The 251249-nt window shown below is 44.7% G+C and overlaps 1 protein-coding gene across 1 annotated transcript; it reads left to right on the top strand.

Moving 5' to 3' along the window:
- Positions 1–3620: 3620 nt before the first annotated feature.
- On the top strand, positions 3621–167388 carry SIK2 (salt inducible kinase 2). Its single transcript, XM_075604404.1, has 15 exons — positions 3621–4561; positions 53705–53821; positions 57110–57173; positions 90090–90251; positions 108515–108639; positions 112441–112564; positions 120364–120584; positions 121001–121153; positions 128226–128390; positions 136973–137216; positions 141177–141455; positions 142616–142773; positions 144006–144119; positions 155983–156074; positions 160975–167388. The coding sequence occupies exons 1-15, from the start codon at positions 4427–4429 to the stop codon at positions 161528–161530; spliced, it is 2709 nt and encodes a 902-aa protein (XP_075460519.1). The 5' UTR covers positions 3621–4426; the 3' UTR covers positions 161531–167388.
- The last annotated feature ends 83861 nt before the right edge of the window (positions 167389–251249 follow it).

Genomic DNA, 251249 nt, shown 5'->3' on the forward strand with positions numbered 1-251249 from the left:
GCCCCTCTGACTGAGAGACACGCCGTGCAGCCTGAAAATTTACCCTCCTCAGAGATGTCTCCTCACCTCAAACCGCCTGCCGCCTCACACCCTCCACAACCGCCGCTCCTCAGCTCAAGCCGCCCCGCCGCCTCACACACCGCCGCTCCTCTCATCAAGCCCTTCCCCCCGTCTCACACACCGCCGCTCCTCTCATCAAGCCCCTCCCCCCGCCTCACACACCGCCGCTCCTCTCATCAAGCCCCCCGCACGTCACATCGCCACTCCTCTGCTCAAGCCCCCCCAACCCTCCTCATACACAGCCGCTCCTCTGCTCAAGCCCCACCACCCCTCACACACCGCCGCTCCTCTTATCAAGCCGCCCCGCCGCAAAACACCCCGCCGCTCCTCTCACCAAGCCACCCCCGCCTCACACACCGCTGCCCCTCTGCTCATGCCCCCCCACCTCACACCGCCGCTCCTCTGCTCAAGCCCCCCCAACCCTCCTCATACACAGCCGCTCCTCTGCTCAAGCCCCACCACCCCTCACACACCGCCGCTCCTCTTATCAAGCCGCCCCGCCGCAAAACACCCCGCCGCTCCTCTCACCAAGCCACCCCCGCCTCACACACCGCTGCCCCTCTGCTCATGCCCCCCCACCTCACACCGCCGCTCCTCTGCTCATGCCCCCCCACCTCACACCGCCACTCCTCTGATTAAGCCTCCCCGCCTCAAACCGCCGCTCCTCTGCTCAAGCCCCCCCCGCCTCACACCCCGCCGGTCCTCTGCTCAAGCTCCCCCCCCCCACCTCACACACTGCCGCTCCTCTGATCACCCACCCACCAAGTCACTGCCTCTCAAGTCACTGCCTCTCACCCAGTCACTGCCTCTCAACCCAGTCACTGCCTCTCACCCACCCACCCAGTCACTGCCTCTCACCCACCCACCCAGTCACGTCCTCTCAACCCAGTCACTGCCTCTCACCCACCCACCCAATCACCGCCTCTCACCCACCCACCCAGTCACTGCCTCTTACCCACCCACCCAGTCACTGCCTCTCAACCCAGTCACTGCCTCTCACCCACCCACCCAGTCACTGCCTCTCACCCACCCACCCAGTCACGTCCTCTCAACCCAGTCACTGCCTCTCACCCACCCACCCAATCACCGCCTCTCACCCACCCACCCAGTCACTGTCTCTCACCCACCCACCCAGTCACTGCCTCTCAACCCAGTCACTGCCTCTCACCCACCCCCCCAGTCACTGCCTCTCACCCACCCAGTCACTGCCTCTCACCCACCCACCCAGTCACTGCCTCTCAACCCTGTCACTGCCTCTCACCCAGTCACTGCCTCTCACCCACCCACCCAGTCACTGCCTCTCACTCACCCACCCAGTCACTGCCTCTCAAAGTCACTGCCTCTCACCCACCCACCAAGTCACTGCCTCTCAAGTCACTGCCTCTCACCCAGTCACCTCCTCTTACCCACTTACCCACCCAGTCACTGCCTCTCAACCCAGTCACTGCCTCTCACCCACCCACCCAGTCACTGCCTCTCACCCACCCACCCAGTCACTGCCTCTCAACCCAGTCACTGCCTCTCACCCACCCAATCACCGCCTCTCACCCACCCACCCAGTCACTGCCACCCACCCACCCACTGCCTCCCACCCAGTCACTGCCTCCCACCCACCCAGTCACTGCCTCCCACCCACCCAGTCACGGCCCGTGAGCAAGGGGGAGAAATTTGAGCTGTGAAGGGGGGGGGGGGGAGGGAATGGAGCTGTGAAGGGGGGGGAGGCCCAGCTGTGAAAAGGGGGGGGGGGGATCGGACATGTGAACGCGAGGGGGGGGGGAACGCAGCTGTGAAGGGGGGGGGAGCGGAGAAACAGGGGGAGCAGGAAAATTAAATCCTGGGCAATGCCGGGTATTGGTTTACACATGACATTGGTGGCTCCATGCAGGATCCAAACCTTGGCTTGTGATCCCGGGAGCAGAGAAGCGTTCTCGTGTGTTAACGGAGGAAGGGAGCAACGTTGATTGAGACGACCCTAGGGAGCGATTCATGCTGCAGAATACCTACACAATCAAGACAGTATTTAAAGAAGCACCACAGATCCCTCCTCCAGAACCTGCCGAAGCTTACGAGCGAAACGCGTAGTTCTGAGGAGGATTTTTGGACACAGTGAGCCACCGTAAGCAGACCCAAGCAGCTGTTCGTTGCCAGACCCTCCGGGCGCGGAAGTCAGGATACACGCCGAACGAGTCGCAAAGGACAGCTGCTGGGAGTTCATGAGTGCAGCAGTATTTTAAAGTTCATTCATTTTTATTTGTTCCTGTCAACTTGTTTTTGAATAAAACGACTCCGTTTTTACCCTCATGGCATATTGTGTGTATGAGTGACACCAGAGGATTCGGTTACAATCACCAGGCAGTGAGGTTTGGAGTTTCTCTGAGTGCCCCCGCTCCCATATGGCCATGTGAGTGGAACTTTTACTAGCAGTTATATTATGCTTACCACCACTGTCACTTAGTAGTGGCATACACCCATTGAGTTCTCCTTCCATCTTCTTTTGAGATCACCTCCACTATCAGAGACCTTAGAAGCGACCATCCAGACGAGGCTGCTATCTGTGTGATGAGTAGGCACTCACACATGGCCGTGTGAGTGGTTTAATGTTTATATATCCATTAACCCCTCCATTCCCATTCTACTGCTTGGTTATATGCCATATTATGTGATTGTTCTAATTTCGTTTTTCCCTGTTCTTTGTTTTTGCGCTCACCATATTGTGTATCGCAACGCCGGGTATATCTGCTAGTACAGTATATATATACAGAAAGCTTGAGAAAAGACCTTGTGGTCTGAAACGTATGTCGCTCTGGAGTTTTGGTGATTGCCTGATGATTTATTGAGATTAAATAATCTTTTTTCTATTGAGTGTGCTGTGGACTTCCTATTTCTGTGTGTGTGTGTGTGTGTGTGTGTGTGTGTACAGTATACACCACTTTCTCACCCTACCGTACATCTCTGTTGTTGTTTTTTCTTTCTGCTCTCCTAACCTGTTTTAGTTATAGATTCCTTTGTTAATCAGTACTAATGACCTGATGAAGAGAGGAGAACTCTCGAAAGCTTGTCCTATGACATACATTTTTAGTCCAAATAAAAAAGGTATCATCTAATTTCTGAAGTACTCATTTATTCTGCACTGTGTGTGTATGTATGTATGTATGTATGTATACATATATATACACAGCACACACACAAAGAAACCAAATAATATAATAAGAGGGGGACAAGTGATATTACAGCAGCATGCCTTTAAGCCCAATAATATGTGCTGAGCTGGTTCATTGTCTGTGTCTGTTATTCTCTGAGCTTCTCCTACATGATGAGCTTTTCCTCATTGCCGGTGACCTCTCTGTGCTAACAGGCAGCTCCACGCTTTATCTCCCTCTCTCTCTCTCTGCAACCTTGATTGACAGCCTGTGCAGATACAAGGGCTGCTGACGTCAGCGCTGGCTCCGGTTGCTAGGGCGACCCATTTGGCAAGCGAGCTGTGAAAAAAAAAAAGCCCCGCCCAGGAGACCTCCTGCGGCTCTGACGTCAATAGACGTCAACCCAGAGAACATGATGCCTTCTGCAAGCAGCAGCCAGTCAGCCCTTTGCAGAGTTGCACACTGGCTTCCTGCACAGCTCCCTCCTCTCGTCCCTACCGCCTGTGTGTGACTTCTCAGACTCACTGAATGCAGGAGCTGTGATCAGGGACACTTTGCAAAAAACTCCAACCCACCCCCCAAAATGCAAGCAACAAAATAAGTGACTTCCCATCGCCTGCTTGTGCATTGGTATTAATGCAATGTGTGTGATCAGCGGACAATGCAAACTGCTGCAGACTTCCCCACACTTTGCAACTGTGCCTGTATCAACTTCATGAGCAGGCTTCATTGGACCCATGCAAAGTGATCCTGGGGTTTTTTTTTTGTGTGTGTGTGGATGTTTTGTGTTTTTCACCCTGTTATTTTCTGGATGACACAAAGTGCATGGATGTGAGATCAGCTCTGCGGGATCTCGATAAAGAAAAAAAACCTACACATTGCAAGATCTGGACAGTGCAAATTGGTATATTCATTGCTGGGGTGATGCCGGTGTCTCCTCTTTTTTTGTGTGTGGGGAGGGGGGACGGGAGGGGGATTTTGCAATGAAGGATCGATAATGAGGCAACCCGTGGACAATGCGAACTGATCCTTAATGTGATATTTTGCACCCCTCACCTTTTTTTATTGGGGGGATTTCAGCCCCATGCAGGATTTAGTCCCATACAAGATCTGGACAAAACTAGCCTGATTAACATTGTAAGGTTTTTTGTTGTTGCAATTTTGGGATGTGATCGTGGCCAGTTGATGTCTTTTTTCCGCTGGATCTCCCTGTCCTGGGTCCCAGCATGGTCATGGCGGATTGTCAGAGGCATGTTCAGAGGGGTCCTGTCCGGGTCGGATTCTATGACATAGAGCGCACTTTGGGGAAGGGGAATTTCGCTGTGGTGAAGCTGGCCAGGCACCGCATTACCAAAACCGAGGCAAGTAATCCCATACCTACTAACCAACCTTTATAGGACCTGTTATTGTGTCTGCGTCTGAGCTAATGCACTAAACTGCTGATCACCCAACTCCTGCGGTACTAAGAGCTGCTGATCACTTGATTCCTGTACAGTAGTGCCGTGGTGCAGTGGGAACTACAGGTGGGTGTTGTCAAACCATATTGCCCCTTTGGGGGAGACATTAACTGACTTCTTTGGTGCCTTAGTTTCCATACGGTCACCCCCTATTGAGCTTTACGGATGTAAGTCTGCTGATCATCCAACTCCTGTGGTGCCTTAGTTTTTTATGTATTGTCATCCCTATGGAGCTTTTTTGGACGTAGGTCTGTTAATCACCCAACTCCTGTGGTGTGTTAATGCAAAAAAAAAAAAAAAACCCCATTGCCACCTGTATGGACTTTTTAGAAGGACGGGGTGCCAGCTTTTTATCGTCCAGACTTTAGTGCTGTCCTGCTGTGATCGGTCACTCAGAAATGGCCACTAAGCGGAATGGGGGCTGCTGGTCTCCCAACTCCTGTAGTGTCCTTTAGTGCAATAAGTGCTGCGGCTGGCTACGGTCCCCCATATGACACATTGGATTGGTGACAACTAATTAGATACGTATGTATCACCTCTATGTCTTTTGGGGCTGCAGGTCACCCACCTCCTTATTGCATTAAGAGCCTGGTTTATTACATTTATTTTTGTGGGGAGGCTGGGCCCCCAATTCTTGCAGTCTCAATTGTGGGCAGATGTCCCCGTAGCTACGGTGACAGCTGTAAATAAGTGCCATAGCAGGCTAATGCCATCCCTATGACCCTTTTAGGGTACTGATAACCCAACCCCTGCAGTCTTAAATGTATGACCTCCACTGCTTTTACAGACTCTTCCATAGAAGTGCTGCCGGCACAATAATTTGAGCAGGGACTATAGCAGTATAATGTACAGTATAATAAAAAAAATATTATAATAGATCTATACTGTATCTCCCATAGCTAGGTCATCCTGCCATGGATAAATTATAGAATTAGCCCTTACACCTAATACACTAGCTATTTATTAAATAGTATCTTCTATGGCAGACAGGCTACCATAATGTGTGTGTGTGTGTGTGTGTGTGTGTGTATATGTATATATATATATATATATATATATATATATATATATATATATATATATATTATATATTCCACCTTTTTAATTTGTGTTTTTCCATAATCAAGGTGAGATACCTCCTGTCTGTTATTAAGCTTAAGTACTTTAGCCTTTATTAGACTAAAAAGTACACATATTGGGTTTATTCCTATATAAAAAATAGCACTTCCTTTTATTTTCACAACTGACATTTTGGTTCTATTCTCGAAACGAAAAAAAAAAGCTTTTGTTGTAACCTAAAAATAATTGCTTTTAAGTCAGAGACTGAGAAGTAACTCAGACCTGCACTTTTTATTATTGATTTCTTGCCTAGTATGAGAAAAGTCTCCTTTATAATACCCAGGCTGCATTGTACAGTGATACAGAGCTGTGTAAAACTATATAGACAAAATAGGATTTTATTTAACCAGAGCAGCTTCAAATAAAGGAGAAGGGGCAGTTTTCATGCATTATACCGCTCAGATCAAGATTTTACAATCTAATAAATCCCAAATAATCCTCATATATATATATATATATATATATATATATATATATATATATATATATATATATGTATGTGTGTATCTATATAGATATATCTATATCATTTTTGTAATATTAATTGTTTTAAAGGGACACTTTAAACCCTCTTAAAATTGTCACTTTACAGTATATAGTCCTACTGCACATCACTATACAATTTCTGTAGTTCCTCCTTCCAAGCGTAAATAGAACATGAAGTAGCTAAATCCTGCAGATCTTCGCCCAATGTCTAAACTCTTTATTCTGTTCAGTAATTACTGATCCCCATTGCCTTTCATTTAGCTCACAGCAAATAGTAGTATTAACTACATCCCTGCACTACACCTTTCTCTGTGTGTGTGTGTTATTATGGGGTTCACAATTTTAGGCCCTCCAAAAGGCTTCTTTTGGTATTTAGCTTGTTGAAAGTCACACTCTGCACAGCTGCATATATTAACCCCAGGTGGGCAGGAACTATATTTTTGGGTGAGGGTGCTATAGATAAGAAATTGCTAATATACACATGTTATCTGGGAAGGGGAAGGGGGGTCGAAGTACCCCTAGTTCCAGCCCTCATAACACCTGTTCTGCCACAATGACCTGTAAATCATTGCAATACAATCTAACAGTGTAAGTAAGGGCTTACAGGCTCATTTACTAACTCCTGAAGTGTCCCCAAAACCCCTATTGACAAATAAAGTGATAAGTGGAGAATTGAATCTGTTACTTGACACTGCCATAGAAACATGGGTATGGACATCCGATAAGAACCACTTTGCCCACCTACCGGCTGTTAAACCTCGGACACTATTTGATCCTTGTCTTTAATACTTAGGATAGCCTGTATGTCTAACCCAAACATGTTTGAATTCCCTTCACTGTGTTTTACTTAGACCAAACCTTTGCAGAATACATTTTCTGGGAAGCTCCAGAGGTCACCTCTTCTCCCACAAAAAAAAAATATTAGGATGTGGTAGATATTTAACTTTTTTTTTTTTCTCGTCTAGGTTTTATTTATTTAAACATCGTTCTTGATTTCCACGGAAAATAGAACTATCTTTTTCTTTTTTTAAATACACCCATTACTGCTAAAGGGTTTAGTTTTTGTCCAGTATATAATAATTAATAATATATATATGGAAAGGGTAGGCTTAGGTCTCGGGGGGTAAGGCGAAATTTTGAATGTCCCTGCGGTTTTAAAAACCCACTAACTCAGGATTGAGACTTAAACATATTATTGAGACTTCAATAACGTAGTCATGGTGATTGATTTCAAGACGTATTTTAAAACCTTTTTTTGCAACCTTGTTTTAGAAAACCTTTATGTTCTAATATCAGGAATTAGTCTTTTTTTTTATTTTTTTTAATTTATTTATTTTGTAATCTTTTTTTTCTTTGAAAGCAGGTAAAATGTAGAAATAAAACCGTCGCGACACGCCAGCTTCGTAGGAAGAAATATGTACATTTGCTGTGGGTTTATTAATTAAATAGTAGTGGTAAACTGGGTTTGTATATAAAAATAGTGGTACTCCTGGTTTTGTAAAAAAAAATATATAGTAGTTTCTAAATTTAAAACAAAAAATTAAAATCGGAGGAATAATTATTTAAACTCAATGTCACTCAAATGCTTTGCATAGTTTTTATGATCTTTACTTAATCTCTATAGTGATAAGAGTGACCGTGTCCATAGGTACATTGCCAGTCCCCACTGTTTGTTCTTGGTATGCAAGGTAGTTATGATGCCATCATTCATTCAACAGATAAGAATGTAGCACAGCGAGTATCTGATGAGAATCATTTTCATATGACGCAAGCAAAATAAAAATGCAATTTCCCAGGAATTAAATAAGTAAAAATGTAACTTTAACAGCGATTGAAGCTTTCTAAAGAGGCACATTTTGTGTGTGTGTATCTATATATCAATATATGTATGTATGTATGTATGTACTGTATGTGTGTGTATGTACCTACCTATCTGTCTATCTATATGTGTGTGTGTATATATAAATAAATTGTGTGTATATGTGCATATTTAATAAATACAGTATGACTATAGTACATTATTTTGTATTTGAGCAGTGCTGGTTCTACTATGGATTACCTTGACCCTCCAGCTGTATATTGCACCCCCTATTGCTCTTTTTAGAGTGTATTTTCCCCATGGAGACACACACATATGTACATACGTGTGGAGGTGTGTGTGTGTATATAGTAAATATATATACACACAGTATATAGGTGTGTGTGTGTATATATATATATATATATATATATATATATATATATATAATTACACACACAATATATATTGCCTCCAGACTCTGAGGCACATATTTTGATATAGTGAGAAGCGGTATAAAGCATAGGTAGTGATGCTCTGCGCTCCATAATTAAGTGAATGGCAGCTGGTGTTTTGTTAACGCTGTGTTACCCCTCTCAATGCCTTTAAAAGAAGGGGAAAAAAACAAGTGGTCCAGGAGCGTGTTTTCAAGAACATCTAAACCTATTTAAACATTGGGGCAAAGCTGTTTTGGACCTTATTTTAGAAAGGTTTGTGCAATAAAAGGTGAGTCTTCTGGCAACCAAAGAGTTAACTGCAAGTTTTGGGAAGGGGGTGGGGGAGAAGCAGCCGTACTGGTAGGTTTGGTACCCTCTAGTATTCTACCACTTGACCCATCTCCCCGTCTTCTCCCCGTATCGGATAAATACCCGTGGTGTTTTCCCTAAGGTGATGTAGCCGTTGCCGCTGGGCTTGCCCTGGATCCCGCTATGTCCAATGTTCGCCGCTCACTTTCCTGCCCAGCAGGTTAGAAAACAGTGGTACTGGTTGGCCAGACCCAGATCACCTCTCTGTGCCTCTGAATAGTGGGGTCGGGGCCCGGCGACTCTGGACATGTAACGAAATCCTTCGCAGACTGCCATTTGTGTGTGTTGCTAGTGCCAGCAACATGCTGGCGTTGCATACGTTACGTTCTCCGCGGTAACGAGACGCAGTACGTCAAAGCCGGCGCACGGGGAAATTTTACACCGCTCCATTGAAACAAACGATTGCTATTTCCGCGACGCAGTTGTTTCATCGTGTCATTTTGGCGACACAACGATGTCGGTCACATCTGTGGAAATCATACGTTGGCGGGAGGCTAGAGGGACTTATTCTATGTTAGCCGAAGTGGCCGATTGTGGTTGTTTCCAGCTGAAATTCCCTATTCAATTTAATGGGGAATTTTGTCTGAAAACGGCCCAATCAGGAATAAGCCCCTAAAAGCTGGTACGTTTCCACTCCGTGTCTACCGTACAGGGGTCTTTGGACAACAATGTGTTTAGAAACATAGATTTGTTGTAGGTTGATTTTATGGGACCTAGATTAGGTTTTTTTTATAGAGCAGCGGTTCCCAACCTTTATTACACTGTGCACCCGCTGCTAGAAAATATTAGTACCGCGAACCCCTAATTATTAAATCTTATTGCCTACTCATCAGACTATCGCTAACACAACTGTGTGACTGATCCCAGGCTGGATAGTGTCCTGAAATGGACACTTTCTCTCTCTTTCTCTCTCTCTCTCTCTTTCTCTCTCTTTCTCTCTCTCTCTCTTTCCAAACTGCGCCTCAGTGTGTGCAGGCAGCATGGGTAGTATTGCGATCAATTACTGCGAGAGCTTCCAAAGTCACACCCCATAATGCCTGGCTGCTGTGGATTCAAACCATGGTGGGTAGTGACTGGAAGCTCCTGCTGTAATTGACAATTATACCACCCACGCTAAAGGTGCAGTTTGGGACCTTACGAAGTGCGCAGTCCCCACATGGGCTCAGGAACCCGCTATACTGCTAGGGATTCGCCATTACAGATTAAAAAAAAAACATGTACATAGAAATTGATGGCACATAATGACTCTTAAACCACAGAAAGACAGGTCAAAATGTGATGGTACAAGAGTTTACGGAGTACCACTTTTTTTTTCTTTTCTTCCTATTTACAAATATATATATTTATTTTCAAACGTGCAGTTTTAGGACTCTCTTTCATTGCTTTGCAGTGCGTTGCCAGCTCCGCTCCAGGGTTAACGGTGAAGGGATTAGTTTTAGTACCGCTGCTTTTCATTGGCACACTTAACAGTTCCGTGTTGGTTGTGAAGAAAAAAGGATTTATTTGAAAAACGCTCTCTGCTTTTTTGTAGCATACAGGTTGTATAAATCCCTCCCTCAGAAATACAATGCCCTTTGACCAATACCCTCTTCAGTTTAGTAAGAAGCACAGTGAATGGAGGTTGGTGCCCAGTTAACTGTGCATTAACATGTTTTTGTCATTATGTTGAATAAGGGGGGCGTATGCTGTATGTCTATCCATTTTTCCTAAGCTGCTATAAAGCTTGCTCATCCCTGGCTTGTTTTATTCAATACCTGCATGTCGAATTCCAAACAGTGCTGATATCCATTACTGAATTAGATTGTATCACCCCTGCCTGGTTGCTCTTTCGTGCATCTACTACTCTTTATTGTGGAAGAACCCAAAATCTGTTTTGAGCTAAACTCATGACAGTATGGAAAGATCTGCCAATTGCACACGCTTCCTGAATTATTGGAATATCACAATCTTTTCACTCTGCGGTTGCTATTTTTCCTCCCAGAATCCTCTGCTTGTCTCGCTTTATTGGCTGTCGCTCCCCAGCAAGGGCAGTGACCTCATCAGACTGGAATCAAAAGCCTCACCTGATTCTGTCTGCCATGTTGTATCCCATGCAGCAGAGAATACGGAGAAAAGCCTTTTCAAAGGTTAAAGAAAGCAGAGTAGAGGGGGATTGCCTTTTTGGAACAGACCTCCGGTATTTGCGACCTTTACAATGAAGTCTGTGAGACCCAGATGCTAAACATGAGTCCAAATCAGTGAAACTATTGGAAAATCCGTGAGGGTTGACAGGTATGAAATTGTGGTGGTGTTTTTTTTTTATTTAGTTTTTTTAAATCAATCGGGCCAATTGATAATTAAGCACTTGTTTGATTTCCCTGTCTTTATATTAATTTTGTCCTAAGCAGAACTGCGCCTTTAACAGGATGATCTGATATTCACTACTGTATAAATTGCTATTAATTGTGGTGTCCGGCAGGAAACCCCAATCGGCATAAAACACACCCTCTTGTATTATTTTCAGGCAATTAACAATCTCGGGGACACACTAAAACAAGGGTGCTCAACTCCAGTCCTCAAGCTCCCATCTCCCCCCGACCATGTAATGTGTTCAGAATATTCCAGCTTCAGCACAGGTGGCTCAATCGGAGGCTGTCGAAGATTGCTGAAGCAGGGACTTATTGAGCCACCTGTGCTGAAGCAGGGATATTCTAAAGTCCTGACCTGTACGCTAACCGCAGGCCATTTCTGTGTGCCAACACAAATGGGGGGGGGGGAATCATTTTTTGATGCAGCTGGCTCAGATGGTAAGATTTGAGCTAGGCCCTTGCATGTATAACACATTCTAATAATAATTTATAATGTAATGCCCTTACTTACAAATATAGTTACACATTTTATACCCAGCTTTTGAATTTAATTAATTGTATAATCAATTGGAAGGAAAGTAAAGTCGGTTTCATTATGCATATTTCCCATTTCTTGAAGCGTCGATCAGAATTACTAGCTGTTTTCCCTCTCCTGCATGATGTATTTCCATTAACTGCATTATCAGAGCATTAGCAGTATGATTTCAGATTATTAATACTTGACTGATGTTGTCACCTGAGGCAGGGGTGCTCAACTCCAGCCCTCAACCTCCCCCCCTCCCCCAACGGGTCAGGTTTTCAGGATAACCCACCTTCAGCACAAGTGGCTCAATTAGAGGCTCAGTCGAAGTCTGAATCACCTGTGCTGAAGCAGGGACTGATTGAGCCACCTGTGCTGAAGCTGGGACTGGTTGAGCTATCAGTGCTGAATCAGGGCTATCCTAAAAACCTGACCTGTTGGGGGGACTTGAGTCCAGCATCCCTGACATAGAGCTGAAGTGACCTAGATGTAACCAATTGTCTGCCTCGGCCATTAGTTCACTTTGGTACTATGTGGGTATATAACAAAATAGTGGCCAGTAAAAAAGTAGACAAGTCTTTCTTATGGTGACCCAGCGGCCATGTTTGTATTCCGGCGGCCATATTTGTAGCCTTCTTCCCTTTTTTTTCCCCTGAGGACGAAGGCCGTCCTCGGACATTGGGGGACAATGGATGAGCTCTGAGGGGGGGGGGGGGCGGTTCAGGAAAGGTTTAAAAAAAAATAAAAAAGAGCTTTATTTGCAGTGAACTGCTGCTTTTAAAAATTAAAGGCGAAATATAATGAATTATCTGCCTCATCTTGCAACTGAGAGCGGGTGGTGACCACAATCTAACCTTAATCTTTCCTATACTGTTTGGGTATACACCGCAGGAATGTTTCACCGGGGGAAGGGGAGATGAATAGAGCAGGATCAAATCTTTACTGTTATTGTAATAGATACACATGTTGTTGCTATTCTGCATGGAAAGGAGGAGGTCTGACAGTCAGCAGCTCCTGTGTTCTGCAGAGGGCTGCAATCAAGTTGCTTTTTAAATTTATTTTTTTGTCCCAGTGACTCAGCGAAGCTGGAATATTCCCAAAAGTCACTGATGCATTTGGAGCAACATCAGGGGTTAGGGGATCATGAAAGACACTTATCCGATGTAACATGGTTCCCACACGTTTCTCCCCCCTCCCCACCCCCGTTAACCACTTCACTCTGGCAATGAAGGGTTAAAAAGTGCAAATAACTAGTTCCAGTGATGACAGTTTAACTGTTGTTTATTGATGCCCTTTTCATGTGCATCTTGCAAATAATTGGACTGAAAAAGAACGTCTTTGTTGTTTTTGACTGTTTAAAATGTTTTTCTTTCTCTGTAGGATGGGGTGAGCCATTGTTAACCCTTTTTTCTTGCCCAGGTGGTTAAAAGAATCCAATACGTGCAGAAACATATCCAACTGTAACTTAAACAGATTCCAATGTTTGCAAATACTTCAATGATGCATTTTCTGAAATAATTGTTTACTTATCTATTATTTTAAAGACTTGCCATATCCTAGTTTAGAGCAGCATAGTTTTTGTGAGTGTGTCAGGAAAGAGAATGGATTTGAAGCCAAACATAAGTCAGTGACATCGGAAAGGTGGGGAAATTAAAATGCCAGTGGGTCGGACATATCGCAAGAAGAAATTACCATTTTTGGACTAAGGTGGTACTCAATTGGATACCAAGGGAAATTAAAAGACCAAGACGACGACCAAAGTAAGATGGGAGGATGAAATCAGAAAATGTATTGAAGCAGCGTGGAGAAGAGGCTTGCAACGGCAGTACCTGGAAGATCATTGTGGAGGCCTTCATCCAGCAATGGATCGACAAGGGATGAAGATGATGCATATATATATGGTATATATTCCATTATCTGAACTTGGGGTTCCATTGGAGAGGATCCGCAGTCCAGCATCAGGGACCCTACGGTTCCCGACATATATATCGTCTTTTTTCCACTGTTCAAGAGTACTTGCTCAATGGACACAAAATGGCCACCAATGTCATCCTCGCTTTGGAGACCGATAGAAAGCTCTAACGTCATCAGGGGATGAAGTCCTGACTTTCTATTGGTGTCTCCGGTGCCATACAGTAAATGTTATTTCTTGTGTGCGTGTCAAACACCGGTACAAAAATAAAAAATACAACTATCTTTGGGGTCTCTGGAGGTCAGGGGACCCCCAGGTTCTACTACAATATAAAAAATAAGTTTTTTTTTTTTTTTTTGTGGGTGTGCAGGGGGTTTCCTGCTTGAATGGAGCTGAACTGTAGCATGGGGAAGACCTCTCCACAGCATATTGAATACGGTCCTCCATTCTATATATCTCTCTGGGCCATATTTAATATGCTGTTAAGTCATCTTTCCTTTGATCAAGCCTATTTAATCTCCTTTCCAATGAATGGGACTAAACTCTTCTCCAGCACGGGGAAGCGATATATTTAATAAGGGTCTCTATCTCTGTGTGTCTCCTCCCACGCTCGTGTGCTTTGCTGGTTAACACTTTTGCCTGCTTTAAATCATCGGCAGAGTTGGGAGTTTGACTAAACGTTTCAGTGGGCTGCATCCAACCTGCTACCGGTTATACACAGCTGTGACACCGGGGCTACTGAGAGTGGTCACATTGGCTTCCTTCCCAAACCCCTCAGAAGGTTACACGTCCCACTCACAAACCAAACTGCCATGCTGGAAGTTCAATTTATGTGGTTAAAAACGTCCCACTTCTGCAGCTATTTTTAAAATTATAACTGTAAAAAAAAAAAAAAAAAATTTGTTAATACATATTTTGCGGCAAAAGGAGGGGTTCAAGCGCACATACCGTAACGTGAATAACAAGTGAACAAACGTGATAAAAAATGAAATAATATTACTTTGTGGGAGTAGTGCAGCTCCAGAAAAGGACTCAATCCGAAGTCCAAACAGGTAAACTGAAGCAGAGAAGGATCAAGAGGCAAGAGCGCAAATGCTCCCCAGATATAAAAGACAAGAAAAAAACACAGAAGCGTGCCATTCTGTGCAAATAGATATGTGCAACGTAGACTGAATAGGTATCTCGCTCCCAATGGTGGAGTTGGTAAAGGCAGTGCGGTTATTCGGAGTCACCAACTCATGGAAGATTTCTTCAGTTATACAATGTAGGGCGTCCCTCAGGAATAGGATAAGTAGATAGGGAGATTCCCATATGTGTAGAGAACAGAACAGAGGACACAGTATATATTATATTGTTTTTAAGTAATACACTTAAGTGATAAAGGTGCCGGCATGTGTACCACCCTGGGACAGATTGTGGATTAGGTTCCTGTCACTCCTTCCTGATGGTATTACCTGTGGTGGCCGTCCACAGGGAATGATATTCAGGTACAGGAAGGGGAAAACCAGGAAGACTGCGTCCAGGATCCTCAGGATAGTACTCCAAAAGACTCAGGGGGGCTCCAAAGGGTCTGCACACTCACCCTACGCATTTCACTCAAAGAGCTTCTTCAGGGTAAAAAATGTTCAAGGTTTGCCCCAACAGTGAAATGAAAAAAAAAGTCTAATTTAGCAATATATATTAGTCATCAGAAAAGCAAGGACTTGGCCATTTGGGAGCCATCCCCGTCACCTTCAGTGCTAGGATATTGCGCCTCAATATTCACACCCAGCAAACGGCTATTGGAAGTGGTAGGAAAGGCGTTATATTGCCGAGGGCTTTCTTTGTATTGCAAGTGGGACTACTGTAGCAATTGGGTTCAGCGTGTTACGCAATGATTTGCTCTTGCAAATGTATTTAGTGGGATATATATATATATATATATATATATATATATATATATATATATATATATATATATATATATATATATAAAATAATGCAGCACCGTGCACCTGGGCCGCATGAACTCGGCACAGAATAGACGCCGCTCTGAAGTGATTGCTGTGAAGATATCGCGTCCGATGATGAGCCAGCAATGTAACAAACCAGAATGGTGTATACCTGCAAAGGGAGCAGATCAGAAAACACTTCGAAGTGGAAGGCCCACAAGTTTGTTGTATATTAGAAACATTTATAGACTTAAAAAAGATCAAATGTAGCCATTTATAACATCTGTACCATATATATTTGCATTACCTTAGCTCAGGTTCGTTTCAGTGCGAAAAACTGCACTTAACTGCCCAGCTACTTGGGCAGGAGCGGGCAATTCCAGTCCTCAAAGGCCATCAACAGGTTTTAAGGATATCTCTGCTTCAGCACAGGTGGCTCAATCGGCGGCAGAGTCATTATGACGGAGCCACCTGTGCGGAAGCAGGATATCCCTCATACCTGTGCGGAAGCAGGATATCCCTCATACCTGTGCGGAAGCAGGGTATCCCTCATACCTGTGCGGAAGCAGGATATCCCTCATACCTGTGCGGAAGCAGGATATCCCTCATACCTGTGCGGAAGCAGGATATCCCTCATACCTGTGCGGAAGCAGGGTATCCCTCATACCTGTGCGGAAGCAGGATATCCCTCATACCTGTGCGGAAGCAGGATATCCCTCATACCTGTGCGGAAGCAGGATATCCCTCATACCTGTGCGGAAGCAGGGTATCCCTCATACCTGTGCGGAAGCAGGATATCCCTCATACCTGTGCGGAAGCATGATATCCCTCATACCTGTGCGGAAGCAGGGTATCCCTCATACCTGTGCGGAAGCAGGGTATCCCTCATACCTGTGCGGAAGCAGGATATCCCTCATACCTGTGCGGAAGCAGGATATCCCTCATACCTGTGCGGAAGCAGGGTATCCCTCATACCTGTGCGGAAGCAGGGTATCCCTCATACCTGTGCGGAAGCATGATATCCCTCATACCTGTGCGGAAGCAGGGTATCCCTCATACCTGTGCGGAAGCAGGGTATCCCTCATACCTGTGCGGAAGCATGATATCCCTCATACCTGTGCGGAAGCAGGGTATCCCTCATACCTGTGCGGAAGCAGGGTATCCCTCATACCTGTGCGGAAGCAGGATATCCCTCATACCTGTGCGGAAGCAGGATATCCCTCATACCTGTGCGGAAGCAGGGTATCCCTCATACCTGTGCGGATGCAGGGTATCCCTCATACCTGTGCGGAAGCAGGATATCCCTCATACCTGTGCGGAAGCAGGATATCCCTCATACCTGTGCGGAAGCAGGATATCCCTCATACTGTACCTGTGCGGAAGCAGGGTATCCCTCATACCTGTGCGGAAGCAGGGTATCCCTCATACCTGTGCGGAAGCAGGATATCCCTCATACCTGTGCGGAAGCAGGATATCCCTCATACCTGTGCGGAAGCAGGGTATCCCTCATACCTGTGCGGAAGCAGGATATCCCTCATACCTGTGCGGAAGCAGGGTATCCCTCATACCTGTGCGGAAGCAGGGTATCCCTCATACCTGTGCGGAAGCAGGATATCCCTCATACCTGTGCGGAAGCAGGATATCCCTCATACCTGTGCGGAAGCAGGGTATCCCTCATACCTGTGCGGAAGCAGGGTATCCCTCATACCTGTGCGGAAGCATGATATCCCTCATACCTGTGCGGAAGCAGGGTATCCCTCATACCTGTGCGGAAGCAGGATATCCCTCATACCTGTGCGGAAGCAGGGTATCCCTCATACCTGTGCGGAAGCAGGGTATCCCTCATACCTGTGCGGAAGCAGGGTATCCCTCATACCTGTGCGGAAGCAGGGTATCCCTCATACCTGTGCGGAAGCAGGGTATCCCTCATACCTGTGCGGAAGCAGGGTATCCCTCATACCTGTGCGGAAGCAGGGTATCCCTCATACCTGTGCGGAAGCAGGATATCCCTCATACCTGTGCGGAAGCAGGATATCCCTCATACCTGTGCGGAAGCAGGATATCCCTCATACCTGTGCGGAAGCAGGGTATCCCTCATACCTGTGCGGATGCAGGGTATCCCTCATACCTGTGCGGAAGCAGGATATCCCTCATACCTGTGCGGAAGCAGGATATCCCTCATACCTGTGCGGAAGCAGGATATCCCTCATACCTGTGCGGAAGCAGGGTATCCCTCATACCTGTGCGGAAGCAGGATATCCCTCATACCTGTGCGGAAGCAGGATGTCCCTCATACCTGTGCGGAAGCAGGGTATCCCTCATACCTGTGCGGAAGCAGGGTATCCCTCATACCTGTGCGGATGCAGGGTATCCCTCATACCTGTGCGGAAGCAGGGTATCCCTCATACCTGTGCGGAAGCAGGATATCCCTCATACCTGTGCGGAAGCATGATATCCCTCATACCTGTGCGGAAGCAGGATATCCCTCATACCTGTGCGGAAGCAGGGTATCCCTCATACCTGTGCGGAAGCAGGGTATCCCTCATACCTGTGCGGATGCAGGGTATCCCTCATACCTGTGCGGAAGCAGGGTATCCCTCATACCTGTGCGGAAGCAGGATATCCCTCATACCTGTGCGGAAGCAGGATATCCCTCATACCTGTGCGGAAGCAGGGTATCCCTCATACCTGTGCGGGAGCAGGATATCCCTCATACCTGTGCGGAAGCAGGATATCCCTCATACCTGTGCGGGAGCAGGATATCCCTCATACCTGTGCGGAAGCAGGGTATCCCTCATACCTGTGCGGAAGCAGAGTATCCCTCATACCTGTGCGGAAGCAGGATATCCCTCATACCTGTGCGGAAGCAGGGTATCCCTCATACCTGTGCGGAAGCAGGATATCCCTCATACCTGTGCGGAAGCAGGATATCCCTCATACCTGTGCGGATGCAGGGTATCCCTCATACCTGTGCGGAAGCAGGGTATCCCTCATACCTGTGCGGAAGCAGGGTATCCCTCATACCTGTGCGGAAGCAGGATATCCCTCATACCTGTGCGGAAGCAGGATATCCCTCATACCTGTGCGGGAGCAGGGTATCCCTCATACCTGTGCGGAAGCAGGGTATCCCTCATACCTGTGCGGAAGCAGGGTATCCCTCATACCTGTGCGGAAGCAGGGTATCCCTCATACCTGGCCTGTTGGTGGCCTCTGAGGACTGGAGTTGGCCCCTTCCTGTACTAATGTGAAATGAACAGAAGAAGAAAATTCAAGGTTCATATCAAGGTCCTTCGTGGGCTGCATTTGGCCTGCGGACGCCATTGGAGGGGCCCTGGATGTTGGGCTTTATAGGAAGATTTTTTAGCATATAAGAGAACAAGGTAGTGAGGGGTCAGACAATATTTTCCAAGGACTCATTTTAAAGTTTGATGCCACTCTGGCAGTGAAGGGGTTAACGGTGTCCTCTGGCATTTCTGGCTACTGACCCCTAATGCCAGCACCTGATGCACCTTAACCCCACTGCACACATATACTACACAGATACAGTGTTGTGCTGATCTACACAGATATGAACATGCACACTCACACGTACACAAATACACACAAACCCAAGCGTGCTTAGTATATCCTGTTATGTACTGCTGACCTTGTAAACCTGTGATTTATTGCTTAAATGTGTAGTGTTTCCTCTTGGCAAATCATTATTTAGACCAGGGGTGCTCAACTCCAGTCCGCAAGCTCCCCCCCCCCCCCCCAACAGGTCAGGTTTTCAGGATATCCCAGCTTCAGCACAGGTGGCTCAATCAGAGGCGCAGTCGAAGGCTCACCTGTACTGAAGCAGCGACTGAGCCACCTGTACTGAAGCAGTGACTGAGCCACCTGTACTGAAGCAGCGACTGGTTTCTGCTGAAAATCGGCCTTGGAGTTCCTGGAGGGAACACAGCAGCCTCTGCCCCACCGACACTCGCGACCATGTGACCACTCTGTTGCTGGTGACACTTTATGAGAGATCACGTTCTGCACCCCATAGAAAAACGAGCAGTTAAAGGATGACGTAGCTACGATGTGATTTGGCCCGTAGAGTGCCAGATCTTATGGTGCACCAGCTACATCTATAGGGCACCCAAATGGTTAATATGCTATGACGCTGCCTTCCCAGTTCTGTAGAGACGTTCAGCTCCATTTAAATGAATGGGACTAACATCTTCTTCAACACAGGAAAGCTGCGTCACAATATTTTGAATAGTTGTAGTGGAACGAACGGGTAACGCGCAGTTAATGATGCATCATGTTAATAGAAAGTGATAATTACCTGCATTACAGCACTTCTTCTTTTTGCATTGAATAGAGATGAGCAAAAGCTCAAGGTCACGCCCTAGGGTGACCCAGAGCTTGCACGGGATTCCAATTCGCCAAGTGTAAGACAGATTCCAGACTCTCTCCAACTCTCATGCTCTCTCACTGTCCTCTCCAGCAAAAGCTCTATTTTAGGGTCTGACCTTTAAGCTTTTTTAATGAAACTGTGAATTCTTGGTGGAAATTGGATTTTTGCTCAATTTTTAGCCCTTTATAGTTTAGTGAAACGCTTCGCAAGGGAGAAAAATTGGGACTAAAACACGAAAAATGTAGCAACTGCATTTTGTATAGTTTTTTTTTTTGCACATTTCTAGTATTGACTTGGGGTCTATGAGTTGTTTTTCAATGTTTTAGTCTGTAGATTAAGTCGAGAGTTACAGGAGAATCTCCTTTTCATTTCTTTCTCGCTGTTACCATTCTCCCTGGTACACCAACAATGAAATAAGAAAACAGCATTTGTCAGTTTGGCCTGGAGCTAGCTGGGATTTTTCTGCATTCTTTACGGATTATGTGAAGTTATGGAAATTAAGCAGAGGGTGAAGCAAGGACTTAAAGCCCCCGTCCCACTTAAAGACACGTACTGGATGTGCAGTCATGGGAAAGCACCAAAGAATGTAACACCATGTGCAACGTTTTTTTAAGGGGGGAACCCCACTTGGCTTGCAAAAATCACGTTGCAAAGAACTCGACAGACATTTCAGCGCCCACTGATCCATCGAATCAGTAGTCTTCTAAACCTTAGTGAACTCTCTCACTGGTAATAAATCAATACATGTCCTTTAAAAGGCCAGATTTCACCACGCGGTTGACATATCTGACCTAACTTTTTCCATGGCTGATCGCCGGCAGCACTCGAGGCATTGATGACGTGGTCGCAACAACCTCATAGGGAATGTGAACAGGAGTGCAGAGGGCTCCACCGTGAAAGCAATCTCCCTCTAGATAACGATCAAAAATGGCATTATCTACTATATATTTTGAAAAGTTGTCTGTCTATTCGCTATACATTTGGACACCTCTTAAGATTTCGTAACCACATTTTGCATGATGGTTCTTGAGATCAAGGAGCAGGTTGATGTCCGTTTGGATACAGTTGGACGCCATTTTGAATCAAGATGGCAGACTGCACCTTTCAAAACGACACTGATTTAAACCCAATTCAGCAGGATTGTAAGTAGCTGGACGGAACTTTAAAAATCCATGGTCTGCTCATGGTCAACTTTATGTTGGGTGCTCCAGAGTGGGAACTGGAAAAAATGTGTGTGTTTTTGTGCCTGTTGGAAAAACCCAAAATATAGTTTACCCAACAGCATTACAATAAAAATACCTTTAAAAAAAAAAAACGTTTTCCGTAAGAAACTCAAATTAAATGATCCATTTTGAAATCTCAGTATTTTTTGGTTTCTTGGCATTCCCAGGTACTTTATAGCTAGTATCACATGGGCCAGTTCTCGTGACGGTTAGAGAACATCATGTTGTTAACACAATCTGCTTCCTTTAACAAATGTAATCACGTTAAAAGGAGGTCTTTTTATTTGTGGTTATGCAGGCATTTTATTTTTCCCGTACAAGGCCCCTGCTCATCGCACCGTGATATCGCACAAATTGGAGAAGCTAGTTTGCAAGCTAACTTAATATTTTTTTTTTAAAATAAGTTGTATGTGTCTTTTTTTTTTTTTTTTTTTTTTAAGTGATCCATGATCCCGAATTAACCCCTTGATCGTGTCCGTGTTGTTGTGTTGTATGTGGTTTTTGGGGAGGTTTCATTTTTGGGTCCCATTTTGCACCTTCCTTGGCAGTGAAGGGGTTAAACAATGGTGTCCCTTTATACTCCCCTACGTGAACCTGTGTGTAATAAATCTCAGGTGTCTGAGGACTTGCTGTTAAAAGCACAACAGGCTGAGTCCCCCCTGGGGATGTATGAGCTCAGCGGTGGAATCTGTCCCTAGTAATTTGCTGTATGCATGTTGAATAGAAACCAAAAATAACAAGACAGCGGTTGGCTATTCCCAGAGAGACTTTGCATAGCGCTGTGTAATATTACTGTGCGTTTTCTGATGATGATTTTCACAAAGTGCTGAGACCAGTTATTTTGCAATATTCGGTCCACTTGGGCTCTCGTTTGACATTAACCCCTCTGCACAACATATAAAGTGAAGGAACGTAGGTCCTTAGAGATTTCTTTTGATTGTGGCGTGTTTCCCAAACGCACACAGTTTCTGATCTTTATATAGGGTGGGGCCTCCCAAGCTCACACCTGAAGATCTACCAAATTATTTAAACACCTGATTCTAATTATCCCCTTTAATTTAGGTGATAAAACAGGGTTTCACTTATGTTTGCACATACCCCGACTCTTAATTATTAGCTGTGGAATTTCTGTAATTATTACGGTTCACAAACTTTTTGCCACTGTGTGTGAATGTATATATATAAGTGTGTGTGTATGTATATATTATTATAACGGCAGGATAAAGTACAAATAGTGACGTTTTGGGCCACCGTGGCCCTTTCTCAAGCTACTGGACGCTACTCCATAAAGATCAGGAGTTACTGTAGCCAAGCAACCATGGATGCAACTCCAAGGAAACAAGTGTCCATGTTACCAGGCAACGGAATGCCAAGCCCCCCCTATATCTGGCTTAAGGCAATCCATTGTGATACTGTGCAGGAGGAGGTAGCTTGTATATATCTAATCGGTGAAGTATATAAATACAGCTCCGTAGGCAAAATGCCAAATGAATAAAAAAAAATGACAGAAACCTAACCTCTGCCAGGCGTGTCATCCCCCCAAAAACATGATTAACAAACCGTAATAACAGCCAATGTGTATTTATAATGTGTACAATGCAAATGATACACATTGAATAAAGAATAACTGTAAAACAATCATATAACATTTAAAAACATACACAATAGAGTTCTATCTCAATTCAGAGATTTTGAAAATACTAAATAACCAGAACAGATGATAAAAAGAGAAATACTCCATCATACCAGGGGAAGTACAGTAATACTGTATGTACTTTGATACTTCCCTGGGACAACACATTCCTGGGTTACATTAAAAGAATAATATGCAAAGCATCCAAATAAGAGCAAAGTATACACTTCATCCATATGTTAATAAAATCTCTTAATAAGATTGTAGATGTTTTCACTCAATAACCTCCCATGTATGGTAAACTTGCACTCCATGAATCTATACTATATATAGCCTGCTACATACCAACCACAATGTATTGGAAAATGTTATCCATCTGTAGCTTGTACAAAATGTTACGCGCAGTCAGGGGTCGGCCAGGAATGTACAGTAAGATACCGGATGCTGGAAAGAGGGGAACACAAAGAGAATGATCAGACCAAAATCAGAGTAACAACATAAGGCCTATACAAAGACATTCCTGTATTTAGACTGTGACGCCTATAGGAGCACCGACTAGTCATATTCTCTATTGAGTCCTCTAGGAGACATAGTATCCAACTTCACAATAATCCATTGTGCTTCCTTTTGGTTCATGTGTCTTTCTCGATCACCACCTCTTCTCAGGTGTGGCTCCCAGTCTATCACCTGATAACAACGTAACTGGCTCACCCCATACCCAGTCTGTTGAAAATACGCAGCCACCAGGGCTTCCAGATTTCCACACCTGATTTGTGAATCTGTGCAAGCAGAATACAGTCTTTAATTTATCTTGTCGCCTCACCGACATGCGCAACAAGCCCGCACGGGCATTTAGCGAGGTATACCACCCATTCGGAGTTACATGTGAAACAATCCTTCCTCTTAAATACCTTGCCCTTATGGGGAATGCGTAAATGTATTGCCCTTAGTGAGATTCACACACTGGGCACAACTTAAATATGGAAAGGTGCCGAATGTAGGAGTACCCAAATCTGGTGATTGTTTGTTTTTTTTTTTTTGCATGAGCCAATATCTGCTAATACTAATTTTTCCCTGAAGTTTGGTTCTCTACAGCAGGGGGGCGCAAACTTTTTTCCCTGCGCCCCCCCCAACCCCAACTTACCCGCGCTCCGGCGTAATGACGTCACGTTGCCATAGCAACGGGACGTCACATGACCTCGCAGCGTCATTTTGACGCCGCGTTGCCATGGCGACGCAGGGAGGAAGCCGCCGGAGCCACGGTAAGTTAGGTTTACAGAGGCCCTGTAGCTCCCCCGGCACTTAATTTAAGTGCCTTCGGGAAGCGCGCGGGGCCTCTGTAAACCCCGCGCCCCCCGTCGGCAGTCTCGCGCCCCCCCTGGGGGTCGCGCCCCACAGTTTGCGCACCGCTGCTCTACAGTATGACAGTAGTGACAGTGTAGAAAAAGTATTACTAAATTACTTGTCACCCTGCAATATAGGTCACTTATACGTACACCTGCTCCCGTTTTCTGGCTGATAACCTGTATAAGTGCTGTACTTACAAAGGGAATTGAGGTATGCTGCACTTTCTCGTTATCTGAGACTAAAAGATTAGAGCGAGTCATCACATCAGCCATGATTCTCTCTCGCCGCAACGGAACCTCTGGATAACCTCGTGGTTGGAATTTAGACTTAATCTCACTTAGGCTGCGCTTATAGTGCCGGCGCTGTCGCGGCAAAACAAATGCATTGTCGCCGGCGCTTACAGTGCACGCGAGGGGCAAACAAAGCGACGGAGCGACAGTGCTACCAGAAATCTGGTAGTCACTGTTATTTGATTTTTGTCGGGCGACGGTCTCCACTTGCGGCCAATCGGGAGCTTCTCCGTGCCTCTGCCCTCCCCTTTTATGACGTCGCTGGTCTTGCAGCCAGCGACGTCTCCTAAACTTCAAATACAACTCATCGCCACGGGTGATGTCATCGGTCGCGTCGCCGGCTGTATAAGAGCAGCCTTACTCTAGTGTCCAGAGGATCACTCACAATACACTTTACCCTCATATACTGGCTCCGAGGGAGTGAATGGGACAGTGTGTGGTGGGTGGAAGATAAGAAATGATAGTAGATTATAACGGTCAGGTTTTGTATACAAGTCATGCAAAAATTCTGTTGCCCTCTTGATTTAGACCTACCTTCTTGTATCTAAAAAAAAACTTGAACTGAGTAAGACTATGCACCATAGAAAAGCTAAGGGAAGTGAATGATTCATCCGTTCATAGAAGTGTCCAAACCCCCTTCCATATGAGGAACATGTCATCTATGTACCGGGTTTGTACTTTTTTCTCTCGCTCATTATGATCACACATGTTCTGGTGATGTCTTGCTACAGTTTTTTTTTTTAAATTATTATAATTTGTTTGTTTTTTTTAAAAGAAATAATAACTAAAAACTATTATTGGTGTAAAAACACCCCCAGCTGGGTTGTAACAATGCTATGAGAGCAGTGGTGGCTGGCATGTACTATTCATGGACTCCATAACTAGGGATGTGCGAAAAGTTTGCAAAACTGGAAAGAATCTGCGAGTTTCAGGGGATACAATTTTGCTACGTTAGGGGACCAAAATATGCAAGGTCACATGACCAATCTGTAACACAGTGAGTGAATGTAAAAAATCTGGTGAAATTGAGATTACAAAAAGGAATGAAGATGGGGCACACAGATTTCCAAAATATAGAGATTTATTAAGCATACACTTTGTGAATGTGAAATTGAGATGACACCATTTCCGCCATGTTTTCAAAAAGTCTTTGCCCAAATTGCGTAATTTCACACACTTTAGAGCGATTGCAACTTTTCACGTCATTTTTGCAAAATTGTGAATTTTCTGTACATTTGCGAAAAAATGTACAAACTACAATTGCCAACATTCGCACATCTCTATCCATACCCTCATTCAATAGATACTCAAGGGCCTCCAACAGGTCAGGTTTTCAGGATATCCCTGCTTCAGCACAGGTGGCTCAGTCATAGACTGAGCCACTGATTGAGCCACCTGTGCTGAAGCTGGGATATCCTACAAAACCTGACCTGTTGGAGGCCCTTGAGGACTGCAGTTGACCACCCCTACAGTAGCTGGTGAAGCTGCTTTCCCGTGTTGGAGAACAGATCACTACCATTTAGAATGGGACTAAAATCTTCTCCAGCGTGGGGAAGACAGTCTCACAGTTTATGACTAGGGCGAATGCATGTTTCAGTTGTTCTGCTTCTAACAGCAGGAATTCAGCCAATAGGAGGAGTGTTTCCTTTTAACAATAGCCGGTGACCTCATGAGGCAGCTATCTGCTCTCCTAATCATAATGACTCGCCTCATATGCACTGCCTTTTCTCAATGACATAACCCGAATGGGTTTAACAGTTTTGGTTTGACAACATACCTTGTATAAACAAGTCAGGTATTTGAAAAAAATGGGAGGAAAAGTGGGCGCGAAAAAAAAATAAAAAATCCTGTGTACAGTAAATGTTAAGTGACGGAAAATCATTGTGCTGCTAAGTTTCGTCTGATAAAATATGTTATCCTGAGCCTTTGCATGTGAGCCTGAGAGTAATATCGTCATCAGATGGGAATTAAAGCTTTGTCTGCCATTTTGCTCTATCCCAGGATGCAGGTATCTGCTGAGGGCTTGTCTCTGTCTTTATTAAATATAACAAAAAGTAATGTATGTTTCTTAAGAATAGAAGGAATTACACCTTTCAGATAAGCAGGATAACTTTTAGAGTTGGAGTTGAAAGTCTAGCTCCCCACAAGACATTAACAATGATATATACAAGCTGTAATCTGTTGATCAATATGCTGTGAGTGTCCTTTCTTTGGAAGATTTTAAGAGTCAATGAATGGAGTTTAAATCTTTCCAAGCACAAGGAAAATGGCTTCACGGAATATTGAATAGGGTGGGAGGGGTGAATTTAGTTTGGATTTCTAAGGCTCTTCAGACCGGATCCATAAAACTCCTTAAATCAGGGCTAAAAACATCACCTTGCATAAAACAGGAATGGATGTCATGTTCCCTGAGGTTGACGCGTAACCTACTGTACGCAAAAACAATGTCCAACCGGCATCTCATTAGCACAGGTTTAACGTCATGTTATTGTAGTATTATGTTACGGTATCTTCCATTAATGGGACATTATGCAAGTTTTTGCATTACTCCTATCCAGACCCTGAAACTTGAGATATAACTCAAGTAACGTGCCCAACGACCTGCTCACAGTCAAGTCTACGGGTCACTTCTCCTTACAAATTCTCCTGGATCTCTCTGTTGCCTTCAACACTGTTGATCACCCTCTTCTGCACACTCTCCACTCCATTGGTATCCGGGACGCAGCCCTCTCCTGGTTCACATCCTACCTATCCAACCGCTCAATCAGTTTTTGCTTCTCCGGTGTCTCCTCCCCTTAACTCCTTATTTCCTTACTCTACACCGTTAACTCTTGGTGAACTAATACAATCTTTTGACGTCCAGTATCATATCTATGCCGATGATGCACAAATGTACCTCTCCTCGCCTGACTTCTCCCCCTCTCTGTTGTCCCGTGTCACCAACCGTCTCTCCGCAATCTCCTCCTGGATGTCCCACCATTATCTGAAGCTATACATGTCCAAAACGGAACTAATAGTCTTTCCCTCTTCCACTGCCACACCTACAACAAATCTCTCTCTCACTGTCAATAACACCACAATCTCACCAACGCCACAAGCCGGCTGCCTAGGGGCCATCTTTGACTCTGCCCTCTCCCCCATTCCTCTTATTCACTCTCACCAAGTCCTGGCATCTCCACCGCCGACATATCGCGAGGATACGCCCTTTTCTCATTCAGGACCCAACTAAAATCTTAATTCACTCACTGATCCTGTTCCACCTTGACGACTACAACCTTCTTCATGGCATTTCCCTTGTCCGCCTGTCCCAACTCCATCAAAACGCTGCCCCCGGGCGCCTCTTCCTCACTCACCACTCCACTTCTGCTGCGCCTCCATACAAATCCCTACAATGGTTTCACATATTGTTTAGAATCCAATTTAATACCCTAGTTCTGACTTGCAAAGCTCTCAACAACGCTGCTCCCCCTTACATCTGCCTTCATCCCCAAATATATACCTAAACGCCCCCTAAGTTCTGTCAATAACATCTGCCTTTCCTCCTGACTTTATTACTGCCTCTCACTCCCGCCTACACGACTTCTCCCGTGATGTCCCCTCTCTCTGGAATTCCCTACCATGCACCATCAGATTCTACCCCAGCATCCAGACATTTAAAAACTTCCTGAAAACTTACCTTTTTAGGGAAGCCTATCTGGCATACTCCTAACATCTACCCCTCCCCTTCAACCCTATTGGGACCTGCTGTGTGGCTGGACCAAACTCCCCGCTAACACCCTCTAACATCCACACCCCCAAACCTCAATGGGATTAGCTGTGCGGCTGGACCATACTCTATCCTGGTATATACTCCGTCCCGCAACGAGCAGCCACTTTACATTTTGTTTCAACATTGCCCCTTATTTCCTCTAGATTGTAAGCTCTCAGGAGCTTGTTTGTATGTCATTGTGTTTATGTAATATACATAACTCTGTTCCCCCATTGCAGCACAGTACATGTTGGCGCTTTACAATTAAACGATAATAATACTAATGTTAAGTCCCTGCAGTAACCTTGACAAACTTTAGTGGATATGGATGGCCTTATCACTAACAGTCGTTATAGTTAATGCTATGCTGTTTAGCAAAGAAAACATTGCTTAACGTTATGTTATTGTTCTTTGATGAAACACTGTTAGCCTTAACGTGAAGTCAATTTAAGGTAATGTCATGTTAAGTGACGTAAGGTAGCTTTATGAATTTGGGCCTAACTGGGGAAAGAAAGTGGCAAATATTGTAGTAAAAGTAGTGCATAGATGTATTTATTGTATCCATTGCAATCTCATTTTAAAACATTAACAATACTCCCCTATGAATTATTGGTAAATGGAACATTCTAGAAGCGAAGAGAGGTGATAGGTTGAATGTACCCTTGGCAACAGCCTGAGCCAACCAGAGATCCCCCACAAATGGTATGATACCATTGTGGCAAAATAATAGGGGGTTGGTCAAATGTGCTGAATGGAGTACTTTGATTGGCGAGGTGAGAGCACAGTCAGTCTTGTCCTATGTAATATGAAGTGGGCCATGCACAGCATTCCCAGTAGTTATGAACCAATAAAGAGAGTGGTTTGACATTGAAAGCTCAGTCGTACCATAGTGAGAAGGTTGACTCTTGTTAATCTTGGCAGGATGGCCTGTGGTAGAATAAAAGCCTTGTTTACTTTGTGCAAATATTTCTCATTTTTTATAGGCATCTCAAACTCCACGTTTATTTACTCACCCTCATTTTATCTACGTTCATCAGCAATTACATAAAGCGTATGTTGTTATGTGGCCAGGCCTCTGGCTCAAACATTAACTCCATGGTTACCCGAGGCCTGCAAGTGTTTCCGTAGCAACATCCCTGTTAAAGTAGTTTCGAATCATAATTTTTTTTTTTATGTGTATATACAGTGGCGAGAAAAAGTTTGTGAACCACTTAAGATTTTCACACATTTCAAACCTAAAATGTTATTAGATCTTAATCTTAGTCCTAATGATAGATAAAGATAACCTGATCAAACAAATTACACAAAAACTTGATACTTTGTCAACGTTTATCCGCAAATTATTCATCATTCAATATCCATGTGTGAAAGTGTTGGATTCAGTACCCATTGAGCAGCAATAATTTCAACTAAGCATTTCCTGTAACTGTTGGCCAGTCTCTCACATCGGTTTTGAGGCATTTTGGCCCATTCCTCCTTACAGAAATGCTTCAACTCAGTGACTTTTGAGGGCTTCCTTGCATGGACAGCTCACTTCAGGTCCTGTCACAACATTTCAATGGGGTTTAGGTCTGGACTCTGACTAGGCCATTCTAAAACGCAAAATGTCTTCTTTTGCAGCCATTCTTTGATTGGCTTGTATGTTTAGGATCATTATCTTGCTGCATGACCCAGTTTCGCTTCAGCTCACAGACGGATGGCCTGACAATCTCCTCTAGAATCTTCTGACACAATGCAGAATTCATGGTTTTGTCAGTGATGACAAGACGTTTAGGTCCTGGGGCAGAAAAGCAGCCCCAAACCATCATACTCCCACCAACATGCTTGACAGTTGGGATGAGGTTCTTATGTTCTAACGCAGTTTTGGTTTTCGCCTAACATGACGTTTCTCATGGAGGCCAAAAAGTTCTACCTTTCACTCCTCTGTCCAGAAAATATTGTTCCAGAAGTCTTGTGGATCCTCTACGTGCTCTTTGGCAAACTTCAGACAGGCAGCAATGTTCTTTCTAGAGAGCAGTGGTTTCCTCCTGGCTATCCTTCAATGAGCACCATTCTTGTTCAGTGTTTTTCTGATAGTTGAGCCATGAACACTCCCATTAGCCAAAGCGAGAGTGGCCTGCAGATCCTTGGCTGTTACTCTGGGGTTCTATGTGACTTTCTGGATCATTTGCCGGTTTGTTCTTGGAGAGATTTTGGGAGGACGACCGCTCCTGGGTAGAGTACCTGTGGTCTTGAACTTTCTCCATTTATCTGACAGTAGATTAGTGGAGCCCCAAATCCTAAGAGATTGTTTTGTAACCCTTACTAGACATATGAGCATCAATAGCTGCTTTTCTGAGGTCCTCAGAGATTTAATTTGCTCATGGCGTGACTTGTTTTCACACACCTGTCTGGTGAAGACCAAACTTACAAAGTTTCTGATCTTTATATAGGGTGGGGCCTCCCAAACTCACAGTTGAAGATCTGCCTAATTATTTAAACATAGATATGTGGTGAGTTGTTGCATCACAAATTAAGCTCATCAGTAGTATAATTCATTCAAATGAATTCAAACTTCAGAACCACTGTATAATTAACAGAGATGTTCATCCCAGGGGAAGGAGACCTAGTGGTGCCCACACAGCTGCCACATCCAAGGGTCACTAAGAGACATGAATCCCCCATGGGATATAATCCATAAGCAATCCCACACAGTTTTGAGAGGTTATAATAAAAGGGCTATTGCCCTATACCTGACTGTGGAAGTTCCAAGTGGAATGGGTTCTTCAGCGTGCAATCCTCAGAGATGTAGAGTAGCAGATGAAAGAAAAAAAGGAGCACAGCTATCTGCATCCAGAATGCATGAAATGACAATAGGGCAACTCCAAATACAATAAAAACGAATAGTTTATTTAATTGATCAGCTTACAATGGGGTAGGACAACGCACCAACGCGTTTCGTCCATAAAGGACTTTCTCAAGGTCTTTGTATGTTTCCCCACACCTTAAGAAAGTACTTTATGGACGAAACGCTTTGGTGCGTTGTCCTACCCCATTGTAAGCTGATCAATTAAATAAACCATTCGTTTTTATTGTACTTGGAGTTGCCCTATTGTTATTTCATGCTCCCTTTTTCTCATCTGCTAATTATTTAAACATCTGATTCAAATTATCCCCTTTTAATTTAGCTGATAAAACCAGGGTTTCACTTACTTTTGCACATACCCTGACTCTTAATTACGCATTGTTTGTCTAATTCATACATCTGGTGGTACTTTTTATCTATTTGAATTTTTGTGCACCTTATTCACTTGGATATCACAATGATATTCGTTGGATTTTATGCAGTCGTTTTGCCCGATTTATAAGGTCTCCGCACAATTCGTTGCTGCTAACATGACAGCAGCTGCCTGCGCATGCAATCGACATAGCATCTTACACAAGACTAGGACTAGCGGATAAATTGGCAAACTCAATATATTAGTTATATGGTCAAGTGATGATAGCATGCATCATTGCCTTATGTAAAACCCCCACAGTGTGTGCTTGGGGTTGTAATGCGTTGCAGGGTCTAATGTGATCGTTATTCATCATTTGCAAGGGTTTGTTTTTTGGTTTAAGTATTCATTTAAACTGTAGTAATGCGTACTAACGTGGGGGGGGGGGGGGAAATAATGGTTAAAATGAAAAGGGAGGCGAAATATTGATCAGTGAAGTTATGATTTATTTTACAATGTACTGTATAATAAAGTATAAAATAAAAAAAACTTTTTTCTTTACAACTACTACTAATATCAGGGGGTCGCCTTATATTCAGGGTCGACCCATATTCGGGCAAATACGATATATTTTTCTTGTGGATTGTTCCCAATATATCACTTTATACCCCCAGAAAATGAAACATCTATCTATCTATCTATCTATCTATCTATCTATCTATCTATCTATCTATCTATCTATCTATCTCGATAGATAGATAGATGTGTGTGTGTGTGTGTGTGTGTGTGTGTGTGTGTGTGTGTGTGTGTGTGTGTGTGTGTGTGTGTGTGTGTGTGTGTGTGTGTGTGTGTGTGTGTGTGTATATATACATATATATATATATACATACACTTTTTGTCTAAATTCTTTTAATAATTGTATAGGTTGTTGAGTGGAGATTTTAGTGCTGATCTTGTATTTTTGTTTATACATAAATCTGTGTAAACCAGATACTGCCAAGTGTGGAGTTGGGAGTTCTGCAAAGGAATTCTGTGGCAGAAATGGGGTCAAGAGCAAAAGGACGTTTGTGAATGTTCAGGATGTAGACGGACGGGAAGGGGTTTGTCTGGGTCAAGAACTGGTTGTCAGTACTGTATCTATTTGAGGTCTTTCAGTGTGTGGCGCATATAGGATTTCAAATGGCAATCCCTCTTAACAAGGGACACTTTGGACTGTGCTAAAGCCCTAAGCCCATTTACATTAATTTATTTTATTTCCAGAAGTTATTTATTTATTTAATTTTTTTTGTCATTCAATAATCTGTTCGCTGTGAAATTCGAGGATGGGTTGGGGTACTTCGCACCAAACACTGTTATAATAGAGGAGTCGTATGGAGGTTGTGTGCTACCAGGGAGATAGACAAACGTCAGAAAGAAGTGGTTCGTATCTATAGGGTACTTGCCACTTATAGAAATCCCTAATATAGTGGTGCACAACAGACCATGAGATAAAATATAGGTTCACAACAGACCATGAGATAAAATATAGGTTCACAACAGACCATGAGATAAAATATAGGTTCACAACAGACCATGAGATAAAATATAGGTTCACAACAGACCATGAGATAAAATATAGGTGAAACGATGCATGCACTTCTTTCGCTGTGAAATTCTCCTGCACTTTTCACTCCGAAACCCTGATTTTGTTGGGGTTCTCAGATATATGTCCATCAATGAAAATTCCCAAAGACGCGCATTAAAATGCAACCAAGACTAGATTATATGATTGGTTAACTATTCCTAACACCCGTCAATGCTTTGTAATGTGTTGTATGCTACTATGGGCCTGAAGGAAAATCGACATATTTGACATGGTGCATTTCATATGGCTTTAGTAAGGAATCGGACATAAATGAGATAAGAAAGATGTAGTACTTCCAATGATACCATCCTTATATTTGCTACCTGATGTGCTGAGTACTTATTTTATTGTTACAAGGTCACATAGATTTATCTGAGACTCTCCCACTTCATAGACTGTAGATGTTGCCTATCGGCTGAAATCCATATACTTTTTTTCCAAGAAATACCCCACACTATACAACAATATTTAATACAATTTCCGTGTAACATTTCTTCAATTACAATCATAAATATTTGTTTGTGTACATTCTATATATCCATCTCATCCATCCACCAGATATTGTTACCCCTGTAATTAAATACATGGGGGGACAGTACCATTACTTTTTAATTTTACATCCACTGTACTACAACTTTTTTATTTTCCAAACGTACAATTCCACTTTAAATAAAATAATAGAAAATGGGATATATTTAAAAGAGCCACCTCCCTCTTTTGTAAAAAGATGCACCTAAGTGTTTTAATAAAATAGCTCTTTTAAGCCAATGCACATTCTTCATCAATTAACAAGATTTTTCTAATACCTAGAGAACGTTTATTAGTAGCTATGCAGATTTGCGCGCGAAAATCTAATTGAGTCAAGCTCAATAAAAAAATATATTTATATTTAAACCAATGAAAGAACGCTGGAGAAGTTCCAGACGTTTTACAAAACCGTAGTAAACGGAAATTACTGTATTATCAACTGGGCATTATTAACCCCACATCTCCGGGGGTGGAAGTAGTCCAAGGGTGGGCTCCAGTGCAAGTAAAAAAAACTCCCCTCCCCCGTAGAGCAAGCGCGAGGGCCTTAGGCTTCCTCCATAGCGCAGGCTACGTAGTCCGTGCCGAAACAAACACTAGGATGGCAATGTAGTAGTGCATAGTGCGCTAGCGCATGCGCTACAGGGAGAGTGGCGCTTCGCAATACAAACAAGTTTGTTTAGCAAGCGCAACGCCGGGGAGGAGGAGGAGCGCGGAAGCTAGCGCGTTCTACTATGGACAAAGCCTTAGGCCGCGCTCATGGTAGGGGCGTGACTACTTGCACGCGCATGTTCGGGACTATTCTATGCTTGTCTATTGAAGGTAGCATAGTAGTGGGGGCGATGTAGCGCGTCGTCGCTGCTGCAGTTTGGAGAGAAGTACATTTGTCTTTCCAGGCTGCATTCGCGTGACGTCAGCGTCACGTGAGCTGGTTCAGCCAATGGGGGCAAACCAGCTCCGTGACTCATCTGCCACGCTCCCCCCTCCCCCCCCACCTCTGATCGCCTCCCCAATCTCCTGCAGCCAAGTGCACAGAATGCTGTGGCTGCAGGAGTGCGCACGCCCACGCCGTCACCATGAGCGCGGCGGCAATGGAGAGAGCCCATCCAGGTGACCATTGTGGAAGTTGGGCCCTACTTCTGGTGAGACCTAACTTCTGTGTTAGAACAGCCTGAGCCTGGTTGGGCTCCCTGCACTGCCACCAGGTAAGACCGCGATCACAGGTAGGGCCTGGGAGGGAGGGGATAGAGAGAGAGGAGGGGTGGGGGGCTGTAGAAATGCCGGACCGCTGTTTCAGCTGCAGAATTAAGAAATAGTTGGTCTGTGTAACAATAAAGGTGTCTTACACACCTCTGTCCAAAAAATATATAATTTCTGAGTCAAAATGACATATTTATTAAGTGTATTTCCACTGTTGTTTCCATTGGGCGCAAGCTGCTCTAGTATTCTGTTAAAAAAAAAAGGTGACAAAGTAACGCAGGCTGCACATTTCATAACGGATAGATCTCTGCCAATGTAACTCCGCCCTAACTCCTCCCACTCTATCTGAGACGAGATGAGGGATTTATAGATAGACACAGACATACCCAAAAATGGCACCACTAATATTGCCACATAGACGCTGCCTTGCGCAGGTGTTTTTCAGAGAGACTTGCATTTAAATGAAGACTTTGCGGGCGGCTGCATTAAAGCACATATAGAAGTGCAAAGTGGGGGGTGCGCCCGCCAGGGGGGTCGGGAGACTGACTGAGGGGGGGGCGCGGTGTTTTCAGAGTCCCCACACTCTTCACGGGGGCACTTAAATTAAGTGCCGGGGAAGCGGCGAAGGCCTCTGTAAACCTCACTTAGCTTGGAGCCGAGGTAATCGGGGGGAAGGGGAGCACGGAGGGAGGGGAACTGCAGGAAAAAAGTTTGCGCTCCACTGCCGTAGAGCCCAGATTAAAATGTGAGACAGCCTTAGATTTGAAAGAACTTAAACTGGTGATGGATGTGAGTCTCCGGTAGGTTGTTCCAGTTTTGGGGTGCACGGTAAGAGGAGGAGCGGCCGGATACTTTGTTGAGCCTTGGGACCATGAACAGTCTTTTGGAGTCTGATCTCAGGTGATAGGTGCTGCATGTGGCGGGGGTGAGGAGCTTGTTCAGGTAGCTGGGTAGCTTGCCCATAAAGAATTTAAATGCAAGACAGGAAAGGTGGACTTTGCGCCTAGACTCGAGTGATGACCAATCTTGTTCTTTGAGCATTTTGCAGTGATGTGTGTTATAGTTGCATTGGAGAACAAAACGACAAATTGAATTGTAGAGGGTGTAAAGTTTGCTAAGGTGGGTTTGAGGTGCCATGCCATATACTATGTCTCCATAGTCAATAATTGGCATTAGCATCTGCTGTGCGATACGCTTTCTGACCAGGAGACTTAGGGAGGATTTGTTCCTGTAAAGTACCCCTAGTTTGGCATAGGCCTTGGTTGTCAGGGTATCAATGTGCATTCCGAATGTTAAGTGGGAGTCAAACCATAAGCCTAGGTATTTAAAACTAATGACAGGGGTTATTGTGGTGTTAGCGTTGGTTCTAATCAGGAGCTCAGTCGCTGGAAGCTTTAAAAATGTAGTCTTGGTCCCAAATACCATTGTTACAGTCTTGTCAGTGTTTAAAAACAGTTTGTTTTGGGAAATCCAGTTTTCGAGTCTCAAAAAGTCAGACTGAAATATGTGTTGAAGGTCATAGAGGCTATGGCTGTGTGCATATAGGATTGTGTCATCTGCATACATGTGTATTGAGGCTCCCTTACAAGCTGTGGGAAGATCATTAATGAACACTGAGAAGAGTAGGGACCCCAGAACAGAGCCTTGCGGTACACCACAGGTGATATCCAGGGGGTTGGAGTTAGAGCCTGAGATGGACACATGTTGGGATCTACCTGATAGGTAGGAATGAAACCAGTTTAAAGCATGCTTCTCTATTCCAGAGCTCTGGAGTTTGTTAAGCAGGATAACATGATCAACTGTATCAAAAGCCTTTGCAAAATCTAGGAATACTGCACCAGTGAGTTGTCCCCGTTCCATTCCACACTGGGTCTCATTGCAAACTTTTAGCAGGGTAGTTACGGTGGAGTGTTTGGGACGAAAACCAGATTGAAATTGGCTAGGGAAATTTGTCTTGGTATAGTAATCGCTTAATTGGGAGTGGACACATTTTTCCATGACTTCGGTTAGAATTGGGAGAAGGGAGATTGGTCTGTAGTTTGAGACAGTGTTTTTGTCCCCACTTTTGAATATTGGGACAACTCTGGCAGTTTTCCAGGTCTTAGGGATATGGCCTTTAGACAGGATAGAGTTGACTATGGAAGCAATTGGTTTGGCAATGGCTGGGGCACCAAGTCGTAGGAACCTAGATTGTAGTAAGTCAGGTCCGCATTGGCTGCTTAGTTTTAGTTTGAGGAGCGCTTGTGTAATCTCCTCTTCAGATACTGGGCCAAATTGAAAATTGTGGGCAGTGTTGGGAGGGGGTGGGTCTATGTGGGTACTCCCAGGATGAGATTCAGGTTTGTGGTTTGGGCTGCGTTTCGCTAATAAGTTAGTGGCACACCCCACAAAGTAATAATTGAATGCATTTGCAATGTCAGCGGGGTTTGTCAGAGTAATATCCCCCTTAGTGATATTACTTGGTTGTTGATGGTTAGAAGGCTGGAATATTTTGTTGATAACCTTCCAGAAGTTAGCTGGGTTTGATGTATTTTGGTGGAGATGGTCAGAGTAATATTGTGCTTTTGCATGTCTTGTTTGCCTTGTGCGCATGTTCCGCAGGCATCTGTAGTGATTGAGATCCTTGGTAGTGCCAGTTACTTTGTGGCTTTTCCACAAGGTATCCCTGAGCTGGTAGAGTGCAATAAGGTCAGTTGTAACCCATGGAAGATGGGCCCCCCGTACCCTTATTTTGCGTAGTGGAGCATGGGTATCGCAGAGTTTTAAGAACTCGGATTGGAAATAGTCGAGCGCAGAATCAGGGTCGGGAATTAAATCGATTCTGTGCCATGGGCAGTTGGTAAGGTCATCCAGAAACTGTTCTAGTGAGGAGAACTTTAGGGCTTGAATGAGGCGTTTTAATTTTCCTTACACAGTACACTATTGCATGGTCACTGAAAATGTCAGGAAGGATGCCAGAGGATTGGATTCTGCTGGGACTAGAGGAGAGAATCCAACTTTAATGGGAGTAAGAAGGCCAGAAACTGCTAAGCAGGGGTAGGCAACTCCAATCCTCATGGGCCACCAACAGGTCAGGTTTTCAGGATACCCCTGCTTCAGCACAGGTGGTGCAGTCTTTGACTGAGCCACTGATTGAGCCACCTGTGCTGAAGCAGGGGAATCCTGAAAATCTGACCTGTTGACCACCCCAGTGCTAAAGCTTGTTGGCCCCTTACTAAAGACATATAGCCACCTTAAACTACTGTAGGTTTAATAATGAATCCAGACGGGTTAACTTCTGGAGGTTTAGGTGATCAAGTGGCTGATCTTTTACACCTTGACAAGTTGCACTCCTTCTTTCCAGGGTACAATTTTTTGTTGCTTTCATACGTTGTAACAAAGTTGCTAATCGCTTTTCATGCAGTGCATCTGACACAAATCTGGGATACAACAACATGGCAGATCGTCAGATGAGGCCTAAGTTCGTCCTCACTTGAGACGGAGAGCCAATTGCCAATTAACAGTGAAGGCGTGATCAGAAAGGGATTCTGGGAGCGCAAATGGCTGCAAAAAAATAAGGTAGCACGTGTAATTAAACACTTTCATATGGTGTGTTTGGCTCAAAGTGGATTTTGGGTGGATATGCCTCTTGAACTGCAGAACATGTCATTTATGATGATTCATGCAAAGCCTCCTGGATAAAACCTTTAGCCGGAAAGAAATATATGTTACAAATTGCTCTTACTTTCAATTTTTCATCCTAATCACACGCTTCATTGTGAAATACTCCAGTAGTTTCCCGTTGTAGAGAAATAATGTTGCAAAAACATTATTACCCAGTATGACTTTGTAACATAACCTTAGTTACTGCTGAATTGTTTTCTCTCAAAGGAGCAATTCAAGTGGGCAAATTCTTTATTATTATTTTTTTTTTAACATCGGATTGAAGCAGGGGTCCCCGGAGCTGACCCCTATTAATTTCAGCTCTCGGGACCCCGTGCTTACCGAGATACTTATCTCCGAATCGGGTGCTCTTCAAAGTTTAAAGCTCCCGCGTCACCTGGACCAATAGGAAGCCGCACCAGATGACATCATAGCTTTCAGTGGGGCTGCTGGACATTACGTGTGCCCAGCTAGCGATCCGGAACGGCTTCTGGAGGTCTGTACCTCGGGAAGCAGGGGGACCCCAGAGCTGAGATGAATGGGCCCATGTAAATAGGCAAGATTTTTTTTAATATGCCTCGCATATCAACCCAATTATAAGGCTACACAAAGCCTTTGCTTGTTGGGACCAGGCTACGTAACGAAACAAACGATATTTCAAGAAGCGTTCTTAACGCGTCAGTCATTTTGCTTCACGGCATTAGCTAGTGATTGGGGTGCCTGGTTATAGGACACCCGGTTACCAATTGCACATATTCTAACGAGATGTAGAAATGTCAGCCTCGGTATTCACATGATCCAATTGCTGACGGACCATATTCATTTATCATTAACAAAGTTCATTAACATCCCATCAAGTCTGTTTAAAAACTACTATTTAATTCCTAATTACTACTATACTTTATCTGAAATCACATTTCCAGCTACAATGTTGTCTTTTAGACAATTGATAATGTAATTGCCCTTTTCTATTGTAAATACATGTGTACATTTTTTTTCAAATGCATTTAAAATGCATTGCAAAATCATACAGTATTATCATGTCCTTAACCATAACTCCTTGAGGTTAAGCACTTGAGCTGCTGAAATAGAGATTGGCAAAATCTTTTTATGTGCGTCTGACTTGGCCTAATCTCCTGTGGTTAACGATTTGCATTAAATGTAAGACGCTTGTAGTAATTCCCGTGTTTTTTTTTAAATTATACGTCACCTGTCATGGGACGGCTCCTGGAGCCGGTTCATGGTCCACTAGTGTCTGGCCACCCCCCAGTAACCAAAGTATATGTAGTTTTATGTGCCCGCGGGGTCACCAATAGATGACCTTGCTTCCTATTGGCTGCTAGAGCAAGGCTGACCCAGAGACTATTTTGTTGTACAAGTCAAGTACAGGTGGAAAAAGTCTCGGGAACTATATGGCCACCGGGATCACAAACAGAAAGCCATCCTACAATAATACCGCTGCTTTGTATTGGCTGCTGGAGCGAGTTGGGACCATTGGGTCATATTGTGTCCACCTGGCATATATTTTGGCAAACTGGTGGGTCCCAACCTCAGATTAGCTTCAAGCTAAGCAGTGAGACAACATCAGATGAGCTCCAAGGCCAGCACTTCCTAGTCCCCATACGGTATAAAAGGAGTTACATTGAATTAGAGGGACAGAAAATGGAAGGATAGTTTCTAGTCTGCTCGCTGCATGAAATATATGTGCTATGCACTTTGTGCTTCCCAGCCATCGGGGGGTCCCTCCTAGATCAGGGGTCCATCCCCAAGTTCAATTCTCGAAATCTACCAACAGGCCAGGTTTTCAAGATTTCTTCAATGAACCATCAATTAAACCACTTATCTAACTCTTACCACTAGACTGTTTGTGTATGTCACGTGATTGTCACGTGTATTACTAATGTGAAGCGCTATGTACACTAATGGCGCTATATAAATAAAGACATACATACATACGTGTGCGTTGCTCTGAAAACCTGCCAACATGGTGACACTTGGCTGTCACTGGTCTATATGCTCATGAGTTATGAATAGTGGAGAGCAAAGAAATGGATGGTTGGGCCGTACCTGTGGGCAGCCATAAAGATGCTGCAGTTAGGACTTTGAGGCAAATGTTTAAGTGAAAGGGATAAAGTGTGAATAAAGTATTTTTTGTTTGTTTTCTTTTCATATGCTGGTAGGAATGAACTGGAGAAAGAAGAAACATTTTGTGCTGTTGCAGAAGGCAGAAATACATTTTTACACATCGCAGCCTGTCTGATAGGTCTAGAGCAGGGCTGGTCAACTCCAGTCCTCAAGGGCCACCAACAGGTCTGGTTTTCAGGATATCCCTGCTTCAGCACAGGGGATTCAGTTTTCAACTGAGCCACTGATTGAGCCACCTGTGCTGAAGCAGGGATATCCTGAAAACCTATTGGTGGCCCTTGAGGACTGGAGTTGGCCACCTCTGGTCTGGAGCCATGAATGACACTACAAAACCACAAAAGCCACCTGACTCATGAACTCTTAAAGAAATGTCTCGTCAACCCTGTAGATAAATATGCGAATAGACAAGGCAGGTCATCAGGGATAGACGTAGTCTGTTGAATTAATACTTGTTCCATGCACCTGGCTTTTTACTTTTATGGTCAAATATTTATCCACAGCAAAGACAATGCATTGTTCCTCTCCAAAATAAGCTGCAGGTAATTTGCTAAGTCAGCGCATTAAATGGAAGAGGTCATATTATTACATGGATTAAGTGTTCTTGAACAAGGTCTTCAATGCTTTTGGCATCAGCACCGTCATGTCTGAATAGCTTCTCTTGTAATGTTCTCTCTCCTACTCCTCAACCGCACAAATGTCACCCCAAGGTGTTAACCCTTTCAGTGCCGGGGATGCCCACAGAATCTGAGTGCAAAGGACATTCGGACCGCCGGGACTGTCAATTTATCGGGTCCCTTGTCTCACGGACAGGTGTCCGTTTCAAGCCCAGCAACGGTAACAAAACGTTGACCGCACCAATGGGTCCGCCAAAGGAAGACCGAGAGAGAGAGAGAGGCACAGGGGTAATAAAGAGGGGCGTAGGGTTTAAGAGATGGACAGTGGAGGCGCGGACAAGACAGAGGGGGGGACAGTGAGGTGCAGGGGAGGAGCGCGTAAGGACAATTGGGTACAGAAAGAGTGAAGATATAGAGAGAAAGAAAAGGAGGCCCTTAATTTTGTGCAGAAGTGTTTCAAGACATTTTGTTCTGGGAGGCACCTTTATTTGTATGATGCAATTGAAGAGATATCGCATCCGGTTATCAAGAACTATTAGAGATTAGCAAACTTACTGAGATCCGAATCACTTTGCAAAAACTTTTGATTTTTTTTTATTTCCGAAAAAAGTTCCGAAATTTGCCTTTTTACAGTGAATTCGAACTTTGGCGAAAAATACACACATCTCTAACTAAGCACCACCTTTCCAAGAAAACTGATTACAATGTGCAGTTTAATTCCTAATTTCGTCTCAAATCTGGCATACAACTGCACGAGCAATTACAGTATTATCATTCAGAGAGTTCATGATGTAATTGTATGTTTTTGTTGCAAATATAATTATACATTTCACCAACAATACTCTTAACAAATTATCATTTTTGAGGCATTCTTTGGTTTAGAATGAGATGATTAAAACCTTTACTTAACTTCATGAAGGTGGCAAATTTGGATATTTCATAGCTGGTGGAAAATTCAACAAGGCGCAATGATCCCCGTAGACACCCATGCGATTCACTACGTTTGAGACAACTTTTGCTGCTTTTGCAAGTTCGAAAGAAATCGGATTAATGGATTATTTTTTTTGCTCGCTAATTTTGAAAGTTTAATGGCGAATGGCAAAATAGAAAGCTCATCTGAACTCATTCGCTTTTGGGCTTGTATGTTAAAACGGTATGGCCATAGTTTGGGGTCCGCACCCAAAGTAAAATAGGCCATATTTACCAAGCAGTGCTACGCCACAAGACCGCGTCCAGCACAGCTTTGTAAATACGGCCCCTTCCCAGCAATTCAAATGAATTGTCTTGGGCTGCGTCCATGGTTGGCGTGCGCGACCGTGCTCGGTGGCGTCACGAGCGCTTGTAGCTGCAGAGATTTGTGGCCTAGGGGTAGACGTAGGCCGTGACGTCGCAGAGCTGGTTCGCTCTCATTGGGTGAACCGCTCATGTGACCCGGCCATCGTGCGACAGAAACAAATGTATTTGTCTCCTCATGGATCGCGAGCGCCGGTGCTTCTCGGCATGCGTACTATGGCCTGCCTCATAGAGGCACGGCATTTTGACTAATCCTCTATTTATTTAAAAAAAAAAAAAGGAATCCTTTTTTTTTTTTTTTTTTTTTTAAATCAAGTCCCCCAACAAATAAAAAGAAATCTCCTTGTAGCCAAGAGTAGCCAAACAGCATCGTGCCCTATTTTTTTTTTTTTTTTTAGTTTTGCCAGAGAAACTTTTCCGCCTCACTTCAAATTCAAGAAGCATTAAACATCGGATGACACAGCAGGGTCTACTATATGTATCAAAGTTACATAGTAGATGGGGTTGAAAAAAGACATATGTCCATCAAGTTCAACCTATGCTACATTCTATATTTGTACTTATACTGATATTTGTATAGTATATTGATCCAGAGGAATGCAAACAAAACCCCCCAGTGACATATCATCTAATGATATATCATAAGGGGAAAAATAAATTCCTTCCTGACTCCAATATTGGCAATCAGATTTCTCTCTGGATCAACATCCTTCCCATGTTCACTTATTTGGTATATCCCTGTATACCTTTCCTTTCTAAAACTGTCCTACTTTTTTTTGAACATATCTATTGTATCTGCCATCACAATCTCCATGGGTAATGAATTCCACATTTTAAATGCCCTTACTGTAAAGAACCCTTTCCTTTGTTTCTGGTGAAATCTCCTTTCCTCCAACCTTAAAGGGTGACCCTGTGTTGTTTGTTCTTCCATTGGGATGAATAGTTAGTTTGTAAGCTCCTTGTATTGCCCCCTGAATATATTTGTATATAGTTATCAGGTCCCCTCTTTTATGCCTCTTTTCTAATGTAAATCTAATTTAGCTAGCCTCTCCTCGTAATTCAGATTCTCCATCCCCCTTATTCATTTGGTGGGTCTTCTCTGCACTCTCCCTAGTTCCATAATGTCTTTTCTAAGGAGTGGTGCCCAAAATTGTACTCCATATTCAAGGTGTGCTCTTACTAATGCTTTATAATGGGACATAATAAAGTCTCCCGGCTGTAATACTGAGGCAAATCCGATATACAGAGGTAGCTAACCTTACGGTCTCCAGTGCCGCTGCCAGTCACGCTGGTCGTGGCTCCAGAGGATTAACGCTGCGGGGATCAGACACGCTCTCCGGCGCCATGAATGTTTGCTTCTTTGGCCGTGACGCCGAGGACAGCGAGTCTTACTACATCTGTATAAAAGGTGACACATTGCGCTCACTTGCATGTCATTACCCAGAATCCCTGGCTGCAGCGGAAGCAGTGAATGCTGGGAAATAATGGGGATAAGCAGGGCTGCAGAGCTGTCGGAGACGTGCGAATGTGCTCACAAGTGGTATTTTTATTTTGCTGTACATCTACAGTATATAAGAATCGCACCAAATGTATCTAAGGATAATATATGACGTGCTGTTTTGCAGCCTAATCATTTATTAGCTGCATATATCACTTGTGAGCACATGGCATACAGTGCTTCCCATACAGCAGCCAGGGCAAAACTGGTGCAAAAAAAACAAAAACAAATATATATATATATATATATATATGTTTTGCAGTTGGATACTTTGATAAATTGAGCAAACAGGGTTTGCGAAGTGATCTGGCAATCTAAGTATACTTAAGCTTGTTTAAATATGTTTTATATGTATCATACTGGGGTCTGTGTACTAAGGCACATTTGGCAGAGAAAAAGCATGTTTTACAGGTGTAATCTCACTTAGCCGTGCAGAAAATAATGTTTTGTAAAGAATTTGAACAGTTTCTTTGGCTTCCCTTCTTTGGACCTCGCTCAGGGGGAGACAGTCTGGGATAGAACAGCATGGCCAGGAAACTCCGCACATGTTCTAATTCCAGTCTGATGCTACAGTGAAGAAATAAGCAGGGGATTCTGGGACATGAAATGGCAACCATATAGTCTCCTTAATACAGCGGCAATATTTAAAATTGTTCATAAATATGCAGATTATGATATTTTTTTAAATAGGGCTCCTACTTGTAATAGCAAATTGTTTTTAATGTGATGTGTTTTGCTAAAAGTTAATTTTGTGGTGCTATATTCACCTTTAATCCATTCCCTGCCAGGGTACTAACGTCGCTGAATACCCATTTTATATGTATTCTGTTTTACCTTTCTGAAAACATATTCAGCGAGACACATCGGGGCATATTCGTCACGCTCCGATGCGGGGGTGTTGTACCTCCATCGGGCGTTAACTTCAATGGCAGTTCAGCCCTTGATCGGGCACGATACCCCTACATTGGAACTTGACGCATCTCGGTGATTGAGTGATGTTTCAGATCTGTCCCTACAAATATACAGGAACACATTTTCCATGTTAGTCATGTGTTGGCGTGGATGATGCAAGGCTTGGTTCCACTTTGTTTCTTCTGTTCCAACCCTGTGACACTGAGGTCATAGGAAGTCGTAGCATTTTCCCAACCATGAGATATTAGCATCAGACTGTTCTGTTTCTCAGTTTGCAGAAAGCGAAATAATCAGTTGCTAAACTCCATAGATATGTCTTTTTGTCACAAAGTATTTATGTGTATGCATGCAGACATACAAGGACAGCTAGTTAGATGTGTATATATGAATACACACAGAAATTGGTGTGTGTAGAGACAGAGAGAGACAGTCTGTCTGAGTGACAGAGAGAGATTGAGACTGATTCGACTGCTAACATTTTAATTAAGGAGGTGAAACTGAACTATGACATATCAGGTAGGATATACATACATACATACATACATACATACATACATACATATACAGAAGTAGCTCAATGGTAATGTCATGGCCTGTGTGCAAGCTTTTCTTGTGACCTTGGGCAAGTCACTTTATTTCCCTGTACCTGAAACAGCCAAATTAGATTGAAAACTTGCCAGATCAGGGGCTCATTGTGCCTGCAAAGTTCTATGTACAGTGCTGTGCACATTGTCAGTGCCATATAAGTTATACATTCTTATTATATTGATATGCAATGTGTATGTATAGTATACATGTGTAGGTATATACATATTTGTATAATCTATATTTCAAACATTTTTGTATATACAAATATGAATATCTATACTATGCAGTTATGTAGTACTAGACATGCTCTTTGCATATTCGGTATTATTAGTATTATTACTGCCTTCTAGTTTACTGATATTATACTGTGGATATGCAATGTTCTCTAGTTCCTAAGGTCAATAGGAGTATAGATTTGAGCCAGAAGCGAGCCTGTCAAAACCAACATGAATAAGCCAAAGCAAGTCTAAACAAAGCCATGTTGTTTGTTTTATTATTATTTATTAACCCTGATTATTTAACCACAAGGCCTTTCCTCCCGCTGTTGGCTGCCTGTCCATATACTTTTGGAAGCGGCAGAAGGAGGACAGAGAGTTGGAATGTAATGAACGCAAGGCCGGCTCTGCTACAGACTGGAAACCAAGCCATTGAGACACAGCCTAGCTGTGAATGCACTGCCAGGAGTTTTATGTACTGGAGGAAGCAGGCTTGATTTTTACAACAACATAGGACGTATTTAGGCAACACGCTGCTGCTGGTTATTGGCACAAGGTGACTGCTTTTAGGAAATGGAATGACTTGGTCTTAGAGTCACTCGGCTATAGTTATGAGGATTTTATCCACCATTCTGCCATTGAAAGAGTTAAAGTTGCCGTTTTTATTTCTTTGTGGATAGAGAGGATGGATGGAGGGATAGAGAGGATGGATTGATGGATGGATAGAGAGAAAGGATGGATGGGTAGAGAGGATGGAGGGACGGTATAGAGAGGATGGAGGGATGGGTATAGAGAGGATGGAGGGATGGGTATAGAGAGGATGGAGGTAGAGAGGATGGATTTATTTATTTATAAAATATTTTACCAGGAAGTAATACATTGAGAGTTACCTCTCGTTTTCAAGTATGTCCTGGGCACAGAGTTAAGACAAATAATATATGGTTACAAATACAGTTACTTAAATGAACAGGGTATACATTATATACAAGACATTGCATGCACAGTTAAAGAAAATATATATTATGGGCGTATGAAACAGTTACAGACCAGATTAAAATGTGAGACAGCCTTAGATTTGAAAGAACTTAAACTGGTGGTGTATGTGAGAGTCTCTGGTAGGTTGTTCCAGTTTTGGGGTGCACGGTAAGAGAAGGAGGAACGTCCGGATACTTTGTTGAGCCTTGGGACCATGAACAGTCTTTTGGAGTCTGATCTCAGGTGATAGGTGCTGCATGTGGTAGGGGTGAGGAGCTTGTTCAGATAGCTGGGTAGCTTGCCCATAAAGAATTTAAAGGCAAGACAGGAAAGGTGAACTTTGCGCCTAGACTCTAGTGATGACCAATCTAGTTCTTTGAGCATTTTGCAGTGATGTGTGTGTTGTAGTTGCATTGGAGAACAAAACGACAAATTGAATTGTAGAGGGTGTCACGTTTGGTAAGGTGGGTTTGAGGTGCCGAGCCATATACTATGTCTCCATAGTCAATAATTGGCATTAGCATCTGCTGTGCGATACGCTTTCTGACCAGGAGACTTAGGGAGGATTTGTTCCTGTAAAGTACACCTAGTTTGGTATAGGTCTTGGTTGTCAGGGTATCAATGTGCATTCCGAATGTTAAGTGGGAGTCAAACCATAAGCCCAGGTATTTAAAACTAGTGACAGGGGTTAGGGTGGTGTTAGCGTTGGTTCTAATCAGGAGCTCAGTCGCTGGAAGCTTTAAAAATTTAGTCTTGGTCCCAAATACCATTGTTACAGTCTTGTCAGTGTTTAAAAACAGTTTGTTTTGGGAAATCCACTTTTCTAGTCTCAAAAAGGATGGAGAGGTAGAGAGGATGGGAGGCTGGATAAATAGGGCGGAAGGATGGCTAGAGAGGACTGATAAGATGGGTGAATGGAAGGATGAATGGAATGTGTTTGTGTGCGTTGATTTCATTTTATTGCATCTGGTAAAAGCTTGTCCCTCTGAACATCTCTACTGCCTTGGATAGAACATTGCAGACAGAATCAGAGGAGCTTTAACACCAGGTTGGTGGGGTCACTGCCCTCACTTGGCAGAAATTGCCAATAAGCAGTAAGCATGAGACAAGCCGGGAATTCTGGAAGAGGAAATAGCAACCCAGATACAGCGGCCATCCTTCAAATTAAGATTGTTTATAAATCAGTGAATTGTAAGTTTCTTTTGGAAATAATGTAGGGTGGGACTTGCTCTTTCATATGATGTGTTTAACTCAGAGTTAATTCTGATTTTATTTTCACCTTTAACCTCTTCCATGCCGGAGGTCCATCACCACCAGACCTATGGCATTTGCAGTCATGTGCGGGACTCCACTTCCATTTCGATCGGGCCAACTGCTCACTTGTAGTGGTCTCCCGATCAATCCTTAGAAAACGAGCATTTGTATCATGATTTACCTGGTACATTAATAGGGTCTTTGGCATGCCTTGTACTTAATAACGCCGCTCTAGAGATTAGATGCATTGAAAGCTCATCCAGGATTGCACCTCTCTAAGCCCCCATTCAATACACTGCAATATGTCTTCCCAGGGCTGGAGAATAGGTCAGCGTCATTCAAATGAATGGGACTACAATCTTTTCCATCGCAGGATAGTTGAAGAGGGGTCTAAGAGAGAAAACAAACTTGGCATGGAATATTATTTAATACTCAGTATTTCCGAAGGATAGTCAATCTGTTGTTTACCTTATTGCGTTTAAGGATTTGTTTTTCTCTCGATTTGCATGAACAATGAGAGCTATTGACTGGGATTAAAGGGGAAAGAAAGCTAAACATAATGTGACGTTTTGTTTGGCTTCTCTGGTATGGATCAGAAAGTATCTGGAATTTATGGCGTGTTGCTGCAGTGCTGTAATTACCCTTCATTCTTTCACGCCTGTTATACAGCGATGTCCTCCGACAACCAAGACCCTGAGCAATACTCATCAACTGTTCTGTATATAAATATGTGTGCGTGTGTGCGTGTGTGCGTGTGTGCGTGTGTGCGTGTGTGCGTGTGTGTGCGTGCGTGTGCTTGTATATATAAATACATATAGTGTGTGTACAGACACAGAAATATAAGCATACATTCATATATATATATAATAATTATGTCCAAGAAGCACACATAGGTCTGACATTATACTGTGTGTGTGTGTATATATATGTGTGTATATATATGTATATGTATATGTAACGGGTATTCCCTCTAGCTTGACCCACCCAATCTCATATTGGCCCGTGTGTTCTAACCAGCCCCCATTACATGGTCGTGTCTGGTGGTGCACCTGTAGGCAACAGGACTCCTGAGTCTCCCGCATGATGGTATTAGGGGATTGTCACTCCAGACAGGCAGCTGAGGTAGTGTGTGCGAGTCCTACCTATATCACGTGCAGAGCCTCCACCTCATCAGGATCTATGCGTCCGCAGGGAGAGGGTCCTGATGAGGAACTTCTTCTTGGTGGTGACTGCCACTGGAGAGTAACTTCACACTCACACAGTGGGGTTGTCTTTGAACAGGGCATCTTTATTGTTGAAGTAGCAAACTGCCCCCTTGCAGCGAACAGCACAGCTGCACATCTCGCCGTACTGTCCCTTGAAAAGGTACGCCCTCCCAATGGAGTGGGATCCCCTCTCCCCGCAGGGAGATCACCCATGTGCCAAGTCCCTGGACACAGTGTGGCCTTGTCAGACTTGACGCTAATTTATGTAGAAATGTGCCACTAGTTACTGCACTAGTGGGCCCTCCCTTTCCCAAGTCTCAACACAGACTTATTCCTTCAACACAACACAAACTTTGGGCAGTGCTGTGCCTTATACACTTCAGGAACTGTCACAGCTCTGATGTCACTAACTGTGGACTCAGAGCATGTAGCCACTCCCATCCATACATAGGGCACCTCACCATGGTGTGAGGGCAAACCTCCATGATTACTACTGGCATCCCTGTAACCTACCAGGTTTACTGCCAGCAGGGGAGACAACTGCAGACCATTTTACATGCATGGCTACATATATATATATATTGTATGTGTACACGGTGTGTGCCTGTATAAATGTTTTCACATAATCATATTCATGTATCTATATGTGTATATATATGTATATATGTATGTATATATGTATATATGTATATATATATATATATAGATATATATATATATATATGTTTATGCACATACTGTGTGTCTATCTATATCTTTGTGTGTGTGTATACATATATGTCCATATAGATGTGTGTATGTATATCTATGTATTCATTTATCATACTAATTGAGTGCAAAGCAATTTCCAAATATTCCCTGTATTATTCGCCAGTTACTCTCCTTCTGTCAGCAAAAGGGCTTAATCGCAGAAAATCACTTGCTGGGAAGGGGGAGGAAAGCTTGTCCTGGAGGTGTCCTGCGGGGTGAGGGAGTAAATCAGGCTCCCTCTCAATCCCCTTTGCTCCCCTGCCAGCTGTCACAGGGCCTCAGAGGAGATGAATATAATTCGGAGAAATGGCTAGAGCCATGAAATGTCCGCGACATTATTCATGGTGTGAATGTGCTTAGGAGCGTAGGCTCACACACAGCTACAGTAGGAGAGGATTCACAGGCTGTTCATGATTAGTAAGCTCATATTGCCACCGAGCCCTGCAGGACATTAGGCACGTTCTATAGTGCCGGGTGCGTGCTACGCCGTGCGCACGCGCGGAATTTTAGTTGGCTGACGTGAGTCAGCCCTTCTATAGGAGGGCCGCGCGCGCGCACGGCAGGGAGAGGGGAGCCGGCGGGGAGCGGGGAAGACGGGGAAAATAATCTTTTTGTGCCGCGACCGGCCCTAAATGTGTTTGTGTTTGTGTGTGTGTGTGTGTGTGTGTGTGTGTGTGTGTGTGTGTGTGTGTGTGTGTGTGTGTGTGTGTGTGTGTGTGTGTGTGTGTGTGTGTGTGTGTGTGTGTATTTGTGAGTCTGCACAAACTTAATAAATATTTTATTTTTACCAATTGTTTTTTTTTTTAATAAATAATAAATTACACATGCATGAATACATACACACACACATACACACACACATACACACACACACACATACACACACATACAAACACTGTACCTTCCCAGTATACTGCCCCTCTCACTATATTTATGGAAAGCATGCGGCACGCGCGTTCGCATAGGCACGCACGGCCGCATGCTCTGTATAACAGCCCTTACACAGAGATACTGGAAAATAGTCTATGTTGGGGGATCTCAAATTGCTGTCCCTGGACTACAGGGGTCCCCAGTGACTTTTTTGGTGGTCTCCAAATATGTTCCTATTTGTCTATCATTCTTTCTATATCTATATACCTAACTTATCCATCAACCTATATTCAGAAGAGAGATTTGTTATGTATAAATGTGTGCGTATATATATGTCTCTATGTACAGTTAGGTCCGGAAATAATTGGACACTGAAACAAGTTTTGTTATTTCGGCTGTGTACCAAAATAAATTCAAGTTACAGTTAAATAATGAATATGGGCTTAAAGTGCAGTCTATCAGCTTTAATTTGAGGGTATTCACATCCAAATTGGAGGAAGGATTTAGGAATTACATCTCTTTAATATGTAGCCCCCTCTTTTTCAAGGGACCAAAAGTAATTAGACAATTGACTCAAAAGCTGTTTCATGGACAGGTGTGGGCTATTCCATCATTAATTAAGTAGGTAAAAGGTCTGGAGTTGATTCCAGGTGTGGCCTTCGCATTTGGAAGCTGGTGCTGTGAACCCACAACATGCGGTTAAAGGAGCTCTCAATGCAAGTGAAACAGGGCATACTTAGGCTGCAAAAAAAAAAAAAGAAAATCCATCAGAGAGAGAGAGATAGCAGGAATATTAGGAGCGGCCAAATCAACAGTTTGTTATATTCTGAGGAAAAAAAAGAACGCACTGGTGAGCTCTGTAACACAAAAAGGCCTGGACGTCCACGGAAGACAACAGTGGTGGATGATCGTAGGATCCTTTCCATGATAAAGAAAAACCCCTTCCCAACATCCAGCCAAGTGAAGAACACTCTCCAGGAGGTAGGCATATCATTATCCAAGTCTACCATAAAGAGAAGACTTCATGAGAGCAAATACAGAGGTTTAACCACAAGGTGCAAACCATTCATAAGCCTCAAGAATAGAAAGGCCAGATTAGACTTTGTCAAACAATATCTAAAAAAGCCAGCCCAGTTCTGGAACAGCATTCTTTGGACAGATGAAACTAAGATCAACCTGTACCAGAATGATGGGAAGAAAAAAGTATGGAGAAGGCTTGGAACGGCTCATGATCCGAAGTATACCACATAATCTGTAAAACACAGTGGAGGCAGTGTGATGGCATGGCTTACAATGGCACTGGGTCACTAGTGTTTATTGTTGATGTGACAGAAGACAGAAGCAGTCGGATGAGTTCTGAAGTGTATAGGGATATATTGTCTGCTCAGATTCAGCCAAATTCAGCAAAGTTGATTGGACGGTGCTTCACTTTACAGATGCGAAAGCAACCCAGGAGTGTTTTTAAGGCAAAGAAGTGGAATATTCTGCAATGGCTGTGTCAATCACCTGATCTCAACCCGATCGAGCATGCATTTCACTTGCTGAAGACAAAACTTAAGACAGAAAGACCCACGAACAAACAACAACTGAAGACAGCTGCAGTAAAGTCCTGGCAAAGCATCACACAGGAGGAAACCCAGCGTTTGGGGATATCCATGTGTTCCAGACTTCAAGCAGTCATTGGCTGCAAAGGATTCTCGACAAAGTATTAAAAATGAACATTTTATGTATGATTGTGTTAATTTGTCCATTTACATTTGAGCCCCTGAAATAAGGGGACTGTGTATGAAAATGGTTGCAATTCTTAAACGTTTCATACAATATTTTTGGTCAACCCCTTGAATTAAAGCTGAAAGTCTGCACTTCTATTGCATCTCGGTTGTTTCATTTCAAATCCATTGTGGTGGCGTACAGAGCCAAAATTATGAAAATTTTGTCAGTGTCCAATTATTTCCGGACCTAACTGTATGTATATACAGTATGCATGTATGTTATACGCTGTAGAAAATTCATAAAGCTTTATTGGGAGAAATAGCCGTTTCGGTTCACCTTGGAACCTACAGTATACTGTATATAAATACAATTGGAACCTATACTGGGTTTAAGGACACTCACTTTAAGTACACTCGTGAGTAAGGACATATCGCCCAATAGGCAAATAGCAGCTCACGCATGCGCCTGTCAGCACGTCCTGAACAGCAATACCGGCTCCCTACCTGTAGCGAAGCTGTGCGCAAGCAGGGAGACTATAGAGCCTGTTACACATGCGTTATTTACATCAGTTCTGCACGTATACTGTATGACGATTGCAGTACATGCATCAATAAGTGGGGAAAAAGGGGCTACTTCACTTTAAGTACTGTTTCGCTTTACATACGTTCTGGACCCATTGCGTACGTTAATGTGGGGTATGCCTGTATGTATGTGTATCTATACACACACATATTGTATACATAATTTATTTATAGAGCATCAACTATTCCACAGCGCAGTACAATAGGAAAGACTATAAGAATAAAATATGAAACATTACCATGTATTGGTATAATGGGTGAGGAGGACCCTGTCCCAAGGAGCTTGCAATCTATTCGGAGGGAGAAGGTGGGTGTGTTTCAGATAGCTGCTTGTTATTTGAAGGCGTATATTTCTGAAAGAGATCAGCAGTGTCCATATCCGGTGGGGACAGGTAATCGAACCCACAGGCTTGTATAAGCAGCGTAGAATAATGCTTTAAAGCACCAGGGAATTTAAAATGGCCAGACAGCTGCCTGGCATTGATGCAAAGTTCTGGATTGTGTTTCCGAAAAATTCATATTTCTATATTTAAAAAACAAAGTGAAATCTAGTCATTCTAAAAACAAAATCTATTTAGGAAGTGTACTGTAAAAAAAAAGTAGTATTTATACATCAAAAGTGGTATTCCAGGTGTGCTGTTACATCCACACCACGACCGTTGGCCTTACTGACCCTATCTGTCTGTCTTCACATACTGTAGGTGGCAATAAAGATTATCGACAAATCTCAGCTGGATGCGGTGAATTTGGAGAAGATCTACCGAGAGGTGCAGATAATGAAGATGCTGGATCATCCCCACATTATCAAGCTCTACCAGGTGTGCTGCGATCACAGGCCTGCCGGCTTCCCAGTGACATGTAGGGACACTCACGGGGATTGCTTTCTGTCCTATGCTAAGTAGCAGCACCTGGGAACCACCGCTGGCTTTGTGACCAGTATATGCCTGTGTGTGTGTGTGCGTGTGCGCGTGTGCGTGCATAAGCATCTTGTTATTTAGACTATGTCTGTGCCTGCGTTTGTATGTGTAGAAATGACAGTGTGTATATGTATGTGTAGCTTGTGTATGTATTCATGTTTGAGCTTTGTTTGGTTTTATTTTAAAGTATAAATGAAAGAAAGATATAAACTGAGATGTAGCACCTAGAATGGCAATAAGCACAGTATTACAATCTCAACAGAATATAACACTATATAAGCACGCCTAGGCCTGTGTATTTATGTGTTCTTGTGTAAATGTGTGCACCTCTCTATATGTATATATACTGTATATGTGCTCACAAGTGATATTCTTTATTGGCTATATGCTAACGGTGGAGGTTTTCTGTCGCCTTTTTCACACATATATATATATATATATATATATATATATATATATATATATATATATATATATATATATACACACACACACACACACACACACACACATATGCGCTAGCTGATTAAAATGATTAGTGTTTGTATATATATATATATATATATATATATATATATATATATATATATATACGTGCACACACACAAACACACATCTTTACATGCAAAACAAAAAATTTAGCGCGCACATATTTATATATATATAATGTGTGCTCGCTAATCATTTTAATCCACTAATTTTTGTTTTGCAAGGAAGGATGTGAGAGAGCGAGAGAGAGAGAGAGAGAGAGAGAGAGAGAGAGAGAGAGAGAGAGAGAGAGAGAGAGAGAGAGAGAGAGTGTGTGTGTGTACTGTATGTGTGTGTTTGTCTCCGACACTAGCAAAAGTTTAATCCTTTTGTGCAAACACAAGTGCTTGCAACACAATTTGTTACTGGCTGCTAAGGAGTGGGAAAAGAAATATTAAGCACATCTTTATACTGTTCTGAGACACTTTTTGTACCTTATTTAATGATAACTAGTTACTGCTGATTTGAGTACAGCTTTCATGTCTGGGACACTAAGGTTACCTAAGGACGGAACAGGTCTCAGTTCAAACTCGATGAGAGAATGAGTCAGCATGTGATGGCGTATGAGACAGATCTACCATGAAGTTTAAATAAGCGTTGAATGTTCCAACATGAGCAGAACATGATAGAGGAACCTTCATGCCATGATCAATGGCTACTGATGAGTGATGCCTTCTAAGAAACCCGCCATCCAATAAGTGAGCATGTGTGTGTGTGTGTATATATGTGTGTGTGTGTGTATATATGTGTGTGTTTATGTATATATATATACATATATACATATACATATGTATATATATATATATATATACACACACACACACACACACACACACATGTATATATACATACACACACCCAAACTGATATATATGTATATATATATATACACATACACAGATTTAAAGGAATAAGCACACTGCACAGGGTGCAGTGAGTGCATTATCTAATGAGTGAGCACAGTGCCCAGTGAGTGCAGTATCTATTGAGAGAGCAGTGCCCAGTGAGTGCAGTATCTATTGAGAGAGCAGTGCCCAGTGAGTGCAGTATCTATTGTGAGAGAGCAGTGCCCAGTGAGTGCAGTATCTAATGTGTGAGCGCAGTGCATAGTGAGTGCAGTATCTAATGTGTGAGCTCAGGGTCCAGTGAGTGCAGTATGTATTGTGTGAACTCAGGGCCCAGTGAGAACAGTATCTGAGTGAGCGCAGTGTGCACTGAGTTCAGTATCTGTGTGAGTGCAATATCTAATGTGTGAGCGTGGTGCCCAGTGAGTGCTGTATCTAATAAGTGAGTGTTGTGCCCAGTGAGTGCAGTATCTAATGAGTGAGTGCAGTGTCCAGTTAGTGCAGTATCTATTGTGAGAGAGCAGGACCCAGTGAGTGTAGTATCTAATGAGTGAATGCAGGGCCCAGTGAGTGCAGTATCTAATGAGTGAATGCAGGGCCCAGTGAGTACAGTATCTAATGAGCGAGCGCAATGTTCAGTGAGTGCAGTATCTAATGTGTGAGCGCAGTGTCCAGTGAGTGCAGTATCTATTGTGTGAGTGCAGTATCTAATCGCAGGGGTGCTCAAACTATTTGAGCGCAAACTATTTGAGCTTGTACAGAAAAATAAAATCCGAGGATGTAATCTGTTTAATGGTATTTCATTAAGTTTACTTTCAATATAGAATATTTGGGAGGAAATGCATGTTTCATTGGTCACTGAGCAGTTTCCTTCTGGTGGCCATTTTAAGTCCCCAAAGAGGTGTAAAGTCAATTGTGAATAACTTTTGAATCAGAAATCTTGCTCTGAAAGACACATTGGTTCATGTAAATACAAAAAAAAGGATACAATTAAAGTTAAAATATCAATAATTGTTTAGGAAAATTCAGACCTTAAACAGCTTAAAGCTGCAGCCCCCCCCCCCTCCCCCTACTCATTTATTTATTTTACCTAAGGGGGAAGCAGGGTGTCTCCTATAATGTTAAAACGCCTTTATTTCGGCTTTGTGACCCCCTCCCCCTTTCCCCTCCTCCCCCTGAGATACATACCTGAAAAGGTAGTGCCGATACCATCCCCTTCAGGGGAAAACAAGATGGCACTTTAAATCTCACTCGTTACGCAGGCCAATAGGAAGCCCTGGTGTCATCCGTTGGCCGTGTGTGGCAGGGAAGCCCAGGAGTGTCAGCGCTAACCAGAGCGTCCCCAGAGCTGAGATTAATGCTTTTATGGTCCGGTTACTCTCAAACTTCCTACCCATGTAAATAAAAATGGCGGCCTGCGGGGAGGATCTGCTGCTTTAACTAGCATACCGAGGCTATACCAGGGGTGGCCAGGGCCAGTCCTCAAGGGCCACGAACAGGCCAGGTATTGGGGATATCCCTGCTTCAGCACAGGTGGCTCAATCAGTGGCTCAGTCAACTCCAATCCTCAAGACCCCCCAACAGGTCAGGTTTTCAGGATATCCCTGCTTCAGCACTGGTGGGTCAGTCAACTACTGAGCCACTGATTGAGCCACCTGTGCTGAAGCAGAGATATCCTGAAAAGCAGACCTGCTGGTGGCCCTTGATGACTGGAGTTGGCCACTCCTGGGTTGTACATTTCTGCTTTGTCTGGCCCTGGGTCTTTTGACCTTGAATAATACTTTTATTTTTTTTTATATATATTTGCCTTTTCTAGGTAATGGAAACCAAAAACATGCTTTATCTTGTGACAGAATATGCCAAAAATGGAGAGATTTTCGGTAAGTGAATTTGTTATTAAACAAATAAGTTCAGGGTCATTGTGATATGGTAATATCCTTGTAAATGAGCTGTTGCATGCCCGTTTAAAATGTGTTCCCGTTTAAACATGGTATTCAAGTGAGACCAGATTTTAAAGCAAATAAAAATACGTGTGAGCACATTCACATGTCTCGGACAGGTCTGCAACCCTGCCTTTCCCCATTATCTCTTAGCATAGAATGCTTCCACTGCAGCCAGGGATTCTGGGAAAATACATGCAAATGAGCACTCACAGTGTGCCACTTTTTGCTTCTTGTCCATGTTCACATGGACTCCTGTAAGCTTCTTACCTGCCGCATTACACCGCTTTTCAGCACAGCCTGGGTCAAAGAAGTGCAGAGCCAATAAACCTACTCACAGACAGCTTTTCTTTTTTTCTGGAGCCTAAGTCTTTGTGCTCTTGTGAACAGCGCCCAGTGCCACGTTGTGACATCTGTGCTCCGGTGCGATCTTGAGGATCTTCTTTCGAACGTCCTCCTGGAAGTCCTTTCAGCGAGAAGGCCTGCAAAAGCTCTTTAGTGAAAAGTGCTCGTGGGCCGAAAGAATCGCTCTCTCGAGTGTCTGACTGCAGCCGAATGGCCGTCCGTCTCCGTCTCGAGTAGTCTTCAGCACTTGGGCAATCCAGGACCATCTGCCCATCTCCGCCGCCACTCCCCGCGGAAAAAGAGGAAAGTTCAAAGAGAAAATACACCGCTCCGTGCGATGGGTGCGTAAGAACGCCACAAAACTCTGCGGGTCCCCATCCAGACACGGCGACCTTTCGGCTGGGGTTGATTGGTGCTCTGTACAGTAAAAATTAAAAGCTTTTGAAAGTCCGTGTCCAAACGCGCTCGTTGCCAGTTGAATGCATGAAGATGCCCAGCACCACTCCTGTGCATCTGTGCAGACACCGGGGAGACGAGGCCTGGTTGCGGCGAGTGAATGGACTTGGGCTACATAATCTTTCCCGACCAAATAACCAGAGGACCAAGTGCGTGTCACTATCTGTTCTAACCCCAGCCACAGGAAGAACAGAGTTTTGTTTTGTGTTTGGGTCTCATCGGTGTGAGGCTGGTTATACTGGCTCTGCAATGTGAAGCTGGAAGTGGCTGCAGCCAGACGCAGGATAAGTTATGGTGAGTACAAGAGTGGCATCTCCCTCTTTTGGGGGTTTAAAACTATGCTGAAGTGTTATACTAAGTCGTTTTGCTGACAAAGGGTGTGAAACAGATTCACACAGACCTATTACCCAAATGGACCCTCGGAGCGAGCACTCGCTATTTTCAGAGATACTGGTGAAGCTGCTGGGTTTAAATTTCCTTTCAGAGGAAACACAATGGCCACCGAACCTCAGGCCAATAGAAGCTGCAACATTGGTGGTGGCTGACTATAGGAGGCCCATTAAAATCGCTGTGAAAAATAACGCAGTAGTGCTGGTAACCTCACATGTAAGCCTGACTTTGCGCGTCTCTCTGAGTGTATGTGCCCGTCTTCCCAAGTTTCGCTATGATGTCAGTATGACAGTATTATGAGCGCTGTCCTATCTTTAGATATTTAGTATTTCACACATTTTAATCCCCCTGAACAAGTGAAAGAGCTTTGCCGGACATGAGGCAAATGCTCATTGGTTCACAGTGTAATCCGAACCCCCTGAATTTCCCTGTCTTTTAATGTAGTGCATCTGTTGTCCTATATATATCTTTTAATAGGGTGACCGGGGCACGGAGCTATAGGGTCACTTGCATAGGGATTGTTTTTCCTGCCTCTCTGCGGAAACAAAGTCTCTGTAGTAGAAATGCAGAGCACATATCACACATTCCTAGATTCCAAAATGTGTGTTATATTAGCACAACTGGCTATTTCTGCTGTGAAACTTACAAGGATTGCCTCTACTCATCTTAAGTATTTATTTCCATCTTTATCTCCCCATCTTCCATTGACTTGGGAAACTTTTTCACGGAGAAAGCAAAGAATCTGTACATGTTTCGATGCCATACTCCTAAGTTGGTGAAATTTGCCCCGATTGAGTAATACAGAAAGGAAGGGGGGGGGGGGGCTGACTCAAGTCCTGAAGGGCCACCAACAGGCCAGATATTAGGGATATCCCTGCTTCAGTACAGGTGGCTCAGTCATTTTGAATGTGCCATTGATTGAGCCACCTGTGCTGAAGCTGGGATATCCTCAACCTGACCTGTTGGTGGCCCTTGAGGACTGCAGTTCGTCACCCCTGGACTAATAGGTCTGTGTGAAGCTATCTGTCTCAGACCCTTTTGACAGCAAAAAGGCTTAAAGCAACGCTTCAGCATAGTTTTCAACCCCCAAAAGAGGACTAACTTATCATCAATGAATACGCATCAATTTCCTCACTGTGGCTCTGATCCCAGCACTACATCTGTGTCCAATGTGAGTACGCTTCATTGCTCCTGCATGTGGCCGATTACATTGATGCAAGGGGAATGTTGGATGCTTGATGTCAGTGTAATTGTGAGTGCGTTAAAGGTGCAGTGCCACATAGGACGATATTATCAAGGCATATGTATGTGCCAGTATGTATACCTACCTTACATACATCATCATCTTCAGAACCTGTCGCTCCACTGCTGTATGCAGGCCTCCGAACTGACCTTCCACGTTGCAGGCCTCTCTTCTCCATGTGGTTACAACACATTGTCTGGTTTGTATCCTCCCATCTTACTCTTGATCTTTCTTGGAATCCAGTTGAGTACCATCCCTGCCCAACGATGATCATTTCTTCCTGCGATATGTCCGTTCCGCTGCCATTTTAATTTCTCCACCCTCGTGATGAGGTCACAGAGACTTTTGTTTTTGCTTCGGAACACACACATATATATATATATATATATATGTGTGTGTGGGTGTGGGTGTGGGTGTATGTATGTATGTATGTATGTATATATATATACATACACACACACACACATATACAGTAGTATGCTTACAATTTCAGATGCACAACAGCAGATGTGAGGTGTGTGTCTATAAATCTGTGCCCATGCGTGGGCAAATTTTATTTAGACTGCATTAGTGGCTTTGTGCGAGTATCTGTATCTGTGGTATATGACGGTGTTAATTTGTGTGATCAGTGTAACTGTGTGTGCATCACTGTGTGTTGGGGAGTCTGTGCAGTGCGATTAACCATTTGAGTGCCGGAGGTGCCGCATCCCCAGAGGACCCTGTCTCGGAGAAGTCCTCCTCTTCCGCTCCTGTTAGATCACGTTCTACAAGCCACAGGCGCACAGATCGACCCCCCTACAAAAACCAGCAATTCATTTCTCATGTTGCTACAACATCATGGGGCCCCTGCTGTGCCAGACCCCATGATGACGTAGTAGCTATGTCCAAAGGTCACCCAAAGGGTTATTGAGCAGCAGGTGCTACTTTAGGGGCCAGCAGCTGATTGCACCATTATAATTTATGTTTACAAAATGTGTCCCCTCCTGAGGATCCCCCCCGCTGACATTGGGATTAAAGCAATAGGTGTTGGGTGAATTTGTAGTTTGCTGGGAAATATTTCTTCCCATGAGGGAAAGACCGGTTTAATCCCAGAGACGGGCAGGATGCTGGAATTACCCCCTGTGTAACCCTGTGGGGTAGTTTGGGTCCGGAGACTACGTGTGTGAAAATAAATACATAAATAATTAGAAGGATTTTCTTCCAAAGTGCCACCGTCGCTTGTTACATTTGCATTAAGTAGAGATGGGCGAATCCGCGAGGATTCATCAAAATCCAGCATTGGAAACAACCCGTGGACGGATTTGTAGAATCCAATCCGTGGACTCGGCCATCCGCTCGCGGATTCGTAAAATAGCTGAATCTGTGGATTGGGTACCACAGATTCGCCCACGGGGTGCGGAATCCGCGGAGTGTGTTGGTAATAATAATTGCAATTCTGTTAAACGCGAATCGCCCTTTTTGACATTGATCTGCGGAATCCAAGGATCCAGGCGATCTTTTTTTTCTTTGAGCTATTTGTTTGTGGACATGGTAATGGGGAACACGGGAGGGGATTACAGTCTTCTGATTCCTTTTGTGGGATTTCTGTGTGGGTTGAGCAGGACTTCACACAGGAAAAGTCCCTTTTATACTCATATCTCAACTCTTGATTGGTTCCTTGACATGGAGGAGGCAGGTTAGGGGTAAAGGAGACATTGAATTTACGAGTGAGTGTTCTTTGGAGTGACAGCTTTAATTTACAAGGAAAGCAAAAAGGTAAAAACAAAATGTGACATGACGCATGATAACATCTGTGGAAGGAAGCTCCCTGCACTGTTAAGTTGTTCTTGATATGGTGTTTTCTGATCGTGGCTGGATTGCCCTTCAGCCTGATGAAGCCGGTCTGCTTGCAAAATCACTGTCATGAGGCTTTAAGGCTAAGCCAGCATAGCAAACAGCATTAACATAGCTCTTGCATAAGCAGGACAGCACAGACGTACTATCTCAGCAGTATAGAGCAACATCTAAGTATATGCAAATATAGGATAAGTAACAGCGATTTAAGAAACAGGAATTTAAGAATCACCTACTTTGTGTCTGTGTATTTGTGACTCTACAGTATATACATTATTGTTCATGTATATTGTATATGATTTTACTGTACATCGCTGTGTATGTATTTAGACTGAATGTACCAGTGTCTATAGGGGTGACGGCGCAATTAAAAGTGAACTTTGTTTTTTGATGCGTTGCTGCATTTTCTGTTTGCATTTGTTAGGGCGTTTTGTACATGTGCTGCAAATTATAATTATTATCGTTTATTTATAAAGCGTTGGCATATTCCGCAGCGCAGTACAATGTGGTCGGAAGGGTAGAACAATAAAATATCAAACATTAACATACATTGTTACAGTAGGTAAGGATTGCCTTACTCCCAGGAGCTTATAATCTAAAAGGAAGGGAGAGTTGAAACATAAGGGACAGGTATCAAGGTCTTTTAGAGTCAGATCTCAGGTGATAGGTGCTGCATGTGGTAGGGGTGAGGAGCTTGTTCAGATAGCTGGGTAGCTTGTCCAGAAAGTATTTGAAGGCAAAACAGGAAAGGTGAACTTTGCGCCTAGACTCGAGTAATGACCAATCTAGTTCTTTGAGCATTTCGCAGTGATGTGTGTTGTAGTTGCATTGGAGAATAAAACGGCATATTGAATTGTAGAGGGTGTCAAGTTTGCCAAGGTGGGTTTGAGGTGCAGAGCCGTATACTATGTCTCCATAGTTGATAATTGGCATTAGCATCTGCTGTGCGATACGCTTTCTGACAAGCAGGCTTAGGGAGGATTTGTTCCTGTAAAGTACCCCTAGTTTGGCATCAGTTTTGGATGTCAGGGTATCAATGTGCATCCCGAATGTTAAGTGGGAGTCAAATCATATGCCCAGGTATTTAAACCTAGTAACAGGAGTTAGGGTGGTGTTAGCGTTGGTTCTGATCTGGAGCTCAGTCACTGGAAGCTTTAAAAATTTAGTTTTGGCCCCAAATACCATTGTTAGTCTAGTCAGTGTTTAAAAATAGTTTGTTTTGGGAAATCCAGTTTTCTAATCTCAAAAAGTCAGACTGAAGTATGTGTTCAAGGTCGGAGAGGCTATGGCTGTGTGCATATAAGATTGTGTCATCTGCATACATGTGTATTGAAGCTTCCTTGCAAGCTGTGGGAAGATCACTGATGAACACTGAGAAGAGTATATATATATTTATATCCGTGTGTCTGTATGTGTATCAGGCAATGTTGGTGAATGTGTGCAGTGTGGTTGAAGGGAATCGGGTGCTGATATTAAGGTTTACCAGCTGTAAGCACCATAAATGGGTTAACAATTTGTGCTGACCAGATCTTTACCCTGTGTGACTCCGCTCATCACATCTGCGATTGGATTATTCATTACACAATCACTGATACAAAGTACCAGCGATTTCTCAAGAAATTGTGTAACAAAACAGCAGGCAAAGGAAAATGTCAGTTGAATTGTTCCATGTTCAGAGGTCTCCAGCAAGGATTTCTGTTTGTTTTACAATAAGGTTACACATCACTTAAGACAGGGGAGCGCAATCTTTTTCTCCTGCACCCCCCTGCCGGCTGTTCCCCTCTCTGCACCCCCCCTCCCCCACCTTGGTTCCGGTGTTCTGGGCGTCATGACGTCACATGGCGACGTGTCTCCGGAAGCCGCGCTCCCCCGCAGATAATCTGGCGTCTCCTCTGGGGGGCGTTCCCCCCAGTGTGTGCACCCCTGACTTAAGGTACAATCCCACATAGCCGGCCAAAAAAAAAACCTTTTTGCAACGAATTGGCTTCCTTAGATAAATGTAGCATGCTAATTAGCTGCTTTCAGTTTTGGGGGAAATTAATTTACAAGTTGAGTTTCTTTGCAGCATTTGAATGGCGGAGTGTTTGTCAATCAAGTGCTTTCTTTAACCTTATCCCACCTCGTCCCCATCAGAGGACCAATTAATATAAGGTGAGGGTAAGAGAGGGGGCACTACATGTGCAAACGCCTGTAGAACAAACACTGACATCAGACACAAGGGAGCAGCCAGAGGAAATCTAACCCTCCCAGGTCTCAGCTCACCATGTTTACACACGGACTTTCAAAATACTTGTAGGTGTCAGATTTGTGTAAGGAATGCCTCAACCAGGCGAAGAAGTTTACTTTGTTAAACGAAACGCGTCGCGACTGTTGTGGCTGGCGGTTTTACTACCCACCACCAGTACACACTCAAGTGTACCGTTCCTGCTTATTTCCGATCGTTTCTATGCTATCAAAAACGGACAGGCATCCTAAGGACACCTATTGAAGGCCCCGGTTCCTGCACATGTGTGCTACACTCTGCACCACGCTACCACACGTGGAGGACAGGAGAGTGAACAGAGACAGCCCCAGCGCGCGGGTCTGATCTCTCAGAACTGAGATTACCCTTTATACTTCCTATGTGATGCCCTACTCCTGTGATAGACACCAGATCGGGGATTATTAAAGAAATTTTATATGTAAGTTACTAATTTTATTATTTGTTGCTAATACAATATCTATCTCTCATCTTGGTGCGCTTTTGTGTTTTTTCTTGTTTTTCTTAAGGAACAATTTCCTTTTCTTGCTGGGTATTTCCTGCCAGTTGCTACAAACTTACTCCTTCAAGATTCTTTTTGGGAGTTCTGCATCAAGTTAGGGATACAGATAACGCAGTCCCAGTTCAATTCCCTATTATTTCTTGGGAGGACGTCCTTCCACATTCCTGCTACGCCCTCCTAAACTATCCTCTGGACCATTCTAAGCGCTTCTGAAAATTCTTGCTGCCTGGGATAGAACATTATGGCAGATTAGAATCTAGTGAAGCTTTAATTCTAGTGCGGTGATGTTACTGCCCTCACTTGGGAGGGAGGACCAATAGTGTGAGGATGAGGCAGGGCATTCTGGGAGAACAAATACACTGCTAACCTTTCATCTAAGACATTATCAGTTTGAGTTCATTGGAAAAATAATGATAGCGCCTGCAAATAACCACTGTTATATATAAATTATTTAGCTCAAAGCTGATTTTGGATGGGATTACACCTCCTTAAATTAGGATATTTTAGAAGTTTTTCTAAATTGAAGACCCAGAATCCTGACCCTAAAAAGCATGCTAACAAATACAATGGCATATACATGTAGTGATCCACCCTGCTCCATTACATTACTAACAAGTAGCTGTAGGCAAGCCAATCAGTAACAGCAACCAATGACCTTACCATTACTGTTGACTTCCAGCAGGAAGCTTTCTGACAGCCATTTTTGCTAAGGGCATCATCAAGTCGCTATGTTTACTAGGAGCAAATGCCCTACTTTTTAAAGTTTCTTCTCTTGGGATCCGAATGGTCTCTTGGAATAAAGCTTGGAAGACCCCTGGTTTTAATACTCGCATAAAAGGGGGAGGCAGATGTCCGGGGATTGCTTAAACTAACCTACCAGCGCCAGGTTGGCAGTGCGATCAAGGTCAAGTCCTGGTTTTCAGGCCTGTCTTCTGTTGCTGATTTTCTGAGAGTCTAACTAATTTGGAGTCACTCACTGATGTTTAGTAGAATCAGACTTTAGTGACATCTCTCAACTTTTTTTATTTGCGCAGAACCTCAATATTTATCCCCTTTCAATGCCCTAATGACATACAGCGTACGTCAAGAGAAGTGGCACCCCAGGGGCCCATATGACGTACACTGTATGTCATTGACCTGCTCATTTATAGGTCGGGCCCCTGTGATCTGGCCTGAGGGTGGGTACAGAAACCTCAAGTGATCACTCCGAAGATCGGCCATTTAATGCGGAAATGCCGGAGGGTTCATGGCCACGGAGGTGGCACGACCCCCTTGCACTGACGGGGTTAATGATTTTGGTCCTTTGAAGCTGACATCACTGGGTTGTGTATTCCCATTTGTCAGTCTGATAACAACTGTAATATAATGAAGAGAGAGCTTGCCTGGGTCACTATCACTCTGTGACCTGGAGTTAGGTAGCTGGGTTAGGATAACATTCACATGTATGTATCTTTATGTCCCACCATATTTCCTGAGTCTGCCCTAGGCCAGCACAAATTCCTCTAACTCCAGTGGAACAGCTTGTGAAGTGACTCGCCTTTCACCAGCATCTCCCTCAGCTGAACAGAATGTAACGTTTCCTACCCTAAAGACATATGAACTGGTCAGAATACTTGGTCCTCAACACTGAACATAAACATTCATCAAACTGGCCGGCCAACATAAACCTCAGATGAAACTTGACGTCTTTCTTGTAGACACAGCCGTGAAGGTCGAGTTCCAAACTGGAATGTTAACAGCAAACAAACCGCTTTGCTATTAGGTTTTTAGGTAGGTTTATTGGTACGGTAGGCTGTATCTCTCCTTATTCTTGTATATGGTAAAACTTCATTGCAAAGCCAAGCGCCTAATATATTGGATTAAATGCATCCCTACAAATTATTACAGATGGAGGTAATTAGGCTGTCTTGTAATTATGCCGCGCTCTTAATTCACTGCAGTGCTGACTAAAAATGTCCTGATTTTGTTTCGAGAACGTTTGTGTGAATGTGATGGGAAATTTGCACAATGCTGAACATGTTTTTATGAAATTCACAACATCACGCAGGTTGCCTTTGCATTGTTTCCCTTTTCACCATTTTCTTTTCAAATTTCATTCATTGGCAAACATTTTAAAACTCATGAAGAAAAGTGTAAAAATTAGCAAAAGTATGGCAAAAAATCAACACATTAAGGATTAAATCCCCGAGTGAGATAAAGCAGTTTGGCGATCATTGATAAAATGTGAGTTTTTTTTAAAACACAGAACATAACATACGTTATCGTGGGTGAACAAGTTATCCTTTTTTACCCACCATAACTTATTTAATGTGTGCTTCAAACCTGTCCCAGCTTCACGTTGCAAAGCCAGTATATGTCACAGGTGCTCGCCACAAACAGGACGGGACCGCGAGGCTGAGATGGGGTAGAATTGGAAACACCGACCTGAGACCACGTCCGGTGTGCAGGTCCGTCGTCATGTAGCCGGGTCTGGTTTAGACGGGTATCGTTAGGGATTTATACTCGCCATGGTCAAGGGTTGGAGGATGAGAACAGTTGAAATGCGTAGCCGTGGGCGAGGGTAGGAGAATGTGGAACTTTGAGGTGAGCAGAATGACAGGAAACCGGGTCCGAGGTCGAGGTACTTACTAGGAGACAAGGTTAGGCAAGAATGCACAAGGCGAAGCAGGACACGGCAAGCAGAGTGCTTGTGGACAGCACTTCGTCACAGGGTACGGACTACTATGCTCAGCCGATTAGGAGAAGGAATTGGTGATCATATAAAGACTGGAGAGCCAATAGGATGAGAGGCACAAAGCTGAAGGAGGCGATTGTCTCTTGATTGAAGAGCCAATCCAAGATAAGTTGTACGGCTGTAGAAGATGATGGGAATCAGACCACAAGGCCGTCACGGGGTGGAGTTAGCACCGCAGGTGTATTAGATGAATCAGCTGTTCTGCTGTCCGTGTCAACTCGTGTTCGGATCCTGCACTTGACAACAAATGGACGGCGCCTGCGCACGATTCTGTCAACACGAGGGGCGTCACCGGGGACGTCATGGGGCTAAGTTAGCACGGCAGGTGTAGTTGATGAATCAGGTGTACTGCCGTCACTGTGAACTCGTGTTCGGAACCTGTGTCACCAGGGGCATCACGGAACACGTCACGGAGGCGGGGCCTAAGCCCGCTCCTCACAGTATAACCATCCTCACACTGATAGGACCAAAGGTCGAAACAGCTGTCTGTTAGTAGGTTTACTGGCTCTGCACTTCTTTAACACGGGCAGTGCTGAAAAGCTGTGTAATGCGGCTGGCATAAGTTTATAGGGATCCATGTTAAAATGGACAAGAAGCAAAAAGTGACACACTGAGTGCTCATTTGTATGTCATTACCCAGAATCCCTAGCTGCAGTGGAAGCATTGTATGCTAAGAGATAATGGGGAAAGACAATGTTGCAGACCTGTCTGAGACATGTGAATGTGCTCACAAGTAATATTTTTATATGCTGCTTTTTTTTTTCATTCTAAATGTTGATGGTCAACAGCGACCAAAATGCGCCGTTTCCTGACTGCAAATATTTCACTCATCACTACTAATTAGCTCCATATATATATATATATTTCCCCCAGATATATCCTTAATTATTAGAGCACGGTAGCTCTTACCTATACTGTACCAGTGTATGTTAATGCTGACATTTTCCTGCTATTCTCGTTCACGCGCCAGCTTGTCATTCTTCATAAATAATGAGAATAATCCCATACGTTCCGTGGAGGATTTTTGGAGTCCTAAAATATCCCAAACTATCGAGCCTACTGTATTTTAGCTCTGAAACAAATTGTAAAGACGTCAGTGTGCAATATGCTCTCACTTACTATTGCAGCCGGTTCAACGTTACCCTAACCATGTTAGTCCTGGAGAAGTGTCAATTCATGGCGTGTTGTGATACTTTTAAATAGCCAAACATGAAATGAGCGTGTCCAGAGCTGCACTTACCTCGCAGCTCTCTTGGTTGTGTACGGTGGAAGAGAAATGCCTGTCTTCCCGGAATACATGCTATGGGAACTTCAGTTTTCCCTTTGCACACTCCCTGCCAGGTCTGTTGCTAAACAGCGTTGACAAGAAATGACATATCCAATCAAAGTGAACTGTTCTTGGAAGTTTTCAGCGTACCTGGTCGATGTCACGCACACACATTGGCAGGACTGACACCCTAGTGTATTAAAAAAAAGCAGGACGTAGTAGGATACAACCCGTGTTTTAAAGCAATAGTCTCTCCTAGGACCAAAGTGAACTAATGGCAGTGGCGCGGTTAACCCCGTTCATGCCTTATGGACGTCCGGTGTACGTGATGAGGTCCGGTACGCCAGCTGTCCTCACATTACAGTATGCTCGTTTTGTAGATCTGTCAATGTCACCAGAATGACATTGAGATCATGTCATTGCTTCATAGGTTCAATAGGGAGAAGAAGCGTCTCGGTGAGTAAAGACACATACTCTGTCGCTGAGTTTGAAGCAGGGGAACCAGGTTCAAATCCCGGTGTCGGCTCCTTGTGACCTTGGGCAAGTCACTTTATCTCCCTGTGCCTCAGGCACCAAAAATAGAAAAACATAGATTGTAAGCTCTACGGGGCAGAGACTGTGTCTGCAAAATGTCTCTGTAAAGCGCTACGTAAAACTAGAACAAACTATTATATTATTATTATAATTTAATAACTTTATTTCATATAGCACAGTATAGTGAGCAGTACGAAGCACATAGGGATTTTTACAGGCACTGTCCATGCCCCGTAGAACTTGCAACCTATAATTTTGGTACTGGAGACACAGGGAGATAAAGGGAGATAAAGTGACTTGCCCAAGGTCTCAAGGAGCCAAAAGGTTAAAAAAGGGAGGAGGTGGGGGGAGACAGCATATTGGTGCAGCTTTGAATACTTAGTACTCTACATACAGTAGGCACATCATAATTTGTTTGCAGGAGGGTTTTGGGGCAGCCTCTTCGCACATTATTTAATGCCATTTTTAATGAGTTTTCATATACTGAGCATCCTTTCATTTCTAAAGCAGGTGAGACACTTTCCTGTTTGTGATAATTTGTTGCCAATATTCCCAGCAGTTTGAGCTGCAAACTATAACAATTGATGATTATGTTGTTTTGGTAATAATATAAGGATACATTGTAGCTGCTGAGTTACACTGCCTGAAGGATTGACTGAGTGACTGAAAGGCAGCCATTTAGTGAACTCTGGGAAGCAGGATCTTTGGTGATCGATCACAGGAGAACCAATTAATCGCCAGCCTAGGTAATTAGTTTTCAATAAAGGTAATCAAAGGCTGCTTATTTTTTTTTTTTAAAGTGCTGCAAGGAATGCCTCTTTAACATGACGGAGGTGTTTGAAAAGCGGGTGATTTAAATATGACATATACATTTGCGTTTCTTTAGTAGTGATGTAGCCCCAGTTTCCGGAGGATCTCTGCTGCTGGATAACTTCGTCACTTTGTATCTTTCTGTCATTTTGAAAGACTTGAGAGTTAATTGAAATGCGATTCATACTATGATAGCTGTGATACCTGCATCACCAACGTGGCAATATGGCAGCCCTCTGTTCTATTGCTTTTTTCTTTTTAACGTACTTAACTTCAATATGCTTGTAAAGAAAGATTTAAACAATTTTTTTTTTTGAAGAACAAAAGGGGTACTTAATATTTTTTTGCATGTAGCCTATTTTATTTGCCTATCTCTGGGACGGCAGTGTTGCCCTTACATATAGGTAGCTACAGGTCCAGTAGAGTTTAGGAAGTTAGTAGAGGTACATACTGTAGGCTGAAACATCATACAACGATCAGATGATGGCTTGTTATTTCACAGTTTTGCTCTATGTACTGTATTGTAACACAGAACTTAGACGACCTCTGTTCTGAGCAAATTTTGGACTGGAGCATGAACATGCCCCATACCCAACCGCATTTAATGGAATCAGCAGCGAGTGAGCAAATTCAGTTACTCTGTGTTCTTGGCATTATACAACACAGCTGGGCTGATGTCATTCCTAATTCAGGCCCCTAATGAGCACAAGATGAGTGGAACAGCATCCCGGAATGTAGAGGAATCCAGTCATATCACAGGATGTAGGAGAGGTGGTTAACGCAAGAGGGGCTGGGTGGCATTCTGTATAGCATGAGAGGTTGTTCATGTCTATTGAGAAACTCCGGCCAGTCCTGGTTTCTGAACGGAGCAGTCACACACATGCTGAAATTCAGATTTCCAAGTGTAACGGTACTAGGACGACCACTGCTTTTTTATTTTCTTAACCAGGATTACCACTACCTTTTCATTTACCAACCGTGAGCCCCACTCATTTTTATTTACCAAATAGACACACTACTACATTTCTTTTTAAGCCTGTAGCACCTTCTATGTTAGATCCTGAAATCCTATAGTCTTAACTCTTTCGCATCCTATAGATTAATCGGTAATATCCAGATCCTATTTCTTTCCTTATGAACATTGAGTTTTATACTTCCCACCCCATAATCTTAGATGTTGCCCACCCCATGGATTTTTATGTTGGATACCGTGCCATTTCTTGACCATTCTGTAGATCCTAGAGTTCTAACATATCCTCCCCAGGACCTCATATCTTGCCCATTTAGTGGATTTGGAAGTATCTTCTCTTCTTTCTACAGACTTACAAATCCCTGCTTCAGCACAGGTGGCTCAATCATTGGCTGGGCCACTGATTGAGCCACCTCTGCTGAAGCAGCGATATCCTTAAAGCCTGACCAGTTGGTGGCCCTTGATGACTGGAATTGGCCACCCGCACCTTAGACTTTCATAGGAACACAAAAGTATGAACGAACTGTGGACTCTTCACTCTGACTTGATGCTTTATGAGGAAATTAGATTTGAAAACACCACAATACAATTATCCAGCAAGTAATGTCTTACACCTTCATTATGTAAGGTTATTTATTTATTTATAAAATATTTTACCAGGAAGTAATACATTGAGAGTTACCTCTCGTTTTCAAGTATGTCCTGGGCATAGAGTTAAGACAAATAATACATGGTTACAAATACATAGTTACATAAGTGAACAGGGTTATACATTATATACAAGACATTGCATGCACAGTTAAAGAAAATATATATTATGGGCGTATGAAACAGTTACAGACCAGGTTAAAATGTGAGACAGCCTTAGATTTGAAAGAACTTAAACTGGTGGTGGATGTGAGAGTCTCTGGTAGGTTGTTCCAGTTTTGGGGTGCATGGTGCAAGGTTAGCCAGAGAGGAGACATTGTATGGCACACAAAGCGTCCAAGGAAAACATACCACCCATGACTCACTCATCTGCAAGACTCATTGAAGTCAATCACTCATTACCATTGTGTGTCTTCAATAAACTTTCAAAGTGCCTTAACTAACAGATGACATATAATAAGCACTGTTTGTAATGACTCAATACGTTGGTTTGGTGATTGGAAATTTCCCCCCTCAGACTTGGTGGATTTTCTGAGAGGCCGAGAAATAAAAATAAAATAAAAAAGAGCTGGACAAATGTTTTCAAATGTAGTTTCCTGCTTTTTCTTTAAATTGTTGCTTAAAATGGCTTAATTTCCATTTTTATTTCCATTTTTTTCTTTCAGTTGCTTAATTTTGCAAAACATTTAGGGCACATTTCTGTATGTTAAGGGTCACGGGACCTTGCAGATATTGGTGTTCATTCGGATGTCTGGGAAACTACGGGACTTATGCACAACAGCTCAAATTTCCAAAAGTTCAACCAAACATTAAAACAACGCCCTACTTTATCATTTTTCCCCTTAATTTTCTACAAATCTAAAACCTGAACCAGTCATGTTCCAGCAAAACCAAAAACATGAGCATTTATTTAGAAGCAAGACCAGAACCCCAGGGAAAAGGACATTCCTTAGTGATCAGAACCCCAGGGAAAAGGACATTCCTTAGTGATCAGAACCCCAGGGAAAAGGACATTCCTTAGTGATCAGAACCCCAGGGAAAAGGACATTCCTTAGTGATCAGAACCCCAGGGAAAAGGACATTCCTTAGTGATCAGAACCCCAGGGAAAAGGACATTCCTTAGTGATCAGAACCCCAGGGAAAATGACATTCCTTAGTGATCAGAACCCCAGGGAAAGGGCCCCTCCCTTACTGACCAGAACCCCAGGGAAAGGGGCCCTCCCTTACTGATCAGAACCCCAGGGAAAGGGCCCCTCCCTTACTGACCAGAACCCCAGGGAAATGGGCCCTCCCTTACTGATAAGAACCCCAAGGAGCGGGCCCCTCCCTTAGTGAACAGAACCCCAGGGAAAAGGACATTCCTTAGCGATCAGAACCCCAGGGAAAAGGACATTCCTTAGCGATCAGAACCCCAGGGAAAAGGCCATTCCTTAGTGACCAGAACCCCAGGGAAAGGGCCCCTCCCTTACTGATCAGAACACCAGGGAAAGTGCCCCTCCCTTAGTGAATAGACCCCCAGGGAAAGGGCCCCTCCCTTAGTGATAAGAACCCCAGGGAAAGGGCCCCTCCCTTAGTGACCAGAACACCAGGGAAAGGATCAGTGGATAAGTGGATCTGCTTCTTGGCGGGTTTATTATTTTAATATTTGCAGCACTTTGTGCATTGCTAATGTACTGTACAGTAGCACATCTCTTCGCATAGGTCTGGCAGGCTCGTCATGGCTCTCGCTTATAGAACAAGCTCGCTTGGTGATAAACAAACACCTTTTTAAACCAAAGAAACTTACCCAACAAAATCACGTCATCCTAATAAAGAGAACGCTGCTGCAATGGTACAGGAAGCAGCTTATTGTTCTGATTATACACCTATTGTTCCCGGCATTAAATCATCAACACATTCCAGTTTGGAAAAAAAATAAACACACACACACACACACACACACACACACTGAGCTGGACATGAGGTGTGCCAGATTAGTAGAAATTGCGGTTAACTGAGAGTTATACTGTGCAATACCACACTTGTAGTACACATTTTCTAGGAATGAAAGTAAAGTATAAAACCGTATACAGGTACTCGTCAATCAGAGTCCTAAACCTACAGTAAAACTGTTGAAAACATACGACTGCACTCAGAAATACTCTGAGCTATCTGTAGGAGCCGGATAGCTTTGACATGGACCCCGGTTACTTCATTGAAGATTTGTATTGGGATATATGAGAAATTACGGATACTAAAGCTTGCTGGGTTATTAACATATTTTGCAGTGCAGTACAATGGGTTTTGACATTACAGTATATTAGGTGAACTCTCTAGGAAAGGAGCGCAAGAATACAGAACACACTTAGGTCGCCCTAAATACAAACAGTTTATTGCAATATGACACAAATATAACACTACACAATATTAACCAGAATCTAAGCATACCTGCGTAAAGCGCTGGGGTCCTTGGCAGGTTCGTGAGAAACGGCGTGTCCTCCCAGAAACGAACACCGCTTGCTACAATGCCACACACAGGCTACACTGCCTGCACAGCTATAGATCCTCACTCAGGACAAACGCAGATCCTGGCAATGTCCCCTGAACTCTGGTTGGTAGCCCAATTCCTGAGCTGAAGTCCTGGTCCCTCCGGCTGTCTAAAAATTGTTGCGGCGAGTGGTCGCATAGCAGGTGCATCAATGGAGCATACAGCAGCAGACAAACACAAGGATCCGGATACCATAGGCACGCCGGGTGGGAGCCACACTTCCCTTTAACAGTGTGAAGGCTTTTATTTATGGACACCATGTGAGTGTCAAACCATATGCTTTTTTTTATGTATTTTTTTTAAATTAAACTGTGAAAAGGAAAGATCCAGCGCTCCACGGATTTGCAAAAGTATCACATTTATTGCGCCATACACAACGGCCGTTTTGACCTTAGTTGGTCTTTTTCATGCCTTTTCACTTGAAAAGGACCTTCTATGGTCGAAACGGTCGTTGTGTATGGCGCAAAAAATTTGATACTTTTGCAAATCCGTGGAGCGCTGGATCTTTCCTTTTCACAGTTCAAGCTGGGATATTTGTGACAGGTATCCCTTTAACCAGCAGCACCGGTAATACTGTTTTGTTTTTTGACTAATGGTGTGCAGCATATCACTGTTCATTTTTAAAAAATTAAAACTGTACTTTTCTATGGGCATTTTTGTGTGCTTTCTCTCTTTTTCTTTCCTAACATGTACTAAAGGAGGAGCCTGAGTCCTCTGGCTTTATCCTCCAAATCAGAACCACTTTTCATCACAGATAAGATTTCACCACCTGATTCTTCTATGGGACTTTACTTTAGCATAGGCTATTAGATACAGCTTATGTCACTGTATGTTGTACAGTATGTATGGATAATAGTTATCCCTTCTTTTTTTTATTTTCTTTGCACTTAGACCATCACTTTAGTAGTGTACTATTTTATTTCCCTTAAACATAATATGTATATGTGTGTATCTGGTACTGTAGCTCTAAGTAGTGCAGTTCTGCTCTGGAGGACACTCCGGTTCACATAACTAAGAATGTAAGAAAATTGGTGAACATGTATACTTGCTTTCACTCTTCCCTAATTCCTCCTATTGATATCCCTCAAACTACAAGCTGATGTACAAGAGAACAAAGTACCCTAATATATCTTATATATGAAGCTTTAGGCTCTGACTTTCCCCACTGGGTACTTGGAGGGAATCCCTCATGGGTCTTGAATACCCAGCCAGGCCAAGTCTCCTGAAATAACAGAGAGACTCAGGAAATGTTGACTAGACTCAGGAGACTGGGGGAATCTCTCATGTGTGTGAGTGTGAGCTGCAAAGAGAATCAGTCTGCTCTGTGTCGAGTAATGTAGGTCTGTGTCTGTCAGTGGTTTCCAACTTTTTTTTTGGTTAAGGAACCCTATAATTTTATTGTGAAATTCTGAGGAACGCCAATCCTCTCTAAATGCGCGCCTGAGATAAGAAACCTCAAAGCTCTCTAATAGCGCGTCTGAGATCAGATGCATTGTAAGGAACCCCAACCCACTCTAATAGTGCGTCTGAGATCAGATGCATTGTAAGGAACCCCAACCCTCTCTAAGTGTGCGTCTGAGATCAGATGCATTGTAAGGAACCTTCTCTAATGGCGAGTCTAAGATCAGGTGCATTGTAAGGAACCCCCCCCCCCCCCCCCCCACCTCGCTTACTCTCTCTAATAGAGCGTCTGAGATCACATGCATTGTAAGAAACCCAAACCCTGTATTTGGTACAATTTTAAATGACCTGAAAATTGCAGGGAACCCTTTGGGAATGCCAGGGAAACCCAAGGGTACCTAGGAACCCTAGTTGAAAAACACTTGTCTATGTGGTCAGTTTGCTCTACATGTATTCATTTATAGAATGTTTTATCAGGAAGTAATACATTGAGAGTTACCTCTCTTTGTCCTGGGCACAGAGTTTTGATGACAGATACATGGTTGTGTAACTAAATATATAGTTACATTAAGTGAGCAAGGTTATACATTATATACAAGACATAGCATGCACAGTTAGAGATAATAAATATTATAGGCGTATGTAACAGTTACAGATCAGATTAAAGTTTAGTTTTGAAAGGACTTAGACTGGTGGTGGCTGTGAGAGGCTCCGGTAGATTATTCCAGCTTTGGGGTGCAAAGTAAGAGAAGGAGGAGCGGACCGATACTTTGCTGAACCCTGGGACCATGAACAGTCTTTTGGAGTCAGATCTCAGATAAGTGCTGCATGTGGTAGAGACGAGGGGCTTGTTCAGTTAGACGGGTAGCTTGCCCAGAAAGTATTTGAAGGCAAGACAGGAAAGATGAACTTTGCGCCCAGACTCAAGTGGTGACCAATCTAGTTCTTTGAGTATTTTGCAGTGATGTGTGTTGTAGTTGCATTGGAGGACAAAACGGCATATTGAATTGTAGAGTATTTGTATGAATGTGTGTGAATGCATGAGTGTACATATCTGAGGACATTCATGTGTGTAAGTACAGTAGGAGTATTTGAGTGTATGTATCTGAGTGCATGCATGTATCGGTGCAAGTGTGTGTGTGTGTGTGTGTGTGTGTGTGTGTGTACATAGGCATGTATGTATGAGTGTGTACATATACAGAAGCGAATGCATGTTTCAGCCACAGCATGTACAGTATGCATGAGTGCAGAATAACATTGACATTATACTGTATGCATGGATTCTAATGTGTTGGACCATAACGCCCATACAGTATATCCGACCTTTACAACCGGTCTTCTCCATTGGGCCCTTGACCACTCAGTCCAACACTGCACATTCACTTTTCTCACCTTGGAAAACAGAGATGATTTCACTGGATCGTTTAAGGATAGCTTACAGTGTTATTCTTCAGTAACATCCTTTTCACCGCCCAGTATATTTTAGTTTTGTCCGATGTTTCCTGTAACGCGTTTAAAGGGAATTGCATGGCTTTTCACAGCTTCCTGATGCATTTTTGGAATCGAGAAGCAGGAGGAGTGATGGTGTTTATGGGAATCGCAAAGTTCAACGTGTTGACAGAACCATTATCATCACTGGAAGAATTTGAGATTGAAATAAGCATGGGATTTTTTTAGGTGGATGGAAACTATTAAAGCAACAATCCACATTGTTATTTTTGCAGTATTGTTTTGTGTTTGAAATATGAATTGCCCGGAAGGTTAAAATGGTCTCTCCCCAAAGCCCAGTGCATGTTTGAAGTTACCTCCGCCATCCTTAGCCCTTTTAACACATGCGACTTTAATGGGATACTACTCTTAGATGTCAGAATCACCCTCCACTCTTCTCAGTTGCCCATTGAACACTATACTCTTATACAAAGCCGTTGCCCGCATTGACTACATTGGGATAAACAAGACCGGCATCCTACAGTAGTATCAGTTTCTTCTAAGGACTTAAACGGGTTCTACCTCTTAAAAAGCAAGAAAAGTCTCCAACAAACAACAATTGCGTCAAGTAAGTCCAGTAGAATCATCCTCGCATGATATTCCTCCAACAACAGTAGCCCAGCTGACTTTAACTGATTTATCCTTTTAGAAGTGAGGCTCTCCCTCTACAATCATCAGTTACCCTCTTGACTTCAACAGGATCATCCTCTTAGGAAGGATCATCCTCCTACAAACATTAGTTGCGCCAGTTAGCTCCAGGAGGATCACCCTCTTACACACCTATTATCCCCATTGACTTCAGTGGGATCTCCATTTTACACACACCAATGGAACCAAAATACTTCTCAAAAAGCATGCAATCCATTGTATATGTATATTGTAAATGGTACATTGACATTTTCCCCATTGGACATGCCTCTGCACAGACAGTGAGCTGAATACCGGTTTAGGTCAGGTATATACTGTAAATTATCTGGGTGCCTATAATGTTGTCCCTGGCATCAGTGTTTTGCAGTGCTGAGTGACCTGTCAGTCACCGCTGCAGCCGGTCAGTGCACACAATCCTGCTTTACTATCGCAACATCAAAGCAGGATCGGGTGGCAGCAGTGACTGACTGGCTATTCAGAGCTGCACCACTTGGTGTGAAGTGTCGGGAGGGGGGGGGGTGGGGAAGGAGAAGGGGGTAATGGAGAAACAGGGGCAGAGGTGTGCAACGTCTGGGGGAGGGAGGCGGAGAGCTCCAGCTCTGTGCCCACCACTGCTTTTCATGAAGTCAGTGTCAGGGGTAGGGCGAGTAGTGTCTAAGTGTGTTTTTCTGTGTCAGTGAGTGTGTGTGTGTCCGAGTGCGTCAGTGTTAGTGTGTGAGTGAGTGTTACAGATACACACTCACTCTGAAATAAAGAGCTGCGAAGAGTGGGGAAGGAAAATCATTTATTTTTAGGAGCCAAAGATGAGCTATGGGGGGGGGGGGGGAACAGCAACCGACCTCCCCCACCTCTAAACAAAACTTTGATTCCTACGTTTTTAACATTTTTGTCCACCCTCGGTATAGGTGCCTAAGCAAAGTTAGCATTGTGCATGTAATTATATATACGAGTTCCATGGTGTAGCGCCCTTTGTTTGCAGTCAGTGAACTCTGTGGCAAAGGGCTGGGGCTCACGTTCCGCTTGTAATCCTCCAGTGTTTGCCACTGATGAGTGTGCTCTTTCTATTCACGGTTTGTCTTGTATAATATGGAGGAGGATGAGCTTATGCAACGTGATGTTTCTCAGTAGACTGGGAATGGCTCAGGGCTTTGGAAACGTTCCAGGAGAACTGAATCAGCTGCAAGCTTTACAAGATACAGTATGCTATACTGGACATACATGGGAGATACGCAATGCTATATTGCCACAATGGCTATCCTACAGAACAGTGGTGTTCAGCCCTTGGTTTATTTATATATGCACAGTACATATACTGACTACATATATGACCTATTATGACAAGCATATTTTTATTTCAAAGAATAGCTTCTCATGAGCTAAATCCCCCTGTAGAATATTCGCTATATTAGTTACACTGTGTTACATATGTGCCATATTTGTTATGCTATAGAGCAGTGGTTTCCAACCTTGTTTACATTGTGCACCCCCTGCTAGAAAATATTTTATTGACCACTATAGCTATACCATCCATGCTAAGGTGCATTTTGGGGCCTTATAAGTGCATAGTCCCTCCACGAGCTCAGAAACCCATTATTCTGCCTGGGATCCGCCATAACATATTTTTCTTGGGCTAACCCCTTGGAGACACCTCAGAAACACCTAGAGGTACCCAAACTCCCTGTTGGGAATCACTGCTATAGACCCGTGGTAGGCAACATGATATACTTAAAGGGCTGCATGTAGGGCCCTTGAGCCCTCCAAAGGCCTGCACAGTACAGTATTTCTCAGCAATAAGCAACTGAGTGAGAAGGGAGAAGCTACAATCCACGCCAGCAACATGTCTGCTCTCTCTGACTGGAGAGAGAGGGAGAGCGGGCTGCTTCGGTGGCCAGCAGATGGGTGCTGTTGGTTGCCCACAAATGGTGTAGAGCAGGGGTGGCCAACTCGACTGAAAAATCAATGTCGGAACTCTGTGTCACACGCTGTGGCGGGCGGGATCTCCACCGGTTTTCTCCAGGTGGCTATCTGCCTCACGCAAGCCATGAGATTTAGTTCTCCTGCTGCCTTCATCCATGGCCCCGCACCCAGTCATCCGGCCATCCCGAACTTCCGGCCAGCCTCCCGCTCCGCTGCCGTTGTCCCAGCCGCTGGTATTGACACCAGCTCTTCCAGCAATGGGCACTAGGGGCCTATTCTCCTTCCCTTCTTCCCTCGGGTTGTCTATCCAGGCGTCTGCTCCTAGTGCAGGCCGCTGATCTTCTACCAACCTCTCTGGAACGCCTGCCTCTTCGCTGGCTGCCATGCTTCTCCTGGATCTCCATTATTGTTTGTAATATTTTAATGTTTTTATTATCCTTGTTTACTTTCGCCATTATTTTGTTTAGGTTTAGCTATTAATTTAAACCAGATGTAGGGGACAGTGGGCCGCCCAAAAGATTGTGGCACATCTGAGAAAAAGTTGGCCCCTGGTGTAGAGCATATGCTTTATTGAATGTGCAATGGAAGATATGCTATATTGGTTATGCTACAGAAAATACACTGCATAATTTATGCAATAGAATATGTGCTATTTTACATATACTATATTGGATACTTTGTAGAACATATGCTACACAAGACTTGGGATATTAATTGACAGTGTTGTAGCTATAGCCTAGGAAAAGCCCAGTGACCTGCGCTCTTGGGGGGCCTGCTCTCTAGGGTAAACATGCCGACTGCGCATGCGCGAATCTGCTCGCCGACTGCATGTGCGCGATCGGCACTTGTCTGCTGCTCGTGCACATGCGTGATCGGCAAACTACGATCGTGCGTGCGCATAAGCGACCGGCAAAATTTTGCTTGGGGGCCCACACATGTCCAGCTAACGGAGACTCTCACAGCCACCACCAGCTTAGTTGTTTCAAAACTAAAGCTGTCTCTCATTTTAATCTGGACTGTAATGGTTACATACGCCTAGAACATATATATTATCTCTTACTGTGCATGCAATGTCTTGTATATAATGTATAACCCATGTATTTGTCATCATTACTCTGTGCCCAGGACATACTTAAAAACGAGAGGTAACTCATATTATTTCCGGGTAAAACATTTTTATAAATAAATAAGTACACCACTGGGTATTGAACTTGCTATTTGCGTTATGCTTAAAGCAGCATTTCTCCCAGAAACCTATATGAGTTTTATTATGTGAGCTTGAACTCAAAAGATGTCCAACCTTTTTTTGAAGATTTATTTATAAAATATTTTACTAGGAAGTAATACATTGAGAGTTACCTCTCGTTTTCAAGTATGTCCTGGGCACAGAGTTAAGACAAATAATACATGGTTACAAATACAGTTACATAAATGAGTAGGGTATATATTATATAAAAGACATTGCATGCACAGTTAAAGATAATATATATTATGGGCGTATGAAACAGTTACAGACCAGATTAAAATGTGTGACAGCCTTAGATTTGAAAGAACTTAATCTGGTGGTGGATGTAAGAGTCTCTGGTAGGTTGTTCCAGTTTTGGGGTGCACGGTAAGAGAAGGAGGAGCGGCTGGATACTTTGTTGAGCCTTGGGACCATGAACAGTCTTTTGGAGCCTGATCTCAGGTGGTAGGAGCTGCATGTGGTAGGGGTGAGGAGCTTGTTCAGGTAGCTGGGTAGGTTGCACAGAAAGAATTTGAAGGCAAGATAGGAAAGGTGAACTTTGCGCCTAGACTCGAGTGATGACCAGTCTAGTTCTTTGAGCATTTCGCAGTGATGTGTGTTATAGTTGCATTGGAGAACAAAACGACAAATTGAATTGTAGAGGGTGTCAAGTTTGCTAAGGTGGGTTTGAGGTGCTGAGCCATATACTATGTCTCCATAGTCAATAATTGGCATTAGCATCTGCTGTACGATACGTTTTCTGACCAGGAGACTTAGGGAGGATTTGTTCCTGTAAAGTACCCCTTGTTTGGCATAGGTTTTGGATGTCAGGGTATCAATGTGCATTCCAACTGTTAAGTGGGAGTCAAACCATATGTATTTAAAACTAGTAACAGGAGTTAGGGTGGTGTTAGTGTTGGTTCTAATCTGGAGCTCAGTCGCTGGAAGCTTTAAAAGTTTAGTCTTGGTCCCAAATACCATTGTTACAGTTTTGTCAGTGTTTAAAAACAGTTTGTTTTGTGAAATCCAGTTTTCGAGTCTGAAAAAGTCAGACTGAAGTATGTGTTGAAGGTCAGAGAGGCTATGGCTGTGTGCATATAGAATTGTGTCATCTGCATACATGTGTATTGAGGCTGCCTTACAAGCTGTGGGAAGATCATTGATGAACACTGAGAAGAGTAGGGACCCAAGAACAGAGCCTTGCGGGACGCCACAGGTGATGTCCAGGGGGTTAGAGTTAGAGCCAGAGATGGACACATGTTGGGATCTACCTGAGAGGTAGGACTGAAACCAGTTTAAAGCATGCTTCCCTATTCCAGAGCTCTGGTGTTTGTTAAGCAGGATAGCATGATCAACAGTATCAAAAGCCTTTGCAAAATCTAGGAATACTGCATCAGTGAGTTGACCCCGTTCCATTCCACACTGGATTTCATTGCAAACTTTTAGCAGGGTAGTTACGGTAGAGTGTTTGGGGCGAAAGCCAGATTGGAATTGTCTAGGGAAATTTGTCTTGATATCTACTGTTTCTGCCATCACAGTCTCCATGGGTAATGAATTCCACATTTTAACACTCCTTACTGTAAAGAACCTTTTCCTGTGCTGCTGGTGAAATCTCCTTGCCTCCAACCTAAAGGGATGCCCCAAATCCTTGGTACTGCCCTTGGGCTGAATAGTTCTTTTGAAAGCTCCTTGTTCTGTCCCCAAATATATTTGTATATAGTTATCATATCCACTATTTGATGCTTCTTTTCTAATGTAAACAAATATAATTTAGTCAGACCTCCCATCTAGGATGGGCGAAATGTTCGCTTTAATTTTAATTCGCCGCAGATTGCCTTTCATCCGCGGATCAGTCTCAAAAAGGCAACTTAGTTTTTTTCCCCCACGACTTTAAAATCCGTCCGATGGATTTGGAATTCGAACCTGCAAACTGAATTCGAATCTGTCAACGGAATTGTTATGGGTGAAAGAGGAGTATATATTTCTTCAAAACCTGTGCAGCCGAGACTCAACAAGGGATTTTGAAGAATCCGGGCGGGCTTAAAATAAAGCAATCTAGATCAGGGGTGCGCAAACTCGGGGGCGCGGCGGATATATTCAGCGCGAGGCCTCTGTAAATTCACTTACCCGGTCTCACGTCCACGTGTCTCCATGGCGACGGGCGTCATTTGACGCCCGTCGCCATGGCATTGCGGCGGCGTCTCTTATATATATATATATATATATATATATATATATATATATATATATATATATATATACACAGGCATACCCCGCATTAACGTACGCAATGGGAACGGAGCATGTATGTAAAGCGAAAATGTACTTAAAGTGAAGCACTACCTTTTTTCCACTTATTGATGAATGTACTGTACTGCAATTTTCATATACGTGCATAACTGATGTAAATAACACATTTGTAACAGGCTCTATAGTCTCCCCGCTTGCGCACAGCTTCGGTACAGGTAGGGAGCCGGTATTGCTGTTCAGGACGTGCAGACAGACGCATGCGTGAGCTGCCGTTTGCCTATTGGGCGACATGTACTTACTCGCGAGTGTACTTAAAGTGAGTGTCCTTAAAGCGGGGTATGCCTGTATAAAGCATTTCGTTAGCCACAGAACGGTATCATCTATTTATTTTTTGATTATATATATATATATATATATATATATATGTGTGTGTGTGTATATATGTGTGTGTATATATGTATACACACACACCAGTCACTCAGAGGCACGCTTTCCTATTCAAGAAAGGATTTCCAAAGTTTCTAAACAGAATAAAAGTTTTTACGAGCAGGGGGAAGTTTTAATTTCCCATTGGATGTTGTTCTCACACAGGGTCAAACCGTTCTAGCGCTTAATGCCTAACCACTTCAGCTTTCAAACCCGTAAGCCTTCAGCTGCAGATCCCCCTCTCTTCAATGCCTTGTCTTTATTAAAACTCTCGCCGCGTTTTGTCTATCATTCACAAGGCCAGTAAAAGTCCCTGCCAAAGAAATCATTCTCCCTCCTCCCGTGTTGCTGCTGCTGCTGCCTCGTAAAAAAAAAAAAAAACGCCCGGGTCCTCTTAACCCTTTCTGCTGCCAGGGCGGGACAAAGCCTTGCAGGGCCCCTCTGGCATCAAAACGGTTAACGTCTCTGGGCTAGTGAAATGTTGCCAGAAGCAGAAGATAAGACGCTGCCAGCCCCCGCCTTTTCTCGAGTGCCTATGGTGTGGTTTTCCTCGCCATCATATTATAGCTGCTTCTGTCTGGTCTCTGATATCGGTGACGTGTTCCATGTCACTTTTTTGTAGTGATCCGAGGGCCACAACCCCTGCGGCACAGTGTGGTCAGGTGACCACTTTTGGAAGCGGTCACGTGGCCGTGGGGCGGGTGACCCTTAACCCGGAAGCGGAAGAAGAGTCTTCCTCCGCTACGTCTCTCTTCACTTCAGGTCGTGTCCTGTGTGCACATGGATCTAACATGTAAAGACTTTTCATTGGACATGACTCAGCCACTACCTCATGGGGCCCCTGGAGGGACAGACCCCATGACGTAGTGCAGGGGTGGCCAACTTCAGTCCTCAATGGCCACCAACAGGCCAAGTATTAAGGCGATCCCTGCTTCAGCAGAGGTGGCTCAGTCAAAATGACTGAGTCACTGATTGAGCCACCTGTGCTGAAGCAGCGATATCCCTAATATCTGGCCTGTGGGTGGCCCTTGAGGACTGGAGTTGGCCTCCGCTGGCGTAGTGACTACGTCTTGGAGCACCCTAAGGGTTACTATTGATGCACCATGAGTACAGGAACTCCTGAACTCTGCACAGAAGACACTAATACCTTGCTTTTTTTTACACTCCTGAAGAAATGTAACAAAGACCTCTCTCAGCTACTGCCTTAAAAGAGTAGTTTCTCCTCTGGGCTCCCCCCTCCCCCCCCCTCCCATAGAGGTGAAGCAGGGGTCCTCAGAGCTAAACAGTGTTAATTTCAGCTACAGGGACTGGTTCCTGAGATTTGTACCGGGAAAGTCACGCCCCACAATGCCTTGCAGCAGTGAATGCAAAGCATTGTGGGGAGCTAAGGTGCAGTTTGGGGCCTTACTAAGTGCACAGCCTTCACATGGACTCAGGAGCCCACTATGCGGTCTGCGATCCGCCATGAAATCTTTTTTTTGTTGCCCAACCCCTTGGAGACGCCTCACGAATCCCTAGAGGTTCCCGGACCCCATGTTGGGAATCACTGCTATAGAGAACATTGAAAGTATTTCCTAGGAGTATAGTGAGCTAATTGACCTCCCCCCCCCCCCCCCCCTGGTCCCCGGCGCTCTAGTGAGGAGGACATTACCTCTTGCTCGGAGCAGTGCCCACCCAAATGCATCTAAAAATGAGCCCAATTCATAAAAAAAAAAAAAAACAATAAATATTAAAAAGAAATCTTCCAAATACATATAACAAAATACCCCAACCCATATAAAAATACCTACAAGCCCCCCAATACATATACCCAGAGGCCTCCCAATACATAAAACAATTCCCCCAAGCCCCCCAATACATATAAAAATACAGCCTTACCTTGGGTCAAGCCTGCAGGACCTTTCCTCTCTCTGTCCCATGCTGCCGAGCTTCCACTGCGGCGCGCACCGGGGTTCTGACGTCAGTGCGCCGGAAGCTGGGCCAAGATTACTTCTGGCGCGCTGATGTCAGAGCCCCGTCGGCAGTTGAAGCTTGGCTGCGTGGGACAGAGAGAGGAAAGGTCCTGCAGGCAGCTGAGAGCCGGGGCCCGGCCTCGACCAGCAGCAGGGCCTGGCCGGAGGTCGGGGAAAAATTGCAGCGCCGGACCGCCCCAGCCAGCGGGCTGGGGACACCAACCCCGGCTGTCCCCTCCTCTCGGTGGCCCTGTCAATGGTGACTATAAAAAGTATGAGAGAGTTTACGAACACACACAGACACACCTACCTACCTGTTGGGTGACAATGATCTTCCAGGTACTGCAGTTGCAAGCCGCTTCTCCACGTTTCTCCATCACATTTTCTCATTTTCTCATTGCATTCTCCCATCTTACTTGTGGTCGTTGTCTTGGTCTTTTGAAAACCCTTGGAATCCATTCGAGTACCACCTTAGTCCAGTGATGGCTATTTCTTCTTGCGACATGTCTGGCCACTTTCTTCACCCGTGTGATGTACACTGTACATATACATTTATAAAATATGATATACAATTATAAAATATGGTACACACACACACACACACACACATACACACACACGTATATTATTGTGTGTGTGTGTGTGTGTGTATGTGTGTGAATTTGTATATGTATAAAACGGAAATAGCCGTGTTAGTCCAGTTGCGATAGTGCAAAATATATTTTTCTGCTTTCCAAACCTCCTGTTTTAGCCATAAATTCCTTCGTAACTCAATATTGGTGACCTGAAGAAGAGAGGATAACTCTCGAAAGCTTGTCCTATGGCATAAATTGGTAGTCCAAATAAAAAACGTATCGCCTAATACTGTACTATGTATATATATAAGTGTGTGTGTGTATATATATATATAGTAAGTTAGGTCAAATGTTTTTACTATATAAGGCTGGTGTTAGTTTTTCTTTTTTTCAACTTCAAATTGTAATCTCTGGTGCGACTTAAAAGGTTTTTTTTTTTTACCCCTCCCTTTGCTAAATTCCCCATCCGGACGAAGAATAAGTATTGCAGGCAGATGCCAAGAGCCGGCCTGCGTCATCCACAGCACTTTGTAAATATTCTGTTCATAGGGCTGCTAACAAGGCATCATTTATCACCTCCCCGGTGAACTGTAATGTGAGACCTGTCCTAGCTGAGGAAAGTCACGTTCTAAACCCTTCAGTGTCAGAGCGACCTGCACAATGAGTTGCCGGACCCTCTGCACAATGAGTTGCCGGACCCACTGCACAATGAGTTGCCGGACCCTCTGCACAATGAGTTGCCGGACCCTCTGCACAATGAGTTGCCGGACCCTCTGCACAATGAGTTGCCGGACACTCTGCACAATGAGTTGCCGGACACACTGCACAATGAGTTGCCGGACACTCTGCACCGATGGGGTTTAAGGTCCATAACAGGAGCTCATTGCAGACTAAGGCCTCGTCCAGGGTGCAACCGAGGGTGTCGGGAGGGCACGGCCATTACGTCATGGAGCTGGTTCGCCCTCATTGGGCAAACCGCTCAAGTGATGCGCCAGCATCAAATTTATTTGTCTCTGCGAGCAGCTTAGCGCCGTGCTCTCACGGGCACGTGCGTGTGCGTTCGCTGGACAGACTCATTGCGATCACGAGTTTGATCGCGTGTCGTGTGAGCACACAAGCGGCCTAAGGCCTTGTCCATGCTGAGAGCGAGTGCCGTGATAGCAAAGGCGATTAGTGTCCAGTGTAGTTGTGTGCGGGGGGGGGGTAATGGGTGGCCGCGCCCTCATTGGTTGAACTGCGCACGTGACCAGGTCAAGCGCTGACAAATGCAAGAGTTTGTCTCGGCAAGCAGCTGAGCGCAGAGCGATTACGGGCGCGCGCGCACTCGGGACAAACACATTGTCGCAATGTGTTTGATCGCGCTAAGCAGGAGCTCGCACGCGCGCTCCGCTTCACGCGGCCTTATGTTTAATGGGTCGTACTTATTTTTTTTAACAAAAATGTTGAAAGTTGGAACTTGGCAGTATACATTGAAACTTGTTATTTCTTACGCCAGCGGTTCTCAACTCCAGTGCTCAAGCCCCCCCATCAGGTCAGGTTTTAAGGATGTCCTAGCTTCAGCACAGGTGGCTCAATCGACTGAGCCACCTGTGCTGAAGCAGGGACTGATTGAGCCACCTGTGCTGAAGCAGGAATATCCTTTGTACATTTGTTAAGTGAATAAAGAAACAATGATGCAACCGTTTTAAATATGTTTGTAGAAATTATAACCATAGTATAATAATTAGAAAAGATCAACGTAACTGAAATAAAAGAGAATTAAATTGTGTAAGTTAATGAAAATAATTTACCATCGAATTTCAAATTAAAATAAATTACATTTTAAATGTGGTTGTGAGATCTGAGGGGCCTCGAAACTATGTGGAAACTATCCCCGCCATAATTCATATAATGTTATCTCCACCCCTCCCCTTAGCAGGCCCTGATTGAACTCATATATGGGACTTGGCACCTATGCAGTATAAGCAAGAGAAAAAGCCATTTGGGCACTGATAGAGACACTGTAAATACAGACACGCACACTGATATAGTATACAATGGTATTAATGAGCACAGCGGGTGGGATTGCTTAGCAATGCATTAGCAGCCCGGCTGCCCGTATGTAACTGGCTGCTGCCTCCTTGCTAGAGGAATGCAGGTGCGTATACCCCAGGGTCTGAGTAATGACTTGCCAACGCGAAACATACAGGGGTATTTAGCTGCGATTATTTCAAAGCCGACGTCGGTGCCTGTATCAGTCAACCAGCTCATTAGGAAAAGCTCAGAGGACGTTTGAAGGTCACCAGCTTCCAACACAGCCCTCTGTTTGAAAATGATTGTAATTAGTGGTACTGTTGAAAGCTGCATTTATGCTTAAATCCTCAGCCTCACTTAGACAGCCTTTAAATGTATTTTTTTCTTATGTGCCTGTGGTTCTTTTCACCCTAATTGCATGCTTTATTGTGAAATTTGCCTGTAGTTTTTTTTAAGTTTTGTACAAATATTAATGCAAACATGTTAAATGTGACTTTCTGTGTGTCTTACTGACCTGAATTCAGTGTCGCTGATAAACAAATAAACAAAAACAGTACTTGTTTACGTCCAGAACGCCCAAATTTAGCTAATTTCAGTCATTCAGCTCGATATCTAGAGATGTGCGAATTATTCGCAGACATTCAGCTTCGCCGTGAATATGGAGTTTATTCGCCAGGCTTGAATCTTCATGGCTCAATATCCAATCAGGCACATTCACCTCTTTAAAATATAAATATATCTATCATACACATTTTAAGTTATGGTGGGTAAAAAAGGTGACAACAAACCTCCACCGTTAGCATATAGCCAATAAAGAATATCACTTGTGAGCACATTCACAGTGCTTCCCCTGCTGCAAGGGATTCTGGGAAATGACATGCAAATGAGCACACCATGTCACCTTTTGCATGTCCTTTCCCAGAATCCCTTGCTGCAGTGGGAGCACTGTATGCTAGGTGATAATGGTGAAAGGCGGGGGTGCAGACCTGTCTAAGACATGCAAATGTGCTCACAAGTGATATTATATTGTGCAAAATATTTGCCTATTGGCTTAAGTTTTTACGGTAAGGGGTATTACGGTAAGGAGATTAGGTTTTTAGGGTAGGAGGTAGCGTTAGTATTAGGGGTAAGGTTAGGGGCTCACATTGGTGGCCAAGCGGGCAGCGGAGAAATGTCCCAGCGGTGAGGAGAGTGGAGGCTGAACGCCGACCGCGACTTCCAAATATCCTAGAGCGCAAGGCGGGGACTTAAAGTTACGTGAGTTAAGTTAGACCAAGACTTGCCGTTACTCACATGCAGACCCTGATATAGGGCTTTTAGAGAGAGGGACGAGGGGTATCTCTCTCTCGTTCTATGTAGCGAGGCTAAACGTTTATTCCTTTTACACAACTTATTGTAATAGGCTTCCTTTGCAAGAGTCAATCACCCTTAAAGTAACTGTTTTAGTCTATTTCTACCTGTAAATGAATCTGCTTCGCTTCTTGTTGGATAATATATATATATATATATATATATATATATATTTATATAATATATTATATATATATATATATATATAAAAATAAACATTTGAACCCTAGGAGTGACTGTACAGTTAGCCGATTTTTCCGGGATTTCCAGGAATAAGGAAGCCGGAAACATTGTGAGCCAAACATCCTTTTATCATAGAAGAGGCGATTTATACTAACCCTGTTAACTTATTTTAAATTAGTTTAAATAATACTTAAAGGCAGGCTACACCCGGCCTTAAACTTGGGCTCAAAATGTTACAGAAAGTATGTGCACTGTACATTAACCACTGCAAAAGTAAAGCTAAAAGATCACATTTGTTTAGTAGGATTATAATTATATATGTATAGCAATTAAAAAGATCACTTTTGAACACATTCACATGTCTTAGACAGGTCTGCAGCCCTGCCTTTCACCATTATCACCTAGCATACAGTGCTTCCACTGCAGCAAGGGATTCTGGGAAATGACATGCAAATGAGCACACCGTTTCACCTTTTGCCTGAAATCCATTCACAGTATGCTGGGGATAATGGTGATAGGCAGGGTTGCAGACCTGTCTAAGACATGTGAATGTGTTCATAAGTGATCTTTTAATTGCTATATGCTAATGGTGGAGTTTACTGGTCAACCTTTTTCACCCAACATAACTTAAAATGTGTATGATTGAGTCACACACTCACACACTCACACACACTCTCCCCTCCGCCCCCAAGGATTGCACACCTCTTCTTCCCCCCCTAATTTTCCGTTGCCCCGTACATACATAACAATATATATAACCATGTGTGCTTCTGTGTACACATGTGCGCACATATATAATGTGCTGCAGGCCCCTCTGGCTGTAAAAGGGTTAAGGGACGGGTTGGCACCGTGACATTGTATTTGCGATGACAGCGTACGGTAAAGGTCTCCTGTTTCCCGTCCCTGCAGATTACTTGGCAAATCACGGGCGCCTCAACGAGTCGGAGGCCAGGAGGAAATTCTGGCAGATCCTCTCGGCCGTGGAATACTGCCACAGTCGGAAAATTGTGCACCGCGACCTCAAGGCTGAGAACCTCCTGCTGGACAGTCACATGAACATCAAGATAGCAGGTAACGTGTCACCTCTTATACGGACTCTGCAAGGCCATTGAACAGCTCCAACCGTACCAAACGGGAAAGTGGGCTAATCACAGGGGTATGTTTAGCGGTTAAATAGAAGCTGACTGGCACCACTCTTGCAATCCGGTTCTTTTTTTTTATTATTTACTTTGTGTCTCTGTAGTGACTAATGTTTTCTATACCTAATCTCTTTAGTGATGAGGTTGGTTGTGAACGGTTGTATAGGAAAGTTGTGGTTTTCTTCCTCCTTTCACTGTGCTGTTGGGCTAAAGGTGGCAGCTTAATGATGTAACCGCTCTTATCCCGGCTCCATGGGTCACATCAAAAGGATCTCTAAAAAAAAAAATGACTTGCTCCGCCACTTTCCTTTTGGGTTGTCGCATTGGCCGGGGTGTGTCTGAAAACGGTGGGGGGGGGGGGGGGAAATGGCGCCAGGTACCCGTAAACATTTTACTGCACAAAAATGAAAATCCCGTTCACAGAGCAGGTTGCCAAAATAAAAGTGTGTACATTACAGGAAGATATTCATCCTCTGCTAGATCACGGAGCTCACTCAGAGAAGGCACATGCTTGGGAGATACAGCTCAACCTCGTTATAACGCCATCCGCTACAACGCGAATCTGCTTATAACGCGAGGCAAGCGTGGCTCCCAATTTTCGTATTTCTGAATACTTTACAACACGATTATTGGTGTCTTAAATACTTTATTGTACAATGCATACAATTGTACATTATTTCTAACACTTTCCACTTATAGCGCAATGTGATTCTTTGGACCCCAAGCCCAGCGTTATAATGGGGATGAGCTGTATCAGGATTGGTGTCCAAGTGCTATTCTGTAAGGGCCTACCTATGCACAGCCCTATATGTATCCCGTTCCTTTGGACAAGAAGCTTTGTGCATATGCCTGTTCTAGATTCCTTTAAATAGGCACTTCTGAAGTATCGTACGTCTTCCCGATGCCTTTGAACCAGGATCTTCTTAGTAATCTGTGTCCTACTATTTTCTATTCTATCTCAATAGGGACTTCATCCAGATCCCTGATATCTGTGGATGCAAGTTCAGAATAATACGCTAATAAAATAACCCCCTAGGAGTTTGACTACTACATAACTGTATATACTACAACTGAACTCCAAATTAACTGCAATCTTCTTCTCTTACAAGGTCTTCTATAACTTTCTGTCCCTTCAAGAATATTCTAGGTTGACGGAAGGGGGTGTTTCAGACGACAGTAATATTTTAACGCTCTATGATACTTGAGACCCATTTAACCCCATAGGAGCCAATTACGAGGGCTTGGTACATTTTGGTTTAAAGAGATAAAGTGGAAGGTCTACAACTACCCCCTCCCAGGTATAATTTTTTTAAGAATAAAATCACTGAGCAGGGAAAAATCTGGAGAGGTGAAAACTGATATCCTGCCGCACAGTATAAAAATATTTAAAAAATATAAAATATGCAATGCAGGGGGAACTGCCCCTATAATAAAACATGCCACTGCCATTCGTTCACGTTGGTAATAGGATGGATGATTACTCACGTATGCAGCACACCTGCTAATAATTTGCCCATCACCTTCTACATTCCACCGAGGTCATTCAGAGCCTCACTTCAGAACTAGTGACGCTGTCGCAGAGGGACTTTAGCAGCCAGTGATCGCGCGGTCATCGTGAAGGTGCTAAATAGCATTACGACTTCTATGCCAGTTCTCACGGGGAGGTGTAAATTGCCTTGGTCGGGTGTAGAGCAATGGAAGGTGTATCCCTCGTGCCCTGCCCATCTCAGCTGTCAGTTCTGTACTATGAGACAATACTTGTAGCTTTTTTATTTTTTAAAGCAATTCTGAATGACATTTTTAATGTATTATAGCGAATCTTCGCCGATCGATCACAGAAGAGCGGATTGATCGGCAATAAGCTACGTCCTTATCACTGTGTGGATTGTATTGATGTCCATATTATAAAAGGGGGGGGGGAATTTAAAATAAAATGGCAGTACGAACTTCTGCTTTAAATGTATCCAAATGGTTTTGGGGTGTAACCACAATACGTCCCTAATATGTTTAGTGGTCAGGCGGTTTGTGATCTCTTGTGCACACTCCACACTTTTGTGTAATGTAACCGTGGTGCCATCATTAGCTTAATGGATAATCGGAAAGGACAAAATATTACGTCAAGGGTGTTTAATCCATTGATACCTTGTATATATGCACGCACACACACACACACACACACACACACACACACACACACACACACACACACACACACACACACACACACACACACACACACACACACATTTGAAATGCAATATATGAACACAGGGAGGTACGCAGTGCTTCTCAGTACATTCCATACTCAAAACTAAGCTATTTCAAATCAATTCTGTGTGACCCCTGAGATTAAAAGGTCACATGCCTTTCTATCCAGAGGACTTTTCTTAACCCTTCCCATTCTGGCTTCAAATCGAAACTTTCCCAAAGTTGCCTTTTTCGTAGACCGTTGTTTTACATAACGGGCAGGGGTGTAGTGCCCCTAAAAGTAGAGAAATCGGAGCCTTACAGTGTCAACATTATATAACCGTATATAAGAACGTGTGTGTGTGTGTGTGTGTGTGCGCTAATCTGTGTGAATCATTGTGTACAGATGTAGCAAATTGTATTGCACTTGCTCATAACAGAATATCGTGTGCTTGGATTTTTCCATTGAATTTAATGGCAGTGATACTGCAGGATATCACAGAATATGCCCCAAAACACGCCGGCTGGTGCAATAACCCTGGCTACATCTGTGTATCAGCTTGTATGTTTAGACGGTGTGTTAATGAATTGGTGCTGTGGGGTTCAAAAGTAGGCGTTGCTGGTATTAGGGGGTACACAGGTTTAATTCATTGGGCACCCAAGTCATAAGGTGGAGCATGTCAAGGGCCCCCTGGACCTACCATGGGAGTGGCCAACTACAGTCCTCAAGGGCCACCAACAGGTCAGGTTTTAAGAATATCCCTGCTTCAGCACAGGTGGCTTAATCAGAGGCTCAGTCTTTGAGTCATTTAATCAGTACACCTGCTCTTTGCCACTGATTGAGCCACCTGTGCTGAAGCAGGGATATGCTGAAAACCTGAGCTATGGGTGGCCCTTGAGGACTGGAGTTGGCCACAGTAGCTACGACATGGGCTGTTTGTGCGTTTGCCGGGAGAGACCGCATTCAGCGCTGAACGGGACCTGACCGGATGACATCACGATCCCAAGGAGCGATCACATGATCACGGCAGCGGCCCCTCCAGCACTCAAAGGGTTGAACAGAAGAGGGCAAAGGACAGCGACGCTAAAAAGTTACCTGTGGCTCGATGGGGCAAACGCATCAGATAAAGATTGTTAAAAACCCCCATGGAATTAGAAAATGATTTCAAAAGACTTCTACTTGACCGATTTTTTTTAATTTTTTTTAATTGGACCCATTAAACGTCTTTAATTTACTTTGGCAGGACTGCCCCTTTATTATATTACCAATGTTTTGTAGTTGAATATTTTTTTCTTATACAGCGCTGCACTTCGAATGTTGTACACTGTGTCGTGCCCCAAAGAGCTTACAATCTAATTTTGGTTCCTGAGGCACAGGGAGATGAGGTGACTTGCCCAAGGTCACAAGGAGAGGTGACACTAGAATTGAAATGGTGTTCGTCCTGTTTAAAGGCAGTGACACTACCCCGGAGCGACTCCCTTCAGCCTCCGACAGACCGGGCGTCGTATGCCTAAGTGCTTTCAGTGTCTCACAGATGCAGTAAATGTAGCGGAGTGGAACTGCGACTTTAACACCCGCCTTGGCTCTGCCTGACTCACATGATGGCGCGCGGTGGCGTGTAAACATTCCCAGAGATGAAAGTCACCTGTACATACTATGTAATTAGAGTCGGCAGAGCCACCTTAACCCTTTCATGGGCCAGAGGAAATGGCAATCAGTGGCACTGCAGCGGAAAAGGTTAAAGGGACGCATAGCAGCCGGCTCACCCCAGATCAAAAGTGGCACCAAGCGTAAGCGCAAGTAATTTTTTTGGTGAACATCTTTTAAATTTCAAATTTTGCGAACTTTTCATAAGTGACGGCCCTTAAATCTTTTTGGGAGTTTTACCAGAATTGAGCAGAATTTTCAATACGTAGAGGAGCACGTGACCGGACTGTTATTGTTAGACGCGTTTTTCTTTTTGTGATAAAACCATTTATCAAAAGACAAGAGGGTGAATGCTGCCTGGTTGGTGACATTCAGCGAGTATTTTGCACATCTCTGTGAATCGATGATCCAGTCCACGTTTTGCTGGTGTGCGGCTGCCCATGGTATAATAGAGTAAGATCTGAACTGGATCTTTAGTACACCAGGAGTGTGTTTGCAGACAGACTAATGACAGTGGTATATAGGAAGGGGTCTACAGCAGAGGTGCTCAACTCCAGTCTCCAAGACCCCCAACAGGTCAGGTTTTAAGGATATCCCAGCTTCAGCATAGGGTGGTACAGTTGAAGACTGAGACACTGATTGAGCCACCTGTGCTGAAGCTGGGATATCCTTAAACCTGACCTGTTGGGGGGGGGGGGGCGAGGACTGGAGATGAGCACCTCTGGCCTACAGCCCCTCATTCCCGTTGGACGTTTGGTCACGGCCATTACTTCCATTTGGGGCTATTGCCTACACAGGGGTACAAGTAGGAACTCGACAGGTACCTCTCACACCCTGTACTGGTAATGCGCTCACCGGCCATGATTTGCTTTGCCACCGTTTTGATCGAAGTCACCAAAGAGTCCATATAAAATAGCAATATATATATAGATTACATAGTGACACAGTAGATGAGGTTGAGAATAGACATACGTCCATCAAGTGCAACCTATGCTAAATTTAGATGACAGATACTTTATCCTATATTTGTACTTACAGTATATATTGATCCAGAGGAAGGCAAGCAAAACCCCAGTGACAGATCATCCAATTATATCTCATAAAGGGATAAATCTAAACACGCAAGAGCCTAGATAAATGCAACTTGGGATGCCCCAACTTCTATGGGAACAAATGCAACACAAAAGAATAATGGTGGGTGCTGCAAGCAGAAAACAACTAGTCAAGGTAACTGCATGTGGAACAGAAGGAAAGCTGAGCACACCAAAGGGCAATGAATATTAAAAGTTCATTTTATTGACTGATTACAGTCACAAACCATCCGACGTTTCGGTGTACAAACACCTTCTTCAGGGTCCCTTCCTGAAGAAGGTATTTGTACACCGAAACGTCGGATGGTTTGTGACTGTAATCAGTCAATAAAATGAACTTTTAATATTCATTGCCCTTTGGTGTGCTCATCTCATAAAGGGGAAAATGTATTCCTTCCTGACGCCAAATATTGGCAATCAGATTACTACCTGGATCAACATCCTTCCCATGTTTACTTATTTGGTATATTCCTGTATACCTTTCCTTTCTAAAAAGATGTCCAACCTTTTTTGAACATATCTATTGTATCTGCCATCACAATCTCCATGGATAATGAATTCCACATTTTAACTGCCCTTACTGTAAAGCAGGTTTGCGCAAACTTTTGCCGCTGCCCCCCCCCTGCCTGCTGCCCCCAGTGCTTGCATGTCCCTTACCTCCATTATCTGCATTACGTGACTCCGCGGCATCATTTGATCCCGCGTTGCCATAGCATTGCTTCAGCAGCCGTTTGAATCTCGGTAAGGAATAGGTTGCAGAGGCCTCACGTGATCCCCCGGCATTTAATTTAAATGCCGTGGGAAAGAGCGTCGGGCCTCTGCAACCACCGCGCCCCCCTCCAGAAATCTCCCGCCCCCAGTTTGCGCACCGCTGCTGTAAATAACGCTTTCCTTTGTTGCTGGTGAAATCTCCTTTCCCCCAACCTTAAGGGATGACACTGAGTCCATGGTACTGCCCGTGGGATGAATAGTTCTTTTGAAAGCTCCTTGTACTGTCCCCAGATATATTTGTATATAGTTATCATATCATATCCCCCCTTAGACGCCTTTTTCCTAATGTAAATAAATCAAAAGATATATATATATATATATATATATATATATATATATATATATATATATATATGCGAGAGAGAGAATGGAAATATTACTAATATGCTCATTTGCATGTCTTAGGTTTGCAACCCTGACTTTCACCATTATCACCCAGCATGCAGTGCTCCCACTGCAGCAAGGGATTCTGGGAAATGACATGCAAATGAGCACACAATGTGTCACCTTTTGCGTGGAATATCCATTCACATGGAACCCATGTAAGCAAATGCAATGCTCACACAGCTTTTAAGCACAGCACGGGATTAGATGCAAAGCTAGTCAAACCACTCACAGTCATGTTTCAACCTTAATGGGTCTCATCAGTTGGTTTCAGACCTGTCGTGTGTGTGTGTTTTATTTTTAATTATTATTTTTCTAATAGCCCCGCAACACTTTATTTTTTAACCGCTTGCGTGCCACGGCTCCTCCGGCACACTGCGATCATGTAATCGCTCCTCGGGACGACCTCACTGACGACGCGAGCAGAAGAGGCGCTATTCCCGGGCCGCTCCGATGGCTTTGCAGCTCACCACAAGGGCCGCAGAACGGGAACCCCACCTAGAAAACCAGCAACATTCCCATGACGTTGCTACCAAATCACTGGGGGGCTCCTGGAGTTCAGGACCCTCATGACAGGGTTAAAGTTTGACTGAATTCCCGGAAAGCGAAAGTAGCGGAAATGATGCACACCCGCGGGGGCCGCTGTCTTTCAGCATTAAGCGAATCGGACGGGGAGATCGCCGCAAAGTTTGCCTAAAAACTGTGCACCTCTTTACAGTGTAGCGCTGTGCGTCATAACATGTCCATGCAAAGGCCTTACCCACCGCAAAGGCAGCCATTTCTTCTGTATTCTCACCCACGGTTACTCAATGCAAAGCATATGAAAAATAATACAGGTAAAGGGGGCAGTCCCTCTTAGGACAAAATGAACTAAAGATAACGGTATGTTTATTCCGTGAACACGTTGTGTTATTTAAATGAACAATAATAGTTATTTTTAAATCTTTTTTTTTTTTTTAATCTTCCATGTTTTCCGTGGTGAATAAAAATCTTGGCAGGGTTTTGACCAACTTTATCTACTTTCTTTTGATGGGAGGACTGTATCTCTGTCCTCAAAACCAGAGGTGGATGGTCTTTGCTTGACCAACGATGGCTTCAGAATTCCTGTACAAACAGATCAATCGGCATAGCAGAATTCAGCGGACCCAGAGAAAAGGGAAACCTGTTCATTTTTTGACTGTGGGTAAATACCTAAAACAGATTATAAACAGCTGAAAAATATTTAATCTTTCTAAGGAAGCTAATTACACTGATCATAAAAGAGCTACACGAGACTGCCCTTATCAAGCAAGGTACAGATGGGGTTGATAATGACATACTGAATTACCTTTACGAATTAAAAGCGCTGACCACTGCTTCTGTGCAGCACAGGTAACGTTAATAACGATAAGCCTTATTTGACGCAGTCTGCGCAATCTGTCGGACCCCCTTTGTGATAAGGGAAACGCAATGGCAGCTGATAAGGGGAAGGTAGGAGAGATTGTCTGGGAAGAGACAGCTGATAAGGGGAAGGTAGGAGATATTGTCTGAGAAGACGCAGCTGATAAAGGGAAGGTAGGAGAAATAGTCTGGGAAGAGGCAGCTGATAAGGGGAAGGTAGGAGAAATAGTCTGGGAAGAGGCAGCTGATAAGGGGAAGGTAGGAGAGATTGCCTGAGAAGAGGCAGCTGATAAGGGGAAGGTAGGAGAGATTTGTCTGGGAAGAGGCAGCTGATAAGGGGAAGGTAGGAGAGATTGACTGGGAAGAGACAGCTGATAAGGGGAAGGTAGGAGAGATTGTCTGGGAAGAGGCAGCTGATAAGGGGAAGCTAGGAGAGATTGCATGGGAAGAGGCAACTGATAAGGGGAAGGTAGGAGAGATTGTCAGGGAAGAGACCGCTGATAAGGGGAAGGTAGGAGAGATTGCCTGGGAAGAGGCAGCTGATAAGGGGAAGGTATAAGAGATTGCCTTGGAAGAGGCAGCTGATAAGGGGAAGGTAGGAGATTTGTCTGGGAAGAGGCAGCTGATAAGGGGAAGGTAGGAGAGATTTGTCTGGTAAGAGGCAGCTGATAAGGGGAAGGTAGGAGAGATTTGTCTGGGAAGAGGCAGCTGATAAGGGGAAGGTAGGAGAGATTTGTCTGGGAAGAGGCAGCTGATAAGGGGAAGGTAGGAGAGATTGCCTGGGAAGAGGCAGCTGATAAGGGGAAGGCAGGAGAGATTGCCTGGGAAGGCTAATTGTCAGCGCTGACCCAATTCATGCCCTGAATATCAATGAGCCGTCGCTGACGTCAATGAAAAGCTAGCTAGCCGTCAGTCAGCCAGACGGAGCCAGCAATGCCACGGAGCTGCAGGAGAGAGACAGTTCCATTCACCTGATTTCACTCCTAGCTGTGCGGGTGCTGCTGTGTAGAGAGGTTCCGAGTATGATTGCACGCTGACAAAGCCTCTGTTAGACCAAAGGCTAGCAGCCTGTGGCCTTTGTTGTTGGTAAAGCGTTACCATGGACAGGCCATGACGTACAGCAGAATCACTTAACAAAAAATTATACTGTCAATATTTTTGTTTTTCATCTAATTCTCATTCCTTGATCCTTTCATAGATTGTCTAATTTTTCTGGGGTTTTTTGCAAGAGAGACTTGCAACGCAATGCAGAGGAATGTTTGATCTCAAGCTGGAGGGTGGGGAGAATCAGGGGAGATTTGAGAAAGAGTAGTGGATCCATGGAACAGCGTCCCAGCAGAGTCGATGCAGTTCATGCAGTAAAGGAACTTAAAAGTGTCTTATGATAGACCCAAGGGAAGAACCCAGCAATCAAATGGGTTCTGAGGCTTCACCACTTGTAGGATAAGTGGGCAGACTGGGTAATCCTAGTGGTTCTTATAGTATATTCTGACAATTTTAGAGATCATATTGTACTGTATCTTTTTATAGTGCCGGCCATGTATGCTTCGTTTCACTAAGATAATATACATTATATAGGGGAAAATATTACAGAAAGCAACAAAGTAAATCTTGTTGCGTAGAAGCCCCTGCCCTGAAGATTACAATCTAAATACTGTGTTGGGAGACATATTGTAGAGGCAGGAGTATATGGAAGTGCATGTTTTATAGGGCAAGGTTAAGAGGGTTCATGTATATGCATTGGGTTATAGTGTCATGGTCTAGCGCTATGGAAATGCTTGATGGTAAAGGTAACTTTTCAGGCGTGTCTTGAAGATGGAGAAAGAAAGAGAGTTTGAGGAACATGGAGAGGAAGTGCCCCAGGGGTAGTGGGTAGTATGAGCGTGATTTCAGGTATCATAGAGCAGTGGAGAAGCATGGAACAGAGGGAAGATGGGACAGAGAAGTGGAGAGACATGGAACAGAGAGAAGATGGGACAGAGAAGTGGAGAGAAGATGGGACAGAGAAGTGGAGAGAAGATGGGACAGAGAAGTGGAGAGAAGATGGGACAGAGAAGTGGAGAGAAGATGGGACAGAGAAGTGGAGAGAAGATGGGACAGAGAAGTGGAGAGAAGATGGGACAGAGCAGTGGAGAGACATGGAACAGAGGGAAGAGAGCCTAGACCAGTGGTTCCCATTCTATTTAACCTTTTAGTGGCAGAGCTTCAGCAGTGATGACATGACCACCACCTCCTCCCAGCTGATGGAAACCGAAGTATTGGGGGGCTCCATTGGACCATTTAGCCCGATCGTCCCTTAGAAAACGAGCGTTTATGCCGTGACGTACCTGGCATGTCAACAGGGCCTCTGGCGCACATTATAAGATACATTATAAGAGCATGCAAAAAGGTTACAGTGCTTGTTTTGCCATTGTGACCCCCTATTCTATAATCAGTGAAAAGAAAGATGTCCGACCTAGACTTCTGTATCTCCCAGTGTCATTGCCCCCCCACCCCCAGCTTGGGAAACATGGTTCTAGACATGGATACATAGTTTGTTCTGTGGCTTAGAGATATCCCTGCTCCAGTGCTGACCTCCTTCTGATGTAATGACTTGGAGCGGTTACAGCTGCACTCATGTGAGGCTGTTAATCGCATGTCCTATGGTTAATCTTGTGACTGCTGGCAGGTCAGCAGTATAATGTAAACAGCTCACCTACCTCATACTAACAGCGTTGCCAGGCAAGTTACTGTAACATTGCACTGTGCAGAAAGCTTTGCACACATTATAGCGGCGTCTGAAGCCCCTGTCACACTTATTGCACTGCAGGGGCATCTTTCTTAACCACAAATAGATTTTAGATCATATTTTTATGCTTTACAACCCTATTTAAAAAATCTTTTTAAAGCAGCAATCTGCGTTGGTCACAATTATTTTTTTATTTTTTATTTTATTTATTTTTTACTTTTTATTATTACTTACATTAAGAGATCCCTTTTTGCCCTCTCCATTGTTGGTTTTTATGCTCTGTTCAGAAGATATAAGCGTTTGAAATATTAAGTGTCGGGGAGGTTAAAATGGAGTCCTCCCCAGGGCCCAATGCAGTCAAAATGTTACTACGGTGATCTCAGAAGCTAGATATTAGGAGATTTCTAACACTAACAACACTTTTTTATGAAGTGAAACTTCTTTGCTTGCACCTAGTAAAACTTCACGGCACAAATCTCCTTCCTGGAGATGGAAGTGTGTAACGGAAGTGACGTCATCGGACTGTGTTGGCCGCGCAGGTGCGGCCATCGCCGCATGCGCAGAAGGGGACGCCAGCGCACGCTCAGAGCCGGGCAGACACACACACACGCTGAATAACTGATATAGAGTTCCCGCAGTAATAAGAACGTTTCCAAAGAGAGACCATGTGAAAGTTGTACAATTGGACAATTTCCACTGCTATCAGATGGAGAAAGGAAGAAAGTAGCTGCAGCATCCAGCTATACAACATGGAAAATATACAATAAACGTAGAACACCCAGTACACGAGTACATAATCCATCCCAGAGCCTGAGCTCGTTCCCACCACACAGAGACTGTACAATAATATACACAATTTCACTGACAAAAGACACTTAAAATGCGCGTGCTTGGCACACATACCCTTTTTTTTTTTTTAAGAGTGGACATGGTTAGAGGGCAAAATATTAATATTATAGGAGTTAAGCTCATTGGGGTGGATTTCTGCTTCAAAGTTGATTGAGCAGAACTTGGCAGCCGTTAACACAGGGTAAGGTTGTCATAGTCATGTGAAGTTGGATTTCTGCTCAGCCAGCGTGTGTATCGGAGCTGATAACAGTCGTGTCAAATCAGCCTAATTATATAAATGGCTTTTCCGAGTTTGAGGTGCAGGGGCTCAGTGTTACCGCAGAAATGCCCTAATTAACGTGATAAAACCTCGCTCGGTACAGAAAATATCCCCAGAAATAACCTCGTACAGTATCCGCACAGGAAGGGAATGGAGAGATCACGGGGACTTGAGACGGGCATGCTACAGCCTTTTAGATGCCTAAGGGCTGTTCTGTAGTGGGTGCGCTTGCTGCGCCGTGCGCGCACGGCAATTATAGTTGGCTGTGGTTAGTCTGCCTTTCTATAATAGGGCCGCGTGCGCACGCACGCAGTGAGCGTGGAGCTGGCCGACGGGGGGAAGATAAGGAAAAGAAAGATTTTGCGCCGCTGAAGTGTGTGTGTGTGTGTGTGTGTGTGTGTGTGTGTGTGTGTGTGTGTGTGTGTGTGTGTGTGTGTGTGCGCACAATGTTAATAAATATTTTATTCTTACCTACGTGTCTTTTTTTTAAATAATAATAAATTACAAATATACACATATACATACATACATACATCAGGTATACACACACACACACACACACACACACACACACACACACACACACTCACACAACCTGTCGCTCCCGGCAGCACAGACCACCATACACACAAAAAGTGTGCGTCACGTGCACGCGCGTTCGCACAGGCACGCACGCGTGCACGGCCGCACACAGTATATTACGGGCCTAATACAGCCTTTATAATCTTCATGTCATCATGTGAACCAATAGCTGCTCAGATTAGATGCTGTGTCGCACCATTTACATTGCACACTACACCATGTACAAGGCACACCTCTTAGGCTGCGCTTATAGTGCCGGCGACAGCGACGTGCCAAAGCAAATGCATTGCCGACGGATTGGTTGCGATCGCTGGAAGTCGTCTCTTTGATTTTCCAGTGACCGTCGCCGTCACTATAAGCGTAGCCTTAGATTGTCCACAATGTTTAGAATGTGTGGAATAAGCCAATATTATATCAAGCTTTGTCCATATACAGCCCAGTGATGTCCCTGCTGTTCTCTGCAGCTTCACTCCCCTTCCCAGCAATTACAGATGCTTATTATGTCATATGGGAAGGTCAGCGGGGTCATGATACAGCACGGAGATCATACTGCACACTGCATAGAGTCATCATACTGTATATACGGGGAGCGAGGAGGGAACATCACACACTGAAAACTGGGGGCTCATTGTCACAGTAATAATATTTATTGGGAAAATATACATTGTGTGTGTGTGTGTGTGTGTGTGTGTGTGTGTGTGTGTGTGTGTGTGTGTATATATGTGTATATATATATATATATATATATATATATAGTTTATTTGTAAAGCACCAACATATTTCGTCGCGCAGTACTGTGTGTGTGTGTGTGTGTGTGTGTGTGTGTGTGTGTGTGTGTGTGTGTGTGTGTGTGTGTGTGTGTGTGTGTGTGTGTGTGTGTGTGTGTGTGTGTATATATATATATATATATGAGTGAAAAAGAGAAAAAGTAACCCGTAAGGGAGCACTCAGGTATGCAATTGATGTATTTAGTTTATTTAATTTGACACAGTGCAAAAAGGGATAGATAAACAGTAAATGATTAAAAACACTTAAAAAATAGACATGGACCCCTGTCACGGGTGCTACCCTTAAATACAAGTGAACAACACTATGGAACGATTAAAATCGTCAACCATAAGCATGAAAAGGATAGTGACTCAGAAAACACTAGGGTAAATCAAAATGTCACAGCAGGTTAATGGGTTCTCAGGCACCTATACAAAGCTAAGTTATACACACTATACACCAAAAAATGGACTAATCAAAATATTAATGACAGTCTCGAAGCGTCCCACATCTACATGAACATACAATGTATATGGTTAATACCAGCAGAATAAGTATGTCACTTGTAGGAACAGGTGGTGAGATGAATAGATGACCCTAAATGTCTAGAGCGTGTTAATAGCATATAAAGGAAAATGCCTGATAAACGCCTATTGAATAACCTGGTGTTTGAAGTCAGTGTCCCTAATGAAAATAAAGAATAAATTGTCACAGTCCAAAAAAATTTTGTTGCACAGGTTCAGGGTAGCATAATTACGTGAGCCATGGGTCAGGGGTCCTGTCTAGCACCCCCACTCCGACGCGTTTCGTCCAGAGACTTTGACTAGGAGTGGTGAGGGAGCTGAAGCTGGGGACTGTTTATGTAGGGATATTATTCGCGCCAAAATCGGATGCACACACACACACACACACACACACACACACACACACACACACACACCACTCCTAGTCAAAGTCTCTGGACGAAACGCGTCGGAGTGGGGGTGCTAGACAGGACCCCTGACCCATGGCTCACGTAATTATGCTACCCTGAACCTGTGCAACAAAATTTTTTTGGACTGTGACAATTTATTCTTTATTTTCATTAGGGACACTGACTTCAAACACCAGGTTATTCAATAGGCGTTTATCAGGCATTTTCCTTTATATGCTATTAACACGCTCTAGACATTTAGGGTCATCTATTCATCTCACCACCTGTTCCTACAAGTGACATACTTATTCTGCTGGTATTAACCATATACATTGTATGTTCATGTAGATGTGGGACGCTTCGAGACTGTCATTAATATTTTGATTAGTCCATTTTTTGGTGTATAGTGTGTATAACTTAGCTTTGTATAGGTGCCTGAGAACCCATTAACCTGCTGTGACATTTTGATTTACCCTAGTGTTTTCTGAGTCACTATCCTTTTCATGCTTATGGTTGACGATTTTAATCGTTCCATAGTGTTGTTCACTTGTATTTAAGGGTAGCACCCGTGACAGGGGTCCATGTCTATTTTTTAAGTGTTTTTAATCATTTACTGTTTATCTATCCCTTTTTGCACTGTGTCAAATTAAATAAACTAAATACATCAATTGCATACCTGAGTGCTCCCTTACGGGTTACTTTTTCTCTTTTTCACTCATATTACCCACAACCCGTGAGCACCGCCAAACCTTACTTATGAAAAGTTAATAATTTATTTTCTTTGGCTTATGGTGGCGTGAATTTTGCATAAGTAGATGCGAGGTTTTTCTTTCCCACCCCTCCCCCCGCCTTTCCCCCATTTTTTGGAATATATATATATATATATATATATATATACAGTGGTTGACAAATCACCAAAAAAAATCAACTCGCCACACAAAAAAATCTACTACCTAGTACCAAACGTGTGCTGCTTGGGCCAATATTTACTCGCCCGGGGGTTAAATCCACTCGCCCGGGGCGAGCAAATGTATAGGTTTGTCGAACACTGTGTATATATATATATATATATATATATATATATATATATATATATATATATATATATATATATTCTGGCACCTTTTTCCAGTGATAAACAAGAAAATGCTTATAAAGATTATGAAATTATTAGGAATGGGGCTGGAATATTAACTGGGAGTGGATACTGACTGTTACTACCTCATTTACTTATTTAAAGCGTTTTTTCTTTAATTGTAATATATATATTACACACACACCACAGCCAGTCACAACCATAGAACATTCAATGTTAAAGGATCATACAGCTGCACATCCAGGAATTTAGTGTATATGATTCAGTGCAACAAATTTGACCAAGGTTGCTACATTGGGGAAACCAGCCAAAAACTACAAGGAAGAATGAATATGCACAGACACTCTATACTCCATCACGAAGAAGGAAGATACTGCTCACCTGTGGGACATCACTTCTCACAACCAGATCATTCCATAAATGATCTAAAAATCAAAATCCTCAATGGAATGTTTAAAAGCACCCAAGAACGGAAAACATTTGAACTCAGAATGATAAGACTCTTTGACACCAAAACCAAAGGACTTAATGTGGACATGGGTTTTCTCACACCCTACCAAAATTGTCTGTAATTATCCTGCTTGCCTCCACTCTTATCCACACTTTCTCTCCCCCCCCCCCCCCCAGCATCCCTTCCCCTCCTCACCTTTCTTTGACACTGTCCCCTGGCTTCAAACACTTAACACCCTACCTTATCTACAGTAAATATCTGTTGTTGTTTTTTTCCCCCCTCTCTCCACACTGTTTTAGCCATAGATTCCTTTGTATATCAGTATTGCTTGACTTGAAGAAGAGAGGAGAACTCTAGAAAGCTTGTCCTATGACATAAATTGTTAGTCCAATAAAAAAGGTATCACCGAATACTGAAGAACTCATTTATTCTGCACTATCGCAACTGGACTAACACGGCTATTTTCTGCTTTATATATATATATATATATATATATATATATATATAATTTTTTTATTTTGTGTGTGTGTATTTATAAATATATGTACATACACATGTAGATAGACAAGAATATGTGCACGCGCACACATATTTTGCAGAGGACATACATACAGACTGCATGCTTGTACCACCTATGGAGGCAGAGCTCTGTTTTCCGAGATCATGCTACGCAAAGCATTGTGGGGGACAATCTCGGAAAATAGAGGTATTTGTACTGTATATACTGTACCAGGGGTGGCCAAACTTCATCCTCGAGCCACCAAAACAGGCCAGGCTTTAAGCTTAAGGCAATCCCTTCTTCAGCACAAGTGGCTCAATCATTGTGTGTGTTTGTGTGTGTATCTCTGTATGGACAGAGCTCATATTCCCTCCATGTGATTATTACCATTGAAGTGAGCCACAGTTCAACAACCCCAGTTGTTAATTAGCGTTTGCATGCAATAGCCACACAGAATAAGAAAGATCTTAACCGCACAGTTTTTCAGGGTGGTTATCTGCTGCTTTCAGGCCACGTGGCATTCACATGTCTGTGAGTAATCAGCAGCCTGGATCTAGCCACAGAAACACAGCTGCCTTTCACATGCCTGGTCTCAGTCACACCAAGGGAGTCCTGGGCTCATCCCGGGTGTCCTCACATTGGAATCTCAGTTGATTGGTCAGGGCACAGATTTGAATGGTGCCCGGTGCCATTCATAGCGCTAACCCCCAATGTCAGCATCTAATGCAATAATTGCAGTGTATTCTATCCCGTTAAGTTGTATGGTGTATGTAATAGGATCCCATTGAAGTGTATTATATCCCTTTTAAGGCGTATGGCGTGTGTGTAATAGAATCCCATTGAATTATTTTCTACCCCATTAAGGCGTATGGCGTGTGTGTAATAGAATCCCATTGAAGTGTATAGGGTGTATGCAGGGGTGATCCCATTAATATCTATGGGGTGTATAAGAGGGAAATTCCACCGACGTGTATGTAGAAAGGTGTAGTTTGATTCCATTGAAGTGTGTGATGTGTTTACAAGGGTGATACCATTCAAGTTCATGATGTTGATCTTATGCAAGTGTATGGTGTAGTGTGTAACAAGGGAAGCTCATTGAAGTGTATGGTGTGTGTAGGAGAGGGTGGTATGATTCCATTAAAGTGAAACGTGTGTGTAAGAGTGATCCCATTCAAATGTATGGTGTGTGTGTAAGAGGGTGATCCATTAGGTATATGATGTGTGTGTAAGGCCTGGGACATAGTAAACACTTTGGTGCTGCTGTTGCTTGCTGCCGCTCGCTCTACCAGGAGCTTTTTGCTGTCCTGGCAGAGGAGACAGCAAGCGTGCTTGGGAGGCAGGTATCACTGTGTGTGTGTGTGTGTGTGTGTGTGTGTGTGTGTGTGTGTGTGTGTCACTTGGTAGCTGTCAGTGTGTGTGTGTGTCTCATTGGGTAACTGTGTGTGTCACTTTGAAGTGGTCTGTGTGTTTGTGTGTCACTGGGGAACCTATGTGTGTGTGTATATTATATAATATTTTCAAAATGAAAAAAAAAGACATGTGAGAATAAATTATTTATTAACATTGTGCAACTTTGATAAATATATTCACACACATACACACACACACACATACATAAATCACACACACAGTGACACACACACACACAGTGACAGACACACACACACACACACACACACACACACACAGTGACACACACACACAGTGACATACACACACAGTGACACACACACACAAACACATAGTGACACACACAGTGACGCACACACACACTGTCACACACACACAGTGTTACACACACACAGTGACACACACACACACAGTGACACACACACACACAGTGAAACACACACACACACACCTCTGTGCTGCCTCTACTCTGTCTGGTCTGGTGGCTCTGCTATCTCACCGACACAGTAGGTAAAATGCCGGCTGCAGCCCCATTGGATGGGAGTGGTCACGTGACCGCTCCTCCGCTCCCCCAAGCGGCAACATTTCAAACTTGCCTGTCTCTCCTGATTTTCTCAGCCTCCGCACCACGCATCAGCACGCATGCGGAGGGAGTAACTATAGCCGCGCTGATTACAGATGCAGGGGCTTTATGCATCTGTTCAGCGCGGCTCAGCCCGCCTCAGCGACGCTGATTTTACTATGCCCAAGGCCTAAGAGTGATCCCATTCAAATGTATGGTGTGTGTTTGAGGGTGATCCATTAGGTATATGATGTGTGTGTAAGAGGACATAATACTTCATAGTAATAATAAAGGGGTAAAGCTAAAATCCTGGACTCTGGCTGAGTGAGTAGCACAATGTCCCTGACTTCGTAGCTGAGGTTAAATTCTCAGCAAACACCTCACCTCACAGCTAAGACGCCCGTTATTACAGCATAGAGCCTTATAAATAGGATCAAGGAAGCTGACCAGGTGAGGCCATGCTGTGGGTGGTCTGCTTATTCTGGAGGCTGCTCTGCGCGTTCTGTATGTTGTTCTGGGGCAAACGGGTTTAATAAAGGTACTTGGCTCAAGCTCCAAACCTAGATTGGTAGTTTTTTGTACAAAGAATAATACTTTCTTTTTTTATATTTTTACAGATTTTGGGTTTGGGAACTTTTACAAGACAGGGGAACCTCTGGCCACGTGGTGTGGGAGCCCCCCGTACGCAGCTCCGGAGGTCTTCGAAGGACAGCAGTATGAGGGACCACAGCTGGATATCTGGGTATTTTATTCCTTACGTTTGTATCATATATATATATATATATATATATATATATATTATACAGCTCAACCCCGTTACAACGCGAATCCACTTATAACGCGAGGCAAGCGCGGCTCCCAATTTTAATTTTTATGAATACTTTACAACACGATTATTGGTATCTTAAATACTTTATTGTACAATGCATCCAATTGTACAATATTTCTAATGCTATCCTCTTATAACACAATGTGATTCTTTGGACCCCAAGCACAGCTGTATATTTATATATATATTATATATACACACACATACACACATACACACATACATACATACATACATACATACATACATACACACACACAGGCGTATATATACATATACAGACAAAAACAGAAGTGTAAAAAAGGTTACCTGGCTCTGCTGGATTGATTAAGTACTAGCACTACACCAATACAGCGAAAAGAATAATCCTTCTTTGGATGACGCCAAAGGACAGAAAAAGATGTTAACATTACATGGATAAAGGAAAATTATCATTAGGGTCCCCGAAAATAAATGATAAAACGTAACTTTTAAACAGTATTCATTTCCATAAAAAGCTTGACTAATAAAGACATGCTCTTTAAAAACAACTTGATTGTGTTGTAAACTACAAGGTCTGAGAGACTAGGCACTGGTTGTAATAATGACCTGACCCCTCTCTAATAGCGTGTCTCAGATCAGATGTATTGTAAGGATCCCCAACCCTCTATAATACCGTGTCTAAGCTCAGATGCATTGTAAGGAACCCCAACCCTCTATAATAGCGTGTCTGAGCTCAGATGCATTGTAAGGAACCCCAACCCTCTATAATACCGTGTCTGAGATCAGATGCATTGTAAGGAACCCCAACCCTCTATAATAGCGTGTCTGAGCTCAGATGCATTGTAAGGAACCCCAACCCTCTATAATACCGTGTCTGAGATCAGATGCATTGTAAGGATCCCCAACCCTCTATAATACCGTGTCTGAGATCAGATGCATTGTAAGGAACCCCAACCCTCTATAATAGCGCGTCTGAGATCAGATGCATTGTAAGGAACCCCAACCCTCTATAATAGCGTGTCTGAGCTCAGATGTATTGTAAGGATCCCCAACCCTCTATAATAGCGTGTCTGAGCTCAGATGCATTGTAAGGAACCCCAACCCTCTATAATAGCGTGTCTGAGCTCAGATGCATTGTAAGGAACCCCAACCCTCTATAATAGCGTGTCTGAGCTCAGATACATTGTAAGGAACCCCAACCCTCTATAATAGCGTGTCTGAGCTCAGATGCATTGTAAGGAACCCCAACCCTCTATAATAGCGTGTCTGAGCTCAGATGCATTGTAAGGAACCCCAACCCTCTATAATAGCGTGTCTGAGCTCAGATGCATTGTAAGGAACCCCAACCCTCTATAATAGCGTGTCTGAGCTCAGATGCATTGTAAGGAACCCCAACCCTCTCTAATGAAGTGAAACGGAAAAGGCCAAATATGTGTGTGCTTGTGTACATATATACTGTATGTACTTACTTTTTGATTGAAAATCGTCTTAAAAAATAAATTCTCGAAAATAACGATCGCCCCCCAAAAAACTTGTTTATGTGCGTGTTGTTTTGTTAATGAATATGCCGGGAGAGAGGCTGTACATCTTCATTATGACTGCAGTAAACACATTTACACTGTGGTTGTTTAATACGCCGCTGTACGATGAGAACCTGTGTGACTCAGGTCATTATAAGCTGGGCTTGAGTTTGGTACAAGGAATTCAATAGAGGAATTTTGCTCCCAGGCATAAATCCTGCTCTGTGCTCCTTTTGTTCTTGAGCTGTCTCTTTCATTGCCTCGGAGTCACCTTGATCCCGTCTCCTTCTATTTATTGAAGCCTTTGTGGATTCATTGTGATTTTCGTAACTCTTCTAATTTACATGAACCACAAAGGAGTTGCCTGAGTTAACATTGCACAATTAATTGGGATTTGTAAAGCTAGAAGACATGTTAACGTCTGATGGTTGATAATTAAAGTCCATAGGGTATATTCATCCTTGTGTACTGTAGCTCACAACGCATACAGCGATGTACATGGAATTTCACAGGCACGACGAGTCACTGTTTAATTTATGGCAGAATTTTGGCATCAAAAGCTATGTTGAGTGGAAAATACCCTAGGAAGAACACTGATAGAGGCATCCCAGATACACTATGTATTTATTACCTACTCCCCTAACTGCTCATTTAACCTCTCCCTCCCCAGGCTGCTCCCTATAACTCCTCCCCTAACTGCTCCCATAACCACTCCTTCTACCTAACTGCTTCTATAACCACGCCCTATAACTCCTCTTAACTGCTCCTATAAACGCTACTTTGAACTCCTCCCCAACTGCTACCTAACTGATTTTATAACTCCTCCCCTAACTGCTCCTATAACCTCTTACTATAACTGCTCCTATAACCGCTCCCTATAACTCCTTCCCTAACTGCTCCTAAAACTGCTACTTAGAACTTTTATAACTCCTCCCCTAACTGCTCCTATAATCTCACTATAACTCCTCCCCTTACTGTTCCTATAACTGCTACTTAGAACTTTTATAACTCCTCCCCTAACTGCTCCTATAATTCACTATAACTCCTCCCCTAACTGCTCCTATAATCTCACTATAACTCCTCCCCTTACTGCTCCTATAACCACTCCCTATAACTCCTCCCCTATCTGCTCCTATAACTCCTCCCCTAACTGCTCCTATAACCGCTCACTATAAGGTCTGTATTATAGCAAGCTCTTGCGCGCGTATCATGTTGAACGCGCAAGTGGTGCGCGCGTTTTGTGCATATAGGCCCAACGATGATGAGCGCAACTAAGAGGCGTGGCCATGACATCACAAGGGTAGGCCTCACTGTGATTGGCTGACAGTGTCACGTGGCACGGCAGCCGCTGAAAAAGACAAATGTCTTTGTCTTTCCACACAGCTGCCGCGCCAACACTCTCTGCCGTTCACGCGTCTCTCATTGACGCGCCCGCGCTTACCATAATACAGGCCTAACTCCTCTCCTAACTGCTCTTATAGCCACTCCCTATAACTCCTCTCCTAACTGCTCTTATAGCCACTCCCTATAACTCCTCTCCTAACTGCTCTTATAGCCACTCCCTATAACTCCTCTCCTAACTGCTCTTATAGCCACTCCCTATAACTCCTCTCCTAACTGCTCTTATAGCCACTCCCTATAACTCCTCTCCTAACTGCTCTTATAGCCACTCCCTATAACTCCTCTCCTAACTGCTCTTATAGCCACTCCCTATAACTCCTCTCCTAACTGCTCTTATAGCCACTCCCTACAACGCAGTCTCAGACTGCTCCTACAACCAATATCAGATGAGAAAAGCTGATCCAAAGCAAATTCATATATTGATTCTGCTTAACATTGTATCACTCATTTGCGACCCTGTTACCTATCCTCCAAAATGACTTGCCCAAGAAGCTGCCACTGAATCGAACCTCAGTCACTGCAAAGTCAACATAAATACCTCTAGTGCCACGGGTGGCCAACTCCAGTCCTCAAGGGACACCAACAGGTCAGGTTTTTAAAGATATCCCTGCTTCAGCACAGGTGGCTCAGTGTGATTGAGCCACCTGTGCTGAAGCAGGGATATCGTTTAAAACCTGACCTGTTGGGGGCCCTAGAGGACTGGAGTTGGCCACCAGTGGCACTAGGCCATTCATTCTATCTACATTTACCATGAATTTCCTCTGTTACTAAAGCGCAGCAATGAATGACTCCTGTTTTTCTCCTTTTGTAGAGCATGGGGGTCGTTCTTTATGTCCTGGTGTGTGGTGCTTTACCCTTTGATGGTCCCACGCTCCCCATCCTGAGGCAGAGGGTGTTGGAAGGGAGGTTCCGCATCCCGTATTTCATGTCTGAAGGTATAGTGATGGCTTTGTATGGATTCACTGTAAACTCAATGTAACATTAGGACTTGTATCAAACTGGACATTTTGGGGTCTATTAAGCGCCAAAACAGGCCATTTTTAGTGTTTCTATAATATTTGCAAAGCTCCCAAATTGGCTGTTTTGATGTTAATTTCACACATTTTGGGACCTCTGTGCTAACGTGGAAACTTGGCCCTTTTGTTCATCTGAAGAATTCTGGGATATGTATATCAAGCACCTTGATTAAAGCAAACCAATAAATATGTTGCCCAAGGTCCATGCACCACCATAAAATGTATGTAACAGGCATTCTTTTGGTTATTAATGTATTCTATGTCCCTTGTAATATTTGAATTGGACTTTTTAGTGTGTCCGTTCACAGCTTGTGTTGCTGGTAGGGTTTTGTTTAGGAGTGTGGCTTTTGTGGCGAGTGCTGTGTCCGTTGGCTGTGATTGTTGCTGTTATTCCATGCTCTTTACTTTTTTGTTATGGTCAATACATTTGGAACCTATTGAGACTTGCGAGTTTCTGAAAATAGTCCTTTTTTTTCTTTTTGTGATGGCGCTGTTTCTCTTTGTAGAGACCACTTCACATAGCGTGTTCCACTCCCTGTAACTCATCCTCTAACACAGGGGTGCGCAAACTGAGGGGCTCGAGCTCTCCCCCAAGGAGAGGAGGATTTCAGGGGGGGGAGCGGCGGCTACAGAGGTCCCGAGCTCTCCCCCAAGGCATTTAAATTAAATGCCGTGGGGGGGAGGACCGCGCAAGGCCTTTGCAGCTTCTCCTACCTGATCTTCGGCGACGCATCGCCATGGTAACCGGCGTCATTGACGCGGGGGGGGCAGGTTAAAAACTATGCGCATACCTGTTCTAACAGCATCTATTGCCGCTCCCTTATAGCCCCTCTCCTAACTTCCTATAACCACTCCTTATAATTCCCTCCCCTAACTGCTCCCTATAGCTCTTCCCTCTAACAGCTCCTATAACCTCTCCTTATAACTACTCCCTTTGCTGCTCCTATAACCGTTCCCTATATCTTCTCCTCTAACTACTCTTATAACCGCGCCCCAAAACGCTCAGTGGCGCAGGTGGGGCACAAAGCTCTTTGGTACATTGACGTAAAGTATCAAAATGACTCCATCTGCGTCACTTTCTGCGACACTTGATACATTTGACCCATACATTGTACTTCTATTTATGTGCCAGATGTTTGAGTATCGGATTCAAGAATAACACTGCCATGTTACTGTATTTCCATCTGATTCATTCCATAGCGTAGAATCGTGATCAGAAGGACATGTAGCTGGGTCTGTGAGGACACGTGTGCCTGTCTCAAGTTCAAATCCCATGCGAAGGTTGGCAGCTGGCCACACTGTAACGTTTCGTTTACTTTGAATGTAAACCAAGGGCATAACAAGGTTCACTGGGGCTTTAACCCTTTCAGTGATGGTGCACTTCAGTTTTGATCGCAGTCTATAGTGTGACATACCCGGTATGTCATGAGGGGCCCCTGGAGAGCCGGCATACAGAGCACGTCAAAGGGCAGTCAAAGAGCTAAAGCAGATATCTTTCCTGACCTGACATGGGGACCTCTGCAGAAGCACCGCAGGACTTTCAGCACTGGAGCACTCCTGGCGCCCGATATACTGACCAGTGCACTTCCCAATGCTCTGCTCCCCCTTTCATGAGTTTAATGTGACTACCAAATCTCACAGGTGCCATGGGCCAATAGGAAGGCGCAATGTCATCCGTTAGGGCTTCCTATTGGATTGCCATTTACAGTAAATGCCTTGGGACAATGCCGGTAACTACCCAGTGAGTGTGACAAGAACCTGGAGGGTCCCCGGGGCAGAACATAACACAATTCAGCGCCAGAGAACCGCTTGGTCCCAATGCTGTTAAAAAATATATATTTATATATACTGTACAAATATTATTATTTTTATATTTTAGACTGGGTTGCTACTTCAAACCCTTTGCCATTTTTAACTTGTTTAAGATATATATATATATATATATATATATATATATATATATGTATGTATGTATGTGTTATCATCATCTGTTCTGCCCTTGCGGTTCCAAGCCTCTTCTCCATGTCACTCCAACTAATTTTCTGATTGCATCCTCCCATCTTACTTTTGGTCGTCGCCTTGGTCTTTTAATTTCCCTTGGAATCCAGTCGGGTACCATCTTCATCCAACAATGGTCATTCCTTCTAGCGAAATGTCTGGCCCACTGACATTTTAATTTCCTCGCCCTATTGATGATGTCACAGAATGTTTTGTTTCCTTTCAAACCCATTCATTCTTTTTCCTGCCTCTTCGGGTAATACTCAGCATACATCTCTCCATACTTCTTTGAGTTGTCTGAAGCTTCTGAATTATCTTCGCATTTACGGTCCAAATTTTGCATCCATACGTGAGCACAGGCAGACTACATTGATCGAAAACTTTCCTCTTGGGGCACAGTGGAAGGTTCCCTTGAAAGATTGTCCTGTTTCTTCCAAATACGCTTCACCCCGTCTTCATTCTCCTGTTGATTTCATTCAAAAGGTTCCCATCCATTGTTCTTCGCCGGTCAAGGTAGACGGCAATACTTCTTCCAGTTCTATTCCATGTATCTCTTTGTGTAGCACCTAATGCAGTGCGCAGGGTCTTACAAACTGCTTTGAATAGTGAGTTTTAGCATGTAATTTGGCGTCCACTCCGCATCAAACAAACTATTGAACTAGAGGCGGAACTTGCCAGAGAGACCGCTGGCGTCCCCAACAACCCTCATTGTAACTGCTACCAGGGACGCGTCCCACGGGACTAAGCGGCCGATCCGGCACATCAGGGGGGGCACAAGATTTTCTGGGGGACAGTGCGGCAGTTTACGGAGGCTCCGCGCTTCCCCAAAGGGCTTTAAATCAAATGCTGGAGATGGCACGAGGCCTCTGTAACTTCTCTTACCTTGGCTTCCAGCGACGTTTCGCCATGGCAACCCGGCTTCAAATGACGCCGCAGGGTGACGTCACCTTGCCATGACCACATGACGGCGGAGCAGGCAGGGGGGCACAGGGAGAAAAGTTTGCGCACCCCTGCATCACATGACCGGAAAACCCAAGAAATACACAGAGAATACACAAACGAAGCATCAAATTGCCATCTGCATTACAAAAGCTAACTGAGGCACAACAGGCCGGCGGGTGTCCCTGGGTGATCCCTGCGGGAGAATGGGCCTGATTTACCACTATAGCAAGAAATGGGGAAGGAATAAAAAAAACAGGCCCAAATAAAACAACATTACATTGCAAAATGAACACATTACTAATGCCAATCAAACAATTGAATGGCACAGTGGGTACATCATGTCCATATAATATGGACATGATTTAACACTATGCCTGTCAATGGTCAACTTAAAAAAAACAATCACAAACAAGATCCAATGCATTCAAAACAATCTCAAACTAAAAGCAAATAAAGAAGTAAACCGAACAAAATTACCACCAATCAATTAATCCAATCCAAAATAAAGACCAGAATAAACAATTAAAACACCAAAACAAAACCATGAATAAATAAAATAAATATCTTAATAAACTGCATCATTCCAGATCAAAAGCCAGAATTAAACAATTTAAAACACCAGCAAAATATTATATGGGCATGATGTACCCACTGTGCCATTCAATTGTTTGATTGGCATTAGTAATATGTTCATTTTGCAATATAATGTTTTATTTGGGCCTTTTTTTTATTCCTTCCCCATTTCTTGCTATATTATATGGGCATGATGTACCCACTGTACCATTGAATGGGTGTGAAGGGTGGGTGTAGTTACCTGGGGAGGGTGGTTAGGCCTCCTGGGTGGGTAGTGGGAGAGGGTAGGTTAACCCCATAATTACTATAATCACTTTACTCTCTCTTTCTCTCTCTCTCTCCCTCTCCCTCCATCTCCTTCTCTCCTCTCGCTCCTCTCTCTCCTCTCTTTCTCCTCTTTCTCCTCTCTCCTCTCTTTCTCCTCTCTCCTCTCTTTCTCCTCTCTCCTCTCTCTCCCCTTGCCTCTCTCTCTTCTCTCTCTCGTATATATATACTTTTGTTTTATAGCATTGGTTGCCACTTCTGCCAGTGTTGCATAATATTTTGGCACCTTATAAATAAATGACAATAGCAATTATTAATTGGGAAGCAGTTAAGAAGAGCAAACAAGCATTAATAATCAGTATCAGAGAGTGATCCTTGCAGTCTGTGTATTCCCCAACACATTTTTTTCTCACGTCTGTGTTTCTTTTCTTTCCCGGCACACGCCTTCTTATTATGCAGCATGTTAAGTTCTCGGCTGCTTTCTGATTATATTGGGCTAGACGAGCACTGCTGATGCAAAGATTTAATAGGAAGCACGTTTTCTCATCCTCCCAGTACAGCTGCTGCTAGTCCTCTATGTATCGTCCCAGCAAGGTGTGGTGTCTCACGCCATTCCTGGCTATAAAGGTTCAGCCCTAGAAATCCCCTTAATCTTTCTGTGAATGAGATAATGCTTCCAACAGAGGCACTTCTTGCAGATGCAATTTGTAACCGCTGCGTAGTGACAGCTGATTTAATTGGACAGGGTGGGCGAATGCCTACATTTCGACAATTTTAGCAACTGTGCACATGTATTTGAGAAATCCTGTATCTAGCCACAATAGCAGAGATGATGGTCATAGTTACATGAGAAACTTTGTTGAAGCAGAAATCGCACCTGGTTTATTTTTTAACGTTGTTGGAACCAGGGGTTCCTCCGGTGCTGGGCCGGGGTATTTTCAGCGTCGGGGTCCCTCCCGGTTCCTGAGACAATTACCCGGTGCCAGTGATATTTTTTTCTGAGGAGACAATATGGCCTCAAATCTCGCGGGCCTATAGGAAGCCACACTGTCCTCAGTTGTGGCGTCCTGTTGGCCGACACTGGCTGCCATATTGGATCCTCCATGAGGAGCACTGAAACTGCCATTTTAAATTTAAACAGCAGATTCAGTATGAAAGGGCCCATTATGAAAGAAAGAGAAAACAAAAACTATTCAAATGTTGGTGTATTGTTGCTCTAAAAATTTATAATTCATACTTGTTTTCAGTCACTTTGAAACATTGGCTATTGAGAATTTATTTATGCTTTCTAATTATAAAATAGTTTTTCAGTCAAATAGACAACCCTAGGACACCGGAGGGGGTTCCTTATTAAAACACAATAAATCCATTGTTGGGGGAGGGGGATTTGCACCTTTGAAGCCAAAGCAATGCTTTCCTTATTTGTTTTGCATACATATTCACTGTAGTAAACCACCTCATACCTCCCCTGCTCTTTCTATGGTTATGCCCAGAATCCTTTGCTCCTTTGGGTTTGGTATGTAACGGATCACGTTCGGTTTTCAGTAACAGGTTGCTCCTTAAACAACCTGCTCCCCGGTGGATAAACCTTTTCCAGCATCTCCAAGAAAGCACAGCTGTTCTCTTTGACGTTTTAGTAAATGAAATATCTCTCAACGGTTAAAAATAACAGCATCGATTCTGTCGGGTTGTTGTTTAAAAAATGTGTTGCATTCTTAATGTATGGAGCAGTTTACAAAGCACCTCCTCTGTCTAGTTTTCTAAACATCGTTTAATTTATTTTATTTTTTCATTTTATTTTTATGTGCAATCAAACCACTCCCCTTGGCATCCTGCAGGAGTTTGATCATTTTGCTGGAGTCCCGGTTATCTCTCTTGGCTTGTTAAATGTGCCAGTGTAGACATGTCTTTCTATTGCTGAAAGGTAAAGGACCTTATTAACTAAGCAGTATTCTGTCCTAAGGCATCTTCCTGCGGGTAGGGAGACCCTTTTACATCCCATTCAATTTGATAAGCTTAAGGCGTCCCCCAGCGCTAGAATATGTCGCATTAAGACTGCTTTGTAAATATGGGCCACCATCGTTACACCCAGTTGACGCGCCCCATCCCCACCCCCTGCCCCCAACAGGGCAGGTTTTCATGATATCCCAGCTTCAGCACAGGTGAATCAATCAGACAAGAATAGGGATTCAGAAAATTGTTTTCGTTTATTGTGTGATTTCAGCAAAATATTACAAATAAAATTGGCACTTTTTTAAAATTAAATTGCCATTTGTTTGGTCCTGAAACCCCACATTTCACCAATGTTGTCCTTTGGACATCTTGGTTGCTTCACCCCAGTGATGAGATAATCAGATCTATGCACAATAAACATTCAAAATAATAACAAAATAATTTTTGGAAAGTGTTTTTTTTTAATATATTTTTTTAAACCTACATTTAAAAAAAAGGATAAACCTATTTAACATACTGTATCACACTGTCTGGTTCAATTTGGTCTTCAGTTGAACTGCAACTAACCTGTCCATTCCACCCGTCCCCCTTTCTCTTCGCCTGATGTTCAAAAGGAAAGGGACAGGTGTGTGCAGTTCCAAGAGAAGCAGGAGCCAGTAGCAGGATTACTGTTGGAGACAACGCCATATAAATCAGAAATAGATAGCATTTGTTCTCTTGTTAATGGCAGTGGAAACACAGCAGGCTAATTTCGTGGTATAGGGTAATTGTACCCTGGGAGAATCGCTGAAATGACAATTCCCTAAATGCTTCTCTCTCTTACATTTCACAGGTATTTAAAAGCGCTTAACTGCGTAATATAGTTTCAAAGATCCAGCATTATATCGTTTTAATGTTTGTGCTGCTGTGCATCATTACAAACTGGTTTAACCTGAAGATAGTAGGTTCACATTCAAAACTGCTGGTTCATAAAGACAACCTTGGTACGTGGAAAATACTAAAGTTAAAAGGGATAATGCTCTCGTATAGAACCGCGTCTCTCTTGTTGTTTTCATTCAGAAGTTGCCACAAATAAACATATAGGCAGATTTTCGACAAGGCTGACTAGGCTATAGCCTAGTGCGGCAATGTTTGTGTGTTTGTGTGTGTGTGTGTTGAGAGGGGGGTCTTACTTTCTCCAGAGCATCTCCCATCCTGCAACGTTGTGTTGTCATGGCGACCCGATGTCACATGATGCTGCAGGAGCAGGGCCGCCCCTGCTGCTGGCCTATGGGTATCAAAAATTAAATTCACCACTGGCCATAAGACACCTTATAGCCCATACCAACTCAAGTCTATGTTCTCTAATAGTCTTCCAGCGCCGAAAGGAGTCTTATGGCAAAAGACTGCTTGGCAAATATCGGCCCAAATCTTAGATCATCTTGTGACCTAGGGCCCTGGATTATTGCGGTACAGTAATCAGTCTCGCATGTAAAGATTAGCTCCGGGGGACTTTGTTTTCGTTCTCATATTGTTGGCTTACCACAGGCAGCTGCGTCAACCTTCAAGGACACACATCTGTAAGATTTGGGGGTTCTGAACCGAAATATGGCATTTTAATGGAAACGGACTGACTCAGCGAGGTTTGGTTGAAATGTTTCAGACGACCAACGCTTATAATCCGTGAGACTGGGTCCCAGACTGAGACCCGCGTAAAACCAGTGGAAGTCGGCAAGAATGTGTACTGTAGGCCATGGTGGCGTTATGAATACAAGGCAGCTGGTTAACTTACTATGTTACTACAGCTGTAGCCAATGTTATTCCACCTATGAACACAAGTTTTGATGTGATGCCATTGAAACAAATGTTGGTGTGCAAAATAACCCTTTGCCGGGCATCATTTCACGTGTTTTTTTTTTTTTGGACACAGCACAGACGTATTAATTGGTGCAATTACGTTGGCTTCATCTGTGTGAAGTGACTAATGCCACCTTTTCTGTCACCCCCAGAATGTGAACACTTGATAAGGAGGATGCTGGTCTTGGAGCCTTCCAAACGTCTCTCCATTGCTCAGATAAAGGAGCACAAGTGGATGATGGCGGAGGTCCCTGTGCACAGGCCCGTTCTGTACTCGCAGGGCCAGGAGAAGGAGGCTTCTATTGGCGTACACAATGAGCAGGTCCTGAGGCTCATGCACAGCCTGGGGATAGACCAGCAAAAAACCATAGAGGTGAGATGAGGAACGTGGGGGCGTGGAGGGGGTGGGGGGGGGGTGGGGGGGGGGTGTAGGGGGTAGGAATTCCATACCAAGAAAGCTAGGAACAAAATCAATTCCCAGGGTGATGTCATAAACTAGGGTGATGTCATAAACTAGGGACAAAATCTGTACTGTACGTATGTGTGTGTATATATAGTACATAGACATATATACAGATTTTGACGCGAGAGTATATAGTAGTGTGTGTGTGTGTGTGTGTGTGTGTGTGTGTGTGTGTGTGTGTGTGTGTGTGTGTGTGTGTGTGTGTGTGTGTGTGTGTGTGTGTGTGTGTGTGTATTTATATATATATTTGTGTGTGTGTGTGTCATTCCCTCAGAAACTTCGCCCTGCATGCACACTATAACATTTTATTTTCTCCATACTTACAGTCCCTGCAGAACCGTAGCTACAACCACTTTGCTGCTATCTATTATCTGCTAGTGGAAAGGCTGAAATCTCATCGGAGCAGCTTCCCCGTGGAGTCCAGGATCGACGCTCGCCAGCGACGGCCCAGCACGGTCGCTGAGCAGACAGTCGCCAAGGTAACGCTGTTAGCCAACTAGCATTAGAACCTTCAAAAGGCCACTCTCGCTAGGCATTGTGGGTAATGTTCCTTGGCCGCCTTTTATTTTATTCCCTTTGGCTGCCAGCATTGAGTTTCAGGTCACTCTGGCAGCAAAGGGGGTAATCCTTTCATTCCTGAGCTTTCATCACTACAGGAGTATGGTCACCTTTAAATTCAACCCTTCCCACTTGTAGGAAAATAACTCTTCTTGCACTGAAAGAATTGATGCCTGCAATTTTCTTGCTGAGGAGAACATTACGTTTGACCAAATCTTGCACAACCAGTTGCGTTGGCATAACCAGAATCCTTTGCGCCTGTAGGGTTTTGTTTTCAATTTGGGTACCTGGAAGAAGACAATTAAATAACATATGGTGTTGATAGGCAAGACTTGGCATGGTTTAGTTTGCACTATAGCTCTCACCCAGTTGACTTACATAATGGTGAAATTCTGATTGTTAAAAGTTGATCCTAAGAAAGTCATTGGTCGCTACTGAAGTGTGTAAGAGGATGGCCCTGAGTTTTTAGAGGAGAATTCTATTGAAGTGTTTGAGAGTCACTGATGCTTGGAGTGAATGGTCCAGAATTTTAAGTCTACCGTAGGACGGCCTCTGATGTGTGTAAGAGGCAGAATCCTATCTTTTAAGCGGGTGATCCCATGGAACGTGGTGGGGGAGCTGATGTGTGTAAGAGGAAGATCCTGATTTTTAACAAGGGTGATCCCAGCCATTGGTAGCTATTGAACTGTATTAGAGGTTGATCCTGACTTTTAGGCAATCGATCCCTTTGCAACCTATGTTGCCATTTAATGTATGTGATAGGAAGATCTTGACCTTGATCCCACTGAAGGTCATAGTACATACTGATGTGTGTATTATAGTACATATTATAAGAATGAGGTTGACCACCTCACAAAGGATGGACACTTTATTGGCATGCTCTCCTATTTATTTAATGTTCCCTTAATAATAAAAATGTTTTTGTTTCCAAAGAAACCATAACGATAGAATCTTTGCTTTAAGCCTGGTTGCATTTGCTTAAAGAATGTGATTATATTGTGAAGTTGTTTACACAATCTATTGTTATGAGCCAAGTGAAATTGCCCTTTTAACTAGATCAGTTCAGTTTATGGGACGGGCCATCAGTAATATTTAGATATTTATATGACAGGCACCTGTTAGCTTATGTTACGGGAAACAATGACTTGCGTTGTGATTAAGAGACTAATTCAATAAGCTCTGGAGTTTCGCTGAGGCAGATCAGACGTGGCCGGGCTTGTAGATCTGGGAAACGATGAGCCAGGTGTGGTCAGAGCCGAGATGCCAGGCCACAAGCCAAGTGGTGTCACGTGTCGCATGCTGACGTTAGAGCAAGGCCGGGCACTCCCGCACCTTCCCTGCCATGTGAGCAGTGAGCAGGGCACACAAACACACCTGACAGATCAGCCAAATTAACCCACAAGGTTTTTTTAAACAGGGAAGTGAGATATTGGTTACAGTATATGGCCAACCATGCCTCCCTGACCAATTTCCTTGTTTAAAGCCTCCAAACCCCTTTTGGATCATAGGACTGCTTCTGTATATTGAGGATCCCATGTGTATATCCCCAAACAACTTGAAATAGCTTTCCTGGATTACTTTCAACCACCTCTGCGGAGGCTTTTCCATGGACGCAATACTTCAGTGAGAAGTACCTCCTTATAGCACCTCCTTCTCTGGAATATGCTTCCCTCCGCTACCTTTTTAATACCCTGGGTGTAATTGAATTCCTCTATTATATTCCCCTCGCCACGCTTTCTCCCAGACTACACATACTCTAGAGAGAGACACGTTTTATGGTACACCCCATGGCACCAATTTACCTTCTGTTCTTTGTATCAGCGCTGTTTAGTTTACAGACATGCCAACGCTCACGGGTTATGGGGTCCAACTCAGTGATTCTCAGTATCGATGTCTCACCAATTTAAAAAAAAATAAAAAATCACAACTTCTCCATTAAAATAACTTTTGTTTTGTTCACGACCCCCAAACCTCACTGATTTGGTCCTTGGAGGTTGACATAGTTGTTAGGGGTTATGTATCAAGATAGTGCAATTTGTTGCAAAAAAACAAAGAAGACACATGTTTTATCTAAGTGAATGTGTGGCAACAACACATATATGAAATCTTGTCTCTTCCATTTGGAGCAGAGGTTAATATAACCTACATGTGGCCCATTTTTGGGGGGGTCGCAGAGGGAGGAAAACGAGTTGTGGGTGCCACTTTTGATACGTACATCTCTTTACAGTATGATCTTCACTGTCTCCTGCCTAAGGCTGCGTCCATAGCACTGCAGCCGTGCGGAGGCGCGCGGAGGCTGAGGGAAAGCGGGTGCTTTCCCTGGCCTTGGTCCGGGGGCGTGTCGGGGGGGGGGGGAGCCTGTGACGTCACGGAGCTGGTTCGCCCTCATTGGGCGAACCGCTCACGTGACCGGCCCTGCGCTCCCGTGAGCGCCAAATCTAAAAATTTAATAAGACACACGCTTACGAACGCTTGCGGAAGCGTGCGCGAGCCCCTGCTAAGGCCGCTCTCATTGCGGCTGCAGGGGCTCACTGAGAAGCGTCAGCACGGGTCAGTGCCTAAGCGCTGACCCTGGATGCAGCCTAAGGCGCGATTGTAGTGGGCGTGCGCATTCACCACGCGAACAACAGACCTCTTCTCTATGAGGCCGCCCATAGTGTGCACGACCACACGAGCGATTCAGAGCGACTGCGGCAGTTTTTTGAAAAGACAAAAGATTTTGTCTTTTCGCGTCACATGAGCAGTTCAGCCAACGAGGGCGAACCAGCCTTGTGACGCCTCCACAATCGCTGAAAGCTAGTTCACCCATTGCTCGGGCGACAGGCCGCGCGCCTACTGTAATCTCCGCCTAACTCTTGCTATAACCACTCCCCAAAACCCTCGCTGGAGCAAAATTGCCGCAAAACACATGTAAAACATTTTAGCAAAATGGAGCAGAACTAAAATCCCTCATCTGCACCTATTTTTGTGGCAATGCTCAAGTTTGCAACACACGATACGTGTCCCCCTCTTGAGTTTTGTGGTCCCTGGACCTAATCACAGCACCAGTGGCTGATGTGTAATGTGGCATTATTCACCCCTGCTGTCCGCTTGTAATACTTTTCCCTATACAAGCCAGCATAGAAATTCTACAACTATACCATCTATATTAAATGAATGTAGGAAGTCATTTTTTTGAAAGTTTTTTTAGTTCCCTTTCCCGCTGCGTATATTTATTTTTCTATTCTGTTCTCTGTCATAGAGTTAGTGTGAATAAATCGGATTGCTTTATTATTAATTGCCCCCTCGGGCATCAACAGGGTTAAAATAAAATCAATCAGGAATATTGAACAACTGAGACCGATCACTGGCATTATTACACATTGTTCTTTTGTGAGGTCCGCACATTAAACCCTTTGCGTGCCAGAACCCCTCCGGCGTATCACACTCACCTGACCACTGCTCAGAGCGGTCGTGGGAGAGCCACATCACTGATGCCGGAAACGGAAGAGGAGGGTGTCCACTTCTGTTCTTGTGACTGCGACGTATATCGCGTTGAGCGCAGAAAGCCCATAACGCAGCTACTAGAACACGGGGCCCCTGGAGTGCCAGACCACTTGATGGTGGGGCAACATCATGATTCATGCAAGGGGTTAAAATCAGCAATTTCTGTAGGACGTTTCAAGATTGTCTTAGTGATTGTGTTCACACTGCCTTGAATCACAGCTTTGATCCCTGGAAAGTTGGAGTTGTATCCAGCATTCATTCCTCGGTTACGTAGCTGCAAGGATACCGCAATGTATATCTCATTCTGTAGGGAATGGTGTGTTCTTTTTACCGTTTAAAGGGCAGTTCACCCTGCAAGTTTATTTTTTGCAGATTTCTTCATTATACCTTACAATGGGGTGTATGATTTTACATGTCTATTTTTTTTCCCTTCTTGCTCACTGATTTTTTTTATTTCTTTATTTTTATTACTGAAAAATTAGCCCAAAACTGAAGTCAGCATGTCTGCTCTCACTTTATCAGTGGACTTCAAAAAGCCTGATCAGAGAAGCTCAGGACAAGACAGCTTCTCTGACAATTCTCTTTGAAGCCTGCATGGAAAAGGTGGAGCAAGTGAGCACAAACTGCTGCTGTACTGCTGCTGTACTGCTGCTGTACTGCTGCTGTACTGCTGCTATACTGCTGCCGTTCAGTCTCTTTGTATGAAACCAATAAAAGGAGATGGGGAAAAAAATAAAAATAATGTTGGTGACCTGCTTTGTAGGGCATCACATGGAGATTATTTCAATATAGGTCATTGTTATGGGGAAGTGCGTCCATGGTCACATTTAAATAGCCAGTAAATATATGTTTAAAAGAACCTTCTGTAAGTGTTGCATGACTAAATGTTTTTCCACATTCCCAGTATATATTGCCAAGCCATTTCGGGCACGTGTGCCATTTTATAGGATGCTTGTTTCAGCTTCCAACATTGTGAAGTGTTGAATATGTTGCACCATATAATTAACTCCTAATACTGATCAGGCTGGCACATCAGATGTATCAGTATGTGAAACTGATTATCTCCCTATTATAACTTGGGGCAATGGATATTTCAATGCACCAATGGCCACTGTAACCGAACCTCGCTCATTTGCGGTCAGTGTCACAGATTTTTAGCATCGGCATCTCATAGACTTCAATAACCAAGTAATTTCAACGTATCCATAAGCAGGGCTCAAATATAATGTTGTTTTGTGGTTTGTGTTGATACAGAACAGAATACTGTAGGATTTTACAGTAAAATATGGGAAGGCTGAAAAATAGAAAAGAAAGGCAATCTGTTTAAAGCAGACAGCGATAAAATGATGTAAAAGCCTATGTGTAAGTGCAGTTTTGGGGGAAATCTTGGCTAAGAGAGGCATTTTCATCCTGTGTTCTAGCGTCAGTGTGTCACAGTACTTTGGGTCACATTTGATACTGCTTCGGAGCTTAATAAATCCTGGCGCTTGCTCCAATTTTAAGTCTGTATAGAAGCAATTAGAGAGGAGTTATATGATACACATGGTTTAATGAGATGTATTAAATTCTTCACCCCTCCACATCATTTCTTTCTCCCTTTAATCAACACCAAAATCTGTGCCAGGTTTTGGACGCTTCCCCCTTTTTTTTGAAAACGGTACCTTTTTTGTATTTCATTCAATTAATTTGTATCCGAACCGCCGCTCCTTGTCGTGTTTTCCTCTATCTACTTGGTATCGTAATTAAGAACAGCAAAGTTGCGACGAACGAACGATGTACATATAGGCTCAAACTTCCACAAACACTCTTATCCAAGTCTGATTTTGTAATAAAACGTGCACCTTTTTGTAGAAACTCCACACAGTAATTCTGAAATGATTGTGTGTTGATTCTTCCTATTTGAAGCTACATTCTTCATTGTAGTTCAGGGGTCTTCAACTTCTGACCCATGGACCAAATCCAGCCCATGAAGGGTCTTGGAGTGGTCCTGGGACTGTGTACTTATATAACTGCATTTACTTACTGAAACTCCTTTCTAAGATCCTTAATATGTGTGTGTGTGTGTGTGTGTGTGTGTGTGTGTGTGTGTGTGTGTGTGTGTGTGTGTGTGTGTGTGTGTGTGTGTGTGTGTGTGTGTGTGTGTGTGTGTGTGTGTGTGTGTGTGTGTGTGTGTGTGCAGTGCCAGATACCATGACGTAGCTACGACCATAGGTATCCAAGGGGTTAAGGGGGCTCAGTGCGTGCTGCAGGGGATGAAGTAGCAGGAATTTTCAGGCTCAGAGCTGCTCCTGGTGGGCCCAAATACATTGTTGCACCCGGTGCCCCTTACACAAGTTCCACCTCTGCTTTTGGACCTAGGTGAGTTACACGGCCCATTAACTATGCCACCAGGAATTAATTTGCTGTCAATTACAATAATTACGGAGATATAACAGATAAACTGGTTGTGGCAAATCATGTCACATCATCTCAGAAAGTAGCTGTCGCGGCAGGCTTTCGATGACCGTTGGAGCACGGTGTGTTAGCTAAGCTTCTTTTTGCATAGCAAGCGGCCCTATTTGCATAGCATATTTATAGAGGAACAAACATATTTCATGTCTTAAAGCAGCTACTCCAGAACAGGTTTAAAATCACGTGTATTTTCTATATAGTGCTTTTTGATAGTTTAGCACAGAGAGTCAAAATAGTCTTGGCCAAGGTCACATGTAACCGACCCTGGGATTCAAACTAGATTTTAAAGGCATGGCACTACCCCTAGAGTCTAGACTATTCTGTCTCCATCTTTCTTGGATCTTCTTTATGAGGGTCTCCTTGTCAACTTTTCTTTCCTTATGATAGAGATGTCAGATATGGAGGTTGGGGACCAACAAAAAATGTTTTTGATAGTGTTCATTTTGAAGTCTGTGCGATGATAAGTCAATGAGACTGACTCCAAATCAATAACACTCACAGACAACCGTTGGCATGTCTCTTGGGAGTAAGACCTCATCATAATATGTATTTAGCTCTAAATCTCTTGGGAATCTGCTGTAATGGGCAATCCCTCACAGGACCCGAGTGTACTTATTGCAGTGACATGTTTGAGGAGTTATATTCTAAGTCTTCTTCTCCCAGATCTGTAAATTCTCACCGATTTTTGGGTTGGTGTTACTGATTTTTAGCATCAGCAGTCTCCTCGACTTCAATGTAATCTCTACTAAATAAATCATCCGTTTTCCATTAAAATGCCATTTGTTTTGACCCAAAACTCCTTAACTTTCACTGGTGTCAGTCATTTGGAAGTTGGAATCTCTGAAGTCCTCATTATATACAACAGCAAAGACTAATATTAGATGTAATACTTGTACTTTTCTCTTCATTAAGGCAGCAATCGGCAAGTGTTAATTTATTAACCTATGCAATGTGTTGTAGGCCCCCGTTGGCAATCGATGGATTAAACCCATCACGATCATGAGTTCACGTTGGGACTCCAACTTTAACTCTTTGCCTCTCCCAATTGCCTTATAGGCCAGCACTGTGGTGTCTCCAGTGAGCCTCCTGTCTCAGAATGTAAGGATGATGAGGGCTCCGATTCTCCCAGAAGCTTCAACTGTAGAACCATTCTCCTACCATCAGAGCAGTTGCCAAGCTGAGACCACATTCCTGGAGGACGAAAGAGTGAACACACCAACGGTAAGAAGCCACCATTGACTCTCAATATCTCACTTGCTTTCTGGTTGCTCTAGACTGCTTCCTTTCTACTCCACTTCTCTGCTTCTGTAGAGTCCATATTTACTAAGCGGTCTTCTGCCATAAGACATCTTATGGCGCTGGGAGACCCCTTGAGTTGTAACCCATTATCTTGAATAGGCTGCACAGTGACTTTCAGAGCCCGAAGATGCCCTTATTACTTGGTTAAATATGGCTCCAAATTTTTCATGGGCAGTTTGCGCTCACGCGATTGGCGCTTGCCGGTCGCTCGTGCACAACTTGCCGATCGCGCGTGCGCAAGAGCAGCCGGCAAGTGCCAATCGCGCTTGCTTGGCCAGTGGAGTAGAAAACCGGGACAGCACCCTAAAAAGTCGGGTCAGAGCTCTAAAAACCAGAACTGTCCCGGTTAAACCTGGACTTCTAGTCACCCTAATTAGCAGGTACTGAACCTACATTTTGTCTTGTTCCTATTTAAGCAGCTAAACCTACCGTACTTATTTCGGCCTGAGCCCGGAGGAGTGCTCTTGCTACCGTTGGTTGAAGCTCAGAGCCGTCAGCTAATTGCAACAGCTTGTATGTTAAGTAAATATTGGTATATAGAAATAAATCCAGAAATAAGTGTTTTATTGGCCAAATAATATTTGCATATAATATATTGCACATGTTGGGGTGCTTTTGTAGGTGGTGCTCAGTTGCTTGTAAGCTCTTGTATTCCACATTGACAGAGGAACTAAAGTGTACCTATTTTCATGTTCTCAATGTTGGAGGGTGTGTATTTTTCACAATACAGTGGGGTGTTAGCATTCACGTTTATTCCTGAAAAATGAGCCCAAAAGCGCAGTTAACATGTCTACTAAGCCCCTGTCACTGGTCTTCAAAGAACCTTTATCAGAGAAGCTCAGGATAAGGCAGTTTGTCTGACAAGTCCCTTTGAAGTCTGCATGGACCACAGCTCAACACTGCCTGCAGGGGTGGAGCAAGTGAGAATAAACAGCAGGAGTTGCCATGTGAACACTCTACTGCAGGTTTTGGGCCTTTTTAAATAAAAATGACAAGGCATCACATTCAGCTCGAACGTAGCTAATATACCAATGAATTTTAGTATTAAGCATCTTATGCTAAATATAAGATATTAGCTAAATCTTTGCTAACTATAAATGTTATTTTTGAAGTGTGTGTGTGTGTGTGTGTGTGTGTGTGTGTGTGTGTGTGTGTGTGTGTGTGTGTGTGTGTGTGCGTGCGCGTGCGTGCGTGTGTGTGTGCGTGCGTGTGTGTGTGATTTGGCCATTACTGGTCGTGTGGTGCATGATACCTGCTGGTAACAGGAGGGCTGAGTCGCCCGCCGGTGATAGTGGGGACACAGGACTAGGCTTCTGGGGTTCATACCCTACATGTCTCTTTAGTAGTGCAGCGCCTCCATCTGCTGTAGGCTCCAGGGAACTAAAGTTGATCTCCCACGGTAGAACGATTACCTCTCCCCCCAGTAAGGTCACACACCAGGCAGGAGGTATAACAGGAATGGTTTATTGTCCTCACTGTACAGCACAATAACAAGGCAGGGTTCTGATGGTTCTGATGGTTCTGCCCGATGCAGTAACTGTTAGCTACCACTCGACCGTCACTACAGGCCAAGGGCTTGAGACAGAGCAAGAATTATGGTCCAAAACTCTTACGTAAAATGCCTCCTGATAAAGGCTGGTCACAAGGAGGACTGAAAAAGACTAATCCGTTAAACAACGTACCGTTCGGGAGTGGGAGCATCTGGGTCATCGCGTTATCGATTATGCAATCAGACAGCGGCGCTCTCGTCTTTGGGCGTTTCAACAGAATGAGGGCATTTTGAGCACACACTTTTAACCATACCATGAGCTCAAACTTTATAGTAACCTTAGTTTTTCAGATCAGATTATAACAGTTTAACACATTAACAAGCTACGAATGAAAAACTCCCATTTTCTTGTTCAATGAACATGACCCTACCACAGTTTATCTGGTACTTGTTGACATAATAAGTGACATCAATTTGGTTCACATTAGTTGGTTTGACTACATTGTTTTTCTTATATAGTGTTAACCTACAAAACAGACATACAATTGTGCACATTTTCATGGGGATTGAGCGAGAAATATTCATGAAAAACGAAAAGGGTCCCTTTTTTCCTGAACGCGGGTTGTGTATATGGCTATATATTTATATGTGCAATGTGCGGCTTTTGTGAGGGTCTGTGAAGTATACCCTGCTGCCTACCACTGCGCTAAGCTATAATCCTTCAGTCCTTCAGTTAAAACCTTTAAACGTATCCCTGCCTTTAGTGCACACTGGCCCCTTTGGGAAGGCTCCTCTATACCGACGCAGCACACTGCAGCCCGGGTGAGGGGGAGGTTAGGGTAGGTACAGTAGATGAATGCAGCAGCTATGAGCAATCATTTCAAGAGTCGTGATAGTTCAGCTGCAGAGACTTGCAGCCGAGCCGCTGAGAGAGCTGTAAAAAACCAACGTGTAATATCCTGTATTTTTAGCTGCACCGCGGGGAACCTTTCTGAAAAAGCTCCCTGTGCCTCTCTATAGAGGGCAAAGCGACGTGTTTTATAATTGCACAAGCTGCGAAAATAAAGAGCGCTTTCCTTTCACGTTACAAAAGATCTTAAAAGGACCCTTTTGGGCATGGCCCCTGCCTCCTAAGGCCAAAGTGAACTAACTGCAGTGGCATGTGTAGGATACATGGTTTACACCATTTTAAACAAATCAGACCATTTTAAACAAATTAGACCAGGGTAAGTAATATTATTATTTTTTTAAGTATTTCAACTTTTATAATCACAATAGTAACCGAATGCAGTGCAGTGTTTTTACTTAAACCTCTCTAATAAAAAAGAATGTGTTTTTTCGGCATGTGGCGCTGTATAGAATGTTGCAGGCACAATGAATCCCTTCCCTGCAGAGCTTACAATCTAATTACTATGGTGAATGCACATATCACCAGAGGGCTGCAAAGTCCCTTTGTCGCTGAGACTTTGTTAGAGATTATTCATCCAGTCTCTCCCTTTTTGTTGTTTTGTTTGGCTGCTGATGGTAGGTAACATTCAAATTAACCCCTTCAGGGTCAGAGGGTGGTGCCACCTCCATGGCCATGGACCCCCCTCCTGGCACTAACGCATCATGTGACCGCTCCTCAGATACGATCGCGTACGGCCCCTACAACGTGAGCATGAGACCATGCCGTGCAGCGTACGTCGGAAGGGCTCCTGGGGTAACACGTTTAGTAACATACACCAAACTTCAGTAGGGGTTACAGAGACCCAGAGAGAGAAAGAAACAGTCTCATTTTTATACAAGTGAAGAAGTGATAATGTTACTTTAGGGAAAGACTGAATCTTTCTAAGGAAGCACATTACATGAATACAAATTGTGTTTGCCTGCTTAGTAGAACTGCCCGATTGAATGCAGTCCCACATGCTTTCAAATGTTACTAGTGGCAGTGTTTAAAAGGGTCAATTCCTCCAGGTACCAAAGTGTGTCTGTGTCTGTATCTGTGTGTGTGTGTGTGTGTGTGTGTGTGTGTGTGTGTGTGTGTGTGTGTGTGTGTGTGTGTGTGTGTGTGTCTTTGTGTCTTTGTGTCTTTGTGTCTTTGTGTGTGTGTCTTTGTGTGTGTGTCTTTGTGTGTGTGTGTGTGTGTGTGTGTGTCTTTGTGTGTGTGTGTATTTTTCAACAGTGATTCCTATGAACCCTTGGGTTCCCTGGCATCCCGCGCTGTTAGAGAGGTTGGGGTTCCTTACAATGCATCTGATCTCAGACACGCTATTAGAGAGGGTTGTGGTTCCTTACAATGCATCTGATCTCAGACGCGCTATTAGAGAGGGTTGGGGTTCCTACAATGCATCTGATCTCAGACACTATTAGAGAGGGTTGGGGTTCCTTACATTGCATCTGATCTCAGACGCGCTATTAGAGAGGGTTGGGGTTCCTTACAATGCATCTGATCTCAGTCGCGCTATTCGAGAGGGTTGGGGTTTCCTCAGCATTTCATAATATAATTGTTGGGTGCCTTAACCAAGAAAAGGTTGGAAACAACAAGTCTGCAGCTTTAGAAAGTTTCTGTTTCTTTGTACAAAAGCGAAATGATTGCGGGGTATTTCATGTTCTATAACAGGGTTAGGCCTCGGACACGCTTACCGCTGGCGTGCTGAGGCGCGCTGAGGCTCAGGGAAAGCGAGTGCTTTCCCTGGCCTTGCGGTTGCTTACCGCAAGCGCTCTCAGCAGGCCGTCAGGGGGCGGTCCGGGGGCGGGCGCGTCACTGGCCGGGGGCGGGCCAGTGACGTCACGGAGCTGGTTCGCCCTCATTGGGCGAACCGCTCACGTGACCGGCCTGTCTCGCCGGCAAGCGGGGGAATTTTAAATTCCCCTAAGACCTGCGCTTCCACAAGCGTGCGGAAGCGCAGGTTAGCCCCTACTAAAGCCGCTCTAATTGCGGCTGTAGGGGGTCAGTGTTGAGCGGGAGCGCGCGTTAGCGCGCTTCCGCCAGCAAGCGCCAAACATGGCCAAGGCCTTAGAGAGGAGCACAGGGGGCAATCTCCCTGGCAAAACAGACAGATTATCTTTCGCCTGTATTAACACTTTGTGTGCCGGAGGGGCCGCAGGGGTACGACGGCATTCGTGATCGCTCCATCACGGATGATGGAACCAAAGGGGAGGAGCGATCCCCCTTACGTTCGTCACCCTACCACGTCATGGAGCACCCAGGGTACCAGACTGCATGACGTAGTATCTACGTCCTAGAGCATGCTACGGGTTAAAGCAAAAGCTCTTTAACTGGACCTTTTTAACCCTTTTGCTGCTGTGCGGGACTTTTCTCCTGTTTTCTTTTTAAAAGAAATGGGGATTTGCATGCACCAGCACAGTACTTTTAATATGGGATTCTTCAGAGATAATTACTCAATTCCCATGCATATGCACATAAAATTTCCCTTGTGACATCTATAAAATCCCATTCCAATGGTACCTGACCCCGAGCAGACTGAGCCAGATCTTCCCCGGCACTCCAGACCTGTGCTGGAAGGGATGTGGTCAAAGGGAAGACATGGCCCACATTTGGTGGTCATGTCCGGAGATCCAGAAGTTCTGGACCAGAGTTCAGAAACTTCTCCATGAAACCCTTGGTCTGGAAGTCCCCTTAGACCCTCTGACATATGTGCTGGGAAAACCAATAGAAGACCTCCCTTCCCCATTATCCAGGTTGACCTCCTCTATCTTGACAGCCGCCAGGTGTTCAATCGCAGCGGCGTGGAAACAAATAAAAGCACCCTCCAAACGAACAGTTGTTAATAGAATAAACACGGTCATGAGCATGGAAAGGCTCACAGCCATGCTAAAGCAGAAGATGCCCCAATTTTACACAACCTGGGAACTATGGCCAGGCGCCGGGGCTCCATCACTCCTTCAGATCCTGGCCCTAGCTTGAACCCCAACTGGGTAGACAGGAACGGAGGCGACTTACCCACTATCTCCCACCAACTCCCCCCCCCCCATAGCCCCACCATCCCCCCCCCACCCTTCTCTCTTTGTCTCTCCCATCTCTCCCCCTTCCTTTGTCTCACCTATCCCTATAACAAAGAAAAAGGGTTATTGGTCCCGACTTGTACACCCCGCACTCGTATGCCTATGACTTCACTGCTAATTATACAAAGCTATTATTTTCTGTATTCTTGTTACAAGTCCCCAATAAAGGAAAGAAGATTGTTTAAAAAAAAAATAATAATAAATTCCCTTGTGAGAACTGGGGCAGTGCCTGACTGTCACGACCCCTTTGGCACGGCGCGGTCTTGTGACTGCGTCGGCCATTTTCTGGGAAACGGAGGAGGGGGACTGCCCAGTGAGGAAATGGAGGAGCAGATCGCATCATGCGCTCCATGGTAACGCAGGACGTGCTTTTTTTACATTAATAGGAAGGACGGGGGTTTCCAGAGCTAAACCACATCCATTTCAGCTCTTGTAAACCGCTAGTTCCCGAGATACTTACCAGGGAAGGTGCTAGTAGTACTGTCCCCTCCAGGGGAAACAAAATGGAGGTTTAAATCTCCCACATCATGTGGGCCAATAGGAAGCCGCAGTGTCATCTGTCGCTGCTTCCTATTAGTCCGCGTGACGCAGGGATTTAAACCCCCATGAAGCACCAACGGCCCTTTCTCCAGTAAGTACCCCAGGAACTAGGGGGTCCCCAGGACCTGAAATTACTGCGGTCCGACTCTGGGGACCCCCTGCTTCCTATACATGTAACAGGAAAGAGAGGCCCAGCGAGGAACTGCTCCTTTAAAGGGGATTGTAACGTGCACTGGCATTTTCACAGCCGGAAAAGCAGTTATAATGCGAGGGAGGCCTCCTGCTTTTGAAGTTGATAGCATCAGCTGATCTCAGAGGCCGTTTTTGCACTGGAACTATTTCTTAGTCACATCCTGGAGAGAAATCATTAAATTCCCAAATCTCTGGCACCATTTCCTGTACGGGTTTCTGTGAACCCTTTCCGTGCCAGACATGTCAACGGCAGTGATTTGGGATTGGCCTCGCTGATTTTAGCATGAAAATACCATTTATTTATTTTTTGTTGGCAGACTAATTCCGTCTCAGCAGCTTTACTTGGCGACGCTAGTTGACCTTGGGGGGGTCACGTGGTTCGTGATGTCACCACAAGTTCCTAAATGGAAGCAATTAGTCGTTCACTTGGCGTACGTGACACCTTTCTGTTATGGTTAGAGGATTCCTGTATGTCCCCACCTCCCAGGATCCCACAGGGAAGTCTCGTCACACAGGCTAATGTCAGCTGACTTTGGTTCAGCTTGGACGAGCTGTCCTAATTAGCCAGACCGCTATATTTATTTTTTTAACGAGAACATACTTCGAACAGATCAAAACATATCCTATTTTGTAAACAGCTCATCAATGTAATTGGCTTCCTTAGCAAGATTCAGTGCCAGAGGATCCATGCCACCTCCGTGGCCACGAACCCTCCGTCACGAGCGATCACGTGGCCAATTACTGGTTCTGGTGGCCGTGACGTACAGTGTACATCGTACGTCATAAGGGTCCCACGGGTGACACCCTTAATGCTTAATGTCAATATGGCACAGAAGAGGTTAAGTGAAACTCAAGTGAAGATCTTTTTATTTCTATCGGTTCCATTTCAATACCAATTGTGCTGCGCTCTTTTCTGTTTGACATTGGTCAACAAAAGAGATCAGATTGAAGCAGCAGTCCCACACTGATTGCCATTTTTTTTTTTAAATTGTTTTGCATTTTTATTATTTTACTTTGATGAAAAACATCTTCTTGCCTTTTCTAGCGCTGTTTTTATTTTTCAAATCAAATTCAGGAGGTGTAAATATTTAAAAATGAAGTGTCCAGGAGGATAAAATTGAGTTTTTTCTCCGGAGACCTCAGAAGCTTAAATATTAGGAGCAGGATATGGTCAATGGTCAAAAGACTGACATTGCATGGGTTAAACTTATATAGGCTTCTGGAGACCGATTGCTGCTTTAAGATCGTTAAAAAAAACTCCAAAGCTTTTATTTCAAAACATTCTTTTAAAAGGATATTTAAAACGCCTACAGTTAACCTCATTAAGTCTTAAGTTCACTTTGGTCCTAGCTCGGGGTTGAGCAACTTACCAACGGACGATGACGTAATTATTGTCACCATTTCTGTATATGGCACCAACATGTTCCATGGTGCAGTAGAATGAGGGTGAAATGTAAAATGATGATGTAACACAGGGACACAGAATTGACAGTAGTTATAAAGCACACGTCCCACCCAGTCTGCCCATTTCCCTATCTGCTGTAAGACCTCAGGCTATTTGATCCTCGGCTTCCCTTCATATTTATGGTCATGGGGTTTTGACTCCTATGTTGCTCCCGGCTGCATTGTATGTTAAAATGCTGAAAGGCGCGTTTCTTTCCTGGAGGTTGAAGTTTTATCCCAGCTGCCTCATGTTATGACACGTTGCTGTACAAAACATTGGAGACTCCTTTTTCCAGGGAAAGGGTTAAAACGGGTGCTTACAAAATATCTGCCCTTTGTGGCTGCCCTGCCCATAGAGCTCATGGTCTCGTTCTGTGGCACGGGGAGATGTAGTAGACTGACCCGAAGTCACTAGGTGCAGGCACTGGTATGAACCCGGTTGAAATCTGAGAGACACCTCCCCTTTTATGATCTTAGGGCAGGTGGGGGGGGGGGGGGAGGTTCAACTCCAGTCCTCAAGAACCCCCGACAGGTCAGGTTTCAAGGATATCCCAGCTTCAGATTGAGCCACCTGTGCTGAAGTAGGGACTGATTGAGCTACCTTTGCTGAAGCAGAGACTGAGCCACCTGTACTGAAGCAGGGATATCCTGAAAACCTAACCCGTTGGGGGGGTCTTGAGGACTGGAGTGGTCCATCAACATCTCAACAAGGGCATAATGAGAGAGGGAAGATACATCAGTTTTTACAGCTGTAAATAGGATGATGGGGTCAGAGCTACTTCCTTGAAAGGTGGCTACATGTTGAGGTTCTCCCCGTGTTCGTCCCCCACAGGTTAACGGCTGCCTGTTCGACCCACTGCCCCCTGTGGTGATGAGGAAAGCGTGCCAGTCATTGCCCTGCAACATGATGGAGACCTCCATCGACGAAGGCATAGAGACGGAGGATGACTCAGAAGACGACCCGGCTCTGGCATTCGCGGCCTTCCAAGGCGGGCGCAGCGGGCAGAGGCGCCACACGCTGGCAGAACTGACCAACCAGTTGGTGATGCTGCCCGGCGTGGGACCAGACATGGAAGGTATAGTGCTAAAGACTGCACCACTGGGCAGAGCTGGTAACGCCAACGTCTTCTCATTGAACTAGTTCCTAAGCACGAAACAGTTCCTCATAGTTACATATCTCTGTTCATCAGTTTATTTACATGCATCAGTGTTTAAGTGGCTTCAAAGAAGCAGTGGTACGGTGCCCGATTTGTAGAAAATCTTCATGGAGAAACGCTCTCTGGACTGAAAAGTTGTATGCAATATTTATACAGTAAAAGCAACAAGAGCGGAAGCATTCTAAAAAATCTGGATTTCAAATGGGAGAGACTTTTTTAAATATATTATTTTGTTAAATGATAAGTTTAAAGGAATAATAGATTCAAAACAATACACAAATAAGAATGGAAATATGGAACAACTTCCAAGCGTATGTCACTGGCAAAGTGTTTCTTTGTCTGAAGTTAATCTGCATATTTGCATGACTTTTGACATGAAATCTCAACCTGCCAATCTTGATTGATCACATTCAAAGCTTATATTTAAACTAGATTCAAATAGAGCCCCCCCCCTCCCCCTCCACTACAAAGAAGTTTAGATACGTCTATTTTAAACGTACATTTCTTGTTATGGGTTTTTTTGTTTTTTTTTTAATAACCCCTTGTTAAAAATCAGCATATTGTAATAAAAGGCATTTTTTGAGTACGACTACACACATCTTATACTATATTAGTGAAAGCACTGTATGTTTGCCTGCCTGGATGTCCGGTGTCCCTAGCGGCAATCTCATTGGTCCCTTGGGCCGCCCGCCCCCGCACACCTCTCATTGGCCTGAGGCGGAGTGACGGGCCAAAAAAACACACACACACACACACACACACACAGTGTCACCACACACACACAGTGTCACACACACACAGTGACACACACACACACACACAGTGTCACACACAGTGACACACACACACTGTCACACACACACACACACACACACAGTGTCACACACACACACACACACAGTGTCACACACACACACACACCTCCCTGAACATCGTGACCCGCGCGCACCTCCTCTCCCCGTGTCTCCCGCGCTTTCACCCCACCCCCCCCCCCCCCCCGGCGCCGCTACAGTCAGCGGGACACACACTATTATTACCCCTTCAGCGCCCCCCCACCCAGTGTCAGCGGCCGTGCGAGACCCCCCCTCTATATCTCCCACCTCTCCCCCCCCACACATATACATGCCCCCCCCTCCCCGGCGCTCACAACTCACCCCCCTCCCCGGCGGGGGAACAGCCAGTGGCCAGGCAGCCTGCCTCGCGGCACCGAGTGCCCAAGATGGCGGCGGCCTCACTCGCGGCGGCGGCCGGAAGCCTCCCTGTTTCCCGCGCTTTCAGTCCCCCCTCCCCCCCCCCCCGGCGCCGCTACAGTCAGCGGGGGAGCGAGCGCCCGGGACACAGCGGGGGAGCGGCCACAACACGCTGCCTCCCGCCTCAGATCCACGTGGGACCTGCCGGACGGGTGAGTGAGCGGACTTCACCTCCCTTCACCTCCCCTCACCCCCCTTCACCTCCCCTCACTCCACTTCCCCTCACTTTCACCTCCCCTCCACCCCCCCCTTCACCTCCCCTCCACCCCCCCCCCCTTCACCTCCCCTCCACCCCCCCCCCCTTCACCTCCCCTCCAGTGTCAGTGTCTCCCCGATTACCCCCCACCTCCCCTCACCCCCTTCACCTCCCCTCACCCCCTTCACCCCCCTTCACCTCCCCTCACCCACCCCTCACCTCCCCTCACTCCACTTCCCCTCCCTTCCACATCCCCTTCCCCTCCCCTCCACCCCCCTTCACATGCCCTCCACCCCCCCTTCACCTCCCCTCCACCTCCCCGCCACCTCCCAGCCACCCCCCCTTCACCTCCCTGCCACCCCCCCCCTTCACCTCCCCTCCACCCCCCCTTCACCTCCCCTCCACCCCCCCTTCACCTCCCCTCCACCCCCCTTCACCTCCCCTCCACCCCCTTCACCTCCCCTCCACCCCCCCTTCACCTCCACTCCACACCCCCTTCACCTCCCCGCCACCCCCCCCCATTCACCTCCCTGCTACACCCCCCCCCCCTTCACCTCCCCGCCACACCCCCCCCTTCACCTCCCCGCCACCCTCCCCGCCACCCCTCCCCGCCACCCCCCCCCTTCACCTCCCCGCCACCCCCCCCCCTACCTCCCCGCCACCCCCCCCTTCACCTCCCCGCCACCCCCCCCCCCTCACCTCCCCGCCACCCCCCCTCCACCTCCCCTTCACCTCCCCTCCACCCCCCCCTTCACCTCCCCGCCACCCCCCCCTTCACCTCCCCGCCACCCCCCCCCTTCACCTCCCCGCCACCCCCCCTTCACCCCCCCCTCCACCTCCTCTACACCCCCCCCTTCACCTCCCCTCCACACCACCTTCACCTACCCTCCACACCCCCTTCACCTCCCCTCCACACCACCTTCACCTCCCCTCCACACCCTCCACACCCCCTTCACCCCCCCTTCACCTCCCCTTCACCTCCCCTCCACCTCCCCTCCACCCCCCTTCACCTCCCCTCCACCTCCCCTCCACCCCCTTCACCTCCCCTCCACCCCCCTTTACCTCCCCTTCCCACCGCCTCCCCCCCCTTCCCACCGCCTCCCCCCCCTTCCCACCGCCTCCCCCCCCTTCCCACCGCCTCCCCCCCCCTTCCCACCGCCTCCCCCCCCCTTCCCACCGCCTCCCCCCCCCTTCCCACCGCCTCCCCCCCCCTTCCCACCGCCTCCCCCCCCCCCTTCCCACCGCCTCCCCCCCTTCCCACCGCCTCCCCCCCCCCTTCCCACCGCCTCCCCCCCCCTTCCCACCGCCTCCCCCCCCCTTCCCACCGCCTCTCCCCCCCCCTTCCCACCGCCTCCACCCCCCCTTCCCACCGCCTCCACCCCCCCTTCCCACCGCCTCCACCCCCCCTTCCCCTTCCCACCTCCTCCCCATTCACGCCACCTCCCCCCTCCTCCCCCTTCACACCACCTCCCACCTCCCCCCACCCGCCGCACGCATTCAACAGACAACCCACACACTCGACACACACCTGCCGCATCCTGCCTCTACGCAACAATATCACTGACCAGCTGTCACCCGCACTCGCCACACACCCGCCGCCTCACACCCTAGCAGGACCCCAACCCACAGCCAGCACTCACTACCCACGCGCCACCCGTACTGAACACCCATCCGCCGCCTCACACCCTAGCAGGACACACGCCTCACATTTTCACATCACTTATGTCACCAAAATATACATTGTACTGTGGTGTGTTTACAATAAACCATTTTTTTACAACATCGTATTACATTTTCTTCCATCTTTCTTTTCAACATTATTATGAAACCTTTACAACAAATAGTCATCTATTGTTCCACGATTTATAAATAATACTACCTATTACGCATTTACATCCCGGGCAACGCCGGGTCTCTCAGCTAGTATTGATTAAAACTGTGGGTTAGAAGCCATTGAAACTGAGTAATCAGCAGAATAAAGATATCAGACGTGGAGAGTTCAAGTTCTTTTTTTTTTTTTTTTTTTCCCGGAAAACATTTATTTGCAACACGGAGTCTTCATCAGAGTTACCAGTAATGATATGTATTGTCTACAGAAGCCATTTTCATCTAGATCGCCAATCTCAATGGTACAGTTATCTCTGATTAAAATGTTCACACCCTCCTTCATAACCCAAGGACTGTATATTGTTGTTCAGAAAGGAGTCTTTATCTATGGTGTATGCTTTCCAGATAAAGGCTCAGTAGTGTTGAAGCATTGCTTTTGTACACCATACATGGGATGTAGTTGCCGTAGATAATTGTGCTGTGTCTGGATCATGGATTAGTATGGGGAGGTGAAACCCACATAACTTGGGGAAACCAGTTGACACCAGGCATTTTCTTTTAGATGGCCAGTCTCAATGGCACTGTTTGCTTTTATCTCTATGGCAGGTAAACTCTTCACCATCGGCAACCCTATGGGAAGCATCGACTCGGAGTACGATATGGGATCCATGCAGAACGACCTCAATTTCCAGGAGGACACCGGAGCCTTGAAAGAAGTGGTAATGGCCAACCAGTCAGTCACCAGGCTAACGCCTCCCTACATAGGGCTTCGGCCCACCAATCTGGCCATGCCGGCACTCGCCTCCCAGAAAAGAGAGGCTCACAACAGGTCTCCGGTCAGCTTCCGAGAGGGGAGACGGGCGTCAGACACCTCTTTAACACAAGGTAACACCTACCTTTTCAGTTAAGCTTCAATAATTTTACCCTGGTGGCTATACATTAGAAATAATCCTCTAATTTCAGTACAATACTCATACCCTTAGTGGTTTATTGACATAGGCTTTGCGCTCTAGTTTCTCCACTCCTCTTTCTCCAGAAATGGTGCCTTTTTGGATTATCTGACCCTTTCTAATGCTTCTGAGGCCAGGCTGAGTTATGTCATAAAGTTACTGCACATAATAAAATGGATTTGCCCAAATATTATATATTGGAGTTTTCCTCTAAAGACTTGGCTCCGTGTGACCGGCTAAGGTGTCTTACTTTCTATCAATCAGTTTGTAGTACAGTATGATGTTGACATCAGAGTTGAACGAGTAGCTTAGTGGTTAGAAGACTACGTTTGAGCGATTCCCTATGTCCACTGTGCCCCAGGAACAAAACTGTGAATTGTAAGCTCTTTTATGTCAGGGGCAGTGATTATTATTATTAAACTCGAGAACCTTTACAATCAAGGTATTTGAATTTGATAGAAACATTTAGTCAAGCCAGAATCAATTGACACAATGAAAGGGAAACCAAATATACTTCATACATCCTATTATAAAACAATGTCAAGTGACGCTTAAAAGAAAATTCCAGCAATTTTTTTTAAAGAAATATGCAAATCCCTAAACATTTTGTATGTATATGGCTACTAGAACTTTGAATTACAATGTAGGAGCAAAGACTGTTTGTTGATTGTTGGATATTAGAGTGAGTACTTCTCAATCTATTCATGAAAATATTCACAAGATTTGCCAAATGTTGCGACTGTTCACTAGTATATTCGCCAATAATCACCAAACGTTTCCACGTCATGTTTGCAAAAGTTGTATCAACGAGCTCGCGAAGTACGAGTTTCACAGTTTGTCGTTTCTAGTGAAGTTTTATATCTTCACAAATGTTTTGCCACCACGGATGCTCGGAATTTGCACGAAGGTTTCATCAGCGTCTATCTATCCCGCCTCGTATAATTACTCTGGAAGTCCCCCACTAATAAACAAGATGCTGAAGGATACACAATACATTGATGCATGTGCAAAATACTTTCTTAGAGTGAACTATTTCGGCTTGGTGCATCCCCCCTTTGTGTATTCCAACCATCTCTCTTTGTAACACTTGTCTAGGGATTGTGGCTTTCCGTCAGCACCTGCAGAACCTGGCCAGAACCAAAGGCATCCTGGAGCTCAACAAGATCCAAATGCTGTATGAGCAGATGGGAACCGATGAGGACCCAAATCTGACCAGCGTACCCCACCACTTCCAAGATCTCAACTATCCTCAGGTTCGGATTCAGTCCCTTCTGGAGGGAATTAACATAGAGAAATCAGAGATATTATATCATGAATAAAACTACATCTCCTTTCATTCATTACTGCTAAGTACTGTATAGGAACCAGTACAGAACAGTCAATGGATGAGTGTTGGTCTAGAACAGGGGTGTGCAAACTGGGGACCGCAAGATTTTCTGGGGGGGGGGGGGGCGCAGTGGTTACAGAGGCCCTGCGCTCTTCCCGAAGGCATTTAAATAAAATGCTTGGGGAGCAGCGAAGGCCTCTGTAAATTCCCATGGCGTAAATTCATCGTGGCGTTACCATGGCAACGTGGCGTCAGACCGCCGGAGACAAGGGGGACGCAGGGGAAAAGGTTTGCGCACCCCTGGTCTAGAAAACCATAGAGACTTTATATAAGGTTCTTCCAACACAAACAAAGATGTTTGATACATTTGTATTATGGAACTCCACGTATTGATGCTCCCCAGATCACAAGCTGACGCACACTGTACAAAATTGGAGCAGAGTAACATGATCCGGTGCCATAAGAAATTCAGGATGAAAATGCTCTCCCCAGATTTGCTCCAAAATTTCCTTGGCACAAAGATCCCTTTGTGTTTGTAATAAGTAGCTTCAAGGATGACAGTATTATTGTTTATGTAAAAGGCTTCAACATATTATTTAACGTAGGAAAGGAAAGACGGTGATATAAACATAACACACAGCAATATCAATGGGTTAAGACGTACTTATACAAAAGTATACAGTAGATGTCTCTGGTTTTAGTAGTTTTACTATCTAGGACAAGGGGAGATTGAAAGCATAAGGTGGGAGAGAGGCCTGTGTGATTAAGATTCCAAAACTCATCACTGTGAGGTTTCATTTCTCTCTGTACTGTATTGGATAACGGGTGCTCTCAGGGTTACCTATGTAAATGCTTTTGTTTTCTTTGTTCTGCTACCCATAAACATTCTGAGATATGTAGTTCTTTGTTCAAATGTCAAAGAACAGGACTACAAGTCCCAGAATGCTAGGAGATATGAGTTTAGAAGCCAGGATTGGACCAAAGCATCCTCAAAAGGAAGAGGGGGGAAGCAAAAGGTTTCCAAAGAAGACAGCAGAAGTACGGAAGGTCATTAAGAACGTGTTCTAGAGCGAGACCACATTCCCTTTGTCTTTTAGTGTAGGAAATATACCTATTACAGGTAGACAAGCTAACCTACTGTATGCTTCCCTTTTACAGCCAGATATTTCCACTCAACTGCCGACCGTGTCAACATTCCCTAACAGCATTCACCCCCACTTACTGTCTAGACGTCAAAGTTTGGAGACCCAGTATTTACAGCACAGACTACAGGTATGATTCCTTCTGTATTATAAGCAGAATTCCTTGAAGAAGGCAGTTTCCCTGCTTGCTTATTTTGTATGTGTTCATGATTTCACCCCAATGCTGTACTGCCGGATGTCTGTTTCCTCCTCTCCACCTTGCTCACTGCTTTTTATTCAGTGTATTGTATACTTGAATAAGAAGTCAATTTTGTGATGTCACTGGCCGTCAGAGACCCTTATCCGAGAAGATCAGGATAAAACAGCTTCTCTAAACAGTCTGTTTGAAATCAGGTGAGATTAAGCAGCTGAGTTTGCCATGTGGAAATTCTGCTTGGGATCTGGGCATTTCTAAATTAAACTTGAAATAAAATCACAGCATTAAACTTGAAATAAAATCACAGCATTAAGCTTGAAATAAAATCACAGCATTAAGCTTGAAATAAAATCACAGCATTAAACTTGAAATAAAATCACAGCTGGGAAAACAATATAAATAAGGTTGGTAATCTGCTTTAAAGGGCAACACACCAAAGTCATTTTCAAGATAGGTTATGTTTTGGGAGAGAACTGCAACTTTAACCTTTTGAGTGCCCAATGACATAGCCATGGGGTCTGACACCAGGGACCCCATGACGTGGGTGACTTACATCATGGACTTCCAGCTCGTTGTCCTGGGGCAGGATCGCATTGTTCAGTCCTCTGGAGCGCTGCACGTGATCTCGCCAGCAGGGGGAACAGACGGACTGCTCCTTTTCCGATCTCGGAATCGGGGACACCGCGATCACTTGATGGCTCAGAGGAAAGGTCACGTGATCGGGCATTCAAAGGGTTAATGTTCAGTCCCACTTAGTGCAGATGTAGCCCGTGCCATTGAACGCAATTGATAGCGGCGTTATCGGAAACTGAAAGGGTTAATGAAGTTTCTAACATTTGAAGCAGATCTGTTAATAAGAGCGTTTTTACACCATATCAGACCTGGCCGATTCATTGTCTTTCTGATGTAGGGGAAAGTGCAGATATGGACACATCCCATTATAATTGGTGCATCATGAAACCCTTCCATTGCTCCATGTGACCACTCCCCAAATCTGTCACTGACACAAACAGAGCAATATAGAACAAAAATATATGTTGACTAAGGTGCATAAGTCTATGTGTTAAGGCAGTTTGGGGTGAAATTGATGCATAGAGAGGTACATCTTGTGCTTTACTTCAGTATGCTCCTGCATGTGCTGGCTTGCGATTTGGGGAGTGGTTAATAGGCAGAGTTAGGAAGTTGTTAAAGACGCACCTATTATGGAAGATATTGTCATCATCATGCTTTTACTGCAAGCACGAGGCTCATGGGCCGTCCAGTCTTACCCTTTCCTAGCCCACAGGAGCACTATAGGTAGGGTGACCAGATTTCCAATGTAAAAACCGGGACACATTAAGAAAATATTTATAAACAAATAAAACCAAACTGCACTCCCTGTTTTTTTTGTTTTTTTTCCCCTCTCCATCCTCCCTCTCCACTCCATCCTCCCCCTCCCTCTCCCCATCCTCTCTCCTCCCTCTCCCTCCTTATCCCCACCATCCTCTCTTCTCCCTGTCACCCCATTCTCTATCCCCCCACTCCCTCTCCATCCTCTCTCCTTCCCTACTCCCTCTGCATCCTCTCTCCCCCCCATCCTCTCTCCCCTCAACTCCCTCCCCATCCTCTCCCCCCCACTCCATCTCTCATCCTCTCTCCACCTCCACTCCCTCTCCATCCTCTCTCCCCACTCCAACTCCCTCTCATACCTCTCTCCCCCTTTTGCTTTTACCCTCCCTCTCCTACCCTCTGCCCATCCTCCTCCTCCATCCTCTCTCCCCCACTCCCTCTCTATCCTCACCCATCCTCTCTCTCCCCACCCAACTCCTCTCCATCTTCTCTCCCCTTTTGCTTTTTGCCTCTTCCCATCCTCCTCCTTCTCCACCCATCCTTCCTCTCCCTCTCATCTCTATCCCCCCCACTCCCTCTCCATCCTCTCTCCCCCCCACTCTCTCTCTACAACCTATCCCCCCCACTGCCTCTCCATCCTCTCTCCCCCACCACTGTCTCTCCATCCTCTCTCCCCCCCACCACTGTCTCTCCATCCTCTCTCCCCCCACCAGTGTCTCTCCATCCTCTATCCCCCCCACCACTGTCTCTCTATCCTTTCTCCCCCTACTCCCTCTCCATTCTCTCTCCCCCAGTCCCTCTCCATCCTCTCTCCCCCCACTCCCTCTCCATCCTCTGTTCCCCATATATACACACAAACACTACACCATATACACACATTCCAAACATGCAACATTCGTTTAACACAAACATACCATCTACAAATACACATTTATATTCAACATAAACAAACACTAAATATACTACATTTACATGCACATAATGCATGAAACACATACATGCATTACAAATACACACACTTACCAGCACACACTTACCAGCACACACTTACCAACACACACCCATTTACCAACACACACACACACTTACCACACACCCATTTACCAACACACACACCAATTTACCAACACACACACACTTACCAACACAGACACGGAACCGGTCGATCTATAGAGGAGCAGCTCAAAGCAGGAGTGCTCTGCATCGCCACCTATTGCCCAGAAGCTGTAGCAGCCAACAAAACCCTGCTGTCCTCCTCCCTCCTACCGGTTACAGCTGTTCTTATCTGATCGGCTCTGCCGCCGGCATCCTCCTCTGATCTCCTCCAACCTCCGCTCTCCTCCTACCCACCCAAACCAGTAGGACACTTCACTAATAACTGGGACTGTCCCAGCTAAACCGGGACATTTTCACAATTTTTGGGGCACCGGACAGCTCACTAAAGCCCGGGACTGTCCTGGCTAAACCGGGACGTCTGGTCACCGTAACTATAGGGAACAAAACTCTAAATCATATTTGTTGCCACCACCAAGAATGACTTCTTGGGTGTCTCAGGGGCTGCTTCCCCAGACCCTGTTTAACGGCGTGCTCTCCCACTGGGCTCACCCATCAGGCGTCCCATTGTCCCCTGACACGCTGCCTGCACAAACTGGGTAAAAACACATTCTGCTCAGTCCTAGCTCTAAACAAATATAGTTTGGGTGCACATGGCAAAAATAAGCGGTTTCCTTGGGAGTGAAAATATTACCTTCTGGAGCAGACAATCACACACAACCCCTGCAAGCTCAGAACCCAAACCCACCATATATATTTGTGTCAAGAGGCGTGCCACCTGAACTGTGACCCAATGGTTATAACAAAATACTCAAAAGCCCCAATGCTACATCCAAAATGAAAAATTATATTGTTCTTTGGCCAAAGCATTTTAAGCTTGCAAACCATGCTAAGGTATCCCCTCTTCTGCAAGTCCTGACACTTTCTGTACCTGTAAAAGCGCTCTTAACCTCACTAACGGAGGAAGAGTTGTCTTGATAGACTGGTCACTCACAGAGAAGACCATGACAGAAATTATCAGTTTTCTGGTTTAATTCCACAAAACCGTGAAAGTGCTTACATAAAATAAAGCATAAACCCAGCAAAAGAAAGAGAGGTTATCTACTGAAAACTTATAACAATAGAAAACCCTATACGTACATATAAAGATACCTGTACTTGGAACAACCACAATTAGATATGCTGCAGTGGGCATGGGGAAGAGAGTTAGGAAGGCATTAAGACAGCATAAAGTCCTGAGAACTCCACATATACTCGCCCACTGGATACTTGATGACCGAGGAGTCAGGGCTCACTTTGGCACCCGATGGAAAGCATCGATGTCACCTGGGGATAACGGTGTTGCTTTCATTTGATGATCCCAGCAGCCATCTTTGTAGTTAAAAAAAAACGGGAATCCGCATGGGGTTAGGGAATCCCCGCCTGAACTGGGGAACCCTCCAGTAGATCCACCAGATTAGCAGCAGCCTTGCAGCTGTTTGAGCTACACGTACAGTATAAACAGCATTGGGTGCAAACATTTTCATGCCCACTGTCGCATGCGGGGTCATGGTGAGTGACAGGAATCCCGATCTTCCTGATTCTCAGCTCAGTGTTGTACACTCCACACTACAATCTCTCTCGGGGTAGTGAACACCCCTGTTTAAAATGATTAGCTGCATTGATTCATTTCCTGATGAGCTCAGCAGTTCCTGCTTTCCCTTGTACGCTTTGTGTGATATGAGTTACAGGATTCTGGTGGGGGGTTGTTAGCCAGGAAGGTTTATTCCATGCGACCTGGTGAATATCTTCTGGGACAGGGAGAATGAGATGTGTGTGTCAGTGTCGGGCTGGGGTATTAAAGGCCCATAGGGGGGAAACCTTAGTTGGTGTAAAACTCACTCGCCACCCCCCCCCCACCCCCCCAACGACACTTAACTGCGACGGGGTCCTGATGGCGTCTCCCAGCCTTCTGCTGTCTTGTCGCCTTTTAAATCATGTTTTTCTCCTGCAGCACTATTCAAAATGGCCACGCGGCGTCATATGACGCGCGTTGCCATGACTACGGGACTCTGGGACACCACAACGTCACACAGCGTTCTGTTACCATGGCAACGCGACGTCATATGGCACCGCGTAGCCATCTTGAATAGTGCTGCAGTAGAAAAACATGATTTTAAAGATCAAGACGGAGAAGACCGGGGGACACCGCCGCAGGTAAGCAGTCGACAGCGGCCACAATGCAATCGCCCTGGGCAACTGCATTTGTCGATCCCTATATATATATATATATATATATATATATATATATATATATATATAAAACGGAAATAGCCGTGTTAGTCCAGTTGTGATAGTGCAGAATAAATGAGTACTTCAGTATTAGGCGATACCTTTTTTATTTGAGAGTTCTCCTCTCTTCATCAGGTCAGTAATTCTGGTTTACAAAGGAATCTATGACTTAAACAGAGGTTGGGAAAGCAGAAAAAAAAACATGGATGTAGATGAGGTATGTGAGAAAGGGATGTCTGAAGACATTGGAAGGGTAATAAAACGGTGACAAGGGACAGCATGGAGGGGGAAGGGGATGCTGTGGGGTGGGAGAAGGGGAAGTGTGGATAAGAATATTGGCAGAGTGGCAGGCATGATAATTACAATCAATTGTGATAGTGTGTGAGAAACCCCATATTCGCATTAAGTCCTCTTGTTTTGGTGTCAAAGAGTCCTGTCATTCTGAGTTCAAATGTTTTCCGTTCTTGGGTGCGTTTAAACAATCCATTGAGGATTTTGATTTTTAAATCATTTATGGAATGATCTGGTTGTGAGAAATGATGTCCCACTGGTGAGTAGTATCTTCCTTCTTCGTGGTGGAGTATAGAGTGTCTGTGCATATTCATTCTGCCCTGAAGTTTTTGGCTGGTTTCAACAATGTAGCATCCTTGAAAATACAAATATAGAAATAAACCTGGCGCATATAAGTGATATTAAATACAGGCATACCCCGCTTTAAGTACACTCACTTTAAGTACACTCGCGAGTAAGTACATATCGCCCAATAGGCAAACGGCAGCTCACGCATGCGCCTGTCATCACGTCCTGAACAGCAATACCTGTACCGAAGCTGTGCGCAAGCGGGGAGACTATAGAGCCTGTTACAAATGCGTTATTTACATTAGTTATGCACGTATATAACTATTGCAGTGCAGTACATGCATCGATAAGTGGGGAAAAGGCAGTGCTTCACTTTAAGTACATTTTCGCTTTACATACATGCTCCGGTCCCATTGCGTACGTTAATGTGGGGTATGCCTGTATACAGTGATTATGTGATAAACAATGGAATAAAATATCTAAAGTCCATAAAGGATATGGTGGTGAATGGGATGGAAAGAGTCTTTTCTTCAATGATGATAAATTGAAAATAGAAAATGGACTCAGTCCTCAACACACGTTATAAAGTTCCTCTTCACAGCAGCTACTGTCCTGTAGATTGGGACATAAAACAGGGACACAACATTGCACAGTGTCGTTTTAAGCAATGAAGCCCTCTGATGTGAATGCCCAAAGAAATGCCCACTTACTAGAAGTAGGAAGGCAGCATGCGGTGGAGAGAAACTGTATGTTGGGTCTTCCAAATACAAACGTTTTCAGGGTGCCACGAACCCCCCGTGATACCCCTGGTCCGGATGGATGTTGATGGAAAGGCCCTCCTTCTCAGGAAAGAATGCTTTCTGAAAGTGTCTTAGAACTCCTATGATTAGGTCTCCGTGACAGGGAATAAGAGAGAGAAAGGATTGCGCAGTATCGTTGACACTTTAATGACACATCCTAACTAAAACAGAAACATACTCACATTAAATCTGTGAGTTAAAAACAGTGTGGAAGTGCCCGACCCGGCTAAACATCAGTACTCAGTCTTTGGCAGTCCTAACGGCACCGCGTGTAGCCCGCGTTGTTCCGGCGCACCGTGATGACGTCACTAACTCCGTGCTGAATGAGTCACCTAATCGGCACCTCCTTAGGCTCCTCCCTACGCGTTTCGTGACGGGGAACGTCACTTCTTCAGGGGGTTGTCTAAGGAGGTGCCGATTAGGTGACACATTCAGCACGGAGTTAGTGACGTCATCGCGGTGCGCCGGAACAACGCGGGCTACACGCGGTGCCGTTAGGACTGCCAAAGACTGAGTACTGATGTTTAGCCGGGTCGGGCACTTCCACACTGTTTTTAACTCACAGATTTAATGTGAGTTTGTTTCTGTTTTAGTTAGGATGTGTCATTAAAGTGTCAACGATACTGCGCAATCCTTTCTCTCTCTTATTCCCTGTCACGGAGACCTAAGCATAGGAGTTCTAAGACACTTTCAGAAAGCATTCTTTCCTGAGAAGGAGGGCCTTTCCATCAACATCCATCCGGACCAGGGGTATCACGGGGGGTTCGTGGCACCCTGAAAACGTTTGGATTTGGAAGACCCAACATACAGTTTCTCTCCACCGCATGCTGCCTTCCTACTTCTAGTAAGTGGGCATTTCTTTGGGCATTCACATCAGAGGGCTTCATTGCTTAAAACGACACTGTGCAATGTTGTGTCCCTGTTTTATGTCCCAATCTACAGGACAGTAGCTGCTGTGAAGAGGAACTTTATAACGTGTGTTGAGGACTGAGTCCATTTTCTATTTTCAATTTATCATCATTGAAGAAAAGACTATTTCCATCCCATTCACCACCATATCCTTTATGGACTTAGATATTTTATTCCATTGTTTATCACATAATTACTGTATATTTAATATCACTTATATGCGCCAGGTTTATTTCTATATTTGTATTTTTATGTTGTTTTTGGGCATTATTTGAGATAGTTTCCACATTAGAATACCGGGCAGCTTTTTTGTGCACTGCACCATTATTTATTAGGTCTAGCGCTTGTTATAGTACCACTTGTTTTTGTATATAATGTAGCATCCTTGGTCACATTTGTTGCATTGAATCATATACACCACATTCCTGGATGTCCAGCAGTATGATCCTTTAACGTTGAATGTTCCATTGTTGTGACTGGCTGTGGGATCTTGGCATATATGTTTGCAGAGTTTGCAACGTGTGTTGTTGCACGGTTTTGTGCCATTATCATTGGCTTTAAGTTCATTATGAAGTTTTCTGTTGACTAATTTCTGTTTGAGGTTTGGTGGTTGCCGGAACGCAAGAATGGGAGGTTTGGGAAAGATTTCTTTTAATGTCACATCCTCTGCCAGCATGGGTTGCAGATCTTTGATTATTTTTTGTAATCCCTCTAGTGTAGGGTTGTATGTGGCCACTAGTGGTATGCGTGTGGCAGGTTCTTTCTGTCTGTATTGTAGCAGGTGTTCTCGTGGGGCTTTTAATGCAGATGTAATAGTTCTGGCAATAGTCTTTGGCTTGTATCCCTTCTGTCTGAACGATTCGGTCAAGGTTGTGCGATGTCTGCTTCTGTCTTCAGTGTCAGGGCATATGCAGTGGTATCTTATAGCCTGGCTGTGTATAATGCTTTGTTTTGTATGAGTGGGATGGAAGCTGGAGTTGTGGAGGTAACTGCATCTGTCAGTAGGTTTCTTGTATACAGATGTGTGTAGTTTGCCATTTTTCAGTGTTACTGTAGTATCTAGAAAGTTTACTGGGTTTGCAGAATAATCCATTTTGAGTTTAATTGATGGATGGAATGAGTTCAGGGACTCGTGGAATTGTTTTAGGTTTTCTTCACCCTCTGTCCATATTATAAACAGGTCATCCATGTAACTGTAATATTTGTAAGGTTTGTGGAGGCATGTAGTTAGGAATCTATGTTCAAGATTTGCCATGAAAAGATTGGCATATTGCGGTGCCATCTTGGTACCCATTGCAGTCCCCATTCGTTGTAGGTACATTTCCTTGTTGAAGCTGAAGTAGTTTTGTGTGAGGGTGTATTCTATCAGTTTGGTAATTATATCAGCGCTGTATTTCTGGTCCAGGGCAGATGTAAGGAATTGCAAGCATGCCTCAATACCATCCTTGTGGGGGATGTTGCTGTAAAAAGATTCTACATCCATGGTAACTAGCAGTGTGTTGGATGGTAGTTGGTTGATGTTGTTACGGTTATTGAGAAAATCTGTGGTATGTTGTATGAAGCTGTTGGTGCTTGTGACTAAAGGTTTGAGGATATTCTCCACTAACCCTGATATTTGTCAGTGAGTGTATCCATACCTGTTATAATTGGTCTGCCGGGGTTTCCTGGTTTGTGGATTTTGGGAAGCATGTAGAAGATCCCAACTCCTGGGTTGTCCGGTATTAGTTGCTTTAATTGTGGTTGTAGGTGGTTAGGGAAAGATTTGATGAGATTCATGAGTTGCTTTGTATATTCCTGGGCTGAATCGTGGGTGAGTTTCTTGTAGTAGGTGTCTGTGAGTTGTCTATTGCCTTCTTCTATGTATTTATTTGTGTTCATAAGCACCACTGCGCCTCCTTTATCTGCTGGTTTGATGGTGATGTTGTGGTTGTTTCGCAGTTCCTTGATTGCAGATCTCTCCATGGGGGATAGGTTGTACATTGGTTTTTTTCTGCTGTGCTGATGCTAGTGAGGAAACTCACGATCTGAAGCTCTGTATTTAGCCGTCTAGTTTGACGTTGCGTCCTGTTGGTGGTGTGAAATAGGTGTTCTTCTTGTTGTTGTACTTCGTCATTATGGGGTTGCTCTCTTTTTTGTGGAAATATTCTTTCAGTCGTAGGCTCCTGAAGAATTCTTCTAGGTCTGAGTATAATTGGATTTGGTCCAGTTTAGTGGTGGGACAGAATGTTAGTCCCTAAGAGAGGACTGAAATCTCAGGTTTTGAGAGTTTATAATCAGACCGGTTTATAACTCTCTGGCAGACTGTTTGTTCTTCTGGGTTGAGGGTGTGTATCTGTCTTGAAAAGTCAATTGGAGTTTCTAGTTCTAAGTAGTTGTCCTGATTTTTGTTGGTTTAAAATACCTTATGTTGTGTCCATGGTCTGCAGTCATACTGAGAGAGGAGTTGTAGTTTCTTCTGTTTCTTCTTCTTTAAGTTCCACTGTAGATTCTTGTGCAGAGTTTGAATATCTTTTTCCAGTTTGTTGGTATTTGCACTGTGTATATATATATGTATGAATCACAAATAGAAAGCGTGGGCTCCTTAGCGTAATACTGTAAAATAAGGTTTATTGGTGAAAGGATAAAAAATGCAACTCACAAAGGTCGCTTGAAATTGCGCAAGGTAAAGCAGGGGCGTAGGTAGATGTAGAAGCTATGATGTGCGTTGGAACAGGGTCCTCGTGGACCTGCTGCTGACATAGTTCCGCTTCCGGGTGCCGGTCGACAAAGTTCCCCCTGGAATAGATACTGCAGACTCTTAAGGTTCCAATGCACCACTGTTCCTGGCTTAATGGAATGGCACCCTGCAAACAGACCTCAGGCAAGGACACACCCTACGCGTCTCGTCACGTAAAGTGACTTCATCAGGGGTTGGATTATGCAAAGCACTAATGGCCTTTTTATAGTCCACAGTCAATAATCAAATGTTAACCAATAATAGATTGGTGATCTGAAATTGGGTTGCTTGTAAAACATGGCATACATTGGACAGGGGATACAACATAAAAAAAACCCATAAAGGCAGAGCAGAGGCATTAAAACAATATTGATAAAAATGATGAACAAGTTAAAAAAAAAAAACATGCTATAGTAGTGTACAATAGTAATGGATAATGTAGACACCGACCATGAATAATAAAACATGAATATTACATGAAAAAGCATTAAATGGATGAAAGAATAACTTAGTCTAAAGTTAAAAATTAGCTGATAACTAAATATGCTCATAGGGAGGAAACAAATATACTCAAATGTCATAAAATATATAACCAAATTGAGAGGGAAACATAGTGTAAAAAATATATATATATCTCCTATAAGATATGAATAACGAATATGAACCAGCGCCTTAGAATTGGTCCATAAAGAATGTCCAAAAATATCTTCAAGGTATTGGAATAAACTTTGATTAGAAGTCTTGCACCTCTGGGCCAACTTGTTGGATCCACGAAGATACGTCCCGTAATATGTGGGATTTAAAAACAGAAGAAAATCATAGTGTACAGTATACTGCTGACACAACAAAAAAGACACAAAACAAATAAACTTAGACAAACTCACAAAACAACCACAAAACACAAACAACAAATGAATAAAAATAAATATAAAAGAAAAAACGGCTGAAAAACAGTTAAGCTAATTTATTTTAAAAGATTAAAAAGTCAATAAAATACTACAAAATAGAGAAGCGTGATGCATTACGTTTTATCTGGTGATTAGCCACTAATGCATCACCTTCTCTAATTTAGTTAGTCCCTCTCTAGTGTGTGTCCTTTGGTATATACTGTACTATCCGCCTCAATTGAGTTACAGCATATGATAGGCCTTACTGTTTTTTAATCATTGTTGTTGTACATATATGTAAATGTTTTTTATTTTGTTCTCATATTGCTACAGTATATCGATTTATTGGCATTAATTGTCTTGTTTTATTAAATTGTTCATATTTTTAATTACTACTGGTCATTTGCGCTCTTTTCTTTTGTTACACATGTTATTTTGGATTAGGTTTATCCTTACGAGATCAGCATTTACCCTTTAGCTTTAGTTAATGCATTTATTTGAAATTGTCATTTTTTTGTTTATTGCGTTCATTTTTCACTCTACTCTTTACGTATTTTTCAGTACTCTAAGTTGAGCGCTGGTATATTTCTTTTTTATATATATCTATATATATATACCGTATAGCTCAACCACCTTATGATGCTGTGCTTGGGGTCGCCTTAGAAATAATGTACAATTTTATGCATTGTACAATAAAGTATTTAAGATACCAATAATCGTGTTGTAAAGTATTCATAAATATGAAAATTGGGAGCCATGCTTGCATCACGTTGCAAATTCGCATTGTAGCAAATCGCATTATAACGAGGTTGATATATATATATACACACACACGCACATATATACACACACATGTATACACCGGAAATAGCCGTGTTTGTCCAGTTGCATTTGGACTAACAATTTATGTCATAGGACTTAAATTGTTAGTCCAAATGAAAAAGGTATCACCTAATAATGAAGAACATACATATATATATATTTATAAACATATATATAAGATATATATATATATATATATATATATATATATATATATCCATCCACAAGCCCACAACAAAGTACTGATCTTGGTCCCTGGATTGTTGGGGGGGGGGGGGGGGGGAATATTATATATGCCTTATTTATATATACACACATACATTTATAAAACACATATGAATATAATATGTTTGTGTATTCGTGTGTAATTTACTTCTGAACATAGAAATGGGACTGCACATTCTGAGGCCACTCTCATGCTTCTATTGCAGAAAGTGAGTCTGCTGGCGCAAGCTCAGAACAGCTGCCAGCTTTATTGTAAAGAAACACCAAGGAGTCTGGAGCAGCAACTTCAAGAGCACAGGTGAGCACAGTGACGCAGCCGTGGGGCAGACAGCAGCTAACATGGGCATTACTGCTTGCAGGCCAGAGGGAGGGCTCCAAATCAGCTCTGCTTGCTTCCTCTCCCCTTGTCCCTTAAATCCTGCTGCTTGGAGGGGTGCATCATGTACAGCAGGGGTGCGCAAACTTCTTGAGCTGCGCCCCCCCTGCCCGGGAGCCGCAGCGTTCTTGCTCCTCCTCTCCAAAGACTCGGGGTCAAATGACGTCGCGGGTTACGTGACCCTGCCTCGTCATTTGACGCGTTGCCATGGCGATGCACGGCGTCACCTGACACACACACACCCCACGTTGCCATGGCGACGCGTCGCCGAAGAACTGGCAGAGAACAGGAAAGTGAGATACAGAGGCCACACGCCTCCCCCGGCATTTAATTTAAATGCCGTGGGGAAAAGCGCAGGGCCTCTGTAACCGCCACGCCCCCCTGGAAATACTTGCGCGCCCCCCAGTTTGCACACTGCTGATGTACAGCACAGATCATTACCCAGAGAGGCTTATGTCAAGTTAAACTTGGCTTCGTGTTTGGATGCTGCCTAAGGAGCGAGAAAGTGTGATATATCCCATTGTAAAGCATTACATCTCTTAAAGGTGCAGTTCCCCCTGCATGTTTATTTCACCATACAGTACTTAGATTGTAAGCTCTTCGGGGCAGGGACTCCTTTTTCCTAATGTCTACTTGTATGAATTATGCGCTTATTCCTGTTATGTCACGTGTGTTACTGCTGTACAACGCTATGTACATGGATGGCGCTATATAAATAAAGATATACATACTGTACATACATAGATACTATGCAAAAGGACAGGCCTCCAAAGGGACCAGATCGGAAAACATTTCGTAGTAGAAGGATCACAAGCGTATTTAATTAAATTATAGAATTTATTTTAAAATTCCTATATATTGACATCTTGCAAGAATTTATAACATCTGTTCCACATATATTTACATTACCTTAACTTACAGGTGAGTTTCAGTGAGTAAAAATGCACTTATCTGCCTAAGCTGCTGTAATAGTGTGAAGTTAGCAGGAGCAGAGAGTCCAAGGGCCTAAGGGCTGCCAGTAAGGTGTCTGATTGTCCACTCTATTTTTTTACGCTGCTTACTTACTTACTTTTACTTTAAACGTGGATTTTATTCCTAAAAATTGAGGTAATATGGTAATATTGACCCTCTCAATAATGGGCATCGGAATAATTGGTATCACTCCTTCTGTTCGTAAATGATCTGTAGATACAGGTGAAAACTGTTTGTACTGCGCTGGTCTATGTGTTTTCCCTTGTACATGTTGTAAAACTCTGAGAGAGCCCCTTAGACCAGGGGTGCGCAAACTTGGGGGCGTAGGAGTTTCTTGGGGGGCGTAGCGGTAACAAAGGCTTCGCGCTTCCCCGAAGGCATTTAAATTACATGCTGGGGAACCGCGTGAGGCCTCTGTAACTTTACTTACCTTGGCTTCCAGCGACACGTCTCCATGGCAACCCGGCGGCAGGGTCATGTGACGTCCCGTTGCCATGCCAATGAGACCTCTCATGACCCTGCGGCGGCGTTTGACGCCCGAGACAGGCGGGGGGGGGGGGGCACAAGCAGGTAGGAGAGCAGGCAGAGGGGCGCAGACTGAAACGTTTGCACACCCCTTCCTTAAGCAATTTAAACATAGACAATATTTAGCATTCTTGGTATTTGAATAGGTTGCTCACAATCCATTTTGTGCGTACTTGCTGGCTTAACCCTTTGGTGCCCAAGGCCATAGCATTGTCATGGGGTCTGGCACTCCAGGGCCCCCGGTGACGTAGTAGCTACGTCATAAACAAATAGCTGTTTTTTGTAGGGGAGATTTGCATCCAGCACTTCAGTGGAGCGCAGAACAGGAAGAGGAGGGGCAGTCACGTGAGGGTGAGTGCTGGAGGGGCAGTAGCACTCCGGCAATCAAAGGGTCAAGGGCAAGTCTTCATGGGTGGAAAATGTCTGCAGATAAGAGACACTTCTAGTCTATGACAGGTTTCAAATACAAGTCGGTTTTAAAGTTTACCCTAACATCAAGGCAGTCCGTTATAATCTTACTTACATCAGCTGTAAATGTATTCATCACAAGGACTGAAATGATGTCATTCTTGAATTCATCACAGGTCAGCGGGCATTTTTCTGCCCCGAAATGTTAAATAATCCAATGATTTGTTTATTAAAATGTGATTTTGAAGCAAATGCTGCAGGCTTTGGATCTTGTTAAATAAAATTGAGCTACAGCCAGAAAAATAAAGTTATTAATCTTTAAAAAAAAAAAAAAAAAATGTAAAATAAGAGTAGGTGCACCCTATAAAGGCCGACGGCAGCCTATACAATGTTAAGTATTTTTTTTGGGGTTTTTTTTAAGTTCATTTTTATTTAAGCTTATTAAATGTAATAAAAGATTTATAGCAACAGAAGCTGCCATGTGGTCACTTTGGGGATGTCATTGATGGCACTGGAAGTTTCAGGTATTGTAGACATGTGTAGTTTCATATAAAGTTCAACTCTATAGAGGACAGGAAGATATATTGCAACTAAATCATTTAGCAGCAAGGATACTTCTAACACTGGGACACATCAGTATTAAAGAGACTCAACCTCAAATGAATACATACATTCCTCTTATCAAAAAACCCTACCACTGTTACCAAATAGTCCCTGTCCTAAGAGGTGTCATACATGACATCACAGGAAACAACAGAGAGCTGCAAGACCCTGGACATGGTAGCACACGGAGAAAACAATAAAGTCGATAGCTTGGGATGATTTGGCTTCATTGATTTATTGATATAAAATAATTGAATTCTATATACCCTGCATGATAACATTGTTGATTGGAACCACTGGCCTGGCTAGCAGTTTGCAAATACATGTGTAGTGAAACATTCCTTTAGGTTGCGCAGGAATTGTGTGTTGTTGACCTATACGAATTCTGAATGGGGATGAAATAACCCACAGCTTGGTATAACTTGAAGGCTAAGCATATATGGTTTAGACAAAGTCTCAGTAGAGTTCATTTGAACTTGTAATAGTCATGCGTGTCTAGACATCCCAGTGGCTTAGCGAAATGAGGCACCTAGGGCATATCATATCATATGGCATATATTAGGCTAGGTGTATTGTGTCCCACGTGCACAGGAAAGGAACTTGTATAGTCCTGTTATTAACTACATTAATTAAGACGTGTTATCCACTTGCAGTTTTTACTAAATAAGAGTGCAGATTTTGGAAACCTCACCTAGCTCAGTAATTACATGGGTACATATCAGAACTCACAAGGGCAGACGATCAGAGAGCGTCCAGCATTCTTTTCATCTCCTTTGATTTGCTACACATGATTCAATTTGATTTCCTCCTTATACTCACACAATGAAGACCCACCTTGAGCACTGTGTTCAGTTCTGGAGACCATATCTGCAGCATTACTTATATACATACATTAGGGATTGTGCAAAGAGGGGCTACTAAAATGGTGCATGCTCTGTATCGTAAAACTCTAGAGGAAAGACTAAAGGATGACGCTGGATAATAGAGACTTTCAAATATGTAAAGGGTTTCAACAAGGTAAAGGAGGGAAGCATATGTCGGAGAAAGAGGTGCAAGAACCAGAGGTCATGTTCTGACGCTGGAGGGTGGGAGGCTCAAGGGAAATATGAGGAAGTACTTAATGGAAAGGTCCTGGGTGTTTTTTTATGACATAAAGTAAAAGTATCAAACTGTCTCCAAAAAAGACTGTGTGGTAAAAAAAAAATATGATAAAATCATATAATAAAACAACAAATAGGAGAAAAAAAAGAACACGACAGTGGATACAAAATTAACATGTAGCTGAAACAGTGGTGGTTCAATCAGATAAAGCACAGTAAATATATGTAAGTGCCCTTACCGGATAAAAATGAAATAACTGTTTATCTGTGTTTGAACTTCAGTAATCGGATGTTGTAACCGATGGTAGTGTCTCCGTCTCACCGCATGATGACATACAGTACTGTAGATTAAGCGTCCAAAGAAAGGGCAGCTCCAACCCAAACGTGGCTGGGCTCTCACTGCACGGAGGTGTGCTGGAGGACAAAGGGATACCTTGTGATGAATGAGCAATCAGGCAGAGACTCAAACATAGGCAGTATGGTGAAATGTTTGAAAAACGAACTGCGCCTGCAGATGCACAGAAGGGGAAGATAGCTTGTGTGCTGGCTGGCATTCTGAATGGAATGAATGATCCAAGTCGACCCTATGCGTTTCATCACGTGACAAGATCATGGTATCGCCACGCAATGAAATGCGTCGGGTTAACTTGGAAGCCTTCATTCGAGTACACCGGTGCAGATTCACCATGCTCCGTTATGGGTTAACACACCCCATCCATTGACTTGAATGATCGGAACGGGTACATTAACCCGGGGGGGCTCAACTTCAGACCCTCCAACAGGTCAGGTTTTAAGGATATCCCTGCTTCAGCACAGGTGGCTTTGACTGAGCCACTGATTGAGCAATCTGTACTGAAGCAGGGACTGATTGAGCCACCTGTGCTGAAACAGGGATATCCCCAATACCTGGCCTGTTGTGGGGTCTTAATGACCCCTGCATTAACTGGCAACAGAGATTGATGAATGGGCGCCTTAGTGAGATCTGGTTACCGTTTTGCTTCTGAGTTATTGTGTGTTGCATTCCAAATAGTTATATGCTGAAGTCTGTTTCCGAGCCCCCATTATGATAATAGTAGCTAATGCTGCAGATGATCTGTGACAGTAACTTCTTCTTGGCATTCAGCGCTATGATCTTTGTATCCCAAGATGCCGCTACTGTCATGAACCCAAATGTTATCACTTTGCAAATAATAACTTTGGTGTCATTCCAACAGGCTGCACCAGAAGCGTCTCTTCCTCCAGAAGCAACCTCAGCTGCAGGCTTACTTCAACCAGATGCAGATAGCTGAAAGCTCTTACCCAATGCAGGGGCAGCAGCTCCCACTGTCGCACCAGGACACGCAGCAGACACAGTTCACCTTGTCCCAGCCACTCAGCCCCGTCATGGAACCGGCTTCGGATGAAATGCAATATGACCCATTCTTAAGTCAGTATCACAAACTGCAGTCCCAGCAGATGCAAAGTCTGGCACAGCCTAGCCAGCCACAAGTAGCACCCCAGGTGCATATGCAGCAGCCACCTTTACCATACCCTTATCAGACCTGTGAATTACCAGGTATGCCATCTCATGAGCCAGAATACCCAAACCAATGCCAGTATTCTATGGACCCAAGTCAACAAGGTGGTATACTCTTGCACGAAAACCAGGGTAGCCCAGTGGGCCATGACCCACAGTCAACGTATGAGACATTGGCTCTCCCCGAGCTCTTTGACTGTGAGATGATGGAGACCGTTGACTCCCAACACAGTGGCTACGTCCTAGTCAATTAACCATTGCACAGGCGTCTCGTCTGTTCGCATACATAAGGCAAGGTGGGAGGAATAAAGGAAGAGAGTGTGAATTTTCAGTTATTTTTTTCTTTTGTTCCAACCCTAATGAGAAAAAAAAAATTCATTGCTTATTTTCCTACCCTGACCTGGTTCTTGGTGTGAAATTCAGCTTATAGGACCAAGCTCCGTTCCTGGTGACTGAGTTTCCAATATTTTTCATGTTCTTGGTCCCAGAATCTTGGTGACAGGAGATGTTCAGTCTAGTAGAGGTTAAATCTTAAGGAGTTGTCAAGTGGATCTCCTAGTCCACAAGAAGACACTGGATTTGTAATGAATGCTAAAAAAAATGACTTACCAGTTTAAACCATGTAGATCCTTCAAGATTCTGCAGGGTGGAGCTCATGTGTAATAAATTGACATTAAAAGCAATATCGTTTTTGGGGAACTTTGTAAAGTGATCCCAAAATTGAATGCAAAGACTTCTTGGACAATGGATTTCAGGAAACATTCTTTGATTTGCTTGTCTCTAAGCTACTGACGGAGGCAACAAGCACCTTGCAAGAGAATATGGGCAAGTGAAGAACTTCATCCAGTTACTAGATTTCTACACTGCTGTTTCTCTGGTACACACGGACTAGCAGTCTTTGTAATGGCGGAAAGGTTTCATATGTTGACCTAACGAAAATACTTAGTTGAGAGAGCTGATTTTGCTTTCAAGTCCTGTATTATCTGGAGGAACTAATACTTCTTCTTATATTCCATGGAAGTCCTTTCAGATCTTTTTGGAAACACAATAGGAAATTTTGACCACATGAGATGGTACAGGACATGGAATGACTATTCTCATAATGTCACCATTGGCTTCTTGTTGGAGACAAAATATATTTTGTCTCTGGAGATGCCACCTTTGTTTGAAGACACTTTTTAAGACGAAGATGAAGAAATAATAATACTGACTGTGTTTTGAAGTCACAGTAATACTGTATGTTGCTGTTTGTTGAAGAAGCTTTGTACATTTGGTAAACTATTTAGGTTTTAGAGTCAGGAAAACACAAAATGAGCTACAAAAAAAATAGCGTGTGAAGTGTGGTAGTTCTGTGCCTTTTTGGGTTCTTTTTCATACTAGATTATACTTTTTTTTTTTTTCAGTTGATAAACAAGTTACCATACCCCATTTATATAAATGCTACATCCAAAGTCAATTCAGAGTTTGTGTGTATGTATACGTGTTCCACCGTGTGGAATACAAACATTGTTTAATTAATTCAATGTTTTGATTGCTCATATGTAGAAAAAAATGTTCTAAAAAAGTATTATAGCAATATTTAATTCTATTTAATGTCATGAACTGTTGATATATTAACCATGGCAACAGATGTTCACACAATGACAAAGCTAAAGTGAGGGAGTTATAGTGCATATGTGCATATACTCGTGAATCACACAAGGTTAGTATACTAAACAGCATAAGGGGCTCTAGGTAAGGTAGTTACCTATACTCCGTATATCCAACGACTATTACTCATTCACAATGTGTTGCACTTTCTAAAAAAAGCAAGACTTAAAATAGCCATAATTTGATAGAAAATTCCATTACATACCGGATTGTCTGGAAAGAACAGGCAGTAGTATTATTGAATACATCCCTTTATCTTGGAACGTGTGGGTTAGAATAAAGTGGCCATCTGTGTTAATTAATTCTGACATGGGAAACACCAGTACACTACAAGGTTGACCTACATTGGCTGGATTCCAGGCATTCAGTGCCCACTTGTGAACCCCTAATTGGCAAAGCTTGAAGATATATCAGGACATCTATTTGCCAGCCTGACTCCATGTCACCAAGAGATCTTTATCCTGTCCTTTTTTTAATTTTTGAAGTGAAACTTTCATAGCTGACAGTAGCTCATTGGAAAATCTCATAGGGTAAAATGGGTTGAGTTGTGACTTCCTATGAAACAGAAGTAGTATACTGCGCATGTGCAGGCTGGAGCAGCAGAAGGGGGCACAAGTTCTCTGCACAGACCTCAGACTCTCGCTCTCCTCTGCGATCCTGAGAAGGGAGGGAGCAGGGCAGCTTCCTCCATCCTGATTGGCTGCATTATACAGTAGCAGCCAATCAGGAGGCGGTAGCAGGAGCCTGGGTGTGGGGCCAAAGAGCGCACAAAAAGCATGGAGCAGAGAGAGGTGAGACTGTCCTGTGTCTCTGGTATTTGTTGTTTTTCTTTTCTCTGGCTGACCTGTGGGGGTGAGAATGACAGGGAGGGGGTTGTGAGAGGATGCAAATATGCACACACACATATATATATATATATATATATATATATTATAATGTGTGTATGTATGTATATATATATATATATATATATACATACACATGCACGTTCTAAGTGACACTGCTTTGCCTCTTGTCACATACAATATATTTTGTTTTGTTTTTTATCATTTTGCATGGATGAAAGACTTTAGAGAGTGATAAAATACAAAGAAGTTTCACTTCGTATGCTTGTGCTCTGCACACACCCCTTTTTTTAAAATAATTTTTTTAACACAACACTCTACATTCTGGTTATTGATAAACCGGTAATTCAATGGAAAATGTAAACTTGCTAAATTGTACCTAAACTACAGGCTCATGATGACATGGAGTTATGTTGGAAATAGAGAGGTCATACTGTATCATCTAAGCTCTTAGCCTGAGTGAGGAATAGCTATACACAGCAATGTACTGCTTGACCAAGACTATCCATGAAATCAAGGTGTCTTGGAATCCTCCAATGATGGAGATTCAACCACTTGACTAGGTAATACAGTATGTCCAACTAATTAACTACTTTTATCATTAAAGCAGTCATCCTTACATTGAACACCCTTATTGTGGGTGTATTCTGAATCGGATGTCCTCCTAGTGTGATGGGATTTCGGTCCCATAGTTCACTTATTGACTGGCTCGACCCCAGTTGACAGTTGGAGGTCATTTAAAGCTTCATGTTAAATGTGTTTTCAAGTTTTCCCTGGTTTTGATGATGCTTAATTTAACTTCGTGGTCAATGAAGCAACTTGCAGTTTGTCCTGATTTTAAGATCAATTTCCAAACTGGCTCCATTTCTTAATGAGACCGGAATCAAGTTATGGTTTTCCCATTCTCCATTCAGATACAGAACTACTATGAACCACAATGCACTGGAATAAAAGAGAAAACCAGGACTGGATCAGTCTCATGATGACATGGAGGCAGGTTGGCAGTAAGACAAAATAGAGTAACCTATCTTAAGAAACTGAAAAGGCACGGGGAGTGGAATAAAACAGTTGTCCAGTTTCTTCTGAATATTCTCCAAACATGAACAAATGTAATTTTCGCAAACATTAGAGAGCGCGTTTGACACCAACTTTCATGAAATATTAGCGAATAAAATGTTGCCAAATTTTAGCAACGTTTGTCAAAATTAGCATGTTAATTCAAAATGTTTGCACCTTTTGATTGTAAGGCTGCGCTTATAGTGACGGCGACATCGCATCAAAATAAATGCATTGCCGTCATCGCGTGCGCTTATAGTAGGCGCGGCGCGACAGAGCGACGGCATGGTTGCGATCGCTGGAAGTCATCTTAATTAGATTTTTCCAGCAACCCTAGCCTGACGTCGCTGTCGCCGGCACTATAAGCGCAGCCTAAGTCGACAAAAAGTCCTTGCAAATTTCTTTTAAAGGATGCATGGGAACTTTTGCAAAGAAAGCATGAAGATTGACACGCACCTTACTTGTTATTTACTAAAAATTGTCCTAGTTGTTTGCACCAAGGATATATGTCCAAATCTGCAGAAGGCACAACCGGTTCCTATACAAACTTTAAAAAGGGCACAAAATGCCAATTTCACTTATGTTATTTCCCATTGCAACTGACTAAAGGCCACAGCATAATAATGTAAACTATTTTTGCAACTTTCCATTACATGTAAATGACCAAAATAGGGGGGTGGGGGGGAAGGGTGCAAATTTGGGTACCTTTCCCAACAAAAAAATTATGAACGATTTATACTGTAGTAAATCCAGGCAAGTTTTTTTTTACTTATTAAGATAGGCGTGCCGATGCTTTTAGTATTTGTCAAAACCAGGGCAAAAGTTCAAATTAAAATATATGGTAAACCTCTTTGTCTCTACAATCCCCTTTTTCAATATTTCTAACCCTGATTCTCAAAAGGTCTGTACTGTATTTAAGCTCTAAAAACGGGAAAGGGGCAAAAGCTTTTAAAATTAAACCATTTCTTTCCCAAGGGAAATTTAACCATAAACTGGTTATTAATAAAATACTGGGACTTTTGGGTAACAATAGTTTATAAAACAGTGTTTTTTGTTTTCCTAGCCCTTTTTGCTTTCTGTAAAGGCAAATTTCATGGCAATTTCAGCCTAAATTAGAGTTAGGGAATTTCCTATCAAAATGTAGGATCCTGTTGACTACACTTGAATGCTGATGATATTTTTTCTAGTAGGATTTTCAAATTATTTAGAATTGTTTTCTCGAGGGTGAGGGTGGGGGGGGGAGCAGCAGGAGAAAAATTCACCCATCTTTAATCCTGTATTACAAATTTTCTGCTGAATGTATGTGTAGTGTTTAGATTTACAAGTAATGTATTTCCAATCCCAATCCCCCACCCGCATCGCATTTAGAATTGAGTTCATGCCTTGCTCCCTTATTCAAAACACTTTATAAAAAGTTCCCGAAGAAGAGGTTTTCAATATTATTCTTTTGTTTGGGTTCTGTTGTTTTACTACCAATTCCTGTAATCCATCCCGGGGACCGTGTTTTTCAGGGCTCGGTATCTCAGGACAGGAAAATAGGACAAAGATACAAAATTAAAAGGGTGAGGTCAACAGGTGCTGAAGGAAAAAAATTATTGTATTTTTCCCTTGTGCAGAAAAGGTTGCTGCTTTAAATCTTAATATAGATAAGAACTGAGACTCCAATTAGCAGCGACCATGTGATCCTATAAGTAATAGGTTTAACCACACTTGGATTTATAAATCTCATTGGATTTAGGGTCATTTTACTAAATGGTGCTACTTCACAAGACACCCTCCAGCGCCAGAAGCATGGGGAGGGCACCGGAAACAACTGTCTCAGGCCCGGCGATTGAAATCGGAAGTCGCGCCCGGCCGGAAAATCGGGACCAACTTCCGTTATCAGTCGCCTGGGCCCCCACCTCACCGCTGACAGGTACAGAGGGCTCCCTCTCCATCATTCAAGTGAAGGTGCCTGGCAGTAAGGGGTCATCCGGCGCCAGGAGGTGCATTCTAGAATAGCCACACTTAGTAAACATGACCCTTGATGTATAAGGGCACCATCATTACCTTGTATACGGAAAGTTAATGGCAAAAACCAGAGCTGGCTGAGCCTGCACAAGGAGGCAGTGCAGTATCTAAATCAGGTAAGGGGCCATGTTTAAAACTCCCAATCACTTGACTGCAAAACCCCATTGACAGTACACATTCACAGACATAGGAAAACACTGGGAATTCATAAGTAAAGGCAATAAATGGTATGTTTTATTGATTATTATTTTTTCAATTTTTTTTTTAACTTCTCCACTGTCAAATGGCAAAGAGGTTAATAGAATATTAGGAACTGATGCATCAGCCACGTTCTTGTCATTAAAAATCGGTCATGTAGAATCTGTTTTTTTTAGGGGTATGCTGTACTGGATTTTAGCTTCTGCCTAGTACGTTAAAACATCCTAATTAGTCAGGCGACTGTTTTGCTCTCAACGCACAAGGGACATTGTCAATTACAGTTTGTCTACATTATTGGAGCAGAAATGGATAATGTGGTTTGCGTAATAATAATAAAAAAAGTTTCAGTACAAGTCTGGTGTTTTATTTTATGCGCGGCGTGTGGTCGAGGCTCATGCTGTTAGCAGGCATCAAGTCACTGATTTTATGCGAGTCCCGCTGATTTGGAGTCAGTCCCGCTGATTTGGGAGTACAAATGCAGCAGCACTCCAAAAGTAAAGTGATCAAAGCAGCCTAGTTTGCGGGTCACAATATTGGCTAAACTATGCGAGTCATAAACTGTGGTTTGAATCACTTTGTGTTTGGAATGCTCGTGCCTTTGTATGTTCATATGCGATGGGTTGAAAGGTATGTGTCCCTGAGGTCTCTGGAAGGTAAGCAGAGGCATGTGTCCCTGATGTCTCTAAGAGGGTAGGAGATGTATGTGTTCCTGATGTCTCTGGGAGAGAGTGAGAGCAATATATCCCTGATGTCTCTGGGAGGAGGTGATCTGTAGGTGTCAAATGTCTTTATAGTAGAAGGGATTAACTGTGTATTAATGATGTCTCTGTGGCAGAATGTGGTTAAAGTTGCGTGTCCCTGAAATCTGTGTGTCTATAGGAGTGGTGTGTCTGGGGTAAGACATAGGAGAAATGTGTCTGGGAGGGTATGAGAGGTATGTGTCTGTTATTTTATATCTCTTGGAGGAGGTGAGAACTATGTGTTCCTAGTGTCATTTTTGGAGGAGGTGGTCAGGGGTATGTGTTCCTAATGTTTCAATGAGAGGGTGTGATGTGTGTCCCCAATGTGAATTGGAAGGGAATGGTCAGTATGTGTCAATGATGTCTGTGTGGCAGAGTGATGAAAGGTACAGTATGTGTTCCTGATGTGTGTGTGTAAAGGGGGAGTGATTTGCTTGTGTCCTTGTAACGTAACACATGAGGTTTGTATCTCTGGGAGGATGTTTGAGGTATATGGCCCTAATATACCTCACCGAAAGTTATGTGTGTTCCTGATGTCTCTGGGAGGTGGGAAGTATGATTCCTGATGTCTCTGGAAAGAGGTGAGTCATGTGTCCCTGATGTCTGGAAGGAGGTGAGTCATGTGTCCCTGATATGCCTCACCAAGAAGTACGTGTCCCTGATGTCTCTGGGAGGAGGCGAGTCGTGTCCCTGATATGCCTCACCAAGAGGCACGTGTCCCTGATGTCTCTGGGAGGAGGCAAGTCGTGTCCCTGATATGCCTCACCAAGAGGCACGTGTCCCTGATGTCTCTGGGAGGAGGTGAGTCGTGTCCCTGATGTCTCTGGGAGGAGGTGAGTCGTGTCCCTGATGTCTCTGGGAGGAGGTGAGTCATGTGTCCCTGATATGCCTCACCAAGAGGTACGTGTCCCTGATGTCTCTGGGAGGAGGCGAGTCGTGTCCCTGATATACAAAAAAACAAGAAACACAGCGCACAACGCTCATAGTGCATTAAATGATATCTTTAGTAACCAAAATAAGAAGGTAAGTATTGTGCGTACATAAAACAAAATTTAAACAAGCATTTCAGGGTTATTGTTACCCAAGCACCAACGGACGCCTGTGATGGTCTCGTGGCTCTCTCCTTCTTACTCCAACAACCTCGATGTAGGGCCTGGAAAATCTCCACTCCAAACGCTGGTGTTTTGGCCTCTCGCCTTAGGGAAAGGCTAGTGCAGCTTCAGCAGTCCAGAAAAAGACCTCCGCTTATATGCGTTGTGCCCGTCACTGCATAAATCTCGTGTATAACGGAGCAGCGGAGTACACGCGGTTTTGCGTCCTGGTCGAGAGCTTCTTCCGGGTCTGTGACGTCACAAGATCGCGAGACTTCGTCGCAAGTCTGCAGGACACCGGATCAGTTCTCTGGGAGTGCTGGGATGTAGAGGGTTTGCAAATGTCATCAATCCTACGCGTTTCGAAACCACAGAGGGTCTCTTCATCAGGGATATGTCCCTGATATGCCTCACCAAGAGGCACGTGTCCCTGATGCAGATGTGCGAACTTGCCTAAATGCACTTTGCCTATACAGTATGTGCCTTGTATTTTCGCCTTCAAATTTCTAACAGAGGTAAAAAGATAGACATTTGCAAACTTAGGCAAAAGGTTTACACGTCTAATCATTAGCCAAAGAGAACAATTTCTAGGAAGGGTTAAAATTACACAAACTCAGGGAAGCATAATCAGTGGTTGAATTTTTAAAATATATATATATGAGTTTAAAAAATAAAAATTGAATCACACATTTAATCCACTAATTTAGTTTCATGTCACTTGGGACTCCCGATTAATGGCATCCAAATGCCTCCTCCTGACAAAGCCAGTTAACCTACTAACCTACCACATAGCTTGGAAGGACACAGTAAAACATGATTAGGAAATAAAGAGGTAAAGGTATTTTCGAGATAAAGAAATGTTTTTTGAACCACCTCAGTGGGACCTTTAAAAGGTCTAAAACTCTGCCCTTGATGTATTTATTATTTGACTGTTCCGGACACCCGGCTCCTACTGGGTTTCTTATTAATAATGCAGAGTCTGGTTTATTTTCGTTGCAAGCCTGGTCAGTGGATAAGATTCCTTCATTGACGTCAGTAGTGTTAATAATACCCTCAACCCTTATAATCACCTAAATATGGTTAAGAGATAGAAATCTTTACATCTGCATTACACAGCACACATAACAATCCTTTTTAATACACTCTGCTTAGTGAGTGTGATAGAACAAAGGGATTTGTGTGAGTGTGTGAATATATATACACACATCATACAGTATATAGTAGTAGCCCAAATTGTGAAAACGTAGCTTTTTCCACGTTTCATGCTAATGTTATACTATTTAATTGGCACAAATGAATGCTGTTGAACAGAATAAGGATTTAATCGGCATTTAAACATAAAAAGAGAATTTAACAAACATTTACATATTATAAAACAATATTTGCACATTAAAACCTACACATCTTTAGTGTTTGGTTGGAAATCCCTTTGCCTTCAACACAGCATTGCATCTTCTGAGCATTGAATAAGCCAAGTTGTGCAGTTCCTGTGGTGTTATAATATGGAACCAGCCCTTGATAATTACATCTATTAATTCTCTCGTTCCTGGGATTATTCTGTCTCGCTTTAATCTTGACGAGAGGTTCTCGATGGGGTAAAGGTCTAGATTATTTCCTGGCCAATCAAGTACACAAACTATCTTTTCCACAAAACATTTACATGTTCATTTAGCTGTATGGCAAGAAGCCTGCTGGGAAAAAATATTCAGTGTCATTATTACCAGGACATAGATCACTCACTGAAGAAACAAATTGGGGTTCCAAGATTGAATCAATGTATTTTTGGGCTGTTTGGGTCTCATCCATAACATGTATGCACCCAACAGCATGACTTGCCATGCAGCCCCACATCATAACCCTCACTGGATGCTTCATTGTTGCTGTGGTACACTCTGGGAGTAAGTCTTCTCTTCGTCATCAAATATGGCACAAACCATCACATACAAAAAGGTATATTTTGGTTTCATCACTCCATATGACTTTTTCCTAATCTTGTACTGTCCAATTGAGATGCTCCTTGGCCCACAGAACTTAATTTTTCATTGTTGCCGGTTCAACTGTGAGGAATAGCTTGGATATCGTGTGATGATCTTGTCCTATTTTCTAGGCACAGTCACTTTATCCTTCTGTCATCTTGTGGAGTTGTGCACTTTTTCTTCCTCTGCCTTGTTTTATAAGCACTGTCTAGTATTTATTTATATAATGTTTTACCAGGAAGTAATACATTGAGAGTTATCTCTCGTTTTCAAGTATGTCCTGGACATAGTTAATGACAAATAATACATGGTTACAAATACAGTTACATCAATGAACAGGGTATACATTATATACAATACATTGCATGCACAGCTAGAGTAGATGTATATTATAGGCGTATGTAACAGTTATAGACCAGATTAAAATGTGGGACAGCCTTAGTTTTGAAAGAACTTAAACTGGTGGTGGATGTGAGAGTCTTTGGTAGGTTGTTCCAGTTTTGGGGTGCACGGTAAGAGAAGGAGGAGCGGCCGGATACGTTGTTGGGCCTTGGGACCATGAACAGTCTTTTGGAGTCAGATCTCAGATGATAAGTGCTGCATGTGGTACGGGTGAGGAGCTTGTTCAGATAGATGGGTAGCTTGCCCAGAAAGTATTTGAAGGCAAGACAGGAAAGGTGAACTTTGCGCCTAGACTCGAGTAATGACCAATCTAGTTCTTTGAGCATTTCGCAGTGATGTGTGTTGTAGTTGCATTGGAGAACGAAACGACAGATTGAATTGTAGAGGGTGTCAAGTTTGCTAAGGTGGATTTGGGGTGCCGAGCCATATACTATGTCTCCATAGTCAATAATTGGCATTAGCATCTGCTGTGCGATACGCTTTTTGACCAGCAGGCATAGGGAAGATTTGTTCCTGTAAAGTACACCTAGTTTGGCATAGGTTTTGGATGTCAGGGTATCAATATGCATTCCGAATGTTAAGTGGGAGTCAAATCATATGCCCAGGTATTTAAAACTAGTAACAGGAGTTAGGGTGGTGTTACCGATGGTTCTGATCTGGAGCTCAGTCACTGGAACATTTAAAAATTTAGTCTTGGTCCCAAATACCATTGTTACAGTCTTGTCAGTGTTTAAAAACAGTTTGTTTTGTGAAATCCAGTTTTCGAGTCTCAAAAACTCAGACTGAAGTATGTGTTCAAGGTCAGAGAGGCTATGGCTGTGCGCATATAGGATTGTGTCATCTGCATACATGTGTATTGAAGCTTCCTTGCAAGCTGTGGGAAGATCATTGATGAACACTGAGAAGAGTAGGGGCCCCAGAAAAGAAAATAACAAAATAAAGTGCGCAACTCAAAAACAACCCAATTGTGTTAGAAGATCAATATCAAAAATAATACCACTACTTGGTGTGAACCCTCCTTAATAAATTACTCAAACAATGGTTTCAAGCACAACCCTACTGTGGAAGTGACAAAAAATTATTTAAAACCATACATAACCGTTGGTGTGTTGCGTATGCTGCTACAGTGACAGAGTGGCTCAGCACTCCCAAGAACTAGAGACAAAAGACAAAAAACAAGCGCAAAACGCAAATCGTGAAGTATATCAAAATCAGTTTTAGTGTTAAAAAAGGTTAAGTATTCTGCGTACATCAAAATAATAGAACATAAGCGTTTCGTGTATCAATACACAAGTTACCACACAGCTGGCATCATAGTTGACGATAGAAGGAGTTTCCCCAGGTAACTGAATCTCAGCACTCTCCAGATGTCATCTGATTTCGTGGCTGTGGCTGACGAACCACAGCCACGAAATCAGATGACATCTGGAGAGTGCTGAGATCCAGTTACCTGGGGAAACTCCTTCTATTGTCAACTATGATGCCAGCTGTGTGGTAACTTGTGTATTGATACACGAAACGCTTATGTTCTATTATTTTCATGTATGCAGAATACTTACCCTTTTTTAACACTAAAACTGATTTTGATATACTTCACAATTTGCGTTTTGCGCTTGTTTTTTGTCTTTTGGCTCCAGAACAGAGCCTATCGGGAGGCCACAGGTGATATCCAAGGGGTTGGAGTTAGAGCCTGAGATAGACACATGTTGGGATCTACCTGATAGGTAGGACTGAAACCAGTTTAAAGCATGCTGCCCTATTCCAGAGCTCTGGTGTTTGTTAAGCAGGATAGCATGATCAACAGTATCAAAAGCCTTTGCAAAATCTAGGAATATTGCACCAGTGAGTTGACCCTGTTCCATTCCACACTGGATTTCATTGCAAACTTTTAGCAGGGTAGTTACGGTAGAGTGTTTGGGGCGAAAGCCAGATTGGAATTGGCTAGGGAAATGTGTCTTGGTATAGTAATCGCTTAATTGGGAGTGGACAAATTTTTCCATGACTTTGGATAGGATTGGGAGAAGTGAGATTGGCCTGTAGTTTGAGACAGTGTTTTTATCCCCACTTTTGAAGATTGGGACAACTCTGACAGTTTTCCAGGTCTTAGGGATATGTCCTACAGACAGGATAGAGTTGACTATGGAAGCAATTGGTTTGGAAATTGCTGGGGCACCAAGTCTTAGGAACCTAGATTGTAGTAAGTCAGGTCCACATTGGCTGCTTAGGTTTAATTTGAGGAGCGCTTGTGTAATCTCCTCTTCGGATACTGGGCCAAATTGAAAATTGTGTGCAGTGTTGGGGGGGGGGGGGGGCTATATGGGTACTCCCAGGATGAGATTCAAGTTTGTGGTTTGGGTTGCGTTTCGCTAATAAGTTAGTAGCACACCCCAGAAAGTAATCAATGAATGCATTTGCAATGTCAGTGGAGTTTGTCAGAGTAATAACCCCCTTAGTGGTCTTCAACATTTTTAACAGGCTTCTAAACTTCACTTTTCGTTACTTCACCACCAATCATTCTAGCAATTTCTTCGTAAGTGTATCCACACGGTCTTTGTTACCTTGCCGTCCAATCTTTTCTCTTAACAGGAGCCATTTGCAAGTAACTAATACACCAGCATAATACAGCATTTTCTGAATAGAAAAATTAAGTATTGAGAAATAATACTATAATTTACAACAAAATTGACTACTGCACTATATCCTACTCAAAATGGCCATAAAACATTGAAATTTAGTGTTTCTGTAATGTCCAATTTAAGCACCTGCAATGCTATTGGCTAAATAAACAAAATTTCTGATTGGCTGGAATTTATATTATCTGAATCCTATTAACTGGATGATGGTACCTGGACCGCCACTACATGCCAAAGGCACCCGCAGCCGTCCTAGCTCTTCCCCACCTCCCTAGCAGAGGCAGAGGTATTGTCCACACTCACTCTCCCCCGGAGGGAAGAGCATATGGGAAGGCCCCAATCTTAGGCCCACAATTGTGTGACCTGCCTTCCTCAGAGGGAAGGAACAACTAACTTACTTTTGGGCGGTCCTGCCCTTAAGTACAGCCAGAAGGCGGGCACCCCATTGTCCCAGCTACAACAGAATGTACCACCCCCTGCTGTTACTCAAGTGCAGTACCAAAGGTGAAGGGGAAAACCCCATACCAACTACTGGCAACTTGATAATACCAGGGTTTACTGCCAGCCCATTGGGTAGAATAGTAGCCAGGGGATACCCTGCTACATATATACAGTATATATAATATATGAGAGAGAGAGATTGATTTATTAGTGTGTGTGTATGTATATATGTATACACAGGGCCGGTTTAATCACTAGGTGGTTGACTAGACCGGCAAAAAACTGGGACAAACTACCGGTGACCCTAACTTGTGCCAGATCCACAGAAGTGCCTCTCACGGGGGCCTGCTGGAGGCAGGTGGAACTGACGGGCACCTTCGCGAACACCATCTGAAAGGCACATCTGTGGCCTCCTCTGACAGACCATCGCTGCAGGTAAGCACACTCTCCTCCCTCCCCCCTTTCTTGATTGTAACCCTCCCTGCCCCCCAGACCCATACCTCATTCTCCTTCCACCCCCTCCCAGGCACTTAATTACCCACCTTCCCTCTCGAGGGCACATAACTAGTGTGACCATATTTGTCCTGGTAAAAAGCGAGGCAAATGTCGCGCATGCGCAGTCACGAGCACTGACTGCGCATGTGCAGTTGTGCTTGTGACTGCGCATGCGCAAGTGCGAACCACGAGTGCCAACTGCGTAATGGCAATAGGAGCATGCCGGTCTTATCTTGTCTGGCGCGGCATCTCCTCCTCTGACAAAGCAGCATCATGATATCGTGGTGTCACAGCAACGCGGCATCACTGACATTGTGACATCCGGCACGCGATGGGTGCGTACCATCTGCAGGGATGAATACAGGAACAAAAAAGGACAGGCACTCTAAAGGAATATAAAAAGTGCTCTTGAATTTCTCAATGTTTCAGCTCTCGCAGCTCTTGAGAGGCTCATGTCTGTGCCTGTCCTTTTTCGCTCCTATGTGTATGGTATTTAGAAAGAGAGATTGTGGGTATATAGATAGAAAGTTATACTTTCATTTTTATCCCTCCTTCCCTCTAGATGGTAAGTTTTTACGAGCAGTGCCGCCGTTACCTCTCTGTGCCGGTTTGCGTTGGTTTGTCCTTATGTGGTATATCATTCTGATTGTGTAATATACATACTCTGTACCCCCCGCTGTACCGCGCTACGGAATATGTTGGCACTTTATATTAATAAACTATAATAATAATAATATACTGCAGTCAAATATGTGCGTAGATGTTTACATACACGCAGGCACACGTGTATATATACACATAATGTATCATCCTGATCACAAACATGGTTGTGAAATTCTTCAGCAGTTTTCTGCTTTAGAGACATATTGATTCATTGATTGCAGGTATTCATTCATTGTGAATATTGTAAGAAATGGTAACTGCTGTACACGCTGCAACCCAGTCCCCTGCGAGTTAAGCATTTCCACATATCCTCTGTTAGATATGATTTCCCCAAGTAGCACCGAAGGAAAGAATCAGACAGATGCAGCGGCTGTTTTTCGAACACTTCACACGGTGTATACCTGGGAATACCCACGTCATGGCGCGGGATTACTTCCAACCTTAAGACGCGAGTGCATAAAATGGTATTTTAGTGTTCTGGCTTTTAAACACCTGAAATTCACTCAGTAGCACAGTACTGTGCACATTACAATTCATTCATTTCATTGCATTTAATTGCACGCAATCCATGAAATTCAAACAAAGCAACCGCGATAAACACGTGTACCTGGGGCGATTGGCCGCGTTCATGCCGCGTGGAATACAGCAGCGCATACGAAAACGGCTCCGTGATTTGTTCGAATAACGGCCGCTAAATCTGTATATTATATTAATTCCAACACACACAAAAACAACCCTTGCTAAAGTGTATTTCTCTACAGTGAGCTGTGCAAGAGAGGGAGCACTGTTGTAATTGGCCACATTTTCATATAATGCAATTAGCTCCAAGTTGATTCTGGGTTACATTACGGTAAAGGAATATAAACTACTGGCAATATAAATACAAGGGTGTCCTTAATATGGGAAACCGCCAGGGATCAAATGAGGTCTGAGCAAGTCGTGCAAAGGTGACATTTTTCTTACATTTTGCTTTCTCGCGAAAGGTCGCAACGCTCAACGTTTTCTGTCGCTATTAGCAAAAATGGCAGTATCCCTGGGTCATGTGACCTGAAGGTGGGGTCACGTGACCTGCAAATTGACTCTTGAAGGCATGGAAGGGGTTGGGGTTGGAATAAGGGTTGAAAAACATCTCTATTCTGAGGCTTCACGGCAGAAAATGAGCTGATGGAGTGGGCTTATTTATCAGTGTCTAGGTTTCCCTGGCAATGAAATCTTACATAGTGGTGAAATAAATTCACATGGTGATGAAAATAAATAGTGATGCTGTGCCTTATTTAGATCATTTGTATACGATTAAATAAAAGGGAAATGTTTTTTTTTGGGGTTTTTTTTGTTTTTGTTTTTTTAACACCATTATTGTTATAGAAAGATTAAACAATATTTATTAAAAATAAAATAGAAATAGGTGTTGTTATACTGTAAAATATTTGCTTTATTAAAGAATATGGAAAAATACCCCAAAAATGAGTGGTACTCCCCCTATTGCCATCACTCACTATGACCACTGCAGCCTATAAACTCTTCTCGGTTATCTAATGCGCTGTATGTTCCCTGCGCATCCAGATAGGGTAACCAATTTCACATCTGCCAGACAGTGTAAGCTCTCTGTTCTCTGATACTGCAATAGACAGGAGCAGATGGTTAAGCCAGAGTAGCTTAATGATGACTTTCATCAAACACATAATGAAGTGCCACAGACTATGCAGCTCATGGGGAAATCCACCGTCACTGGCGACTTACACTGTGGTGTCAGCTGATAAATGAGGCTGAGAATGTCATATGAAGAAGTGTGTGTGTGTGTGTGTGTGTGTTATCGGAGCTGCAGAGCAATGCATTTCACCCTCCCCCATTTAAGATACTGGGTTAAAATGCCACTGCATAAAAATTGCCTTGAAACACAGATATGAAGAATATGTGCTGTACTAAGATCATTTTAAAATATTTTTTTGTGTGTCAACATTTTAAAGCTAAAAAGTAATAGAAACTTCATTAAAATGTGCGCTGTATGTAGGAAAGTTTCATGTGTGTTCGTTGTTTTTAATGAACGTTGACGCATTGTGTCATGTTCAAAACCTGATTGCTACAATTTTAATGAAAACAGAATTGTCTTTTTTTTTATTGTTAGTAAATATCAATTATTAGTGCAATATTACTTGCCAGCTGAAAGAACCCGGCGTTGCTCGGGAATTCGAATAAACCAAAACATATTGAGATTTATAAATGGATCATTTTATTTTTTAGTTTCTTAATGTGAAATCTCCTGCTAAAACAACAACTCCACCTATAATAGTTTCATTCTCTCTGAGGCCCTGAAGTGTTTGAGCGAGAGCCCCTAATGCGTGTTTGTGGGACAGTGTGCTCTCGTCCCTAACAGTCATCTTGAAGAACTTTGGCTGCTCCTGTATTTTTGCTAATGTTACAAATTGGATTTCCAGTGTGACCAAGATTAAGTGGCAGCTTGAGGGTTGTGTGATGGGATCATGACATTTGTGATGTCATCTGTGATGTCATTTTGGGAATTATATCCAAACGTAGCCAAGAACCTGCTCCTTGACATCAGGAGCCATCATGCAAAATGTGGTTACGATATCTTAAGTGTCCAAATGCAGTACATATAAGTCATACTATGAAAACAATACATTTGAGTAACCTATATAATGAAACATGTGCTGTTTCAAAATTTTGGTTTGTACATAGCAGCTTAATTCTGCGCTAACACCATTAACAGACTTTAATCGTCTGATTTTGATGCACTTTCTCCTTTTTTAGTACATACCCTTAGTCTCTGTACCTCAATCGTGGGCCATTTCTGAGCGCCACAGAAATGTATGCCAACTCTTATGTCATGCCGAAGGAGCAGATTGAGAAATGTCAGGTTAGCACATAGGGGAACACGAGTGTAACTTAAAATGAGACTTCTGTGTGAGGGTTTTGCGCCCAAAGAGTACATTGTTGTTCTTGGTAATGTAGTGGGATGTTCATGCAGAACTGGGGCTTTCCCCGCGACATGGCGTGTATGAAGCATGAGGTTAAGAGACTGAAGGAGAAGCTCAGTGGTAATAATGTCACTGCCTTTGAAACAACTGAACCCAGTTTCTCATTGTGACCTTGATCAAGTCATTTTAAAGGGACAGTCCTGTACCATTATCTTGTTTGTTACTGTAGTAATTTCCTGGTGCTTTTTAATGGGATATTTGCCATCCGGAGATAGCAGCTCCCAAAATGATAAACTTTTGAATGAAATGAAGATGGCTGCCATTTCCCCATAGAAATCAATGGGATTTAGTTTGAGTGATTAATGCTACATTTCTGGGATTTTGTAATGATCATTGAAAAGAAAAAAAGAACAGGATGTCGTATATTTTAAGATTATTTCAATGTAATCTGCTTCTCTTTTCTCTTGTTTTGGACCTGCTATCTGGGATATTAATATTATGAAGCACATAATGTTTTGGACACAAGCAGAAATCATAGAAATTCTTCCTCACGTTACTGAAGATATCATTCAAAAATACTTGTTTCATTCATTGGAGAACTCACTACACATCCTGAGGAAGGGTTTCTGTGTGTAATCCTCCCTGCCTGGCTTCCAGGGAGTTTACATCAATGTCTCTTATATTGGCTTCTCAGATGGGATTACCTTATCAGGGTGTAGGATTCGTGCACCTGGGCGATGATATAGCAATAATAGGCGCCAGGAACTTTATTAATTCAACATCAGCTTTATTGGTTACTCCATATACACTGGTGACTTGGTATAGACAACTGCATTCTTCCTGATGCTGTCTGAACCTACTTCCCTTCCTGCCCCTATCTCGTCCCGCTAGAGAGGTGCTGAGGCTTGATTCCATTAGTTACCTACGGAAGCCCTCTTCAGGGTGACTTCGGTAGAACTCTATACCATATGGGACCCTGTTGATGCCTGGTGCTAATTTCCCTCTGCTTGAAAGAAGGGCTGCGTTCCACCTTGTGCCACCTTGGAGTGAGGCCAGCTATGAACCTTCGATGGAGTTGGTCTTACTATGCATCGGGACTACAGTCTGTTGAGTCCCCTCTGGGCATAGGCTGGCTCTCTAAGAACCCCCAACGGTGAAAGGAGCCACCTCTGTGGCATGCTACCTAACCAGGGTACTGTCCTCTATAAAACAATAACAATGGATCACTACCCTATGCCAGGGGAGCGCAATCTTTTTTCCATGCGCCCCCCTTCCAACTGCTCCTCTCTCTGCGCCCTCCCCCCCTATGGCGTCTGGGCGTCATGACATCACATGACCTTGCGCCATCACTTGACGCCGCGTTGCCATGGCGACATGTCTCCAGAAACCGTCTGAGCCAAGGTAAGTACCGTTTACAGAGGCCTTCGCCGTTTCCCCGGCACTTAATTTAAGTGCCTTCGGGAAGCGTGCGAGGCCTCTGTAAACCCCGCAGACAATCTCACGCCCCCCCCTGAGGGGGGGCTCCCAGTTTGCACACTGCTGCCCAATGCTATCATACTGTATGAACGTATTTACACTATTCACAGTGAAATCTCACTACTTGACCTCCTCCCGGGATCTAGCTTCCAGAAATATGTGTGAATGTGTAAGTCTCGTGACATCTGTCTCCAGGCCGAAGTGGGCCGGGCTTAACATCTGCTCAACCCCCAGCACTACAGTATGTCATGGGAAAAGGGCTTTACTCTGTGTGGACCATGGTAAATCCCAAAGGTGGGTTCCGTGTGTGAGGCCAAAATATTGGTACATACTTTATAATAAATGTTGTGAATAAACAATGATGCCTGAGAAAAGATGCTGGAACCCTAAGCAAAGAAAAGGGAATTCATATCCCCCCATATATAATACAGCTTTAACCCTTTGACTGCTGGAGGGGACCTGGGACATCGATTGTCACAATTACTGATGGAAACGGGAGAGAAGAAGTCTCCTCGTACGTTCAGATCATGTTATGTAGTGCTGAACGAGATCTTCCCTAGCAAATGAGCAAAAACCTTGTGACATAGCTACTATGGTAGGTCATGGGACCCCTGGCGTGCCAGACCTTATGACATGTTAGCTACGTCATTGGGCTCCCAAAGAGTTAAATAAGACAATATGGCAGGAAAAAAAGCATCTACCCACTCTGGTTAGGAAATTATTAGGAATACTAACTCAATCTATGGAATTTCTTGTTTCTCCCTAAAATAAAATGCTCACAGCTACTGTATAGCCCTGTTGTCGTCTATTAATCTTGGGGCATTGCAGAATCATTCCGGTATGGTTGGTAATGACTACCAACCATACTGGAATGATGCTGCAATGTCGGAGAGTGAGCTGACCTTAGGGCAAGGCGAGCATAGGCCTCCTTGTGCCCAGCGCCTTCCCCAACTTCCACCTGACCGGAGGAGAGCGCGCGGGGCCCCTCTTCCTCTAGCTCCCCCCTCCAGTCAGGTGGAAGTTGGATCCCGGTGCCAGCAGGAGAAGAGAAAAGGAGTGTGTGTGAGAGAGGGGTGTTACATTTTTCAGAGCGGGCCGTCTCCTGTAGCGTCCTGTTGCCATGGTGACCGATGCCAAATGAGTCCGCGACATCATATGACGCCACGTTGCCATGCCAATGTGATGTCATGATGCCGCGACACTGTCAGAGGAGGGCCACTTAAGATAAGCCCCCTTACATTTTTCACAGGGGGTTAGGGGGCCCGCTGCCAGCGTGCCGTCTTGGACCCCGCTAAGGCTAAGGCTGGCCCAGCATCATACTTACGGTACATTCAATAACCGGTACCATTGAAGTGTGATAGAAATAATTGCCTCTATAACAGCTTCCTCAGTCAGGAGCTCCAAACTCAGAGGCAGCTGCCAGGACAAGTCTTTGTTAGATGTATTGATGTTGTACAGCAGATTACAGCTGCACAAGGAATGCAGTTTGCATTGATCTGGGCAGTCACGGCAGACAGGAAATCTGTAAGTGTGGTGCACATTTTCTGCTTACAGGAATGTCACTTGTCTGCCCCGCGAGCTCCAAAGGAAGGGGGCTTTCTGGGATGCAAAGTCAAAGCAGGCAGGGGAGGAGTTGAATGATCAATTTTCATTGTGGCTTTTTTTGTAGGGGGATTCGTTTTAAGAAAAGTCACTCTGCTCCACATCATTTGTTTTTTGTACCTTTTACTCCTCTGGCAAATACAGTATATGATGGTTGTAATTTAAGCTTTTGGGAGTTGACACTGGTGTCTATAAGACAGAGGTTAATGCTGAACTGGTGGGTTTAATATGTGGGAAGAGAAAGGAAAACAGCGATAGTTACTTTGTTTCATACATACCCCCCAAAATATTACACCAAACTATTTCTCCCCTTAACTGCGCCTATAACTCTTCCCATAACTGCTCCTACAACCGCTCCCTGTAACTCCTCCCCATACTTCTCCTATAGGCGCTCTCTAACACCTCCACTAACTGTTCCCTCTAAGGCCTTGCTTATAGTGCCGGCGACGCGACGTCGCCCCAAAAAACAAATGCATTGCCACCACCGCGTGCGCTTATAGTAAGCGCGACGGCAACAATGCGACAGAGCAACGTCGCCGTCGCAAAAAGTGGTTGCCGGCAAAATTTGATTTTTCAAGGGCTGTCGCCTCATGTGACAGCCCTTGAACCAACCAAATGTCAGGAAACCCACGCCGCCGCCGCCCGGCAAAATATAACTTTCGCCTGTGGCGACGGGTGACGTCACCCGTCGTGTCGCTGTCACCATCGACGCACTATAGGCGCGGCCTAACTCCTACCCTAACTGCTCCTATACCCACTGCCTATAATTCCTCTACTAACTGCTTCTATAACAAGTCCCTATACCAGTGATTCCCAACCGCGGTTTCCACCTCCACTTTCTGCCCCTCTGTCTCCGGTGACACTCTGCCCCCCTCTGTCTCCCGTGACTCTCTGCCCCCCTCTGTCTCCGGTGACTCTCTGCCCCCCTCTGTCTCCGGTGACACTCTGCCCCCCTCTCTCCTGTGTCTCTCTGCCCCCTCTCCTGTGTCTCTCTGCCCCCTCTCTCTTCTGTGACACTCTGCCCCCCTCTCTCTCCTGTGATGCTCTGCCCCCCTCTCTCTCCTGTGTCTCTCTGCCCCCTCTCTCTTCTGTGACACACTGCCCCCCTCTCTCTCTTCTGTGACACTCTGCCCCCCTCTCTCTCCTGTGTCTCTCTGCCCCCCTCTCTCTCCTGTGTCTCTCTGCCCCCTCTCTCTTCTGTGACACTCTGCCCCCCTCTCTCTCCTGTGATGCTCTGCCCCCTCTCTCTCCTGTGTCTCTCTGCCCCCTCTCTCTCCTGTGTCTCTCTGCCCCCTCTCCTGTGTCTCTCTGCCCCTTCTCTCTTCTGTGACACTCTGCCCCCCTCTCTCTCTCCTGTGACGCTCTGCCCCCCTCTCTCTCCTGTGACGCTCTGCCCCCCTCTCTCTCCTGTGACGCTCTGCCCCTCTCTCTCTCCTGTGACGCTCTGCCCCCCTCTCTCTCCTGTGACGATCTCCCCCCCCCCCCCGTCTCCTGTGACTGACGGCCATGTTGTAGTGGTGCCTTAGGCCTCGTTCAGGGTGCCAGAGGCAGGAGTTGGAGGGTGGGCGGCAGTCTGCTGGGCGATGTGTGTTCATCCCCAGCAGACTTTTTCAAGAGTTGAGGAGGGGGCGGGGCTACAGACAGCAGCTAAGGCCTTGCCCCCGCTGCCTGCTACAGCATCCGCTGTGGCGGACGCTGCGCTCACGAGAGCCCTCCCCGCAATGGCGCCGGGCCCGCTGCGAGGGGGGGGGGCCGCAGCGCTCGCGCGAGAGCTACTCCTGCTCTCAATAGAATTGAGAGCAGGAACTCGCGTCGAGCGGCTAGGCACGCCCCCCGGCGGTTCAGCCAATGAGGGCGAACCTGCCGGGTGATGTCATGGCCGCGTCCCCGTCACTCCTCCGCCACGCCCCTTCCCCCCCCCCCCCGGTCTCTGCTCCTGCAGTGAGCTGCAGACCGGGGAATCGCCGGAACGCGCAGCCAAAAGCGCGGGCGCGCATTACAGCGCCGGGGCCTTAGCCTTAGGGATCGAAGCTGCTGTCTTGAAATCATTCTCAAGAATGATTTCATTGGCTGCCGAGGTCCCAGTGACGCTGCTGCAGCTTCAAAAAACGACTTGGTTTGTTTTTTGAAACTGCAGCCAGCGTCAACTCCGTACTTCGGAGACAGGGCAGCTGCTACACTGACAACCAGTATTCAATTTGAATACATTGTGTCCCACGGCAGCTCGCACGTAAGCACGCCCTCCCTCTGAAACCTGCACCCTGAACGAGGCCTCAGCAACTGAGCAGTGTGATTAGGGTGTGCCCTGAGAGAAAAAAGATATAACCACTCCCTATAACCCCACCTATAACCAGGGGTGGAGACAGTATTTTTCCTGAGTTGGGGCATATTAGCTTGGTGGTCGACAGAAAGAATGACACATGGGGATGGGTTGAAGAGGGTGACACATCGGGAGTGAGTAAAGGTAGAAAATGACAGGGGGAGAAGCACTGGGTGACGCATAGGAGTGAAGAAGTGGGAGATACGAGAGAAAGCAGTGATACAGTATGAGGAAAGCAGGGGGTGACATTTGGGAGGGAAGCAGTGGAAGGTGGGATGGGGGCAGAGGATGACCTGTACCTCTCGCCCTCCCAGTACACAGTATGCGTTGGGACTCCTCTCTTCCAACACGGCCCTCCGCAGTGTAGCCTGCAGTGACACAGAGAGGTCTCGGGTGCTCCCGCAGAACGTCCTCCGGAGGCCTCCCTCCCCCCTGCCGCTTCTTCATGTGGTTTAGTCATGAATGACAACGTGTGTCGAATGGAACAATGGAGGGAATTTTAAATTGGGAATTTTACAGTCAACTCAGTCCACCTCGATAGTCTACATGCACCCTGGCTATGCTGATGCCCATACATGCTCCTTTTACCTCTCCCTATGCATTTGAGACAAAATATACATTTACTCGTGTCTGTAATAAAGTAACTTGGACTTTGACAGTCACAGAGGCGTGTTGAACATAACTCTCCTAATATCACTTTACCTCCCAAATTGACTTGATTCATATCTTCTCTAGACCACAGATGATAATAAAACGCTTGCAAATCAGCGTAGCTTATTTTAAACAGTAATTCTCTCTGACACCAGTCAGCTCACTCCACCTCGAAGTCTACGTGCACAAAGGTCGTAGGTCAGGTTATGATGGCACTCCGTATACAGTTGAGCTGAGCTCTTAACACGCAGGTCTGAGCTGAAAGCCGTGTTCACAAAGCTATTGGATCCAGGACTTGCCCTTTGAAAGCACACATTACAGCTCCCGCTGACGAAACTTAAACCACATGTCACCTTTTAGATCAAGGTTGGCGAACAGATGAAAAGAAGCTGTCGGAAAAACAGCAGGACTTCAAAAGGACATTTGAAAATCTGCAGGATCGAATACGTTAGAGAAAATAAAATGGTATTCCCTCTTAGTACTTGATCTACAAGTACTTTGCATTAACCTGTTGCTGCAGAAGGGGCCTGCAGGGAAGTGTATTATGCGATTATAAGGCCTCGGCCAAGGTGCCACTGAGCGGGCGGGCGCGCTCATGCTGGCCGCGATGAAACACATTGATGCAATGAGTGTGGCCAGCGTGAGCACGTATACCTGCTTGACGAGACAACCAAATTTGATTTGGCTGCTCGCTGATGCGTCACGTGAGCGGTTCACCCAATGAGGGTGAACCAGCTCCGTGACATAAAGGCCGCGCCACTGAAACGCCCTCTCAAGCGCGGAACTGGCTGACCATGAAACGTTCAGCGCCTGACGTCACAGCGCTCGAGCGCCAGCGAGCGCACTCCCACCCTGGCTGCAGCCTAAGTTCATTAATGATCTTCCCACAGCTTGTAAGGAAGCTTCAATACACATGTATGCAGATGACACAATCCTATATGCACACAGCCCTAACCTCTCCGACCTTCAACACATACTTCAGTTTGACTTTTTGAGACTCGAAAACTGGATTTCCCAAAACAAACTGTTTTTAAACACTGACAAGACTGTAACAATGGTATTTGGGACCAAGACTAAATTTTTAAAGCTTCCAGCGACTAAGCTCCTGATTAGAACCAACGCTAACACCACCCTAACCCCTGTCACTAGTTTTAAATACCTGGGCTTATGGTTTGACTCCCACTTAACATTCGGAATGCACATTGATACCCTGACAACCAAGACCTATGCCAAACTAGGTGTACTTTACAGGAACAAATCCTCCCTAAGTCTCCTGGTCAGAAAGCGTATCACACAGCAGATGCTAATGCCAATTATTGACTATGGAGACATAGTATATGGCTCGGCACCTCAAACCCACCTTAGCAAACTTGACACCCTCTACAATTCAATTTGTTGTTTTGTTCTCCAATGCAACTACAACACACATCACTGCGAAATGCTCAAAGAACTAGATTGGTCATCACTAGAGTCTAGGCGCAAAGTTCACCTTTCCTGTCTTGCCTTTAAATTCTTCATGGGCAAGCTACCCAGCTATCTGAACAAGCTCCTCACCCCTACCACATGCAGCACTTATCACCTGAGATCAGACTCCAAAAGACTGTTCATGGTCCCAAGGCTCAACATCGTATCCGGCCGTTCCTCCTTTTCTTACCGTGCACCCCAAAACTGGAACAACCTATCGGAGACTCTCACATCCACCACCAGTTTAAGTTCTTTCAAGAACTAAGGCTGTCTCACATTTTATTCTGGTCTGTAACTGTTTCATACGCCCATAATATATATTTTCTTTAACTGTGCACGCAATGTCTTGTATATAATGTATACCCTGTTCATTTATGTAACTGTATTTGTAACCATGTATTATTTGTCTTACTCTGTGCCCAGGACATACTTGAAAACGAGAGGTAACTCTAAATGTATTACTTCCTGGTAAAATATTTTATAAATAAATAAATAAATAAGTGGTGCAGGCGGGGCGTAAGAGTGAACGGAAAGTTAGGGAGCTGATGGGCAGTTCTGGACCAAAAATGTTTTTTTATTGGAAAAGTGCTGACTGTTGAAACCTATAAGAACACTGATGCTAAATATTAGTGTGTGATGTTCTACTGTAGAATATCCAGATGCAGATATTGGAGAAGGAAGCCATGGGCATTATAGATTATGGAGCATCGAAACAGGCATTAGAGGGGAATGCAGCATTGGCCACAGGGGATTTATGGTGTGTTCCACGTGTGATGCTGTGGCGATGTAGATTCATTCTCTTGTTTAGCCCCTGTCCCGTCTCACCTATCTAGTAGCTGCCCCCTGGGCATTTCATGCACATGATGAGGTACACGACATTGCTGGAGGAACAGTTTGCAGATGACATTATTATTTTTTGCCAGAAATCCAGAAGACCTCTAGCAACAAATCAGAGAACTCGCAGAAGCAAGTAAAAATGTGGGCCCTCTATATGAAACACCGCAAGACCAAATGTCAACTGTGCACAGCTCAAAATAAATGGAATAGAACTAAAAGCAGTCAAAGTCTATCTCTACTTTGGCTGGCAAGTAACAAAGGATGGAAACATTTTGAATGAAATCAATAGGAGAAGGAAGATGAGATGGAGCACTTTTGGAAGAAACAACACAATCTTTCAAAGGAACCTTCCACTGTGCCTTAGGGGAAATCTTTCCAACCAGGGTATTCCAAGGGAAATTAAAAGACCAAGATGGCGACCAAAATTAAGATAACATCTGAAATTTGTTGGGGCTTGCAACTGTATTACCTGGAAGATCATTGGGAAGGCCTTCATCCAAGTGGATCAACAAGGGCCGAAGCTATATATATATATATATATAGCTTCGGCCCTTGTTGATCCACTTGGATGAAGGCCTTCCCAATGATCTTCCAGGTAATTTCAATCCAATTAAGAAAAAGCTGTATTATGGTGGGTTTTCTGATTCTGCACTTCTAGTAGCTCAGGATTTGCTGTACATTACTGTGTGTATAAAGCAGCAGGGCTGTCATGTACTTGCATACGGGACAAGGGTTAATACACAACTCGCAAACTGTTCCACTTTTCACCTCTGCAAAGGTCCCTCAAATTAGTAATATCTCCCCTAAATCCGTCCCCATATACCACCTGTCACGAATAGCACACAAGTGAGCATGTTACTTAGATTTGCAGCCAGGGTTAATACACACGGCTACTCTGGCCAACTCATCTTTCTACTCCGCAAAGGTACCTCCAATGAGTTAACATTAACCCCGTACTCGATTGCAATCATATCTATACACTACCACCACTCAAGAGATGCAAAAATATGTAATTAATAAATAGTCCAGAATCTCAGGTCCCTGTTTATGACAGAAAAACTATGCACTTAACACATCAAAATCTGTTGTAGCAAAATGTGTCCAAATATAAATACTCTCTCCAGAGCGTGCAAAAGTTCTTTCAAAGCCCAAAGCATCACTTATTAAATGTGTATATATATATATATATATATATATATATATATATATATATATATACAGTGCTTAGATTACAGACAAGGGATTGCAAGAACACACAATTACAATAAATGCAGAACAGTATCTCAAAATAGCAGGATAAAACATAAAATAGAAATCCCTATACAGTACATTACCCAAATGTCATAGGGTTTCTCCCAGAGAGCTCAATGGCGCAGGAAGATGAGATATCACGTATTTGGTCCAAACACACCTCTGTTGAAATCTGATTTTCATAATCTGTGCTAAGACTTATATAATATTTTTTCCCCATTGAAACAATATAAGCTCACCCGGTCGTAAATGAACTGCGAGATTGACAGTTTTATGACAGAGTAAAAAAAAACCTCCTACAAAACAGTTTAAACTAACCCCTCAGTATATAAAACATACTTATAACTTTCCTTCTGTAATACTTACACACGTGAGCTACATCAATAGATTTAGGTGCTCATGGTGGATGCAACAGGACTAAGTATGACATTCATACCCCCACAAATGGATATCTGTCCCTTAGTACCTGCCAGACTTCCCATATCTGGTCTTATTGCGTTCGTCCCCCTGTCACAAATGCAAATATCAAAATTGTATACTTCAGCATCGCTGTCAAGTCCCTTATTCCATGTTTCATATCTTTGGGATGGTATAGGATAGCTACACCCTTCCAGGGAGGCTTTGAAAACATCATAAACAGTGTCCTGATTATGGTTGCTAGGAACTTACTTCCAGCTCTGGCAAAACATATGTTCCTATCTCTAGATCCCATCAGTTTTTAACACTATGCCTGGCCACGGGGTTAACAGTCCATAAACCATTCCTTTGTTCTTTAAAAATCCAACTTCAATTTAAGTTCCCTTTGAAATCCAGCACAGATCCATGACAAGTCATAAACCCCATATATTGTATTTTTAAACCCAAATTCTACCTTCATTGACCTTTGAAGCACCAGATGGATTAAAATACATAATATCCCATGATATTCTCATGACGAGCTATATCAATGTTTATAATGGATAGGAAGTCTAACAAATAACACACACACAATGCTCTTATGGTTGTGTTATTAACCAGAATCCTCCGCAGCAGTAACAACTATATGACAAGTGGCAATGGGGTAAAGAAACTTGTGATGTTAACTGTGGGGATTCAGGACCTACAAATGGCATTTTATGGAAGTATTCTGATTTTTATCATCAAGACTCCATTGAAGTCTATGAGAGAACGAATGCCCAAAATAATGGAGACTAATGTTTCTGTTTGTGGGGAGACTAATGAGTTCCTTATCTTTCCTACAGTAGTGATAGGATCCTTTGTCTTTAAAGGTGCAATTTCGGACTTCAGGTATGGCGCCAGGGCAGTGAAGATGCACCGCTCAGAGCTCTGCTGGTCCGCCGGGGAAAATCAGAGTAACTGCGTCGTAACGAAATAAAAAACCTCTCAAAAGTTAGACATACTCCACTCACCAAGCAGCACCGGTGCATGGAGAAATTCCTCAGCAGAGGCAGGACAAGGCAGAGAAAAGGAGAGGCATCCAAAATGGCTGACGGACAAGAGGCAGATCCAGGGGATCCTGTGCAGAGAGAGGCAGCAGATAGCCAGCCACATTTAAGGTCAGATCGCAACTGTATTGCTAAAGCTGTAGCCAGAGAGCTCCTTCCACAACTAGAGCAAAACACTGACAAGATACAACAAAGTCCATAGACGAGCTAAAAAATGAACTTACCGCACACACCTCCAGGGTTGAAGAGGGAGAGGCAAAAATCAGTTCTGTTGAGGACAAAATGTCTGAGACACACCAATCAGTGGAAGAACTGAGAAAAAAAACAGTATATTAGAGGAAAAACTGGATGACCTTGAATACAGGTCCAAACGCAACAATATCAGAATTATTGGGGAGCCAGAATCCGTAAAACAGAACCAACTGTCTGAATTTTGTGAAAATGGCTGGCAGAGTGTGTAGGATTTACCACAGACCACTCAATAAAGGTGGAAAGAGTACACAGAATGGGCGCTACAAGACAAGACCAAGAAAATAAACCTAGACCCATTATAGCAAAGATCCTGAATTTCAACGACAAGGTGAAGATTATCAAAGCCTTCAAGGAATCAGACCAACTGGTATATGTCGCCAAGCGGATCATGATTTTCCAGGACTATTGGGTCACAGTTTCACAAAAAAGGAGAGAATTCAGCAAAGTCTGCACCACTCTCTTTAAGCAACAACAAAAATTTGCCCTGACCTATCCAGCAACCCTGAAAATATTCACGGACACAGGAATAAAGACTTTTACATCACAAGATCAGGCGGAGAAGTGCATGGCAAAGATGGTACCAGCCAGAGGAGAAGGTGAGGAACGACACAAAGTCAGCGGGGATGAACGCGGAAAAAGGAGACCTACACAGAACCCAGATGTCCGATTTGCCTGATTGTAGTTCACCCAATACCGGTGATCCTCCACCTCAACTACACGCAGTTTTTAAAAAAAAATGATGAGAGAACGAGAAATATCATGGCAGCTACAAGATAGAAGACCAGAGACATCTACCACTTCATGGGCTCCCACCATAAGACTTTGCAGGACAATCCACAAACTTAATCAGCCTATACATAAACTAAGAGCTTCCCCTTGAATATAGAGGAGAGGGGGGGGAGCTTCGGCACACCAAATACAAACAGACCCTAAAATTGAAGGGAATTCAGAGAATTAAGAGAGAGGGGAGGGAGGCGAGGGAGGGGTGAGAAGATCGCTGCAGAAAGAAAATAGTCCAAGAGGGGGCACCTTGGCTCCCCATACCAAGAGGGGGCACCTTGGCTCCCCATACCAAGAGGGGGCACCTTGGCTCCCCATACCAAGAGGGGGCACCCTGGCTCCCCATACCAAGAGGGGGCACCTTGGCTCCCCATACCAAGAGGGGGCACCTTGGCTCCCCATACCAAGAGGGGGCACCCTGGCTCCCCATACCAAGAGGGGAAATGGAGATACATCTTCGTAGTCGGTGATGATAGAAGGGGAAAGAATGGGGGGCGGTAGGAGAGGAAAAACAGTGAGAGGGAGGGAGTGGGAGGCTTGAAGGGATTCTGTACAAATGTATTGTCATGCTGATATCTTGTATTTACTGATGTATCTTTGTGTTCTTCTTTCAGGATCCGCAATGAAGCAGCGCTAGCAGTGCAAGCTGAGACAACTAAAGCTTCTCCCTAACCGGAAGAATGACCCCGCACTGACAAAGTACCGAGAATAGGACAGGTCCCCAAGGGGGACACCGACGTGAACACAAACCCATGACAAGTGGTACACAGGTAAACAAATATACAAACATTACGTTCAAGACACACAGGGGGATATTACAATCCAAACAGGACCCATTAGAAACACCAAGGAGACAGGGAGGAGAGTAGAAACACAGGAAGCCAAATCAGGGGGGCGTGAGGGGGAAAGAGCTTCACAACACAAAAACAACAGGAGACGAGGGGATGGGGTCATCAGACACTAGGAAACAGGAGCAAAATCAAAATTAGAAATTAAGAACAGAGACAGGACATTTAAAGAAGGGCCAACGTATGACTATACATGCATAAGAGAGACAATAGCAAGTGTATAATATCCCCCAGGAGGGACGTGGACTAAAAGGTGAATATACATCTCTCTAGATTTTTCGTCCGTATACCACCCTCAGACCAACAGTCAGACCGAGAGGACAAATCAAACTCTGGAGCAATACTTGAAATGCTTTATTTCCGATGCTCAAGATGACTGGGTGGATCTTCTTCCCTGGGCTGAATTCGCCAACAACTCCCTTAGGAATTAGTCAACTCGGGACTCTCCATTTTTCGTTAATTACGGATTCCATGCTGCACGCCTTCCCATCTCTTCCTCTTCTTCCGGGGTCCCAGCGACCGACAACAGAATCAATTCTCTACAAGAATCCTGGAGGAGAATACAAAAGACTCTTGGATAGGACACTCATAGGCAAAAATCTCAGGCGTATCGTCATCGGCGCTAGGTACCGTATTTCAAACCAAGAGACAGGGTGTGGCTTTTCTCGAGGAACATAAGGCTCAAGAAACCAACTGTACTCTCAAATTGGCCCCAAGGTTTTTTGGTCCATACACCATCCTGGAGAAGATTAATCCGGTTGCATACCGCCTTCAACTTCCCTCTTCCATCCGTCTTCCATATCTCTCTGTTAAAACCTGTGTTCCAAAGTTCACTTTTCCCAGATACCTCTTCTACTCCTGCTCCTGTTATCGTACAAGGACAAGAAGAATACAAGGTGCAATCTATTGATTCAAGAATTTCGAGAGGAGTGGTACAGTATTTGGTACATTGGAAGGGATTTGGCCCAGAAGAAAGATCTTGGGTACCTCATCACCAAATACATGCTTCCAACCTCATTAAGCGGTTTCAAGCAAAGTACCCTCTTAAGCCATATTGGAGTCGTCCAGAGGCCGCTCCTCAAAGGGGGGATACTGTAAGGAATCGGGGATTGCGTCCCCCGTGGTGCACTCCCTCCTTACCTGATGTTTCGCGCAACCCCACTGTCCTTACAGCGTGCGTGCGCTCCCGCAGGAGCTTTTCTGACGTGGCAGAGTCTGGCTCTGCCCCCCCCGCCCCCCACTTACGACGCGCATCAACGTCACGCGGCGTGCACATGTGACGCGTGTGAACCACTCCCAAGCTGTGTGTCAACTCTCTTCATTATGCCCTTCTGTCTCCTGTGTCTCTCCTATCCGTGCCTCCGCGGAGGCCGCGCCTCCACTCCGCCCCCCCTCTCTCATTGGTCATGCTCTCCCATATATACCTAGCTTTGCCACTTGCACTTTGGCTGAGCATAGTTCCAGTTAGCGCTGTTCTCCCACTTCCTGGTTCCTTGTCCTGCCTTGCCTTGTCTCCTAGCTCCTTGTTGCAGATTGACCTCCTGTGTACCGACCCGGCTATTACCTTGGACTCCGCACTTCTGGCTCACCGACCCGGCTTACCTCTGACCTTCCGCATCTCTCCAATCCTGACCACGGCTTACGGACCTCTACGCTCCTACTGGCTCCAAACCCTGACCACAGCTAAACGGACACTGACCATTCTACTGGCTCCTACCTCAGACCTCGGCAAGTACCTGACCATTCTATTCTCTCCAATCCTGACCCGTCTGCCTGATCATCCACACTCCAGACGTGCCCCTGTGGCTGTGGGTGGCGTTTATACCCATTCCCACCTCAGTACTGAGGTCCCGCCTTGTTTGTGGTGAGCACAGCGTTACACTATTTAATTGTGTTTTTGTTTGCCTTCCTCTGGTTCAATGTACTGTAAATACAAATATAGGATAAATTATCTGTCGTCTACCTTTAGCATAGGTTGAACTTGATGGAGGGATGTCTTTTTTTCCAACCTCATCTACTATGTAACTATATACAGTATGTGACACCAGCTCTCTCTGCTTGCAGCATCTTACTAGTTGTTATGGAAACAGCAGTGTTTGGCGGGACCTTGGGTATTTCTCTCTGTAGGTGGCAGCGAATATAGTGCAGTTGACACATACCGGGGCTTTGATAATACCCTTGACACCTCGGTAGAAGTGTTGATGTGTCAAGATCTTGCATGGGTGGATCTAAAGCTTTCACTTAACACAGTAACACGGGCACTTCTAGCGACTTTAGTAATGAAAGCCGTCTCCCTGCATATCAATAATGATACCAAGTTATTTAAAGCCTCCTGGTTACAAAGCAGTGTGAGAAAAGCACAAGCATTGCACAGAAAGAAAACTACCGTTTTCTGTGGACTAGATCTTGAACAATTTGTATACATAAAGATGTGTTATCGTACACTTGTGTCTGATAATTAGATTATGTTTGTGCTGAGTCGCATTACCACCAGTGTTTAACATAATATTCCAATAACCAACTGAGATCATTACTGTTGCCTCTCTCTGTTATCTGTGCCCGGGGTCATAGCTGGGTTAGGGCCTTAGCGGGGCAAGGCCATGCTAAAACACCAAATGTCATGTGTATTGTCAGCGTGACAATACTGCTGCATACCGAGAGGTGTGAGAGAAGAGGGGGAGAGGTGTGAATGAAAGAGAGGGGTGGGGGGAAGAGGTGTATGTAAAGGTGGCAGAGGTGTGTGTGTGTGATGAGGGGGTGAGGGGGAGGTGCGTGTGAGAGGAAGCGGAGCGGTGTGTGTGTGAGAGGGGGAGAGGCGTGTGGGAGAGGCAGGGAGAGGCATGTGTGATGAGTTTGTGGGGGGGAGAGGCGTGTGTGAGGTGGAGAGGCATGTGTGAGCTGAGTAGAGGTGTGTGTGAGAAGGGGGAGGTTTAACAGTGAGGGAATAGGGGGGAGGTCGGCGAGGGTTGTGAGGGGGGAGAGGGATGTGAGGAGAGGGGTAGGGGAGAGGAGGGAGAGGGGTGTTAGAGAAGGGGGTATGAGAGATGGGGAGAGGACTGAGAAGTAGGGGAAAGATTAGTGGAGAGGGGTGTTTGAAAGGGGAGTGGGGTGAGGGGGGGATGTGAGAGGTGTGAGTGAGGGCCAGGAGGTGTATTTGAGAGGGGTGCGGGAGAGAGGGAGGAGACAGGTGTTGGAAGCGGGAAGTGAGGTTTGAGAGGGGCAGATAAGTGTAAGAGAGTGAGAGAAAGGGGACATTTGTAAGAGGGGGAGGAGAGAGGATAGAGTGGGAGGGGGAAGTAGCGTGAGAGAAGGGAGGTTAGGTTTGAGGGAGGCAGAAAGGTATAAGAGGGCAGAGAAGTGTAAGAGAGAGAGAAGGGGGATTTGTGAGAGGAGTGTGAGTAGGGGGAGGTGTGAGGACGGACGGAGGGAGGGAGAGGGGGTGTGAGGACGGAGGGAGGGAGAGGGGGGAGAGAGTGGTGTGAGGAGGGATAGGGGTGTTAGAGGAGGAGGAGGTGGGGGAGAAGGGTGTGTGAAGGCTGAGAGATGGGGGGAGGACTAAGAAGTAGGGGAAAGGTGAGGGGAGAGGGGTGTTTGAGAGGGGGTAGGGGGGGAGAGGGGTGTAGGAGAAGGGAGGTGAGGTTTGAGAGGGGCAGCAAAGTGTAAGGCTACTGTCCCAGTCACTGCGTGCACGCACACGTCGGAGCGCCTGGCTGCGTGTGCACAAGTTTGAGCCGCGATCTGTGGTCCAAAGACAAGCAGGGGGAAAGAAAAGACTGTGGCGGGGGCGCAGCCATGATGTCACGCGGCTGGTTCGAACTCATTGGCTGAACCGCTGCTGTGACGTGGCCATTGCTCGGCCGCCGCGTCAAAAGTAAAATCTCTTGACTTTTGGAAATGTGGTCGCGCATCGGGTTTCCTGCAGGCACACGCAGGAAGTTACGGGGGCCGACCCCATAGAGGGAGGTACTTTGTGTGCGCTGCACATGCCATCGCGTGCGCAGCTGCGGGCAGTGGGGACAAGGCTAAAGAGAGGGAGAGAAAGGGGCCATTTGGAAGAGGGGGTGGAGAGGGTTTAGAGTGTGAGGGGGGAGAAGTGTGAGAGAAGGGAGGTGAGGTTTTAGAGAGGTGGAAAGCTATGAGGGGGGCAGAGAAGTGTGTGAGAGAGAGAGTGAAGGGGGATTTGTGAGAGGCGGGGGAGAAGTGTTAGAGAGAGGGAGGAAGAGAGAGAGGAGTGTATAGTACAGTCTGGCTATAACTTGTATCAGTGTATAGTGCTGTCTGCACTATAATCTAACACTGAATATACGCAGTCTGGTTATTATCTGCATTATGTATACTGAAGTCTTGTTTTGTATTGCTCTGAGACTGAGTATAACCAGACTGCACTATACACTGACACTGAGAATAGGTTCATAAAACTATCAACTGAGCTGCTTCTTCAATCCATCTTCTTAATCTAGAAGTGTTTCTACCCCATACATCTAGCAAATATCTTCCCTTACATTTTCTAAAGGAAGCAAAACACGAGAATCCAATGCCAGTGTACAAATTTATTTTCTGTGCACTAAGTATGTTTGTCCATTTAAAATCCAGCTCGAATAAGTGTTTTTTTTTTTTTTTTTTTTAAACTCCAGTCCTCCAAGGATGCTTCTGCTGGAAAGGGCATCATTAATGCATAGCATAAAGGGACACCTTTATCTCCAAGGTGGAACTACATGCGTCACTGTGGCTGTATTAAATGTTGTCAGAGAGAGCCATGAATGATTCAGACTAATTACTTAGCCAACAAAGCTAGGGTCTGGTGCAGAGAATTGTTGGTCTCTATTGTTATAAGTGCACACTGGTTATAAGCATCAAAAGCAGGTATTCCTAGATTGGTTGATATGTCAGTCACGCTCCTTGGCAGATAATGTTTAATCAATGGCTCAAGCTAATAGCCTGTTAATGGCTCAATGTCACAATACTGTACAATGTCTCTTCACCTATACTCTATATGGCTCTTATTCTATATTCTGTGCAGCTGGTTCATTGTGTGGGGTGTGGGGGGAAGAGGGTTATGTGGTGAAGAGGGGTTATTGTCTGGGGAGGGGGGTTATTGTATGTTGAGGGGATTCATGTGTGTGGAGGGGATTCATGTGTGTGTAGGGTGGTTATTGTGTGCTATTGAGGAGAGGGGTGGATGGAGTGTGAGGGAATGGAGTGTGAGTGAGGGGGCAATGGAGTGTGAGGGAGGAGAGCAAGCAATGGAGTGTGAGGGAAGGGACAATTGAGTGTGAGAGTGGAGAGGGGGAAATGGATTGTGAGGGAGGGGGGAATGGATTGTGAGGGAGGGGGGAATGGAGTGTGAGGGAGGGGGGAATGGAGTTTGAGGAGGCGATCGGGGATTGGAGCGTGAAGAGGAGAACGAGGAACAGAGTGTGAGGAGGAGATTGGAGAATGGAGTGGGAGGAGGAAAGGGGTGAATAGAAGAATGAGAAAAGGTACCCACTCGGCTTTATAATACCGGCAAATCGGTTATTGGCTGGCAGGGATAGGATATTCCCACGCTCTGATAGGCTGTAGAGATTTGTGAATGGAACACTGAAACCCATAAGGAGCCTTGCAGCCAATGAGGAGCGCAGATTCCAAGCAAACCGGTAAAGATGCTCTGTGCTGAATAGACGCGAGCCGGCTTCAAAGATTTTGACTCAAGAATTCTTCTAAGTCCCACTTCTGAAGAACGTAGTGGTCGCGCCTGGCATTGCGGTCGCGCCTGGCATTGCGGTCGCGCCTGGCATTGCGTGCCAAAATCAGTTCCCGGACTTTCGTGAGTACCTACCGGTCATTGGAAAGGGCTCCTACAGAGGTCATTTTTGTGAATTTTGTTTAAAGGATAGATTTATTCGTTAGCCCCGTTCCCAGTAAGTGTGTTAACCCTGTAAATTGTGTGTATGTCTTTTCCTGAACTAAATTACAATTTATTTTACCGCCTTGCTTTGCTCAATCATATGATCCCGGTATAAAAAGCTGTTGATAAACCTGGTCTCCCGTGACAGGTAGGCTTGCCCTGAACAGCTTCTTCTACATCCTCATAGAGCTATTACACAAGAAGCACTTTCAAATAGCTCGCCAGTCGTGCCATCACAGTCTCTGCTCCACCCTCAGGAACATCCCCGGATCAACACCCAGACTCATCTGGTACTCTGATTGGCTGTGGCTCTTACATAGCCCTCGGTTTCCTATCTTTTTTTTCTGGAGCAGAGGCCGCCAACCAATCAGAGCACAGATCGTGTCAGTGCAGTCAATTGGAGGAGTGAGTTGCTGGCAAGTGGGAAATTCAAACTGGCCAATGGGAATCAAGCCTACGGGACTGAGACCCGGCAACGGTTCCTTTGGTCAGCCCCATACCCCCTGCAGGATGGGCACTTCAGCGTCTTGGCGAACAACGTTTCTGCACCACCGAGAACCAGTTCTCGGACCTGAGTCACAACCCTTCCCCATTCACCATTGTGCTGGTACTCAAGCAGCTCCCAGGCTCTGCCACGAACCGGCATTTCTCTGCATGCAGCCCAGCTAAGTGAATTACTGTCTCTGCCCACGGAGAAATGCTAGCAACAGAAAGGACAACGCTGGCTTACTAACTGTAAAACTGGAAAACACTACCACAGGGAATAAAAGTGCTTTGTTTAACTATCCCAGTTCCCCAAGACACACAGTTTCCCCCTTCCAGATATCACACAGTGATATATCTCTCTTCTGAAAGAGGTTACAAACAACGCATTGCATACAGGCCAAAATGAGCCTCACAGAGCTGGCCATTACACACAGTTTTGGGGCACCCAGCCAGGCTTCACCTTTATTATGTGATGCTGGCTGCCCCTACCGTCACATAGAGTGTGAGGAAGGGGAGGAATGGAGTGTGAGGAGAGGAGAGTGGAGTGTGAGGAGGGGAGAGTGGAGTGTGAGGAGAGGGGGAAGGGAGTTTGAGGAGGAGAAGGAACTGGAGTGTTAGAAGGGGATGCGGGAATGGAGGGGAGGATAGAGAATGAGGAGAAGAGGGGGGAAGACTGTGAGGAGGAGAGTGGGGAATGGAGTGTGAGGTGGGGAGGGAGGAATAGAGTGAAATTAGGAGTGGACGAATGGAGTGTCAGGGGAGGGGGAAGAGAAATATAGGTGGAAGTGTGAGGGAGGACAGAAATAGAGAGGGGGAAGTAAGCGGGGGAGGGGTGGGGGGTTTGCAAGGCCGATTTTTAAATGGTCATGTGGGCCAATTTCCGAGTATTTTCCCAGGCCGTATTTAGCCCCCAATCCACCCCTGGGGCTCCTGTAGGTGCATGTAATTTTGACAATGGTCTGATTCATTCAACTGTTACTGCACGACTTGGCATGGCTACCGACACGGGGGGAGCCGGAACAGCTGTCCCAGGCCTGGCGGCTATGGAGGGTGTCCTGCCGGCCTCTCCATTGACTCTCCCCCAACTGTGGCCCAGCTGGCCTCTCCTTGGACTCTCACCCGCTGCAGTCCGGGCGACCTCTCCCTGAACTCTCCCTCAATTAATTGATCTACTGATTGAACTATTGACTTTTATTCTATCACACAACAAATTCTATGTACAGCGGAGAGGGACGGCCATGGGGGCTACTTGTACCCCATCTTCAGCTGTTGGGAGCTTGTGGATGTCTGCGGCTGCTTTGGTCTATGCTAATTATATAGCAGTATGTATTGTGATTGGCGCTTGGTTTTGACGCCCTAGTGACGTCATCAGACGCCCTCTCTTTTAAACGCTGCCTGTCTCATACTCAAATTGCCACTCGGGAAGAAGACCAGCGGGTCGAAACGCGTCAGTGATGAAGACGGACGCCTCCTGAAGCCATACTATGGATCCTGAGTGCAGAGTGACTGAGCGATATGCTGTAGCCGATTTGCTATTAGGAGCTAAGTATTGTTGGTTGTGTTAAGTTATCCTGACATTGATTCTGATCATTAGACATACACTGGCGACACACTTTATTCGAGCTCGGCTAGTCCCACGAATTCGGGTATACCCGGGTGTATTGAGGTTTGTGACTGTTTTCTGCCCGAGTGCATTGAGGTATTTTCCAGGAAGGGATTCAAGCATTTTATTCCCGCTGGCTGCAATACTGCACAGTATATATATATATATACTGCATTACAATTCATGAATTTATGCCATCTGGTAGACACGCGAAGCATTGCAGCCTATTAAATCCTAATCATTATCATTTAACAGATCAGCCGCCCGTCAGCCAGGCATGAACCCAGGCTGGGAAGGCAAACGCAACGGGGCTTGTCAGAGGTGAGGAGCGGCGCATTCCAGGTATCTGCCAGGTACATACTGGGTATTTGCTCGAATAAAGTGTGTCGGTGCAGTATACACTTCACCTTCCTTGCTCTTTTGAGCTTGGGTCTTGGGCTCTGATTTATGTACAGTAGCTTTTAGGTCATTACATACATTTGCATGGACAATAGTGGGTGAATACCTTAGGTTAGCCGGGAACCACAGTTAATCTTTGCAAGGTGGCTTTTCCCCTTGCGTTTGGACTTCTACATATATAGGGATTAGTTGATTAGCTGTATTTGGTTACCACAGTATTCCTACGGCTGATTCATTAATCTACTCTATTGGTATAGGGATTTTTCAGTTGAGAGTGGGATATATTCCCCTTTTTTTGATATTGACCGGCCGGTCATAGGTTTCCCTGGGGACCTAGTTCCCAGAGTTACCGTTATATGTAGGTTTGCATCCCCCTTCTGTTTTCCCTTATATGTGTATCTCAGTGTTCTCCGCATTATTTTGTGGTCCGATATTTTATTGTGCTAGTTTCAGGAGGTTTTTTTGTCCTGTCTGTTTTCATGTGTGTTATTTTTAGTTGTCTGTTGTGTTAGATGTATATTAAATAAAATTGTTATATTTAACTATTCAATGCATCTTATGTTGATATTATTTACAGATACATCTGAGTGCTTATAATAGGATTTTCTTTGTTTCTTTGTGTGTTTTATATTGATTCTGACCCTTAGCACCGCCAATCCCATTCTTTATTTACTGGGATAATTTTTTTCGCTTTAGATATCTGGTTATATATACGGCTGTTCTGATTGCGGTATTTCCTTGTGATATATATATCTTATACTATATTAGTGAAAGCACTGTATGTTTGCCTGCCTGGATGTCCGGTGTCCCTAGCGGCAATCTCATTGGTCCCTTGGGCCGCCCGCCCCCGCACACCTCTCATTGGCCTCACACACTCACACCACCCCCTTGGCCCGCCCCCCACACCTCGCATTGGCCTGAGGCGGAGTGACGGGCCAAAGGTCCACAAAAAAAAAAAAAAAAAACCACACACACACACACACTCTCCACCCTCCTCAGCGCGCGCACACACACACACACACACACACACACACACACTCACTCCACCCTCCTCAGCGCGCGCACACACACACACACACACACTCCACCCTCCTCAACACACACACTCCACCCTCCTCAACACACACACTCCACCCTCCTCAACACACACACACACATACACATACACACATACACACTCCACCCTCCACCTTCCTCAACACACACACACACACACACACACACACACTCCACCCTCCTTAACGGCTGCCCGGCCTTGACCCCCCCCCCCTTCCCGGCCGCTGGCCCGCAACAATGGAACCCCCCCTATCACCACTCCGCGGGACCTCAACATCACCCTCTCTACCCCGGTGCCCACCCGCTCTACCCCGGTGCTCCCTCTCCCCCGGTGCTCACCCTCTCTACCCCGGTGCTCCCTCTCCCCCGGTGCTCCCTCCCACAGACCGCTTCCCCCCCCCCCCCCCCCCCCGAGCACGCTGTCGCCGCTCTCACCTTCAGGCCTAGAGGCCCCGCCCCCAGCTCACCATCCCCGCGCGCGCTGCTCCCGCTCTCTCTGTCGGGAGCTGCACGGGCCGCGGCCCACACCACCTCCTCACCTGAGCGTCTCAGCTCCGCCTCGCCGGGGGGAACGGAGACCGCCGAGGAACCCGAGGAGGAGGAGGAGCGCGGCCCGGTGCGAGGTAAGTAACCGCAGGGGAAGGGATCTTTCACCCCCCCCCGGCCCTTCACCCGGCCCGGCCCTTCACCCCCCCCGGCCCTGCCCTTCACCCCCCCCCGGCCATGCCCTTCACCCCCCCCCCGGCCATGCCCTTCACCCCCCCCCGGCCATGCCCTTCACCCCCCCCCCCCCCCCGGCCATGCCCTTCACCCCCCCCGGCCATGCCCTTCACCCCCCCCGGCCATGCCCTTCACCCCCCCCCCCCCCGGCCATGCCCTTCACCCCCCCCCCCGGCCATGCCCTTCACCCCCCCCCATGCCCTTCACCCCCCCCCCATGCCCTTCACCCCCCCCCCATGCCCTTCACCCCCCCCCATGCCCTTCACCCCCCCCGGCCCTGCCCTTCACCCCCCCCGGCCCTGCCCTTCACCCCCCCCGGCCCTGCCCTTCACCCCCCCCCCGGCCCTGCCCTTCACCCCCCCCCCCCCGGCCATGCCCTTCACCCCCCCCCCCCGGCCATGCCCTTCACCCCCCCCCCCAGCCATGCCCTTCACCCCCCCCCATGCCCTTCACCCCCCCCCCATGCCCTTCACCCCCCCCCATGCCCTTCACCCCCCCCATGCCCTTCACCCCCCCCGGCCCTGCCCTTCACCCCCCCCCCCGGCCCTGCCCTTCACCCCCCCCCCCGGCCCTGCCCTTCACCCCCCCCCCCGGCCCTGCCCTTCACCCCCCCCCCCCGGCCCTGCCCTTCACCCCCCCCCCCCCCCCGGCCCTGCCCTTCACCCCCCCCCCCCCAGCCCTGCCCTTCACCCCCCCCCCCCCAGGCCCTGCCCTTCACCCCCCCCCCCCCCCCGGCCCTGCCCTTCACCCCCCCCCCCCCGGCCCTGCCCTTCACCCCCCCCCCCCCTGCCCTGCCCTTCACCCCCCCCCGTATATACACACACACAGACACACGTATACACACAGACACACGTATACACACAGACACACGTATACACACAGACACACGTATACACACAGACACACGTATACACACAGACACACAGACACACGTATACACACAGACACACGTATACACACAGACACACGTATACACACAGACACACGTATACACACAGACACACGTATACACACAGACACACGTATACACACACACACACGTATACACACACACACACGTATACACACACACACACATACACACACGTATACACACACACACATGTAGACACACGCGCGTATACACACACGCGTAGACACACACACGTATACACACACACACGTACACATACACACGTACACACACGTATACACACGTACACACACGTATACACACAGGCACACGTAAACACACGTAGACACGCAGACGCACGCAGACGCGCATAGACACGCGCGTAGACGCGCACGTAGACACGCACGCGCACGTAGACACACGCACGCGCACGTAGACACACGCACGCGCACGTAGACACACGCACATGCACGTAGACACACACACGTACACGTAGACACACACACGTACACGTAGACACACACACGTACACGTAGACACACACACGTACACGTAGACACACACACGTACACGTAGACACACACACGTACACGTAGACACGTACACGTAGACACGTACACGTACACACGTACACACACACACATGTACACGTATACTCACACACATGGAGTCATACACACACACATGTAGACATACACACACACACACACGTATACAGACACATCATTTATACACACACACATGTATACACACACACATGTATACACACACACACACATGTATACACACACATGTATACACACACACATGTATACACACACACACACACACACACACATGTATACACACACATGTATACACACACATGTATACACACACATGTATACACACACAAACATGTATACACACACACACATACACACACTTATACACACACACACACATACACATACAATGTATACACACAAACATGTATACACACACACAAACATGTATACACACATGTATACACACACACGTGTGTATACACACACACACACACACACTATCCCCAGCACCACCACATCAGCACACCGGTATCCCATGCCCCCCCAGCACACTGGCATTCTCGGCTCCCCACCATTCCCAGCCCCCATCAACACCATCAGCACCCACACATTGGCACCTTCGCACCTCCCCCATCGGCACACCCACATCCGCACCCCCACATCAGCAAGAAACCCTCCCAAATCAGCACACCGATACAATCACCATCAGTACAGCCACAGCAGCACTACCACCGCACATGGGCCGTGTGGACCACTCCCCACCCAAATGCCACCCCCACACCACAAACATCCCGGGCAACGCCGGGGCTCTCAGCTAGTATCATATATAATATATATACATACACATGAACAAAAAACAAACAGAAGCGCAAGCTCCATAGCATGTAACTGTTTAAATAATAGAGTACATTTATTAAAAAACTGCAGCCTAAAGGTAATGCACTTACAGGACTAAAAAAAGCAACCATACGTGGGAGAGAAATCTGTGTGTAGTCATCTACGGGGGTGGGGGAGTCCAAGATAGGCAGGGTGCACCTAATCAGCTCACAGGAGCAACCAACTCCTGTCACAAGCTGGCGCCAAATCGCTAAGCTTGTCAGTGCCTCCGCGTCCTCTGCTCCTGCATAGATCAGATGCCAGCACTTGGAAATTCAGCTGACTGGATCGTAAGGACGCCCAGGACTCCGCGTGCACAAACCCACACGCGTTTCGTCACGTAAAAGCGACTTCGTCAGGGGTTGTCCGATTCGTCAGTAGATGTCCGATTCGTCAGTAACAGCCAATGAAATAGGCTGGATGATGTAAAGCTATTCTCATGCCTTAGTTACTGATTCACCACAAATCGGTAGTTTACAGAGTTAAATAAACATTAATAAATTGTAAAACTTCACAATAAATAATAAACAATTGTATTGTTCGCACCAAACACTGAGAATAACCCAACCAATTAATTAAATTAATTTAAACACTTTTGCATAAAGTGCAAAAGAAGTATCCTACTAAAACCAATCTAACATTCATCAAATATGAAAAATTAACCAATTAAATTGGAACCTACATCTATAAATGATTTTCTAATATTTAACATTTACTATAACATCAACTCAAAATATATAATATTAGATAAATATATATAACTATATATAACTCCCTGTGTGTAGTAGGAACAAAACGACACACACAACAATATACATTAGTCAAATGACTTGATTGCACAATACAAAAAGGAAATACATATAAGTAAATAAACAATTCTATACAGGGAAATAATAATTATACTTAATAAAAATTAATAATAATAATAATAGTGAATTTTAGTGTAATTAAATATTTAATATGAAAAATAAAAAATAAATAAAAGTTATTTATGCTAAAAATCAATAGAGATAGAACTGGACTTAACTATAAGCACATTTGAAACATAGAATTAATTATACTAAAGACAAACTCTCCAAAAACAACAGAACCATACCTAATTATTTTTTTTTGAATATCTAAGACAAGACTATATATATATATATATATATATATATATATATATATATATATATTAGTGTGGTAGTAGTATTATATCCTGTTCAGTAAAACCTGTTATATTCTACTGGTGTGTGTTTATTTTTATTGTCCTGCACAGGGTTATCCCACATTGTTAGGATCCCTCGCAGGTGGAGGCGCTGTCATTAACCGGATCAGATACAACCCAGGCTCCCAGTAGCAGAGGTTCAGGCCTCCTGTGAGCCGCAGGTAACACACCACATACGCCGTAGCCGCTATATATACCAGGGGGTGGGGGAAAGTGCATTACATGTGTATTAGGGGGAAAGGGAGGGGTTATTGTATGTATTGGAGGAACAGGGAGTCATTGTGTGTATTGGGGAAGTGGGGGTTATTGTCTGTGGGGGTTGTTTTGGGGATGAGTTATTGCGTGTGGGGAGTGGGGTTATTGAGTATGAGGAGGAGGTGTAAAAAGGGGGCAGAGAGAGAGGTGTGGGTTTCAGAGAGGGTGAGGGTTTCAGAGATTGAGGGGAAGAAGTGGAGGTGTGAGGGAGGAGAGGTAGGAGGAAAGCTGCGGGTGGGAAAGAGGAAAGGAGAGAGGTGTATGAGATAGAGGGGTGTCCCTTACCTTCACTGGTGGCCCTCCCCCTGAAGAACTGCGCTGTCATTGTGACCTGACATCACTTGGTGCTGCATTGCCATGACAACGCTACGTCACATGGCGCTGCAGGATAAGGGCCGCCTCAAGGAAAGGCCCCCAAAGTATTGGTGCCTAGTCCCCCACAGAGGGTTGCAATCTGACACTGATGTCATTACCCAGAATCCTTGGCTTTAGTGGAAGCACTGTTTGCTAAGTGATAACGGGGAAAGACAGGGTTGCAGACCTGTCCAGGTATTTTTATTTACTGTATATTATAGTACAAATATTGCTTACATCTAAAATGCAATCCAGGAGGTTTTGCCTCAATGTTTAATAGATGTAAATCTTCTTTTTTTAAAGCAGCACTCCGCACTAATCGCCATTTTTAGTTTCTTTAAGAGACCTGTTCTTACCTTTTCCAACACTTTTTTTGGGGGGGTGTTGCTCCATTAAGCATTTAACATATTACAGTACGTGGTAATAATAGCGCTTTCTAAAGAGCCCGATGCAGTCCGAAGGCTACCATGGTAACCCCAGAAGCTAGAGACTAAGAAAATCATAATGATTCATTTTTGTGTTATTATTATTATTTAATTTTTTTCAAATGTATAGGGATACAGAAAGCAATAGGAAAATGTATTCAAAATGAAAGAAAAGAAGGGAAAATTAAAAAAGTAAGCCCAGTTGTGGATGCTGGAGGTAGGGATATAATGAGTAAGGGGTAGATTTTAGATTTTTTTTTTACACAAAAACGAGGGGGAGGGCAAAACATGCTTAGGGGGCAAGGTACTAAAATTATGAGTTATTCAGATATATATTCACTTTAGAGTGTTAGCTCTTTGGGGCAGGGACTCCTTTTCCTATTGTGTTATGTCTGAAGCGCTTATTCCCATTACGTGTTAGAATATTATGTCACGTGTATTACTCCTATGTACCTGCATGGCGTTATATCAGGGGGGGCCAACTCCAGTCCTTACGGGCCACCAACAAGTCAGGTTTTAAGGATATTCCCGCTTCGGTACAGGTGACTCAGTCATTGATTGAGCCACCTGTCCTGTAGCAGGGATATCCTTAAAATGACCTCTTGGCAGCCCTAGAGGTCTGGAGTTGGTCCCCTCCTGCGCTATATAAACAAAGATATACATACATAGGCTTCTTGGGGGAGGGGTGCGATTGCCGCTTTAAATCATGCACAGTATACCTACTTTTTTCAGCCTCTCCCACCACTGCTCACGCCTTCTGAAAAGCCTACGCAAGAGTTAACTGCATTTAGTGTTAGCAAAGCTTGTATAATTGAACAGTCATCATCCCCTCTTACTTTACTGCGATTTTGACTTTAAACCGCTCATAATCCCATTCACTGTGAAGCTAACACGCTCTCCAAATTAGTCCCAAAGCAGTCTTTCCTTCTCCAAGTTTCAGATTTAATGACTTTCGCTCAGTTTTCTGGCCTCGGGTGTCTGTTCTACGCAAATGAGATCTTCTGACATCGCTCTGCTCTTCCACCCTGCGGACGTTGCTGCTAATTTATCAATCAATTCCAGGCTGTCTCGTTTAAGCCATGCAGACTCCAGAGCCAAAAAAACAAGACATCATTTTTACATGACCCTGAGAATATAATTGTGTGGTTATTGCTCAAGAAATGTCCTATGTGATATTACAGCAGCGGCAATAGTTGTAAAAAAAAAAAAAAAAATGCAGCCATTTCATGGCCCCAGAGGATCAAACATATCTACATCCCAGGTGTGGATCCTGGGAACCAGGAGATCCCAGGAGCTGAAATTACAGCGGATCCGCTTCTGAGACCCACTGCTTTCCAGAGGGGAGGGGCGTGTAAAAAAGTATCTGTAGGTGAAACTGCTTCTTTAAAATGGCAATTACTGCGGCATACTTTTTGTGTGCTCATTTCCATGTCATTTCCCAGAATCCCTGGCTGCTGTATGGGAAGCACTGTATGCTAAGTGAAAGGCAGGGTTGCAGACCTGTCTGAGACATGTGAATGTGCTCACAAGTGATATTTTTATATATTTTTTTGTGTGGTAGATTAATTCAACACACTGTACAGTTTTAATCTCTCTAGTTTTTTTGTGCTGCTTACTGGCATTTTATACTGTATTTTATTGCTAAATATAAGTCCAACCCCTACATTTATATAATTGCTATGCCCCTCTCACTCAGTTGCATTAGCAGACTTCAAAGCACCTTGTCTGAGAAGATTAAGATATAGCCGTTTTTCTGATGTGATCCTTAAGCAAACAACAAAAACTCTAGGGGCTCTCTATAAGTGGTGGTGACAAACGTGATTTACCACAGGTGGAATTGGTGAACCTTACATACAATGTGAGGAGTGTATAACTATAGTGACACACAAAATATAAATATACGTGATACGCTGCTCAACCAATAAGGATCCTCCTTCAATCCTTTGCAGGTGGAGATTGATGTATTGTTTAGGGAGCGCCGAATCTCAAGATCAAATGAAAACAAAACAGCATATAGAGCAAGATTGGCATTAAACTAAAGTGTATAGTAACGAGTTTTGTTTGAGGTGCTTCTCTGCCAGTTGACTTTCCTAGTGACTATGTAGTCAGTGTATTTATGTTTGTCCTGTATTCGCAATTAGGAGGGGTATACCCATTTGGGGAGGGGTTGTGACATTTTATCCTGTTGTGTATTATATTAATGTGGTCGTTTGACCAATTATTAAATGGTTTATTTTATCACTAATCCCTGGTGAGCTGTGTGTACATTCTTTTCATAAGGCAGGGTAAGTTGAAACATTGGGTACAGAGGATAAGCAGGCTGGTGAGTTTCAGATTGCAATAGAACAGCTTTAACATTACCAAACATCAGCAAACGGCTTACACCCTGTGGCTGCCCTTCGGCTGCGTCAAAAGCTGTCGGCCTTTGGGGCAACGCAGATGTAGGCTGAATGGGTTCAGAATGACTGCAGCTGTGGTTTGAAAATCCTTTGTTCTCCAGGGTCAATAACATTCCAGAGGGTGGAGCGGACGAAACACATAGCAGTAAGCAAACCCGGGCGCTAACCCTTAGCATGCTGGTTCTGTGCAGAGGGGAGCAGCTCTTGGGGAACCCTTTCAGGCGTCTGCCTTTGGGGCAACGCAGATGTAGGCTGAAATTAAAAAAAATAAAAGTTGAAATAATCTCAAAACAGGTGAAATAAGGTTGGTATATTCAGAGAGATGTGGTGTATGTGGTGCTCAAAATCAAACCGGTAACTTCATATAACATATTTGTAATTGAGACCATAAGCTTGGTGGTCTGACGATGATGGAGTGCCCCTCAATAAAGCAATACATGCGTAATAACTGTAGGGGAAGTGACAAGTGGAGTCAGTTGGGACAGCCACCGTGATGTACACAATACTCACCCTGTTAGTATAAGGAAAAGGAACTATGTCCTTGATAAAGTACTATTGTACGAAACGCGTAGGTGCGTTCTATTTGCCCTATTTTTGTTCCCTGTATGTGTTCTTTGGTTTAATACACATTTTGATACTACTGCGGAGTGGCCTGGTTTTGTTTTCCCTGCTTCACATTGCAGGGCGTCTGAAGCTGTGCTCTATCTACACCAACTACCCTCCTGAAATAAGGTTGGTATCCTGCTTTAAAGGGCATCACATGGAGCTTTTTTTTTTTTTTTTAAAAGTCATATTGGGGAACTGCACCTTTTAATCTTGTTTCTTTCATATACACCCACTGCCTCCCTCCCATTCACCCTTTCCACTTGATGTTCTCATGTCAGCTTTCTTTCTTCTCATTCAGTTACCACCTGGTACTGCCACCCAAATCCAAGCTTCATCCCTTCTTCCAACCCAATCTTTGTCACCTGTTCCCGCTTTTAGGTTCCACTCATCATTTACGTCTCCCACTAGTCCAACTCTTTTGATCCCTCTTTTTTTCTCACACCACTGACCATCTCCTGAACCAGCATAGGGGGTTCCCTGGAAATTACCCACAATCCCCTGATTGAGCGCTCCTAATTCTTAAGATACGTGTATTTTTTCTCTGCTGGTGTGAAAGACTAAAAAACAACAAATATGGCAGCCAATGACATTGTAGCTTTCTATTGACTGCCAGAGCTAAGCTGACCCTGGTAGTCATATTGTGCCGAACGGAGAAATAATTTAAACGGCTTCCCACATTAGCCCCGGCTTTTTATATAGCCAATAGTTATATTTTATACACCTGGTTGGAATAGTTCCTGTCTGGATGTAAGAAAAAATAGCTGTTCTCTTTGCATTCATAAAGCTCTGTCTATAAAACTCGCTCCAAAGTCCCGCAACAACAAAACAAGCATTGGGTCTTTCACATGGGAACATTTCTAAGGTTTTGAATTGGCTTCCTTTTCTTTTGTAAATGTTATATAAGTTTTAAAGTGGGAGACTTTAACCGTTTCTCTACTAGACCAAGGGCAATGCGTCTTCACAGAAGGGGAAGTGTGAAGAATTATTCATGCTGCAGATGATGCACCTGACACTTTTCTTTCTGCTGCCAGGAACAGATTCCTGATTAAACCCTAATGAGGTATTATTTGAAGGTCACTGAATAGATATCTGGCAGACTGGGGGGGAAGGGGGATATCTAATATTGGGCTGTTAAACTAATTACAGTAGCATTTATACAGGTGTAAGTGAACCCTGAAGGAAACTTCAATCTTTAAAGTAAAATCCTCTTCTATACATTGTGTGTGTGTGTGTGTGTGTGTGTGTGTGTGTGTGTGTGTGTGTATATATATTTTTATATATATATATATATATATATATATATATATATATATATATATATATATAGGAAAGATAGTCAACTCTAGCAAGACAGCACTCGGTGATAAATGAAAAATAAGACCTGTAATCAGATAAACAGCAACACAAACAAGACCAACGTTTCGGTCCTCGTAGGAACCTTCCTCAGGGCAGTGGAAACCTTATATACCCCACGAAACCCACACCTAAGTAACCATCAGCTACACTGATTGGTTGTGCAGAGAAATCCCATGATCAGTCCCACAGACTCCTCTGTCCCGCTATAGCCGTCATAGGCTCAGCTGTGTGAGTAGCAGAGAACTGCAATTGTATACACAGCTACGTCACAGAGTCAGTCCACGTGTAGGGAGATCGCGTCCTCGGTAGCCATGGTGACTGGTTCCTGGTGGCTGCGCCGCCGTACTGCACAGACGGGGAATCCACAGCGCTACTCAGTGCGCATGCGCGGTTTCGTCAGAGTGAACAGCACGGCTCATCTTGTGTTGGGAGGATACTGTAAAAAACCCTCTCAGTAGCACCTCACGTGTGGGAAAGAGCACTTAACGCAGCATGTCAGGAACAGTACAAACCACGCCCAGTCACCCACCCCACCCAGTCACACTCTCTCTGTCTCACACTCTCTCTGTCTCACACTCTGGATATCTTATTTACCGTATACATCTTAACTGCCCTATACCTACACCGAAATAACCTAATCTGCTTTCTTACAGATCTGACTCTCAAGCTTCACACGAGAGACATCGGAATCACCCCTAACCCAGAAGACAGGTAGGGAACACCTCCCCTCCAATATATATCATTGTGGGAATGAGGGCACCTGGACATTGATGGACCGCCGATCAGGTAAGATCCCAGGCGGGATTGCTGCTTTAGAAAATTGGGAAGCAGGAGCATCCAGACACTGGTTAAGGGGTTCAGGAAACTAGTCATTCATATCTGGCTTTTTTTTTCTAGATTAGTAAGGTCACCCAATATTTACACACACACACACACACACGCACACATATACACACACGTAACTATGTAACAAGGACTAATTGTAGTAAAGTATACATGTAATACAATAAAACAAAGAACAAAAAAGCTCAATGCCACTTCCAATATGACAAAAATACACAGTAAAATACTTATATATTCTCTTGAAAAAGGGTCATTTAGTTTAATCCTTTGGCCAAAGCGTTGTAAGCCTGTGAGCCACATCAAGGCAGACCCTGCTCACAGGTCCTAACACAACCAGATAAAATACTAATACACCTATACTAGTGTAGCCCGGATCCCCCTTCTCACCCTTGATGTTGTGGGAGGGTGCGCTGCATAGAGAGTACTCCGATACGGAGGCTCCGCGTCATGCAAGACGCCATGTTCTGGTTGGCACCCGTATAGACCTAACCTAGACAGAGGTTGCGCATGCGCAGAGTGTGCGGCCAAAGCCCGCGAAGGAGGAGAGTGCTAATTGGAGGGAGGTAGCGTGACACTGGTCCCAGCAGCCCCGTGGAGACCCCGTGATAGAGTTGAGCCAATGGGCTGGGGTTTTGGGAGAGGAACAGGAGGGGGTTGCTTGCACGTTGGTTCAGAGCTGGCTGGAGAGGAGAGGAGCTTCGGAGTAGGGGAGGCTAACCGCCCCTGTGTAGGCCGCCTGCCCCCAGGCCCAGTCAGGCCCTGAGTCCCAGTAGAGACAAGCGGAGCTAGGGATTGCCATAGTGAGGTTCCTGATTCCCGTTAGTGCCACAAGATCAATAGAGGACCGTTCTAATTGGTGGGAGGTCTGGGCTCAGACCCCGCTAGCCAGCCGCCGCGTGTCCAGGTGGGATCGCCCTGGACCGCCACGTGGGTGGAAGGACGACGTCTATATCCAGCGGAGCCTTTGTGAAGATTGCAACAGTACCGGGTACCGGAGTACCCGGCAGGTATTTCTACAAGTGCACCAACGGTACCATCCTTTCATTCGGGACACAGTGGCTGCGCAGTCACACTCACATATACATATCTATTCTGACTCACTTGAGGGTGGGAGGACTTATCCCAAGGGGATTGGACACGGGGTGGGATCACCCGGTGGGGGGACCCGGGAGAGTTGGCGTCCGCCATGACGCATAGGTAGAGTGTCTCCTCTAGGGAGTGCCGCTGATATATATACATATGTGTAAGGTATTACATGAAAGTAAAGTCGTTTGGTTAAGGTATCCTGCTGTGTGGTGGTATTTATCGTGTGAAGATCCACTCCCCCTCTGGCGGGTGCTGTCGCAGGTGGAGGCGCTGCACCCATTATAAGCATTGCGCGAGTACCCCAGGCTCTCCGTGGCAGAGACTTAGGCCCTGCGAGCCTACAGGTGATACAGCACAGAGTAGCGGCCTGTGTTCGATAGGAAGCAGGGCTACACTAGGATTAAAATTCTCATTTACCTCTATTAGGAGGACCAACACTGAAGGACCAACACCAGCCATGGGGGGGGGGAGAAAGGGCAGGGAGGAATTGGCTGTGTGAAGTGACGGCCCCACCCCCTCAGCAAGCAGAGGAAACAGAGGTGACAGTACTGAGCATCGGACAATACCGTCACAAAAAAGCCCTGCATACATACATACATCCCTCCCCCTCTGTGATAGACCGTGGTCTCTCACTCACCCAGGAAACTGGAAGAGTTGATTTTAATGGCAGTGCAGACTGCAAGGTGGGAAGAGGAGACAGAGACAGCAGAGTGCACATGGGGGAGGAAAGACAGCAAGGTGAGGAGGAAACCAAGAGACAGCAAGAACAGGAGGCGACGGATGAGTAGGAGAGGAGGGAGTGTAGCGTGCACAGAGAGGAGCAGATACAGTAAGGCGGGGTGTGCAAAGAGTAGCAGGGCATCATGGAGGAGAGATAGCAAGGAGGGAAGAGGAGACCAAGAGAGACAGCAATGAGAGGAAAAGACAGAGAGACAGCAAGGAGATGAGGAGACAGAGGGATGACAAGGAGGAGGGAACGGAACATGAGATGAGTAGGAGAAGAGGGAGTGTAGGGTGCACAGAGAGGAGCAGACACAGTAAGGCAGTGACTTAAAAAATGAGCAGGGCATGATTGAGGAGAGAGTAAGGCTGCGGCCTGGCAGGGAGTGAGCACGCTGGGGCTCGTGCGTGGTGACATCACACTCTCTGCTCGGCCGGGTGATTTGTGGCCAGCTAGGTACGCGTGCGGGGGGCGTGTCGGGGGCACAGCCATGACGTCACGGAGCTGGTTTGCCCTCATTGGGCGAACCGCTCACGCGACGCGCCAGCATATTCAAATTTGCTTGCTTCGGCAAGCAGCTAAGCGCCATGCGTGCGCAGGGTGCTCGCTCACTCTGGCCACACACATTGCAACAATGTGTTTCATCACGGCCAGCGCCCCCCCTCAGCATCACCCTGGACGAGGCCTAAGGTGGGGAAGAGGGGAAAACAGACAGCAAGGCATTACAGGAAGAGGTGAAAACAAAGAGTAATGTTTAATTAATAACCATTCCTAGATTGGCGTATGTTACACTGGGTACAGATAGTATGTATGTATGTGTGTATATGTGTGTGTGTGTGTGTGTGTATATATATATATATATATTCGGTTTTAAAGCTATATATTATTTTGAAAAGTAAATAATTATATACACATATACACACACACTTAAGTCTATCGAAGATAAGGGCTTTGAAGGGGTTAATTAAAATCTTGACAATAACAGCAGACCTAAAAGGGATGCTGGGCGTTAGACTGACTGACGTGTCTTGATAGCTCCTCTTAGTATAAGTCAATCAGCATTGAGCTCTGCATTGTCATCTGATCACAACAAGGAAGGTTAGAATTATCGCCTGCCAGCAGAGCTAAAGAGCAGCGCTTTTATCCCAGCAGGACAGTCCTCGCGAGCCTGGAGAAATCTCAAGGTTAATGGCTTGAGTTCTGAGCTCATCATAGACACAATGGAGGATGCAAGGCTAAAGAAAAAAGTGTAGGGAGAAACGCTCTGTAATGGTCATTGGGGTCACATTGCAATTCTATAGCGCTTTGTTCACTTGGCAGTGCTATTCCATAAGGCACATTCCAGCACGGCGTAGGAAATATGGCCCTGTGCAGCCCATTCATGTGAATGGGAAGCAAGGAGTGTTCCAGGACCGGAAGGTGACTTATGAGTAACACTGCTAAGCAAATAGGGCACTTAAGGGGCTATTCAAGTAACTGGGGTGCAAGTATGGAGTATGTCTAAGGCCTGGGACATAGCAGGTTCAGCCGCGCTGAGCCGCGCTCCTGCTCTGCCTCGCCTGCTCAAAATTGTGCTTTTTTCTGTCCTGGCAGGCGAGGCAGTGAACGCGCTCTGGGGGCGGCGCAGAGCGGAGCAAAGGCGGAGCAGAGGCAGAGCGGAGGCGTGTCAGGATGCGGATGCGGAGCAGGAGGCGGGGTTAGTCCCTTGCTCCCATTGGATGTGAGCGGTCACGTGACCGCTCCTCCGCTTCCCCGAGCGCCAAATTTTAAACTTGCCTGTTTCGGCAAATTTTCTGAGCCTCCACACGCATGCGGAAGGGGATACTATAGCCGCGCTGATGACAGATGCAGGGGGTTAGTGCATCTGCTCAGCGCGGCTCAGCGAGGCTGAACCTACTATGTCCCAGGCCTTATGGAATAGCACCTCTTGGTAAATAGGGCCCTTTGTGAGTTTCCATGCATTGTGAGTTTCCATGCATTGTGAGTTTCCATGCATTGTGAGTTTCCATGCATTGTGAGTTTCCATGCATTGTGAGTTTCCATGCATTGTGAGTTTCCATGACATACTGCTGTTCATGGAAATGTTCAATCCCTATCTAATCTTATCTGATATTTATCAAATAAATATGACTTCATAATTACCTTACAAATAAAATAAGTAAGAATTGAAATATACATGTAGATCTAACCCTTAGAAACATTTGAATCAATATAGTTAAAAGCGTTTGGATGCTAAGTAGTCCATTGCACCTGATGCATAATACTGTAGGTTATAGAGACACGCACACGCACACGCACACGCACACACACACACACACACACACTTCATTATAAACTCACATAAATACAAGTGAAAAAAAGGTGTTAGAACATAACTAGAACTGTCCCTCTGAATGCTGCCAGTAAGTCCTTAACCCTACAGACATTGAGATGGTAGAAAATGCACAGAAAGAATGATCAAGCGTAGAAATAGAGAAAATGACATACTGTAGAATAGTACGTCCTAGCACACAGTTATTTGTTTGTAAGGTACGTATTGCACTCACATTTAAATATCTTAAAAAACGCATCTCTCCAAAGCAATGGATCTGAAACTGCAGCATGCACAATGCAGGAACTTGCAGTCGCACTGGAGACGGTGTGTCTTTGGGCAGCAAAGTTCCTCACTCTCCCCAGGCAACAACAGCTGAAAACCTCTGAACAAAGGGACATGAACACGTGTAGATCCACACAATTTATTAAAAAGAGATAAAGTAATGCACTTATATCCCATTGAATAAAGAGGCACTTAGAGACTTGGATGATGTTTCCTTAGATGCCGAATGCTGAGTTCTTCATGTCCAACTGGCTCCGCCCTCACGATAACGTCAGCCCGTATCCGGGTGCTCAGCAATCCAATGGAGGTTTCTTTCTCTACTCCGTCTGTCTCTGTGCCACAATTGTATTGTATGTCTTTAGTTATATAGCGCCATTAATGTACATAGCGCTTCACAGTAGTAATACACGTGGTAATCAAATAAATAACAGATAATATAAATAACAGAGCATGGGAATAAGTGCTTTAGACATAAAAGTAACATTAAGGAAGAGGAGTCCCTGCCCCGAGGAGCTTACAGTCTAATTGGTAGGTAGGGAGAACGTACAGAGACAGTAGGAGGGAGTTCTGGTAAGTTTGTCTGCAGGGGGCCAAGCTTTATGTATCATGTGACAAAAAAACAACAGCGCAAACGATAGTGAAGCAAGTTTTGATTAAGTTTTAGTATGCATATGGTAAGATATCTGCGTACATCAGATTGAATTAAAATAGGCGTTGTATGCACTCAGGCATAGATTTCCCAACAGTCACCAGCAGTAGAGAGCCGCAATCACACAACGTCCACAGGAACCGCAACACCGTCAGGAAGGAGACACAGGATCCGTAGAATAGATCTAGTCTGACATCAGGACCAATCCCTCTGGTCTCCACCGATCCTCCGTTGGTTGCCCGTCGTGGAAGGGACTCGCTCCGACGCCAGTGCTGGAGAGAACGCCGTCCGGTTTACGGCAGTGTTCCTTTGCGGCACCTTACAACACTTTGCGACACGCTGTATCTAGAAGCGGTCGCAATGCTAAAGCTGCGTCACGAATGTTGGTATTCAGTGGGCGTGTAAGACACGTATCGGTTGCAGGGAATACAGATTCACAGATAGCAGGAATGGAATATATTAGTATTATCCAACGCGTTTCGTAGCATGCGCTACTTCTTCAGGGATCATGTGTTCAGAATATCCACAGTGCTATTCATATGCTTCTTTAAGCAAGTGTGTCTTAAAGGTGGATAGAGAGGGTGCTAGTCGGGTACTGAGGGGGAAGGGCATTCCAGAGGTGTGAGGCAGTCAGTGAAAAAGGTTTAAGGCGGGAGAGGGCTTTAGATACAAAGGGGGTAGAAAGAAGACATCCTTGAGAAGAACTCAAGAGTCTGAATGGTGCATAACGAGAAATTAGGGCTGATATGTAAGGAGGGGCAGAAGAGTGTAAAGCTTTAAAAGTGAGGAGAAGAATGGAGTGTGAGATGCGGGATTTGATCGGAAGCCAGGAGAGGGATTTCATGAGGGGAGATGCTGAGACAGATCTAGGAAAGAGTAGAGTGATTCTGGCAGCAGCGTTTAGGATAGATTGTAGGGGAGACAGGTGAGAGGCAGGAAGGCCGGACAGCAGGAGGTTACAGTAATCAAGACGGGAGAGAATGCTCCTTGACCCTACGCATTTCACCTAACGGCTTCTTCAGGGATTAATGGCAGATAATCTGACCCTATCTCTTAAATAGTAATTTCCACGTCTTTATTGGCCAATGTCCTACTTACATCTCAGCCCTAATTTATCGCTATGCACCATCCCGACTCTTGCATTCTGCTCAAGGATGTCTTCTCTCTACGCCCTTTGTATCTAAAGTCCTCTCCCGCCTTAAACCCTTCTCACTGACTGCCCCACACCTCTGGAATGCCTGTACTTTCTCCCCACAAATTAGATTGTAAGATTCCCGGAGCAGGGACTCCTCTTCCGAAATGTTACTTTTATGTCTGAAGCACTTATTCCCTTGATCTGTTATTTCTATTAGTTGTTATTTATATGATTAGTACTACACGTGACAATGTGAAGCGCTATGTACACTAATGGCGCTATATAAATAAAGACATACATACATGTTTGGAATGTGTAAAAATCCGCCCATCTTGACCTAAAAAACTAAACTGCAATGATCATATAAGACAATTTAATGAGAGTACACCAAATCATAATAAATGTATATACACCAAAAATAAAATCATTACAGGAGATACTGTTGGCAAAAAAATGGGATTAACCTACGTAACTATTATGGTTAGTGCTAGGCGCAGCAAAACATTAATTGTACATGATTATCATTACACTTAACACAAACAGCGGAGAGGGAGATTCAATGACTGTTAATCACTAAAATGTATATATCATTTATTCAAAACAGTCTGTGCATATCAATTCATTTACATTAGTGGAACTGATCATATGTTATATTGATTTGATGCACAGGGTTACGTAGTATTCACAATAATTCTGATCCTCACAGAACCAAGTGACTAGCACCATAACTAAGTTTATGAGGGCATTTGGAAAAAGACGACACAATTCATAACTCATTTGAGATTTATATTATTAGAGTAAATCCCAAATGTAACTTTGATAACTGGATATTGGTAATAATCTCCTATGTGCTCTGGATTTGATCTCTCTAGTCGAGGATAATTCTTATTCCAAATAGGAGACTAGAACATCTAACAGAGATAAATAAAATGGCTATCCAGATGTACTGTATATACACCTATCTGTGTTGAAGCCAATATTTGAATTACTGTTTATACCAATAATAAGTAGTGACAACATATTCCAAAATTTCAATAATAATTCCAATAAGTGCACATTCTCTCTGTTCCATCAAATACGATGACTGCGTCTGGAATGATAATGCAATTGTAATACTGGTGTCTAACCTACATTTGTGATATCTCCCTGATCATTGTTTATCCAATACTTATGAATCTCTTGTTATCATACATCAGTTATTGCATTAATATAAATCCCAGTATATTACACAATCCCATACAGTCAAAAGGACCAATCACCTTATTTTAATATATTATAATATATTAAAGAATCAGGCACGTTGTGACAAGGGGATTCGATATGCCTGGGAGACCCATGTATACAGTAGGTCTTATCGTTATACAATACACCTAAGAAAAATAACTCAGCTGAGTTCTTTATCTTAGGTGTATTATCAGTATATTTCTCAGCACAACATCATCTCTCACTCACTCAATACCTATGGCAATTAGCTGAGCAGAGGTTACCATTTCCCTCCCCCTTCCCTTACCTGTATACTTATCTTTATACATGTTCATACAGTATGTTTGATTATGTTAATGACCTTCCTGGTAATGTCTGATGCCTGTTGTTCACTTCTGAAACCTACTTGATCAACGTAGATAAGTTTTGGTAGGATCGATTCAATCGGTTCTCCAAGATCTTACAATATAGCTTAATATCTGAGTTTAGGAGGAAGATTCTTTGTGTATGACTGCTATATTAGCAAATATATACAGTGGTTCTCAACACGCAAAAAAAAGAGACAATAGTCAATATGGAATGTAAAGAATATATTGAAAATTGATGCAATACAAAGCTGCCCCTAATAAAGGCATAAAGAGTACGTCTCACCAAAGAAAGCTATACACAATCAAAAACGGAATGAGAGGTGGTTTGGAGGAAAAACACAGGGGGGTGGAAAAAACACAAGGAAAAAAGGGGAAGGAGAAAACTACACAAAACAAACGTAACGGATAAGGTGATATAAACAAGGGGGGCAACGTTTCGGGGCCTAAATCGCCCGTTCCCACAGACCTTTTGAGCCTATGGTACTTCCCTCATGCAGCTCCATCTAAAAAAACCTCTCTTCTAACTCAGAAACTAAAGTTGAAATATACTGCCTGCACAGTTGAAATACAATGCTTACATGAGCAATAATGTGTGTTTGACAATAAAGAATTGCATAAAATATCTGGAGACTCAAAGATAACAATGTATATACAGTATATACTAGATCTAGAGTGCAATGTAAGTTAAAGAGCATGTGATACTGAATGTAACACTAATTGGTTAAAGTGTATCAGAATCAGTCCAAATATCACAAACAGCTACTGTATACTAAGGGAGAATTCCCTATAGAACCTGCCAACAACAATGCTGGACACCGCTTACAAGCACAATGATTCTACTAAGCAAAGAATAGCTATGTTAGCAAGAGAAAATAACTTTACCAATCCTCAGTGGTTTGTCCTGTCAGGCAATGATCTGCAGCTGTGTGACTGATACACTTTAACCAATTAGTGTTACATTCAGTATCGCATGCTCTTTAAAGCTGCAGTTCAGTCTTTTTTTTTTATTTTATTTTTTACTTCAATAGTTTTATGTGCAATCTCTAATTACCTAAAGAACTGTATAGCTGCAGGTCAATTCGTTCTCCATGTATTGATCGGCGAAATTTGGTGACATAATTAGTGAAGGGATCTGTTTATATTCTGCTTCTGTCAGTCAGTGGACGCTCATGAATATTCATGCGCACTCCTGCACTGACATGTGCTAGAGGGAGGGCAGGGCTGACAAAGGGGTTTGCCAGGGCTTGTGACAGGACATGAAGGGGCAGTGCCTTAGCAAATGGCTGCTAAAATAGTATACAAGAAAATTGGTCTTTAAAAGTTGTTTTTTTAAAAACAGAAAATGCTAAAAGTATTTTTTCTTACTACAGAACTGATTTATTAAAAAGAAAAACACACATGCAGGATATTGACTGAACTGCAGCTTTAACTTACATCATTGCACTGTAGATCAAGGTGCTATATTATATATACATTGTTATCTTTGAGTCTCCAGATATATTATGCAATTCTTTATTGTCAAACACACATTATTGCTCATGTAAGCATTGTATTTCAACTGTGCAGGCAGTATATTTCAACTTTAGTTTCTGAGTTAGATGAGAGGTTTTTTAGAACCAAATTTCGGAAAATACAAAGTTTATTATAAGTCCAACAACAAGCTGTTTATTTCTAGATTTTAAGATTGCAAGCTTTGCCTGACCAATCATGAAATTTGCCAGGTTCGTTCCAGGAGGTCAATAGTTCTCCTTGTACCTGGGTGTCCAGAGCTTTTAGATGAGTGACCTCCTTCCAGCACCTTTCTGCGATACGCTGGTGCGGTGTAGAGGCGTCCACCTGGAACCTCGAGATCCTCCGGAATATCAGACTGGCCTTGCGTGATGTCTTCTAAAGCATCAAAAGTGTTGGCAGAGATTATACAAGATAGGGGAAGTATGGTTTCTTCTCGGACCTCAGCATTGTCTTCCACAAGAAATTGGCAAGAGACAGCATCTGCCGTTACGTTTTTTGACTCTGGTAAATATGAAATAATGAAATTGAATCGAGAAAAAAAAGTGACCAACGGGCTTGTCGCGACCCTAGGCGACGTGCACCTTCAATGTAGAGAAGATTCTTATGGTCTGTCAGAATAGTAACAGGATTTTCAGTGCCCTCGAGCAAATGTCTCCATTCCTCCAAGGCAATTTTGATGGCCAACAGTTCCCGGTTGCCAACGTCATAGTTCTGTTCGGCAGGTGAGAACTTCTTGGAAAAGAAGGCACAAGGGTGTAGTTTGGCTTGTTGAGTCTTCCTTTGGGACAGCACTGCTTTGGCTCCGACATCAGAAGCGTCCACCTCAAGGGTAAAGGGTAACCCCGGATTAGGATGCACGAGCACAGGGGCTGATACAAAGGCTGTTTTCAGCTTCTCCAAAGCGTGGATGGCTGCAGGAGGCCACAGTGCTGGGTCGGCTCCTTTCTGCGTCAATGCCGTAATGGGCGCTACTACCGCCTAAAGGTTCTGTATGAACCTCCGGTAGCAATTGGCAAAGCCTAGCAACCGTTGTATGGCTTTCAGGGTTGTGGGAAGAGGCCAATCTATAACCGCTTTCACTTTGGCTTGGTCCATGGCGAGGCCTGTGTCCGAGATGATGTAGCCTAGAAAGGACATTGTGGTCTGGTGAAACTGACACTTCTCCAATTTTGCGAATAGGTGATTCTCCCGCAGACATTGGAGTACCTGTTTGACATGGCCAGGATGCTCGTGTGCGGTCTTGGAGACGATAAGTATTTCATCTAAATAGACAATGACGTATTGATCGAGAAGATCACTGAAAACTTCGTTAACAAAATCCTGGAATACCGCGGGGGCGTTACAAAATCCGAACGGCATAACAAGGTATTCGTAATGTCCGTCCTGGGTGTTAAACGCTGTTTTCCACTCATCACCCTGTCGAATTCTTACTAGGTAGTAAGCTCCTCGCAAGTCTAGTTTGGGGAAAATGGTGGAACCCTGGAGTCTGTCATAAAGTTCGGTAATAAGGGGTAAAGTGTACCGGTTCTTGATTGTGATCTTATTAAGACCCCGATAATCAATGCATGGTCTTAGAGATCCATCTTTTTTTCTTAACAAAGAAAAAACCTGCACCTGCAGGGGACGAGGACTTCCAGATAAAACCCCTTTGTAGATTTTCTTGGATGTATTCTTTCATGGCTTTGCTCTCTGGAAGTGACAATGGGTAGGAACATGCTTGCGGTGGTGTTGAGCCGGGCAGTAGATCGATGGGACAGTCGAATGGCCGGTGGGGTGGAAAAACCTCGGATTACACCTTATTGAATACATCCTATAATTCAGAGTAAATTGCAAATAGAAGAGAAGTTACCTGGTTGGGTACTGAGACCCCGCATAGACCTTTGGACGGCACAGAGCAGTTTTGCAGGCAGTGAGAACATCATTGGAAAGGTTGTGCTTCTGTCCAGTCTATCCAAAGGGTATGTAATTGGAGCCACTGGAGTCCCAGGATATACCGACGGTAGGAGTATGGATGACGAACAATTAAATCCTTTTGGAATGAAGTTCGCCTGTGTGCAACTGAAAAGGAACTGTTTGAAGAGAGATAAAGGCGGGTTGTAAGGGATGGCCGTCAAAAGCTTCCAGACCTATTGGGTGGCTTTTGCGTACCAAATGGATTTTATTTTTCTCTGCGAATCCCTGGTCAATGAAATTCCCACCTGACCCGAAGTCCAGAAAGGCCAGAGTGGAGGCCTTGAAGGTATCACCGGTAAGTGTGACGGGTAACAGAAGCCTGGTTGGCATCTTGGGAGGGGAGGCAGATAGAGTTCCCAGTGTGATCCTCCTGGCTCTCACTGGAACTTTGGTGTTTCCCGACTTATGGGGACAGGAGGTTACCTGGTGTCCGACATTACTGCAATAGAGACAGAATCCGGCATTACGTCTGTGTTGTTTTTCACCGGGCGAAAGTTTGTTGCCTCCGAGCTGCATGGGTTCTTCCAGGTCCATGAAAGGAGGGTTAAAGGGCCCTGTGTAAAGGTCGTGGAGAGATTTCATACCTTGCTTACGACTATCTCTTTCGCCCTTTCTCCTCTGTAACCTCAAATACACTCAGATGCATAGGCCGATAAGTTTCTCTTATTACGTGGGGCGTTCCAATGCAGCAAGTTCATCCTTAAGGTTCTCGCACAGGCCTTGCCAGAATGCCGCTGCTAACGCTTCATCGTTCCAGCCGGTCTCTGTGGGTATGGTCCGAAATTCGACTACATACCGGGCCACTGGATGGCTGCCTTGGGATATATGGAAGAGAGATGAAGCAGCTGTTACCTTGCGTCCGGGTGTGTCGAATACTCTGTGTAATTCTTTGGTGAAGCGGGCTATGTCGCAGGTGAGGTCCGGCCTTTGTTCCCAGATGGATGAAGCCTACGCCAAGGCGTCATCAATGAGCAGGGAGATGATATAGGCCACCTTGGATCGCTGGGACAAAACATGGGAGGGCATCAATTCGAACTGTATAAAATATTGATTGAGAAATCTGCGGCAACCAAGCGGTTCACCGCCATAGCGGTTGGGTGTAGGAAGTCAGGGTTCAGATGCTGCGTTCATGGGAATGGCGGGGGGAGCAGGCACCACTGAGGGAACAGAATCAACAGGGGTACTTTTGCCTGGTCTGTAAAAGTTTGCACTGTCAGTTGGAGTTGGTCCATACGCTGACTATTTTGGTCAAGATTCTCTTCCAGTTTGGCAAACATGTCAGAGTGCAGGTTCAAAACTCGACCCACCTCAGTGGGGTCCATGTTTGTGTGGTTGAGCATACTGTAACAAGTGCTCACCACAAACAAGACAGGACAACAAGGCTGAGGTGGGGATGTTTGAATACACCGACCAACAACCGTGAGTCTTAGTCTTGTAGCCGGGTCAGGGTAGGAGAGGTTAGGATGGTCATGATACTCGCCGTAGTCTAGGGTTGGAGAAGTCGGATGGTCGTGGTACTTACTTGGGTTGGAGAAGTCAGATGGTCGTAGTGCGTAGCCGAGGTCCAGGAATATATAAGGTCGGAGTCCAAATACAAGCCGAGGTCAAGGGTCAGAAAAGGCAGAGGTCCAGGAACAAGCAAGGGTCTGATACAATGAAAAGCAGCAGGCAGGAAACAAAGCAAGGTAAACAGCAGGTTGCTTGGGGCAAGCACGAGTCACAAACTATGGTTATGCTCAGCCAACTTGGAGGAGGGCTGGCTGAGCATATAAGGGAGTGACAGCCAATAGCAGGGCTGCACCAGGTTGTGAGGGATGAATAATCAGATTCTGTATTCTGTCTACTGGTAAGCAGGGGTGGAGTGTACCGCAGGTGTGGAGTAATTGGAGGTAATCGTGTTAACCCCATGCGTGTCCCTGGCAACACGGTGCCCCCGCGTAGGTGCGCGAGGGAGCTTCTCCATGACATAATGATTTAGGGACTTTGTTTTCCCTGTTTTTTAATAAATTTGTCCATATTGATATCTGCTATTAGAATTTTGCGCTTTTTATCCCCTTGATATATAAATATATACAGTGAATACTACCCTGGTCTTCTTCTTACACAAGGATTAGTGATTAGCACAGGAGAGGAGCGGAGCGTTTCAATATTTATCAGTGCACTGTCATTAAGCAGCAGAAGGAGTTGAGAGAAGCTACGATCCCCAGCAGCAACATCTCCGCTCCCTCTGCAAGGCGGAGAAAGGGAAAGAGGGCTGCTGTCTTGGTCAGAGTTTTGGGCCACAGCTTAAATCCCTGAGGACCACCTGTTTCTAGATGCGCCCATGTGGATGTTTCTATTAGCAATTAGCTTTCAAATGTGTTGCAGGGCCCTCCGGGGTTAAATAGCAAAATATTTCAAATGAATGCAATTATAGACTTTTTTTTTTTGTTCTTTTTGATTAACTAAATTACTGTTTTGCTTTCTCAAGCACACATTCCCCAATACATTTGGTACAGTCTAACTTTGTAACCTTACTGGCAAAATATTTCCAAACCAACCTCCAATGACCCCTCCCCCCCCCTCAAAGGGTTAACGTGTTCATCTCAAGCCGACTCGTGTATTTTGACATGTGACATTTTTCGGCAGCAGGTGATCTGTCATTTTGTGGAAACAGCCTGTCATGCCGAAAAAATTCACTATAATCTTTAGGGGGTTTTTTTTAAGGACATTTTTTAAAAGACAAGAAAATAATGCTCTTTTGTACAGCGTTACAAGGATTAGTTCCGTAGGAAGGAGCACAGTTTGACCTTGAAAAATGTTTCTCAAAATCAGAACATTAGTACTTAGGAGGTGTATCCACTGTAATAATTATAGACACGTGGTGAGCTAATTCTACCACTCCATTCTACTTGCCTGCACCTTGAAATTACCTGAGTCACATGGGTATGACAACCTGCTAATTACCTGCCATGCTCCAGGTAGCATGATTAATGTGGGGACTGGTACAGACGGTAGAGAAGCAATAATAGGAATCAGTATGGTGCCAGTAGACACATCGTGAAGTGCATTGTACTCTCCAACTGTACTTACGGCACCTGTTTTCGGTTTCTATACCTAACAACGACCTGCTGTACCTATACTACCTATATGTGCCCTTGTATGATAGCAGAAGAGAGATCCACTTGCCATTCTCTTGCATCAATTGGTTGCAGCTCAGAACCTTCAGCTATTTAGAGCAGCTGAGGACGACACTCTTTAATATGTCAAACAAAAAGTAGATCTGATAAATAATTTTATGAGAGAGGTGTTATCACCACTCCTACAGTGAATGATATACAAATAAATACATGTAATATAAAAGTTGTGTGTTAAAATGGTGCCACAGTAGGTTCTCATGTCTTTGGAATGCTGCTCTATTCCAGGGTCTCCACCATTTTGCCATAAGAGGACCGGCCAAACATAAAAAATGATTGGAGGACCAGTTTACACTAGGGCTGACATTTTAAGCGTGCTACCATATTTATAAATAAAAAAATGCCAAGCAAATAAAGTTTTACATTCATCAATCTCCCTCTCACTCAATCGCCCCACTCCTCAATCAACCCCTCCTCACTCAACCTCCTCATCACAAACAACCCCATCCACCTCCCTCCTACTCAACCCCCTACTCCTCCCACTCCATCACCCTCCCTCACACTCAACCCTTTCTCCTCACACTCAACCCCTTCTCCTCACAATAAATGCCCTCCAAGTCACACTCCATCACTCTCCATCTCACTCAACCCCTCCTCACATTGAAACCCCTCCCCTCCTGCACAACCCCCTCCTCCTCCCGCTCAACCCATCTTCCTCTCATTCAGCCCCCTCACGTTCCATCGCCCTCCCTCCAACGCAACTCTCCACACATTCAAACCCCCTCCCTCTAACTCAACCACTTCCTCCTCACACTCAACCACCCTCCTTCTCACAATCAATCCCCCTCTCACTCAACCCCCTCCTCCTCACATTCCATCTCCCTCCCTCCCACCCAACTACTCTCCTCCCACTCAACCCCTTCTCCTCCCACTCAACCCCTTCTCCTCCCACTCAACCCCTTCTCCTCCCACTCAACCCCTTCTGAGAGAGTTGTAGATAAATAAAAGTCATGCATTGCAGTACATTTGTTGGAGACAGATCGTGCATTCTATAGGGCACAAGAAAAGGAATGGGAGAGGTGAATTGGGAATGAGGTTGGAGTGATTGGCAGTGTGTGGTAAGGAGGAGGCTTGAAACGATTGGTAAGTGGAGATACTTACTTCGGTAGAGGGTACCAGTACAGTAGAGGGTAGAGGGTACTTGGCTCGGCTAGCAGGGTTCATGTTATGGCAGAGTTTCAGGGCCAATACGAAGCCGTGATGTCATTAGGTTTGGCTTCGTACTTGCCCGCGAGAGAAACTTTACCGAGATACTGGCACCCCCTTTGGGAGGTCTGTATATCAGAAAGAAGGGGGTCGCCAGAGCTGAAATTAATGGGGTTCAGCTCCAGAGACACACTGCTTCAATCCAGTGTATACATGTATATCATGCATGCCAATATTTCCTCCCCCGAAATTGGATGCCACTGACTTGCCCTAAATGGATACTAGCCACGCTGCCTTGACATCAGTAGAACCACCCTGCCCACTATAGCACACACCTGTGGGTGATGCAGGCAAATCTAATCTAGTGTTTGGAGATCGATTACACCTGCCTGGCAGCCTCAGGGAGGCGTGAAGAGAGACCTATTTAATTATGTTTTGCTCACTACAGGCAATAGTGAGTTGATGAATTGTACAATGAACACAGATGACAGAGGGCATTATCAAGCAGGTGAGAAGCAAGAAAAAAACAATAGTTACTGTATGTACTATGTGTCCTTCCTAAAAAGTATTAAAACCACAAATAATTTGAAAACCCCAGAGGAAGATGGAATAACAACTGAAATAAATGTTTAAGACATTGAATTGGGAAGAAAAGGGAATCCAAATCAATGGTGAACACTTGTCATTTATGATTTGCAGACAACATTGTGGTTTTTGCCACAAGTCCACAAGACCTCCAAATGTGCCAACTCTACAACGATCAAAATAAATGGAATATGACTAGAAGAAGTTGAAATCTGTCTAACATGGCCAGCAACCAGCAAGTAATAATGAATGGGAACCGTTGAAATAAAATCAATAGGAAAATGTAGACGGGATGGAGCGTATTTGAAAGAAACAAGTCAATGTTTACAGGGAACCTTCCACTGTGCCTCAAAAGGAAAGTGTTTAGACCACTGTATTCTGCCTGTGCTCACATATCAATGTGACATTTGGAGCAAAGATGATTGAGAAGCTTCAGATAACTCCACAAAGTATGCAGAGATGGATGCTGGGTATGCAGAGATGGATGCTGGGTATTACCCAAAGTGAGCGGAAAAATAATAAATGGGTTCGATAGCAAACAAACGTCTGGGACATCATCATAAGGGTGACGAAATTACATTGGCAGTGGGCCGGACATATCGCAAGAAGATCATCGTTCTACAAAGATGGTAATTAAGTGAATTTCAAGGGATATCAGAAGATTAAGATTAGGACCCAAAGTAAAATGGGAGGATGATATTTGTTGGAGCAACGTGGAGAAGAAAGGCTTGCAACCACAATACCTGGAAGGGATTGAGAAGGCCTTCATCCAGCTGTGGATCGACAAGGGCTGAAGATGATCGCACACATACACACATACTGCGTAGGGCTTTACAAGTACAATAGTATATTATTTCAACCCTGAAACCCACTGATGACCCTTAATGATTCTGCATCAGCACGAATGGCATAAAACCTTTAAATGAACAAATAAAAAAATAAAACTAAGATTTCAGAATATGCCAGCATACAGTAGATTCCATAAAAAAAAAAAATCAATGTATTTATATTTCGCTGGCTGTCAGTTTCCACTCTCTGCTGAATGCAATGTCCTCACAGATGCTCTTTCCTGCAATAACAAGAGTGACGTCTTTCATTGCCATGGAAACGGTGTTTAGTTTGAAAAAAAAAAATCATTTGACAGACGCTTTTTTTGTTGTTGTAATTCAATAAACAAATGCGCTTTAAACATAACCGTCTGCTTTAACGGCCTTTTTCACACAGGAGACTCACATCACTGGTCAGGTTGGGGTTCATTTCCACTAACGTTTAACAGTTCCACTTGTTTATATTACTGCTTCGCTGTTCCTGTTAACCCCCGTAGTGCACTGAAGTGGTTAATTATTCTTCCACCTCCTGTCTTTCTTATGAGAGATGTTGAAGATTGTATCATGGCTTTGCAGCAGTTTTTACAACCAAAAATAATCATTGGAGGTAAGCAAAGGTATTTAAATGTACCACTCACAGCAGACCCCAGTCACTTTGTCCATCCAAAACCTCCCAGTCACCAGCAAACCTCCATCTCCATCCCTATAGCAGATTCCATTTTTGTCAGGTCCCCCTCAATAACACAACCGACACCCATTCAGAGCATTTAAACGAAGTCATAACTTCTTTAAAGACGGCTGGAGGTAAGTTGTTCAAATATGGTTTCCATTTTTGGTATAAATTTCCCAGCTCTATTAGAGATATCGGAAATTGTATCAAACTTTTCAGTAATCATAATGTGAAAAAGAAAGGATTCTAATTGATTGATATTTAGTGGAAAAGGTTTTAGCCAATTTACCAATATTAATTTGCGAGCAGCTAACATGATCATCCCTACCAGTCTGGGCAGAGAATTAGTCTGGGTCCTCCACACACCCAAATAGCAACGCCCTGTAGTCCAAAGTTAACCTTAGATGGAGCAACCTATTCAAATAATTGAAAGTTTTGTTCTAGAATCTCCTGATCTTTTCACCTTACCATAAACAATGGGCAATTGTAGCATCTATGCACTCACACTTCATACACACAGATCAAAATGTATTTAGTTGTCTGGGTACCAGGAAGGTCCGATTTACCAATGTAAATTGTAATTAGTGCAAATTAGCACCTAGTATAATCGTGTGCACCTCCCTGTAACCTAGGATAAGGGTCTCTAAATCAGGGAGATCAGCTTTCCATCAGATAGGGTAATCCAATGTTTAGCCGTACCAATTTCCATTGCAGGGGTATTTATGAGCCGTGAGGTGAATCCCAGCTGCAGGGAAGTCGATAGGTTGGGACTCCAAAGGATTACAGTGTAACATCTGCGGGAAGTCTCGGAGTAATGATCGACTACAGTGTCTGATTTGAAGAAAAGCAAAACTGTGAGAATTTGGTCAATTATATTTCGTTTAAAGCTGGAAATGTGTCTGTTATAAAACAGGCCCTTATGGTTTGAATGCCCCTCTGGGTCCAGGTATTGAATACCGAAGGTTCTCTTCCGGCAGCGAAATCACGATTGCCCACTATGAGAAGGTGTCTGCGAATGGCAGGTGAAATATTTCCTCAATTTTTACAGTGACATGTTTAGGGGGTCACACATCTGGGTGATTGATCTCTCTCTACTCCCAACCCCCCCCCCCCCCCTTTAAAAAAAAAAAACTAAAATCTGACTTATAATTGTTTCTCCGTCTTTTTTTTATTATTATTATCCGTTTGTTAACGGGGTGAGCTGAGACTTGGGAGGGGTTTGGTTGGGTCTGATGTCACTGTGTGTTCTACAAACGTTTGCACAGGCAGAGACACCTATCTCCCCTTATCTTTATTGGGTCCCTGATCGGGACAGGGTGGTATACATGTCAAGTAAACACTGGATTGACAAACACTCCACCATTCACAGGTCCCTCAGAAATTCAAAGAAGCCGAATCCTTGCTTTCAGCATGGTTAGTTTAAGAAAGCCAATTACATTGTTTACAAAAGGTTGTTTTATGGCTGACTACATGGACTTCAACTTGAAGTGAAAGTTTAACCTCTATGCTTTGAAAAATGAAATGTTTTTACCTCTGGGTTCTCCGACATTCGTGCTCATTAGATACGTATGATGATTCCTCTTTGATTAATGATGGTAAGAACCAGTTCACAAAGAACAAGAGAGAAAAAATGGAAATTGACAATGTACCTTCGATTTTTAGTAACAAGTACACATGAAGAAGAAACTCAAGGTTTCAAAGGCTCCTGTACATTCTAACTTAATTTATGAAATAACACAACCACCTACATATAACCATCTGCTTTGAACCTGTTAAGAAATGCAGAACCCCTTTAAATTGTATTAGTATTCTGCGAAACTCCCAACCTATTTATCCCATGTGCCTAAAAATTATACGTAATAAGTATTTTTTTTTTTTTTTTACAAAACCAGCATCTAAATGAAAACATTCATATGTCAAAATAAGAAATAAAAAAATACACCAAAAACAGGGAATCTTAAAATGTTATGTAGCCATAGCTGGTTCTGGCTATACTTCTGCCTCCCCGTCATGTAAGTCCTGGTAGCTGCAGGCTGTGGCAGGCTATCATCTTGGGGTTTCCCCATCCTCAGGCAGCCTCTCTGAGTGACTGGGGTGGAGGTGGAACTTGGTCTGTGTGTAGCCAATCAGGGTGCAGACTTTGTGCCCTCCCCCTCTGCACTACAGAGGAAGTGATTCCAAATTATAGTGAGTCCAAGTCTCTCCCTCAAGGGAGTGAGACGTGCCTCAGCCCCCCCAGGGGGGCTGAAGAGAATACAAGCAGGCTTGGGAGGCCTCAATTCGGCCAGGAGGCCTTGGCACCATCCAGAAGCCTGGGGGCTTGAGAAAGCATACTACCTCTGGGGACTGTCTCTAGTACACCTGGAGCCTGCTGTGAATGGAGGCATTGCACCAGATAAGAATCCAGCCTGATGACAACCGAAAGCCTGTCCTGTTTCCCCATAACAACGCGGACCCTCAGCATCTCCTGGAACCTATCAGGTATGAAGCACCACAACACCGGTAGCAAAAGGCCAGATCTCCCAGAGGGTGGGAAGCAGCGCTACAGTTAAATACCTCCCATTCACAAGTTTTTTTCCATGGCACTCCGGGAAACTTCTCATTGAACAGGTTAAGAATACCTGAGTAGATGGCACATTTTGTTGCTATATTAAGGAGGTCTGGCCTAAATTAGTATAGCCTGGGTCCCCTGGGCCGCCGGTTGTCCCCTTACCTCCCGCTGCAGCTGCGACTGGCAGCGGAGGCTGGGGGGAGCGCGGGGAGGTGTAGTAGCTGCGGTGATAGTTTGCGGGCTGGTAGGGAGGCGAGCGCATTGCAGGTGTCCCGCTGTGGATGAAGGGATAGGGTGCCATCTTGCGTGCAGCTGCGAGATGCGGCGCATGCACAGAGCGGACCGAGTTGCGGGAGCCATTACGAGCGCGGTGCGCATGCGCAGTAGGATAGACAGATCGGCGGCCATTACAGTTAAGCTCCACAGGGGAACTACAATCCCCAGCAGCCACAGGGGCTGCTAGTCAGATGGGGAGATACAGCCTATAGGGCTGCCACATTCACGGAGGACTGCAGTTCATACTTTTGGCACTCTGCGAGCCACGCCAGTTGGCGCTGGGGACACAGGGAGGTAAGGTTGTGTGTGCAGGGTGTCAGTGACCCCTGCACTTGGCCAGAGATCCCCTATTAGTCCCCAGCTAGGCCCCGACTCCCCTGTATGTTGTGACTGCTACAGGGACAGGCCCTTAGCTAGGGACACTGCCCCTTTATCTGATTAGTGTCAGGGATACAGCAAAGGACGCCGCGCAGCAGATGCGGCCTGTGGTCTGGGACCAGACCACCAACGCACAAAGAGACTGATAAGGTGGGACCCTCCAGCTAGATACCACCCCACGTGGAGGTGGACTCATCGCTGACGGCAACAGTGTGGGACTAGATGGCCCCTTGTCTTCTGTTGGCGCTATCAGGTTTTGGAGCACCCGGCAGGTATACCCAATCTACAAGTGCACCAACTTTAACCCTGATTGTGGGCAGCGCTATCGCACACACGGGGTGGGAGTGCCTATTGTGGGCTGGACAATGGGACACTGGTGCCCCTGCACCCAAATACTGTGGGTATACCAAAATACGTATTGTAAGGTGTTGTTGCATATTATATGTGTGTTCTAAGTCTGTGTCTAGTAAATACCGTTATACTATACTCTGGTGTGTGTTACTGGGTATATTGTCCTGTGACGGGGTTATCCAGTATAGCTAGGATCCCTCATAGGTGGGGGCGCTGTCACCAGACAGATCAGGTACACCCCAGGCTTCCAGCAGCAGAGGTTCTGGCCTCCTGTGAGTCACAGGTAAGGCTGAGTCCATGGTCAGCGCTTATCCGCTGGCCTGTGCTGAGGCGCGCTGACGCTTGTCAGTGAGCCCCTGCAGCCGTAATGAGAGCGGCTTTAGCAGGGGCTCGCGCACGCGTGCGGAGGCGTAGCTTTTAATTTTTTTTTCGTTTCGGCTCTCACGGGAGCGCAGGGCCGGTCACGTGAGCGGTTCACCCAATGAGGGCGAACCAGCTTCCGTGACGTCACTGGCCCGCCCCCCGACACGCCCCCGGACGGCGAGCGAACTAAGGCCAGGGAAAGCACCCGCTTTCCCTCAGCCTCAGCGCGCCTCCGCCTGGCTGAAGTCACCATGGACTCAGCCTAAAGCACCACACACTCAGTAGCCGCCACATCTTCAGTAGGGTGGGGGAAAGAGCGCTACCTTAACATACGTGTGATCCTGCAGGCCCTTCAACATTCTTTGGTCATAGAGACTTGTGCAAACATAAACCAGCGGAAAACAGGATGTTGCTGTATAAGGAATACACATGAATCCTTCAGATGTCGTTGCTTCCTTCTTATGCGTCTGCCGGATAATGTTCTTTTCAAGTACCCAGACAGGGAGTAAATATTCCCAACATTAGATTATGCTGACATCAGGATGTCACAACTGTAGGGTTGCCAGGTGTCCGGTTTTCACCCGGACAGGCCGGTAATTCTGCTGCCTGTCCGGTATAAAATTGGAGGTAATACCGGACACCTATGTGTCCGGTATTACCATTGTTGCGGCAGTGGCAGTGCGAGGGCTGGCATGGTCAGGGGCGAGGGTGGCGGCAAGCGCTAGTGGCTGGTGCTGAGAGGGCGGGCGGACGCAGTGAGAAGGCGGGCGGGGACGGTGGCTGGGCAGAGCAAGGAGGACTGGTGTGCTGTCCCTGATTGGAGGAGAGGACAGCGGGGGCAGAGCCCACACCCCGGCGACCCAGAGACATGTTCCATGCTGTCTGCGTCCTGCAGGAGATAAGGTAAAGTACAATGTGGGGGGGGAGGTAAAGTACAATGTGGGGGGGGGAGGTAAGGTACAATGTGGGGGGGGGAGGTAAGGTACAATGTGGGGGGGGGTAAGGTACAATGTGGGGGGGGAGGTAAGGTACAATGTGGGGGGGGGGGAGGGTAAGGTACAATGTGGGGGGGGGGAGTAAGGTACAATGTGGGGGGGGGAGTAAGGTACAATGTGGGGGGGGAGGTAAGGTACAATGTGGGGGGGGAAGGTAAGGTACAATGTGGGGGGGGAGTAAGGTACAATGTGGGGGGGGGTGTAGAGGGAGAGAGGGGGTGGCCCGGTATTAAAGGGGTTGCACCCCATTTGGCCACCCCTGACCGCACCAGGGAGACAAGGGGTTAACTGGGCTGAGGTCCAGAAATGTGATGTAACCCTTGTTATGACATGTAAATGTATTTCCCCTGTTCCATTGTAATGTCTGGTTACTCAGTGTTTGCATCACACACACACTAGAATCCATCCGGGAGCACAAGGGTTAATAATTCTTTAATGATTATAGCTCTTTGTGTAGTTTTCCCGCCTTTTCAGGCACCATTTTGCAGGTCCCCATTGGCCGCCATTAGGGCTCAATGCATTTCAATAGGAATTTGTGCTGTTTTCGTCCTGTTTCCTGTAGTGACCAGCAGGTGGCGTCCGAGAGGGAGAGCGGCGGTTTCCCATTGAAAGTCAATGGGCTCATTGACTTCAATGGAGATGCCTCGAGGTAACCTAGTTGGCTGCCGTCCAGACCGCAAACCGCAAAGCGGATACAATGTCTTTCAAAAGAGCTAAAATCACCGGGTCAAGTTCAACGTCAATTAGCGGGGAAATAAACTGTTCTAGGGCACCTAGGGATAAAATTCTTTTTGCCCCTAGTTCCTAAGCGTCCCCCCACTCGACCACCACCGGGTCCCCGAATCCTGGACCCCCGATAAGGGTCGAACCAGATAGAGCGGGTCGCGCCATAGGCTTTGCCGGCGGCGGCAGAAACGGCTCAGAAAAATGACTAAGTGAGAAATGCTGAATTTTAGGAATCCATATCTCCGGTTCCGGAGGGTTCAGCGGATCAGGGTTTGGGGTATCTGTAGCCACTGCTCCGGCATCGCTGCAGAACCATCCTTTACCCGCTTGGACCAACCCGACGGAGTATGGACCCCCTTAAAGTTCGGGACTTTTCCCATAGACTTCAATGGCAGAAAACCCCCATTGACTTCAATGGCGGCGATTTACCATTGAAAGTCTATGGCGGAGCTGCCCGTTGTTTTCAATGGGGATTTAGTGAAAAGCTGAGATTTCTTTTTCAATGGAGATTTTTGTATTAAAATGATTTAATGTGCATTTGTGTAACTCCGGTTTCTTAGGTCGTAGCAAGTCGCTTTTTTGACCATATGGTGTCCCAGTTCTGGCAATGCGAACTGGGAAGTTTGGACCTGCTAAACCTAACGGAACCGGATATTTTAATACGTTTATGTTTTATGCTTAATAGTGTATCCTAAGGTAGGGATAAGTTCAAAAGGAAATTCTTTTGGGCCATAAGGTAGCAGATGGCCCTGAGGACGCCGCTATGTCTAGGATTTAAGTGCTGTTCAAAGAGTTTTATCACCCTCACTGTTTATCCGAAGCCCAAACCAGGGCAGGTCTTAAGTGTTCCAGTTAACACCTTTCAACAAAGGTTTTCCTGCCAGAACTCCAAATAGTAGACTTTCTGGCATTCCTGACGTAAATGTGGGGCTTCAGAAATGAGACCCCCAGAGTTCTACTGCCCATGTGCCAACTAGCAGGGGGGCATGGGTCAGAATGCTTTCCCACGTTAGTGAGTGGCTGGAGGTAATTGTAAACCAATCCCCTGTGCTTAAGGTTAAGAATAGAAGGAGAATGGTTTATAAACGGCTGTCCACCCATATATCCTTTGTCTTCGTTTGCTGATATGGTTACCTGATATCACCTGAATGATTTCCTCACTGCTGAAAGAAATGCTACATCATACTTCTCATTCCCCAACCCTTAAGTAAGTGTACTTCTTGTTTGTTACTGTATTATCTGTTGTGTTCACCTTTATTCTAAGGAATAAATACAATTTATTATATCTTAAGCCTCGTTCAGTTCAAACCCAATTATTTTTGTGTAATATTAATAAGCCTGTGGAAGCTATCGTCACAGGCGTATTAATATAACTGGTGGCAGCTGGTGGGACTGAACTGGACCTGGATTACAGTATTCTGCGGGGTACTGTGATCCAGTGGGAACTTGATAGTAATTGCAAGTTCCTGGGACTAAAGATATTGAACACACAGTAGTGCAACAAGTAACGCAAGTTGTCACACCACCTCACTGCTGCGACCCAGAACTCAGAGCCATGAGTGAAGCGGAGAACCTCTATTACCTGAGAACTAGAACTCAGCTAAAGGACAAGTGCCGTGCCTATGGACTGGAATATGTGGACCAGGCGGTCGAGGACATGGTTGCTGCAGTCACCGCATATGAAGCTGAGCATCCAGAGGTCCTGGAAGTAGCTCAGCTTGCCCTTTTACAGCCGCCCGGAGATCAGGGACTGAACCCAGTGCCGGGCTGGCAGGATCCCGGGGAGGGACCAAGTGCACCTCCCAGGACAAGTGCAGCAGGAGGGGCACAGGTAGCTGCGGCTACCAGTCCCTTTACCCCTGAAATGCTGGCACTGATAACAGCGTGGGGAGACCGAGGGACACCGGAGGAGCGGCTACAGTTAATCTCTATGGCAGTGAACAGACCCGCTTATTGCCCTCCGGTCCGACCCCCCAAAGATGAACTCCAACTGGACAAGCACAGTCTCACCAAGTATGTGGAGGGCACTGATCAGATTGACATGTTTCTAAGGAACTTTGAAATGCAGTGCCGGCGGTACGGGGTGCTTCCCCAGCATAGGGTTGCACGCCTGGACCCGCTACTCTCCGGCTTGGCTAAACAGACTTTGATGGCGCTTACAGAGGAGTTTGCTGATGACTATGACCACCTGAAAGAACTTTTGCTGTTTCAGCACGGTTTTACCCCTGAAGCTTACCGGGGTAAGTTCCGGCTGGCGGAGAGGCACCCTCAGGAGACCTATGTCACTTATGTGACCCGCATGGCTTTGTACGGGTTACACTGGGTGGAGGGCTCTGAGGCCAGGACTTACCAACGCCTGCTGGACCTCATCTTTCAGGAGCAGCTCATGCAGCAGTGCCCGCCGGCGGTGAGGGCTTTTGTGTATGATAAAAAGCCCAAGACCTACACAGAGGCGGCGAGGATGGCAGATGACTATGTGGTCAGCCGGTCCCAGATGACCGCCAAGGTACCAGCCAAAGCGGTAACCCCACCGGCGCCGGCCAAGAAAGCTGTGAGTACCCCCCATTGGACCCAAAAGCCGCCTGCGGGCAGCGGGTCACAGAAGGCGGGAGAGCTCCGGCATGAGCGCCGGTGCTACAATTGCAACAGCACTGGTCACCTTAGACCAGATTGCCCGGAACCCCTGCGTTCCAATGGACCCTACCGAGGGCAACGCACCCCAGCTGCAAAGCCGGTAGCCCGCGTGCGGGTGGCTTCCACCAAAGAACCAGGACCGGTCATGGAAACAACTCCCAGCGAGACGTCCCATGTCACCCCTACCCCGGTTTCTTCAGTGCCTACAGCCAGGAGCGGAGAACATCACAGCGCAGACCTGCAGCAGACGGACGGCAGGAGCAAGCATCTCACCCCGGTCACAGTCGGTGACCGGCAAGCAGTTGGCTTACTTGATTCAGGAGCTGCAGTGACCCTGGTCCGACCTGATATGGTCCGGCCAGAGGAATTGATCCCAGGCCCTGGGATGCAGATCACTGTGGCTGACGGAGAGCCACGTTTCCTGCAGGTGGCCCGCATTTTTTTGGATTGGGGGGTGGGCAAGGGTGTGCGGGAGGTGGGGGTTTTACCAGGTTTGGATGCTGAAATTCTTTTGGGCAATGACCTGGGACCGATGACCTGCACCTACGACCGTGTGCCCCAGCCCGCTGCAGTGGCGGCGGTTACCCAGAGCCAGACCACGGCAATGCCGGCGGTGGCCACCCCAGTCCCCCAGCCTTTGGGACCAACGTTAGCGGAGGGCACAGAGGAGCCCAGGGAGGTAAGCCAGGATCAGTTGCAACCACAGGCTGACTTACTGTTCCCCCTTACCGTGTCCCTTTCCCCTGACAATGACATGACTGGGGGGGGGCCAGATTTAGGAGCCCAGTTTAGGGAGGCAGTGAAGGCAGACCCTACCCTGGCCGGCGTGAGACTTCGGGCGTCCGAATCTCAGGCAGGGGAAGGCACTGAGCGCTGCCTATGGCATAAGGGACTCCTATACAGAGAAGAAGGGAACCCGGGAATAGAGAAGGGATTGACCGGTAAGCGACAGCTAGTAGTACCCCAGGGGTACCGACAGCAATTGTTACGGGTAGCTCACTCTATTCCGTTAGCGGGACATCAGGGGGTCACCAGAACGCGAGCCCGGTTATTGCAGCGTTACTTCTGGCCGGGGGCATCCAGGGATGCGACTGATTTCTGCCGCTCCTGTGATACCTGCCTGCGAGTAGGTAAGGCGGGCGACCGTGTGAAGGCACCCCTGAGACCCCTACCGATAATAGGGGAACCCTTCCAGAAGGTAGCGATGGACCTGATAGGACCCCTCATGATTCCTAGCAGGTCAGGGAAGCGCTACATCCTCACGGTGGTGGATTTTGCCACCCGGTACCCTGAGGCGGTAGCGCTGGGCACCATAAGTGCCAAGACAGTGGCAGCAGCTTTGCTGAACATTTTTGCTAGGGTAGGTTTCCCTAGTGAGATCCTAACTGATCAGGGGTCGCAGTTCATGAGTGAACTGTTACATTGTCTCTGGGATGCCTGCGGTGTACAGCACCAGCGCACTACCCCTTACCATCCCCAAACAAACGGATTATGTGAGAGGTTTAATGGTACCCTGAAGCAGATGCTTCAGACCTTTATAGAGGCGGAGGGGAAAGACTGGGAGATTCACCTGCAGCACTTGCTGTTTGCCTACCGAGAGGTACCGCAAGAATCTACAGGCTTCTCCCCCTTCGAGCTACTATATGGCCGCAGGGTATGTGGACCTCTGGACCTCTTCCGTGAGGGATGGGAGGGGGAGACTACCGCTACTGATGCTTCAGTGATCCAGTATGTGGTAGATCTCAGAGACCGGTTAGAGATGCTTATGGGGGTGGCCCAGGACCACCTCAGGGCTGCTCAGACCAAGCAGAAGCAATGGTATGACCAGCAGGCCCGTAGCAGAGAATTCATCCCAGGACAGCAGGTACTTGTTCTCAAACCCATTCAGGAGAACAAGCTGATGGCTGCCTGGTCGGGACCGTACTCGGTTATCCGAAAGGTGAATGAGTGCAACTATGTTGTACAGGTAGCGCCTGAGAGGCACAAGACATATCACATTAATATGTTAAAGGAATACCGAGCACCGAGTATGGGAGCAGTAATGGCCATTTGTAGCCCACTGCTGGAGGATCCGGCGAGCAATGCTCTGCCTGATCTCCTAGGGGAGGCAAAGCAAGGAAACACTGTTGAGCAGGTAGAGATCGGGGCACAGTTGAGTGCTAGGCAGGAGGGAGAAGCCAGGGACATGCTAGCTCAGTATAGCGCCCTCTTCACTGACATGCCAGGGACCACACATCTCACCAAACACCCAGTACACACAGGGGACCTGCAGCCTCTGCATAAGCACGCTTATAGAGTGTCAGCAGAGGTCAAGACAAGTATGGAGAGAGAGATTGAGGAGATGCTGACCCTAGGGGTAATTACTCCGTCCCAGAGCCCTTGGGCAAGTCCAGTAGTCCTAGTGCCTAAGAAGGACAAAACCACCCGGTTTTGTCTGGACTACCGGTTGCTCAACGCTGGGACAGTGTCAGATGCTTACCCCATGCCCCGCATGGATGAGTTACTAGATGAACTCGCGGGGGCAAAGTATCTGACCACCATGGATCTGAGCAAAGGCTACTGGCAGATTCCCCTGACCCTGGAGGCTAGGGAGAAGTCAGCATTCATCACTCCAAGTGGCCTCTATGAGTTTTTGGTGATGCCATTTGGGATGAAGAATGCCCCGGCTACCTTCCAACGCCTGGTCAATAGGTTACTGGAAGGGATGCAGAGCTATGCCAGGGCTTACTTAGATGACATTGCTGTCTTTAGTAATTCCTGGGAATCCCACATAGGACATGTAGCTGCAGTGCTGGATAGAATCAGGGAGGCTGGGCTTACCTTAAAACCCACTAAGTGTATGGTAGGGATGGCAGAAGTCCTGTACTTAGGGCACAGGGTGGGTGGAGGGCATCTCAAGCCAGAGCCAGCCAAGGTAGAAGCCATAGTTCAGTGGCCTGTTCCAAAAACCAAGAAACAGGTCATGGCCTTTTTGGGCACCGCAGGGTACTACAGGAAATTTGTCCCACAGTACAGCGCCGTGGCCAAACCCCTGACTGATCTGACTAAGAAGCAACTGCCTGTGCTTGTTACCTGGTCTCCTGCCTGTGAAACTGCTTTCCAGGCACTGAAAGCTGCGCTTGCTGAGGCCCCCATCCTGGCTGCCCCAGATTATACCAAGCATTTTCTTATTCAGACTGATGCCTCTGACTTTGGTGTGGGGGCTGTGTTGAGCCAGGTGGGGGACGACGGCAAAGAGCACCCTGTGGTGTATCTCAGTCGCAAACTGCTCCCCAGGGAGGTGGCATATGCCACCATTGAAAAGGAGTGCTTGGCCATTGTGTGGGCACTCAAAAAGCTCCAGCCCTATGTCTATGGGAGGGCTTTCACGGTCATTACCGACCACAATCCCCTGAGCTGGCTACAGAGGGTATCAGGGGAAAATGCCAAACTGCTGAGATGGAGCTTGGCTTTGCAAGAATTTGAATTCACCATTCAGCACAAAAAGGGTAGTGAAAACAGCAATGCTGATGGACTTTCACGCCAGGACTATCCCTCTGAGACTGAATTCATTAATGGTGCCAGCAGTGCCCCACTCCCCGTCAGGGCCAGTGGGCCACAGGACACGCATTAAGAAGGGGAGGTGTAGAGGGAGAGAGGGGGTGGCCCGGTATTAAAGGGGTTGCACCCCATTTGGCCACCCCTGACCGCACCAGGGAGACAAGGGGTTAACTGGGCTGAGGTCCAGAAATGTGATGTAACCCTTGTTATGACATGTAAATGTATTTCCCCTGTTCCATTGTAATGTCTGGATACTCAGTGTTTGCATCACACACACACTAGAATCCATCCGGGAGCACAAGGGTTAATAATTCTTTAATGATTATAGCTCTTTGTGTAGTTTTCCCGCCTTTTCAGGCACCATTTTGCAGGTCCCCATTGGCCGCCATTAGGGCTCAATGCATTTCAATAGGAATTTGTGCTGTTTTCGTCCTGTTTCCTGTAGTGACCAGCAGGTGGCGTCCGAGAGGGAGAGCGGCGGTTTCCCATTGAAAGTCAATGGGCTCATTGACTTCAATGGAGATGCCTCGAGGTAACCTAGTTGGCTGCCGTCCAGACCGCAAACCGCAAAGCGGATACAATGTCTTTCAAAAGAGCTAAAATCACCGGGTCAAGTTCAACGTCAATTAGCGGGGAAATAAACTGTTCTAGGGCACCTAGGGATAAAATTCTTTTTGCCCCTAGTTCCTAAGCGTCCCCCCACTCGACCACCACCGGGTCCCCGAATCCTGGACCCCCGATAAGGGTCGAACCAGATAGAGCGGGTCGCGCCATAGGCTTTGCCGGCGGCGGCAGAAACGGCTCAGAAAAATGACTAAGTGAGAAATGCTGAATTTTAGGAATCCATATCTCCGGTTCCGGAGGGTTCAGCGGATCAGGGTTTGGGGTATCTGTAGCCACTGCTCCGGCATCGCTGCAGAACCATCCTTTACCCGCTTGGACCAACCCGACGGAGTATGGACCCCCTTAAAGTTCGGGACTTTTCCCATAGACTTCAATGGCAGAAAACCCCCATTGACTTCAATGGCGGCGATTTACCATTGAAAGTCTATGGCGGAGCTGCCCGTTGTTTTCAATGGGGATTTAGTGAAAAGCTGAGATTTCTTTTTCAATGGAGATTTTTGTATTAAAATGATTTAATGTGCATTTGTGTAACTCCGGTTTCTTAGGTCGTAGCAAGTCGCTTTTTTGACCATATGGTGTCCCAGTTCTGGCAATGCGAACTGGGAAGTTTGGACCTGCTAAACCTAACGGAACCAGATATTTTAATACGTTTATGTTTTATGCTTAATAGTGTATCCTAAGGTAGGGATACGTTCAAAAGGAAATTCTTTTGGGCCATAAGGTAGCAGATGGCCCTGAGGACGCCGCTATGTCTAGGATTTAAGTGCTGTTCAAAGAGTTTTATCACCCTCACTGTTTATCCGAAGCCCAAACCAGGGCAGGTCTTAAGTGTTCCAGTTAACACCTTTCAACAAAGGTTTTCCTGCCAGAACTCCAAATAGTAGACTTTCTGGCATTCCTGACGTAAATGTGGGGCTTCAGAAATGAGACCCCCAGAGTTCTACTGCCCATGTGCCAACTAGCAGGGGGGCATGGGTCAGAATGCTTTCCCACGTTAGTGAGTGGCTGGAGGTAATTGTAAACCAATCCCCTGTGCTTAAGGTTAAGAATAGAAGGAGAATGGTTTATAAACGGCTGTCCACCCATATATCCTTTGTCTTCGTTTGCTGATATGGTTACCTGATATCACCTGAATGATTTCCTCACTGCTGAAAGAAATGCTACATCATACTTCTCATTCCCCAACCCTTAAGTAAGTGTACTTCTTGTTTGTTACTGTATTATCTGTTGTGTTCACCTTTATTCTAAGGAATAAATACAATTTATTATATCTTAAGCCTCGTTCAGTTCAAACCCAATTATTTTTGTGTAATATTAATAAGCCTGTGGAAGCTATCGTCACAGGGGGAGTAAGGTACAATGTGGGGGGGGAGGTAAGGTACAATGTGGGGGGGGGAGGTAAGGTACAATGTGGGGGGGGTGTAAGGTACAATGTGGGGGGGGAGGTAAGGTACAATGTGGGGGGGAGGTAAGGTACAATGTGGGGGGGAGGTAAGGTACAATGTGGGGGGGAGGTAAGGTACAATGTGTGGGGGGAGGTAAGGTACAATGTGGGAGGGGGGGTAAGGTACAATGTGGGGGGGGAGGCAAGGTACAATGTGGGGGGGAGGCGAGGTACAATGTGGGGGGGAGGCAAGGTACAATGTGGGGGGGGAGGCAAGGTACAATGTGGGGGGGGAGGTAAGGTACAATGTGGGGGGGGAGGTGAGGTACAATGTGGGGGGGGGAGGTAAGGTACAATGTGGGGGGGAGGTAAGGTACAATGTGGGGGGGGAGGTGAGGGTATATTTAATATGTATATGGGTGGTGGGGGTATATTTTATATGTATTGGGGAGGTGGGGGTATATTTAATATATACAGGGGGGGTAGGGGTATATTTAATATATATGGTGGTGGAGGGGGTATATTTTATATGTATGGGAGTGGTGGGGCTATATTTTATATGTATGGGAGTGGTGGGGGTATATTTAATATATACAGGGGGGTAGGGGTATATTTTATATGTATGTGAGTGGTGGGGTATATTTAATATATATGGGGGTGGAGGGGGTATATTTTATATGTATGGTAGTGGTGGGGGTATATTTAATATATATGGGGGTGGAGGGGGTATATTTTATATGTATGGAAGTGGTGGGGGTATATTTAATATATACAGGGGGGTAGGGGTATATTTTATATGTATGGGAGTGGCAGGGGTATATTTTATATGTATGGGAGTGGTGGGGGTATATTTTATATGTATGGGAGTGGTGGGGCTATATTTTATATGTATGGGAGTGGTGGGGGTATATTTTATATGTATGGAAGTGGTGGGGTATATTTTATATGTATTGGGGAGGTGGGGGTATATTTAATATATACAGGAGGGGTAGGGGTATATTTAATATATACGGGGGTAGGGGTATATTTAATATATATGGGGGTGGAGGGGGTATATTTAATATATATGGGGGTAGAGGGGTATATTTTATATGTATGGGAGTGGTGGGGGTATATTTTATATGTTTTGGGGAGGTGGGGTATATTTTATATGTATTTGGGAGCGTGGGGGTATTTTTTATATGTATTGGGGGGGTGCAAATTTTATCATTGTGTCCAGTATTTTTGGACAAGCCATCTGGCAACCCTAGTCACGAGAGGGGACCATTTAACCAAGTTAATAGTGAAACTGGCTTCCTTTAAGAAATGCAACCCACTTAAGGCAGGGGTTCTCAACTCCAGTTCTCAAGACCCCCAAACAGGTCAGGTTTTCAGGATATTCCTGCTTCAGCACAGGTGATTCAATCAGTGGCTCTGTCAAAGACTGAGCCACCTGTGCTGAAGCTGCTATATCCTTAAAACCTGACCTGTAGGGTCACCTGTAAGGAGGGTTCATGAGGTCTGGAGCTGAGAACCTCTGCCGAGGTAAAAAAGGATTTATTCCTGGCCTTTAAAAAAAATGTAGGTATTTTAATTTTCTTTGGGTTTCCGCAGAACCCCAAACAGACTGTGAAAGTATTTATCGGCTACTATCTGTTTGGCTAAAGATGGCATAATCCCCTAACAAAGAAGGAATACAAATGTTTATTGTAGGATTACACAAACAGCTGTGTCATAAAGCCAGAAAATGTCCAGTATTTTAATAATCTGGCACACAAATAGTTCACTTGAGTTACTGTACCAGTTACAGCATAAAAAGACAAGGCGGTTTTTATTGGGGTCAGTGATCTGACCTAGTTTTCGGTGTTTGTCTAGAAGTGAGGTTCTCTAGGTTGCTTTGGAAAGTGGAGTAATTGAAACCTGGAGTCACAACTCTTTCTGACAGTAGAAATACGCAACAACCCTTTTTAATACAACTTAAAAGACATTCCTAACAGGGTCTGGAAACACCAGAGGGTGGGCTAGAGAGATATGGCATAAGTGTAAACGTACTAAATATCAAATATCATAATATATTTACATATACTTTTTATTTTTTATTTTTTTTAATGAAAGTGGTCAGCTCCTAATTTTCCCCTTTTAAAAAGATTATGGCCAGAAGTACAATTTGGGACTGCACTGGGCACTAACTTGTTTACTCTTGCAGAAGGAGCCTGACAGTGCTTTTATTGTGCTAGGACCTGTATAAGTGACTTGGTTCCATAACCTGCTGCCTCACCCACTGCGTCATTGTACGAGAACAATACACATGCTGTTCTCCCTTCTGTTTTCAAAAGCGCAAGAGGGAACGCGGCAGGTCAGGCTGCAGCCTGGTGCAGAGACCGTGTAGGAATGTGACAACGCATCACAAGTTCTATTGTTTGGCTCCATTTAAAACCCCTAGGCCGTTTACTGGGTGCTTGTATAAATTCTGTGCACACTTGTGTATACAGTATAGATTTGTATGTATCGATATAAAGGTGTATAGAGATCTGTATGCAAAGATATGTTTGTAGCTATGTAGATCTATGTATAGATGAGTGCTTTGTAAAGTTAGATGTATGTACATATACATCTATCTATACGAATGCACCCATATCTATAGATCAGTGCATAGATAGATATAGGTGAGTATTGGTGGGGGGCGGGGGGGTTCACAAAATAGCCACAGACAGGAAGTGAAATCCCTCAGTAGGGAAGTAGGTGGTGTACGGTTAAGGTAAGTAATAATAGTCAGTAGATACAAGGTACCAGAACAAGCCAGGGGGTAGAAGAAAAAGGGTATTCATTATAACAGGTCAAGTCTATTCTAAGTAGGTGTATTCTGCCTCAAACACGTGTGTCGGAGATGCATACTTGCTTATTAATAATTTGCTTTCTTGGGTGCCAACACACCGAAATCACTAAGGGTTAATAGAGATTATTGAATGCATTATAAGTAAAAGCTCAGCGATAAACAACCAAAGTAGGATTTGCAGCATTGTAGAACTGTATTTCTGTACCCAAAGAACCGGATTCACAGCATGATGGAAACTGTTACATCTTCTCTCACTAACCAAGTCACTTGACAATCATTAATTTTATACACTGTATACAGAGTGACCACTCCCCCTCGTCAACAGCATGACACTTGAATTATTTCCTAGAAAGGCCTCTTTCTTTTAAAGGAATTATAAATACAGATTGATCGCTCCACCTAGTACTTACTAGTAAGTTTCTCTCCTAAAAAAATAATCTTCTTCTCAAGTAATTATAAATACATATAGATCATTTCCCCTTATCAATAGCAACACTTGCAACTGTTCTCTTTAAAGGCGCAAATACAAACAATAAAAGGTAACTGTCGTCTTCTAAAGTAATTATATTTGATTATCCAGCTTCGCTGCTTTCCTTTCTTTACACTACCCTTCTCATACCATCTGTTTTCTCATCACCTAGTTTTTAACCTCATCAAATCAGTGGAGGGGTCAGTATAATACACCATAATGCCACCAATTGGGACTGTCAAAAAATAGGAATCTACCCCCTCTCTTTTCTCATCCAATCCAGCTGAAAGGGGAAAATGTTATTTATTAAGATTGCAGCTTCCCCCTTTTTGCTAGAAAAACCTGCGGGTATTGTTTATGGAAGGTGGGGGTTGAACGGTTACTAAAATGTGTCTCTAAGGCCGCACTTGCAGAGCTGTCGATGGCGACGGCGACACGACGGATGACGTCACCGTCGCCACAGGGGAAAGTTATATTTCGCTGGGCGGCGGTGTCGCGGGTTTCCTGGCATTTGATTGGTTCAAGGGCTGTCACATGAGGCGTCAGCCCTTGAAAAATCAAATTTTGCCCGCTACCAGTTTTCGCAACGGCGACGTCACTTCGTCGCATTGTCGCTGTCGCACTTACTATAAGCGCACGCGGCGGCGGCAATGCATTTGTTTTCGGGCAACGTCGCGTCGCCGGCACTATAAGCGCGGCCTTAGAGAGAATGTGTGTTTGAGGGCTATTGAAAGCCTTCACATTATGTGAAATGATCTTAACAGGCAGCATTGCATAGAAGAACATCTACTGATGCTTAATGAAACCATACATCTATTTGACCTGTAAGGACTCCCCCACCAGACAGAACATGATATAGGGGTCTACAAGACCCGCAGAAGATGAAAGGTGTCCACTCCCAATTAAGCGATTACTATACCAAGACAAATTTCCCTAGCCAATTCCAATCTGGCTTTCACCCCAAACACTCCACCGTAACTACTCTGCTAAAAGTTTGCAATGAAATCCAGTGTGGAATGGAACGGGGTCAACTCACTGGTGCAATATTCCTAGATTTTGCAAAGGCTTTTGATACTGTTGATCATGTTATCCTGCTTAAACTCCAGAGCTCTGGAATAGGTAAGCATGCTTTAAACTGGTTTCAGTCCTAACTATCAGGTAGATCCCAACATGTGTCCATCTCAGGCTCTAACTCCAACCCCCTGGATATCACATGTTTCGTCCCGCAAGGATTTGTTCTGGGGCCCCTACTCTTCTCAGTGTTCAATGATCTTCCTACACTTGTAAGGGAGCTTCAATACACATGTATGCAGATGACACAATCCTATATGCACACAGCCATAGCCTCTCTGACCTTGAACACATACTTCAGTCTGCCATTTTGAGACTTGAAAACTGGATTTCCCAAAACAAACTTTTTTTAAACACTGACAAGACTGTAACCATGGTATTTGGGACCAAGACTACATTTTTAAAGCTTCCAGTGACTAAGCTCCAGATCAGAACCAACGCTAACACCACCCTAACTCCTGTTACTAGTTTTAAATACCTGGGCATATGGTTTGACTCCCACTTAACATTCGGAATGCACATTGGTACCCTGGCATCCAAAACCTATGCCACACTAGGTGTACTTTACAGGAACAAATCCTCCTTAAGCCTGCTAGTCAGAAAGCATTTTGCACAGCAGATGCTAATGCCAATTATAGACTATGGAGATATAGAATATGGCTCGGCACCCCAAACCCACCTTAGCAAACTTGACACCCTCTACAATTCAATTTGTCGTTTCGTTCCCCAATGCAACTACAACACACATCACTGCGAAATGCTCAAAGAACTAGATTGGTCATTACGCGAGTCTAAGCGCAAAGTTCACCTTTCCTATCTTGCCTTCAACTACTTTCTGGGCAAACTACCCACCTATCTGAACAAGCTCCTCACCCGTACCACATGCAGCACTTATCATCTGAGATCAGACTCCAAAAGACTGTTCATGGTCCCAAGGCTCAACAAAGTATCCGGCCGCTCCTCCTTTTCTTACCGTGCACCACAAAACTGGAACAACCTACCGGAGACTCTCACATCCACCACCAGTTTAAGTTCTTTCAAAACTAAGGCTGGCTCACATTTTAATCTGGTCTGTAACTGTTACATAAGCCTATAATATACATCTTCTCTAACTGTGCATGCAATGTATTGTATATAATGTATACCCTGTTCATTTATGTAACTGTATTTTTTTTTTTCCAAACATTTTTGATTAGGCATAGTTATTTTCACATACATTTGGTTACATTACATTTCTGGCCTAATACATATAGGTTTTCCTTGTTCGATTAGGGGACGGGGGAGGGGGATGGGGGTCACACTCAGGGCCACCTTATGGTCCATGAGGTGTAGAGAAAGAGAGAAAAAGTATGGTGAAAGAGAGGGGAGAGAGATAGGGGGGAGGGGAGGGTTCATCTCCCCCTCGTCTGGCCACTCTTCTTGTGATCTCCCCTACGGCTCAACTGTCGTTTTTATGATTCAAAGAATTTTATTCTGGATCATTCTATTGGATTATCCAGGGTGCCCAAATTTTATAGAACGCTTCAGTTGATCGTTTCAGGAAAGCCGTAAGTTTTTCCATCCTCATTACTTCGTTAAGTCTATTTTTCACCTGTTGTTTTGTGGGGGGCGCTGTCTCCTTCCAGGAGAATGCTACCGAGCATCTTCCTGATGTCAGAATAAAGGAGATTCATTTCCATACTGGGCGATCGATCTCCTCTATCGGTCTGCCCAGAATGAAGGTCAGTGGATCCATAGGAATTGTGAGACCTGTGATCTCTTTTATTAAATCTTGTATTATAAGCCAGTATTTTTGGATCTTTGGACATGGCCACCAGATATGGGCCATGTCCCCTCTATGTCCACAGCCTCTCCAGCATAGATCCGAGGCCAGAGGGAAGATTTGTTTTAGTCTCACTGGGGTAAGATACCAGTGATACATTATTTTGTAAATATTCTCCTTCACCGTGGTACATATGGATGTTCCTATGTAACTGTATTTTTAACCATGTATTATTTGTCATATGAACTATGTTCAGGACATACTTGAAAACGAGAGGTAACTCAATGTATTACTTCCTGGTAAAACATTTTATAAATAAACACACAGAGTATGGCTAACTTATATTTACTGGCATATAACTGATAAACACAATACGGTACATGTCCACCCAATGCCGTACCCACACAGTACTCCCACTGTCCGACCACCCCCTTGTCCACATCCTGGTGCGGTTCCCCCAAAGTTGAGTGCCCTGGGCACCTACCCACCCGGTGTCCACAAGACAGGCTCACCCCAAAGTGTGCGAGGAGTAGCGCTACCCCTGTGTATGGCCGTTGGTGCACATAGATGAGATACCTTCCTGGTATTAGTCCAGACCAGGCCACCTTGGCTGATGGATCCACTGGGCCGCAATGTGGTATGCTGGGTCCTCGCCGTTCGGATCCTCAGGTGTCCGCCTCTGTAGGGATGTCCTGCTGAAGTGTGTCCCTATAATAGTGTCTCTGATAATATATGCCTGGATCTGGTCCCAGAACGCAGGCCGTAGTTCACCACGTGGCCGTCCGGTCACTTAAGCAAAGCCTGTCACTATCAGGGCTAAGGGGAAGCGTCCGTATCTGGGGACTTCCCTATAGTACCACAATCTAGCAGGGTCAGTGGCCTAGCTGGGACCTAGTGGGAGTCACTTGCGCCTTGACACTACCTACTCCCTCTGCATCCCTGCTCCGACTGAAGTGTGATCCCAACGGCGTCAAATGTATCTATCTTCTCCGTGAAGCCGTCAACCCTATTGGATGCAATGGCCCATGTGCTCCTGTATCTCCCGGAGGCTCCTGGGATACGTAATAAACGTAGTCCCTTGTGGAGCCTCTTCTAAGATGTAATATCATTGAGGATATTACTCTAACAAATCCCACTGACATTGCAAATGCATTCAATGAATACCTTGTAGTGTGTTCTACTAACTTATTAGTGAAATGCAACCCAAACTACAAATATGAACCTCATTCTGGGAGTACCCCAATAGCCTCACACTCTCCCAACAATTTTCACAATTGCCCACTGCCCACAATTTTCAATTTGTCCCAGTATATGAAGGAGATTACACAAGCGCTCCTCAAATTAACTAAGCAGCCAATGTAGACCTGACCTGCTACAATCTAATTTCCTACGACTTGGTGCCCTAGCCATTGCCAAACTGCTTGCTTCCATAATCAACTATTCTGTCTGCAGGCCATATCCCCAAGACCTGGAAAACTGCCAGACTTGTGCCCATCTTCAAAAGTGGGGACAAAAGCACCGTCTCAAACTACAGGCCAATCTCCCTTCTCCCAAGCCTATCCAGTCATGGGAAAATGTGCTCACTCCTAATTAAGCGATTACTATACCAAGACGAAATTCCCTAGCCAATTCCAATCTGGCTTTTTGCCGCAAACACCCCACGTTTACTACCCTCCTAAAAGTTTGCGATGAGATCCAGTGTGGAATGGAACAACTTACTGTTGCAATAGTCCTACAGTGTGCAAAGGCTTTGATACTGTTGATCATGTTATATTTCTTAAACTCCAGTGCTCTGGAATAGGGAAGCATGCTTTAAACTGATTTCATTCCTACTTATCAGGTAGATCCCAACATCTCTCTCAGGCTCCAACTCCTTGGATATCACCTGTGGTGTCCCTCAAGGCTCTATTCTGGGGCCCCTACTCTTCTCAGTGTTCATCAATGATCTTCCTATAGCTTGTAAGGGAGCATCAATACACATGTATGCGGATGACAATCTTATATGCACACAGCCATAGCCTCTCCGACCTTGAACACATACTTCAATCTGACTTTTTGAGACTTGAAAATTGGATTTCCCAAAACAAATTGTTTTTAAACACGGACAAGACCAACAATGGTATTTGGGACCAAGGCTAAATTTCTAATGCTTCCAATGACTGACCTCCAGATCAGAACCAATACCATTCTAGCTCGTTACTAGTTTTAAATATTTGGGCATATGGTTTGACTCATTTAACATTCGGGATGCACATTAATACCCTGACATCCAAAACCTGCCAAACTAGGTGTACTTTATTGGAACAAATCCTCCCCAAGTCTGCTGGTCAGAAAGTGCATAACACAGCAGATGCCAATTCCAATTATAGACTATGGGGACATAGTATATGGCACAGCACCCAAAACTCACCTTAAACTTGATACCCTCTACAA

The sequence above is a fragment of the Ascaphus truei genome, chromosome 6 (assembly GCF_040206685.1).
Source record: "Ascaphus truei isolate aAscTru1 chromosome 6, aAscTru1.hap1, whole genome shotgun sequence".
NCBI lineage: Eukaryota > Metazoa > Chordata > Amphibia > Anura > Ascaphidae > Ascaphus > Ascaphus truei.

What these genes read in the sequence shown, in the direction of transcription:
- SIK2 (XM_075604404.1), top strand. Translation starts at nt 4,427, where the DNA reads ATGGTCATGGCGGATTGTCAGAGGCATGTTCAGAGGGGTCCTGTCCGG. An exon ending in CATGAACATCAAGATAGCAG is followed by an intron (nt 90,252 to 108,514) that starts GTAACGTGTCAC and finishes ATATTTTTACAG; the next exon opens with ATTTTGGGTTTGGGAACTTT. An exon ending in AGACACCTCTTTAACACAAG is followed by an intron (nt 141,456 to 142,615) that starts GTAACACCTACC and finishes ACACTTGTCTAG; the next exon opens with GGATTGTGGCTTTCCGTCAG.